The sequence below is a fragment of the Homo sapiens genome, chromosome 7, assembly GCF_000001405.40.
Source record: "Homo sapiens chromosome 7, GRCh38.p14 Primary Assembly".
Lineage (NCBI taxonomy): Eukaryota > Metazoa > Chordata > Mammalia > Primates > Hominidae > Homo > Homo sapiens.
In genome coordinates, this window is record NC_000007.14 from 148,652,531 (window position 1) to 148,896,323 (window position 243,793).

The 243,793-nt window shown below is 41.1% G+C and overlaps 2 protein-coding genes, 1 long non-coding RNA gene and 2 pseudogenes across 50 annotated transcripts, besides 19 other annotated features; 4 read left to right on the forward strand and 1 right to left on the reverse strand.

The window, feature by feature from the left end:
* Positions 38,551 to 38,777: a silencer, noted in NCBI's record as "fragment chr7:148388173-148388399 (GRCh37/hg19 assembly coordinates)". NCBI's record gives its function as "represses an EF-1alpha promoter that drives an FKBP-Casp9 reporter gene in an ReSE screen in K562 erythroleukemia cells {active_cell/tissue: K562}" and the evidence as "EXISTENCE:reporter gene assay evidence [ECO:0000049][PMID:32094911]".
* Positions 45,226 to 148,580, forward strand: CUL1 (cullin 1). 6 transcript variants are annotated; one of them, NM_001370660.1, is made up of 22 exons: positions 45,226 to 45,729; positions 77,432 to 77,732; positions 101,446 to 101,620; positions 104,453 to 104,620; positions 106,774 to 106,824; positions 107,018 to 107,108; positions 107,803 to 107,966; positions 114,031 to 114,193; positions 115,089 to 115,219; positions 131,253 to 131,360; positions 131,441 to 131,547; positions 134,021 to 134,069; positions 134,459 to 134,590; positions 136,027 to 136,144; positions 137,220 to 137,296; positions 137,780 to 137,911; positions 140,196 to 140,288; positions 145,282 to 145,329; positions 145,407 to 145,489; positions 146,042 to 146,147; positions 146,745 to 146,858; positions 147,972 to 148,580. In NM_001370660.1, exons 2-22 carry the CDS (start codon positions 77,593 to 77,595, stop codon positions 148,050 to 148,052), a joined length of 2,331 nt encoding a protein of 776 aa, NP_001357589.1. In that variant the 5' UTR covers positions 45,226 to 45,729; positions 77,432 to 77,592; the 3' UTR covers positions 148,053 to 148,580. The 6 variants fall into 6 exon arrangements, with proteins under 6 accessions (NP_001357589.1, NP_001357590.1, NP_001357591.1 ...); NM_001370661.1 differs by lacking the exon at positions 45,226 to 45,729 and adding an exon at positions 45,833 to 46,010; NM_001370662.1 differs by lacking the exon at positions 45,226 to 45,729 and adding an exon at positions 46,115 to 46,233.
* Positions 45,228 to 45,287: a silencer, noted in NCBI's record as "silent region_18733". NCBI's record gives its function as "represses an Ori minimal core promoter by ATAC-STARR-seq in GM12878 lymphoblastoid cells {active_cell/tissue: GM12878}" and the evidence as "EXISTENCE:reporter gene assay evidence [ECO:0000049][PMID:35858748]".
* Positions 45,558 to 45,607: an enhancer, noted in NCBI's record as "active region_26800". NCBI's record gives its function as "activates an Ori minimal core promoter by ATAC-STARR-seq in GM12878 lymphoblastoid cells {active_cell/tissue: GM12878}" and the evidence as "EXISTENCE:reporter gene assay evidence [ECO:0000049][PMID:35858748]".
* Positions 45,948 to 46,977: a silencer, noted in NCBI's record as "silent region_18734". NCBI's record gives its function as "represses an Ori minimal core promoter by ATAC-STARR-seq in GM12878 lymphoblastoid cells {active_cell/tissue: GM12878}" and the evidence as "EXISTENCE:reporter gene assay evidence [ECO:0000049][PMID:35858748]".
* Positions 45,948 to 47,400: a biological region, named in NCBI's record as "H3K27ac hESC enhancer GRCh37_chr7:148396297-148397022".
* Positions 46,675 to 47,400: an enhancer, noted in NCBI's record as "H3K27ac hESC enhancer chr7:148396297-148397022 (GRCh37/hg19 assembly coordinates)". NCBI's record gives its function as "activates a minimal SCP1, AML or CMV promoter by ChIP-STARR-seq in primed H9 embryonic stem cells {active_cell/tissue: H9 hESC(primed)}" and the evidence as "EXISTENCE:reporter gene assay evidence [ECO:0000049][PMID:30033119]".
* Positions 47,278 to 47,377: a silencer, noted in NCBI's record as "silent region_18735". NCBI's record gives its function as "represses an Ori minimal core promoter by ATAC-STARR-seq in GM12878 lymphoblastoid cells {active_cell/tissue: GM12878}" and the evidence as "EXISTENCE:reporter gene assay evidence [ECO:0000049][PMID:35858748]".
* Positions 119,622 to 120,821: an enhancer, noted in NCBI's record as "CDK7 strongly-dependent group 2 enhancer chr7:148469244-148470443 (GRCh37/hg19 assembly coordinates)". NCBI's record gives its function as "activates an origin of replication core promoter dependent on BRD2, BRD4, P300/CBP, MED14 and CDK7 cofactors, with strong dependence on CDK7, by STARR-seq in HCT116 cells {active_cell/tissue: HCT116}" and the evidence as "EXISTENCE:reporter gene assay evidence [ECO:0000049][PMID:35650434]".
* Positions 121,142 to 121,191: an enhancer, noted in NCBI's record as "active region_26801". NCBI's record gives its function as "activates an Ori minimal core promoter by ATAC-STARR-seq in GM12878 lymphoblastoid cells {active_cell/tissue: GM12878}" and the evidence as "EXISTENCE:reporter gene assay evidence [ECO:0000049][PMID:35858748]".
* Positions 129,900 to 130,602: an enhancer, noted in NCBI's record as "H3K27ac-H3K4me1 hESC enhancer chr7:148479522-148480224 (GRCh37/hg19 assembly coordinates)". NCBI's record gives its function as "activates a minimal SCP1, AML or CMV promoter by ChIP-STARR-seq in primed H9 embryonic stem cells {active_cell/tissue: H9 hESC(primed)}" and the evidence as "EXISTENCE:reporter gene assay evidence [ECO:0000049][PMID:30033119]".
* Positions 130,803 to 132,002: an enhancer, noted in NCBI's record as "MED14-independent group 3 enhancer chr7:148480425-148481624 (GRCh37/hg19 assembly coordinates)". NCBI's record gives its function as "activates an origin of replication core promoter dependent on BRD2, BRD4, P300/CBP and CDK7 cofactors, and independent of MED14, by STARR-seq in HCT116 cells {active_cell/tissue: HCT116}" and the evidence as "EXISTENCE:reporter gene assay evidence [ECO:0000049][PMID:35650434]".
* Positions 145,507 to 146,706: an enhancer, noted in NCBI's record as "MED14-independent group 3 enhancer chr7:148495129-148496328 (GRCh37/hg19 assembly coordinates)". NCBI's record gives its function as "activates an origin of replication core promoter dependent on BRD2, BRD4, P300/CBP and CDK7 cofactors, and independent of MED14, by STARR-seq in HCT116 cells {active_cell/tissue: HCT116}" and the evidence as "EXISTENCE:reporter gene assay evidence [ECO:0000049][PMID:35650434]".
* EZH2 (enhancer of zeste 2 polycomb repressive complex 2 subunit) lies at positions 154,853 to 231,761 on the reverse strand. 43 transcript variants are annotated; one of them, XM_047419990.1, is made up of 21 exons: positions 231,530 to 231,646; positions 197,924 to 197,995; positions 194,652 to 194,775; positions 193,940 to 194,068; positions 180,104 to 180,220; positions 177,198 to 177,318; positions 176,210 to 176,350; positions 174,634 to 174,736; positions 173,939 to 174,102; positions 167,066 to 167,157; positions 165,347 to 165,587; positions 164,692 to 164,861; positions 164,154 to 164,248; positions 162,976 to 163,016; positions 162,384 to 162,509; positions 161,429 to 161,607; positions 159,095 to 159,190; positions 157,803 to 157,884; positions 156,780 to 156,860; positions 156,541 to 156,625; positions 154,853 to 155,176 (listed from the first exon to the last, which is right to left on the reverse strand). In XM_047419990.1, exons 2-21 carry the CDS (start codon positions 197,938 to 197,940, stop codon positions 155,116 to 155,118), a joined length of 2,265 nt encoding a protein of 754 aa, XP_047275946.1. In that variant the 5' UTR covers positions 197,941 to 197,995; positions 231,530 to 231,646; the 3' UTR covers positions 154,853 to 155,115. The 43 variants fall into 43 exon arrangements, with proteins under 43 accessions (XP_047275946.1, XP_047275949.1, XP_011514185.1 ...); XM_047419993.1 differs by having other exon boundaries at positions 193,967 to 194,068; positions 231,530 to 231,631; XM_011515883.3 differs by having other exon boundaries at positions 173,924 to 174,102; positions 231,530 to 231,618.
* Positions 155,210 to 155,710: an enhancer, noted in NCBI's record as "H3K4me1 hESC enhancer chr7:148504832-148505332 (GRCh37/hg19 assembly coordinates)". NCBI's record gives its function as "activates a minimal SCP1, AML or CMV promoter by ChIP-STARR-seq in primed H9 embryonic stem cells {active_cell/tissue: H9 hESC(primed)}" and the evidence as "EXISTENCE:reporter gene assay evidence [ECO:0000049][PMID:30033119]".
* RNU7-20P (RNA, U7 small nuclear 20 pseudogene) lies at positions 168,485 to 168,539 on the forward strand (annotated as a pseudogene).
* Positions 211,567 to 211,861: a silencer, noted in NCBI's record as "tiled region #2848; K562 Repressive non-DNase unmatched - State 5:Enh". NCBI's record gives its function as "represses a minimal TATA promoter and a strong SV40 promoter by Sharpr-MPRA in K562 cells {active_cell/tissue: K562}" and the evidence as "EXISTENCE:reporter gene assay evidence [ECO:0000049][PMID:27701403]".
* Positions 230,925 to 231,514: a silencer, noted in NCBI's record as "silent region_18736". NCBI's record gives its function as "represses an Ori minimal core promoter by ATAC-STARR-seq in GM12878 lymphoblastoid cells {active_cell/tissue: GM12878}" and the evidence as "EXISTENCE:reporter gene assay evidence [ECO:0000049][PMID:35858748]".
* Positions 230,925 to 231,706: a biological region, named in NCBI's record as "H3K27ac hESC enhancer GRCh37_chr7:148580637-148581328".
* Positions 231,015 to 231,706: an enhancer, noted in NCBI's record as "H3K27ac hESC enhancer chr7:148580637-148581328 (GRCh37/hg19 assembly coordinates)". NCBI's record gives its function as "activates a minimal SCP1, AML or CMV promoter by ChIP-STARR-seq in primed H9 embryonic stem cells {active_cell/tissue: H9 hESC(primed)}" and the evidence as "EXISTENCE:reporter gene assay evidence [ECO:0000049][PMID:30033119]".
* Positions 231,675 to 232,044: a silencer, noted in NCBI's record as "silent region_18737". NCBI's record gives its function as "represses an Ori minimal core promoter by ATAC-STARR-seq in GM12878 lymphoblastoid cells {active_cell/tissue: GM12878}" and the evidence as "EXISTENCE:reporter gene assay evidence [ECO:0000049][PMID:35858748]".
* Positions 232,165 to 232,394: a silencer, noted in NCBI's record as "silent region_18738". NCBI's record gives its function as "represses an Ori minimal core promoter by ATAC-STARR-seq in GM12878 lymphoblastoid cells {active_cell/tissue: GM12878}" and the evidence as "EXISTENCE:reporter gene assay evidence [ECO:0000049][PMID:35858748]".
* On the forward strand, positions 232,659 to 235,266 carry LOC124901767 (uncharacterized). The gene is made up of 2 exons (XR_007060579.1): positions 232,659 to 232,953; positions 233,827 to 235,266. It is a non-coding gene; the product is annotated as an uncharacterized LOC124901767 (long non-coding RNA).
* On the forward strand, positions 237,696 to 237,983 carry RN7SL569P (RNA, 7SL, cytoplasmic 569, pseudogene; annotated as a pseudogene).

A 243,793-nucleotide genomic window follows, 5' to 3' on the forward strand; every position in this document is an offset into this window, starting at 1 on the left:
TTCCTTCAGTCAGCTTGCTTACTCCATGGAAATTTGCACTTCTCAGTGGTTGTCCAGAAAATAGCCATTATCTTACTAAGGTCAGAAATATGACAGAAGTTTTTGCCTAAGCAAAATAAGAGTCAGAAAGACAAACAAAAGGCATAACTGAAATTTACTAGCTAGTCTTTCAAAGAGAGCCTTAAACGAATTTGTCCTCTTCTGCCCTCTCGCTGATTTTTATAAATTGTTGGCAATCTTGTTTGCCACCAACTGTACTAAAGGGGAAGAGGGGAGGGAAGGACTTACCAGAGTTAATAATACTAATATTTCTACTATCTGGCATAGCAGAAGCTACTAGAGATCTCTATTTTCTGTTTTCTATTATTACCCATTTTCTATAACAGAGGTCAGCCTCTGGGCCAAATCCAGCCCACCACCTGCTTTTGTAAATAAAGTTTTATTGACACTGATATGGTTTGGCTTTGTCCCCACCCAAATCTCATCTTGAATTGTAGCTCCCATAATTCCCATGTATTGTGGGAGGGACCCAGTGGGAGATAATTGAATTATAGGGGCATTTTCCCCCACACTGTTCTCATAGTAGTGGATAAGTCTCATGAGAGCTGATGGTTTTATAAGGGGAAATCCCTTTCACTTGGCTCTCATTCTCTCATCTGCCATCTTGTAAGACATGCCTTTCACACTCCACCATGATTGTGAGGCCTCCCCAGCCATGTGGAACTGTGAGTCCATTAAACCTCTTTTTCTTTATAAATTACCCAGTCTTGGGTATGTCTTTATCAGCCGCGTGAAAACTCACTCATACAGTCACACAACCACGAGCATTCATCTGTGCACTGTCTATGGCTGCCATCGTATGGTTACAGCAGGGTTAAATAGCTGAGACAGAGGCCATGTGCCTCACAAAGCCTAAAATATTTACTAACTGGCCTTTTACAGGAAAACAATTGCCAACTCTTGTTCTATAATAATAGAACACACAACTTTAAGCAAGGTGCATGGCTGCCTAGAAGACAGGACTTACAAGTGGAAATTGTGGGCCAGGCATAGTGGCTCACGCCTGTAATCCCAGCACTTTGGGAAGCTGAGGCGGGCGGATAACCTGAGGTCAGGAGTTCGGGACCAGCCTGGCCAATGTGGTGAAACCCTGTCTCTACTAAAAATGCAAAAATTAGCTAGGCATGGTGGCAGGAACCTGTAATCCCAGCTACTCAGGAGGCTGAGCCTGGAGAATCACTTGAACCTGAAAGGCGAAGGTTGCAGTGAGCTGAGATCGTGCTATTGCACTCTAGCCTGGGAGACAAGAGTGAAACTCTGTCCCAAAAAAAAAAAAGAAAAAGTAAGTGGAAATTGTGTACAACTTCATCTTGAACCATAAGATGAGCTTGAGAATAGCAGTCATGCACAGCAGAGAAAAGGGGTGGGACCTGCTTGGTCCCTACACCATGGAGAACCATGTTAGACTTGGACATTCTGCCAGGATTTCTAAATGGGAGGAAAATAAATTTTATTTTGGATTTTAAATATCTCACAACTAAATATAATCCTAATATGTTGGGATATATCCATTTTTAACATAAAATGTAGCATAAGCTAAAACTATCTTTTTATGTATCTTCCTCAAACAAAAACACATGGCATCTGCATTCAAGTCAAACAGACATTACCAAAGCTATTCAAAATAATTCCAAATAAGTAAATTCCAGACCATTCAGTAAAAGTATCATTATAGAGAGATGGGTGTGCTCCTCATTTGCATCTGAAGTTTTGTTTCTATGTGTTATAATTTCTCAGTTTATCATCCTCATCTGCATCTGAAGTTTTATTTCTACATACTATAATTTCTCAGTTTATTATCCTCATCCTTAATTGGGTGAGGACAGCATGTTATTTCTGTTAAGTATAATAACTATTAAACAAAGTTGTCACGCCCTATGTAATTGGGAATGTCAAATTCAAAATGTGTGCTTTCCTAATGTGTCATGACAAATTAATAGGCATTTGTCAGGGGAGAATCAGGGTCATGTTGGCTATAGGTTGACTTTTCCTTCTTGCGGTTATTGTCTTTTTGCTTTCATTGTTGATTGGTAAAAACTGTTCCATCACAACAGGCAAGAAACCTGTGCCTGGTGACATAGCAGGTGTGGGGCACATGTCTTAACAAAATGCCTTTTTATTAATTTAATTAGCACCTGTGATCACAGGCTGGTGATGCAAGAGCGAGTAGCCAAAGCATTGACTCCACAAAGGCTGCCTTCCCCCACAGCAACCATCACTCTGGGACTCTTTCTTCTCTGTCTTCCTCCAGTGCAAAGTCAGGTGTCACTCACTCCTGTCGCCTGATCTCTATTACATTAAAAAGGTGAAAATATGGGCCTTTCTGGAAATGTGACACTTTGATGAAATATTTTGCTTTTACTTGATGAGAAAATGTTAGAGGATTTAAGAATAAATAGTAATATAAATGTTTAGAGTAGAATCATAGAATTTAGAATGGTGGAAGATACCCTTGAAATCATTTAGCCTCAGCTCCTCACTCTCTGGAAAATAAAACTGAGGCTCAGAAAGGTGAGGTGTTTGCCCAAAGTTATAGAAAGATCTGGATTAGAAAACAAACTTTTTATTTATAATCCAGGACTCTTTCCATGAATTGGGCATATTTCTCACTCTATCACCCGGGCTGGAGTACACTGGTGTGATCTCAGTTCACTGCAACCTCCACCTCGCGGGCTCAAGTGATTCTCCTGCCTCAGCCTCTCAAGTAGCTGGGATTACAGGCACGCGCCACCACCCCTGGCAAATTTTTGTATTTTTAGTAGACACAGGGTTTTGCCATGTTGGCCAGGCTGGTCTTGAACTCCTGATCTCAAGTGATCTGCCTGCCTCGGCTTCCCAAAGTGCTGGGATTACAGGCATGAGCCACCCCACCTGGCCAAAGCATATTCTTTTTTTTTTTATTTTTTTGAGACAGAGTTTCACTGTTGTCGCCCAGGCTGGAGTGCAATGGCACCATCTCGGCTCACTGCAACCTCCACCTCCCAGGTTCAAGCAATTCTCCTGCCTCAGCCTCCCGAGTAGCTAGGATTACAGGCACCCGCCACCAGGTCTGGCTAATTTTTTGTATTTTTAGTAGAGACAGGGTTTCACCATGTTGGCCAGGCTGGTCTCAGACTCCTGACCTCAGGTGATCCGCCTGTCTCAGCCTCCCAAAATGCTGGGATTACAAGCATGAGCCACCACGCCCGGCCTAAGGCATATTCTTTTAGTGTCAAGCTTTTTCACTTTTTGAGGAAATGTGACACTGAGTTTGACTAGGTGTGTAATGGGTTTTGGAACCACAGGGAATGTTTCCCAGAAAACATGGACTTCCTCCTCTCATAGCACGTTGGGCAAGTTAGGATAGCCACGGTCTAAGCATGGTTATCAATAAACAGATTAGATGTTCAAAGATCGTGCTATCCAGAGGTAATCAGAAAGACCTAAAAATTCAGTAATTTTGCTAATACATGAATTTGGCTTTGCCAGGAAAATCTCTTCGATTACAATCACCCCAAGCATCCACCCATTATCAAACATAGCTTTGCTATTCTTTTATTGTAATTGAGTGCTCAGTAACAACCCTAAAGTGATCTTTAAAAATTGTTTTTATTGGCCAGGCACGGTGGCTCATACCTGTAATACCAGCACTTTGGGATACCAAGAAGGGTGGATCACCTGAGGTCAGGAGTTCGAGACCAGTCTGGCCAACACGTCGAAACCCCATCTCTACGAAAAATACAAAAATTAGCTGGGCATGGTGGTGTGCGTTTGTAGTCCCAGCTACTCGGGAGGCTGAGGCAAGAGAATCTCTTGAACCCGGGAGGCAGAGGTTGCAGTCAGCCGAGATCATGCCACTGCACTCCAGCCTGGGCAACAGAGCGAGACTCCATCTCAAAAAAAAAAGTTTCTATTGTGAAAAATTGCTTAGTTTCAAGTGGTAGTAACAGTTCAAATTGGCCCAGACCAAAAATAGGGTGCAAATGATTGATTCATATAACCAGACGGTCTAAGGATACAATAGTTTCAGACCAGGTTAGGTCCAGGTGTTAAATGATGCCATTAAGAAGACGTTTCCATCTTTCCACATTACTTCCTCTGTGTTAGTTTCCTTCTCAAGGAGTCTCTCTGCTTGTGACAAAAAGACTATCACCACTCCGCCAGGCATGGTGCTTCACGCCTGTAATCCCAGCACTTTGGGAGGCCCAGGTGGGCGCATCACCTGAGGTCGGGAGTTAGGAACCAGCCTGGCCAGCATAGTGAAACCCTGTCTCTACTAAAAATATGAAAATTAGCCGGACGTGGTGGCGCATGCCTGTAATCCCAGTTACTCCGGAAGCTGAGGCAGGAGAATCGCTTGAACCTGGGAGGTGGAGGTTGCAGTGGGCCGAGATCGCACCATTACACTCCAGCCTGGGCAACACGAGCAAAAACTCCGTCTCAAAAAATAAATAAATAAATAAATTAGCCGGGCGTGGTGGTACATGCCTGTAATCCCAGCTACCTAAGAGGCTGAGGCAGGAGAATTGCTTGAACCCGGGAGGCGGAGGTTGCAATGAGTCGAGATCACGCCTTCACTGCACTCCAGCCTGGGCCTCAGAGTGAGACCATGCCTCAGAAAAAAAAAAAAAGAGAAAGAAAAAAGTCTACATCACCAGCTACAAACTTACATCCTACTCACTTAGCAACCTCAAAGGGTTCATGTTCCCGTTTGTGGAGTCGGAGAATGTGGTGAGAAAACTTGAACCACACCAACTGAAATGGGTACAGTGGGGGATGCCCAGTGGCATGCTGGTAAATGTTTAACAACCAGCTTCAGGGTTGGGGGTGAGGTCCTCATCTGTAATGTATGTTAATTTTTTTGGTGTAAATACTGTCACCATGGCAGATTTCACACCACCAATGTGGTCCCTGAGCATGGGATTGGGAAGAGGTGTGCAGGAGTAGCCATTAGATAACATTTCTACCATATAGCCAAATGGATGGCCTCAAGATTATCCAAAATAATAAAACGTAGCAAAATAATCAGGAAGTGATGACTTTTGAGTATGTATTACCTTTGCTTTTAATATCTTAATTTATTAAATCACAGGTTTATGAGCCAGGCACGATAGCTAACGCCTGTAATCCCAACGCTTTGAGAGGTCTAGGCAGGACGATCACTTGAGGCCAGGAGTTGGAGACCAGCCAGGGCAACAAAACAAGACCCCATCTCTATAAAAACATTTAAAAACTAGCTGGGAGTGGTGGTGCCCAGCGGTGGTCCTAGCTACTCAGGAGGCTGGGGCAGGAGGATTGCTTGAGCCCGTGAAGCGGAAGCTGCAGCAAGCTATGATTACACCACCACACTCCAGTCTGAACAACAGAGTGAGACCTTGTCTCAAAATAAAAAGGAGAAATTTTTAGAATTTAATGTTAAATAACGACTATGTATGGCCAAATTCCTGAAATCTTAACAATTAGCTTTTATGAGCTGGTGTGAGCAGATCTATCATACTACTGGCAAATGCTCCAAAAGGAGAAGGTTTCTGTTGTTAGAAAAAGGGAAAATCAATGCTGAGTAGGCAAAGATAATGGATGTTTCTTATAAGTGAGAGGTATGATTCGTGAAAGTTGAAAATTAATACTATTGTAGTGTGAGGATATGCAAAGAAAATTTTGTCTTGCCCAAAATGTATTTCAAGAGAAAATCTTCGAGAATTAGGGAGACACGAAGACCTTGTGTGTGTTTACCCCTCACAGTATCAAGAGGGAACAGCTCTCGAGTAAGTACTTCCGCAACCTCAGCCCTAAGTGTTGGTGGTTTGGTACAGGACAGCCCCAGCAACCATACCTGAGACCCTGAACAGTTACAGAGATGGGGGTGAGCATGGAGGACAGCTGGAAAAAAGAGCTTCTCAGTATACTGCTCTCACAGCCTCCAAAAAAGTCAATATTAATCATTTAAATTAAATGCAGAAAGTTCTTGGTAAACTGATGGAAGTCTAGACTGTCATTTTTTGGAAATAACCGAAGTTGCCTTTCTATCCATAGGACAAACATTCTCTGTCAAATCTGTCTTCAGTAACCCAGAATTCCTTGATCACTACACCTCTGAATTTCTGTAATTTTTTTTTTTTTTCAGACAAAATCTTGGTCTGTCACCCAGGCTGGAGTGCAGTGGTGTGATCTCAGCTCACTGCAACCTCTGCCTCCTGGGTTCAAGTGATTCTTCTGCTTCAGCCTCCCTAGTAGCTGGGATTACAGGAGCCCATCACCACACCTGGCTAATTTTTTGAATTTTTAGTGGAGATGGAGTTTCTTCATGTTAGCCAGGCTGGACTCGAACTCCTGACCTCAGGCGATCCACCTGCCTTGGCCTCCCAAAGTGCTGGGATTACAGGTGTGAGCCACCGCGCCCGGCTTTGAATTTCTGTAATACTTAATCATGACACGTGTCACCCTATGGTTATACAGTCAACCCTCCGTTATCTGTGGGTTTGGTACTGGCAGATTCAACTAAGCTCAGGTCAAAAATATTTGAAAAAAAAATGGTAATAATAATAAAACAATAAAAAAAAATTTTAAAGAACAGTATAAAAACTATTTACATGACATTTACATTGCATTAGGTATTATAAGTAATCTAGAAGTAATTTAAAGTATATGGGAGGATATGCACAGGTTATATGCAAACATCACAAAATTTTATGTAAAGGACTGGAGCATCCATGGATTTTTGTATCCATGGGGATCTTGTAACCCATCCACTGCAGATACCAAGGGATTACTGTATACTCTCATTTTGTTATAAAAATATTTATGGGTGAAAGTTTTATCCTGCGAAATGCATTATTGGCTCCTTGGTATTTATTTTTGTCCCCAACAATACTGAACATAGTATTAAGCACATAGAATGTATTCAATGAAAAAGTGTGTTGACATGAAAGACTGGATGTAGGGTAACACATTACTACCTACTAACAGAACTTATTTTATGAAAAGACAATGGTGCAATAGTAAGTTACATTTAAATGGTATTTGTAAATCCTTGAGGGTGCCTAAAAATGGTTTAATCATTTTGAAATCTTTTTTTTTTTTTTTTTGAGTCAGATTCTCACTCTGTTGCCCAGGCTGGAGTGCACCAGCACAATCCCGGCTCACTGCAACTTCCACCTCCCAGGTTCAAGCGATTCTCCTGCATCGGCCTCCTGAGTAGCTGGGATTGTAGGCGCCCACGACCACGCCAGCTAATTGTTGTATTTTTAGTAGAGATGGGGTTTCGCCATGTTGGCCAGGCTGGTCTCGAACTCCTGACCTCGGGTGATCTGCCCGCCTCAGCCTCCCAAAGTGCTGGGATACAGGTGTGAACCACTACGCCCGGCCTGAAATCTTATTGACAATGCAAATTTAATTTTAAAATATTTTTTACAAACATAGTATAATGGTAAGATGTAAGTTAGGCTCTGTCCAAATTAACTCAAATTTTATATTAATCAGGGCCAATATATGAGATTTCACTATAAATAAGACTTTACAGTAATACTTGTCTTCATCAGTCCCTTAGTACCATTATCCACAGTAGGAAAGCTGACCAAACTTGATAAATTCACAGAAGTATAAAAAGAACAACTTCAAATTACATGGCCTGACTGTGCCAATGCCTTATGTTGGCTGTTGGAAGACATATCACCTGTTTCTTAGGACAGAGCCTAAGGTTGGATCTTAATTCCAAGTGATTTTCCAAGTTGAATGTGGAAGTCGGCACTCAAACTGTTGGCAACCATTTTACTTACCTCTAGAGAGGCAAGGTCATTTTCCTGGTAAGAAAATGGAGACAATTATCATTTAATCATCTTAATTGTTCGTACCACACATTAGAAAAAGTCATAGAGTCTCAAATGCTATAATTATAGTGTCTTATTCAGCCTTTCTACTACAGCTGTTCCATAAACAACCCCCCATCCCTCACTAAAATAGCTTCGTAAAATTATGCTGTTCAGCTTTTGGTTAGAGTTTCCTAGTTTAAAGGAGATTTATACCATATATCCGAAGTCATCTCCTTTTGATTTTTATTTCTCAGTCTTGTTGGGCCAGCTGCCTTACGCAGATGGAAATTTGGTCCCTTAAATAGGCTGTGTCTATCACGGTACCTGCTGGCACCATTTCTTCCCGTTTCATGTTGAATTGCATACATTTTTGCCCCTGGGCCTCTCTAGCCACACTTTAAATTATACCTAAATTTAATTTTAATTCCAAACACAATCTTTCAGAGCAGCAAATAAAAACAAAGTAATTAGAAGTTTGTGATATAACAATAACATAGAGGAACAGAAAAATGATGTAAATGTGGAATTTAAGAAAGACTGTGCCAAATTCACAAATGCTAAATCTCCCTCCCCCGCCAATCAAGAGAGAAACAATATTTTTAATCCATAGTCAAATTGCCCTGATATCCCAAGGACTTACAGAATGTGATTTAGCATAGCTAACTTTCCAAAACAATTAAATTACTATGCCTTTAAGAATCTAAACCTTAAAGGCCTAATCACTCTCATTTGAATACTTTCCAAGATGTACTGTATTAAGTTTTTTGTTTGTTTGTTTTGTTTGTTTGTTTGTTTGTGAGACAGAGTCTTGCTCTATCACCCAGGCTGGAGTGCAATGGCACCATCTCAGCTCACTGCAAGCTCCGCCTACAGGGTTCAAGCGATTCTCCTGCCTCAGCCTTCTGAGTAGCTGGGATTACAGGCGCCCACCACCACGCCAGCTAATTTTTGTATTTTTAGTAGAGACATGGTTTCACCATGTTGGCCAGGCTGTTCTCGAACTCCTGATCTCAGGTGATCCGCCTGTCTCAGCCTCTCAAAAGTGCTGGTATTACAAGCATGAGCCACCACGCCTGGCCTGTATTAAGTTTATAAATATAATTTAATCCACTTCTTAATGACTTGCAGTCATCCTTATGAACACTGTTCCTTGAACTGCATTGTAACAGCATGGAGAGACAAAAATAATGAATTTCCATTCAATACCACATGTGTTTGTTTGCCTTCTCTGTGCTAGACATGATCCTGGGTTCTAAGAATAGAAATGAATGAAACCTGGGCCCTGCATCCGGGGTTTCTCATTCTCACTAAGAGAACCTGAGAGCACAGGAAATGTACTGTAAGAGGTGGCAGACAACTGGCCTTGGACCAGTAAGTGAGAATCAGATCATGAGTGACTTTGGATTTGATCCCGATCAGGTTCAAAGGATCACCCTAAGACAGCAGGAAGAAAAAACAGGGTAGGGGCAAAACTGGAGACAATGGGATAAGTTTGGAGAAGGCTGTTCCGGTCCAGACAAGAAAGGCCGCCAACCTGAGCCAAAGCCGTAACAGATTTAAGAAGTAGAACTGACAGGATCTGTGTCCATCTTTTTTTTTTTTTTTTTTTTTTTTTTGAGATGGAGTCTTGCTCTGTCACTCAGGCTGGAGTGCAGTGGCGCGATCTCGGCTCACTGCAAGCTCCGCCTCCCGGGTTCACGCCATTCTCCTGCCTCAGCCTCCTGAGTAGCTGGGACTACAGGCGCCCGCCACCACGCCCGGCTAATTTTTCGTATTTTTAGTAGAGATGGGGTTTCACCGTGTTAGCCAGGATGGTCTCGATCTCCTGACCTTGTGATCCAACCACCTCGGCCTCCCAAAGTGCTGGGATTACAGGCGTGAGCCACCACGCCCGGCCTATGTGTGTGTCCATCTTAATGGAATAAAAAAGAAAGAAGAATCTAGAGTGGTTTCTAAGACTCTTACTAGGTCAACTAGATAGATGACACCATTAGCCAAAATGGGTAATTCAGAAAGAATGGGCACGGCAGGAAAGATACTGAGTTTGGTTTTTCATTTATTTATTCAACAAGTATTGATTGGCCACCTGCTATGAGCCGGTCACAATGGTTAGCAAAAAGAGAGAAGATCCCCAACCTCCTGGAGCTCACAGGAGAGAATAGACTGAGTAATCACGTAACTATATGTATAAACGACCCCTGTGATGTTCGCTAGAGAGAAGAACATGGTGCTGTGAGGGTTTATCATTGCAGGATTTCACCTCCTTGAGGGTCAAGGGGGCTTCCTGAGGAATTAGTGTCAGAGGATTGGTGTCAGACGGGAAAGATGAGTAGGAGTTAGCTAAGAGAAAGAGGGAAGAAAGACATTCACAAAGGAAACAATGTCCAAGGGCCCTGTGGTGGGAGTGTGGCATTTTCAAGGAACTCAAAGAAAACCAGTGTGGCTGGAGCAGCGAGGCCAGGAGATAATGCTGGAGAGATGGACAGATGCCAGACCACAGAAGGCCTTGGAAGCAGGCCCAAGGGGCATCCCATCTGCACCAACATGGCCATCCTGTTGTTAAGACATCACACACATCCTACCAGTGGGTGAATAGCTGCTGCCCAGAGCTACCCCCAAGTGTTCCTCCTAGTACCCCACACACTAATCTAGCTGCCCAGTCCCCGTCTAGACTTCCCCAAGATCTGGCAAGCAGAAGAGTACTATTTGGCATGATATGGGGGCAGCAGCTTTTCAACGCCGCTCCAAGATGCTGGCATGTGTTCTGATGGATCTGTACCTGTGCGATATTGCTTTTCCACTAATTTAACAAGAATAAAGAGACATCCTTGAAGTAGGTGACATGATCAGATACATGTTTTGAAAATACCGCATCAGAGGCCTAGCGTGGTGGCTCACGCCTGTAATCCCAGCACTTTGGGAGGCCAGGGCAGGTGGATCACCTGAGGCCAGGAGTTTGAGACCAGCCTGGCCAAAATGGTGAAACCCCATCTCTACTAAAAATACAAAAAAACTACCTGGGCATGGTGGCGTGTGCCTATAATCCCAGCTACTCGAAGGCTGAGGCAGGAGAATGCTTGAACTCAGGAGGCGGCTCTGTCAGTGAGCCTAGATCGCACCACTGCACTCCAGCCTGGGCGACAGAGCGAAACTCCATCTGAAAGAAAACAAGAAAAAGAAAATAAATGCCACTTCAATTTACAGGTGAAGGACAGATGAGGGGCCAAATTGAAGGTAGACGGACCAGTAAGTGGACTACTGTTCATCTTGGTTTCTATTAGGGCGGTGATTGTGGTAGAGATGGAGAGAAACAAACAGATCCAAGAGTTAATTAGGGAGAAGAAATCTCAATTTTTTTTTGTTTTAGAGATGGGGTCTCACTGTGTTACCCAGGCTGGTCTCAAACTCCTGGCCACAAGTGATCCTCCAATCTCAGCCTCCTGAGTAGCGAGGAATTACAGACACAAGCTACTGCACCTGGCCCCCAGCAGACTTTCTTAGAGAAACTGGCAAGATGATTCTAAAACTTATAAAGAAATACAAAAGGTCTAGAATAGCCAAAGTTATTTTTAAAAAGAAAAGCAACATTGAAGGACTTACACTAAATGATTGCAAAGGTCAGTAGTTGCCAGGGGCCAGTAGGCAGGGAAGGATGAATCGGAGTGGCACGGAGGATTTTTAGGGCAGTGGAGCTACTCTGTATGATACTGTAATGGTGGATATGTGTTGTTATATATTTGTCCAAACCCCTAGAATGTACAGCATCAAGAGCGAACCCTGATGTAAACTATGGACTGGGGGTGATAATGATGTGTTGATATAGATTCATCTATTGTAACAAACATGTTGATAGTAGGGGATGCTATGCCTTTATTGAGGGGCAGGGAGTATATGGAAACTCTCTGTACTTTCTGCTCAATTTTCTGTGAACATAAAACTTTTCTAAAAATTGTCTATTAAAAATAATAATGATTGAGTCTCTGTGTAGAAAAAAAAACAGTTTAGGTCATGCAAGGCTATCCAAAATAAACGGAAATTCTCCTGCCCTCTCCTGCCCCAGCCCGGTCTCCAGAGAGAAGCAGTGTTTGCGGTTGAGCAGCCTCCTTTCCCAAGCCTGTTACTGCAGAAACCAGTCCTGGCCGCAGCATACAGAGCTTTGTTTCTTGTAAAAATGCTCTCATACCACGTGCATTGCTCTGCAACTTGCTTTTCTTTATCCACTTCACACACTGCCTACCTCCTCTTGCTCAGTCTTCTGAATCTCTGCCCAGGATTTACACGCCCAGGGGTGGGTTCTGAGGCCCCTGCCCAGGCTCACATTCCATCCCTGTGTTGTTGGGGGCTGAACCTGCTCTGTCCTTCATCTCTAGGAACAGGGCAGATGCAATAGTCAGTGGTAGAGGGTGGGGGCCAGATTTCAGTTTTCTCTTCTACAAATAATGGTGCATTTTCGTAAGAGTATTTTTGTAAAATAAATTCATTAAAACAGGAAAAAAATGATAAATTGGACTCTAATTTTTTTCTCTTCAATTGCCATTTTTAAGAAAATGAAATACAAACTGTACACTCAGAAAATACTTGCAAAACATAGAGTATCTGATACTTGTATCCAGAATATATAAGAACTTTTACAGTTCAATAGCAAAAAGACAAACCAATTTTTTTAAATAGGCAAGATACCTGAACAGACACTTCCCCTCAGAAGATACACAAATGGCAAATAAACAGATAAATAGATGCTCAATGCCATTTGTCATTAGGTAAATGCTATCCAAAACCATAATGAGATACCACAGCACAACTATCAGGATGCTCACATTTAAAAGACTGACCACATCAGGTATTGGTAAGGATATAGAACAGCTGAGACTCTCACACATTGTCCATGGGAATGTAGAATGGTACAAATGCTTTGGAAAACAGTTTGGCAGTTTCACATACTCTTACTATAAGACCCAGCAATTCCACTCATAAGATTCACTCAAGAGAAATGAAAACATATGTCCACACAAAGACCTGTGGTTAGCTTTATTCATAATGGCCGCAGACTGAAAACAACCCGAATGTCCAACAACTGGTGAACAGATAAGCAAACTGTGGTATAGCTCCACAACAGAATACCACTCAGCAATAAAGAGGAATGAATTCACATGTGCAACAACACGAATTTCAAAAGCATTATGCCAAGTAAAAGAAGCCAGCCACGAAAGACTACATACTATGTCATTCTGTTTATTTGAAATTCTACCAAAAAAAAAAAAAGTCAGTGGTTGCCAGAAGCAGCTGGGATGGGGGAGAAGAATGACTGAAAAGGGGCACAAGGGGAACTTTTTGGAGTGACGGAAAGATGGAAAGATTCTATACCTTTTTTTTTTTTTTTTTTTGAGATGGAATCTTGCTCTGTCACCCAGGCTGGAGTGCGATGGCCCGTTCTCAGCTCACTGCAGCCTCCACCTCCTGGATTCAAGCAATTCTCCTGCCTTGACCTCCTGAGTAGCTGGGATTACAGATGCGTGCCACCATGCCTGGCTAATTTTTCTGTTTTTAGTAGAGACAGGGTTTCACCATGTTGGCCAGGCTGATCTCGAACTCCTGAGCTCAAGTGATCCACCCACCTTGGCCTCCCAAAGTGCTGGGATTACAGGCGTGAGCCACCACCCCTGGCCCAGATTCTATATCTTGACTGTGGTAGTGGCTATGTAACTGTGTACATTCATCAAAATTCATTCAACTTTACACTTAAAATTGTTAAATTTTATTGCACTGAAATTATACTCCAAGAAAGCTGTCTTTTTAAGGTAAACAATACCTTAAAGGTAAAACTTATGGGTTGATAAATTCCTATGAAGTGACCTTACAGAGGGGAAGGAAGAAGAGTTGTTAAGCAACTGACTGAATGGCAAAACCAGCGGTTCAAATAATGAATTCTGAAGAATAGGATTTGTAGGGTGAAATCATGAGTCTACTCTGTGTCTGTTGAGTTTAGGAGCCTTTGAGATACCTAAGAAGAACAATCAAGGCGATTGCTTGGTACAGTGGTCTAGAGCAAGCTTGTCCAATCCACAGCCCACAGGCCACATGGGGCCCACGACGGCTTTGAATGTGGCCCAACACAAATTTGTAAACTTTTCTTAAAACATTATGAGATAGTATTTCTTTTTTTTTTTCCTTTTTTTTTTATTTTTAGCTCATCAACTATTGTTATAGTTAGTGTGTTTTATGTGTGACTCAAGACAGTTCTTCTTCCAATGTGGCCCAGGGAAGCCAAAAGATGGGATACCCCTGGTCCAGAGCTTTGAAAAAGTCTTAGGTTAATGATATAAGTTTGTGAGTCATCTGCATGTAATCAAAAGAACATAGGGTGAGAAAAGGGAAAGCTAAGACCAGACCTTCTGAGAAACACCAACATTTAAAAGCAGGGAAAGAAAGATGAGGCTACAAAGGCATCAAAGTGGCTGGCTGGCTCTTTTATCAGGATGGCAAAGCAAGAGAGCTTGAAACCATTGGGGAACAAGTGGGTGGAGATTCCAAGAAGACATTTGGAGATGTGAGTAGGAACTTGGAAGAGATGCCAGTGGAAGAAAAGTAGATTCAAGACTCATTCACACATAGGTAGTAAGTTAAAGTCATGCTGGGAGCCCCTCAACACGAGGGCAAACAGAAGAGATAATCCTGGAAAACACTAAGTTGTTTATGTTGTTGTTGTTGTTTTGAGACGGAGTTTCGCTCTTGTTGCCCAGGCTGGAGTGCAACGGTGCAGTCTCAGCTCACTGCCACTTCTGTCTCCCGGGTTCAAGCAATTCTCCCGCCTCAGCCTCCTGAGTAGCTGGGATTACAGGTATGTGCCACCACACCCGGATAATTTTGTATTTTTAGTAGAGACAGGGTTTCACCACGTTGGCTAGGCTGGTCTCAAACTGACCTCAGGTGACCTGCCTGCCTTGGCCTCCCAAAGTGCTCAGATTACAGGCGTGAGCCACCATGCACAGCTGAAAACAATAAGTATTAAGGAGCAGTTGGAGGATACAGAGATTTAGGAAAGAATGGTGTTGCCAAGATGAAGGGAAGAAAGAATTTAAAGAAGGAGGCAAAGGGAAACTGAAAAGCTTCAGAAAGATCAGCTAGTGTTTGGACTGAGAAGTCTCCTCTAGGTAATTAAAATATTATGTTTATGTGTTATGGTGTGTTATGTATGTTATGTTATATATGTTATGTTATTGATATAATTTGGCTCTGTGTCCCCACCCAAATCTCATCTCAAATTGCAATACCCATGTGCGGAGAAGGGACCTGGTAGGAGGTGATTGGATCATGGGTGTGGTTTCCCCCATGCTGTTCATGTTGTTCTCATGATAGTGAGGGAGTTCTCATGAGATCTAATGGTTTTATAAGGGGCTTCCCCCTTTGCTCACGCGCGCTCTTTCTCTCTCTCTCTCTCTCTCTCTCTCTCTCTCTCTCTCCTGCCGCCTTTTGAAGAAGGTGCTTGCTTCCCCTTCTGACATTGATCATAAGTTTCCTGAGGCCTCCCCAGCCATGAGGAAACACGAGTCAAGTAAACCTCTTTATAAATTACCCAGCCTTGGGTTTTCCTTTATAGCAGTGTGAAAACGGACTAATACAAATATGTTACATTATGTTATGTTATGTTATGTTATGTTACGTTATGTTATGTTATGCTATGTTATGATTCGGGGGGACGTTAGGAAGACCAGTTTTAGTGAAGTGATGGGGTAGAAACTGAACTGAGGAGGGTTGAGGAGTACGTGGGAGACAGTGGCTCTGAAGCAGACAATAGCTAGGAAGAACACAGGGCCAAGGTAGGTTCTTCTATTTGTCTTTTTGGGGTTTTGACTTTTTGTTTATTTGTTTATTTATTATTATTATTCTTTGAGACAGCATCTCATTCATTGCCCAGGCTGGCATGCAGTGGTGCAATCTTGGCTCACTGCAACCTCTGCCTCCTGGGTTCAAGCGATTCTCCTACCTCAGCCTCCTGAGTAGCTGGTATTACAGGAATGCACCACCATACCCACATTTTTCTACTAAAAATTTGTATTTTTAGTAGAGATGGAGTTTCACCATGTTGGCCAGGCTGGTCTCGAACTCCTGACCTCAAATGATCCACCTACCTTGGCCTCCCAAAATGCTGGGATTACAGGCATGAGCCACCGCATCTGGCAGACTTTCTGTTTATTTGTTTTTAAGATGGGGTACATTTACACACACTTACAGAAAGGCAGAAACAACAGATAGCAAAAGGTTGATCATAGAAAATAGAGAGGGGGACCATGGGTGGAATGGGAGCTGCGTGGAGATAAAAGGGAATGAGAGCTGGAGCCCAGATGGAGGAATTATCAGTGGACAGGAAGACAGACATGTCTGAGGCAAGACTGGAAGCTTCAGTTTTCCCAAGGAAGTAGAAGATCATCTACTGAGAGAAAAGTGGTAGGAGAGGAAGGCTGCTTTGAGAAGAGTGGCAGGGTTTGGACAGGCCTCCCTGGAGAGGGGAAACTAGAGCAGTCCAAAGACGTACAGGTGGGGCAGGTGCCCACGATGCTCTGCCAAGTCCCCCAGATCCTTCACCATTTCAGTGTTCACGGCCTACAGCCAGCACCTGCACCTATAAGCCCTGGGGCTGACCCCAGGCTATGGGAGCCCATTTGCCTGGATAGCTGGAAGTGTGGAGGTATTTAAGAATTCCAAGGGGCAGAGGCAGACTGGAAAGGTGGCGATACAATGAGAAACAAGTGAGAGTCAGAGTGTTGGTAATTCTTAATGGGATAGTGATTAAGAGTGTGAGCTCTGGAGTCGAACTGCTCAGGTCCAAATCCTAGCTCCAACACTGACCCTGGCAAAGTAGATGACCTTCATCAGCTCTTTGGCTAGATATTTAACCTCTCTGAGCCTTGATTTCCCACTTGAAAACACTAGCAAATTAAATGACCTTCATTGGATCTTGGGCAAGATATTTAGCCTCTCTCAGCCTTGATTTTCTCACCTGAAAAATGGGGATAGTTTTTTATTGTGGTAAAATATATAACATAAAATTTACCATTTTAGTTATTTTTAGATATACGGTTCAGTGGCATCAAGCATATTCACACTGTTGTTCAACCATTACCACCATCCATGTCCAGAACTGTTGCATCTTCCCAGACTGAAACTCCGTACTCATTAAATACTAACTCCCAATTCTCCCCCTTTCCCCAACCCCTGGCAACCACCATTCTATTACCTTTTTTAATTATTTATTTATTTATTTATTTATTTATTTATTTGACAGAGTCTCACTCTTTTACCCAGGCTGGAGTACAGTGGCGCCATCTCAGCTCATTGCAATCTCTGCCTAACAGGTTCAAGCGATCCCGCCACCTCAGCCTTCCGAGTAGCTGCGATTACAGGCACGCACCACCATACCTGGCTAATTTTTGTATTTTTAGTAGAGACGGGGTTTCACAATGTTGGCCAGGCTGGTCTTGAACTCCTGACCTCAAGTGATCTGCCTGCCTCAGTCTCCCAAAATGCTGGGGTTAGAGGTGTGAGCCACTGCGCCTGGCCCTCTATTTTCTGTTTCTGTGAATTTGCCTATTCTAGATTCCTCATATAAGTGAAATCATACTGTATTTGTCCTTTTGTATCTGGCTTATTTCATTTAACATAATATCCTAAACCTAAAGATTCATCTGTTGTAGCACGCATCAGAATTTCCTTCCTTTGTAAGGCTGACTCATATTCCATTGTATAGATAGGCCACATTTTGTTAATCCATTCAGCTGTTGACAGACACTGGGTTGCTTTTTCTGTTGGCTGTTGTAAATTATGCTGCTTCTTGGGTGTACAAATATCTGTTCAGATCCCAGCTTTCAGTTCTTTTGAGTATGTACCCAGAAGACAAATTGCTAGATCATACGGTCATTCTATGCTTAACTTTTTTGAGGAGGGAATAATTTTTTAAACTGTTACAAACATATTATGTATTAGAGTCATTGCTAGTGGTGATGGGGTGTTGTAGGAATGAGGAATGGGATGGCTGGAACGATAGGAAAGTTGTGATGAGAGAATGGAATCTTGCCCTTTAAACTTTGAGAGGAGGAAGACTTTTAGACAATGATGAAGAAAGGTTTAGAGTATGATCATAAGCGTGGAGGTAAAGTCACTGGAGCTGAGGCTGAGAGGAGCTCAGGACACTGCACGAGATGAGTCATGTTCATATACTCTGCAGTGCCCTAGGAAAATAGCAGGATGAAGAGAAATGTTGAGTTTTGGAAAGGAGCAAAAAATAATAGATGTAGTTGATAAATGTCAGTGGTAAGCGAGGAAGGTAGCATAATTCTTAAATGAAGAAGACATGAATGAGGGGCAAAGATGAATGCCTTGGAAATGACAATCCAAAATTAGGATGATACAGAAATCCTTCCTGTCCTGTGGCCAGCACAGCACATGAGTTTGAAAACTCAGCTCTCAGAGAAGTGTAGTGGAAGCCGTGTTCTTAGGGAAGATTCGGGTTTCAGTTAAAACGAGGAACTATGAAGGGCCCTCTCCAAAGCAGATGAGCATGTGGGAAAACAGGAAATCAGAAGGCCCCTCAGATAGAGTAAAGAGGGGTTGGTGGTGTGGTGCTGCTCTGCAAACGGAAGAGAGCAGAGAGCCAGCTGGCTCTGCATTTTGAACTGTGAGCAATGGTAAGCACAGTAGCAGAAAACTGGCCACTCAGAGATGTCCATAGCTGATCCCTGGACCTGGGAATATGTTACCTTACATGGCAAAAGGGACTTTGCAAATATGATTAAGCTAAGGATCTTCACTCTTGAGATTATTCCAGATTGCCTGGGTGGGCCCAAATAATCATAAAGTTCCTTCTAAGTGGACGGCAGGAGCGTGAGGGTCAAAGAAGATGTGATATTGGAGGCAGAGGTCAAAGTGATGTAGGGCAGTGAGCCAAGGAGTGTGGGCAGCCCCTAGAAGTTGGAAAAGACAAGGAAATGGATTCTCCCTTGAAGCCCTCAGAAAGATCATAGCCCTGCAGATAGAGTGTAGATTTCTGACCTCCAGAACAGTAAAATAATACAGTTGTGTTATCTAAAGCCACTACACGCATGGTAATTTGTTACAGTAGCAGTAGGAAACTGATACAGTGGGGGAAAGGATGAGAGCCTTTCTTGGATTGGCTGGCCTCAAATGCTCCCTCCAGCCCTGACCCAGTTCCATGTGGTATTAGAAGTCTGATGAATTCTACAGTCTTGTCAGATATTAGAGTAGCATATTAATGGAAAGGTGCTTTACCCTGGGTGATCTTCTCCTGGTGGACACAGAAAAGATATTTGTTACTTCCAAGACTGTATTAGTTATCTATTGCTATGTAACAAATTACCCCAAAACTTGGTGGCTTAAAGCAGCAAATATTTATGATCTCACGTTTTCTGTAGGTTGGGAATTTGGACATGGCTGAGCTGAGCGGTTTTGGCTCAGGGTCTCTCTTACAGTCTTGGGCAGGAGGTCGGCAGGGGCTATAGTCATCTGAAGGCTTGACTGGGGCTGGAGGATCCACTTCTAATATGGTGCCCTTGATGCAGGATTTTTTTGCTCCTTAGTTCAGCTAAAATCTGGGTTCTTGTCTCAGAACCAGGAAAAATTAGGCATGTGGAACATCGAAGGTTAAGGAAGGCAGATTTATTTGGTGAAAAGAAAGCTCTCAGCAAAGAAAGAGGGGATCCTGCCAACAGGCTGCCACATCGCAGACTGAATACCAGGCCACCACACACGAGCTGGAGAGGCCAGGCTCCTCTCTCTGCATAAGGCATGAGTTCCTGGTGGCTCCACCCCATTCCCCCAGTGCAAGTGGGCCTCCAGTCTGTTGTGGGCATGCCCAGGCAAGACCCTGTGCAGGCTCCCTTATCTGCCTCCTGAATCTACCACCCTCACATGACTGTAGGCCTTGGTTTCTCACCACATGGGGACCTCCTCACAACATGGCAGCTAACTTCCCTCAGAGAGAGAAATCCAAGGGAAAGTGAGCAAAGAAGAAACCATACTGCCTTTTGGCAGTATGTTCTCCCAAGTATCCCAAGGTTCACATCCCTGCTTCCATTTTATTCTACTTATTTGAAGCAAGTCACTAAGTCTAGTGTACTTTCAAAGTAAAAGGAATTTGGTTCCACCTCTTAAATGGAGGAGTATAAAAATATTGTGCAGCCTGGGCAACATGGCAACACCCCGTCTGTACAAAAAAAAAAAAATACAAAAAATTAGCTGGGCATGGTGCCATGTGCTTATAGTCCCAGCTACTTGGGAGGCTGAGGTGGGAGGATTGCTTCTTGAGCCCAGGAGGTGGAGGTTGCAGTGAGCCAAGATAACACCACTGCATTCTAGCCTGGGTATCAGAGTGAGACCCTGTCTTAAAAGAAGAAAAATACTGTGTACATATATTAAAGCCATCATAAAGAACATTAATTCCGAGGACTACTATAGTTCAAAGATTGAGGTCTCCATTGGGTAGATGGAAGTGATATGCAGCAGATACAATATTATACAATTTTGCATCTACAAATCATGTTTTTAAATGATAACACCTGATTTTGGCAGAGCCCACATCATTGCTGACATTAAAACTAGACAAATAAGCAAAACTCTTAGTAGTCTTAGTTTCTTTGTCAATACAAATCAATTTTAAAAATTGATAGGTTTAGAAAATTCATCTCTTGTCTGGCCGTGGTGGCTCATGCCCGTAATCCCAGCACTTTGGGAGACTGAGGCAGGCAGATCACCTGAGGTCAGGAGTTTGAGACCAGCCTGGCCAACATGGTGAAACCCCATCTCTACTAAAAATACAAAATTAGTCAGGCGTGGTGGCACATGCCTGCAATCCCAGCTACTTGGGAGGCTGAGGCAAGAGAATTGCTTGAACCCGGGAGGTGGAGGTTGCAGTGAGCTGAGATTGTGCCATTGTACTCCAATGTACATTGTACTTCTTTGTACTGGGTGAAAAGAGCAAAACTCTATCTCAAAAAAAAAAATCATCTCTCAACAAAGTACTATTTTCAAATAATCCTGTTGAAAATACTTGTAATATACCTTATGTAATGATTGCTAAAGTCATCCTAAAATATTGAATATCATATGGTATTTGCAGTTTGGAGGGGTTTTTTTTACATTGTTCACTAGCACTTGAACATCCTGCCTATTAAATTTGTGCAAAATATAAATATTGGGAGCTTTAAAGCTGGGCTAAAGTTGCCTCAGAAACTCAGAAATTCTTGAGAAACCTTTTCTGTAACTTTCTTTCTTTCTTTTCATCCTTCTTTGACATTAATATGAATCATCAGTTTCAAAAAATTGCTTGCTGAGATCTGATTTGACATCATGCTTTTATTACAATAATTATTCTATACTCAAATGTTTTGGCTAAAAACACTTGATTTAACCCTGTCCTTTCACACACCTATATCTTTAACTATTTCATCTATCTAAACAGCTAGAAATCTTAATTAAAGCTTATGAACACAGCAGTTTTTCTTCTATAATAATTCCATTATATTTAACCTCCCTTTGCTTGTCTTTAAAATAAAGTAGAGAGTTATTATTTTACTGCTCTTGGGAGTGTACATGTTAAGGTCTTCTTATGTGCCTGGGTCCAGCGTTGTGCCAAGGGGTTGGCCTCTGTGGTTTGATTTCAGAAGAAATTCTCCACTGTTCTGAATATTTGAAAGGTAATCAGGAAGAGTCATGGTCTTGCATTCCATAATTTGTCTTAAGGTTAAATAAAAGTAATTACTCTTTTTTGGAGCATAATACTGGTCCAAAACATTTGATATGCAATGTCTCATTTTGATCAGCACATCAAAACTGTTACGTAGGATCATCACAATCATTCTCTTTTGAGGTCTCAATGGATAGTGACTTGACCAAGATGGCCCAGACAGTGTTGAAAATATCACTCAACAGTAGGAGCCAGAAAAAAACGCTGGGCTTTTTATTCCAAAGTCCTAGATCTTTCCACTGTAACAGGATAATGTAATTCATACCAATATGTCAATCACAGTTCTCAGAGATGTGCCTTGGAGCATTGCTGCATAGGCAAAGAAAGGAGACCGAATATCCCAGGGACCCTAAGAGATAACTGTGGGGGCTAACCAAGCCTAGCATTCTGGGTCCACTCAGGAGACAGAAGCAACACAATGGAGAAGAAGTGGAGCAAAATGGCCAAATAGAAACCTCTACTGATCATCCTCCCCACAGGAACACCAAATCAAACAACTATCCTCACAAAAAAGCACCTTCATAAGAACCAAAAATCAGGTGAGTGATCACAGTACCTGGTTTGAACTTCACAGCCCTGTAAGAGGCACTGAAGAGGGTAGGAAAGAGAGCGTTGAATTGCTGACATCACTCCTCCCCCACCCCCTGGCAGTGGCCACAGGGCATGGAGACACAATCCTCTGTGTTTGGGGGAGGGAGAGCACAGTGATTGTGGGACTTTACATTGGAACTCGGTACAGCAGAAAGCAATACAGGGCTGAACTCAGCTGGTGCTCGCAGAGAGAGCAGTTAGGCCAGCCCTAGCCAGAGGGGAATTGCACATCCCAGCAGCCGGAACCTGAGTTCTGGCAAGCCCCACCACTGCAGGCAAAAGTGCTCTGGGGTTCTAAACAAACTTGAAAGGCAGTCTAGGCCACAAGAACTGCAATTCCTGGACAAGTCCTGGTGCTGTGCGGGGCTTGGAGCCAGTAGACTTGGGGGGCATGCAACCTAGTAAGACACCAGTTGGGACAAGCCAAGGGAGTACTTGCATTGCCCCTCCCACAACCCCAGGCAGCGCAACTCACAGCTCCGAGAGGGACTCCTTCCTTCTGTCTGAGGCGGGGGAAGAGTAAAGAAGACTTTGTCTTGCAACTTGGAGACCAGCTCGGCAGGATAGGGCACTGGGCAGAGTCCTGAGGTCCCCATTCCAGGTCCTAACTCCTAGATGACATTTCTAGACACACCCTGCGCCAGAGGGGAACCCACTACCTTAAAGAATCGCCTCAGAAGAGCAAATCTAACAGTTATTGGCCTTAAAGAGGAAGTAGAGAGATAGATAGGGGTAGAAGGTTTATTCAAAGGCATAATGTCAAAGAACTTCCCAAACCTAGAATCCTGCTCAGTCCCTGCAGGATTCATCAATTGCTGACCAAAGAGCTCTTGGGCCTCAAATAATCAGCAGTGAGGGTGAGACTCAGAGACATGCTGGCTTCTGGTGTGATCCAGCATACACCCAGCTTTGGTGGCTATGGGGACTCCTCATGCCTGAGAAAGGAGAGGGAAGAGTAAAGGGGACTTATCTTGCAGTTTAGGTACCAGCTCAGCCACAATGGGGTAGAGCACCAAGTGAGCTCTTGGGATCCCTGATTCCAGGCCTTAGCTCTTAGATGGCATTTGAGGAAGACCATTGCCCTGAAGTGAGAGTCCCATGCCTGACAGCAGTCCCCAAAGGCTGACTGAAGAGTCCTTGGACCTTGAATGAAAATCGATAGTAGCCAGGCAGTAGTCACCACAGGCCTCAGACAGGGGTGGCCCACAAGGAGAGACTCCTCTGCTCCTGTAAAGAGGAGGGAAGAGTAGGAAAGACTCTGTCTTGTTCTTCGGTGCCAGCTCAGCCACAGCAGAATAGAACACCAAGTAGATTCTTGTTTCTGATGCCAGGCCCTGGCTCTAAGATGGCATCTCTGGACACACCCAGGACTGAGAGGAACTTGCCACCTTGAAGGGAAGGACACAAGCCTGGCTGGCTTCACCACCTACTGATTGTAGAGCCGTAGGGCCTTAGGCAAGCATAGTTGGTAGCCAGGCAGTGGATACTGCAGACCTTGGGCGAGACCCAGTCTGACCCAGCACAGTTCTAGTTTTTGAACATTGCAGCCATATCTGCATTAGGCTGGCCACAAGGGCAGTGTGTCACCCCTCTGCCAGCTCCAGCAGCTCAGCACAAAGTGAGAGACTCTATTTGTTTGGGATAAAGTAAGGGAAGACAACAAGAATCTCTGCCTGGTAATCCAGAGAATTTTTCCTGATCTTACCCAAGACCACCAAGGTGGTAGGTACCCCTACAAGTCTGCAAAAGCCTCAGCATTATTGGGCTTGGGGTGCCCCCTAATGCAGATATGGCCGCAGCGACCAAAAACTTAGATCACAATACCCAAGTCCCTTCAAATGTCTGGAAAGCCTTCCTGAGAAGGACAGGTACAAACAAGCCAAGACTGCAAAGACTACAATAAATACCTAACTCTTAAATGCCCAGACACTGATGAACATCCACAAGAATTAAGACCATCCCGGAAAACATGACCTCACCAAATGAACTAAATAAGGCACCAGTGACCAATCGTGGAGAGACATATATGTGACCTTTCAGACACAGAATTCAAAATAACTGTTTTGAGGACACTCAATGAGATTCAAGATAACACAAAGAAGAAATTCAGAATCCTATCCGATAAATTTAACAAAGAGGTTGAAATAATTGAAAATAGTCAAGCAGAAGTTCTAGACTTGAAAAATGCAATTGACATATAAAGAATGCATCAGAGTCTCCTAGCAGCAGAATTGATCAAGCAGAAGAAAGAGGTAGTAAGCTTGAAGACAGGCTATTTGAAAATACACAGTCTACGGCCGGGCAGGGTGGCTCATACCTGTAATCCCAGCACTTTGGGAGACTGAGGCAGGTGGATCACCTGGTGTCAGGTGTTCAAGACCAGCCTGACTGACATGGTGAAACCCCGTCTCTACTAAAAATATGAAAAAATGAGTCAGGCATGGTGGCGCATGCCTGTAATCCCAGCTACTTGGGAGGCTGCAGCAGGAGAATCGCTTGAACCTGGGAGGCAGAGGTTGCAGTGAGCTGAGATCGATCATGCTATGGCACTCCAGCCCTGGGGGACAAGAGCGAAAATCTGTCTCAAAAAAAAAAAAAAAAAAGAAAAAAAAAGAAAATACACAGTCAAATAAGTCAAAAGAAAAAAGAATGAAGCATGTCTAGAAGATATAGAAAATGACCTCAAAAGAGCAAATCTAAGAGTTATTGGCCTTAGAGAGGGAGTAGATAGATAGGGGTAGAAAGTTTATTCAAAGGGAAAATATCAGAGAACTTCTCAAACCTAGAGAAAGATATCAATATTTAAGTATAAGAAGGTTATAGAACATCAAGAAGATTTAACCCAAATAAGAATACCTCAAGGCATTTAATAATTAAACTCCCAAAGGTCAAGGATAAAGAAAGGAACCTGAGGCCGGATGCAGTGTCTCATGCCTGTAATCTCAGCACTTTGGGAGGCCAATGTGGGTGGATCACCTGAGGTCAGGAGTTGAGACCAGCCTGGTCAACATGGTGAAATCCCATCTCTACTAAAAATACAAAAATTAGCCGGACGTGGTGGCAGGTGCCTGTAATCCCAGCTACTTGGGAGGCTGAGGCAGGAGAATTGCTTGAACCCAGGAGGCAGAGGTAGCAGTGAGCCAAGATCATGCCATGCCATTGCACTCCACCCTGAGCAACATGAGTGAAACACCATCTCAAAAAAAAAAAAAAAAGAAAGAAAGGAAGGAAGGAAGGAAGGAAGGAAGGAAGGAAGCAAGAAAGAAACCTAAACGCAGCAAGAGAAAAGAAACAAATAACATACATATGGCCAGCAGTGTATTTCTCAGTGGAACATTACAGCCAGGAGAGAGTGGCTTGACTTATTTAAAGTGCTGAAAAAATAAAACTTTCATCCTAGAATAGTATATTGAGTGAAAATATCCTTCAAACATGAAGGAGGAATAAAGACCTTCCCAGAGAAACAAAAACTGAGGAATTTCAGCAACACCAGACCTGTCCTACAGGAAATGCTGAAGGAAGTTTTTTTGTTTTTTTGTTTGTTTGTTGTGGGGTTTTTTTGTTTGTTTTTCTTTCTTTTTTTGAGACTGAGTCTCCCTCTGTCACCCAGGCTGGAATGCAGTGGTGTGATCTCAGCTCACTGCAACCTCTGCCTCCCAGGTTCAAGTGATTCTCCTGCCTCAGCCTCCCGAGTAGTTGGGATTACAGGTGCCTGCCACCGTGCCCGGGTAAGTTTTGTAGTAGAGACAGGCTTTCACCACGTTGGCCAGGCCGGTCACAAACTCCTGACCTTAGATGATCTGCCCATCTCGGTCTCCCAAAGTGCTGGGATTAAAGGCGTGAGTCACCACACCTAGCCAAGAAATGCTGAAGGAAGTTTTTCAATCTGAAAGAAAAGGACATTAATGAGCAATGAGAAATCATATGAAGGTACAAAACTCACTGGTAATAGTAAATACACAGAAGAACATAGAATATTATAACACTGTAACTGCAGTGTGTAAACTACTCATATCTTGAGTAGAAAGACTAAAAGATGAACTGATCAGAAATAATAACTAAAACATCTTTTCAAGGCATAGACAGTACAACAAGATATAAATAGAAACAACAAAGTTAAAAAGCAGGAGAGCAAAGTTCGAGTTTTTATTAGTTTTCTCTTTGCTTGCTTTTTTGTTTATGCAAATCAGTGTTAAGCTGTCATCAGTTTAAAATAATAAGTTATAACATGTTATTTGAAAGCTTCATGGTAAGGTAACCTCAAATCAAAAACATACAACTGATACACAAAAACGAAAAACCAAGAAATTAATATATACCACCAGAGAAAATCACCTTCACTAACAGGAAAACAGGAAGGAAGGAAAGAGGAAGAGAAGACCAGAAAACAAATAACAAAACTGCAGAAGTATGTTCTTACTTATCAATAACATTGAATGTGAATGAACTAAACTATCTAATCAAAAGACGTAGAGTGGCTGAACGGATAAAAAACAAGACCTAACAATCTGTTGCCTACAAGAAACACACTTCACCTATGAAGACACATAGACTGAAAATAAAGAGATGGAAAAAGATATTCCATGCAAATGGAAACCAAAAAAGACCAAGAGTAGCTATACTTATATCCTACAAAATAGATTTCAAGACAAAAATTATAAGAAGAGACAAAGAAGGTCACTATATAATGATAAAGGGGTCAAATCAGCAAGAGGATGTAACAATTGTAAATATATATGCACCCAACACTCGAACACGCAGATATATAAGCAAATATTATTAAAGCTAAAGAGATAGACTTCAATACAATAATAACTGGAGACTTCCAGAGAGAAAAGCAACAAAGAAACATCATACTTAATCTACAGTACAGACAAAATGAGCCTAACAGATATTTACAGAACACTTCATCCATCAGCTGCAGAATACACATTCTCCTCAGCACGTGGATCATTCTCAAGGATAGACCACATGTGAGGCCACAAAACAAGTCTTTAAAAATTCAAAAAGATTGAAATTATATCAAGTATTTTCTCTAACCACACACAATGTAATAAAACTAGAAATCAATAACAAGAGGAATTTTGAAAACTATGCAAATACATGGAAATTAAACAATATGTTCCTGAATGACCAGTGGTTCAATTAAGAAATTAAGAAAGAAATAGAAAAATTTCTTGAAACAAATGAAAATGAATACACAACATACCAAAACCAAAACCTATGGGATATAGCAAAAGCAGTACTAAGAAGAAGGTTTATAGCAATAAGCACCTACATCTTAAATGTAGAATATTAAATAAACAAGCTAACAATACATCTAAAATAACTAGAGGCTGGGTGCAGTGGCTCATGTCTGTAATCCCAGCATTTTGGGAGGCTGATACAGGAGGATCACTTGAGGCCAGGAGTTCAAGACGAGCCTGGCCAACAGGCGAAACCCCATTTCTACTAAAAATACAAAAATTAGCCAGGCATAGTGGCACATGCCTGCAATCTCAGCAACTCAGGAGGCTGAGGTGGGAGGATGGCTTGACCTTGGGAGGCAGAGGTCGCAGTAAACTGAGATACCACCACTGCACTCCAGCCTAGGCAACAGAGCAAGACTCTTTCTCAAAAAAAAAAAAAGAAAGAAAGAAAGATAAAGAACTAGAAAAAGAAGAGCAAACCAAACCTAAAATTAGTGGAAGAAAAACATAATAAAGGTCAGAGCAGAAATAAAATAATACAAAAGATTGATGAAATAAAAAGTTGGTTTTTTGAAAAGATAAACAAAATCAACAAATCTTTAGCCAGGTTATCCAAGAAAAAAAGGAGAGAAGACCTAAATAAATAAAATCAGAGAGGAAAAAGGAGACATTACAACTGGTACTGCAGAAATTGAAAGAATCATTAGAGACTATTGTGAGCAACTATATGCTAATAAACTGAACACATTCGAAGAAATGAATAAATTCCTAGATACATACAACCTACCAAGATTGAACCATGAAGAAATCCAAAATCTGAACAGACCAATAATGAGTAACAAGATCAAAGCCATAATAAAAAGTCTCCCAACAAAGAAAACCTTGGGACCTGATGGCTTCACTACTGAATTTTATCAAACATTTCAAAAAGAACTAATACCAATCCTACTCAAACTATTCCAAAAAATAGAAGGGGACAGAATACTTCCAAAGTCATTCTACAAGGCCAGTATTACCCTAATACCAAAATCAAAGACACATCAAAATAAGAAAACTCCAGGCCAATATCCCTGATGAATATTGATGCAAAAATCCTAACAAAATACTAGAAAACCAAACTCAACAACATATTAAAAAGATCATTCATCATGACCAAGGGGGACTTATCCCAGGGATGCAAGGATGACTCTATATATGCAAATCAATCAATATGATACCTCACATCAATAGAATGAAGGACAAAAACCATGAGATCATTTCAACTGATGCTGAAAAAGCATTTCATAAAATTCAACATCCCTTCATGATAAAAACCCTAAAGAAAACTGGGTATAGAAAGAACATACCTCAACACAATAAAAGCCATATAAGACAAACCCACAGCTAGTATCCTATTGAATGAGGAAATACTGAAAGCTTTTCCTCTATGATCTGTAAGATGACAAAGATGCCCATTTTCACCTGTTCAACATAATACTGGAAGTCCTAGCTAGAGCAATCAGACAAGAGAAAGAAATAAAGGGTATTCAAATTAGAAAGGAAGAAGTCAAATTATTCTTGTTCGCAGATGATAAAATCTTATATTTGGAAAAAAAACTAAAGATTCCACCAAAAAACCATTGGAAGTGATAAACAAATTCAGTAAAGTTAAAGGATACAAAATCAACATAAAAAATCAGTAGCATTTCTATATACTAGCAATGAATAATATGAAAAAGAAATCAAAGTAATCTCATTTATGATAGATACAAATAAAATAAAATACTTAGGCATTAACTTTACCAAAGAAGTCAAAGAGCTCTACAATGAAAACTGTATAACGTTGATGAAAGAAATTGAAGAGGACACAAAAAGAATGGAAAGCTATTCTGTGTTCATAGATTGGAAGAATCAACATTGTTAAAATGTTCATACCACCCAAAGCGACCTGCAGATTCAATGTAATCCCTATCCAAATACCAATGTCATTCTTCACAGAAATAGAAAACAATCCTAAAATTTATATGGAACCACAAAAGACCCAGACTAACCAAAGCTATCTTGAGCAAAAAAATAAAACTAGAGGAATCGCATTACCTGACCTCCAACTATACTACAGAGCTATAGTAACCAAAACAGCATGGTACTGGCATAAAAACAGACGCATACACCAATGGAGCAGAATAGAGAACCCAGAAACAAATCCAAACATCTACAGTGAAATCATTTTTGACAAAAGTGCCAAGAACGTACTTTGGGGGACAGGGCAGACTCTTTAATAAATGGTGCTGGGAAAACTGGATATCCATATTCAAAAGAATGAAACTAGAACCCTATCTCCTGCCATGTATAAAGATCAAACCAAAATGGATTAAAGACTTAAATCTAAGACTTCAAACTATGAAATTACTAAAAGAAAACATTGGGGAAACTCTCCAGGACATTGGACTGGGCAAGGATTTCTTGAGTAATACCCCATAAACACAGACAATCAAAGCAAAAATAGACAAATGAGATCACATCAAGTAAAAAAGCTTCTGCACAGCAAAGGAACCAATCAACAAAGTGAAGGGACAACCCACAGAATAGGAGAAAACATTTGCAAACTACCTACCTCACAAGGGATCAATAACAATAATATATAAGAAACTCAAACAACTCATAAAAAATCTAATAATCCAATTTAAAAACTGGTAAAGATTTGAATAGACATTTCTCAAAAGAAGACATACAAATGGCAGATAGGTAAATTAAAAGGTGCTCAACACAACTGATTATCAGAGAAATGCAAATCAAAACTACAATGAGATATCATCTCACCCCAGTTAAAATGTCTTTTATCCAAAAGACAGGCAATAACAAATCCTGGTGAGGATGTAGAGAAAAGGGAACCCTCATATGCTGTTGGTGGGAATGTAAATTAGTTCAACCACTATGGAGAACAGTTTGGAGGTTCTTCAAAAAGCTAAAAATCGAGCTACCATATGATCTAACAATCCCACTGCTAGGTATATACTCAAAAGAAAGGAAATCAGTATATCGAAGAGATATCTTCATTCCCATGTTTATTGCAGCACTATTCACAATAGCCAAGATTTGGAAGCAACCGATCTGTCTATCAATAGACAAATGGATAAAGAAAATGTGGTATATATAAATGAGGGAGTACTATTCAGCCGCAAAAAAGAATGTGATCCTGTCATTTGCAACATGGATGGAACGTGGATGGTCATTATGTTAAGTAAAATAAGCCAGGCACAGAAAGATAGACTTTGCATATTCTCACTTATTTGTGACAGCTAAAAATTAAAACAATTGAATTCATGGAGGTAGAGAGTAGAACAATGGTTACCAGAGGTTGGGAAGGGTAGTAAGGGTAGAGGAAGTGAGGAATGATTAATGGGTACAAACATATAATCCGATAGAACAAATAAGATTTAGTATTTGATAGCAAAATAATAATTTATTGTACATTTTAAAATAACTAAAAGAGGGCCAGGCGCAGTGGCTCACGCCTGTAATCCCAGCACTTTGGGAGATGTAGGCAGGCAGATCACTTGAGGTCAGGAATTCGAGACCAGCCTGGCCAACATGGTGAAACCCCATCTCTACTCAAAATACAAAAATTAGCCAGGTGTGGTGGTGCACACCTGTAATCCCAGCCACTCGGGAGGCTGAGGCAGGAGAATCGTTTGAACCTGGGAGGTGGAGGCTGCAGTGAGCCAAGATTGCACCACTGCACTCCAGCTTGGGCAACAGAGAGAGACTCCACTTCAAAAAATAAAATAAAATAACTAAAAGAGTGTAATTGGATTGTCTGTAACACAAAGAAAGGGAAAATGCTTGAGGTGATGAATATTCCATTTACCTTGATGTGATTATTATGCATTGCATGCCTGTATCAAAACATCTCATGTACCCTATAAAAATATACACCTACTGTGTACCTACAAAAATTAAAAATTAAAAACAGCAATAAAAAAAGAAACCACAGGGTAGGTTAGACAGGAAGTTGAATATAAAGCATTATTAATTATGATGAAAGAGGCCAGGAACAGTGGCTCACGCCTGTAATCTCAGTGCTTTGGGAGGCTGAGGAGAGAGGATCACTTGATGCCAAGAGTTCAAGACCAGCCTGGGCAATGTAGCAGGACCCTGTCTCTACAAAAATGTAAATAATTAGCCAGGTGTGGTGGTGCACACCTATAATCCCAGCTACTCGGGAGGCTGAGGTGGGAGGATCACTTGAGCCCAGGAGTTCGAAACTGCAGTGAGCCGTGATCGTGCTACTGCACTGCAGTCTTGGCAACAGAGCAAGACTCCGTCTCTTTAAAAAGTTAAAAACTAAAATTATTTTTTAATTTAAAAAATTAAAGGTTGACTATAAGACAGAAGCAAACTCTATTTGTTACCCTAGGGCGAGGGAGCGTCCCCAAGGAAGGACAGACCTTGAAGGAGTTCAGAGCTCACTGGTGAAGGTGTGGTTTGGCCTACAGGAGAGAAGAGTTCGCTGGTTTTGCCAGGCCAGAGCTGGTCTGGAGTTGCTGCAAAAGCGCTAAGCCACACTCCAGAGCACAAGAGGGCAGTGGGGATCAACAACCGGAGGTGTGGATGTGCAGTGGGAGTCGGGGCACCAGCAGGGCAGAAGGCCTTGGGGGTGCAGGCTGTGTGGGGGACGGTGAGACTTGCAGAGGGAGCTGCTGCTGAGTGTGTGACCCTCTTGGAGGGCAAGAGGCCTCCAGAGCGTGCAGGACGTGACAGGCTCTAGTTTGTGTGTCAAGAGGCCCAAGGAAAGCTTATCGCCAGGCTGAGACTACAAGGACACAGAGGTCTGACTCTCGAAATTTTAAGAATTGGCAGGGCGCAGTGGCTCCAGCCTGTAATCCCAGCACTTTGGGAGGCCAAGGCAGGCAGATCACGAGGTCAGGAGATTGAGACCATCCTGGCTGACACGGTGAAACCCCGTCTCTACTAAAAATACAAAAATTAGCAGGGCATGGTGGCACACGCCTACAGTCCCAGCTACTCGGGAGGCTGAGGCAGGAGAATCACTTGAACCTGGGAGGTGGAGGTTGCAGTGAGCCGAGATCGCACCACTGCACTCCAACCTGGGTGACACAGCGAGACTCCGTCTCAAAAAAAAAAAATTTAAAGAATTAATTCAGTAATAATTTAACTCACATTTATAAGGTACTTGTTATTGAATCTTTCTTTCAACCGAAATTTATTGAACACTGACTATGTGCCAGCCACTGAGTTAGATGGTACTATTTGCAAGACAATATACCAAAGGCACCGTAAAAAGAAAAGCATATGTCTAGTCCTCAAAGCACCTAGAATCTAGACACATAAATCAGTGGAATAGAACAGCAAACCCAGAAATAGAAGACCACAAATATGCTCCACTACTTTTTCCTTTTTTTTTTTTTTTTGAAACAGAGTCTCCCTCTGTCACCCAGGCTGGAGTGCAGTGGCACGATCTCAGCTCACTGCCACCTCTGCCTCCTGGGTTCAAATGATTCTCCTACCTACGCCTCCCGAGTAGCTGGGATTACAGGTGCCTGCCACCACGCCCGGCTAATTTTTGTATTTTGGGGAGAGATGGTGTTTCACCATGTTGATTAGGCTGGTCTCAAACTCCTGACCTCAAGTGACCCAACTGCATCCCAAAGTGCTGGGATTACATGTGTGAGCCACCACATGCAGGCTTATGCACCACTATTTTTTGACAAAATTACAAAAATAATCCAATGCAAGGAGAGCTTTTTCAGCAAACATTGCTGGAGCAATCGGATAGCCATAGAAAAAAAAATGAACTAGACCTAAACCTTACAGCTCATGCAGAAACTAACTCAAAATGGATCCCACAGTTAAATGTAAAACATAAAACTCTAAAACATTTAGAAAAACACATAAAAGAAAACTTTCAAGACCTACCTAGAGCTAGGTGAAGAGTTCTCAGACTTGACAGCAAAAGCACAATGCATAAAAAGAAAAAGTGATGAACCGCACATTGTCAAAATTAAAATCTTTCACTCTGCAAAAGACCATATTAACAGGATGAAAAGACAAAGAGCCTAGAGTTTGGCACAGTGGAAATACAAGCAAGAAGCCACGTGTATCAAAGAGGCCCAAGCAAACAACCATGAGAACACAAAGGAGAACGAGATTTATTTCAGCCCAAGGACTCTGCAAAGTCTGATGAGATGAGAACTGAAGTAGGATTTGAAAGCTAAGTAGGATTGCAATGGATGAACCTGGGAGTAAGAAGCACATCCAGTGGAGAATTAGCAAAAGCTACGTGGAAGGAAAGTGTAAGGAACACGTATGCAGTGCATAGGCCAGTACAGATAAAGGAGTGAGGGTGGGCAGGATGGGAAGTGAGCCTGGAAAGGTTCCTGGGGACAATGTGTGGGGACACAGCCCTGCTCCCAAATAGCTCGCAGGTACAAAATGATAATTACAATAAGATGCAGGTAACTCTGACAGGAATGAACTCTGGGCTTTCAGAAGAATGAGATTGTTTAGCCAGGGGCTGTCCTGAAAGCTCCCATCACTCCTTTGGAAGAGCCTGGAGGCAGCAGAACGGAAAAGGCTGGGCTGCCTCTGAGCCTGCGCTTTCCCTCTTCTGCCACCTGTCCAGGCACAGGCTGGGATACCTGAGTCAATCTTTTTCCCGTGGGAGCCTCTCCCTTGCTTCTTCCCACAGTCTTCCTCAGACTGACAGCAGAGCTGGAAAAAGCACACCTGTAGCACCAATCCAATGGGATTATATCCTGCTCTGTGCAAGGTAGAGCCACCCTTCCTTCCCTTGTCTAAGCTAAAAAGCTATTTTTCTCACTACAGGGAAGCAAAACAAAAAGTAGGTCAGTTAGCAAGTGGTTTATGAAGTGCTTACTCAAGAAACACATCTCGGTAAATGCTTGACTATTTTTCAAACATGTGTGTACCCTGGGATTTAAAAAAATCACTTTATTTTGACCATTAGAGTTTTATATTCACTCTTTACATCGACTCATCTTATTCTATCAGGAAAACTTAAGTGTCTTAAGCGTCTGTGGCTCCGAGTAAATTTCTGTCTGTTACCAGTTTCTTCCAGGTTGTCTTGCCGGTACCTCCAAAATACAAGTGCCCTTGCACTGTCCAAGGAGCATTTCTTTCAAAGGCAATTAAGTCGGCTGTCTTAAAATAACCAGGGATTAGATTACTGAATATTTACCCATTTCTAATCCTTTAGTAAAAGGTTAGAGCTGTTGGAAGGAAAGAGGTAGGAAAAAATAAAAGGAAATATCATTGACAAAAGAATCAGGGGCCGGGTGCCATGGCTCACGCCTGTAATCCCAGCACTTTGGGAGGCCGAGGCAGGCAGATTACAAGGTCAGGAGATCGAGACCATCCTGGGCAACATGGTGAAACCCCATCTCTCCTAAAAATATCAAAATTAGCCTGGCGTGGTGGTGCACACCTGTAATCCCAGCTACTCGGGAGGCCGAGGCAGGAGAATCGCTTGAACCCAGGAGGCAGAGGTTGCAGTGAGCTGAGATTGCACCACTGCACTCCAGCCTCAGTGACAGAGTGAGACTTCATTTCAAAAAAAAAAAAAAAAGAAGAAGAAGAATGAGGAAGACATATTGGCTTCCCAACTGGGAGGAAAATTTGAGTTTTTCTCTTGAATATTTAGTTGCCAGCCTCCCACCTACGTTGTCTCTCCTGCTCTCCTACCCAATCATGCAAGGGGAATCTTTGAAATTCTTGTTTTCATGTTGGTATTTCTCTCTTGTTTAACTGTTAAGGTCACAGAAACAGACTTGTAGGCTGATGCAGTCCTCAGAGGAGCCAAAACCAGAGGAGTTGTGGTTAATAGCACTGACTAAGTTTCTGGGACATTATCAGCAAAAATAACATACAGCTCTCATTGTTCAGTGAGTTTGATTTCTGAACTTACTCTGTCAGCAGAACTAGCCAGATTTCAACTGTAAATTAATCCAGATTTCAACTATAAATTAAACATATATTCTTTAAGATCAGGCGCAATGGCTCATGCCTGTAATCCCAGAACTTTGGGAGGCCAAGATGGGCAGATCACCTGAGGTCAGGAGTTCAAGACCAGCCTGGCCAACATGGCGAAACCCCGTCTGTACTAAAAACACAAAAATTAGCCAGGCGTGGTAGTGCGCACCTGTAGTCCCAGCTACTTGGGAGGCTGAGGCAGGAGAATTGCTTAAATTGGAAGGCGGAGGTTGCAGTGAGCCGAGATTGCCTCACTGCACTCCAGCCTGGGTGACAGAGTGAGACTCTGTCTCAAGAAAAAAAAAACAAACAAAAATACCTTTATTCTTTAAAAATGGTCGGAGAAATTAGGCAAATTCTAAAGCGGTCTCCTCCCTTGGCATCCCATAGAAAAATTAACTGGCAAAAAAGTACCTTTTCCCATAAAGTGGCAGTATAATATCTTTCTAGTTATTATCTGTTAATTGATGATTTCAGCCTGCCAGCTCCATTTTTCCATTCCCAGAGTGAATATCAAGTCAAAAGCAACTAACCCTACAGACCAAGAAAACAAAGCTCTAAAGCCATTGAAATTTCTTAAATTCTCTGTGTACATTATCTTAATACTATAATTGTTCTTTAAAATACATCATATAAACAAATGGTGTTGATGGGCTATGCCATGTTCCTGGCATGAATGTAGTATGACCTGGAAAACACACTTCATCATTCATGACTAGAATGTTCTCTCTGATTTATGCCAATAAAAACTTGGAATAATCCAAGATATACTTTACAAGTATTACATGAGAGCATGCATGCAAGAATTGTGACTCAAACACTTAAAACCCATTTTTGGCAATTGAAAAAAGAAAGTTCGGGAGGAGGAGGGGTTTGTCAGAGGTCTTTTGCTTGGTGTTTATTAAGAAACACCAGGATACAGTGAGGGCAAAGAGGCTGAGGAAACTTCAGAGAGAAGATGACATTGGATCAGGAACCTGAGGAATGATTGAGATTTCTCCACAGAAAGAAAAAGGAAGAGGACATTTCCAACAAAGGAAAACCAGGAGCACCCAAATGGCCTGGGAAGCATCTGCCTGGTTTCAAGTGTGTCTGCAGCACAAGGTCTAGGAAGAGACGAGGCAAGAACAGACACTGGGAAAAGGGACTGAGGTCTCAGCGTGAAGATGATTATTGAATGTCTTGTTCCAGTACGTGAAACCATCAAAAGTTTGTTTTGTTTTGTTTTGCTTTTTTGAGGCAGAGTCTCACTCTGTCACCCAGGCCGGAGTGCAGTGGCGCGATCTTGGCTCACTGCAACCTTCATCTCCCTCCCGGATTCAAGCAATTCTTCTGCCTTAGCCTCCAGAGTAGCTGGGATTACAGGCGTGTGCCACCACACCCGGCTAACTGTTATATTTTTAGAAGAAACAGGGTTTCACCATGTTAGCCAGGCTGGTCTCGAACACCTGACCTCAGGCGATCCTCCCACGTTGGCCTCCCAAAGTGCTGGGATTATACACGTGAGACACTGTGCCCGGTCCCATCAAAAGTTTTTGATAGCTATATTAACAGTGATAATAACATACTAATGTTTTCTATGTATCAAATATCCAACACCAAGAAATGCTGTAATTTATTTGTTAAAATCTCCTGTGAAGTGTCAACTATTCCCTGTTTTTTTGTCTTGTTTTGTTTTTTTGAGAAGAGTCTCACTCTGTCATCCAAGCTGGAGCGCAGTGGCACGATCTCGGCTTACTGCAACCTCTGCCTCCGGGGTTCAAACAATTCTCGTGCCTCAGCCTCCCATTACAGGCGCCTGCCACCACGCCCAGCTAGTTTTTTTTGTATTTTTAGTAGAGACAAGTTTTCACTGTGTTGCTCAGGCTGGTCTCGAACTTCTGAGCTCAAGCAATCTGCCTGCCTCAGCCTCCCAAAGTGCTAGGATTACGGTGTGAGCCACCACGCCTGGCCAGTATTCCCATTTTATAAGTAGGAAACTGAGTCATAGACAGATTAAATAACTTGTCCAAAGTCAAACAGGAAGTAAGCAGTAGAGCCAAGATTTAAACCTGGGTGCTAGCTCCAGAGCCCATGCTGTCTTGCTTCTTGAGGAAGTCATGACCATATTTTAGAAAAATAGCTCCACAGCTGTGTGGAGGATGAATTGGAGGAGACCAGAGGCAGACAGACAGTGAGGAGGCCCTTTCAGCAGTCCAAATGAAAGCAAATACAGGAACAAACTCAATGGGATCTAATAAACAAATGGAGCAGGGAAAGGGCAGAACAGGAAATAACTGAGGCTGCTAACTTGAATAACTGGGCAGATGGTGATGCCAATATAAGAGACAGAAAAACAAAGGAAAAGATATGAGATGGGTCAGGGGTAGAATAAGGAATAATGGTCTTTATTTGAGGCCAAATGGTTTGAAATATGAGGGACGTTCAAGTAGAGAGGTCTGGCAAGCAGCTAGAAAATCAGACCTGAAGTGTGGGAGAGGTCAAGCTGAAGACAGAGATGGACCGCTACTCTTGAAGGTAGCAAACGTTAACTTCAGCTCTCCTCACCCGCATGGGGTCTTCCAAGCACCTGGCAAGGGCCTTAGCAATATGTTCATGTTGTCATGTTTCTTTTTTGTAAAAATTTCAAAAGTAGGTTATTTTTGATGTGATTAAGACCAAGACTGTTACCTCTTTCCACCCTAACATCTTCTTCACACGTCCCCCCAGGTCAGGTGGCACTGGAGTCCTCTAGGCATTTTGGGGGACCTGTTTAGGGGCAAGATAAGTTTGAGATACAATATAGGTTGGGCTTCATGGGATACATTTAGGGGAGTTCCGTGTGTAACTAAGTTATTGCTAGCCATCCTAGCATAGACATTTTCTTAAAGAGTACTCCTGTGTTAAATTATATAAACTTCAAGCACCATGAAACCTAGAAGTGTCCCTGAATAAAGTCGGAGATGATAACTTGACATAGATGACAAGTGAAACTGACAAGATCACACAAGAAGAAGATGTAGCAAGAAAAGATGGCCAAGAATGGAACCTTCAGGAACCCACATTTAAGAGGAGGGTGGAAGAGAGCCAGATGCAGAAAGATTTATCAGCTAGAAAAGCCATGAGGGCATAAGAGTCTGGGAGTCAAAGGATGAGTGGTTTCATGATGGAGGGGCAGGTAGAACGAACATCAAATGCAGGAGAGGAACTGTTGAACTTAGTAGGTGTGTAGAGATGGGCTGAGTCACTAGGAGGTAGGAAACTTGAGGCAATGAGTATAAATTACTTTTTTTTTTTGAGACAGAGTCTCACTTCATCACCCAGGCTGGAGTGCAGTGGTGTGATCTTGGCTCACTGTAACCTCCGCCTCCCAGGTTGAAGTGATTCTCCTGCCTCAGCCTCCCGAGTAGCTGGGATTACAGGTGCCTGCCACCACGCCCAGCTAATTTTTGTATTTTTAGTAGAGATAGGGTTTCACCATGTTGCCCAGGCTGGTCTCGAACTCCTGACTCAAGTGATCTGCCCACCTCAGCCTCCCAAAGTGCTGAGATTACAGGTGTGAGCCACTGCGCCCGGCCAAGTATAAATTACTTTTTAAAGAAAGAATATCCCATTTGCTACATCCGGGGTATCCCACGTAGTTCTTGTGGTGTTTAATGTTATGCGTCAACTTGGTCGGACCGTGGTGCCTGGATATTTGGTCAAACATTATTCTGGATGTTTCTGTGAAGGTGTTTTTTGGATGAGATTAACAGTCATTGGTGGACTTTGTTTTATTTATTTTTGTTTGTTTTTTCTTTTCGAGACAGAGTCTCACTCTGTCATCCAGGCTAGAGTGCAATGTCACCATCTCAACTCACTGCAACCTCTGCCTCCCGAGTTCAAATGATTCTCTTGTCTCAGCCTCCCAAGTAGCTGGGATTACAGAGGTGCGCCTCCATGCCTCGCTATTTTTGTATTTTTGTATTTTTGTAGAGACAGGGTTTCACCATGTTGGCCAATCTGTTCTCGAACTCCTGACCTCAAGGGATCCACCCACCTCGGCCTCCCGAAGTGCTGGGATTAATTACAGGCATGAGCCACCGTGCCTGGCCTCATTGGTGGACTTTGAATAAAGCAACTTGCCATCCATATGTGGGTGGGCCTCATCAAATTGGTGGAAGGCCTTAATAGAGCAAAAGACTGACATTTCTTGAGCAAGAAGAAATTCTGCCACCCTGATGGCCTTCACACTTGAACTTCAACATTGGTTCTTCTGTGAGTGTCCAGCTTGCCAACCTACCCTGCAGATTTTGGACTTGCCAGCCTCCATAATTTAATACAGTCCTGTAGATACAAACTTGTTCAAGAATGTCTTTAAGAAGCTTACCCAGTGCAAGGGGAGAAGTGGAATTCACATCAGGTAGAAGAGCAGGGAAGGTTTCACTAAAGAGACTGCATTTCAGGTAGGCCCAGAAGGACGGGTTATATTTGGGTAAGCAGTGACTGGAGAAGAGCAATTTCTGTGGAAGTTACAGTTGGATGAGGAAATGCATGGAGCCTAATCAGGCATTCATAGGAATCTAGTTTGGATCTGGTATGATAAGCATAAGAAACCAGAGGGACTGATCCATTAGAGCCAAAGTGTAGAGAATGCTTCAGTATTAGGAATGAGGTGTTTGAGATTCTTTTAGGAAGCAGAGAATTACAAAAGGTCTTTGAGCAGGAAAGTGGAATGACTGAATTTCATAGTACAAACAATCCCATTAGTGCATGCGTTGGGTTCTAACCACTTTCAGTATAATATGTGCCACGCACTGTGCTAAATGTTGTAGATATAATGACAAAAGACACAGCGTCTGAATTCAAGGAGCTCACAATCTGTGAGGAAGTAGGAGATAGAGAAGGGAAAAATTATAATGCAATATAATAACTACATGGTACAAAAGAATTACACAAGAAGGACAACTAATCCAGGTGCAGACATGGGGTGGGTTGAGATATGGAGGGTCATAGAAAACTTCCTGGAAAAAGCAATTCTAGGCCAGGCTCAGGGGTGCATTGTAGTCCCCACTACTCAGGAGGCTAAAGCGGTAGGGTCACTTGAGCCCAGGAATTCGAGACCAGCCTGGGCAACATATCAAGTCTCGGTCTCAAAAAAAAAAAAAAAAACACAGAAATACACAACAACAAAGGGAAAAAAGTAGCCTGGGCAACATTGCAGGGAAAAAAGAAAAAAAAGCTGGGCATGGTGGCACATGCCTGTGGTCCCAGCTACACAGGAGGCTGAGGTGGGAGGATTACTTGAGCCCGGGATGTCAAGGCCACAGTGAGCTGTGATCAGACCACCACACTTCCAGCCTGGGTGACAGAGACAGACCCTGTCTTCAAAAAAAAAAAAAAAAAAAAAAAAAAGAAAGAAAGAAGAAAAAGAGGAAAAAGAAAACAATATTTTAGGACACTTTTCTTTCTCTGAATAATATCTCATAGAAACTAGGTTGAATAATTGGAAAATACATTGCTATTTCATCTCATACAATGTTAACGATGGTGTTTAGGTCTCCCAGGTCAGACTCAAAAGGTTAATTCATGACTATCTTACAGCAGTATTTTCTGGATTCCAAAATAAGAGGCCTAGAACTGGCAATATGCAAGATCTGAAATTGGACAGGTTAAATTTTTAAATCCTTCCTTCTCCTTTTCTTCATTTTCTTCTTTTGCTTAAGGCTCCTCCTCCCAGAACCTCTGGCCTAAGGCCTTCAGCCTTCCCTGAGGCACTCAAGTGTTTTTCCAAAACTTGATTTGCCCCAAACTTTCTGGGCTTAGGTGCTACTGATCTGCGTTAAAAGGAAGGCGACGTGGCCACATGAAGTATGGTAATCCCAGCACGTTGGGAGGTCGAAGCAGGAGGATTGCTTCAGCCCAGGAGTTCAAGATCAGCCTGGGCAACATAGCAAGATCCCATTGCTATAAAAAAGTAAAAAAATTAGCTGGGGATGGTGACAGGTGCTACTCGGGAGGCTGAGATGGGAGGATTGTTTGCGTCCAGGAGGTCAAGGCTGCAGTGAGCTGTGATCATGTCACTGCATTCCAGCCTGGGCAACAGAGTGAAACCCATCTCAAAAAAAAAAAAAAGCAACCTGATTGAACTAGTTAATGCCAATGTGTGAACAACTATCAAGCACTCCTACCTCCTAGAGCCATTTGCATCTTTAAGAAATGATACTTAAGAATCTTTGGTGGAATTCCAGGCAATAAAAACAAGGCCTTTGTGTATTTGTTTACATAGGCAACTTATAAGTCAAGAGTCGAGAGGATGAGGTCTACCAATACTATGTTTCCCCTTCAGACAGTTTGTGACTTTGGTAAGTGTATTTCTGCATCATACTTTACATCTAGTTACCTCTATTATTACAATCTTGTTTATTTGGCATTTGATGGACCAAAATTAGCTACAAAATCCTTTTTAATGAAACCAAAGTAGGGGATTAGGCCGGGTTACAGTAATGCCTGTAATCCCAGCACTTTGGGAGGCTGAGGTGGGAGGATCACCTGAGTCCAAAAAGTTGAGGCTGCAGTGAGCCATGATCATGCCACTGCACTCCAGCCTGAGCAACAAAGTGAGATCCTGTCTCAAAAAAAAAAAGGACAGAAGGTAAGAAAGAAATTAAACTAGGGGACTTAAACACCTACTTCTTCAAAAAGAATTTAAAAATCTAGGTATAAGAAATCGTTCGATTATTTCATCTCTTTCCAGCTTCCTTTGGATACTAATCTAGTTGAATTACTCTGTATAGTTAGTTACAGCATATACGTAACTACGTTTATAAGCAGAACTATTTTTTTTAAAAAAATCACAAGTAATGTATATTTCATGATTTGGATTAAATAAACAAGTTTAATTGAAAAATTATCATTGTCATAGGTAATATTTATTAAGGATTTAACTTACAACAACCTTATATGAGATACTATTATTATTAATTTTTTGAGGCAGAGTCTCACTCTGTCACCCTAGGCTGGAGTGCAGTGGCGCAATCTCCACTTACTGCAACCTCTGTCTCCTGGGTCCAAACGATTCTCTTGCCTCAGCCTCCTGAGTAGCTGGGATTACAGGTGCATGCCACCACACCCGGCTAATTTTTGTATTCTTAGTAGAGACAGGGTTTCACCTTGTTGGCCAGGCTGGTCACCTCAAGTGATCCACCTGCCTTGGCCTCCCAAAGTGCTGGGATTACAGGCATGAGCCACCATGCCCGGCCAAGCTACTATTATTATCATCCCTATGTCATAGACGAAGAAACTGAGGCACAGAGAGGTTAAGTAACTTGCTCAAAGTTCCCCAGATAATAAGCAACGATGCCAGGATATAAACTCTGGCAGTTTCATGTTCCCTCCCGGCTGCTTCCCACCTACTTTTGATTCAGTAGATCTGGAACAGGGCCCTCGGAATTAGTAAAGTCCCCAGCTGATTCTGAAGCAAAGCCAGGTTTGAGAACCATCCTGCTAATTCACTTTGCGCTGGATGGCTAGTTACTTACCTGTGTCTTAGAAATAACAGTTCATATGGTTAATCAAGTAACACCTGTACCCTTTCATTTCAGTAGTAAGCAAATTTGCTTGGAATCTGCTTCAGTGTTCTTTGGGCACAGTGCTGAGGGGGCAGGTGAACCTTAGGAAATTGTCTCTCACCCCACAGCACAGACCACCTAGTTTAAAGGCACATGTGAACAGGCAATCAGGGAGAGATCACAAAGCTTGGGTAGAAGGTGTAAGGTGGGCTTCCTGGGAGGGGGTGTGAGCTGGATCTTGAAAAGTGAGCATGATTTGGAGATGGAGGAAAGAAGTGGGAAATGGTATCTGTTAAGGGAACAACTGAAGGAGGCCCTCATAAATGGCGACTCACAGCTCATCTGTGGGCCAGTGAGTACAACCAACAGGACCGGATGGCATTGAGAGTTCCTTCTGGGAAGTGGCAGGAAATAAATTTGGAAATGCAAGTTTGGACAAGATCTGGTAAACCTTAAGTGCCAGGTCCAAATTTGGATTGAACACTATAAACAATATGGAACCACTGAAGCTTGAAAGGACAAAATTATAATGATGAAGGTATCAGTTTAGAAGGAATAATCTGCCATCAGTCAGGACACAAGTGGAAGGATAAAGAGATAAGAACCAGGAAAAGCATTTAGAAGGCTAAAGGACCAACATAAGTGTGGGAGAATATCTTAGTAAAGGAGTGGATATACACAGAATCATGAGTCACTGGGTCAGGTTATGCCACTGATCAGGCTGAGTGATTTGGAGCAAATTGCCTAACATCTCTGAGCCTTAGGTTTTTTCATTGAAAAAATGGGTATGATGATGATAATGACTGACCCAAAAGAGGCAAACGATTTCTCTACGATGGTGACAGCTCTGGGATACAAGGTGAACGGGCCAGGATTTTGAGTCTGTTTCCAGGTCTGTATGAATTAAAGAATGTGTTATGAATGGCAACAGAGACAACCACTTTGTGGACGATGAGGAAGGGAGGGGAACTAATGGTTGGTGAATGTTCCACGAATTACGTGGGAATTATAAATAAATTACTCTTCACACTCTTATGAAGTAGGTATTTTTATCTCAAATTAACAGTTGACCTTACTAGAGCAAAAGATAGTAATTTGAGTTACTGGATATGACTCAAATTTGGGTAACTAGATACAAACCAAGGTCTAAAATCTAAAACTTGGGCTTTTCCAGCTAGTACATCATATTTAGATTTGAAAGTTATATTTTATTTCATTGCTTTTGGCCTAATGTTGTAGCCTGTTGAGACTGTTTTGAACTTTGATTCTGACATCTATCAAATTAATTATCCCTCCAAACTTTGGGTCATCCGAGAGAGACATCAATTTTGCTGAGTTGGGGGGTAAAGATGGAGGAAGGATGTTTTAAAGTAGAAAGAGAGCAGCAGGTGGCCTTGACTTGTGAGGTAGGCGGCAAGGTTATCTGCGCAAAGTAAATGCAATCTGGATGTTAAGTGGACGTAAAAGTCGATGGAATAAATTTGCTGCTAAGAATGATCGTGTAGGCAGGTGGAGAGTAAAGAATAGAAAGGAGTTAAGAACCAGGAATGGAGGCAGTGAGAAGAGAGAGGGTGGTGTGGGTGGACCAAATACTGCTATTAAGGAAAAAGAGAGGGTGGAGGAAACAAACAATACAGGGAAGGTTGACCCACTCAGCCCTTCTATTCAGCTGGAGGAAGTCACAGAAAAGGAGGCTATATTGAATGGTAAGATTGGAGAAGACTGGTTAGGGAATAGGAAGATAAGCTGTTGTCTAAAAAACGCAGTCTCCAGTAAAAGGAAGAAATTGGGACATTTTTTTAAAACCCCACATAGGTACACTGGAAAACATGGGCCACAGGGATAAACCTTCCATTTTTACTTCCAACCTTACCATGTGCTCACAAAAAAAGGTGTTAAATACATGTAAGTTTTGACGAGGTTATTTAAAAGTGTAGGATATAAACCAAGAATTTTTCACACCCCAAAACCCCGCACAAATTAAGGGATTACATATCTGAGTGACAAGTACATACAAACGCATTACTTCTAGAGATACTTAGATGTAGATAAAAGACCACATTTCAATAGAAGGATCACACAGACCAGTGGGATGTTTCTTCTGAGATAACCCACTTTATGCAGGAAACAGTGTGGACTCTGGGGACGGCCTCTGCTCTGGCTGAGGATTTCTGTCCCAGAGCGGTACAGGAATCTGCGTAGTGTTTTAGTTTGGAGAAAACAGGAAGTTACACTCATCACATCTTTTGCCCAGATGATAGAATTCGAAATCCCCCCGGGGTTGTTCATGGAATGAGCCGCTCTGTTATGTTGTGAGCCGTGGTATTAATCAGCCACCCCTCACTAGGTGTTGGGGTTCCACCACGCTTCCTCCACCCCCCGTCACCACAGCAGCGGGTAGTATTTAGGTTGAATATTCCAAATAGTCAATTATGACAGTTAATTTCAAATGAGATGACTTCGAAGTACACGTGAAAACAATACTATTTTATATCACGACTCATGCCATCCGTATGTGTAATCAAAGCCTTCTAAGTCTTGATATGTCCTTACAAAGACGAAGGATAGAGTGAATGTCAAAATTTGCCAAACAGGAGTTACTGAAAGTCTGAAGGGGAAAGCCTAGTTAGGTTTTATCTTAGAAGTGATTTTTAAAACGAAACACGCAGATAAGCTCGAGCTTTCTGGAGCCGATTCCTAAGGCCTTGCAGGTGGTAAGGGGGTCGAGAATTGGCTGAGGTTCCTCGGAAGTCCGCGCCGATTCGGAGGGCCACCTCTGACTTTCTGATCTGGGGTGCAACCCCCAGTCCCTGTCCCGGTCGACAAAGGTGTGGAGTCAGGTTCCAGGCAAGCTGGGGGTGGGGGTGCGCACAAGGGAGGGGCAGGGGACTGGGACCCCCTCTTCTTCGGGGTGCTTCGGGCCGTTTCTCCAGAGGCTGGTGGTGTCCCCGACCCAAGCAGCTCAGCCCCGCTCGCGAGGTCCGAAGTGGCGGGAACGGGTCCTCCGCGGCGGTCCCAAGGCGAGGGAGGCTGTAAAACCTGGCAGAGAATCCGGCGCGCCGGGTCGGGGATGTCTCGGGTGCCGGGGGCAGGGGCCGCAGGCTCGCAGGTAGAAGCTTCCCCACGCGAGCGGGGGCCTCGGCCGCGGAAGGGGCGCCCCCGGGGCCGCCGGCAGCGGCGAGCGGGCGGGAGGGAGCTTTCCGGGCCCCTCCCGCGCCTCGGGCTGGCGGGGCGATGGCGACGACGGTTTCCCGGCTCCCCCGCCCCGGACGCCGATGGCGGTGCGTTCCGGCCCTCCCCCAACAGCTTCTCCCCCGCGGTCGCCGGAGCCGGTGAGGCCGAGAGGGCGGGGAGCCGCGCAGGGAAGGCGAGAGGGCGGAGGTTGCGTGGTGCAGGCGGCGGCGGCGGGAGGAGGAGGGCCGGGCGGGCAGGGGAGGAGGAGGAGGCGGGCGCCGTGTCGCACGCAGCTCCAGGCGGGGCAGCCCCGGTAGCTGAGGGACGCAGCTAGACCTTGGCGGGACGGGGCTTTCGCCGGGGCCCAGGCCCAGGGACCAGGCGGAGGCGTCGCGGGAGCCTTTGGGGCACCACAGAGATGCGGGTGAGTGTCGGCAGCCGCCGGGGCCGAGAGGAGGTGGCGGCGGCGGCGGCGGCGCAGGCCCGGCCCCGAGCCGCGGTGTCGCAGTGACTCGGGCCGCGACGGCCGAAACCAGGCGCCTGGCGAGGCCTGAGCCGCCGAAACGCGGCCGGGCAGAATGGCGGCCGGGCCGGGGGACTCGTGGGCGGAGGACGCCGAAGGTGGCAGAGGAGCGAGCGGGGCCGGGCCCTGAGTCACCCCGGACGGGCCGGGGCGGCCAGGCCTGGACTACGCACTGGGAAAAAGCACGATTCATCGCGCCTGGAGGCGGCGGCCTGGTGGCGCCGGCCCCTTTCCCCGCCGCGACCGGGCTGGGTTCTCGGAGGGTGGGCCGACGTGTGGCCCGGGGCGGCTCGGGCGTCCGCGCCTCGCCTGGTGAGGCGACCTCCGCGGGACGCCGGGACCCGTGCCCTTGCCCCCTCGCGCCCACGCTTCTTCCCGGCGCTGCTTTCCGGCCGACGCGTGTTCCCCTGTGAGCTCTGGGCTCAAGCGCAGGAGCAGCCGCGGAGCCGGGCTCTCTCGCTTTCCGGTTCCCTGCCCGCGGCTCTCGGGTTCCCCGCCTGCATTGTTGCGAACGTGCAGGGCGCTATTATTGGGTAACAGTCGCCCTTTTGCCCCGTTCTCCTGGGAGAGCGGGCCGGGGCATGCGCGCAGGGATGCTAGCCCGGCGGCCGAACCGGACAGAGCCCCCCGGCGCCCGCCTATCGCTCGCTAGTCGGGCCGGGCCCTGCGCTGCGGCCTCGGCGCGCCCCCGGTCCCAACGGGAGCGCGCGCCCTGACCCTGAGGGTAGCCGTGCGCCCGCCAGGCCGCTGGGACTTGGGGTCCCCAGACTCGGGGGTCGTCGCTTTTTTTTCCCTTAAGATCTGAAAGACCCCCGTTTCTGCCACCCGTGCAGTATTGTGTAGCGCAGACATAAGATAAGAAAGAGAGGAATGCTTGTAGACATTCCTTGAAATGAATCCCCAAAGTTAGGGTTTTCTCCCTGGCTGGCTTTGCCAAAAAGAGGATTCTCTTTTCCGATTGGGTCACTCTTGGTTGCTTCTGGTTCGTAGTAGGGGTTAGTGGTAAGTGCGCAAATACTGAATTGCAGTCTACTTAAATATTTGTTTGCTCTGTGTAATTGCTCTTTCCTGTAGTAGCATTAAAATCGTCAAAAGTTCTGAGTGGAGTAAACGATCACACTTTTTGGAATGCACTTAACGAAGCGGCAGAAGAGGAACTAGATTCCTTTTTTACTTCAAGCCATGAGCTTCTAGGACCTAAGCATAGCTTAACGCCTCGCAGAAGTGTGTGCAGTTTTAAGTTTAACACTTCATTTCATGGTGCACCCGAAAATGTACCCGATTTTCTGAAATCCTGGAGAGTGTATTACGTAGTAAAATATGTAATGATGTTTAAAATGTAAAACCAGTCATTCTGTTTGAAAAAGATATTTGGAGATGAGATTTTTCTTTGTTTAAAGAAGGTTTGTTTTTGGATATTGAAAAATGTTTTACTTGAAGGTTCTATTTGTTGTTTTCCATGGTGAGTCGAAATAGTTGCGTTACATTTCAAATTCCAAAGCATGCAAACACAAGACTGGCTCGCTTTAACTCTATTAATGCCCATTTTTGGAGGTTTCAGGAGAGTGTTCCTTAAGCTTGAGAGGGATGGCTGAATTGCTTTCTAAATATGTTAAACTTTTTTTCTCATTGGCTTCATCTTTTAAAAACGATTTTGTCAAAAAACAAACCAAATTTAGATATGCTAGGGTTTTTCACCAATTTATAAAAGCCTCCCTCCCTGAGAGCCACATGCTCAGGTCCTTATAGCCAGCCCCACCCCCCACTCCTAATGTGTGTACCACATCAGAAGACAGACACGCATGCCTGAGCTGATTCTGCATGGTTTCCTTAGATATTACAGTTCATTAGACTCTTGCCACTTACTGAATATTATCTTCTAGCTGTAATTAACTACATGACAGCCTTATTTCCCATACATTTCCGATTGTGAATTCCTCCAGCGCAGGAGATATTCCTTATTTGTTTTTGCGTCCCCAGAGTAACAGAACTTGGTTGTGGTGGTGCCTCAGTTGCTTTTTTTTAATGAATGAGTTTTCTGGAATAATTCTAACTTAAACTTAACGTTTGAAAACATGCGCTGATTTTTGGCTACAGAAAACACAGTCGTTGTGCTTAAGCCGGTTAAGAATTCAAGCTTTATTATACACTTCTCGAGTAAAATTGATCGTCTCTCTCATCCCTCCTTTTCTATTCCCCCTTCCCTCTTCACTTCCCTTCTCCCTGAAACACCCCAGTATCTAGTACAGGGCCCTAACAGAAAAATGCCCAGGTTTTCTATACCTATGGAAGTCTGGGAAAGTGCCAAGAAAACAGGTTGTGAAACTTTAACTTTTTTCCCCCTTAAAACTAGTTTTAAGGTGTGGATGTTTTTACTTTTTGTGTTTGGTGTTTTTTTGGAAACACGATCAGGTTTTTCCCCCCAGGTTGAGTATCCAGCCTTGCCTTTGCAATGAAGCAGTTTGGTAGTTAAGGCTCCTCCTTGTAGATGAGGCAAGCCCCATGGTTCTGCTGGAGTGGGATAGGAAGTTGCTGTAGGAGGAACCATCCCTTGGTCTCTGAGGGCCATTCATCAGAATGTCATTCCCAGTATACCCAGTGGTGTCTGTCTTTCAGCATGGAAAATTAAAATGAATGTACTTTAAATTGAGGAGTTGTTACTTGCCATTCTTCAAATTAAAAATATTAGGGCCTTAAAAACTTAGGAACTTGGTTTTTTGTTTGTTTTGCTGTTTCAGCCTTCCGTAGGTCCTAAAGCCAGTGACCTTGAGTCATTCTGGAATAAAATGTCTTTGGGGGACTGTCAGCTTCATTTTGAACTTGTCTTTTAGGTATGTCTGGAGAAAAGAGTGTTAACCATTTTAAGGGCCAATTCTAAGGTTGCCTTGCTTTTTAAAAACATTTGGTAGTTTATCAGTGTGTTTGTTTTGCTTCCAAATGAAGAAATGAGCATTAAATGAAAAATAGATCCTATTTGGATAAAAGCCTTATGTTTACTACTGAGGACATAATTTCCTGTTTATAGGAGGTTTCCTGTTTATAATATGAAGATTTAGTAAACACACTATAAACAGAATTATTATAACATTTAATGACTTAAGTTTTTTATTCACTCATGGAGGTGTTTCATTTCTAAAAATTCCGTGAGGGAGAGAGATTGAAGTCATTTATTTTTGCTTAGGTATAGAACATCTTGCTTGGGAGAGAAGACATGGAGTCTAGTTCAAGCTTACCTTTGCAGGGCATATATTTCCTCGTTTTTAAAATGAGATGGTTTTTAATTGACACTGTTGATTTCCTTAGGCCCCGAAAGTATGTGGATTCCATGGGAATGCCACAGCTTTTAACATTAACAGGATTTTGGAAAAACGGTCTTAAAGAACATTAAGTATTGTATTCATGTTTAAAAAGCAGGGTTGTGAAGCCTAAGTTTGATAGTTAAATTTTTTCCCTTGGGAAACTTGGACCAAGTAAGCACTGGTCTGCCTTTCCTAGTGTTGACTCCATGCTTCAGCGCTATTGCAGTTCCATTCTGGATCTGACTCTTTGCCTTTTCTATCACCTGACGGCTCACACATCACCATCTCTGGAAAGCTGGCCCTGATGTCCTGGTCTGGGTTAGGAGCCTTCTCTGGGTTCCCATGTTGTCCTGCCTATGTCACTATCACAGTATTTAACCTTTTGATTGTAGTTGGTGGTTTCTCCCACCAAACTGACCTCCTTTGGGACAGGGACACTGTGATATGCATCTGTCCCCAGTGCCTAGCATACTGCATGCATCAACATTCACATACATCCTTCCACTGGAAATCTTTACAGTGCCCTCTGAAGTGTGGGTACTATGGTTTAACCCACTTTACAGAATATAGGTGAAGGAGCTGAGACTTTGAGTGGTGCAGGTAAGGGCTAGGAAGGTAGTCAAGCCCGAGTTAAACGGGACAGGATAACTCCGGAGCTCAGGCTTTTAACCAGATGTTCCCTGAGTGTTTGACTAGTTTATGTGAAGATGGAAGAAGACTAGAAGAGATTAAAATGAAAATGCTTTAAGGACTGATATCTGATCATTATGGCAGAATTCATTATGCAGAACTGTGATCCACTACCAAGAATGAGCTTATTCTTCCTGGTCTTTTAGTAACATTGTGGGAGAGTAATTGGGCACTGATAGCATAGACACGAACAGTTCTGGAACTTTGGGGCTATTGTTAAATTGGGTGTGATGTTATGACTCATTGGCCTTGCAAAAATTTATAAAACCATTCAAGACTGTTCAAATATAACAAGCTGCAATTTTTTTAAAGGTCTGTGTTAGAAAATACTTCGGAAAATAGATTGTATGAAATGGGTGCAGCCATTTAAAATATGTATAAAGTGTGTATGTACTAGTGAAGGTTTTTTTGTTTTTTGTTTTTTGTTTTTTTTGAGACAGAGTCTCACTCTGTCGCCCCCACTGGAGTGCAGTGGCGTGATCTCGGCTCACTGCAACCTCCGCCTCCTGGGTTCAAGCGCTTCTCCTGCCTCAGCCTCCCGAGTAGCTGGGATTACGGTGCCTGCCACTACACCCAGCTAATTTTTTGTATTTTTAGTAGGGACGGGGTTTCACCATGTTGGCCAGGCTGGTCTCAAACTCCTGACCTCGTGATTCACCTGCCTTAGCCTGCCAAAGTGCTGGGATTACAGGCGTGAGCCACTGCGCCCGGCCGTGAGGATATTTAAAGTAGTAAAAATGGCTGTCATTTTAGGGGGGTAAGCTTGGGTGCTTTTAAAATATTTTTTCAAGAAAAAATTTAAGAACCAAAAAGTAACAGCATGGCGATCTCAAGATGGAGAAGACCTAGATATAACACCAAGCACGGGAACTGTAAAGGAAAAGATTTGAGTACTTTAGAATAATAAAACTTCTCTGTGTTAAAATTCCATAAACAGAATTAAAAGGTGACTGGCAAACAGAAAAATATTGTAACTTACAAGCAAATTTACTTTCCTTACTGTAAAAAGAGGGCATGTGAACACCACCAACAAAAGCGGCCCCCCCCCACCCCCGTGGAAAAAAATGGGCAAACTGGTAATTTATAAAAAGAGGAGCAGGAAACATGAAAAAACTTTCAGCTTTACTAGCAGTACTCCCAGAAATGCAAATCAGTGAGATACTGTTGTTGTTTTTTTAATTGGCGTAGATTAAAAAATGAACTACTTATGGTGAAGGTATGGAGAAATGAGCTCACTCATACCTTGCTAGAAAGAGTGTAATTTAATATGATTTTTTGAGAGCAAAGTACGTAACAAAAGCTTGTAAAATATGTATGTGCTTTGAAATAGCTATTCCATTTCTAAGAATTTAGTCTAAGAAAATACAAAAAAAATGACTACTAGATTAATATTCTGTCCAGGGTGTGCTGTTATTTAACTAATACCCTCTTAAGCATTTGTTTTCGTTTTTTTGCTGTTGTTAAGGATGATTATTTCAGCATTTAGATCAATCTTTAACTTCCATAATACTGTATTTAATGAACATTTAGTTAGTATTAATGATAAAATGCAACATAAAACAACATATGTAAGTAATAGCTAAACTTTATTTTGGTGTGTGAGTATATGCATTTTTTAAAAAGATGAAAACCAGAATGTTAGCATTGATTGTCTCTGAGCAGTGGAGTTATTTTTAGTTTCTCTTAGCAGTAGGTTATTATTTTTTTTTTCCTCCAACTTTCTACAGTGCACATATATTTATAGTACAGTGGATTAATTTATAAAATCAAGAAATCCCAAAACAGGAGAAGCAGGGGAGCTACTTGCAAGGAAGACATTTCTGCTTAGTTTAATGCTGAAATCACTTAGTGTTTGCCGTACTGGCAGCCCCTTTCCAGGTGTGTTGATGCACAGGGTTAAATATCTGACTTCCGTTGGGCTGTATTTCCAGCGGTCAGGTTCTCCTTTGCTGGACTAATCTTCTTCTCATTTATTTCCCCATATCTTAATCCTTCAGATACTTTAGTCCCCTCATTTAATGCCCTCCATGAAACTGTCCTAATCTCATGAAACTGATTGATGTTTTGATGGTTTATTGTAACACTAGATTAGGTACTAATGAATTGTCTTCAGTGTGGAAGTTTCTTTTTTTTAGTAATAGTGTGAACTTTTTTTGCTTAGTTCACAACTCCTAGTGATAGTAGATGTGTTTTAAATTAATCTTTAAACTTAATGTCATTATGCTTAAGATAAGAATTTGCTAAAAATTAGAAAAAGTATTTTGGTCTAGTTTCTGCAGTAGCTTGGAAAATTCAGAGGCTACCATCAATTATTTAAGAAGTGTATGCTAAATAGTACAAATGAGGAATACTGTTGTAATTATGAGAAAACCGTTGCACAGAAACGTGTCACCTAATGCTGGGAGGGGGCACCTTTGCTATGTCGAAATTAATTAAATGCTAACTAAAATAGTTACGTGTGCCTAATAGGCATCCGAAAGTCAGAACGGGGGAAAAAGGCTGACAGCTCAGACCTCCTTTTCTCAAGGCAGGAAGGAGGCTTTGGTGAGACTGGAAGGAAAGGTTTGGAATCCTAGATGATGTCAATAAACCAGACTCTTTGATCCCAAGTGGAATTCAGGGAATAGACATGAAGACTAGGCCATTTCCCCCTCCCCAAACTTCAAGCTTATCTATAGGAACTTGGAGACTTTGGTGTGGGGGATGGTGGAGAAGAAAAATTCCAGACTGATTCTTCTGACTTCTCTCATTTTAAATACGTAAAATCTTTAAAACGTTTGCTTGCCATTTTATCTTACATGCAATAATAACCCTTAGTCTAGGTTGAGCATCCCTAATTTGAAAATCCTAAATCCTCCAGAATCTAAAACTTCCTTAGTTACCAACACGATGTGACAAGTGGATCATTTCACCCCGACCTCATGTGATGGGCCACGGTCAACATGCAGGTGCACAACAGTTTATTCAGTGTCCCCAAGGGGAAAGTAAAATTACCTTCAGGCTGTGTGTATAAGGTCTATATGAAACATGTGAATTCCCCGTTTAGATTTGGATCCCATCCGCAAGATACCTCAAATATTCCAAAATATGAAACAGTCTGAAATTCAAAAGACTTCTGGACCCAAGCATTTCAGATAAAGGATACTCAATTTGTGTTCAGTGCTTGGTATGAGCCAAAGACTGTGCCGAGCTTGCTTTGTGACTCCCTAGCTGCTTGCCCTCAGCTTTCTGCTGCTTGGAGATACCTCAAATGGGACAGAAGGCTGTCTAATGCAGTCCTGGTTGAGGATGGACTTTGACACACAGCATGGGAATATATTACATCAATCATAAAGTAGAGACTACTGAAATGAGAGGGTCTCCTATTTGATGTGTTGATGAAAGGCTACTTGGGCATCTGTGTAGAGTAGGTCCTACCAACAAGGGACTCAAAACACACAAAGGGAAGAAGGGTTAGGAATGCTGAAGACACATACTGAAATTGGCTCTTCAGTAGTGCCTTTGTTACATGTTCTATATATAGGGGACTTTGCCCTATACAGGGTATGTGTGTTGGGGGTGGGGGCGGCGGGGGGCGGGGTGGGTGTTTAATGTCTGCAGTTTAGCTGGGGCTTTACAGGTGAAACGTACTGTATGTGTTCTCTCGACATTATGAAGATTTTGTTTGTTTTGGTCACTGGTATTTTTATAATGGAGCTCTGCCTTACTACTCTACTTGTTTTACTGCATTTTCAGGATTTTTATTTAGGCCAATATTTGGCTGTCTGTGTTCTGTGATATGTAAGGTATGGGAATAGGAGGGAAGATCTGTGAATAAACGTAGGAAATGCCAGGTGGCATATTGAAGGGCCTTTAAAATCTTAATTTGTTTTGCTGCTGTTACAGGGAGATATATCTTATAGGGTATGTATATATGTATACATACCTACATTCATATATATTAAAAGGTCCACTCCTAATTTAATAAGAAATTACCTTTGAAGGAAGAAAACTCCCCTACCATATTAACATGTTTTGTAGAACACATACTGATTTTAAAATCATCGAATGTGGAAAATTAGGTCTTTACAGTAGAGATTTGATATGGAGTGAATTGATGTGTTCATTTTTTTCTCTTGGAACGAGCACCTGGAAATATTCGTGGTTCTTTGTAGCACAGTGTGGGAAGTGCCATAGAGGCCAGGATCCTAATGAGTATGGTTATAAGTTTAGTGTCTAGAAATAATTTTTGCTTCACCCTAGTCCTTGTTTAAATCCTAAATACTATCAGAGGAATTATATTAAAAAAATTTTAAAGCATATGGGAGACAACACAATCAAAGCCTGTGTCATTTACATGTTATTGGTGGTGTCATGTTGAGATCACTTTTTATTTTTTTAAATAATAATTTTTTTTTTAAGTTTCAGGGTACCACAGGTTCGTTACATAGGTAAACGTGTGCCATGGTGGTTTGCTGCACCGATCAACCCATCACCTAGGTATTAAGCCCTGCATACATTAGCTGTTTTCCCTGGTGTTGGTCCCCACACCTTCCCTGACAGGCCCCAGTGAGTGTTGTGCCCTTCCCGGTGTCCATGGAGAACACTTTTTAAACCTGTAAAATAATGGTTTAACTACAAAGTTGTTTCACATTTTTTCTTTAAAAATCTAAAACTTCCTGGGTTTTAAAAGCATCTCAATACTTCTCTTGAAGGCACTCTTAGATTTGTACTTGATTCATTAGATTGGTTCTCTTGCATTTCCAATTCATGGTTTCCAGAGGGTGAACGCTGTTCTCAGGATGTCTTGCGTTAGAGGAGTTTAGGAAGCATCACCAGGTCTGTTCTCCAGTGTCCCCTTCTGAGTAGGGGCCACATCGCTCATTTCCCAGACTTGTGGACCAGGTTACCTTTCTTTTTTCTTGGGTGACCTCCTGAGGTTAGGGTTCTGTGCAGAATACTTGCTGTTCCAGTTCATCTTATCTTTTCTAACTCTTCATGAGCATTCAGGAGATAGCTTTAACTTGATCCTCTCTTCTAGTCTTTTTTGCTTTGTGGTTTCTCAGTTTTTTCAGGTTAAGCAATTCTCAGCAACTTCAGCTGAGAGCCTTGCAGTCCTGCTAATAGCCTTCAGGGCTTTTGCATTTGACTAACCTGGCCTTTCTTCCAACTTGGCTTGCCCCAAACTGATCTCTTTTTTGCTCCCTAGACCATATCCGACATCTCTATTTCTAGCGTTGTGTCAGAGACACAGATTTCAGACTTGACTTCTTTTGTTTGTCCATATTCAGTGATCTACCAAATCTTACTAGTTCCTCCCCCATAACACTATGTGTTTATACCTTCCTCTTTGGCCCCGCTGTCACCAGCTTCATTCTGCCCTCACGCCTGGCGATGCAGTGCGCTGCTGATTGCTGCTTCATTCAGGACTTGCCTGGCTTCCTTGATTACAGAGGCTCTCCAGGGCAGGTATTGGGCTGCTAGCATTTGATAGAGTGGGCTCTGCTCTTTGTCTTTGCAGCCCTTTGCCACAACCATCCTATCTCATCTTCATAAGCTTAAAAAAATCCTGAAAATCTAGCTGTGTGTATCATGCTAACATGCTTTTTAAAAAAACTGGCTCTGCTGCAATTTTCACTTGAAAGTAGCTGGATGTTGGTTCTGGGTATTTGTCTCTATCTCAGCTCTTCAAACTGGGAATGTGATTTCTAGTAACAACATTTAGCAAAATTTCAACAAAGCAACCAATTTGCGGAAGTTGTGTTAACTTTGAGGTTTTGCCATAATAAATTATAAATGTTGGAATTTTTCTATTGATAAGGCTAACTTGTGGAAAACTGATTAAATAATTCACTGATTATAACCAGCAAACCATATATTACACTAAAGTTTTGTTTCAAAAATATGGATATTGTGGAAGATGAGTATCCACATAGCTTTTTATGGTAAACATAGGTGAGCGTGTATGTGTAACTAGGATAGTGATTCCCTTAATAGTTATAGGAAAAGTGATTCTAAAAAGCATTCTGACGCCTCTCTTGGCGGCAGTGAATGAAACTACAGTTTCACATTAAAAAGAGTACTTTCCCCGCCAAAAATGCAGAGGAGGATTTGTTTTACTGACAATTGAGTACAGGCCAAACTGCGTATATGCGCATACATACTCTGGGCTTTGTGTGTGTGATTTGGCAAAAAGAAAAATAGTCCTAAAGTGTGCATCTCTTTATTCCATTGTATTTATATTTTTCAGAAGTTTATTTATTTGCAGTTTTGATGTGTACATTTTATTTTAGAAAATTGAATGAAGTTTGTGAGATTCAAGTCCTCTAAAGTAAGTTTATTATATATGAGTTCTTGACGATAACAAAACTATGGGGAAAAATCTGGATTTTGTGATGTTAGCATTAGTTCTTTACCTTGTTAAAAATATTAACTATGTTTTCAACTGGGAACATGCATTTATGTTTTTCAAAGTAAGCTACTTGAAGTATAAGCTTAAAAAGCTTGCTTGAGAAAATACACAAGTTAATGTAAATTGTATGAAATAAAAAATATGGACCGACTATTGTTGAGACTTTCCACATGAAACTTAGGCTGGGCAGTGAAGACTATGGTATTGTCCCAGCCACAGCTAGGGTGGTGACAGAAATCAGTAGCAATCTTAACATGCAGGATATTCTTTATGCCTGCTTAAGGTATGGGTTTTGCCAGGCGTGGTGGCTCACGTCTGTAATTTGAATACTTAGAAGGCCGAGGTGGCCGGATTGCTTGAGCTTACGAGTTCGAGACCAGCCTGGGCAACGTAGTGAAACCCCATCTGTACAAAAAATGAAAAGATTAGCCAGGTGTGGTGGCCCACACCTGTGGTCCCAGCTACTTGGGAGGCTGAGGTGGGGGGATCGCTTGAGCCCTAGAGGGAGGGAGATGTTGCAGTGAGCCGAGGTGGCACCATTTCACTCCAGCCTGAGTGACAGAGTGAAACCCTGTGTCAAAAATAAATAAGTAAAATATGGGTTTAAGTTATTGTTGATGCTTTTGTGTCTCTGCCCCTTAGCAATAACCTCCAAAACCCACCACTCTTAGGGTGACAAATAAATACAAATTGTACAGACCATGAGGGAAATTGACTAGAAAATTTTGTAACTACAAAGAAAGGTGCATCTTGACTAGGGGCATTACTATAAAAAATACCAGTGGGCCGGGCGCGGTACGCCTGTAATCCCAGCACTTTGGGAGGCCAAGGCGAGCGGATCACCTGAGGTCAGGAGTTCGAGACCAGCCTGACCAACATGTAGAAACCCCGTCTCTACTAAAAATACAAAATTAGCCAGGCATGGTGGTGCATGCCTGTAATCCCAGCTACTCAGGAGGCTGAGGCAGGAGAATCGCTTGAACCCGGGAGGCGGAGGTTGTGGCGAGCCGAGATCACGCCACTACATTCCAGCCTGGGCGGACAGAGCGAGACTCCGTCTCAGAAAAAATACGAGCAAATGTAAATGTCTAGAGGCTTACTGCTGTTTCGGAATCATAAGTGAAGCTGATGCTACAGGTTTTACCACATTTTCTCCTTTTTTTTTTTTGGTTGGGGTTTCGCTGTTGTCTCCTAGGCTGGAGTGCAATGGCACGATCTCAGCTCACTGCAACCCCCGCCTTCTGGTTGGTTTTCAAGCAATTCTCCTGCGTCAGCCTCCCAAGTAGCTAGGATTAAAGGCGCCCACCACCATGCCCGGCTAATTTTTTTTGTGTGTTTTTAGTAGGGACGGGTTTCACCATGTTGGTCAGGCTGGTCTCGAACTCCTGACCTCAGGTGATCTGCCCGCCTCGGCCTCCCAAAGTACTGAGATTACAGGCAGGAGCCATCGTGCCCAGCCCACATTTTCTCCTTTATTATAGGTATGGCCAGATTGTTTTGAGACAGAGTGGGAAGCAAAATTTAAAAAGTCCCCTTCCCAAAAGAACCCTGCTTCTTATTGAATGTTGTCATCGAGTTACAGATTTTTGTGAGCTCAGAAGACATACTCAAATCATTGAGAAACTGTTTTTCCAAATTATTTATTCTTGACTGATTTAAATGTACACTTCTGTGCATATATGTTTCTCCTCATACTCTCTCCCCAGTGTCCATAATTTCGGAAAATACTAAAAAGTTCTTAGTACTTGATGTTGTAATAGCTAGTAAGGAAATTTTCAGCAAGATGCTTTTTAGCAAATGCAGCATTGAACATATGTGCAGAGAATGGGGGTGCAAATCTGACAGGTGGAACCACAGGTGCGGTGGGTGACATCACTCACTGTGAGCCTTGAGTGGTTCAGGGACCACGGGGGACATGTGTCAGGAGCATCTTACCAGAAAGAGGTGTCGCTTAACTGTGCCCAGTTCCTTCAGGAGAGCGGTTAAAGTGGTAAATTGTCTTTAAAACAAAAAACATAAAAGCCCTAAATCAAATAAAGAGCACGGTAGCGCCGTTTCTCCTTTTGAACCAGTTTGTAGTGAAACGGGAAGTGTATTTGAAAGTTTGCTCAGCTAGGGAAAATTACTGATCAGAGTTTTCGACTCAGGGTTAAATTATCTTAGTCGAAAGAAAAATAATAGAAAGGGGTGTCTTATTGATGAATAGATTCATGTTCACTTAGTGATACACTAGCTTCCAAAATCTGCTTATTGAGCAGATACTTATTCAAGGCCCCACAATCAACTGCAGGGCAAACGGTTCACCACACATGAGGGAAATTTGGAAATTAGTTGAAGAGGATTGTGGGAACTGTGAATTGAGATTGTTCATCTAAATGGGAGTTAATAGCGTTTGTGGTTGACTAAGGGCATCCTTTACGGAAGTGGACCTCACGTGCACACCTCACTGGGAGAGGGAGAGACCTGCCAGGAGGTGCACATCTGGCCTTCCACGCTTAGTGGCCTGAGGATGTTTCCCTGGGGCACCACTTCCACAGGCCCTCTAAAAGGAGGGCAGAATGGCTTGCTGTTTGTATCTTTGTATTTGTGTTAAGCTGGGTTCTGAAAATACAGTGGTGCCAAGACAGAAGAGAAACTTTTTGGATGCTGATGTGCAGTGAAAGCTCTCCAGTAGCGGCTTTTCCAAAGTCAGTGGGTTTCATACAACAGCATCCCATTCATTCACTAGCAAGAGAGCTAGGAAGTCCTGTGGAGCTGGTGTTTTAAAGTATTCTGTTAAACATGTATTTCATGGTAGAATGAAAGATTCATGTGAATTTTAAGATAGAGTGATATTTCAAGGAAAATTTAACTCTGTCACAGCTTAGGCTGGATCCCCAGGTCTGTCCCGATACAAAGGATTCCTCCACCCTGTGCTGAAAGTTACATTTTGGTGGGAATTTTAGAGAAGTGCCACCTCTGGTGTCATCAGTTATCAAAGGTATTGTGGAGTTTTCAGGTAACGTTAATTTACTTCATTTTGACTTCAAAAATAAGCATGGGTGGTTTAACATTTAAATACTATCTTAGGAATTGCATAGATATTAGAAACCCTTTATAGTAGTGTTAACATGAATAGTAGCAAATGCTTACCGTGTGTCAAGGACTCTGCTAAGCATTTTATTTTCGTAACTCACTTATTCCTCATAGCCACCTTATACAACAGGTACTACAGTATTATCTCTAGTACAGATGATGAAATACAGGCGCAGAAGTTAAGGAATCTGACCAAGCTCACACTGCCAGTGACTTGTGGAGCCAGAACTGTGAAGTTCACAGACATCCCACGCATTTCCATATTAGCTGTTTGCAATTTGTCACTGTGTACTGTCAATCAGTGCCTCTTGAATTATTTCTTTAGTAAAATATTTTTTGTGGGATAACCCAGCACCCACACAGACATAACTGGGAAAAAAAAATGCACTGAGTAATACTTAACCTTGTTACATTCTATGAGCTCTTTTTCTTTATTTGATTTTTTAAAAAGTTCCAGTTCCCTTTTACTAAGTTGGTTTCATGATCTACACAATAATGAATTGCAGCCCTCAGTTTGAAAAGCATGTGTGGTGTAGATGATCATGATCAAATGTAATACCGTTTTTTCTTGCCCTAAAGTGAATGCAAGTACTTGGAAACAAAATACACGCAAGTACCAATCTAGACCATTGAGTAAGCATGATTTAATCTAGGTAATTGAGTAAAAGCATTGTGCTGAAACTGAGAACTGATACTCAGTCCTCAGCAGTTAAAACTAGTTTATTTGGACAAACTGGGCAGTCTTTATAACACCTGTTAAATATAATGTGATTGTGATTTTCTGTAAGTTTTCAGGTTTTCCGGAGCAATTTATACCAGTGACGCTTGTGGCATCTTACTTGGAAGTCATGTAGTAAAATAGGAAGAATATAGATGTTGACTTAATTAAGATTCATTTCTGAATTGAGCAATATTTAAGGCATTTAGTGCTTGTGTGTGGATTTTTTAGGATTTAAAAGGACCTTCCTCTATTACTTATTCAAGTATCAACTCTAAGAGAAAAAAAATTGTTTTCTAATTCCTAAGATGTTTATAGGAGAAAATTCTGTACTTCTGGGTAATGATATGTGAGAATTCTTGTAATTACAAAATGTGTGTATTTGAAGGAATGAATTAAATTAGCATGTGTGTGTATTTTATATTATATATATATTTTTTGAGATGGAGTCTCATTCTGTCGCCTAGGCTAGAGTGCAGTGGTGCAATCTCGGCTCACTGCAACCTCCACCTTCTGGGTTCAAGTGATTCTCCTGCTTCAGCCTCCCAAGTAGCTGTGACTACAGGTGTGTGCCACCACACCAGGCAAATTTTTGTATTTTTAGTAGAGATGGGGTTTCACCATGTTGGCCAGGTCTTGAACTCCTGACCTCAGGTGATCCACCTGCCTCGGCCTCCCAAAGTTCTGGGATTACAGGCGTGAGCCACCACGCCTGGCTGCATGTGTGTATATTTATATAATTAGAAGGACAAAGATTGATCACAACGAGAAGCCTGCTATATCCATTTAGTAAAACTTTGAGGCTCTACTAATTTATTCTTTATAGCAATTCTGAGAAGTCGGTATTTTGGTGTTTAATTCCCACTCCCAGCTTTATTAAGGTATAATTGACAAAACATAATAGCATGCAACCTGATGATTTGATATATGTACGCTGCACATCATGAAATGATTAAATCAAGTTAATTATATCCATCACCTCACATACTTAACATTTTTTTGTGGTAAGAACTTTTAAGATGTACTATAAGCAGTTTTTTCTCTTTTGTTTTGCTTTTAAGCAATTTTCAGTTTTCAAAATACAGTACATTATTATTAACTGGAGTCACCATGCTGGGTGCTGGATCTCCTGAGCTTATTCCTCCTATCTAACTGAGACTTCGCACCTTTGACCAGTATCTCCCCATCCCCCTCCTTGGTGCTTGATTTTTTAAGGAAAACTTAAAAATGAATGAACAGAATTAGAATTGGCCTTATAGAAAGAACCAATGTCCCTTCTAAGAGAATCTGAATAGCAGTGCTGGCTGGTTTGGAGTCTGTCTGTCTTCTCTGTAGTGATAGGTGTGGTATTTTCTCATTGCCATCTCGTGGTGATCTGAGTGGGTGTCATCTTGTTGAGGTTGCCAAAGGGACTCATTTTAGAGGGCAGTGGAAAGCATGAACACACCTGGGCAGAACATGGTCGTCTTTATACCAGACTTTGAATCCAGGGTTGCATACCTCCAGCTGAGAGACATGCACAGAAGTTCTGTTGTGAGACTTCTGCTGTAAGTAAGTATCATTGGTTGTACTTTGTTTTTTGTTTGTTTGTTTGTTTTGTGTGTGAGAGGGTCTTGCCCTGTCCCTCAGGATGGAATGTGGTCACATGATCACAGTCCACAGCAGCCTGGAACTCATGGGCCCAAGCCCTCCTCCTGCCTCAGCCTCCCAAGTTGTATCTTATTTTTGAATAAGGTATGTGGTTTTGGAAGACATGATGTTTGTCATGTCTGTTCATTTGCAAGTTTGTTGTAATTATGCTTGTATACTGGCTTTAGAATTTAAAAGGAAAATTCATTTCTCATTCCTACCCATCATTGTATCATGGTGAATGGGGTAATAAGTCATCACGTTCTCTGAGTCAGTCCTGAGGATCCTCTTGTGACAGCAATGTTGGGAGAGGCAGGTATCTGGTGATTTCTGCTAGCAACAGAGTCCACCATTGTCTTCTCACCATCGTGTTGAGCGAGTCGTTTCCATTTCTACTTGGCTGCAGCCAGGTTTCATTGCTTTCTACTCGTTCAGAGCTATGTTCTTGAAGGCCGTGGCTCCTGGCACTTACCACAGTCAGTGACTTTTCATAATAGACCTTTTCCTTGATTTACCTTCAACCTTAACACTGTCGAACTAAAAGTTTCATGGATGAGCCTCCTTTGGCTTGCCTTCTGTCCTCCTGGTTCTCTTATATATTCTGTCTCTTGCAAGCATTCTCTCTCCTTTTTGGGAGGGGTGGGAGGCAAGGGACTACTTTGCCCACGTCCTTTAAGCACAAAATTTTAGTCCTCATCTCTATTAAGTTCTTTCTTCACACTTTGAAGATTTTTGTTTGCGCTGTTGCCAACAATTTTACTTTTTTGTCAGTTACTAAATTTATTTCTACAGGTGTGATTTCCTTTGGGCTACAATTTTTAAACTGCCAACCTTTAAAAAAAACACATTCAACTTATCTAAAATTAAGCTCTTCATCTTCTTTCTAGTTTCAGGCTTCTTCTCGTAACTTATCTATTTCTGTTAATCCTCACTTTCTTATATAGAGTTGTTCCTCTCTAACTCCCTTTACTCCTGGGGTTTTGCTAGTATGAGAATTTTTAAACTGAGTGTTTAATTTAGTGATACAAAGAATTTCATATAAATACACTTATATGTCTGGATGATCATCCTGTAATCTAGAACTGCCATGATATTTCGTACTTGTGAGTTCATATTTATTTACAATTATATTGTTGCCGGGTAATTACCTAAGACAGAGGCTATAATTGCTTGAGATCCTGCAGGCCACATATGGCTCCAAGATGTTCTTCTAGATTTTACAGTACAACTTTTTGCTTTTTTTAATCATAAAAAATGTCAAAAGTGTAGCAAACATGTCCATTCCTGAGAATTCCACATGCTAACACATGCAGACATCTTCCTATTTAAGATCTAGTAGTTATAGACTTTATATGTAACTACTATAATTTCAAGGTGTTGATGAGCATAAATGATACTGGCATGTCTAGCATGGAATAATGAAAATCTTTGTGATTTCTTGCTGACGAAGTTAGACACTTTGCTAAAAGTACTGCATCTGTTGCCTGCATTCATAATCAAAGGAACTGTCAAATTTCCATCAGAGGTTAGTGAAAATAAAGATGTAATTTTTTGTCCCATCTACATTGAGAAGCCCCCTGAAATCCGCCCATGGACCCCACTGTAGTCTCACTTCCACCCTTCTCCCACACTGTTTTCTCCTTCCGCCATGGGTAACCAATTTTATTAGTGTTCAGTTTAGCCTCCCAATTTTTCTTCTTGAAAAGAAAAATGTATCTACACTTACGTGTTAGTATTTACTCCCATCACACACAAAAGGTGCCTGTTTTCAGTTAAGTGTCTGCTAAGAATTTACTTTCTTATCAGTATGTGGAGGTCCTTTCTTTTTTTCTTAACAGTTTTCATCATTGCGCAGTGCTCTATTGTCCTAACTTAGTCTTCCTGTCCCCTACTGATAGATTTGGGGCTGATTTCAAGTCTTTTGCAGTGACAAAACTTGAATTTACCACTTCTCGTGGCTTTGGCTGCACATTTTGGGAATAGATTCCTAGAAGTGGATTGCTAGGTCAAAGGGTAAATGCATCTGTCATGTTATTAGATCTGGCAAATTCCTGTTCTTACCATGGAACATTTCTTCAGCAATAGCTATGTTGTTTTGAATTTTGTTTTTCATTTTTGTTTTGTTTTGTTTTGTTTTGTTTTGTTTTGAGATGGAATCTCGCTCTGTCACCCAGGCTGGAGTGCAGTGGGGTGATCTCTGCTCACTGCAGCCTCCACCTCCAGGGTTCCAGCAATTCTGCCTCAGCCTCCTGGGTAGCTGGGATTACAGCCACCTGCCACCACGCCCGGCTAATTTTTATATTTTTAGTAGAGATGGGGTTTCACCATGTTGGCCAGGCTGGTCGCGAACTCCTGACCTCAGGTGATCTGCCTGCCTGAGCCTTCCAAAGTGCTAGGATTACAGGCTACCATGCCCGGCCTTGTTTTGAATTTTGAAAGTAGTGTCTGACAATTCTGGAATCCAGAAATAAATTGTTGGAAGTTCAAAAGTATAAATTTGAGCCTTTGTCATCCTGAATTCTTTCTTACCTGTGTCACCCCATCCGGTCTGACCAGTTACCACGATAACTGCTTTGTGTCGCCTGTGTCTTGGGCCTCTCTCTTTCCATTGCTGTTGGTCTAAGTTGAGCCGTTATCTCGGTGTCACTTGTCTTCTCCGAAACCTTCCATAACTCTGTCACCCTCACAGAATAAAGACCTTGCATCCTCTTCCCACTGACCCAGCCGCCACCTCTCATGACTTGCCCAAATCCTTCACCGGGCTCCTGTGATCAGTTTTCTGCCTCATGCTTGTCTTCCCTTGGACATCAGCCTCCCTGTACCTCTACTGCTGTTCAAATCCTGCTCATCCTCTGAGAAACGCTCAAAGCACACATTCTGTAAAGGCTTCCTGATCTTGTAGCCTGAAACGACTTCTTTCCCCTATTAACTTGTATTGCCATTTTTGTCTGTATGTTTAATATGGCAGCAAATCATCCATGCCATATGACATCTCTTCCAATACCTGCAGGCAAAACTTTGACATTCGTGTTTTCACCTGTTTATATATTGTTGCAGGGGAGTATAAACCCCTCTCTATTGGTAATGTCTTACATAGCATTTCTTAAAGCTAACTTTCTGGTAGAATACTCAGTAATACTGCTTTTAGCGCTGATACCAAGACCCATATGTACACAGAACCTGGTTGTCTTGGAGAGATGCATTCCTTTCTGTGAATGAACTGAATTTGAACCATAAGATTTACAGCTAGCATGCTTTAAGTCTGTTCTTTGTTTTTTCTTAACAACTTTATTGAGATTTAATGCACATGCTATAAAAGTCACTCATTTAAAATGTATAATTCAGTGATGTTTAGTAAAGTTAGAGTTGTGTGGCCATCACTACAATGCAATTTTAGAACATTTCCATCACCCTGTAAAGATCCTTTGTGTCTCTTTGCCGTCACTCCCCATTCCCACCATCCCCACAACCCCAGGCAGCTACTAACCTGCTTTGTCTCTATAGATTTGCCTATTCTGGACATTTCATGTAATAAATGGAGTCATATGATACGTGGTGTTTTGCATCTGGCATTCATTTAGTGTTAATATTTTTGAGGTTCATCCACGCTGCATCAGTACTTGATTTTTTTTTTATTGCCAAATAGTCTGACTACTTGGCATTATTGTGTGAGTGCCTCACATTTTGCTTATCCATTCACCTGTTGGTGGACATTTGTGTTATTCCACTTTGGGGCTATTATAAAGTGCTGTGAACATTCATGTACAAGTCTTTGGGTGGATGTATGATTTTTTTTGTTTTTGGGGGGTAGATATCTGGTAGAATAATGGGGCATGTGACAGATTTATGTTGAGTGAACATGGTTTTTAATGCCGCAGATGTTTAATTATTAGCTTTGGGTAACAACAGGAACCAGGCAATGCAAGCATATGTGATAAATTCAAGTCTTGAGAATTTGACTTGGAATTCGTTATTTGAGAAGCAGAAACCATTTCTTAATTTGAGTATGTGTTTATTTTTATTTCTCTGACTTTAGAGCCAGTGGACTTAAAGGTTTAGAATGGCTTTAAGTAAGTAGAGAGAAAACTTAGCTACTGTTGGCCGGGCGCAGTGGCTCACACCTGTAATCCCAGCACTTTGGGAGGCCGAGGCGGGCGGATCACGAGTTCAGGAGATCGAGACCATCCTGGCTAACATGGTGAAACCCCGTCTCTACTAAAAATACAAAAAATTAGCCAGGCGCGGTGGCGGGCACCTATAGTCCCAGCTACTCGGGAGGCTGAGGCAGGAGAATGGCGTGAACCCGGGAGGCGGAGCTTGCAGTGAGCCAAGATTGCGCCACTGCACTCCAGCCTTGGTGACAGAGCGAGACTTCGTCAAAAAAAAAAAATAAAATAACTTAGCTACTGTCTCTAGGAAGCCATCTATTAGGGTGTTAGTTGAAATTTTTTTATGCTGCTTGTCAATTTTAATTGTTTGAATGAGAGTTTCCATAGTTTTATATAGAAAGGGATAGCATAAATCTTATAAATAAGTGCAAATTTTTCAAGCCTTGAATTTCAGTAACGAACTTATGAAGTCTTATCTAATTAGATAATCCTTCTTGGTAGATGTCCAAATACTGAATGCACAGGTTCTTGGTCTATATTTACAAGATGCTGGTCCCTGTCCTGGCATCTTTAGTTAAAGAATTTTCTTGATTAAAAACTGTAGAATAATACAACATTCAAATAGTAACCAGCGAAGATCCAACAAAGTAGAGCTTTAACTAGCTTTGGACATGTAAATATAAATAAAAGGCAAGCTCATGAATTCGCTAGTTCTTCCCTGAACTATTCGTTGGCAGCAGTTTGGACGTGTCATTACGTATTCATATCATGAAGCTTTCACCTGTCTTTTTGCATGCTTCCTTTTGAAGCCAGGTTGTAATGTCAAATGCAGGAGTAACTCTTGGTAGCACACTTCTTAAGGAGGTGGAATGAGAAACTCCTACCTTCTAAGGAAGCAGCATGGGTAACACCTCTGAGCCTGGGCTTCCTCATTTGTGAAACGTAGCTTGTACATGCAGAGAATATACTTACTGTGAGGAGTAAATCAGTGAAAGCATTAAAGCTGTTGTACAGAGTCTAGCGTAGCAGCTACAGTAAATATTAACTCCTTTCTTTATATAGTTAATAAGCTGACATGGAACAGTTGTACTCAGTGGACATTCTGGAGGTGCCATGGGTGTGGGTAAATAAAACGCAGCGTATAGAAGAAGGTCCCTGCAGTTCATTCAGTTAACAGAGTGAGTGCCTGTTTGTGTTTTAGAAATTGTGGGGCAACAATATGGAGGATGGATTGGAGGGGACGAGGCCAGTGAAGACCCTTTAGTTAGTGAGCCAGATGGGAGTTAATAATGCCTAGACTCCGGCAGTTGGGAGTGTAAAGAGAAGTAGGATAAGAAGGAGATAGAATTCATAGAACTGATTTTTCATCAGGGGTAAGAATAGAGAGGAATCAAAGCTGATGGGAAATGCAGAAGGGGGAGTGAGTTTGAAGGGAGAGAGACCAGTCCAGAGGCTAAGCATGACCCTCAGTTGAAAGTCTTGGTAGAGGGAATGGGGAGGAAAAGTGAGATTGCACGCAACATGAGGAAAATAGATAGGATTAGATATTTGGGCAGTTAGTAGAGAGGGTGGTGCTTTCGTAACTCCTAGGATTCCAAGCTGGGCAGCTGAGGCTTCTGACAACTAAGTCAGGAAGAAAGGCAGGGAGAGAGGAGTTCTGTGTTGAACTTGTGAGTCTGTGGCTTTTGGAAGATCCAGCGGAAGGAGGAGGAAGAGCTAGAGTGAGGAGCAGCTTGGAGTTGTCGTCGAGGGTTGAGCAAAGTAGAAGGTGCCACAACAGATCTGGTGGCTTGTTGCTGGTTTCTTACTCCTGAAATTATTAACTTGAAACTGTAGAAATGTATTATTAAAATCCTCAACAGAGGTTTTTGTTACATGAATATATAGCCTAAAGCTTCAGTTTTCTTGCCTAGGCAGTTTTACCTAATATTGGCTGTACACTTAAAACTCAGGTTGGCTGTATTAGCCTCTTTTCTTTTCAGGCATTCCATTCATTTAAAACTTAAAGGGAATTTAATAATTTCTTGTGGAATTCAAGAATTTCTGAGCTTGAACTTTCCAGTCTCAGTTCTGAGTGGCTTAGAGTATCCTTTAACGTGCTAAATTGTTTTCTTATGTATGTAGCAAATAGATCACAAGAGAACATAGCATGTTCCATGTTAAGAAGCAAGCTTACTACTGCAGTGAACACCCGCCAACCCATTCCCCACTAAGAAATAGAGTATTTCCAGTACTGTGGAAGCTCCCTGAGCACTTCTTCCCAAACCCATCGTTACCCCACAATATTTTAATTGCCTGCCCCTCACCCTAAATGCTTTTGCTTTTCTATTTTTACTTATGCTATATAGGTTTGCTGAGGTTTTTGTTAGCTTTTTATTATGGAAAGTAGAAACTGCAGTGTACCTGTCTCTCAGCTTTTTTTTTTCTCTGCAAAATTTTAAAGTAAATCCCAGGCATCATATCATTTCAATCACAAAAATATGTATCCCTAGCTAGTATATATATTTTTCAACATATGTACAATGAAACCACAGTAGCCAGTGTTTTAAGCAGATAAGTGTGTGTGGTTCACTGTGGTGCCTTCCATTCATGTCGGGGAGAGCTAACCTCTCCCTTCGTAGAAGTACTCTTTTAAAATTAATCTTAGATATAAAAATGATATACTGTATATATTCCTTTGTCACCTTTTTTTTTCACTCAAGACTCCAGGAATTCACTTGTGTTGAAGCGTGTAGCTGAAGTTGGCTCATTTTGTGTGGTCTGTTGTGTGACTGTCCTACTGCTTAGTTGTGAATTCTCCTGTTGGTGGACATGTGGGTTGTTTCCAGGTTTGTTTGTGTTTTGCTATTATAAACAGTGCAGCAAATGCATGTGTTTGCATATTTTCTGGCGTTCATATACAAGAGTTTCTGTAAGTCTAAATTGTTTTACTGTCGGTTTCATATCTTATGTGCCACACTGCAAGTAAAAGCTTAAAATTCTTAAAGTTTTAATAAGTTATATTCTGCTCTACTGTATATTTAGGAATTATCAAAGGAGTGAGATTAGGAAAATACATAAGGTGTAATTGGTTAGATAGGTGATGAAGAAATGCTTGGCCCTGTCCAGTCTTGGGACCATGGCTGAACCTTGCAAAGCAGAAGCTCTTCCTTCCTGAAGCTGGAGGTTTGAATCCTCAGTGGCTCTCCCTGTGGTCACCGACTAACACAGGCCATCAGGTCATCTTTCTGTCATCTGCACTAACGAATGCCCTCAGCTGCCTGCTACATCCTCGGATTGGGACTCCCCACTCCACTCCCCTCACTTCTTTACCCACCTCAGTTCTTGGACCTCTCTAGAGTCCTCATCCATGAATGCGAAACTCCTCCATAGCCGCTTCTCACACTGCTTCAACCCCATTGCTCTTCCATAAAGACCAAGACCCCTTAAAGCCCTCTCCAGATGTGGCTGTTCCTGTCCCCCGCCATCCTGCAGGCCTCCAGGCTGCAGGCAGGGGTCCACCTCCTCCTCATGCGGGTTGACAGCCGTAGACCCAGAGAAAGACTCTGGAGTTCCTCTCTGCACTAGCCATTTCTATCCCTACAGTGGTCATCTGCTAACCACCAGAGTTCAGAAATTAATTGGACACTTTGGCACAGCCCAGAACCTTCCTCTCCACTCCTGAAACCTATTATTGGAGATGGTTGCAGGCCACCCCAGGCTTCAGCCTTGTTTCCTTGAGCTGTGTTTTGTTCTAGTCATTTGCAGGTGGGGCCCTGCTGAGCCTTCCCAGCTGGACTGTGGCACTCCCACAGTGCCCCTTGATTGAGAACCCTCTTCCCAGCCAGAGGCAGGAAGAGGACGAGGCACATGAGCCTGGTTGGCATCATGCCCTAATCATGCCCTTTGCAGCCTTCTTACTCCTTCACAGCCCACATGCTCAAGGTCGTCTGTCTTTTCTGTCCCTCCCCACCTGTTCCAGTTAGATTTCTACTAAAGTAATAGTTAGCATTTTTGAAACAGTGTTGGCTTGTTTAATCCTCACCACAAACCCATGAGGTGGGTTAAGAGAGATGAAAGAACTTACAAGGTCACACAGTTTTACGCAACTGCTGCCTTTTCTTCTCTTGGCTTCCAGGCTTGGGTTCCTTCTCTTTGTGTCTGGCTGTACCTTTGCAGTTACAAACTCTATGGGTTCTCCATCATCTTGTCAGTTTTTAAATGTTACTCAGGACTCAGTTTGGGCCGTCTGTCTGCCGTATTCCCCTGAGGAACTGTGGTTCCCAGGATCAGGTGGTAAACCCCAGAGATCAGCTGTGTAGGGCCACCTTCTCTTCTGTGCTGAGGCCCTGTGTGTCCAGCTGCTTGGGATGATTCACAAGGACCTCAGGTTCACACATCCAAGGACAACTGCCCTCCTGTAGAGCTGTTCCTCTCTGATGTTTGCTGTCTTGGTAGATGGCATCATAGTCAATATCATATTTATCAGATAGGTACATACAGGTGTTTATCAATCACTCAAGTAAGCAAAAAGTAAATACTTATAAGGCTGCTTGTTGCAGTATTATAATTGTTAAAAAGTAAATACTTGAAAGCTTTTTGTTAGGTACTGTTATTGATAAATAATAGAATATATGACTCACCAAAAAAAAAAAAGAGGTATATTTCATTAAGTGAAGTGAGGTATATCATTTTTAAATGAAAAAAGTTGCCGAACCAGTGTGCGATTGATCCCCAAAGAGCTAGAAGTCAGTAGGGGTCAGCACAGATCTTTTTTTTTTTTTCTTTTTAAAGCCATGTTCCTTGAAATACTGGAGTTTTCTTGAATTACTACTGGTCTCAAGATACGTTCAGGAAAAAATATTTCATGGCTAAGTAAGTTTGAGGGAAGATGTTTTATACTGTGTTTTTCTGATGGAAATTCATAAGACACGTTCACTTATCAAGACCTCTGAAGTCTTCTAGCAAACAAAGTATTTAACTTCACTAAAGCTAGTCATCCCTTGATGTTCAGTTCAGTTGATGTTGCAATTAGTGTTTAGTGGAAGACTGTTGTAAGTGCTCTTTTTCAAAAGCCCTTCCAGTATGTATGGATGAAACTGAATTACTAATATCAAAGAAGATATATTTTTCAGGAGTTTTGCAGGTCATTTAGTTCACACTTCTACTCAGTGAAGGAATCTTATGCACCGTTAATCTTGAGAAACAGCCTGTTTGATTAGTTCACAGTTGGAATTGTTAGGGAGCTTGTTTCATATTGATTCTGTTGGCTTTCATCTTCTTTTGGAATAACAGTCTTTTCTGTGAGACAAGTTCTTAAATATATGACTGCTTTTCTTCTGTTAGACCTGTTTATTTTGACTGTTGTGTTCCATTATTTTCCAAGGGTTAGATGAAAGTGAAGTATAACTGTGGCGCGTGTGTGTGTCTGCACGCGTGTGTGTCTGTGGTAAAAACTCATGCGGGCTCCGGGAGCCAGCAGCTAGTGTGTGTGTGGAAGCACAGCTGGCTCTGCCATTGCTTCTTGTCCTTGACTAATTGCATCTTCTGCCTTGGTTTCCTGTCAAGAAAATGATAATCCCTCTCCGGGGATTGGCCGTCTAGAGAACACTGAAGTTGTGAGGGGCCCTGTGGCTGCCCCTGCTGTCGTCCTGCTTCACTCACCAGCCACCTGTGTGTCCAAGTCAGGAGGTGGCACATCTGCAGGGTACACGCCCGAAACGCGTGGACATTCATAACCACACTTGGCAACTCCTGCGATGCCAAGGATCTCCTATACCTGAGTACTTTTGAAAACTACCTGATTTCCTAAGTATATTTTGTTTTTTTGTTTGTTTTTTGTTTGTTTTTAATATCTTTAGGTTTGGGGACCTCCTAGGTTTTCTAGCTATGAGACATGATTTATGAGGAAAATATTTTTACCCCTTACCTAAAAACCATTTGAACCTCTCTGACTTATGAAATCTGCTTAAGAGTGACATTTTTTGATGGCTTGATTATAAGATATGGATATATAGTTTGTAAAGTAAAATTCAACATTAACAGAGAAGCAAGTGTTTTGTGGGCACCTGTATTCTATTTTATTGTCCCAGGCAGTTTTACAATCAGTTCAGTTCACCAGACACTTGAGTGACGCATCAATAGATTAAGCATGGGCATGCAGCGCACATGCGCGCGTGTACACACACACACACGCGCGCGCTCACACACACACACACACACACACACACCCGTACCCCTCTAAACTGGAAAACTTCATTGCCTGAGCCTCTTGTATCCATTGGAGCAGGCTGGTAGATACACAGGTGACACACCCAGATGCCCCTTCAAGGAAGGACTTGACTCCCAGTGTTAGCGCCATCGGGCCTCAGCTGCAGAGCTGCCTGGACCGGGCTGCACCCTTCTCAGCCCAGCGGGAGTTAAAGGCCTGGCCTGCAGCCCATGTGAGACCCTCTGGCAACGCTTGTTACAGAGTTCCCTGCCAGGGTGATGCTGGCTCTATAGGGCCTACATCACAGTTCATCTTTTCTCTGCCCCGTCTGCTTCCTCCTTGTCATCTCGTGGGTGCCCATCTCTAAGAAGCATCTTCCACCCAAGCCAGGTCTCAGCATCTGCTCCGAGAGCCCTGCCTGGGACCTCCTCACAGGTCTCTGTTGCTGCCCAGCATGTGTGTGACCTATCTGTCCTTTTAGACATTTTCATGATGTGCCTACTTCTAACATTTCCTTGTAGACGTTGTTTGAGGTTTCTTTGCTGTATTAGTTATTAATGTTTTAAGTACATAGGTGAGGCTCTTTAGGGGATATCAAAAATGTAAGATTAGGTCATCCTCTTTAAACCCGCCCACTTAAGTATGAATTTTTGAAAACCTCAGATCATCTGTGCATGAATTTTAGATACTCAGTGGGAACAACTAGAAAAAGGGAATGGATAGAGAAGAATAAATCACATAGCAGCAGGAATAGAAGATTTTGCTAATTTTTCAGCATATTTGGAATATAAACTGAGGTGTGATGTGGCATAAAGTTACCATGCATAGATCTGGACACAAAAAGTGTACAGCAAGTAAACTTGACGAGTGTGACATGAAAAGTTGTATTTGATCTCATAGATTAACAGTACGTTTTAATAGAGTAAGATTCATAATTGGAATCAGAAATGTAATAAAAAGAATAGAGAATATGTAAAGAACATATTTGATGTGCTTATGCTGAGACAGGAGAATGGAGGTGTTATGGAGAAAAATCCACATTGACCATTTTATTTGGTATATTTTAACTTTGCTAGAGGATAACTGGTATCTTGACTTTATCTTTTAAATTGTCCTGATTGTTGCACAGTTTATCTTGGTTTTTCAAAAGTCAAGCTTTAAAAAAAAAAAAGGGCTTTCTTAAATTTCAAAATATCTGAGTAGATTTAATACTGATACAATTAGGACTGACTTATTAACTCTTTAAAGCTATCGGCTCTTTTAATTGGAGATGTTGAGGTTTCCTCATTTAACAAATAGGCAGTTGTTGGTGGTTTTTTCCTATGACTTACAGTGGTTTCACTGTTTTGACACTTTAAAAACGGAAGAACCTAAAATTCAGACTAGAGTGTACTAGTTTGTGGTCCTGCTACTTTGTAGCATTAGAAGCTTGCCAAGTTTGATTGCTTCTTTGAATTAGTTTCTTCATCTGAAGAGGAAGGGTCAGAACTATCATTAAGGTTAACCTCTAATTGCCAGTGATTGTATTTGGCTCTTAAGAACAAATGCTTTTGGTACACAAATGCATAGCACATAAAGTAACATGACGAAACCCCATCTCTACCAAAAAAAAAAAAAAAAATTTTTTTTTAAATTAGCCAGGCATGGTTGTCCTAACCTGTAGTCCCAGTTACTTGAGAGGCTGAGGTGGAAGGATCACCTGAGCCCAGGGGGTTGAGGCTGCAGTGAGCCGTGATCACGCCACTGCACTCCAGCCTGGGCAACAGAGTGATACCCTATTTAAAAATAAATAAATAAATAAGCATGCTTTATTCCGTCACTGTAGCATTATGAGCGTAGACGATGTCTGTTTACCATTAAGAGTAAATAATGCCTAGGACAGTGCCTGGCATATGGTAGCATCCTACTAAATATTCGTTAAAACTAAGTAGTCACTAAAATCCTGTAATTTTCGTAAGCCTGTTTAAACACTGTGTTGGGGTATGTATACATTTGCAGTGACCAAAATAATACAAAACATGACTAAATGAAACAGCAAGACATAAATTTTAGCCCAGAATCCAATATTTTAAGGAAAAAGTTTAGAAGAAACGAGATAGAATTTTGTAGAGATTCTAAAGAGGGATTTTGAGCAAGTTCAGATGCTTGATGATACTGGTATTTTATTCCTAAATCTTTTTAAGACATAAAGCTTTTCAATTCCTTGATTTATTCCTTCATTTATTTATGTAAAATATGTATTGAGCGGCATGCCAGGCTCTGTATGAGGTTCTCATGAGCCTGTGGGGCTTGCACCCCGGTGAAGTCAGGGAGTTACAGTAAAGAAACAAGTGCAGGTTTATGGCCTGGAGTAAGTGTTAAGAAGGGAAAATCCCATTTAAAGCAAACCTGTACGTCTTCTGGGACTTCCTAGTAAGCCTCCTTTGAAAGTATGACTGGAAGGCAACTTGAAGAAGGGGAGGAACTCTCTAGAACTCTCTAGGCAGAAGCAGTAGCAGATGCAGAGATCCTGTGGCGGGGAAAGGAGACTGAGGTGGCAAGGGGGGACATCTGTGTGGCTGAACCTGAGGGGAGGGAGGGGGAGAGTTGAGGTTTTGTGAGAGGCAAATGAAGAGAGAAAAGGATCTGATAGTGCCATATTAAGGATTTCCCTTCTTCAGACTCTGCCTTGGCTCCCTGTTGCTCTTAGGGTGACAGCCTATTCAGAATTAGGATGACACCGTCTTAGGATGACAGCGATTTTAGACAGCTGACGGCCATGTCAAGAATGATACAAGCAGACACAAGGTATTGGAATCTAGTTTAGACAACTAAAATAGTCGCCCAGGTAAGAGATGGCGAGGATGATTACTAGAGGAGGAAGTGGAGATGAGCTAATGCATTTGAAATGAAGTCCGTAGCAGTTGAATGTGAAAGATGAGGGCTGTGGCATCAGACTCATTCCCAGGTTTCTGACTTGTGGATACATGTGGCATTGCCACTCGCTGACACGGACAACACTGATGGAGAAAGGCATTTGGGGGCCAGAGTAGAACTTTTTTTTTTTTCAGTTGCTGATAGAAATTATAAGAGAAGGAAAAGGAGTAAAAGAGCATCTAGAGAGGTATGAGAAAGCTCATCCAAGACAGAATTAACTGGACTATGAGTTTGGGAAATTTAAGTGATTATTTCCCCTTAGGGAAAAATTAAGTGATGGGGAAAGTAGGGTAGGTCCAAACAGTTGATGCTATCAGATGCACCACCAGTCCAAAACATGGTTATTATTATAGGTGTGCTGTTAACCCTCCCCAAGTAGATGATGAAAGGAAAGCACATGGAAACTACACATAGGAAACATTTCCAGAGTGGTTGCTGAGTTGTTAGTTTCTTAAAACTTGAGGGAGTCCTTGTGTTAAATATTTTTATATTCCACATTTGAACATACCAATTCGAATGTAAGACATAAAATACTTTCAGGATCAGGAATGATGTTGTAGATTCATAAAATATTAAGACCCATAGCCCAGAATATAAATAAATATTAGAGAATAGGTTTCAGTGGTTCAGACTTACTCCTTAAGCATGACCTCACAGGGTCCCTAAATGTGCCTTAGTTTACACAGAGCTCTGTAATGCCATTGAGGATATAGGATGAGCTGAATTACTTGACAAGGTAACTGGGACATAGGTTTGCAGGCTTTGATAACCTAGCCTCATTGTTCCAGATCTCGTTTACTTCCCAATAACATTTGCTTTATGAAACCATTCAAATAATTCAGTGTTTCTTGATTTACACTAGAAATAACTATTTAAAACCTTTACGTTTTGATGTGACGTACATAGGTAGTCCTTAAATTATGTCTGTGATACTGTGCATTGAGAAGTATTGGTTTGATACAATATTGAATACCTAAGTTACTTTATTTATGTGTCCAAGATGCTGAAGCATTATATATTGTATTTGTCATTATCTTCATATACTTGGAAATAATAGCCACTACCATTGTTAAGCATTTACTCTGTGTTAAGTATTTTCTAATACATTATCTTATTTAAACTCTGCATATCCATTTGAGGAAAGTAATTGGCCTCCATTTTGCAGACTAGGAAATTAGAGCTTAGAGAGGTTAAGAAACTCACCCAGTAGCACATGTACCTATCTAGTAGATGTGGCACTGAGCTTCAAACTCAGGTCTCTCTGAATTCAGAGTACATTTTGAATCTTGATAATTCTTGCCAGATTCCCTCCTTAAAAAGGGAGTGCCTATTTCCTTTTATTTTCAGCCTCACCAACATTTGCATTCTTGCTGAGTTCTAAGTGAAGAGCTACTAAAAGTCATAGGTAACCCGTGAGATTGTATGATTTTTCCTATTTATTAGCTGTTTGTGTTCCTGGGAATTTCCTGAGCATATCCTTTGCCCTTTTTTCTTTGAGTTTGTCTTTCTAATTGTCATCTAGGTCAAGTGATATATATTTTTGATAACTTCCGAAGGCAAAGGAAGGCAACATAGTTGTGCTTGTGCAAACTTTTACCCAGGTTTTCTCTTGAGTGCTGATATCATAATGATTTTGAACTAAAATTCTAAGCGTATTTTTGTACACAGACCATATGGTTAACATGAATGTGTTTGCACATAGAAAGAGAAATGGTCTCTAGAGTGGGCCCTGCAGACTGAGTTTTTCTGTCAGTGTGTCTCACCTTATTACAGTACCCCAGAGACAATCCACTGATTCTCTTTATTTCTTCCTCAGGTTTGCCTGCAATGAGATTTCATTCTCTACATTTAAAGGACATCCTTTCTGAGCTGCTGTGAATAAATTTGGAATGGTACTGTATATTTTCATCTAATGGAGAACTAGCTGTACTTTGAATAAGGATTGCTGCACTGGACGACTTTAGAACATCCCTCACAATGTCGTCAACCCGGAGCCAGAACCCCCACGGCCTGAAGCAGATTGGCCTGGACCAGATCTGGGACGACCTCAGAGCCGGCATCCAGCAGGTGTACACACGGCAGAGCATGGCCAAGTCCAGATATATGGAGCTCTACACGTATCCTCCTGCCTAGCGCAGGTTGATTGCTTAGAGTTTTGATTATTTACTAGTATGACTTATGAATTATTAGAATTTTATATTGTTTTCTCCTCCCAGTTCATCATGTAAAATAATCGCAGGGTTCATTTTTAGCCTTAAGTTTTTGAACAGAGTAGAACTGGTTCATTTTTAGTCAAATGCAGCACTGGGCAGTACAGTCACCACTGGGCACATGTGGCTGTTTACATTTGAAATATTTTAAAGTTCCTTAGGCACACTAGCTGTGTGATTAATAAATAAAACATTTCTGTCATGTAGAAGGTTCCGTTGGGCAAAGCTGGTCTAAAGCAAGGTCCTGAGGTTCTCAGCAGATCATTTGTTTTACGTCCATTTGTTTATATATTGTCTATGACTGCCTTGTGTTATGGGAACAGAGTTAAGTAGTTGTGTCAGAAACAGTTTTGTCCATGAAGCCTAAAATATTTACTACCTGCCCTTTTACAGGAAAAGTTTGTTTACCTGATCAAAAGGGATAGGACATCGAGCAAAAGTTTTCCTGTTATGGCCCTATTTTTTTGTGTTTTTGAGACAAGGTCTCGCTCTGTCACCCAGGCTGGAGTGCAGTGGTATGATCACAGCTCACCGCAGCCTCAACTACCTGCACTCAAGCAATCCTCCCATCTCAGCCTCCCAAGTAGCTGGGACCACAGACACGTGCCACCACACCTGGCCAATTTTTTTTTTATTGTTTATAGAGACAGAGTCTTGCTATGTTGCCCGGGCTGTGGCCCTATTTTTTAAAGTACAGTATTTAAAAAGAATTTTATTCCTTTAGTTTTTGGTCCACGATGTGCATGGGGGACTGTGCTGTGTGCCACAAAGGTGATGAGGGTGGAAAAGATGCGGCTCCCACTATTCGTGTGGTTGGAGATGCACCAGCTAATTTGGAGGCTTTCTTGATTCCATACAAATATGACATTGAAATTAGAGTTAAGCTCACTCAGGAGAGAGGAGATTGCCACTGTTTCTAGGACTTTAAAGTTGCTGATTCAACGGAGCTTCAGGTTTAAAGTCTTCAGGTTTGATAGACTATATCAGTTCTATCAAACTAGTTTTTGTGATATTCCAGTATGTTCTTGCATGTTAATATTTTAGAATCCTAAAAAAAATTTAAGTAGATATAAAACTATGTCAATCTCTGAATTAGCATAAAATGTGTGTTTGCATATTTATACATGTATATACACTTACATATAGAATACTTTTAAAATAATAGCTTTATTGAGATGTAATTATGTACCATAAAATTCAACCTTTTAAAAAGTATACAGTGCAGTGGTTTTTAGTATATTTACAGAGTTTTGCACCTATCACCACCATCTAATTTTAGAACATTTTAATCACCCCAAAACGACACCTTGTACCCATTAGCAGTCACTCCTCATGCCCTCTTCCCCCGAGGCCCTGGCAACTACTCATTTACTTTGTCTCTATGAATTTGCCCATTCTGTACATTTTGCATACATGGAGTCATATGATCTGTGGGCTGCCTATGTGGCTTCTTTGACTGAGCATGCTTGGAGGCTTCATCCTTGTAGCGCGTATCACTGTGTACGTCATTCCTTTCTGTGACTCAGTTGTATAGCTAGTCTACATTTTGTTTGCCCATTGATCAATGATGGACATTTGGGTTATTTCCACCTTTTGACTGTTACTAATACCACTGTAAACATTGTGTGCGAGTTTTTGAGTGGCTCTGTGACTTCTGGTCTCCAGGGTGTGTATGTAGGAGTGGGATTGCAGGGTGCTATGATGGGTAGGTTGCTTTTAAAGAAGATAGAGTCTTTGCCAAGTGAGAAGATATTATGCCCCCAACAGGGTTCTGGCTTGCTAGGTATGGCATTTTCTTAATTCTTGTAGGAAAGCTGAAGGTGGTAGTTCCACTGGTGAGGGAAGACACTGGTGGGATTTCTGATGTACAGGAAGCAGGAGAGCACTGCTCCAGAGCTCAAGGAGGTGTCATTGTTGATCTGTGTCTGGAGAATTTCTTTTTAAAATCCACCTTATTGAGATGTAATTAATATGCCTTGTAAGTCATCCATTTTTTTTTTTTTTTTTTGACAGAGTCTCGCTCTGCCACCCAGGCTAAGTGCAGTGTCATGATCTCGGCTCACTGCAACCTCTGTCTCCCAGGCTTAAACGATCCTCCCATCTCAGCCTTCAAGTGGATGGGACCACAGGCACGCACCATCATGCCCGGCTAATTTTTTTTTTTTTTTCCTAGAGACTTTCACCAAGTTACCCAGGCTGGTCTCAAACTTCTGGGCTCAAGCATTCCGCCTGGCTTGGCCTTCCAAAGGCTGGGATTACAGGTGTGAGCCACCACGTCCAGCCTTGGGAATTTCTTAATGTGTTCTTTTTTAAATCAGGTTGGTCCTTTTTCTGATGGGTTATTTTTGCTCATAAGGCGGTGAGACTTTGTATGCTAGCAGAAGTTACTGAATTCTTGTATTCTACAAATAATTAAATTCGTATAATTTGTAGTTGTTTTGGTACCTGCAACTTTAATTTTTTTTAGGACTGCCTCTCAAATTGGGTAGTTTTTTTTCCAGTTTTGTCTGAGAAATAATAGCTCCATATATTTACAAAAAATTGGAGAATCTAAACCAAGTCTAAAATATCTTTCTTTAATTCTTTAGACATTATAATGAAATAATGGCTACAGCTGTCAGGCTTTGTGCTTGGAACCATCCACACCTCATTAAGCCTTATCTCACCGCGGGCTGGTGGTAGTCACCTTTCTCTGTGGATAAGCTCCAGGAACCTGGTTGTACAGCAGCCAGTGGTGGTGGTGAGGCGGGTCTTAAGGTTCTCAGCAGTCTGACTCTAGAATTGCCTTTAGACACTCTATGTAGTCTTCAGCTACTGTATTTGAATGGATCACATTTCTCAGAGTATTACATTTCTATATTTTCTTTGAGAAGTTGTGAAGAAGTATTTTGATTAACTCTTCAATGTATTAGGGTAGAAGTGAAACAGTAGAGTGTATACTTATGTTTATTAATTGTTGAAAATCATAAAATATAATTTTACCCCCTAACTCTTCACATATCTTTTCAGCATCATTGTGAGAACTGAAAGAATTTTGAGTCATCTGTCATGTTTTTGTAGAGCCATCTTCACTTAAAGCCATTTACGCATAGTACTCTTTGGAATTGCGTATATGTTGCCATTATTGCTGTTTTATTCCAGCCCAGGTTGCATAACAGAGCAGTTTTTCAGAAGTTTTCTCTTACTGGTGTATATTTGGTCATTTTAAAATAATCTCCTAAAGGCTTGCTCGCTGTGACATCTAATACTTGCAGTTGTAAGGTTGTGTTTCAGGGAAGGAGGTGCTTTGGACCGGGGAAGAAGGAGCTGGCAGTGCCTCTCACTGTTCTAGTATCACTCTGCAAAATTAGACATGCCTCATCAGCAGTTGGCAAAGGAAGTGGGTTAGAAAGGAAAACTGGTTGAGAGAAAAAGGAGGGATTCTTTTCCTTCCCATAACTCTGGCTAGTAGTTAACAGCTAGATTTTTACCCATTGTCTATCCTGGAGGAGAAAATTGTGTGTTTTTTTTAGAAAAAGCAACTACTTCTTGCTGTAAAACAAATATTCTTGGAGGCTTTAGGAACCTGTGACATTTGTGGTTGCTGTAGCAGAGAGGTGGGTTATTATACAGCATAAATATTTATCTTGACTTTTCAACTCAAAATGGTGAAAGAAGGGAATTTTGGAAAAGCCAAAAAAAAAAAGAAAAGAAAAGAAAATGACCAGAGCATCTGCAGACAGAAAGATCCACTTTAGTTAACTTGGTTTTCAGCCATTTCTCAGACTTGGTTTTTCTCCTAAAGTTTTAGCCTTAAGCCATCACTCTTCACTGTGAGTCTGTCTGTTAAGCGCTTCCAACTATTCACTTCTAGTTTTCTATGATGTCTTACATGTGTATAGTTACCATGCAGCAACTGTGTGTGTGTGTAAGACAGAGTCTCACTCTGTCAACCCAGGCTGGAGTGCAGTTGTGGGTTCATGGCTCTCTACAGCCTTGAGCTGGGGTCAGGTGATCACCCCGCCTCAGCCTCCAAGTAGCTGGGACCACAGGTGCACACCACTGCATCTGTCTAATTTTTGTATTTTTTGTAGATACAGGGTTTCACCATGTTGCCCAGGCTGGTCTCAAACTCCTCGACTCAAGTTATCCGCCCACCTGGGCCTCCCAAAATGCTGGGGTGACAGGTATGAACCACCGCACCTGGCCTGTTTTTCTTGTGCAATAAAATACATAGAGTAAAATTCTATGCAGGTGGGTAAATAATACCAGGTTTCTTTCCTTTTGAATTTGAAATAGGTATTGGCATTTCTTATTCAATTTATTGACACCGCTATATTTCAGGTGTTGTGCTTAGGTTGGAACACAAACATGGGTGCTGGCTAGAGGAGAGGTATTTAAGGGGATGCAGTGAAGTATGAGAGTCCGGCCTAGCTCGTGCAGGTGTCAGGTCACCTGTTGGAGGTTTCTGTTCATTGTTCTGGGCTCCAGACCTACCTGTGTCTTGTTTCCAGGTCAGGTACCTCAGATTCATAATTTTACCTTCCCTTGGAATCAGTTTAAACTTTCATGTTGATGTCTTTTTTTTCTCTCTACCTGAATAAATGTTCATGAACTTTGACGTTTCTATTTGTCTTCCTGTACATTGCTGTGGCCTGAATCAGTTTGTTCTGTTCCTTAGCCTGTTTTTTCCAGTCTTCTTTTCCCCCACTAGCACCGTAAGAATCTCATTCATATTTGAGAATGAGATTGGTTGATTTGAGAATCATTCATTCATATTTGAGAATGAGAATGAGATTGGTCTTGGTTGCTCTCAGTAAGTCATAACATAAGCACATTCAGAATTCACATTTAATTGTCTATTTTGACGTTTAGTGATAAGGTTCGTGATTGCTGGGGGTCGGGGCACTTTTTCACCCGAGTCAATCTGCTGAGCCCTTGGAGCCTGCGGCTGTGCTTTGCAGGGACACCGTGCCAGGACACGCTGGTCCCTGCTGCAGCTCTGCACCTGCCAGTTGAGCAGTCCCGTCTTGGCTGCCGCCACCACTCTTTTCAGGTCCACACTCTGACCATCGCCTTCCCTTCCATAGGAGCTGCACTGCAGGGGAGTGCTCAGGTGGCAGCCTTCCTGCTTCGCCTGCTCACTGCAAAATTCTCTCCTTTATAGAAAACCAAAATTTCAAAGAACAGCAGATCACACAGAAGGAATAACAAATTGTCTTCAAAGTAGATTAATGATGATCCATGTCTGTTTTAGAATAACCATCCATCCCAACAGATGTGTTTGGACACTTTTCATCTTGCACTCTTAATTTAGGAGTCTTACATTAATCTGATTCTGCTCACCTAATGAGCATGGCTTACATCAAATGAACCTAAACATAGAAAGTTTTCATATTTTTCAGATGTAATCTATCCTTCTCGTGTGTGTGTGTGTATATATATGTTTATCCATACTTTTAGCATAAGTCTGTAAAAGGACATACTGGTTCACAGAAGAAATGCAAATAGTAAGCATATGGAAAAATGTTCAACCTTATAACTGTTAAATGAAGAATTAGGCCAGCCATGCTCACGCCTTTAATTCCCGGAATTTGGGAGGCCAGGGCAGGTGGATCACTTGAGCTCAGGAGTTTGAGACCAGTCTGGGCAACATAGCAAAACCTTGTCTTTAAAAAAAAAAAAAAAAAAAAGCCAGGTGTGGTAGTGCATGCCTGTAGTCCCAACTACTCAGGAGGCTGAGGCAGGAGAAACACTTGCGCCTGGGAGGTCGAGGCTGCAGTGAGTCATGATCGCACCACTGCACTCCAGCCTGGGCAACACAGTGAGACCCTGTTTTTACCTATCAGGTTGACAAACATTGTTAAGAAATGACTATTACAGCCAGTGTTGGCAAGGAGACCAAGCTCTACAGTGCAGGCAGAAATGTTAGTTTGCTGTGATCTTTCTGGAGGGAAATTTAGAGATATATTTTTTTGTTTTGAGATAGAGTCTTGCCCTTTCACCTAGGCTGGAGTGCAATGGCACTATCATAGCTCAGTGCAGCCTCCAACTCCTGGACTCAAGTGATTCCACCCCCCACCCCACCTCAACCTCCTGAGTAGCTGTGACTGCAGGCGCACACCACCACACCTAATTTTTTATTTTTTGCAGACATGGAGTCTTGCTATGTTGCCCAGGCTGGTCTTGAACTCCTGGCTTCAAGCAGTCCTCCCACCTTGGCCTCCCAAAGTTGTGGGGTTATAGGCATGAACCACACAAGCCTGGCCTTTCTAGAGACATAAAAATGTACTGTGGCCCAGCAATTTATTTTTTAAACTTTATCCTAAGGAAATAGTTGTATTCAAAATTGCATGTGCAAGGCTCTTCAGCATATTTTAATAATAGGAAACAATGGAAAACAACCTCAATCTTCAATATTAAGGATAACTATAAACTGCTATTAAAAACACAATGAAGACTGTTGACATGGAATAATGTTCATAATATATTGCTGTGGGAAAGCAGGATATGAAGTGGTATGTGAATTGTGAACCATCAGCACATGCTCCTGCTTTTGAAAAAGTTTGTGTACACCATATGGAAAGGAACTGTCCCTTATAAGGTGGTGGACTTCTATATGAGTTTTTAAAAATTGCTCTTCTTTGCCTTCTAGATTTTCGTATAGAGCATGCATTTAAAAGTGCAGTTTATTAGTTTGCCTTTTGCAAATGTTAAGCCTAGTTTGCAAAGTTCTTGCTATCTTTTACTACTGACCTGGTACTATTAAAATCATTCTTAGGATTGAGAAATTGTATATCTGTCTTAAAGTAAGACCCTGTAGAAATTATGAGATTGTGTACTTGTCACAAGTGATTTTTTTTTTTTTTGGTGGGGTAGGCGGTTAGTATAAATATGGCATGTTCTTCAGCTATTTTTCAAAGTTTGATTCACGGTAATTATACTCAGAGTACTTTGAACATTATGTAACACATTTTTTAGTTCATTATAATCAATTGCAATTAGTTTTTACTTTTGAAGTATGCTATTAGATGTGAATTTATTTGCTTTGTATGGGATATTTCTTTTCAGAAATGCACGTACCCACAGACTGGACAGGACTTTATTCTTTTATAACTACAGACGGATTATACAGGATAGTATGTGAGCCTGCTGTTCTGCCATTTGGTACAGGTTAACTTGTTAATGTTTGAAGATAGGAAGTACGATATATGTGTGTGTGTGTATATATATATATTTTTATATTTATTTATTTATTTATTTATTTATTTATTTATTTATTTTCAGAGGGCGCCTCACTCTGTTGCCCAGGCTGGAGTGCAGTGGTGCAATCTTGGCTCATTGCAACCTCCGCCTCCTGGGTTCAAGCAATTCTCATACCTCAGCCTCCCGAGTGGCTGGGATTACAGGTGCGTGCCACCATGCCCAGCTAATTTTTGTATTTTTAGTAGATACGGGGTTTCATGTTAGCCAGGCTGGTCTTGAGCTCCTGACCTCAAGCAATCTGTTCACCTCGGCCTCCCAAAGTGCTGGGATTACAGGGGTGAGCCACCACACCCAGCCTAGGAAGTACTGTATTTTTAATAAAACTTTTAGTGCAGAGTCTTTCCATGTGATTTTAATAGAAGTTACTTGTTTAAATTTCCACTTCTTAAGTCGCATTTGGGAAACAAGTGGTAGTAGGAAGTGATTCTGTTCTGTTTAGTTTTGCTTCTTTGATTGAATTGGCTTTTCTTTTAGCTAATGAGAATGGTTGGAGTTTGGCAATAACTAAAAGTCAAGAATTGATTCCCCAGGTGTGTTCACTTCAGAAATAAGGCATGGTGCTGTGGGTAACAGAGACATTTGAGAATACTGGCTCCGTCATCCTGCTGCTCACTTTATATTACGTTAGTAGTAGATGCTGAACTCCAGGAAGGCAGTCTGTTGGTGAGGCCTAAGTCACACACATGGTACCTGGCACTGGACAGGTGCCCAGAAGGTGTCTGCTTGCTGAAAGGTGAGATGTGAAGCTTTGCATCTGATAGGACCCTTTCACAGTGACTTGCCCCTCCCCATCAGTACAGAAGCATGCCTTGGCAGACAACGTTTCTAGGATGACAGAAGAGTTGTAGGACCTATTTTGGAGGCTGAACCAGGCTTGGCTCTTGGACATAAACCCCTGTACCACCTTACACCATTTCCCCACCTGCCTGCGGAGGAGGCCCCAGATACCTGCTTACGTTCTCACCTGCTTTCTGGCCAAAGAAGCTTTCAGAGGACCTTCAGCAAAGAACCTCAGAGTTTTAAAAGTCAAATGTATGGGTTTGTTAGAGTCTATGGCTGCCTTAGTATAAAATACCTAATCTATTGTCTGCTGAATGAAACTTCTATTTTATTGCCTTGTAGACTTTTAATTTTTTATCTCTGATGTTTTTGCTTTTTCTTATTTCATCTTAATTCCTATATTTAACTTGTCCTCATACTGTTTTAATTTTTTTTCCCTTTAAGAATAACTTTAGATGTGACCATTTTTCTCCTAAAGATTAGTCATAGTTCGTTTTTCTACTCTTCTAAAGTAAATGATTTATGAACACTTAATTTGTGTGCATGTTGAGGCAACAGGTGGTGAGTGTGGCATTGTGGGGGGCGGTGGGTTCAGGGAGCAGCAGGAGCCCAGGCATAGAGAGCAGCGGGGAGGCTCCGGCCCTGTCCTTTCACACAGGCGCCCTTCAGGGCTCATTCTTCAGGAAAATGGCACACCTCATAATTCAGGAATACATCCGTTTCACAGTCCTTCCTTGAACATGGGGAATTCTCCCCTTCCAGATAATACACTTGAATTATCCCAATAGCGCTTTTTCCTCAGGTCTCATACCAGTGAGGTGTGAGGAGGGGCTGGTGGCCTGGACAGATCTCCCTCAGGCAGCTTCTGATCACATGAAGAGCCTGCTCATTCCATTTCTGATAACATTTCTCCATATAGTTCAGTTGATTTAAAGCTGAGATAAAAATACTGTGAAGCTAAGACTGTGTGTCATCAGAGCTATATAAGATCTGCTTTCACTCCTGCCTCTGCTGACTCAGCCTGGATTCAAAGCACAGTTGATCCTGTTCTTTAGGCGAAGGTGCCCTAAACCGGGGGCACCTCTCGGGCTGCCATGTAAACTTCGTGTCCGTTGAGCACCTTTTTATATGCTCGTTGACCATTCGTATGTCATCTTTTGTAAAGTGTCCAAGTCTTTCGCCTCCTGTTTTTTCCATTTTGGGGATATTTTGCTTTTTGTTAGTTTTAGTTCTTTATATGTCAAGGATACCAGTGTTTTGTCAGATATATTTTGCTAATATTTTCTTCAAGTCTGAGGCTTGCTAATCATTTTCTTAATGGTGTCTTTGGGTGAGCAAATGTTTACTTTGGGGAAACCTAATTTATTGGTTTTATTTTATTTTTGCAGTTATTGCCTCTGTGACATAAGAAACCTTTGCCTAGATCTCAAATATATTTTGTGTTTTCCTCATAAGACTTTATGGTTTGGGCATTTACTTTTAGACCTGTGATCCACCTGGAGTTAACTTTTGTATATGGTGTACAGTAAGGCTTAAGGTTAAATTTCCCCTGTGTGGATATCCAATTATTCCAGTGTCATTTGTTGAAAAAAACTTTTCCTCAATGGACTGTCAACTTCTTGTCAATGTCTACCCCAAAAGTTGATTGATTGGAATGGTATTGAATTTTTTTAATGGCTTTTTTTTTTTTTGAGACAGTTTTGCTGTTTTTGCCCAGGCCGGAGTGCAATGGCGCAACCTTGGCTTACTGCAATCTCCACCTCGCAGGTTCAAGTGATTCTCCTGCCTCAGCCTCCTGAGTAGCTGGGATTACAGACGCACGCCACCACGCCTAGCTAATTTTTTTGTATTTTTAACAGAGACAGGATTTCACCATGTTGGCCAGGCTGGTCTTGAACTCCTGACCTCCAGTAATCCACCTACCTCGGCCTCCCATAGAGCTGGGATTACAGGTGTGAGCCATTGTGCCCAGCCTTAATGGCTCTGAGATCTAATTCACATAGCATACAATGCACTCATTTAAAGTGTACGTTTCAATAGTTTCTGGTATATTCACAGATAATGTTCAACTGTCACATTCAATTTTAGAAGATTTTCATCATCTCAAAAAGAAACCCTGTGCCCTTTAGTTGTCACTTCCTTCTTACCCCTACCTTCTACTAATGTACTTTGTCTCTATAAATTCACCTATTCTGAACATTTTGTATACATGTAACTATATGATATGTGGTGTTATGGACTTAATTGTGCCTCTCCTCCATTCATATCTTGAAGCCCTAACCCCCAGTATATTTGGATGGTATTTGGAGGTAAGGCTATTTGGGGGAATAATTAAGGTTAAATAAAATCGTGAGGGTGGGGCCTTACCCTGATAGGATTGGTGTCCTTATAAGAAGAGGAAGAGACACCAGAGAGCTCTCTCTCCACATACACAGAGGAAAGGCCATGTGAGGACACAGTGAGAAGGTGGCCGTCTGCAACCCTGGAAGAGAGCCCTCACCAGAAACCAACCCTGACAGTACCTTGAGCTCGGACCTCTAGTCTCCAGAACTGTGAGAAAATAAATTCCTGTTGTTTAAGCCGTCTTGTCTGGTATTTTGTTATGGCAGCCTAAGCCGACTAATACATGTGGTCTTTTGTGACTGGCTTTCTTCCATTTAGTATAATGTTTTCTAACTTCATCCATGTTGTAGCATATGTCAGTACTTCATTTTTATGGTAAAATAAGATTCCATTCTGTGGATATACCACATTTTGTTTATCCATTCATCAGGTGATGGACAGTTGGGTTATTTCCAACTTTTTACTATTACGAATAGTGCTGCTGTAAATATTTGTGTACAGGTTTCTATGTAGACATATGTTTTCATTTTTCTTAGATGCCTACAAGTGTTATTTCTGGGTCAGATGGTAACTGTGTGTTTAACCATTTGCAGAACTGCCAAATTATTTTCCAAAGTGGCTGCATTATATTACTTTCCCACCAGCAGTGTATGAGGGTTCCAGTTTCTCCACATTCTGGCCAACACTTGTTGTGTTGTGTTGTATTTATTTATTTAGTTATTTACTTACTTATTTTGAGACAGAGTCTTGCTGTAATTCAGGATGGAGTGCGTGGCGAGATCTCAGCTCACTGCAACCTCCTCCTCTTAGGTTCAAGCGATTCTCCTGCCTCAGCCTCCCGAGTAGCTGGAACCGCAGGTGTGCATCACCATGCCCAGCTAATTTTGGTGTTTGTAGTAGAGACAGGGTTTCATCACGTTGGCCAGGCTGGTCTCGAGCTCCTGGCCTCAAGTGATTCTCCTGCCTCAGCCTCCCGAGTAGCTGGAACCGCAGGTGCGCATCACCATGCCCAGCTAATTTTGGTGTTTGTAGTAGAGACAGGGTTTCATCACGTTGGCCAGGCTGGTCTCGAGCTCCTGGCCTCAAGTGATTCTCCTGCCTCAGCCCCCCAAAGTGCTGGGATTGCGGGCATGAGCCACCACATCCGGCTCAACACTTGTTATTTTCTGACTTTTTGATTCTAGCCATCCTAGTGGGAATGAAGTAGTATCTCATTGTGGTTTTGATGTTCACCCTTATTGAAAATCAGGTCCACAGATTCATGAGTTTATTACTGTCATTTTGTAGTAAGTTTAGAAATTGTGATGTTTGAGTCCTCCAATGTTGTTCTTTTTGTAGATTATTTTGGCTCTTTTGAGTCTCTTGAAATTCTATATGTATTTTGGAATCAGCTTGTTAACTTCCTACAATGAAGCCAACTGGGATTCTGATAGGGATTACATTGAATCTTTGGATCAATTTGGGGAGTATATTAGTCTGTTCTCATACAGCTAATAAAGATATACCCGAGACTGGGTAATTTATGAAGGAAAGAGGTTTAACGGACTCAGAGTTCCACGTGGCTGGGGAGGCCTCACAATCATGGTAGAAGGCAAAGGAGAAGCAAAGTCATGTCTTACATGGCAGTAGGCAAGAGAGCTTATGCAGGGAAACTCCCATTTATAAAACCATCAGATTCTATGAGACTTATTCACTACCACGAGAACACTATCGGGGAAACTGCTTTCATGGTTTGGTTATCTCCACCTGACCTTGCCCTTGACAGATGGGGATTATTACAGTTCAAGGTGCTATTTGGGTGGGGACACAGCCAAACCATGTCAGGGAGTATTGCCATTTTAATTAATAATTCTTAAATCTTTCTACCTTTTCTGGTTTTTTTTTTTTTTTTTTGAGTTGGAGTCTCACTCACTCTGTTGCCCAGGCTGGAGTGCAGTGCATGTTCTTGGCTCACTGCAGTCTCTGCCTCCCGGGTTCAAGCGATTCTCCTGCCTCAGCCTCCTGAGTAGCTGGAATTACAGACATGCACCACCACGCCCAGCTAATTTTTGTATTTTTAGTAGAGACTGGGTGTTTGACCATGTTGGCCAGGCTAGTCTCAAACTCCTGACCTCAAGTGATCCACCTCCCTCAGCCTCCCAAAGTGCTGGGATTACAGGCATCAGCCATCATGCCCAACTCTTTCTACCTTTTCTGATATAAGTATTTGAAAGTATAAATTTCCTTTTAAGGATTTTTAGCCTTATTCTGCAAATTTTGATATGTTGTATCTTCATTACCATTTAATTCAAAACACTTTATTTGACCTTTGAATTATATAGGAAGATATTGTTTAGAAATATTGGATTTTCCCGGGTAGCTTATTGTTACTAATTCCTAATTATAATTCCATTTTGATCAGAGAACACACTGTATAATTTCCGTCCTTTTAAATGTATTGAAACGTGTTCAGTGGCCCAGAAAATAGCCTATCTTGGTGAATGTGCCATGTACTCTTGAAAAGAATGTGGGTTCTGCAGCTGTTGGCTGTAGATGGTGATGTGCTGGAGCTGGATCAGATCAGCTTGCGGGAGATGATTGTGCCCATCTCTCTCCCATCTCCCTGTGTGATATTGTCCTGTTGGTAGCTTGCATCTGCCATGGTGGGAACCTTATACAATAGACATCTATGGAGGCTACAAATCAGGGCTTTTCTTTTTTTCTTTTCTCCCTGCTCAGAGAGCCAATTTACCAGTATACCACTGGGTGTAGAATGTTACAACTGCCCATACAGATCATCCAAGTTGTGATTGATATTTTTCCTATGGTCTAGTTGCTGAGAGGAATGTTGAATCTTATCCTATGATTGTGAAATTGTCTCCTTTACCCTTTAATTCTGTCAAATTTTCATATATTTTAAGCCAGGTGTGGTGGCTCACATCTGTAATCCCAGCACATTGGGAGGCCAAGGCGGGCAGATCGCCGGAGGCCAAGGCGGGCAGATCGCCTGATGCCAGGAGTTCAAGACCAGCCTGGCCAACGTGATGAAACCCTGTCTCTACTAAAAATACAAAAATTAGCCGGTCATGGTGGTGGGCGCCTGTAGTTACTCTGGAGGCTGAGGCAGGAGAATCGCTTGAACCTGGGAGGTGGAGGTTTCAGTGAGCCGAGATGGCACCACTGCACTCCAGCCTAGGTGACAGAGCAAGACTCCATCTCAAAAAACAAATTTTTTTTCATATATTTTGAAACTCTGTTGTTAGACAAAAATACATTTGCGAATATGTCTTTTAAGTACATTTATTATGAAATGTGTCCCTTTTTATCCCTGGTAGTAATTTGTTGCCTGATAGTTATTAGCTTCTTTAACCTCTTTCTATGCTTAATGTTTGCATGATAATCTTTTTCCATCCATTTGCTTTCAACTTATGTGTATTTTTATATTTAAATTGTGTCCCTCATGTCAACATATAGAGCGGTCTTGCTGCTTTGCCCCTTCTGACCATCTCTGTCTTTTAATTGTAGTTTTAGCCCATTAACATTTGTTATAATTATTAATAGATTAATTTTAGGCCTACCATTTTGTTTTTTTCTCCCCTTAAAAAGTTTCTTTGTTCTTGCTTTCCACCCTTCTTTAGGATTATTTGAAATTTTTTTATAGTTCCTTTTTAATATATTTGTTGGTTGTTTCTGCAGTGTGTGTGTGTGTGTGTGTGTGTGTGTGTGTGTGTGTGTGAAAGAGAAGAAGGAATAAAGAGATTGCTCTAAGGATATAATACACATTTTTCTTAACATTCCACTTAGAGTTAAGATTGTATGACATCATAGAAAATGTAGAGGAATTGTGGTTGTATAGTTCCATTTACTACTCGTATCGCTCTCCTTTATATTACCTCTACATATGTTTTTAAACCCACAAGACGATATTATAAATTTTTGTTTTAAACCATCCTTTGTATTTTAAAGAATTAAGAAAAGTATATTTACCCAGATACTTACTGTTTCTACTGCTCTTCATTCCTTCCTAAAGATGCAGGATTCTATTGTAGTGTCAGTTTGCTTCCACCCAAAATGCAGGTCTCTACTATGAATTCCCTTAGTTTTATTTTACCTGAAAATAGCATTATTTTGCCTTCATCTTTGAAGGATATTTTCACTGGCTATAGAACTACAATTACTTTTTTTCTTTCAGCATTTTTTTTTCTTTCACCACTTAAACATGTTATTGCACTGTCTTCTGGCCTTTGTAGTTTTTGATGAGAAGTTACTGGTCATGTGAACTCTTTTTCTGTGTTACGTTCTTTTTCCCTGTCCGCTTTCAAGATTGTTCCCCCTTTGGTTTTCTAGAAGTTTTAATCTTTTTTTTCCTCTCAAGAGTTGATCGTTTCTGTTGGTCTCTGTGCAAACCCATGACTCGTCTTTATTTTGCTGTCAAGACCATCCAATGAGTAATTTATTCTAGATTTCCTGGTATTTCAGTTCTAGAATTTTTATTTTGTTCTTTTTCATGGTTTCTGTTTTTGTGCTGCAATTTTCATTGATTATGAACATATTTTTCTATATCTTTTATTATAACTATAATAGTTGCTTTAGAGTCTTTGTCTCCTAATTCCAACATTTGGGTCAACTACAGCTGGTCTCTGTTGATTGTCTTTTGTCTTGAGAGTGGATCTCATTTTCCTGTTTCTTTTACATCAACCATGTTGGGCTGTGCCATTCCCTTCTTCCAACACTAGGCCACTTTTCAGTATACACCTTCTTTTGGTGGTTCTCTGGTGCCTTCAAGATCATTGTTTTAATATTTTTTCTAGAGTTTATCGTTATTTGCCAGAAATGTGGTTAGGTACTTCGGTACATTTAAAATTGGAATCATGGTTTAAGTAACTGAAAGTTTCAGAGGCTCCATAGTGACTATTAGGATGAAGATGGACTGGAGGTAGGGGGTAGAAAGGAGATGTGTTCTCTATTCGCAGGAAATCAATAATTTACGCAAACGTTGATTGGTCAAAGAACAAAACAAGCATATGACTTAAAGACATGTACATATCCAGCTAAAAATGAAGAACTAACTCTAGAAACAGTTAAAGATGTTTCCCACTATGGGTGGGGAGGGTGGGATCATAACATTCTGGCTTGTTCTTCAGTTGTTTTGCTTGTTTCATCTCTTCAATTTAGATATACGTTGAACCTAAATTGTCATAAGCAGGAAGTCTCCTAACCACTATCATCTAATGCTTTCCATTCCTGACTAGATAATGGTGAGGAGTGATGCTGATTTGGGAATGAATGTGATGTTAAACTGAGTAGAAACTTCAAAACAGCTTTTAAGAAGCATTCGTTTTGTTTCAATTGTGCCTTTCAATCTGTTTTGTGAGGCCCCTTGCCTGTGTGTGTGTGAGGTCCTCTCTGAGGGGTGGGCTTGGGGGAGGAAGTAATGGTGGGGAGGGGCAGTGTTCTGGGCACTGAGCTTTCCTCCACAAAGAACACTTGGTGAGAATGAAAGGATTCTGTGGCCAAAAGTTTAAAACCCCTAGCCCTGCTCTCTGGAAGCAACTGCTACATTGATTCATTGATTCGAGTGCATTGCAAAGTCAGTGCACATAGTACAGTAGCTGGCCAGGTATCAGTGATGACCTAGTCATCATCATTGCATCAGTGCACACTTGCGTGCAGCCTTGTTCTTTCTGTCAGCAAACTATTTAAGGACCATTGCAAGAATCTGCCCTGAAAGAACAAACCTTTGGATATCAAGAAAGCTCAGGATCAGACTTAGAAAATGGATGGGCGCAGATTAGGAGAAAATCCTAGAATTAGCCTTGGACTACTACTAAGGAGTGCTAACATACTTAGTGGCTCGGAGGACAACGTTATGTGGAAAAACACAGACATCCTTAGTAAGAGTCAAAATGATTCAGAATGGACTCTATGTAAAACCATTTTGGCAATATCCTAGCCAATCTATTTAGCTTTTCTTTATCCACTTACGAGAATGTTAGGATAAATCTGTTTAAGTCTAAAACAGGTGATTCTTTAGTAAGTAAAAGTAAAAATTCCATCTGATGAAAATGCATTCTAGTTGGCAGCATTTTCTTTTCTTAAATATACTTAATGATACATGTTACGATTGATGTCTTAGCTGAAATGTGATAAATATATTGCAGTCTTTTTAACCACCATCTATTCCATGACATTGTTAAAAGCTGCGTACTCTATCTTCAGGTGGACCCGAGAGTGGGTTTAACTAAGTTTGACAAATAGCTTGTTACGAGTTTTTTGCCATTAGGAGCAATGCTGTGATAGTTTGCTAGCTAAGTATTTGTACATTTCCGTGATGATTTCCCTGTGATAAATGCTTATGAATATAATTGCTGTATCAAAAGGAATGCACTTGTTGAAGGCTTTTGAATATTCCAGATTTTACTTCAGAAACGGTGTAATTGTGTACACTCTTAAGCATATGGAAGCTCCCATTTTGCTGCACTTTAGCTATCATTGGGTTTGTTTTTTTAAAAACCTTTGTTAATTTAGTAGCTGGGAAGCCATAGATTGCCAAGGAACAGCAGTCAGGCTGAACTAAATAACCTGAAACATCCTGGAACCAAGCACCTAAAACTGGGTGCTGTGTGAAATACAGCAAAGTGTAATGCTCTGCACAAAAGTAAGAGGGAATTCCCAGGCATCTGAAGAAGAGAAGAGAGCTGAAAATGAAGGTGCTAACCATTGTGAGCCTCTGTGTGGCAGCATAAGGACTTGAGCAAGGTAGGCTGGCCGGTAGGGGTCACACAGAAAAGGAAACAAAGCCTTACACCTGGCTGGGAGGGGCTGAGAGCTGACGTTTCCATGGAAACCTGGAAGACAGAAGCCTAAATACCCTTAAGTGTATAGGTGAACTGAAAAAAATAATAATCATCGACCTACTCTCCCAGGAAGGCAACTGCTAAAGGATTTAAGCTGAGCTCTGGATATAAGGAGAGTGGGGAAAGTTGTCTTTAGAATCAAGGAGCAAAAACCACTATGGAAAACAAGACAGGTTTTTAAAAGAGAAATTCTATAAATGTAAAATGAAGTCATTAAAATTAAACACTAAATTTGACACAACCAAAAGAGAATCACTTAACCAGATGGCAGATCAGGAAAAATTAGAAAGTTTGAACAAAGATAAAGTGATAGAAGATCATTGAAGACTTTCAACCAAGGTATAGAAGGTAACATGAAAATATCTCACATAGACGTAATAGAAGAGCTAGGAGAAAATAGAAAGGGGACCGGAAATATTTGAAGAGGTAATAGAATCTTCCAAAATTGTTGCAAGGTAAAGTGGGCATGTCATATTTTAAGGTAATTAACCATTTCAAGAATGTATAACTCCAAAATAAAACAAGAGCTATAAGGGAACAAGTAAACTACCATTCCAGTAGAAGGGGAAAGGGAGGAAAACCGGAAACATAGAAACAGAGTTAAAATAGAAAATACAAAACAGGATCGTAGAAATTAATCCAAATAACAGTATGAAACAGTTTACCTAAAACCAAACTCGTCTATCAGATAATACTAGACTCAGTTTTTTTAAAAAGTCAATTATGCTGTGGTGATTTACAGTAGACACACCAAGACACAGAAACAAAGGTTGAAAATAAAGGGCTGGAACAAAGACATTTAAGGAAAATTCCAACCGAAAGGTATAATAATGTCAGATACAATAAGTTTCTAAGGCAATGTTGTTAGGAATAAACGTGGTTACTTCCTAATCATAAAAGGTACAGGTTACCAGGAATATAATTTCAAATATGTATATTAGTTAACACTGCCTCAAAATATGGCAGATATTTTAGAGAATTATAAGATAAATTGATAAAACCATTTGGGAGATTTCACTAAAAATTTCTTGGTAATTAATAAGCAGACAAATCAGAAACAATATAGAAGATCTGAAAAATAGAGTTGACCAGCTCTAATGGGTCCCTGTATCCAATAGTTAGAGATGGGCATTGTTTTTAGGCACATGTGAAATAATGGCCCCCCCGTTCTGGCCCAGCAGAAATTATATACTTGGCAACAAGTCTCATCACATTTTAAATAAACTGTCAAAAAGATAACATTCTCATGTTTCCGCAATTTAATTTTAAAATGAAATTAAATTTTTTTGAAGGTAAAATACATTTTGGAAATCTAAACTGTTTAACTCTTAGAACGAACAGTGGAAAAGAGAAAATATAACTGAATGATAAGGAAAATATATACACATCAGATTGATGTGATGCAGCCAAGTGGCATGTAGAAGAAACTCTAGTATTAGTATAGGTTTTTCCTATACTTTCCATGTAGTATGAACATTTTATATAAGTATTTTAAATGCTTATTTAAAAAAGGAAATTACAGAGTTAACCAAAACAAGGATTTGTAGAGAAAAGGCATATGTAAGGAAAGAAGTAGTCTGGGCGTGGTGGCTCACGCCTGTAATCCCAGCACCTTGGGAGGCAGAGGTGGGCAGATCACCTGAGGTCAGGAGTTCGAGACCAGCCTGACCAACATGGAGAAACCCCGTCTCTACTAAAAATACGAAAATTAGCTGGGCGTGGTGATGCACGCCTGTAATCTCAGTTATTCAGGAGGCTGAGGCAGGAGAATCACTTGAACCCGGGAGGCGGAGGTTCAGTGAGCCAAGATTGTGCCACAGCTCTCCAGCCTGGGCAACAGAGTGAGACTCCATCTCAAAAAAAAAAAAAAAAAAAAGTAAAAAGGTACAGAAATGAAATAAAGATACAGTAATGAAAATTATTAAAACCCAAAATAGTTCTTTAAAAAACCGACAAGCCTCTGGCAAAATCAATGATAAAAAGAATGGCTTTGAGGCGCCACACACTGCACCCATCTAAAACAGCAAACTTAATCCATAAATGCATGTGTCTGCTCCACCGACTGGCCATTCCCCCATCTCTCTTTGGCCTTCCTACTCCCTGAGACACAACAATCTTGAGTTGAGGCCAGTTGATAACCCCCACAATGGCTTCAGAGTGTTCAAGTAAAATGAAGAGTTGCATTTCTCTCACTTTAGATCAAAAACTAGCAATGATTAAGCCAAATGAGGAAGGCATGTTGAAAGCTGAGATAGGCCAAAAGCTAGGCCTCTTGTGCTAAACAGTTAGCCAAGTTGTGAATGCTAAGGAAAAGTTCTTGGAGGAAATTAAAAGCGCTGCTCCAGTGAATGCACAAATGATAAGAAAGCGAAACAGCCATATTGCTGGTAAGGAGAAAGTTGGAGTGGTCTGGATAGAAGATCAAACCAGTCACAGCATTCCCTTAAGCCAGTGCCTAATCCAGAGCAAGGCCCTAACTCTCTGCAATTCTGTAAAGGCTGGGAGAAGTGAGGAAGCTACAGAAGAAAAGCTAGAAGCTAGCAGAGGTTGGTTCATGCGATTAAAGAAAAGAAGCCATCTTTTATAACAGTAGTGCAAGGTGAAGCAGCAAGTGCTGATGGAGAATAGCAAGTTAGCCAGAAAATCTAGGATCATTGATGAAGGTGGCTGCGTAAGCAACAGATACTCAATTTAGTCAAAACATCCTTCTACTGGAAGGAGATGCCACCTAGGACTTTTTTTTTTTTTTTTAAATTATACTTTAAGTTCTAGGGTACATATGCACAATGTGCAGGTTTGTTACATAGGTATACATGTGTCATGTTGGTTTGCTGCACCCATTAACTCGTCATTTACATTAGGTATTTCTCCTGATGCTGTCCCTTCCCTAGCCCCCCGCCCCACGACAGGCCCTGGTGTGTGATGTTCCCCTTCCTGTGTCCAAGTGTCTTCATTGTTCAATTCCCACCTATGAGTGAGAACATGCAGTGTTTGGTTTTCTGTCCTTGTGATAGTTTGCTCAGAATGATGGTTTCCAGCTTCATCCATGTCCGTGGTAAAGAACATGAACTCATCCTTTTTTATGGCTGCATAGTATTCCATGCCACCTAGGATTTTCATAGCTAGAGAGAAGTTAATGCTTGTGTCAAAGCTTCAAAGGACAGGCTGACTCTCTTGGAGGTGAATGTAGCTGGTGACTTTGTTGAAACGAGTGATCACTTACCATTCTGAAAATCCTAAGGCCCTTAAGAATTATGCTAAGTCAAGCCAATGTGGTGACCCGTGCCTGTATTTTCAGCTTCACAGGAGGCTAAGGTGGGAGGATCACTTCAGACCAAGAGTTTGAGGCAGTAGCCTGCTATGATCATGTCTGTGAATAGCCACTGCTCTCCAGCCTGGGCAACATAGTGAGATCCTGTCTCTTTAAAAAAAAAAAAAAACAAAACAAAACTGTCTATGCCCTAGAAATGGATATTAAAACCATAATAAACCACAGTATGAATGCAAGGCCAAGGTTGTGGTCGATGAAAACTCATGCACTACAGGGTGCTGGATAGCCGCTTTGTAGCACTAAGTTGGCAACTCTTAATAAAGTTAAACCCACCACTTTGGGAGGCCAAACAGGAGGATTGCTTGAGCCCAAGAATTTTGGACCAGCCAGGGCAACATAGCAAGACCCCATCTCTACAAAAAATTGTTTAAAAGGGCCTGGCAAGGTGGCTCACATCTGTAATCCTAGCAACTTTGGGAGGTCGAGGCAGGTGGATTGCCTGAGGTCAGGAGTTCAAGACCAACCTGACCAATATGGTGAAACCCTGTCTCTACTAAAAATACAAAAATTAGCCAGGAATGGTGGCAGGCGCCCGTAATCACATCTACTCAGGAGAATCGCTTGATCCCGGGAGGCAGAGGTTGCAGTGAGCCGAGATTACATCACTGCACTACAGCCTGGGAGACAGAGTGAGACTCTGTCTCAAAAAAAAAAAAAAAAAAAACCTCTCTTGTCACTTTGTCACTTAGTATTTCTGTGCTCCAAGAAACTTGTACTCAAGGAGACCTGCTAGTTTTATTCTTTGCAGCTTTGTAAATACACAAAAAATAGGTATCTGCCAAAAGGACTATTAGCAAGGTCCACCACCAAGAGAGTTGATGAAGTATTGTAAATGTGCGTTACACAGTATATTACAGCTGCGGCTATGTCAGATACCATCAAAAACAAATGGCAGAGCAAATGTACATATTACAGTTTGTATAATTTAAAAATGTAGAACATGGCCAGACGCGGTGGCTCACGCCTGTAATCCCAGCAGTTTGGGAGGCCGAGGAGGCTGGATAGCCTGAAGTTGGGAGTTTGAGACCAGCCTGACCTACATGGAGAAACCTCATGTCTACTAAACATACAAAATTAGCCAGGCGTGGTGGCGCCTGCCTGTAACCACAGCTACTCGGGAGGCTGAGGCAGGAGAATCGCTTGAACCCAGGAGGTAGAGGTTGTGAGCTGAGATCACGCCATTGCACTCCAGTCTGGGCAACAAGAGTGAAACTCCATCTCAAAAAAAACAAAACAAAATGTAGAACATGTGAAATATATTTGATACACATTTATCCAGCAAAATATAAAAACATAGGAATGATATATACCAAATCATGGTGCTATTTGCTAGGGTAAGAGGAAGGAGTGGGATGAAAGAGGGAGAATATAGTGCTTCACTTATAACCTGTAATATTTTATTTTCTCAAAAGTTGAGGGAGGCTGTAGGTGGAATATGAGACAAGTGTGGGAATGCAGTAAGATCTATCAAAACTGGGTCATGAGTATACAGTAGTTGTTTATTGTAATCTGTGATTCTCTATACAATTGAAATAGTTAATAATTTTTCATTGTTTTAAAGTATAGTTCTTTGATTATTACCTAGATTGGTTATTTTATTAGGTTTGGGGGCATTAGTATATATTTATTTTACCTTTTAGATTTTCTGTGGTATATTTTGTTCATGTTTCCATAGAGATTCATTTTTTTAATTGCTTTAAATTACCTTAATTTATTAAAGATAGTTTAAGGTATTTCATCTTAATCTACAATTTTGAATTTATTTATTTATTTTTTGAGACAGAGTCTTGCTCTGTCGCCCAGGCTGGAGTGCAGTGGCATGATCTCAGCTCGCTGCAAGCTCCGCCTCCCGGGTTCATGCCATTCTCCTGCCTCAGCCTCCCGAGTAGCTGGGACTACAGGCGCCTGCCACCACGCCCGGCTAATTTTTTGTGTGTGTTTTTAGTAGAGATGGGGTTTCACCGTGTTAGCCAGGATGGTCTCAATCTCCTGACCTTGTGATCCACCTGTCTCGGCCTCCCAGAGTGCTGGGATTACAGGCGCGAGCCACCGCGCCCAGCCTGAATTCATTTTTTTGTGTGATCTTACTTAGAAAGGGCCGCTCCAGCCTGAGAACAGATAAGCGTTCACATATATATTCTTGGTTTTACTGTTTTAGCTTGTATATTTTAAATCTTAATCCATTTGTAATATATTTTGGAATATAACATGGAATATTTAGAAATATCTTGCCCTCATGCCATTTATTAGATAATCTATCTTTTACCCGTTGTCTTGAAGTATCTTTATATAGTAAATTCTTAATTATACCAGAATATTGTTTTGTTCTGTTTTGTTGATCTTTCTGAGTATAAGTATCTTTCCGTTCATTTTATTCAATTAATAATACATGCAGATAAGCTCATCATATTTAAAGGATACAACAGAACACGGTGGTTTTCTGCCCTGCCTGGCCCCATCTTCTCATTCTCTGCGCTCCCCCTGCAGATGCAGCTGTTTTGCAATCAGCTGTCTGTGCTGTGGTTTATACATCTCTCTCTTTCTCAGGAGTGTGTGGACACTGCTGCCGTTCACTGATAAGTTTTAGATGGCTATGACTATTGTAATATAAGGACTTGGCTCTCTGAGTCATTTTAAAATAAAGTTTGTGTTATTTCAATATTTAGAATCTGTGCCTCTGAAAAAGTTACAGCTGAGCATCATAATAGACAGTGCTTATTGTTAGCTTTTTGTTTTTCCTGGAGTCAGTAATTGCATTTTTCTTTTGGGACAGTTTTCCACAAGGTCAGTCACATCAGATAATCTAAAAGGTCCAGATTTTTTTATAGGCAACCTCCCTCCTGGAATGTTCCCTTCTCCACCTTGGCGGTGTTGCTCTCAAGGCCTACCAACAACCTTGTGAATGGGGCTTGTTGACTTTTAGCTTTATGGATAGTGTGAATGGGATCTTTGTTCCATTCTAGTTTTTAACAGGTTTTGGTTGATATATTGGGAATGCATTGGTAATGAAATATAAGAAAATATGTTTATGTTAATGACCGTTAACGTCTGTGATATATGTTGGTTTCCTTAACTTTTCTCCAAGTCATGTTTATAACTACTGTACTAGTGTTCACCAGTCAAACCAAGCACGAGGAGCTGGAGTTCCTCCTTCTAAGTCGAAAAAGGGGCAGACACCTGGAGGAGCTCAGTTTGTTGGCCTGGAATTATATAAACGACTTAAGGAATTTTTGAAGAATTACTTGACAAATCTTCTTAAGGTAAGATGTTTTATATATATACTGAGTATTCATAACAGGATATAAAAAAAGTGAAATAATGGTTCTAACTTGTTAAATCTTTCACTGTCATCTGTTACTGTTTTAGACACTAACGTAGGTGACAGTGTTTTGCTATTGCATAGTCTTTTACCTACTGTGAATATGAAATCACCATAAACTATATTCTAGGGTTTTGTTTTTTCGAGATGGAGATCTCACTATGTTGCCCAGGCTGGATTTTTGATCTCCTGGGCTCAAGTGATCCTTCCACTTCGGCCTCCTGAGTAGCTGAGACTCTGCAAATGCTCACCACCGTGCCCAGCTCTTTCTGTTTTTTAAAATTAGAAAGCTTTGATAACCTTTTAGCATAATAGTGCTTTCGTTAAATTACCAACCATTTTGGATTTGGTTGTTAGAAATGATGAACTTTTTCATTTAAAGCAAATATGTATTCAAATTATCTGCATTTTACTGTGAACCCAATGTGGTGTTCCCTATCAAGGTGTAGAAATAATTGTAAGGTTATTCAGTCTTGGAAACCATGTTTTTCAAATGTGATCTTGCTCTTTACACATGGTTATGAAGTACTTTTTTTCTTTTCCTTTTTTTTTTTTAAGACAGGGTCTTGTTCTGTCACCCAGGCTGGAGTGCAGTAGTGCAATCATAGGTCATTGCAGCCTCCAACTCCTGGGATCAAACAATCCTCCCGCCTTAGCCTTCTGAGTAGCTAGGACTACTGGCATGTACCACCATACCCAGCTCCCAGCTAATTTTTAAATCTTTTGTAGAATCAGGGTCTCTTTATGTTGCCCAGGCTGGTCTCCAACTCCTGGGCTCAAGCAGTCCTCCACCTCCACCTCCCGAAGTGTTGGGATTACAGGTGTGAGCCACAGTGCCTGGCCATGACGTGTATTTCAAAACTGCTGTGAAATTGTGCTCGTGACTACGATGAGTTTCACTGTGAATATCCATTTCCTTCTAGCGTAGGTCCCTCCCACTCCAAGCCTTTGGTTGGGCAGTGTGGTGGAGTCTTTTCCCCTTCATCTCCCGCCTTTTCTTCCTTGGTCTTCATCCTTTGTAGCAAAGGCAGTGTGACTCCTTGTATCTAGCCACAAGATGAGCAAGTGGGTCCTTCATCTGGTTCTACACTGTCAAAGAGTGAAGACGTCTATACTGTGACCCCAGGGAAATTTGCAGGAACTCTTCTGTGTATATATTTTAAATATTTTTTATTTACACAATGTGCAAAAATTCTGCATGCTGCAAAATTGTTTTACCTAATTTATTTTTGCAAGCTAATTGAAAACTTTAAAACATCTTGCTAACAGACTGTATGTAGTTGGCTGGCCATAAGTTGTGACTAGTGTATTATTTTCATCTTCCCCAAATGGTGTTTCTAAGGTCTTGCTGAAGCCACTGTTCTTTTTATTCACAACACATCATAAAGTGAATGTTGTAATTAATTAATTATTCTTTAGTACTAAAGTAAGAAACAGTATATTGTGCTAAGTAAAAAGGTTGATGACCATGCCATCAGTGATATTTTTGCATTTTAAAAAGGTCAAGTACCATCATCCAAAATAGCTTAGCTTTACATTTTAAAGTTCATTTCATATTATTTAAATTTAAATGAACAAAAAATTATTTGTCTCAAGAGATGATCCGGTTTTTACATGGCTTGTTTGGTCACTCGTGTACCTTATACATGTGGAGCTTCCAGTCTGTTGTAGCCATTTAGTTTTCATTGAAGACACTGAGGCTCAGAGAAGCCAGTGGGCTCGCCCCAGCCCTTCCTGCAGCCCTCCTGCCCCCACCTTCCTCTTTCGTGCTTCTCTGCTGCACACACCTAAATGGCAGTGCTGCCATACAGTACCATTAACGTTTTTAAAGGGTAAGGTTTACTTTGTAGATGCCATTAATCCCTAAGAAAAAAAATTCCGGTTAGTCTCCTTCAAATAAAAATTTGTGACTCAAGTTGTGGAAATCTGGATAAAAATAATTTTCGTAAATGCACATTTTCTTGAAATATTGTTATACTATTGTACTTACCTTATTTTTACAGATCACCACAAAAAAGTGTTTTTATGGTTTTTAAGTAAATTTAAAGAAGGAAGAAGATGCATGTAAAAATTGAATAGTATTAGTCTCATTGTCTGAATTGCTAAGTAGGACATGTTGATTTCTTTTTTTTTTGGGAAGGGGTGCGGCGGAGTCTTGCTCTGTCGCCCAGGCTAGAGTGCAGTGGTGCGATCTTGGCTCACTGCAACCTCCGCCTCCTGGGTTCAAGCGAGTCCCCTGCCTCAGCCTCCCAAGTAGCTGGGACTACAGGCATGTGCCACCACGCCCCGGCTAATTTTTGTATTTTTAGTAGAGACAGGGTTTCACCATGTTGGCCAGGCTGGTCTTGAACTCCTGACCTCAAGTGATCTGCCCACCTCGGCCTCCCAAAGTGCTGAGATTAGAGGTGTGAGCCACTGTACCCAGCCAATTTTTTTTTAAACAAATATCAAAAATACAGATGATTTTGTGGTATATTTCTTAATAAAAAGGAATTACCCGCATATCAAATGTTCAGGGTACTTTTTTTGAGTGTGTTTGCATATTTAATACCATGAAAAATGTTCCAGTTTAATTTGAGATGAAAGAATTATTTTACTATATTCTTGTGAGTTTATATATATTAGCATGTTTTTGTATACAGAATAATTTAAAGAAGCCATCTAAAATCACATGTGTCAATGTATTTTAATACAGTAGATGTTATTCACCGTTATTTTTAATTTATAATGTGACAAATTAGTCATCTTAAAGCTTTAGTTAACTTGTTTTTAGGATGGAGAAGATTTGATGGATGAGAGTGTACTGAAATTCTACACTCAACAATGGGAAGATTATCGATTTTCAAGCAAAGTGCTGAATGGAATTTGTGCCTACCTCAATAGACATTGGGTTCGCCGTGAATGTGACGAAGGACGAAAAGGAATATATGAAATCTATTCGGTAAGAGTTTTGTTTTAAAACGTTTTAAATTTGTTTTTGTTTTTGTTTTTTTTAATGGCAAATTGTCTTTCAGCAAGAGAATCTAGGCAAATATTAAGCTTTTTTCAGAATAGTAAACTAATTTTCATTGTTTTATCAATAAATGTCACTTAAATATTTTTTAGCAAGAAAGTAGAAGAATGGGTAAATTGGAGTTCTAAAATACAATTTGCCCATTTCTGCATTTGCTTTTTAAAAATTTCTTCTTTAATTACCTGACCCTACCATCACAGTTTGCCTGGAACTGCCTGAGTTTTCGCACTGAAAGTCCTGAGTCCTGGTAGTCCCAGGCAAATCAGGTGCCATACCTGAGGGCGAGCCCTGAGGATTAGCCCTCCCATGCTTTAGAGTCTGGGAAACGCTGCTTCATGGAGAGGACCCTGAATTAATTAATTACTAAATCACCCTCAGTAATATACGTTTCTTCAGTCAATGAAAGGGGTTTTTTTGGTCCATTGGTTTTCAAAGTATGGTCCTGTATTAGTCTGTTTTCATACTGCTGATAAAGACCTACCTGAGACTGGGTAATTTATAAAGCAAAGGAAGTGTAATGGGCTCAACAGTTCCACGTGGCTGGGAAGGCCTCACAACCATGGCAGAAGGCACATCTTAGATGGCGGCAGGCAAGACAGAATGAGAGCCAAGCAAAAGCGGAAACCCCTTATAAAACCATCAGATCTCGTGAGACTATTCACTACTATGAGAACAGTATGGGGGAACCACCCCCATGATTCAGTTGTCTCCCACTGGGTGCCTCCCGCAACATGTGGGAATTACGGGAGCTATAGTTCAAGATGAGATTTGGGTGGGGACATAGCCAAACCATATCAGGTCCCCAAACCTGCTCTGTCAGCATCACCTGGGGACTTGTTAGAAATGCACATTCTCAGGCCTCATCCTAGACTTAAAGAGAAACTCTGGAGATGGGGCCCAGCAATGTTTTACCAAGCTCTCCAGACAATTCTGATGCATGCTCCAGTTTGAGAACCAGTGTTCTAGAGCAGTTAAGGGAGGACTCAGAACAGTCTGTTCATAGGCTGTCAGATCCACACAGACAATGCCCTTTAAAACTAGTTTTGTTAAAATGTCAGATTCTACATAAAGGAGTTAATCACCATATCCAAGAATGTTGCTATAATAGCAGTACTTTGTAGCTTCACTTTTGACAAATTTAAAAGAAAAACAATGCTGGTTGCAGTGGCTCATGCTTGTAATCCTAGCACTTTGGGAGACCGAGGCAGGAGACCAGCCTGGGCAGCATAATGAGACCTACAAAAAAAATATCCAGGCATGGTGACGCACCTATAGTCCCAGCCACACATGAGGCTGAGGTGGAAGCATCACTTGAGCCCAGGAGGTGGAGGGTTCAGTGAGCCATGGTGGTACCACTGGACTCTACCTTGAGTGACAGAGTGAGATCATGTCTCAAGAAAAAAAGAAAAGCATAATGTATCCCAGATGCATGACTAGTTTTTATTGTCTGTATAGCTCCAGTTTCTATACCAAAATTGTTATTGCTTCATAATGATACTTTGCTATGTAGTTAATCCAGTTCTAACAAAACTTTCTAGGTTTAGTTGTTTGATTTGGGGTTTTTGTGCTTCCCCTTTAACATTTTATTTATTTTTTTAACTGACAAAAATGTGTACACCATGCCTTTTTGAAATATGTGTATATTGTGGAATGGCTAATGGGATTTTTTCTTTTTCACATATAAATGCTTTCTTGAGACTCAAAAGTTGTTAGTGTAGGAATCAGGATGGTCTTGGTTCATTTCCTTTTGGAAACCTGCTTGACCTAAATGTGTACCTTACAGTAACATCACAGACTCCTAAAAATCATTACGGTTTTTAAACTTTTCCTATACTGTTTCCAACAACAGTTAAAGAAAATGTAAATAAAGAAGTTGAGCTGACAAATGTCTGTGCTTGGATACCTCTTGAAGTTGTTGACTCTAGAGAGTGGCTTTCTGCTTTTGTCCTGATAGCAGATTTTGACCAACTTGTAATCTAGAAATTTTGATAAAGTAATTTGAGATTTAGGTTATTTCCTATGACTTCAATCTTGGAAAAACATGGTAAAAGTATAGACATTTTGTACTTTTTTTTCTCCAGCTTGCATTGGTGACTTGGAGAGACTGTCTGTTCAGGCCACTGAATAAACAGGTACCTACTGGTGTGAGCGTGTGCATGTTCCTTTTAAAATCCCTTCGCAGTTTCGTTGCTTAGCTTTTGTCTCGTCACTCCTTCGGATTATCCCATCTTACATTGTTTAGTGGCTGTGAATGTTTAAGGGATATGTAGTAATATATATCATATTCTATAACCTGTGTAATATTTTTCTACATCCTTTCTAAAGGTAACAAATGCTGTTTTAAAGCTGATTGAAAAGGAAAGGAATGGTGAAACCATCAATACAAGATTGATTAGTGGAGTTGTACAGTCTTACGGTAAATAATTTCCCTTTAGTTTATTCAAAGTTTTCACATCAAATGGCAATTACAACAATGCTCTAACAGATGTCATTTTTAAAATATTTTAATATTATAAAGGATATTGTTAGCATTTACGAAGGTACTTACATTTCTTTTTAAGTCAGTGTGACTTTATTTGTTTTTATCCATCATAAAAGCTGTTTGATCCGTGTGCCTTAAGGAAATTTTGATGAAATAGACATTTTGATTATTTTCTTTTCTGGTCTCATAGTGAATTACTGGATATGTTAGAGTGTGAGCTCAATGATAACCAGAAATCTATATCAGCTTGAAAAATTGAGATTGAGAAACTGATAAAGTAATACAATGTCTTAAAAACTTGGGTAGCATTGTATTTCTTTGCAAATTTAAAATTAGTTATTTTTATTGCTTTTGGAAATACAAAAGTTCTCTAAAGGAACTTCATAATTTTGAAGCATACCTGGCCATGGGTCAGAATTACTTGCTTTTTATACGTCTTGGATTTTTTTCCTTTTTTATTTTATTGAAAGAGTGTACTTTAATACTAGTGAGTAAGAGTTACTTATGTCCTGCCATTTCACATTTACCTTTTAAACATAACTTAAACTGAATGCTACACCTAAGTATATTCTGTGAAATATAACCAAAAAAATAGGGTAATTGAAATATAGCTCATATTCATTTCTAGTGGAATTGGGGCTGAATGAAGATGATGCATTTGCAAAGGGCCCTACGTTAACAGTGTATAAAGAATCCTTTGAATCTCAATTTTTGGCTGACACAGAGAGATTTTATACCAGAGAGAGTACTGAATTCTTGCAGCAGAACCCAGTTACTGAATATATGAAAAAGGTAAGCTTAAATATAGTACTTTAAGTAGACTTAAGTTAAAGTCATTGCTACTCAAGTGAGTTCTTTTTAGCATATACAGCTTTCTTTACAAGTCATTTGTTGGGCATTGTTTTTCTAGAGTGTTTTTATCAGGTGCAAGTGCTTCTCCTAATTCTCCAAGGAGCTTCTATAAATTAATTTGGTAATCGTGACTGAGAGTTCTCCTTGCTGTTCTAAGGATATAACCACAATAGCTACATGAATTTTTTTTAACTGTTTATTGTAGAATGTGGATTTATATAAAATGGGCATCACAGTCATGTCAATGAGAAAATTTTAAGAAACAAATATTTTCAGATTTGCAAACTTTAATTTTTTGCTTCTAAAATATCCCTAAGAATCTATTACATAGCTTTCATGATTATATTAGAGGAAAAGTTCTTCTGAAACTAGGCTTTAAATTCTAATATGAGAGGACGGCTGTCCTCCCGCTTCAGCCTCCAGAAGTAATGGGATTAGAGGCGTGAGCCACCACACTCAGCTAATTGTTTTATTTTTGTAGAGATAGGGTCTCGCTATTTTTGTAGAGATAGGTTGCCCAGGTTGGTCTCAAACTCTTGGGCTTAAGTGATCCTGCCACCTGGGCCTCCGAAAGTGCTGGGATTACAGATGTGAGTAACCATGGCCCGCTGATAATAAAGATCTAGTAGAATTACTCTTTGTTCTCTTTCTTAGAAATATAGATATCCTGGCTGGGCGTGGTGGCTCATGCCTGTAATCCCAGCACTTTGGGAGGCCAAGGTGGGTGGATCACCTGAAGTCAGGAGTTTGAGACCAGCCTGACCAACATGGTGAAACCCCGTTTCTACTAAAAATACAAAAAAATTTATCTGGGCATGGTGGCACGTGCCTGTAATCCCAGCTATTCAGGAGGCTGAAGCAGGAGAATCGCTTGAACCTGGGAGGCGGAGGTTGCAGTGAGCCGAGATTGTGCCACTGCCCTCCAGCCTGGGTGACAGAGTGAGACTCTGTCTCAAAAGAAAAAGAAAAAGAAATATGGATATCCTGGATTTAGACTCTAAGGAATGACCTAGGTCTGGAGTCAGCAAACTTATCTTGTAAAGGGCTAGAAAGGAAATACTTTAGGCTTTGTGAGCTATGTGATCTCTTTTGCAGCTGTTCAACTCTGCCATTGCAGCACAAAGCAGCCAGTGGGATATGTACACAACTGAGTGTGGCCGGGTTCCAATAAAACTTTATTTACAGAAAAAGGCAGGCAGGCAGAATTTGGCCTACAGGCTACAGTTTGCTGACCCTTGACCTAGCTGTACTAGGACAATGGTCCCCAACCCTTTTGGCATCACAGACGGTGGCTGGGGGAAGAAGGGGGATGGTTTTGGGACGAAACTGTTCCACCTCAGATCAAAGGAGCGTGCAACATAGATCCCTCACGTGTGTAGTTCACAGTAGGGTTCGAGCTCCTATGAGAATCTAATGCCGTCCCTGATCTGACAGGAGGCGGAGCTCAGGTAGTAATGCTCACTCATATGCTGGTCACCTCCTGTTGTGCGGCCCAGTTCCTAACAGGCCACAGACCCATACTGGCCCACAGCCAGCGATTGAGGATCCTTGTACTAGGAGATCTCCAGGAGTCTGGATCTTTCCAAGCCTGACACCTGCTTGCCCTGTATTCCCTGTTCACTTGGAGTATGAATGGACTGCGGAATCTCTTTTCCGTATGCTGAGATAGAAAGTCAATTAAAAGCAACAGCTCTGCTCTAACCTCATAGAGAAAGTCCTATCCGGTTTGTTTGTGGTGACCTGAATGCATTTTCCTATAGGAGATAGTGGTTATAAATGGGCTTAGAAGTTTGAAGTTGAAAGTCCTTGACAAATCTCTGCTATCTCAAAATCTAACAAAAATGGAACTATTCGGGGTATTATACTTGGAATATTAATGGTTCCTTGTGTATAATGGTGGGCTAAATTGACTTTCCTATGCCAATCTGGAACCTAACCAGCTCACCCAGAGTTTCAAACAACTGCCTAACAAATGAACTTTTGAAACAGTCTGTTTTAAACGTTAACATTGCCTGTTATTTCATTGTTTAATATGACAGTGTTGTATTCCTAAACACTTCTCTTATGAAACTCTGCTGTATATGGTGATTCTTTTAAAACTATATATCCCAAAGACCTCTTATCCAGATGCACATCCACGACAGTGGCGCGAGCCTGTTCTTTTTATGGGTTTATTAGAGGATTGTGGTCATCTCCTTTGTCCACACTGATGAAGTAGTAGTGCTCTAGGGCAAGGAAACCAGTGTTCTAGGGCAGAGCTACTGAAGCACTCCCAGAACAGGTAAATCTGTTTTTAAAACCAGGCCTAGGCCGGGCGCGGTGGCTCACGCCTGTGATCCTAGCACTTTGGGAGGCCGAGGTGGGCAGATTGCCTGAGGTCGGGAGTTCGAGACCAGCCTGGCCAGCATGGTGAAACCCTCTCTCTAATAAAAATACAAAAATTAGCCAAGTGTGGTGGCGGACGCCTGTTATCCCAGCTACTTGGGAAGCTGAGGCAGGAGAATCACTTGAACCTGGGAGGCGGAGGTTGCAGTGAGCCGAGATCGCGCCATTGCACTCCAGCCTGGGCAACAGAGTGAGACTCTGTCTCAAAAAAAAAAATAAAAATAAAAATAAAACCAGGCCTGACACCAAAGACGGTTGAGGAGCAAGAATTTCCAATGGCCTCGATGTTTTCAATCCAGCATGAGGCCCGCCTTCAAGGAAGCAGTGTGCTTCCTACATCCTGGTTCCCATAGAGGGGATTCATTTCTAGAAGAGTTAAAGGTTTGGCCCGGATCCACTTGGATCACACCAAACACGACTTCCATCATATTCTGAAAGATGATAATGCAGAGAGTCTATAAGCATAAAACTGGAATTTGACCATGTAATTCTGCTCTCATCCTATAGCCTTGCATCTCAAACTGAGCTATGAGTCTATTTTTAAATCCCCACCCCACCATTTATTAGGGGGATGACCTTAATGCTTCTGTTCCTCAAATTCCTTATCTGTAAAATGTGAATAATAATAATAGGTAATAATGAGGATTAAGTGAGCTTTAGTATTTACAAATTTTAACATGAGGTATTTATTTGTTAAAAGGTGCTTAGATTGGTGTGTGGCAAAGAGCAAAGCTAATGTATTTGGTATTACAAATATACATCCCACAAAACCTCCAGTGTATGCCTGGGAGGATGCAAAACCACAGGATAAAGGGTGGCAAATCTTACTCAATAACTTAGGGAGCAATTGTGTTTACATTACAACAAACATTCTATCAGGAAATAGAACAACTATGAGATAAAACATGACCCTTCAAGAAATACTCTGCAAATTCTAGCCAGTTGAGAGCAGTTCAAATTCCCTGGGTCTGTGTTCACTTTTCTCTATTAGGAGTGTTTTACAGGAAACATCTAAGAATATTTGGCTTGTCTTTCCAAGGATGGCTTTGAAGAGTGAACCATGTTAGTGTTTCTAAAAGATTTGACTGTCTCATGCGATTGAGACTGATCTGAGCTACAGAAACTCTGTATGACTACTGTAGGTTTCTAATGTCATTTTTTAAAAACTTTAAAAATATACCATACTTCATTAATTTGCTTGTCTTTTTTGGTTTTTATTTTCCTTTTGTTTTTACTGAGAACCGATCCTAGTGAATTAATAAAGACCATCTTTAATTGCATACTTTTATTTAGTCATTTGAATTTGACCTTGGTGTTCTAATACAACAGTCTGCCAAGTACAGTGATGATCAGGAGCCTATTTGACTTGGAATCATTAGAGAACCTAAATGGCTGTCCTTTCTGAAACCTGATGACAATACCTACGACCTTGGTTTCCTTGCCAATATATAAAATAAGCTAGTGTTGAGGCCCCTTGGCCATGAATGTTTCTGTAATCACCTAGGCACCTGTTCACTCTTCCTGCCCCCTCAGCCCCTGCAGGAAGGGTCTGTAGACTAAGAGGTGGAGAGCCGTGCCTCTCAGAGGATGAATCAGGAATGGCATCAAAGCCTAATCTTTCATCTCGGAAGGGGTAAAACTATGTTTTGCTGCCTGAGATGATTATGTTCTTCCAAGAAAGAGTTATAACTTAAAACAGAAAAAGTGGTGCTGTTTGGTTTGCATGTTCTATATTCCACCAGCTTTAGGTTCTTGAGTTATCAGTCTTAGTGGAACATTAGATATAAAGCAGCATTTATTGTTTTAAAATATCTTTATAATCAGAAAAACAAAATTACACATTAACTGTAGACTTTTTGGAAAATACAAATAACATAAACCTACAAGCCTGGGGCACTGTTGCTGATTATATAAACCACATTGGAATCATGGTATAGGTTTTTCGTAACTTGTTCACTAATGATTTGTTATTAGTAGTTGGTGTTTATTTTAGTGGGTAATCATAGTTCATTAACTGAACATATAATAACTGCCTCTTATTGGAAATGTATTAACTTCAAGCTTTTTTCTATTTCTTCATTTATGAGTTGTCTTTTCTTCCTTGTGTTTTTATTTGGTTGTACTCACTGCTTTGCTGGAGATCATTATGTATTAAGAATATTGACCTTTTGATACATACTGCAGATATTTTCCAAGTTTATTTTTCACATTTAGCTATTTAGAACGTGTAATAAGGTTCTGACTTACGTGGTTTAAACAGTTGTCCCATTATTATTAGTTCTTGATAGTACAAGTCCCGCCTAATCATTTTTTCATTTTATTTTTTCTTGGCTCTTGAGTATTGATTCATTACCAGTTGAATTTTTCCAGATTTCTCCAAAATTATACCAAATTTGAAAATCTGGGCAAGGCACGGTAGCTGGACAGCCTATAATCCCAGAACTTTGGGAAGCCGAGGCAGGAGAATTGCTTGAAGCCAGGAGTTTGAGACCAGCCTGAGCAACATAGTGAGACCTTGTCTCTAGAAAAAATTAAAAAGTTAGCCGGGTATGGCGGCATGCACCTGTAGTCCCAGCTGCACAGGGAGGCTGAGGCAGGAGGATCACTTGAGCCCAGGAGTTTGAGGCTGCAGTGAGCTATGATTGTGCCACTGCACTTCAGCCTGGGAGACAGAGCCAAGATCCTGTCTCTGAAAAAAATATATTTAAAACAAAAATCATTTTGGAGAGTATTGGCATTTTTATAATGCAAAATATAATTCTCTTTACTCAGATCACCTGAATAATTTATTGAAATTTCTTCCTTGCTTTGATAATTTAATAGTTTCTCTCTAAATTTTTGAACAGTCTGATTTCTGATGATGATTTCCATGTAATCACTTCAGGGCTTATATTTGTGTGACTCTTGGCTTCAAGTAGTTTTTAATCTAAAGTACCACATCTTAGTATCTGCACAGAAGATGCATTCATTTCTTAGAGTGGCAGAGACATTACCTCAAAAAGATAAAATACCATTCTCTGAGGGATCAAAATGATGTAAAGACATGTTAACTGTTAATAACGATGATGTTGTTAGGGCACTTAAAAAGGAAGTTTGAAATGGAAATACGTATTACAGAGAAAATGGCAGACATCAGTGGCTGTTTAAATATGGTTGTTGTTTACCGTAAAATCAAAGAACTTTTTCCTTTTTCTTTCTGTTTTTTGAGAAACGGAGTCTTGCTCTGTTGCCCAGGCTGAAATGCAGTGGCACAATCATAGCTTACTATGTCCTTTAACTCCTAGGCTCAAGCCATCCTCCCGCCTCAGCCTCCTGAGTAGCTAGGAAGGACTACAGGCGCGTGCCACACCTGGCTAATTTTTTTTTTAGAGACAGGGTCGCACTGTGTTGCCCAGGCTGGTCTCAAAATCCTGGCCTCGAGCAATCCTCCTGCTTCAGCCACCCAAAGTGGCTGAGCCATCATGCCCAGCCCTCCCTTATTTTCTTAATCGCATTTTATTAGAGCTGGCATGTGAATTTAATTTGCCATTTTTCAGTTTCCTTTAATTTACATATTAAAGAATTGTAACAGTTCTTTACCAATGAATCAAAACCATTCACTTGAATTAATTTTCTCCAGGCAGAGGCTCGTCTGCTTGAGGAACAACGAAGAGTTCAGGTTTACCTTCATGAAAGCACACAAGATGAATTAGCAAGGAAATGTGAACAAGTCCTCATTGAAAAACACTTGGAAATTTTCCACACAGAATTTCAGAATTTATTGGATGCTGACAAAAATGAAGGTGAGCCACAAGACTCATAAAATGTAGGTATTTATAATTATCTGTAGTTTTGATATTGCTTTTGATTCTAGACTCTCGAGTCAACGGCATTACTTGCCCATGTCAGTTTTAAAAAGATGCATGTGTTTGTACATCGTTATGTGCCAATTTCAGACTTCTGCAGAGCATTTTGGTTTGACTTAGGGGGAAGAGTGTATTTAGAATATGACTTGCTCCATACACTTTAGCATTAAATGATGCTACCCCAAGTTTTTTCTTGACTGTTCTTCCTTTGAAAATTCTCTGAGATGAGGAGACTGTCATCTTATATTTCCCTTAACCACTCCCATGTTTTACTGGGGCATGTTAGGAGCTCAATAAAAGATTGAAGTTTGGATTTTTCTTCTATGGTCCTCCTAAAGTAACCACATGCTGTATACACGTCTTAAATCAATTTGGGAGACCTTTTCTCAACTCATTTGTTTTTATAATTGAGATAGAAATCCATATTCTCCTTAAATGTATTCATTATTTTTAAACAAATATTTGAGTGCCTATTATGTGTCAGGCATAAATACTATTTCAATCTTGAGAATTTTAGGAAGCATTAGAGTTGTTTCTGATAATTTTTTTTTTTTGCTTAGTCTTAAGTTAGTGGTTTCTCACAGTAAGGGGGAAAATAAATTTACAATAGTAAATTTATAGTAAATAGTAACAATTTCATTGTTACTTTTAGCAAAATATACATATACCAAATAGAGAATATTTGGTTATAATTAAATGCTATTGATTATTAAAGTCTAAAAACATGGTTATCTTTTGCAGAGTATTTTTCATCTCAGTATAAATACATAATTAGTAGAATGGATATGCAAAATTTTTTTCAGTGCATAAAAGGGGTTTCTTCCTCTTTCAGATTTGGGACGCATGTATAATCTTGTATCTAGAATCCAGGATGGCCTAGGAGAATTGAAAAAACTGTTGGAGACACACATTCATAATCAGGGTCTTGCAGCCATTGAAAAGTGTGGAGAAGCTGCTTTAAATGTAAGTGAGATTTCATTGAAAATCAGTCAGGCTGATTATTTCCACATGCGAACTGCAAGCATATGTTATGCGTCTCTACTTCCAAATCTAAATGGTACCATTTTCATTAGAACTCTGAGAACCATGTTTTGTCTTTTTGAAGTAGATAGTTCACAGACATCTTTGTTTAGTAAATACCTCCGTAAGTTTTTCCCTCGCACTTTTTAGGCGTTAATAATGTTATTTTTTTTTTCCTTTTATGCCTTCTCACTGTTAAATTCCTTGCACTCACTAGAAGAAGCTGCTTCCCTAGAAACAAAAGGCTCCTGGAAGCTGTTACTTTGCCACTCACAGTCCACAGGTTGTGCCTTACAGGAACTTTGATCTGGATAGTAGCCTCTGGCTGAAGACCACAGGGCTGTACTCTGGAGAGGCCCTGCAGTTTATAGCATTTCTCTACACCCCTCCGCTTCCCCAGGGCTACATAGAATATTCCTGCTAGGTCATCTGTAATTCAGGTCATCTGTAATTCAGGTGATAATTTCACATTGGAAATAATTGCGTTTTTAAGACACAAATGAGTTGCCTTCAGTTTTGCTCCTGTTGTGAACTTCAGTTGTAACTGGGAGAACAATAGAGAAGAAAAGCTCTTTTTTTTTTTTTTTTTTTTTTTTGAGAAGGCGTCTTGCTCTCTTGCCCAGGCTGGAGTGCAGTTGTGCCATCTCGGCTCACTGCAACCTCCGCTTCCTGGGTTCAAGTGATTCTCCTGCCTCAGCCTCCCAAGTAGCTGGGATTACAGCCGCTCGCCACCATTCCCGGCTAATTTTTGTATTTTTAGTAGAGACAGGGTTTCGCTGTGTTGGCCAGGCTGGTCTCAAACTCCGGACCTCAGGTGATTCGCCCGCCTTGGCCTCCCAAAGTGCTGAGATTACAGGCGTGAGTCGTCACGTGCGGCCGAGAAGAAAAGTTTCTAAAACACATTGGTTCTTACATCTGAATGCAGAAAGCTTCTCTTGTTTTGACTTTATTGTGCTTAATGATTATTTTTGATAGCATTATCAAAAATAGTATTTTTTTAATCCTTATTTTTCTGTTATCTTTTGAAGGCTTCTTTTCCGTGTTTAATTTTGGGAGTTGCTGCTGACACTCAGCCGCCTCTATGAATTATTAAAGGGTTGAGTATAAAGCTTTCCTTTAGGTTTTTAAAACAATTTTATGCTCACAAGATGGGAGGGAACTGGCTCAGCCGTGGATTTTATGAAAAAGATCTCTAGGTTTTAGTAAAAACTTAAGTACAGAGTCCTCAGTGTCGGCACATACAGTGTCTTTACCGTGTGGTGATTACAGAGCCTGGCCAGGCTGCCTGCACTCGGATCTCAGCTCCACCATTGACAGCTATCTCACCCTTGGCGAGTTACTTCTGTCTCTGTCATTTTATTTTATTTTTATTTTTTTAAATAGAATGATAATGCCTATCCCATAGGATATTTGTGAATAAACAATACATGTAAAGTGCTTAAATCAGGGCACATAATTGCTCAGCAGTGATGACTGCTGCACGTTCTTATGAGTACACATAATTTTTTTAATTTAAAAACTCATTTCAAAATTACCCTTCAGTTTTTATGACTTTATTTCCAAGCTAAATGTTCCTTTAAAGGGCCTGATTCACACACACACACACACACACACACACACACACACACACACACACACACACAAAACGCTCACCCTCCTGTGATTCAGAAGGGGTCAATTCGGTGAAGACATTTTTTCAGTAATATAAGGTGCCTTCCCAGTTGTTGATTCAGAACTCAATTTACCTATATGGGCAGCAGAGCCAAGTAAATGACTTGACTTTCCTTGAAATGAGTTAAGTGGGAAGTCTGTTATTTCATCAGATAGATTAATGAAGCAGTTTTTGCTTTTTTCATTTAAATTGCTATATACTAGGTATGAGATTGGCCTTAGGGAACTCGTGTTCTATGTGAATATAGTTAGATTTAAAATAAACATGATAGCTGGGTGTAGTGGTGTGTACCTATAGTCCCAGCTACTCAGAAGCCTGAGGCAGGAGGGTCACTTGAGCCCAGGAGTTCGGGACCAGCTAGGGCAATGTAGTGAGACCCTGTCTCCTTTAAAAGGAAGAAAGAAAAAAAAAGCATTATAAATTACTTTTTCAGTTTTATAGGAAAGATGGGACGTTAATTCTAATGTTCATCTTTTCCAAACCAAAGTAAGGTGCTAAATTGGAGAAATAATCAACTATGATTCTCATGTTCCATTGTTTCTTTCTTGGATACAATCAGCTGCCTGATATTTTAGGCACTGAATAAATGCTGCCGATTGACTTTGTCAATGAGTCTTGAATCTGACATTTACCTAACTCGATCAGTTAAAGCAAAAGTATACCTTCTATGTAAATCATTTCTCTATTTGAGGAAGCTTCATCCGTCAGCAATGACAGCACAAATAAACTGCCTTTAACAGCAGTTACATTTTACGAGAAATCAAGCTTTTAAACAATGCTTGTGTTACTTAAATCTAAGCCACTGATTAACCTGAATTTAAGAACCAAAACAAGATTTTCTCCCGTGAAGAAGAGTTATAGCTCAGTAAACCCACGTTGCATCTGCCTTCACTCACAAAAGTCAAATATTAGTTTTTTTTAGTAAGTTACTGATTCTAGTTATTATTTACATAAGCACTGTTTCTACATTGAACTCATGAAACTCTGAGTTTTTTAATTGTTGTGCTTATGAAGTAAAATGTTCGGGAAAGCAAATACTTTTCCAATTTTCTGCAAAAGGAGTGTTTCCTAAAATGCAGTTTTATTCTTATTTGTAAACTTGCCGTTTGGCTCCTTCTGTTGGAATGCTGTCTGTCTGGTGCATGGGTTCCTCGTGCCCTTCCCTGCTCTGGGCTCACACTTGCCACCTCCATTCGCCATCTCTGGGAAAGCCCACAGAATTGAAGCTCAGGGGGAGCGTGGGTGCCCGGGCCATAGCCTGGCACACAGTAGGTGCTTGATTACTTATTGTAAGAAAGAAACACAGCTGCTAAAAAACAAATACTTTTAAATAGGTTTTAGTTTTTATCATTTATGTGGTAAATGTAAAAGACACATTGTAACCCAACCATAATTATTTTCAAAAACCCACTGATTATGAAAAATCAGGAGAAAAAAAGGTTAGTAAAAGTTAGAATCATTGTACATGATTTTAAGTGGGATTTAATTACCTTGAGAACACAATTTTTAAAGTTTAAAAATTTTTGCCTAATTAAGTTGAATCATAGTGTACGAGAATCATTTATAATTAGCATATTAAATGCCATAGAAGGCACTACCTAAGTGATTTTTTTTAAGTGCAAAAATGTGTAATATCAGTCCCGTGTCTTTCTCTGGACTAGAACACTATATATGTTACACTGAAGCTGTTCTTGATGAAATAAACTCCTTTGAGAGGCCAAAAAAAAGTTTTTTATCTGGCTAATCCTTTTATACCACTAATTTGGTTAGAAAACCAGCTTTACTGCTAATACCTGGCCTAGACTGAAATTCGTAGAGGTTTCCAGTTTATCATGTAAGTCAAATATTTTTTGTGTTCGAAGTTTTAGAACCTACTTATGAATTTTTCTTAAGGCATATCTTTTCCCTAGTTAAAACCAATTTAAACATTAAAGGCTATTTCTGGAAAACTGGCTGAAGGGGAATTTCCCTCATGGCATCTCCCTCTCGCCACCTAAAAGCTGGCAGCCCTCAGTGACGTGAAACTGAAGAGAGAGCCCTCCGAACCTCGGAGTGGGGAGGGGACTGTCCGTCAGGATTCCACTCTGTTTGGAAGCGTTCTCTCCAGCCTTCAGAGAGCCTCGTGATCAAGGGCATTTGTGCTCAACTGATATGTGAGGCGATCAATTAGCCTATTGCACTGGGGCACCAGGAGGACTTTGGGAACCTTGCACACAAATATTCAAGGATGAGATTTCAAACTGGTTTCGAGCTGAGCAAGGGATAGGAGAAATGGCTTGTTTAATAGGCAAGTAACCCCATGCATGATTGCTGGCCCAGGAACAGGTTGGGAATGTATCAAAAAATAGTCTATATTAAAATATAGAAGGTGATGGCCTCCATTCACTTAGTGAGGCTTGAAGGGGAGCATCTTCAAAGCAGAGACCATTCCTTCACGTGGTCATTTTAAAAAGAATTGAATGCCCACTGTGTGTGCCTGGCCCTGTGCTAGGCTCTTAATTTTTCTTATTTGACCAAAGCAACTGCAAACAGTCTCCTGCTTAGAATGGCTCACCTTAATGATTTTTTTGACTTTAAAATGGCATGAAAACAATAGGCATTTATGATACTTTCAATAAACTCATCGTACATTGAAAATACTGTCACACATTCAGGTCCGGGCGCAGTGGCTCACACCTGTAATCCCAGAACTTTGGGAGGCCAAGGCAGGCAGATCACCTGAGACCAAGAGTTCAAGACCAGCCTGGCCAACATGGCGAAACCCCGTCTCTACTAAAAATACAAAAATTAGCCGGGCGTGTTAGCAGGCACCTGTAATCCCAGCTACTCCAGAGGCTGAGGCAGGAGAATCACTTGAACCTGGAAGTCGGAGGTTGCAGTGAGCCAAGATTGCACTGCTGCACTCCAGCCTGGGTGACAGAGAGAGACTCCGTCTCAAAAAAAAAACAAAAAAAAAAACCCACACATTCAGTTTATGATGGGCTTATTGAAACATTATCCCAAATTGAGGAGTATTTTTAGCTGCATGATGTGGTCAGTGTTTCAAATCAAAGGGCAAACAAATTTTGCAGATCAAACTGAAATCGTTGTTTCATTTCTTTAGCAAGCATTTAGGGCATTCCTGTAGTAGACGTGATGTCAAGAACTCTGAATTAGAATGCCTTGCCTTTGTCCTTGTCACATCTCCGTGACCTCATCTGCCTAGTTTAGTGCCTACATTGCAGGTTCATTTGAAACTCACCTCTTCTCCATTCCTTAGCACAGAGGTGGCAGCTGTGTAGCATGAGTCACCCTGCCCTCATGCCTTGTTCATCATAAGCATTAGTAATCTAATAGGGTATAATTTCCTGCAGGGTCTGGACGTAGCCTCAGAATCCTCCTCAAAGCAGTAAGCAGCCTGCCTGTCTCGGTAGCAAGCTGTCTCCTCCTCTGTCTTCTGGGATGAGTCAGTGGAGCATGGGAATTCCTCCTCCCTTGGCTCTTACTGTTTTCTATGCATTTTCTCTCCAGTCCCAAGGCTACCATCTTAATCTGGGCTTCGTTTATCACTGCACCTCCCAAATGGCCCCACATCTCTCCCATTCCCATTCATCCCTCATGATAATTAGCAGTTTCGTCTTTCAGAAATACCACTTAATACATTTATAATTTTACTCTGTGTTCTTTTCATCCTTTGTTTTAAACAAAGCAGAATAAAGCCCTTCCTTGTGATAATATAAATCATAATATTACACTAAATCAAAATCCTCTAATTAGCCCACATTTTCATGAACCCTGTCTTCCAGTGAAACTATTATAATATCATTCCCCTACCCCAAAACTCTGGCTAATGTCTCTACTTATAACACAGTCATCCTTACCTTCTGCTTGTCTTAGTCCTGCTTTTAAGGCCAGCTCAAATCCTCCCTTCTAGAAAGAGCTGACCTTAACTCTTCTATCCTAAGCCCTATTTGTAAAACTCTCATTACAAGTGTACATGTGGTTATAACTTCCTGTGCTTCCTGTCACTGCACCATGGGTGGTACAGCCCTTGAGAGCGAAGCTCACGCCTCATTATAGTTTTATGCTCTGTGGTTTCGGGCCTAGCCTCTTACCCAGCGAGGATCTGTGGATGATAATGGTGAAGGCCGTCTGCTGCAGGGCTGCCGTCTCGGCTGCACGACTCTTGACCCCGCTGCGTGTGTCTTCTCAGCTGGAACTCACCATTGTGTAAATTTGCCTCACTCTGCTTTCCTAGTTCTTCTGTCTTCTCTTCTTAGAGACAGTCCTTCTTTTTTCTACCTGTGAAATACCTATTTATCTCTCAAAACCCAGCTCAAAAGTTTTCTCAGTCACCTTGGAATGGTAGCATCTCCCCCTTGAAATAATGGCACATTGGACTGTTTATGTGACACTGCTTTATGCTTTAGATGTCCGTGTGAACGTCCCTCTATTGTAGCAGAGATGGCTCTATCCAGTTTTGTGTCCTCAGAGCTTATTATGACACCTTATCAGTATACTTACATCTTAGTTACACTTCCCATTGCTCCGAAAAGGACTTGGGGCTGCTCACACAATACGTGAAATAAAATAAGATAAATTAAATAAATCGGAGAATAGCAAAATAAGGATATGAGACACAAAATAGAGCTTAATATAATTCTCAAAGTGTGTGCAATGCAGTCCGTTACTCTTGTTAGAGGTAGGTCATGATTTGCCTCGAAATCGTTGTAGTCAGTACAGAGAGCTTGCCATTAAAGACAGCCAGCGCCGTGGGGTACGATCGGCTAGTAACTCAGAAGAATGATTTTTCTTGATGGTCAGAGCTGAGGATACTTTCTCCAGTGGCTCATCCTAAAAAGCATGGTAGTGCCGTGGACAGCATCATCAGCAGTACACTCACAAGGAAATAGGATGTCAAGTCCTTGGGTAGTTTGATAGTTTTCCATGACACCAGCTTATAGCACAATGCCAAAATAAAGTTCAGGAGAAGGGTCAAATAATGCAGACTTGTAAGTTCCTGTTAATTCTTGACTATACAATTGATTCCATTTTGAATGTTTAACACACAGTTGCTCAGCAGTCTGGATGTTACTGTATTCCCCCACAAAGACAGCTCTGTAAATGAACATAAATCAGGCTATAAGAGAATATCTCCTTACACTTGGTCTTCAGGGCAGAAGTAGCAACAAAAAAGCACAAGTCCTCTTTGAAACCATATCTTGATTTAGTGTCCTCAGCCTAACAGGTATTGCAGTGTGGCCCAACAGAGATGGGTCTGTGAGATACTTCAACACCCGGCAGGGCTGCTGGGTCTAACATTGGAGTGTTGGGCTGCAGACACTGACTGGGGAGAAATGTTGTGAACTTTATTTGCAGTTCTGAGAGAAATGCTGTGTTGAAACAGGAGAGGTTTTCAGAAGCTGCTCTCAGTAGCTGGCTCCAGGATTGGGGTGATGGTATAATACTTACAAAAGGCAGCACATCAGATAGAGAATTTGATAGGCAGAAATTAGGTAGCTCCGGCAAGTTATTTTTCAATGGAAGACTAAGGGGTAGATCCGAGTACATTAGCAGAAAAAGTTCTGTGATTTAGATTGGGAAGTTGAGTTAGAAATAATTATAAAAGCCCAGTCATGTGTGAACTTAGACCAGTGAACAGACGAATGTACTACCAGCTACTTCTGGTAGATTTGAGTTTGGGTTTAGTTTAGACATCCAAGATCCCCTTTCTCTTCTGTAGTGAAGTGCGTGATTAAATAACTGAGTCTTGATGCAAACATTCTCTGGATGGTAAGAAAAGAACACTGTCCAGTCATTGATAAAATTAGCTACAGAACCTTACATTTGGAGTGTAACCCAGCTTGGTTTGTTCAAAGGAGATAGGATACACATGGATAAAGTCAGCTTACACACACAGGAAGAGGGTCAGATGAGAAACTCATAGACTCTTAGAGCCATAGCTATTCCTTAAAGCTGGCTAATGGGTTTATGGGGGTTGATTTTACTATTCTTTTCTCATTTTGAACATATTGAAAATTTTCTATATTAAAACATTTTTTTAAGAAACAAATGTGCAGGTTTTGATTGAGTGGATGTTGGAAAGGAGAAAGAGTGTCTTTAGGACAAAAGGAAGCACGGTTTTGTACAGTAAGTCAGACATTTAATTACACAAAAAGCTGATATATGCTGATAATATACATTGATTCATATAGCACGTAGCTAAATTTGTGAATTACAGGTACATAACTTCAGAGAAACAAGGATGGTTTGGATTTATTTTGTCTGTTTCCCTCCCCTGAGAAATTCGTATGACCTTGCCTTAAAACTTTTAAAGAATACATTTTTAAATCTATATTCCTGCTAAAGAAAACAGTGAATCATTAAAATACCACCAGAAAAAAAAAAAAAAAGGTTTGATTTTTAGTTCAGGTCGGTAATGGCCTGTAAGTACCTTGAAGATGGTATCTTCCTATCACTTATGCCTTGGGACAGTACCCAAGAGTGGCTGAACTTTTTACCTAATTAAAAAATGAGTCATTTATTTGAAAAATTCCACTTCCATTTATTTTATCTGATTTCTTAAATATCCGGTCAACTGCTAATTTGTCAGATGTCATAATTCGTCAGTCCTACCCTTTTCTACAGGCTGAATTTTTAATTTGAAACAACTACACCTCTACCGAGTGTTACTTTCAGACGTAAATTACTGCAGGAAGACCCCCCTCTGCCTTGGTTAACATTTAAATGAGATGCCTCCTGTCCAGGACGCCATGAGACGAAGAGAATAATCATTTTCCCTAAACGAAAATGTACACATTTGTCATTTTGGAGTCTAACATAACCAGGCTTTTTTTTTTTTTTTTTTTTTTTTTTTGAGATGGAGTCTCACTCTTTCACCCAGGCTGGAGTGCAGTGGCATGATCTCGGCTCACTGCAACCTCCACCTCCCAGGTTCAAGCGATTCTCCTGCCTCAGCCTCCTGAGTAGCTAGGATTATAGGCATGTGCCACCACACCTGGCTAATTTTTGTATTTTTAGTAGAGATGGGGTTTCACTATGTTGGCTAGGCAGGTCTCAAACTCCTGACCTCAGGTGATCCACCCTCCTCAGCCTCCCAAAGTGCTGGGATTACAGGTGTGATCCACCACGTCCGGCCGAGGCTGTCATTTTTATATCCAACATACACCCTTCTTTCTCTTAATTATAGGGAAGACTTTAATCATTTCACAAGCAAATCCACTATGGATGCACGTCCCTACCCAAATTTGACTTTATACCCACATCAACTAAATTGTAGTTTAAATAAGTACTGAAGTAACCCTTGATTGGCTCAAGGCCAATTAGAGACCCTGCCCATGAACTTCTCTTTCCTGTCCATCCTCACTGAGTCAGGCAGCCCTATACTCATCTTCCTATACACTACTTCTATTTCAGAACTAACTTAATTATTCCTTTCTGAAACATTCTACCTGGGGAATCTTTTCATTCTCTTCAGAGAAGTCAGTCTTCCCTGGCAAGTCTTAGTTCTGCTTTCAAAGTTTAACATTTTCGTCTGTAAACACTCAGCCCCTAAATCTAGTCCACCTACAGCCTCCACATTTACAGAGTACATTCTGAAAGGCTGAAAACAAGGACTTCAGCCTCACCTTGAACTAAAGGAAATGTAGGTGTCAGCCAGGACTAGGGGAACAACCAGGGGGCGTAACCAAGGCCGGAATCAAAATGAAACCCACACAGTTATGGTGCTGGGATCAGGAATGTGTAGATAGTAGATCAGAATCCAAAGGTGACAATGAGATCAAAGATTTAAAAATTGTGGTCTGAGGTGCAGAGCCATGATTCCAAGATAGATATTGATGATTGAAGCAAAAAGTAGCAGCAGGTAGGCCGGTTAAAATAATGAGAAAAGGTTGGACGTGGTGGCTCACACCTGTAATCCCAGCACTTTGGGAGGTTGAGGCAGGTGGATTTGAAAAGAAAGTATATTCTGCTGTTGTTGGATGAAGTAGTCCATAGATGTCAACCAGTGGTTTATTATTAGTCATGTGAGTCCTGGGGAACCCAGAGGAACTCCCTCTTCAAACAAATGTTTTACCTGAGTCTGCACGTGTTGGAGAGTTCTCCAAATTAACTCTCATGTAGTCATATGATGCGTAGTAAAGGGAAGACTTAAAATGTGCTCATTCCAATCCTACGTGCCCCTGAAATCCAGGGGCAACTGCAGCAACATTTTTGAATTTAGACCAATAGAGGCTTTGGGGGAGGAGCATTTTCTTGCTGGCATTGTTTAACATTGCCAGGACATCACCATGAAAATAATGAAGGTCAGGCACGGTGGGTGATGCCTGTAATCCCAGCATTTTGGGAGGCTGAGTCGGGTGGATCACCTGAGGTCAGGAGTTTGAGACCAGTCTGGCCAACATGGTGAAATCCCGTCTCTACTAAAGATAAAATTAGCTGGGTGTCATGGCATGCACCTGTAATCTCAGCTACTTGGGAGGCTGAGGCAGAAGAGTCACTTGAACCAGGGAGGCAGAGGTTGCAGTGAGCCGAGATCATGCCACTGCACTCCTGCACTCCTGCCAGGGTGACAGAAGAAGACCCTGTCTCAAAAAAAAAAAAAAAAAAAAAAAAAAAGAAGAAGAAGAAGAATGAGGAAAGAGAGCACTTACTGAATTGTTAGTGTTTTTGTCTCAGTATTTTAAACTTTAAACCATGCTCCATCTGAAGAACTGTTGGTTTCTGCTTATTGAAAGAGGTGAGATGATACAGTAGAAAAGGCCTATTAAGAAAATGCAAGATTATTTCTAAATGATTTTTGAGATCTAACATTTATGTCCCCCTTTTTTTGCCTATTAATATCAAAATTAATGTTTTCCCCTGAGCACGCACAGACTGGTAGTGGTGGGAACCTCAGAACCATGCTGGGTGGTGGGGATACCATTGAGCACCTTCCCAGATAATGGTCCAAGTGCATGGTCTGCACACATACTCTCTATGGTTTTATTTCTGAAGCCTTTGCTTCTCTGTGTTTTGCATGGAGATAATGTTACTTGAAGACCAAGTGCTGATGCTAATGGGAAGAATGACACTGCCCCCAAACAACTGCACGATATGTTTTTGTTACTTAGTGGGGCCTCATTTCTCTCCCCTTTTTAAGGAAAAATTATCTAGAGGTAAGACTGTGGACAGTGTCAAGCCAGGTCCTGGTGTCCTGAGGTTGATCTGTTCTTGTTGACTGCCTGTCCTCAGGGAACTCTCCTAAAGCTCTTGTAATTGATCTGCTCTCTTTAGCCCCTGGCTGGATGAAAGATGTGGAGGCTGAATGTACCCTCAGAGGTAGTGTAGGCAAGAGCAGCTTTCCACGGACTGTCAGATCTGTCCCCTCAGCCTGGAGAGCACCAGTTTATGTAGATGAAATGGTGAAGGATGCTCCCCTCGAGCCTGTAGCACCCCATTATTCCTCTTTAGCAATATTCTTGAATGGTGCTGGGTTACTAGGAAGTGTTCGAGTGTTAAAGTATCACTTAGCACCACAACTGATCCCCAGAAATTGTGTGTAAATATATACCAGCTCTCCATGAGATGATGCCCTCACACCTCTTGTATGCCATATTCGGTTTACCTTTTTAAGAAAGAGTAAGATAAAAAGTTATGTGAGACTCTTAACGTGATTTTCTCTTCGTGAAATTGGCCTTTAGAATTATCCTTTTAGTGGAAATGTATGGAATAAAAGGTCGCAATTCAGTTGTGATTATCATTATGTTCCTGGTTTAGCCATTTAGGAGATTATTTGATGAATGCCACTTCACTAGGTACTTAGAAGTACGGCAGTGGTAGCAGGCAGACACGGTCCCAGTGGGCAACACTGAGATGTACCCAGCAAGGAATTGGCAGGTGTGATTAGTGTTGGGATGGGGTTTGGGAAGTCTTAACAGGGCAGCCTCGGCCTATCTTGGAAATTCAGAGAAAGCATCCCTGAAAAAAGTGTTTGAGATGGAGAAAAGAGTTAGAGCTAGCTAGGCAAAGGGGGATCCCAGACACAACAAAGCCCCTCAGTGGGCGTACACACAGCCCATTCTAAGAACGAAGAAGGCAGCATGGGCTGGCCAGACCAGGGAAAACCTTGAAAGCTGTATTGATGATATTGGCTTAATCCTGAGGGTGCAAGAGGAAACCAACGGAGAGTGATACAGTCATGGAATCGACGGGATATATGTGCTTGCTGCCATGTAGAAAGTGGGTGAAAAGGAAGAAGAGTTGTTACAAGTTGTGATGATTAATATTGAGTGTCAACTTGATTGGATTGAAGGATGCAAAGTATTGATCCTGGGTGTGTCTGTGAGGGTGTTGGCAAAGGAGATTAGCATTTGAGTCAGTGGGCTGGGAAAGGCAGACCCACCCTCAATCTGGTGGGCACAATCTAATCAGCTGCCAGCGAATATAAGGCAGGCAGAAAAACGTGAAAAGGCGAGACTGGCCTGGCCTCCCAGCCTACATCTTTCTCCTATGCTGGATGCTTCCTGCCCTCGAACGTCAGACTCCAGGTTCTTCAGTTTTGGGACTTAGACTGGCTCTCCTTGCTCCTCGAGCTTGCAGATAGCCTATTGTGGGACCTTGTGATTGTGTAAGTTAATACTTAATAAACTCCCGTATATATATATATCTCCTGTTAGTTCTGTCCTTCTAGGGAACCTTGACTAACACACAAGTATACCAGTTAGGTTAGTTAGGTTTGTTGTCGTGGTTCAGATAGTGATAGTGGCCCACTGGAGACTGGGCTGGTCGTGCGGGGAATGGAGAGAAGAATGATGCAGAGACACTGGCTTTGTAATGGACAGGTTTTGTGTTTCGATATTTGTTAAAACTGAATGATGAGTACATGGGGTAAGTTTTACTACTCTTTCTAATTGTGAATATATTTGAATTTTTTCCACAATAAAACGTTGAAAAGAAATGGACGGGTTGTATGGATTGAGTGGATTCACAGGATTCATGAGTCGGAAAGCAGGAACTGAGTCCTGGGTGCCTGGCTCGAGCCGCTGGGTGAGTGGTGGCACTTGCCGAGAAGAGCTCCAGAGAACACAGGACTGGGGAGCAGATCAGGCCATTCGTGACATAGGCTTTGGAAATCCCATGATAGCCCAGGGCAGGCCACACGGGCTCACCTGGGGGAAGTTTGGTGTGGATGTGAATGTGTCCGTCCTAGGTATAACAACAACTGAAATCATATAGGAGTTGAATGAGCCCTTAGGGACAAGCCCTGGGAGATGTCCTGTTTCTTACATGTGAAAAGCTCTCGTGAATACACAGAGGGTCCTGAATCAAACCCATTACTACTTTATTTTTTTAAACCTCAAACCTTTGTTCTTTGCTTTCTTGAAAAAACATCCATTTGATCCAGCTGATCTCTCTCCTCTCTGTTTTATAACCTGTCTTCGTTGTTTACCTCCTGAATGCTAAATCTACTCCCCTTTTGAACATCTTTTCTCTATTTGCTGACTAGTTCCTTAAAATTCTCTCCCGTATATTATTCTAGTGTGTTGTCTGCTTCTTGACCAGTTCCTAAATGGCTTTTCTCTGAACCTCAAATGCTAAATTCACATTTTCAAGGCCAGATTTTTTTTTTTTTTTTTTTTTTGACAGAGTCTCGCACCGTCACCTGGGCTGGAATGCAGTGGCGCGATCTCGGCTCACTGCATCCTCCATCTCCCGGTTCAAGCGATTCTCCTGCCTCAGCCTCCCGAGTAGCTGGGATTATAGGCGCCTGCCACCACCCTCAGCTGATTTTTTTGTATTTTTAGTAGAGATGGGGTTTCACCATGTTGGCCAGGCTGGTCTAGAACTCCTGACGTCATGATCTGCCCGCCTACGCCTCCCAAAGTTCTGGGATTACAGGCATGAGCCACCGCGCCCGGCCAAGGCCAGTGTTTTGACACTTTTCCTTTAGTAGGTTCCATGCAAGTCCTCCCATCTCACCAGCCAGACTGCTGTAGTTGAAAGAATTTTGGAATTGGAGTCTGAAGACTTCTTTACTCCTGGAGATTTGGCTTTCCATGTGAGAAGTTGTTCCTGGCATTCCTTGGGAAATTGGTATTTTTCCAAATTACAAATCTGAGGAAAAATGGCCAAAACATTTTGAGAAAATACAGAAAAGTATTATAATTTGGAAACGTTATAGTCAACATAGAGACATCACTGGTTCAGAGGAGTCCACCAATGACAAGTCGCAAGCAAGAGCGTGAGTAAGTTGAGGCTGGCGTTTTCGGGAATGAGGGTGAAGGCGTGTGGCAGGGAAGCCGTGCAGGCCGAGTGGTCAGGCTGCCAGGTGGGCAAGGCCTTCTAAGTGTGGATCTGTAGCCCCTCTGCTGCTAAGGGTGAAGTCATTCTTGCAAATAAAATAAGTATTAATATTTATATACATAACATGCTATATATAAACCCTGTGAGGGGTCTTCCAAAAAAATAGCAAGTTTTGGAAGCAAATTGAGTCCTTCAATTGGCAGTTGTGACACGCAGTTCTTTGTAGGGCCGTTAACTTGTTAAGGATCCTGCATGTTACCGTATTCGAAAACTACCCAATAGCGTTTCTAGCATTTTCCAGTGTTTGAATCCTCGCTGTAGGCTGGAGCACTTTGTAAATACTGTAACAGAAGGAAGGCAGAGAGAAGAATATGTGAATGTTCTGGAATAATTTGACATGAAATCTGAAAGTGATCTAAAATCTGAATTGGCAGAAGCAATATCTATTTCAGTGACAAAACCACAATTAGGTCAAGCAGAAAATATTTTCATTGTTTAAAAGAAGCAAGCTTATATGAAGTAAGATATGGCCCAACTTGGAGGTGCTTTTGGTTCACTCTGAAGATTAAGACCATCCAGGCAAAGTGGAAGAAGTTTCCCTACGTCTGGGATAGCCATGAAACAAAGAGCAAGGCTATCTGGTAGTGCAGTTCACGCTCTGTGTGTTTTAACATTTTTAAGATGGTAATTTTAAAATATTAAATATCTGCAATACTGCCTTTCAATATTAAGTGATTTTTATTTGGCAATTATTTTGCATTAAGTTCCCTTTTAATGTTTTCTCTTATCAAATGTTTATGTCAGGTGGAGACCATATTTATATCTTATTGAACTTAGCACAATATATTCATAATAAACCTTGCATTTATTATATAGAGCTTTTTTTAACAGGAAACTTCTGACACTCTTAAGTGTAACCCTGTTGCAGAAAAATCATTCATCCTTACTGATACTCATTGTTATTTAAAAACAAGTAAATCAAATGTTATAAAAAATGCAGAATAGGTAGAATTGGGAATGCTGATTTCTGGCACCTGAGCCCTGCAGATTAATGTATCGTGATGTGGAAACATGGGCGTGCCGCGGCGCCTGGATCTGTGCTTGGCTGGGGGTGACCCGGAGCTCCCTCCCACCAACCTTCCCAGCCGGGCTCCCTCGCAGCCCGGAGCCAAGCCTGTGCCTGCCACCATTTCCTGGCAGTGTGCTTAGCTGTGACAGTTTCTACGTCTGTAGAATGGGGATGAAAACAGCACCTGCTGCCCAGTGTGGGCTTTCGCGGTCTCATGAAGGGTGGTGGCGGCGTGCGCTGCATGCCTAGCAGCAGCGCTGTTTTTCTCATTAGCACTTAGCTCCGTCTCCTTTGCCTTCCATTGTCGCCGCCTTCCTTTGGCCACAGGAGCCTCTGCGGCCAGCCTTCCCGTTGCATTTCCATGTTGTTCCTTGTTCCGGGGAGGCCCCTTTGCTGCCCTGCGCCGCGCTCCGCCCCTCTTCCCGTCCTGCGATGAGGCCCTGGCCCCCGGCATCGCCACGCGGATCCGCGCCTCTGGTTTGCAGTGGGTGGGGGCCGCAGTCAGACTCCCGCCCTGAGCCCCGCTTTCCCTCGCGTTGCCTGCCCAGCCGGGCTGATGACCGACCTCGGCGGCTAAACGCCTTCTCCAGCTGAAACAGAGTCCAGAGTTCCACTGTTTAACAAGGAGGAATTGGCAAAGCAGAACTGTCACTTGGAAAATGCTGTTTTCATGATCTCTTTGAGTTTTCACTGTTTTTAATGCAAGCTCGGAATCAATATTTAGTTTTGAGTGTGGAGAATAGATTGTTTTTTCTTTTATATATATAAACAAAATGTCCTATGTGTTTCAACGATGGTACCAAAAGTATTTCTTGCTCTTATCTCTTAACTTTGAAAAGGTATCTATAGCTTTTAGAATATTTTGTATGCTAGTACATGCATTGTATACCTTAATACACAATTTAATCCCCAATAACCAACTTTTGTTTCTATTTCTGCCCCCATTTAAGGACCCCAAAATGTATGTACAGACAGTGCTTGATGTTCATAAAAAATACAATGCCCTGGTAATGTCTGCATTCAACAATGACGCTGGCTTTGTGGCTGCTCTTGATAAGGTAGGTGCGTGAGGGTTGTGACTTGCCTGTAGTATGTATGGATGGGGCGTTTGTCTCTAACTATATTCCGTGTAACGCAGGCTTGTGGTCGCTTCATAAACAACAACGCGGTTACCAAGATGGCCCAATCATCCAGTAAATCCCCTGAGTTGCTGGCTCGATACTGTGACTCCTTGTTGAAGAAAAGGTATTAAATGACCCTATGTTTTCTTAGTATGCCTGTTTAAAATCTCAGCTTTTATATGAGGAATTAAAACCTACATTACATTTTACATACATTAAATTGGAATTTTTGTACCTTATGAGAAAAATGCTTAAACATAATCGTCCTTGCCGTTGAAAATCTGCATTCCCTCCCACTGGCTGTTTTTCAAACAGAAATGTCTCAATGTATTGTGGGACTTTGGTTATTCTCCATCCAAGCACTAACCAGGCCCCACCCTGTTCGCTTCTGAGATCAGACAAGATCGGGCACGTTCAGTTCAGAGTGGTATGGCCGTAGATTGCCTTTGTTATTCTGTGTAGTTTTAAATTTATTTTTGTTAGATGAGTTTTTGTTGCTGTTTCATATTCTTTACTTTTGAATCTTATTTCTCAATTGATGTTTTCTAATCAATTTATGTGTATTAAGATCTGGAAGCAATATAATATATAGCTTTCTCCTCTGCGTGTGTTTTTTGAAGTTCTCATTGAGTTTTTTGTTTGTGTGTTCTGGTTTTTCTCAGCTTCTCTTTCACTTTAAGTTTCCTTCAGTTTAGAAATGCTCTATTTCAGATATCACAACAATAAGTTTTAAAGATTTTAATGAAGGAAGCTAATCTCCTTCTGGCTTTCTGTTGCAATAGTTTTCCACACGCCAAAATTATATTGGTTTTGATATTAATAAATTATATTTTAAACAGCTCTTGAAGGCTAGCATAACCCCGATACAAAAAAGACCGAGAAATACCCACATACCAGAATGAAAAGACTACAAACAAGTGTCACTTGAGAATAGAGTTGTAGAAATCTTAAGTAAAATATTAACAAGCCAGATTTCCCAGTGAACTAAATAATAATTCTTCAAAACATAGTATAGCTTTCTAGGAACATAAGGATAACCCAGCAGTACCAAGTCTGATGTAATTTACTACATTAACAGAGAACCATGTACCAACTATGTGACCTTTTTGGTAAATGATGGGAAAACATTTGATGAAGGTCAATAGCTTTCTCTTAACGCAGTTTACCCAAGGCCAGTGAGAAACTCTGAGTGTTTGATTTTTTTTTCCTGTTTATTGCAATAAACAGGAGTATTTATTCCTGGTTTAATGTGTAATTTAACAATTGCGATCAGATCCTCTCCAGAAATGAGAGGGGACTTTAAATTGGAAGGCCTCTGATGACTTGGTTTCATTTTAGGGGGCTGCATGTTATGACTATGGAGATACTCCACTGGGTCTTCATTCAGTTTGTTTGACAGAACACTTAGTGTCCTTTTTTTTTTGAGACTTAGTCTTACTCTGTCGCCCATGCTGGAGTGCAGTGGCACAATCTCGGCTCACTGCAACCTCTGCCTCCTGAGTTTAAGTGATTCTCATGCCTTAGCCTCCTGAGCAGCTGGGACTACAGGCGTGCCACCACACCCGGCTAATTTTTTTTTTTTTTTTTTTTAGTAGAGACAGGGTTTCACCATGTTGGCCAGGCTCGTCTCGAACTCCTGACCTCAAGTGATCCACCCGCCTCAGCCTCCCAAAGTGCTGGGATTACAGGTGTGAGCCACCACACCTGGCCTTAGTGTCCTTTTTATCCTTTGTCTTTTCATAAATGTCCCTCGTCAAGTCTACTGATACTAGTTAAGGCCACTGATGCAGACAGAATGGCAGAGACATTTCCACAGCACCTCTTTAATGAGCGTGTGTTGGGTGAGTGGAGTCAGGGAGGCACTAAGTTAAACTGCTCCAAGGGAAGAGGAACACCCCTGACCCAAGAGTGCCAAGAATAGGGTTGGGTTTTCTGAACCAACTTTTCTAAAGTTGGAGACACCTCTTCAGAGTTTCTGTGGTGGCTGATTCGTTTTATATGAATTAGGGGGTCTTGTTTATAAAGCAGTCTTGTAGAAAAGACCTGTACAAAAATTCATCTACCTTTAATTCACCTTTGAATTATTATTTGTTCATAGAATGAATCAGTTGTTAAAGGACAATCATCTCTTGTATATACAACTACAGAGGGCAGCAGTTTAGTAGGAATTTAAACCCCTTCATCATCTTTAATGACTGGGCCATGAAAGGGAATCTATGTGCCTTTTTATTTCTCCAAAGTTAAATTACAGCAGACTAGAAAGCAATTGGTAAAGTGAATTTCCTTTACTGAAGTTTAAGTGGATTATCTTAAAGGCAAACTTCTTCAGAATGTTTTTGGAAATGTTTTATAAATATCTCCTGTTGGTTTTCACCTTGGATATTCTAAATGACTACTTCATAATCTGTTCTTCAGTGTTGAGGTTACAGTATGAGATTGCCAGTTTGCTGTAGGTAAGGAAAGTCAACCTTCCCTCTTCCTCTGCACTAATCTGATGAGAACTGATCTTTTGAATGCTTGAAGCTGCATTCTGGCTAAGTGGTGCTTGTTTAAACGTACTGATGTTTTAAAACATGGTATCTTTTTAAAATTTTCAGTTCCAAGAACCCAGAGGAGGCAGAACTAGAAGACACACTCAATCAAGTGGTAAGTGCTTCATGAGCATACCCATTTCCAGTAGCTGTGTATTTCACAAGCTGTTTGTAATGTTATTTGTAGATGGCCTCTGAAATGTGAAAAGTAATAATCATTGATTTTATTTTGAATCTCTGGTTTTACTTCCTAAATTGAGTTACTACTTTTAGCATTCATACTTTTCTCATTAATACTCAGTCAGTCCAACTCACTGAATTAAGGGACTCACAAAACTTTCAAGACTCTGGAGTGGAGATTTTGCCATCATAAACGTTGGCGTACAGACCTGCCCAAAGCCAAAGGCACATCTTGGCTCCTGGCTTGTGGCCGGTGACAGTCAGCTCTGCACTGTTGGCTTGTGTGTGTGCTGGTTAAGTGTGTTGTCTCGGTGGCTTTGCCAGATGGTTGTCTTCAAGTACATAGAAGACAAAGACGTATTTCAGAAGTTCTATGCGAAGATGCTCGCCAAGAGGCTCGTCCACCAGAACAGTGCAAGTGACGATGCCGAAGCCAGCATGATCTCCAAGTTAAAGGTGAGTTTCATCTTTTCCTGAAAAATCCCAGCTTCTGAGTCATTATTAAAACAGCTCTATGGCCGAGCGCGGTGGCTCATGCCTGTAATCCCAGCACTTTGGGAGGCCGAGGCGGGCAGATCACGAGGTCAGGAGATCGAGACCATCCTGGCTAATATGGAGAAACCCCATCTCTGCTAAAAATACAAAACATTAGCCGGGCATGGTGGTGGGCGCCTGTAGTCCCAGCTACTTGGGAGGCTGAGGCAGGAGAATGGCATGAACCCGGGAGGCAGAGGTTGCGGTGAGCCGAGATCACACCACTACACTCCAGCCTGGGCAACAGAGTGAGACTCTGTCTCAGAAAAAAATAAAAAAGCTCTTAGTCTCTCCAGGTTATGAGGCAGGCAGAGGAGTTTGTGCAGTGGTTTGTACAAGAAGCTCTGCCACTGCTCTTCTGAAAGCCTCCCACAACTATCACTCTACTCTCGTTGGGCCCCGGTGCCTTCCCAACCCCTTCCCCACCCCACTGTGGGGCTTCCATCCTACCCAGGCCTGGCTGGGCTCAGCTCACCATCTGTGGGGCCTCTCCTGCCTCCCACACCTTTAGCCTTGCAGCACATTCACACTTCCACACTGTGCTGGCCTGGAGCTGAGTGGAGGTTTTGTTTGCTCTGGGCTTGGTTACTTTGCTGTCACGCAGCCCTTCCTCTGCCACCTCCTTTGCGTGCCTGTGTGTCGGCGCTGTCGAGTGCTCTTATCTGACTTGGGACATACTTTACTTTGGCCCCAAATTATGTAGGTATCTTTGTCAGCGTGGGCTGCCATGACGGAATACCATAGACCAGGTAGCTTAAACAACAGAAATAGTTTCTCACAATTCTGGGGGCCACAAGTCCGAGATCAGGGTGCCAGCTGATTCGGTTCCTGGTGCAGGCCCTCTTCCTGCTTTGTAGGCAGCCACCTTCTTGCAGTGCCTCACGTGTCAGAGAGAGAGTGCAGAGCTCTTGCACATCTCTTACAAGCACACCAATCCCATTGTGAGGCCCCATGCTCAAGACCGCATACCTCCACACAGCATCACGTTGGAGGTTTGGGCTTCAACATAGGGATTTTGGGGGCACACAGTTCAGCTTCTGGTAAGAGATAGAGACAGATTATTTCATCATTGTATTCTACCAGTGTCAGGACACCTTGCTCTTAAATGCTCACAAATTGTGTATGAATTGTGTGTGTGAACACTTCACTGTGCAACATAGAGTTGTGGGGTTTTTTGACAGTGTATTAATATTAATCCATGCATATTTGTACTGTAAAATATAGCAAAATGTTACTAGCTTTGCTAGTAGTTCCATATAATTAAGTATATATTGTATACTCTGATTTCTCTAAGATTCCCTTGTATACATTTGTATTTTTGTACAAATTAATAAGACAGTCATCTGGGTTCTTCTCAGCAAGCTTGCGGGTTCGAGTACACCTCTAAACTTCAGCGCATGTTTCAAGACATTGGCGTGAGCAAAGATCTGAACGAGCAATTCAAAAAGCACTTGACAAACTCAGAACCCCTAGACTGTGAGTATCCGTGTGTCTCTATGTTGTGTTTACAGGCAGAGTTCTCTGTAGCAAATGAAGAAATGACAAAATATTAGGTGAAGATGGGAGGGGCTTTGTCAGAAATTCAAGAACTAAGAAGCGGGAGATTCCTCCCAAATGCCCAGCCCTCCTCCCCCGACTCCCGTGTGACATTAGGAGATGACAACCCTTGAAGTGGTGTCAGCTCTACTGGGGCAAGGTCACCACCTGTTGGGATCTGGGGAGGGACTCACAGGCGTGGTTTTGTCTTGTAAACCTTAGCTTGGATCCATTCTAGCATTTATTTTAATGTTCACTTGGCCTGCATAGGTAACAGTCAAGCTAAAGACCTGTGGCTTCAGACTGGGATTAGGGATCAGTACAGGCAGGTGCAGGTGATTCAGTTCTCCAGGAGAGGCAGCTGGGCTGGTATTTTAGGGCCTTGCATAGTAGTAGGATGGCGGATTTATGCTTACATCATCTTTTGATCATCTTTGTCTTTTTAAATGAAAAATGGAGAATTTTATTTTTCCCAAATCAGAATGACAATTCTATTGTAAAACTGGACAGTTTTGCCAGTGGGCTTTTTAACTATCTGCGAAGATGAAATTACTGTTATAATTTATAGACCATGTGTGGCGTTTCCCAGTAATAAGTGAAACATACACTATAATGAAGTTAGCGGTTTTCTCCTGCTTGTGAGTTTGCATGAGTCTGGGGCTGTGATGATGCCGGGCCTGGCAAGCACAGGCGTGGCTTGAGTGGACTGAGTGATTCAGGACAGAAAAGGAAAGCAAGGGAAGCAGGGCAGGCGTGTGACAGCAGAATTCCGAGGTGGAAGCAAAATGAAGACTCTCACTCTTTGGAAGAAAAGAGTATCTGGCTCTTGCACTTTTTGCTAATTTTAATTGAATAAAATGTTCAATTCTTAATTTTATATTCAAGCAGGATTTTTATTTAATGTGCTTTTTAATAAAGAGCAATCCACATTCATCTGAAATGATTGAATTTTTCAGTTTATAAACTAATTAATGTATTCCAGAATGTTCACTCTCCCCTCTCTTCCGTCCCACAGTGGATTTCAGCATTCAAGTGCTGAGCTCCGGGTCCTGGCCCTTCCAGCAGTCTTGTACATTTGCCTTGCCGTCAGAGGTAAGGATGGGTTTGTCTGCCATCCCATTAGTGCTAAGTGGAGGGTGGGGCAGGGCAGCCTTCACTGTGGAAGGGGACAGGCCTGCAGATGGCCTTCCTGCTGGCTGGCTGCATCACGGTGAACCATGGGGGCAACACTCAGGGAAGAGCCCTGTGCAGTGGGGCAGGTCTGGATGTCTAAAGGTGGGCTGTCTGTCCCAGCTCTACAGACATGTTTCCTTATCTTGTAAAGCAGAACCTAATTAGTTGTGTAATGAACACCTCGATGGACCTGCTGGTCTTGAAGTACAAACCTTTTTTAAGATTGTACCTTCCAGTGCTTAAAGTGCTTTACAAGAGAGGCAGACACCTGGCGTTTGTATTTTACTTTTATGTAAGCACTGACTTTGTACTGTAAGCTTGGAACAGTGGGCTTTACTTAGAAACGCTGCCTGTAGGATGTGGTGAGATCTGTATTCCATATAATGCTGTCCTTTTATCTAGTTGGAACGTAGTTATCAGCGATTCACAGCTTTCTACGCCAGCCGCCACAGTGGCCGAAAATTGACGTGGTTATATCAGTTGTCTAAAGGAGAATTGGTAACTAACTGCTTCAAAAACAGATATACTTTGCAGGTAAGATCACATTTTTATCTTAAAATTTTTCTATTCTAAATGAACATAAGGCAAATTATGGAAATCATTATCAGCTGACTCAGCAGCAGAATCTAGAATTCAGCTTCTGGTGAAATAGTGGCAGGTTTAAAGCATGGAGTTGTAAGAATCAGATGAACCAAATTCCAATTCTTTCTGGCTGGGGAGCAAGTTATTTAATGATTGTGAGCCTCAGTTTTCTCCTCCATTAATGGGAGTGTTAGTACTTTATAGTTGGGAATTGATGTGAAAATTAAATAATGTATTTAGTAAGTGTTTGGCACCGCTCCTGCCTGACACACATCAGCTGTTCAGGTAGTGACTTCAAAAGCTGGAGTTGCATGCATTTCATTATATCAGCTCTCCACCTTACACAGAGCACTTTCACATTAATAACACTCAGTGCTGACAACAATATTGAGTACAACCTAATTTATACCTATGTAACTAAGAATATTTCCATTTCTTAGAGGAGAAAACTGAGGCTTGGGTTAATTTAAGTGAATTTCTCTGAATCCTAGCTTATATGTAGCTGAGCCAAAATTTCAGTTAAAGTCTTTTCTCTTAAAGTCTAGGCTTGGGCTGGTGTGGTGGCTCACGCTTGTAATCCTCACGCTTTGGGAGGCTGAGACCAGAGAATCACTTGAGGCTAGGAGTTTGAGACAAGCCTGGACAACATAGCAAGACCCCATCTCTAGATATTTTTTAAAGTAAAAAGAAAAAAAAGTCCAAGCTCTTTCTACTTCCACTTTTGTACTGAGTGGTCTTCACAAGTAATGGCATATTTTAGTCTCTGAGAAGTTTTCACCAGTGAGTTTCTAAGAAGAATTGCAAATCTGTGTTTAAGTATTAAGAAACTCCAGAATGGGTTGTTCTGCAGACTCAAGCTGCTCATTAATTTAAACTTTTCGTAAATCTACTGTGACTTAAAATTGTTAAAATGCATAGTATTATGCTGGCTCCAGAGGTCTTTATCAACTTGAATGTTTCTTACTATACAATTGAAATTTTGTTTCATTTATCCCCAAATATACATAGAAGAATCCATGTGTTCCACTACAGTACCTGGAATTTCAGTGTCCAGTTTTTGACGGTGGAGGCTTTGCCTAGGGTGTGTCTGCCGTGTTAAGGCAGCCCGGAGCGGGCCCAATAGAAAACATTAGCAACACGCTCGTTCCCTTGTATCTCTGTTCAAGGCCCTGGAAGCAGTGTTGTCTGTGGGCCGCCCTGAAACAGGCATGTGGCGTTTTTTGTTTCTCTTTCCATTGACCAAGGTCTTGCCGAGAGGCAAGCAGTGACTGACAGTCATGGGTCATTACTTGTTGCTGTCGATTATGCAAGAAAACAGGGAGAAGAGAAGGAAGGCGTCCTCGGGGTGTTCATTCGCTTGCACACACTCAGCAATCAGGAACCAACACGTGCTACCTGTCTTTTAGAAGATACTTTAGGGCCGGGTGCAGTGGCTCAGCCTGTAATCCTAGCACTTTGGGAGGCCAAGGCAGGCAGATCACAAGGTCAGGAGTTCGAGACCAGCCTGGCCAGCATGGCGAAACCCCATCTCTACTAAAATACAAAAATTAGCTGGGTGTGGTGGTGCACGCCTATAGCCCCAGCTACTCTGGAGGCCAAGGCAGGAGAATCCCTTGAACCTGGGAGGCGGAGGTTGCAGTGAGTCGAGATTGTGCCACTGCACTCCAGCCTGGGTGACAGAGCAAGACTTTGTCTCAAAAAAAAAAAAAAATAGAAATTTAGTACACTTGCCATTTCATACTTTACTTACTTTTTTCATACTTTCATAGTAAAGTACTTAGGATTAGAAAACCAAATATAATTTGATATTTGTGTTGTTTTACATCAATAATGTGCCAAAAGATAATATTCCTTAGCTCATGTGCCAAAAACAGATTTGGAGATTGATGCTTAACATGTCCATATATACCAGGTGTGTGTATATGTGATTGTCTCTATAAATGCGTGGGGACGTATCTATAGTATGTATCCACATAGACAATACGTTTTTTAAAAAAAACCCTCAAATTATTTTAATGTTTGTAAACATGGAAAATGAATGACTTTGGGAAAATGTTGCATTGTAGTGGCATTGCCACGTTTTATATTCCCTTTTAAATAGATCTGTGCTTTTTTTGTACTTGTTTAAAGAATTTGTTTCATAAATAAGTTCTTCAAACTTGGGCTGTATATTTTGGGAGGTGTTTCCATGCATGTAAATTTTCCTTCTTTTTCTTTTATATGGGGGGCCGCAAAGGCGTCGACATTCCAGATGGCTATCCTGCTTCAGTACAACACGGAAGATGCCTACACTGTGCAGCAGCTGACCGACAGCACTCAAATTAAAATGGTATTCTCATCTCAGGCTCGTTGTTCTATCAGCTTGCCGTTTCCTTGTTCTCGTGGATATTGTTAGGAAAGATAAGGAAGAGGATATGGGCATCTTTAATTTGAAATAGATGTTTGCCTCATGAATATGAATATGGCCTTATTCCAGGATTTTAATACGCACTACAAAAAGCTTCATGTTAAAACTCATTGTTGAGCCAGGCATGGTGGCACATGCCTGTAGTCCCAGCTTCTTGGGAGGCTGGGGCGGGAGGATCACTTGAGCCTGGGAGGTCGAGGCTGCAGTGAGCTATGATCGTGCCACTGTACTCCAGCGTGGGTGACAGAGACCCTGTCTCTTAAAAATAAAACTACGTGTAACACACACACACATACTCCTCATCCATGCTTTTCTCTCATTCATTTAACCAGTTAGGCTTTTCTTACTAAGCTTAAATTTCCACTTTAGTATTATTTTTCCTGCTAGCCATATTTTTTATTGAGATATATTTTAGATAATAAAATTTGACATAACATAAAAGTCATTTTAAAGTGTACAAAGTGGTTTTTAGTATATTCACAAGCTTATAGAACTACCACCATTATCCAATTCCAGAGTGTTTTATCACCCCAAAAAGAAACCTGCACCCATTAGCAGTAACTGCCCGCTAGCTCCCAGCCCCTGACAACCATTAATTTGCTATCAATTTGCCTACTCCAGACATTTCATATAAATGGAATCATATAACACATGACTTTCTGTGCCTGCCTTCTTTCCCTCAGTGTATACTGTTTGCAAGGTTTGCCCATGTTCTAGCATGTGTTGGTACTTCATTTCTTTTTGTGGTCGAATAATCCAATGTATAGATGGACCACATTTTATTTGTTCATCAGTTGATGTACATTTAAGTTGTTTCCAATTATGAACAATGCTGCTGTGAATACATGTTTTCAATTTTCCTGGGTATATACCTAGGTATAGAATTGCTGAGTCATGTAATAGCTGAATTTTTTGAGGCACTGCCAGACTGTTCCATAGTGGCTGTGCCATTTCATATTCTCACCAACAGTGTATGAAACTTTCAGTTTCTCCATATCCTCACCAACATTTGTTATTTTCATTTTTAAAAAAAATTATAGCCATCCCAGTGGATGTGAAGTAGTATCTTGCAGTTTTTGACTTGCATTTCTCTAACAACTAATGATGTGTAGAATCTTTTTTGTGTTTATTGCCATTTGTATATCTTCTTTGGAGAAATGTTTGATCAAATTCTTTGCCCATTTTTCAGTTGGGTTATTTGTCTTTTTGTTGTTGAGTCGTAAGAATTCTTTTAATATTCTGTATACTAGATCCTTATCAAATATGTAATTTACAAATGTTTTTTCCCATTCTGTGGGTTGTCTTCTTACTTTCTTATATACACACATTTTTAATTTTGATGAAGCCTATTTTATCTATTTTTTCTTTATATTGTTTGTGGTTTTGGTGTCATTTTTAAGGAATCATTGCCTAGTCTGAGGCCAAGGACTATTCTCTCCCTATTGTTTGGTGCTGGCAAACTTGTCAAAAGTCAGTTGGCCATAGGTATATATGGGTTTATTTCTGGATTCTCAATTATTTTCCAGTGATCTGTATATCTTTACTATGCCAGTATCACACTGTCTGGATTACTGTTGTTTTGCAGTAAATCTTGAAATCGAGACCCCTAACTTCGTTTTATTTTCCCCCAAGATTATATTGGCTATTCTGGATCCCTTATGTTACCTTATGAATTTCAAGATCAGCTTGTCCATTTCTACAAAAAGTGCAGTTGAGATTTTGATAAGGATTGCACTGAATCTATAGATTGCTTTGGGGAGTATTGCCATCTCAGCAGTATTTTAAGTCTCCCACTCCATGAACATGGGATGTCTTTTCATCTATTTAGGTTGTCTTTTCTTTCAACTGTGTCTCATGGTTTTCAGTGTATGCATCTTCTACTACTTTCAATTTATTCCTAGTTTATTCTTTTTGATGCTATTATAAATGGAATTGGTTTTTAGTTTTTTAATTGAGACGGAGTCTTGCTCTGTCTCCTAGGCTGGAGTGCAGTGGTGCAATCTTGGCTCACTGCAACCTCCGCCTCCTGGGTTCCAGCAATTCTCCCACCTCAGCCTCCCAAGTAGCTGGGATTACAGGCGTGCGCCACCATGCCTGGCTAATTTTTTGTATTTTTAGTACAGACAGGGTTTCACCATGTTGACCAGGCTGGTCTTGAACTCCTGACCTCAAGTGATCTGCCTGCCTCGGCCTCCCAAAGTGCTGGGATTATAGGCGTGAGCCACCGTGCCTGGCAGAGTTGTTTTCTTAATTTCACTTTTTTCTGTTTTTTTGAGACAGGGTCTCTTGCTCAGGCTGGAGTGCAATGGTGCAGTCATAGCTCACTGCGGTATCAAATGATCCTCTCTCCTCAGCCTCCTGAGTAGCTGGCACTACAGGCGCTTGCCACCATGCTCAGCTAATTTTTGTATTTTTTGTAGAGATGGTGTTTCACTGTGTTGCCCAGATTGGTCTTGAACTCCTGGGCTCAAGTGACACTTTCACCTTGGCCTCCCAAAGTGCTGGGATTACACAGGCATGAGCCACCATGCCAGCCTGTTCCACTTTCTGATTGCTCGTTGCTAATGTATAGAAGTACAACTAAGTACCGCAGGGTGTGGTGGCTCACGCCTGTAATCCCAGCACTTTGGGAGCCCGAGGCGGGCGGATCACGAGGTCAGGAGATCGAGACCATCCTGGCTAACATGGTGAAACCCAGTCTCTACTAAAAATACAAAAACAAAATTAGCCGGGCGTGGTGGCAGGTGCCTGTAGTCCCAGCTACTCGGGAGGCTGAGGCGAGAGAATGGTGTGAACCCAGGAGGCGCAGCTTGCAGTGAGCCCTGATTGCGCCACTGCACTCCAGCCTGGGCGACAGAGCAAGACTCTGTCTCAAAAAAAAAAAAAAAAAAAGGTACAACTAATTATTGTATTTTGATTCTGTTTCCTATAACATTGCTAAATGTTTATTAGCTCTAATTTATTAGCTCAAATAGTTTTTGGGGGGATTCCTTAGAGTTTTTTGATATACTGTCATATCATCTATAAATACAGGCAGTTTTGCTTCTTCCTTTTCTTATTTGGCTGCCTTTTATTTCTTTTTTGTTTGTCTTTGTTTTTGCCTGATTCTTCTGGCTAGAATTTGTGGCAAGAACAAGCATCCTTGTCTTGTTACTGCCCTTATTGGGAAAGCTTCCAGTCTTTTACTGTTTAACTGTGATGTTAAAGAGTGATGGTGTTAGCTGTGAGCTTTTACTAGATGTCCTTTATCAGACTAAAGAGGTTCCCTTTTATTCTTAGTTTATTGAATTTTGTATCATGCAAGAGTGTTGTATTTTGTCAAAATGCTTTTTCTACTCTGTCAAAATAACTGCTTTTTTGTCTGTTAATATGGTGTATTGCACTGATGTTGAACCACCCTGGTGTTCTTAGGGTGAGTCCCACTTGGTCATGGTATATAATCCTTTTTCTATGTTGTTGGGTTTAGCTTGCCGGTATTTTCTCGAGTTTTGCATTTATATTCATAAGGGATATTGCTCCATTGTTTTCTCAAGATGTTCGTTTGGTTTTCGTGTCTGGCTAATCCTGGCCTTATGGACTGAGTTAGGAAAGTCATTTTGAATGACTATTTTGTAATCATTCTTCGAATTACTCCTAAATATATCTTCAGATTCTAATAACAAAATGAGTTTGTGCCTTTGTAGGTTGGAGGCCTGGTTGCCCCCTAGACTGTGGGGAGGGCTGTGCAGACGGGTCCTGAGGACAGGGCTGACAGGTGTGGACTGTCAGGTCTTTGCTTGGCTGCTTCTGATCAGGATTTTAGGCCAGTCTCCTGAGTGGTTCTCAGTGTTAGAACTCCCTCAGGAGGCTGCCGCTGCTCTCTCCTTTCTGCCCACAGTAGATGCTGTCCAATCAGACCTGGCTCAGGAAGTGGGCACCCCCGCACCCTGCTCTAGATGCAGTGGGCAGTATTCGAATGGCTGCTGGCAGTTCTGGGTCAGTTACTAGACTAGAGAGAGGCCTCTCGCTTTGACAGCTTTCACCACGTATCCTCAGACCAGAATGGGTACCCATTATGACGACAGGACTCCACTGCCCGTGGGTTGTAAGAGTCCGTGTGACTCTGTGAGTGCCCTCAGGCTGGTCCCTTGGATTTCATGGGATCATAAAGCTGTGAGGCTGAAGGAGGGCTGGGAAGCGTTTACCACACCCACCATTCACAGATGAGAGGCCACACAACGTGCTTGAGTGCATCAAAGGCAAGTTGACAAGGTCGCCTGCCGCTGAGCCCCACTGTTCTCATGAGCAGGACATTATTTTCAGTCTTGCTGGGCAGCTCTTTAATATTTCTTTTGTGATGATCAGTGTCCAAGATGAGCTGTCAGGCACTTAAGAAGTGAAGAGTTCCTGAAGATTTCATTGTGCATGGTTTCCAATACAGGTTCAACATCCCTAATCCAAAAATCCAGATTCCAGAATGCTCCACAATCCAAACATTTTTGAGCACCAACATGATGCTCAAAAAAAAAAAAAAAAAATGCTCATGGCGCAGTTGAAATTTCGGATTTTCCAATCAGGGCTGCTGAATCTGTAAATCCAGTGCAGTATTCCGAAATCCAAACACTTCTAGTCCCAGGCATTTCAGATAAGGGTTACTCAACCTGATTTAAGTATAACAGAATTGTTCATTTCTATTATTGTGTGATCAAGGCCAGAAAGGGGTTGATTTCACTTCTAGAAGTCAGGGTGGAAGGAAGCAGTAAATTTAGTGAACTTCTAAGAAGTACCAACTTTTTTTTCCTTCCAGCATACTCTTCTTTTGGGTGATTTTTTTTTTTTTTTTTAATGGAAAATGGACTGTGAGGTTGCCTGTGGTGGTTATTGCAAAGAAAAATGCATTTTCCCTTTAACTTCCTCTTTTTCTCTTTAATTGCAGGACATTTTGGCGCAAGTTTTACAGATTTTATTAAAGTCGAAGCTATTGGTAGGTTTGCGCCCTTTTATCTTACACTAGAAGAAGCCTTTTCCTGAGATTGTAGAGTAACAATTGTTTTCTTACAGGTCTTGGAAGATGAAAATGCAAATGTTGATGAGGTGGAATTGAAGCCAGATACCTTAATAAAATTATATCTTGGTTATAAAAAGTAAGAAAAATCTAATAAGTAGATGGCCCTTGACCATAGACACGTCCCCCGGGAGCCCTAGCACGGATCTCAGTATTGTTACAAACCAAGGGAGACCGGGGACTCAGTGTGAAGCGACAGGCACTAGGCTGGGAGTGTGAGGTAGGCCTTTGATTCCATTCAGCGAGCCTGATGTTTCTCCAATTCTGAGCTTCTGGGATTTTTATTATTTTGGCAAATAAGTCTCCTTAAATGGCTCACCAAGAAAGTTTGGACCTTTGTGTCCAAGTGGCTTGATTTTATCTCACTTGACAAAATTTGGGAGAGCAGATTAGGGACCTGGATTTTCTGTAATGTGGATGTCCCTGTTAATGGCCGAGTAGGAAACTAGGCCATGATCGGACTCTACCCAGTGCTGGGTAGAGGACATTTTCACGGAGAGCTCACAGAAATCAACATTCTCCCCTCTGTCTAGGGAAGCAGGGCACTTCTTAAAGGTTGAAAAATAGAAAGCAGCCTTCACTGCCTACCTTTTAATATAATAGTGATCGGTTTCCTCATTTTTCTTGATAGTAAGAAATTAAGGGTTAACATCAATGTGCCAATGAAAACCGAACAGAAGCAGGAACAAGAAACCACACACAAAAACATCGAGGAAGACCGCAAACTACTGATTCAGGTGACTTATCTGTATGCCTGTGCCAGGTGTGCTGTCCCTCACGCAGGGATGGCTCGCAAGGACGGGCCGTGGGGGGTAGGCGGGGGTGACAAAGGAGTGATTGCCAGATGAATGGGTCTGTGATGGCAGAAGGTGGCAAGGCCGAGAGCCAGGGCCTTGTTATCTGAATTAGTCCTTTATGTCACCAGGCAAAACAGGGCAGTCCTCTTGCTCTAAATGTTGGAAAGCAAACATTGTGGCAGGTTTGGCTGAAATGAGGGGGAAGGAGAGTTCTTCAGTGGGGAGGATGGGCAGCTTCCGTGGCCTTGAAGATTTAATTTTGTCTCCTTTTTTTTAATGCTTTATGGTTGAGTTAAATTATTGAGGTAAAATTGCTCAAAAGACCCAAACATTGTAATGTTTGCCACGTTAGAGTTGAAACATAGGCAGGTAGAATTGGTTCCCTCTCCCGTCTCACCTGCAGGATGTTTGTTGCCTGTTAGGAAATTGTGATCCTGTGCATAGGCGTCGGCAGCCTCTGTGCAGCTTGTCCTTAACTATCAATACAACGTTGTTACAGCTCTAAATGCACTTCTTTTTCCTTATCTTGTTGCATAGGCGGCCATCGTGAGAATCATGAAGATGAGGAAGGTTCTGAAACACCAGCAGTTACTTGGCGAGGTCCTCACTCAGCTGTCCTCCAGGTTCAAACCTCGAGTCCCTGTGATCAAGGTACAGGACTTTACATAGCAGTCACATTCCTTTCTTAATTTAGAAGATAAAAGATGTAGCAAAAAGTGGATTGATTGCTGTAGCATGAAGGAGGAGGGAGCTGGCTTCTTTGTATGTAGATTTCTATAAAAGAAAGTCGGCTTCAGTTTAACTGTTGAAACACACATACAAAGTGCACAGATGATGAAGTGCCAGCTTGATGACTTTCACAGTCAATACACTGTGTGATCAGCACCCAGGTAAGAATTGAAACATGCCCGGCATCCCGGAAGCCCACCCACCCCAGCCAGCACCTGTGTCCCATAGAAAATCACTGTCGTGTCTTCTGACACCATAAAACAGTTTTGCCTGCTTTTGCGTGATACATAAACAGATTCTAGAGCACACACTCCCGTGCCTGGTAAGAATTTCCTCAGCAGTATCTTCGGGAGGTTCGTCGCATTGCGGTATCGAGAAGCACTGGGTCGTTTTTGTTGCTTTTATGGGTGTTGTGTTATGGGAACACACCTTCCTTTATGTAGCCTACTGATAATTGACATTTTGCTTATTTCTGATTGGGTTTGTTTAAAATGGTAACTAAGCAGGACTTTCCTTTTCCTAAACCACTTGGGTAAGTCACAGCCAGTGGAGAGACTCAGGGGTGGCATTGACAGGTGACTTCCCCAACAGGCAGGAGGCCCAGTGTCCCTCCTGGGTTACATTTGGCACAGGTGCCAGTTCGTTCATGGCTGTTCAGGGAGTTCCCCACAGTCCCCTGTTCCCTGTTCATGGCCTCTTCTTGTGAGACTGAGTCCTGCCGCAGAGGCAGGCAGATTTTGGTGGTAGAAAGGGAGACTGGCCCACGGGGCTCCCGAAGCACCTGACTCCAGTTCCTAGGGCGGGTGCAGGAGGGACTCGGAGTCACCCTCAGCAAGTGTCAGGGAGCTCCGTGCATGAAGGCTTAGCTGCCAGGAAGTAAAACTCTATGCTAACAGATCTGGGGCGGGGACACTGCTCCCCACTGAGCTCCGAATCAGGGGAGATTTGTGGTGGGGGCAGCCTCTCTCTGTTCTGATGATAATTTGTGTTTTTCTTCTCTTTCACTACCTCTTCCTTTTTAAAAATAACACCCAGAAATGCATTGACATTCTAATTGAGAAAGAATATTTGGAGCGAGTGGATGGTGAAAAGGACACCTACAGTTACTTGGCTTAACCCTTCTGGAAGGGTCTGACTGTGTGACCCGCAGCAAATAGTTCATGTTGGAAAGAATGAAAACAACTCAAGTTCATAGCAGCCAGCCTGCCGCCATTGGACCTCCCTTTTAAAAACTGAGACCAAGACTCCCATCAGCTGGTCTCGGATTTACATCGGAACTGCTCAGGATTGATACATTTCAAGTCTGTAAATACGGACACCAACGCCATTTACCCTAATTTAAGAACAGCGGGGACTGACCCTCCGTGCCGAGGGCTGCATGCTACCGCACTAAGTCAATACATGGGCTCCCCGATTCGCAGCTGTCGTCTTGGCAGCACTTGTCACGTTGGCAGCACTTTGAGAGCAAGTCTGAGTGGACCCACATGTAACCTGCTATGAAAACCATTTGTATAGTGTGTTTCATTTTTTAATGTGTGAAAATAAAGAAAATTAAAGGATTTCTGTACAAGTCGCATTGGGTTTTGTTTTAAGTTTTACTAATTTCTATATGTAAATAAAAGATATAATGATTGTGCAAATTTATATTCCTAGTGTCTTCCTGTAGTTCCAAAGGGCCGTATTCTTTGGATTGAAAAGTTTTTAAGATCTCAGAATTTTAAGCCCCTGTGTAATCCTTTTTTTAAAAAAAGAAATCATGCTTATTTTTGTGACTTCTGTGGTGACTTGAATGGACTGTGTCACTGTATTCAGTGAGAGTCGGTGGCCACACACTCATCCTCTTTGACACGTGTAAGGACTAAATGACTTACCCTGACAACCTACGTGTGAAATAGTATCCTCCTTTCTGCAGGTGGGGAAACTGAGGCCAGATGAGGGAAGCTGCCTCTAGTGAGTAGAGGAGGTAGGACTGAAGGTGAGTGGCCGGGCTCCAGGATCCCTGGTCGTCACCAGCCTCTGCTGCCTGAGTCTGAGTCGGCATGGAGAGCATGGGCCCGGGACACGGCAGAGCCTGCTCGTCCATGCTTCTCCGATTGTGGGCTCGGGACACGGCAGAGCCTGCTCGTCCACGCTTCTGTTCCGGCCGTGGGCATGGGACATGGCACAGCCTGCTCGTCCACGCTTCTGTTCCGGCCGTGGGCATGGGACATGGCACAGCCTGCTCGTCCATGCTTCTGTTCCAGTTGCAGCAGGTGGTTATGAGGAGCTGACAGATCAAAACGTCAGCTTTGACTGGTGAAGCTTCCTGGACTCACCCTCGCACCAGCACTACGTCAGGGAGCCAAGGTTCTCTTGCTTTTCAGGCACCTGCTGGAAGATTGGACCATGTTCTTGACTGTTAGAAGAGTTATTCCACTTTGGGAGGCTGAGGTGGGCGGATCACCTGAGGTTGGAAGTTAGAGACCAGCCTGACCAACATGGAGAAACCCTGTCTCTACTAAAAACACAAAATTAGCCAGGCATGGTGGCACGTGCCTGTAATCCCAGCTACTTGGGAGGCTGAGGCAGGAGAATCGCTTGAACCCGGGAGGCGCAGGTGGTGGTGAGCCAGGATCGCGCCATTGCACTCCAGCCTGGGCAACGAGAGTGAAACTCCGTCTAGAAAAAAGAAAAGTTACTCCTCCCTGAGAATGGAATGTTTCCCCAGTGTGTCCCCAGGAGAGGAGGTCCTGGGCCATGGGGATGCACACCCGACCCTCTCCTGGCACGGATGTAACCACATCGTGGGAGCCCTGGGAGCACTCACCCCAGGAACCCTACATGTCGCCTGCCTGCGCCGCAGTGTAGCTTCTTCCTTCTGTCTCCTTTGCCGTGTCACTCACTCCCCAGCCACGGTCAGGGATGCTGCTTTGCTCCCAGTAACTTTGTTTTCCTCATAGAAGCTTCAGGTACCTCACAGGTTTTGCAAGTGATAAATTATGAACATCCTTAGCACATGCCTGTGCCCAAGTGCAAGTTAGCCAGGTGGAGGGAAGGCATAGCTAACAAAATAAGTAGAAGTTCCTGGGGTTTCTCAGGAAACTCGGACATCTGACGGGTTAGTGTAAAAGGATAAGGGCCAGGCGCGATGGCTCATGCCTGTAATCCCAGCAATCTGGGAGGCTGAGGCGGGTGGATCACAATGTCAGGTGTTCAAGACCAGCCTTGCCAACATGGTGAAACCCCGTCTCTACTAAAAATACAAAAAATTAACCGGGCATGGTGGTGCGTACCTGTAATCCTAGCTACTTGGGAGGCTGAGGCAGGAGAATCACTTGAACCCCGGAGGCAGAGGTTGCAGTGAGCTGAGATCACGCCATTGCACTCCAGCCTGGGTGACAGGGCGAGACTCTGTCTCAAAAACAAACAAACCGGGGGGCTAGGCACAAGATAGCTCACGGCTGTAAGCCCAGCACTTGGAGAGAGCTCAGCCTTGTGCAACATAGGGAGCCTCCGTCTCTGCAAAAATTAGCCGGGCTTGGTGGCGCACATTTGCGGTCCTAATCGCTCATGAGGCTGAGGCAGGAGGATCGCTTGAGGCCAGGAGGTTGAGGCTGCAGAGAGCCAAGACCACTGCACTCCAGCCTGGGCAACAAAGCAACCCTGTCACAAAAAAGTTACACAGGTTAAAAAGTAAAATGGTAATAAACCCAGCACTTAATGGTTCTCAACACTTTTTTTTAGTATATCCCCTTTTTCAGACCATCTAGTGAAGAGTCCCAGTATAGAAGCCAGGCAGGAGACAGCTGGTGTTCCGAACTCCACCCTGCCCTGTGGCGCCGGACTGGGAGTAAAGCTCACCTCCTGCTTTTCCTCAAACCAGTCCATTATTCTGCCTGTGAGAAAAGCATGCTGCAAAGGAACACCACAGACCTGCCTTAAGAGCTTGTGTATTTCAGTCCTGCGAATGATAGGAAATATTGTCATGAGTTTGCTGGTCTCTTCAGTTCCTCCGGGATCAAGCAGGCACTTGGGTAAGTACCTTGGTCCCATGGAAATTCCTCACGGTAAGCGAAGGTGAGCTGAGTGATGGGTGAGTCGGGAGTTCGCCCCACACCTTCAGATTCCTGGCCTTTACCTGCTCCCCTTCGCACTGGGTAAGTGTACCGTCTTGACTGGTGTGAAAGAAAAGGCAATTCAAGACCTATGTTTAGGTCCAAATGTCCCTTATGTGTATAGGTTGACTGCATTTCTCTTGGTAAGACATGGAAAGGGAGACATTCCCTGAGGCATTTCTTTTTCAGGACAACTTAGTAAGTCGCTTAGAGGCAGAGTCCCAGAATTCTGGAAACCCCGGGTGTTCAGTCCCTATATGTGGGCAGCATGGTTAGAACCCAGGAGGAAGGTCACATTCTTCCCAGTTCTCAAGCCCTATTCTCCTTGGACAAAATACTTGTATGTGCACAATTACTAGCTGTAATTGTGAAAATTGTGGCCAGGCACATTGGCTCACGCCTGTAATCCCAGCACTTTGGGAGGCTGGGCGGCGGATCACTTGAGGTCAGGAGTTCAAGACCAGCCTGGCCAACATGGTGAAACCCCATCTCTACTAAAAATACAAAAAATTAGCCAGTTGTGGTAGCACACGCCTGTAGTTCCAGCCACTTGGGAGGCTGAGGCAGGCGGATCGCTTGAACCTGGGAGGCAGAGGTTGCAGTGAGCTGAGATCGTGCCACTGCACTCCAGCCTGGGCGACAGAGCAAGACTCCGTGTCAAAAAAAAAAAAAACAAAAATAGTTTACAAAGAACCACCAAGCGCAGTATCACTGAACTAATCCAGCCCCAGAGTACTCACATTGTCACTCTTGCTTTTACCCTTTGTTGAAGTATAGGGGAGCCTGTCTGTAGAACACCAAACATCTGGGACTATTTGCTGCCAAATCCTAGTGGGGGTCTACACGGTGTGGTGGTTACCACTGAGACCAGGCTTACTATCTTGGAATCATGGCCAAAGAGGTTGGAAACAGTATCACAGCAACAAAGGTTTAATCTATTGACAACTTGAACTCATATTTTATAAAATCAATATTTTACCTCCTGGGTTGTAGAAAAATTCATTGTGGTTTAATCAGAGCTGGGCTGTGCACTAAGACCAGATGCACAGGCTGAGTATGTATTGCTGTGACCTAAGGGAACAAGGGAAGGGAGGACCTTGATCTCGGCGCCTGGGAGGGTAAGTCTCCTGGTTGGGCTCTGTTAAGCGTAGGGTATAGACTCGGGATGCTGGCCAGGCACGCCACATGACAGGAATCTGAAGGGTAAGAAAGTGGCTACAGGACCAACAGGTGCCTGTAATGTCATGTATGTATTTTTACTGACAGCATTTTAAGATGCTGCTCCTTGATGAATATTGGTACCTAATTTTCCTGTGAAGTTTAGCATGACCACCCCCAGTTGGAAAACATGCTTGCTGGCCTTCAGCTATTTGAACTGAATCCCCCTTCTAATGAAGACACCTTCTTGTTCGTAGGAATCACAGTCACTTGGCTGCCCAGGTTCATTTTTTATACCATCATCGTTCATCTGTCCAGTTCATGACCCTGTCCAGGGGCAACCCCAACAATGCCCTTGCCGTAACAGGTGAGTGTAGACCACTTCTAATGCCAGGTATCCATGTGTAGCCCCCACTGGAATTGTTTATTTATATCAAGGGATTGAGTGGATACGCAATTATTTCAACTAGTTCCATTAAGAATTATTTAACAGAATACTGTTTTCAAAATGTTTACATTTCGGATCCAGTCTTGATGAGCTATCTACAAGCTTAAATGTGTGGGTTTACATTTGATTTGACTTTTGGTGGAGTTGCTGAACATCTTGGGCAGAAGTGGAAGTGAGGACCTGGCATGGATACGGTGAAGACTGGAGATGGGATGAACCAGACAATAATGAAAACCTAGCACAGCTTCTAGGTGCCTCTAACTTTACCCACAGTAGTTAGTCTGTGGGTGAGGTCCCGCTTATTGTATATGTCAAGCCTTCTATTAAGTAGCTGATGAGCTTAAAAAAAAAAAAAAAAAACGCTGGGCGGAGCAGCTCACACCTGTAATCCCAGCACTTTGGGAGGCCGAGGCGGGTGGATCACTTGAGGTCAGGAGTTCAAGACCAGCCTGGCCAACAAGGCAAAACCCCATCTCTACTAAAAACACAAAAATTAGGGGTGGTAGCCCATGCCTATAATCCCAGCTACTCGGAAGGCTGAGGCAGGAGAATCGCTTGAACCTGGGAGGCAGAGGTTGCAGTGAGCCAAGATCACACCACTGTACTCCAGGCTGATTAGTGACAGAGCAAGACCCTGTCTGTCTTTAAAAAAAAAAAAAAAATCACAAAAAACCTCAATGTTTTAAGAAAGTTTACGAATTTGTGTTGGGCTGTATGCAACCGGCTGTCCACAGGCCAGACAAGCTTGATAGAAGGTTGTATCAAATGGGTTATTAACGTCAAGGATTTCTGTTCAGAAAATCTGTGTTCACGGACGTCACTGAAGAGGCTTTTAGAGAAGCGCATTTCAGATCATGGTATAAAAAGCTTGCTGTGCAATGAGAATACACGACAGGGCTCAAAAACTACTGCTTTCCATCAATGCCACCTTGTCTTTCCTACGCATTTGGGGCTCTGGTACATTGAGCTCACTGGAGGCCTCAAGGATCTGCTTCCCAGCTGTTCCTCTGAGGATGGGTTGAGGGCTGTAGCTGGAATGAGCCATGTCAACAGGTACTTTTGAGCCCAAGTAATCTTTGGGGTCTCATGAACAGGCGATGATGAACAGATGGGCTCCATGCGCCTGTGCCTAGGCAAGGCCAGTGAGCCATCTAGAGAATGACCTAACCCAAATAATGAAGTAACTGCCTCAGGAGATTGATGGCTGCCCAGTTTGCCCAGGGTCCTGCTGAGTGCCGAGCGGAACATGAGGGCATCGAGGGCAACAAGCTCTGAAGTGAATGGTACCGTTTTCTGGGTGAGAGTGGAGATAGTTATTTAGATGTAAAATAGATCAGCACTGTCATTAAGAAACCATGGGACGAGGCTGAGGGAGGGATCTCCTCAATCCCAAATCAAGTGGCAAATTAACTGTAGGACTCAAGTTGCTGCGCCTGTGCACTGATGTGTCAGAGAGAGACCTGATCCCGCAAATGCTGTGGAACTGGAAAGCAAGATGAGTCCATTTAATTAGGTTTCATATTAATACTACCACATTGTAAATAAAAATCTAACTGTAGCAAAGGCAACTGCTAAGTAACTGACAGTATGGACTGGTTTGCAGCGGTTGTCAGGGTTCCCATGATGCTGCTGGTGAATGTACCTGGGGAGGGTGCAGGGAAGTTACCTCAAATTCTGGGACAAACCACATTATCATAAGGCATGCAAGGTACATGTCGTTTCCTTGACGCTTTCAGAGTTTGTGATTTTTACCTCTGAGAAGATATAAAACTACAGTTTGGTTATACCTATCAATCACCTTTTGTGATAAGGTAGGTAAGGAATCCCAACTTATATTGTGTTTGTTTCTAAAGAACTCTATCTAGACTAATGGAGTTTAGAACTAGGTACGTTCTTAAAAATAACCTAAAAGTCTACTCTGTCAGTTTATATATGGGGAACAGACTTGGAGGTTAAATCTCTTTCTCCAGGTTGCACAGCTGACTGGAACGTACCCACCCTGGTCTTGTCTATAAGATCAAGCCCTTTACTGGGTAAGCCCTCAGGATGCACAGCAGTGTTCTTCATATATGTCTTCCACATATTCACAGGCAGTATTAGTTAAATCAAGATTCATACAAAGACAACTAAAAAACCCAAGGAGTTAAATTTAAAAGTTTTTTGTTGAGCAGTCCTGAAAGCAGTTATTGACACGTTATGAGAGATGATTCAACAAGGACAAGTTCAAGTATTCTTTATTCAAAGTTGAAAAATGTACCATACTGCATTATTGCAAAAATTCACTGGTACAAAACACTTTGCAGCTGGTGAGAAGGCAATAAAAAGTTGATTTTTAAACTCATTACTATAAATTATTCTTACAGTACTTTGCAAATTCAGAATTTCAAACTGCATGTTCTTTTTCTAAATTGCCCACAGTACTCGAGGTTCCTGAAGCTAAGGCAGCTGTTTCAGAGGAGGGGGGAGGAGGTAGCAGATGTCAAGGGATTTCCATTTCTCTTTCGATGCCGACATACTTCAGGGCATCAGCCTGGCTGTATCTGAAACAACAGGAAGGAGATGTCCGCTGGATGGCCACCCATCCAACATGTGCTGAGACTTAACACAACAAAGCCTGCTGAAGATAGTGGGTGCATTAAAATGTCTTTAAAAAAAAAAAAAAAAAAAAAACCCATCCAATTACACAGCTGCCTGCATAACGGCACATTCATAGAAGGCAATGCATAGGTCTGTGTTGCTGGCCATCTAATTGAGACGCTGCCAAGTTCTGAAGTGAACAAACCTGTCTACAAGCATTCCCAGAGCCTGACCAGCCTCCCCTATGCCTCTGAAGCAAGTGGTCCCAGGAAGGCTGGTCCACATCAGGATGCTTAGGCCTGACGCTGGGAAGGCAAAATAGAACCATGGTCTGGAAAAAATGATGACCATAGCAAAGAGGGCCAAAGAGCAGCCCGCCAGTTGCTCCCCCAGGTGAAGCAAGAACTGGAGTGCAGCGGACACCCAGAGAGGAGCACAAGAAGCCCACCATGGGGGGTGAGGCCACCGGGTCATCCCAAGGAAGCTCCACCCCACACTCTTCATTCAGAGCCAGCCTGGAGTGAAGGCAGCGGCCTTTGCTAAAGTGGGCCCTTCACTCAGACCCTGTCTGCCTCACTGAGAGCTCGCTGCTGTGCAACAGCCATTAAAGGCCAGCCTGAATATGCAAGAACACAGTACTCAAAGACAGCTTCTGGATGGGATGTACACGGGGCTACAGGAGTTCATTAACTAGACAGTCATCTGACTGCACTTAAATCTGTATTCAATGGCTGACTTAAATGTATCCCACAGAGCTTGACAGTGTCAACTGGCAGCCTAATGCCTAACCACACAGATACCATTGGTGGCCCACGTGTCCCAGGCATCCCCACAGGGTGATCAGACAGCGATTTGCCAACAGCCCCTTTTAAAATGGTAATGATATGTGTAATAAGTATTATAGCAAACAATAAATTAAGTAGATCTAATCCATAAAGATATGCATAGTATATTGTCAAGTAAAACCATGTTGCAGAAAAATCTATAGGACAGTGTGATCGCACTTATCTGGAAAACGCTCCACGAGTGAGCATGCAGCATGCGGCATGATATGAGAAGGTCTAGGACTCACCCAGCTGTCAACAGCAGGGTGAGAAATGGGGCTTTCTGCATGGATTTTACTCTATTTTAAAAATAAGCATGCCTTGTATAATATATAAATGGATAATAAATACATAACAGGAAAGTGTAACCTAATTCCCCACTAATGCTCATGGCAAAGTGACCCATCAAAAGAAGCAAAGAACTAAAAACCCTCCTTTGTCCAGAGTTCACAATCCAGTAGAAAAAGCCCTTAGAGATCATGCTAGAAATGTACTTTACCAACCTGTAATCAAAAAACAGCTCTTCGCCAGTCTGGATGGCTCTCTTGGCAAAAATACCTATCCTGTGATCACCGTTAACCATCATAACTGCAAAGAGACACACTGGTGTCAGTGAGCATGAAGACGGGCCACGGGGGGTTAACTGACTTGTTCACATAACAAACAACTATCCCAGAAGTATTCAAGTCCATCATCACAGGACTGAAAAGGGAGTTCCAATTCTCACGTCAAAGGTACCTACCTTTTGCATAGCAGTTTGGATTTACCGAATGATTTGCAAAACGAATTTTGTTACCCTTGCGGGTTGCATCCACCACAAAATCTAAAAAGAAAAAAGTAAGCACAGCCCAGTGAATAATTTCAGTTATAAGTAAACCAAGTTATTATGATTTTGTAAATGCAACTGGTTACAGTTCTTCAGGGTTTGCCTGCAAAAGCAAATAAATCAAGCAGCTTCATTCAGTAAGAAATGACATTTGGAAGAACACACTATTGTTCCAGGTTAAAATTAATCACCTATAATTCAAGATGGTTATCTGACTCAAAAGCTATTAATTATCAACTATAAACATACATTACTGAGCAAAACATAGCAAAAAAAAAAAAAAATCTGACAAAATTCTTCCAAACATCACGAATAGGCATTTTCACATTTAAAATTAGTTTTTTTCATTATAATGTCTATAAAGCATTCATAGAAAAAAACCTATTCTACTTGTTCCAACTAAGAGTTTCTCTGAATATCTTACATGTTAAGCCTACCTCCATTTTCACATAATCCCACCAGAAACATCCCTACACAGCCTTACATTCTACCCCAGAACATCAGCTATGAAAGCAGCTGCCTTTCCTCTCAGTCCTTTGAGAATATCCAGGGGAGTCTGGAAGATGGTTGCAAATGCAGTGCTCCTCCCCTCCTTCCCCGCTCAGAGGCACTGACTGGAGGAGGTGTGCTGAGCTGCCTGAACACAAGAGGTGAGGTGAGCAGCAAGAGCACAACGTCCCCTTCACAGCCAGATGCTGGGATAGTGCCACCCACAGACAGCCGGGACTCCAGAGAGGCGGTTTCCTGCACATCTAGTCTATCTGCTCCCTGAGGAATTCCTTGCTCCAGTTCCTTTCAAGCAAGCAGCCCCCCATGCCTCTAAGGAGATCCTCCTTCTGGTCACCTCACTGACCTCTACCCTCGTTTCTGAACACTCGGCCGGCAGAAGGCTGCCACATGCAACTCAGGAACTCACTGCCTCCCAGCTCTGAAACATACCATTGTTCAAGTTGAACAGAAAGCTGCACATGTATTTATCATACACTTTCCCTCTTCTGTCAGCTTCATCTTGAGAAATAATCTAAAAAGAAAGACACAGGAGAAAATTCTTTTGGATAAAGGTGATCAAGCCTGACAGAACACACAAAAGCGCACAGAGTGAATACTGGACCTTCTGGAGAAAACGCAACAAAAAGGGTCACTACAGCCAAGTTCTCTTTCCCATTCGGTCTGCGCAGTAATAAAGAATAACTGTATACTAAGGACCCCAACTCAGAAATATTTCCACATCCTGAAGTAATTATCCTTGGAGAAAGTGAGGAACCAAAGTCTTTTTGCTGAGTTTTTTAAAAAAGCCGGCTGCAGTGGCTCACGCCTGTAATCCCAGCACTTTGGGAGGCCGAGGCGGGCAGATCACCTGGGCGCGGTGGCGCATGCCTGTAATCCCAGCTACTCGGGACACTGAGGCAGGAGAATCGCTTGAACCCGGGAGGCTGAGGTTGCGGTGAGCCAAAATCACGCCATTGCACTCCGGCCTGGGCAACAAGAGCGAAACTCTGTCTCAAAAAAAAAAAAAAAAAAAAAAAAAATTTGGGTGAGCTGGTTCCAAACTGAAGCTAGGCCTATGATTTTTCGGTAACACTGTCGACAATTTAAAAGGTGAATAACTAATGACGTTGTTGTTTCTAGGTCCTTATCAACTAGGTTGTGGATTAAGCAGGCCACTCTATGGTAAAGCTCTTGTTCTCCCTGTTGTCCCTAGACGAGAAAAACTAAATGTGGCTAGAACCAAGCAATCCTGTTTTGTTTTGCTTTTTTTCCCCTCTGAGACAGGGTCTCACTTTGTCGCCCAGGCCGGAGTGCAGTGGCACAAACATGGCTCACTGCAGCCTCAACCTCCCAGGCTCTTCCAGGCTCAAGCGATCTTCCTGCCTCAGCTCCCAAGTAGCTGGGACTACAAGTATGCACCACCACGCCCGGCTAATTTTTGCATTTTTTGTAGCAATGGGGTCTTGCCATGTTGCCCATGCTGGTCTCCAACTCCTGAGCTCAAGCAATCCACCTGCCTCGGCCTCCCAAAGTGCTGGGATTGCAGGAGTCGGCCACCGCGCCCAGCACAATCCAGTTACTAAGCATGCAAATCCACAAACATGCAGAAGTCCAGGCTGAAAAGGCAGTTTATGGCAATTCATTTCCAATCAAACCCACAGACTTACCTAATAAAATCAATCTAAAATAAAGTAAAGTTAGTATATACAATGCCACCTGAATACAGGTTATCAGTGCCTTACCTCTCCACAGTATTCTGAGATGAATTCATTTTTCTGCACAGGATCTTTGATAAAAATCCCCCAGCCTGCCACGTCAGATGGTGCCAGCAATAGATGCTAGAGAATAAAACACAATCACATCATCAAAAAAGGAGGGTGAAAATGGACTGGGGACAAAGTAGACTACAGAATGAAAACAAAAGCTATCACTGTAAATCCTCAGACCTGTTTGTTCTAAGGCAGTAATTGGGCACACAGCTTCAGTCAACGTGAAAGCTGCTGAGAATGGCTATGAACATTATGTTTTCCTTATACAGCAGATAAGAATCTCTGTCTTACAGAAAACCTTTTGGTGGTGTTGGTCCTCTGCAATGACCATCGTTCAGCAAGGTGCTCTAGGCCTGCTGCACTTTTGGCTTCCCTGTATCTTCAGCCCTTGATTTCCTCGAGTAATTCACTTTCAACCTGAATTTAATATAAGGACACCACCAAATCACTCTTCCTCTCCATACCTTTCCCTCTACTTTCCCCAAGTGATTCTATTAATAGTTATTCCATTTTCAGCCCCAGGACACCCCCTGATTCTTCACTGGCGTTGGTTCCCTCTGAAGCCCATAGCAGCTTGGCTTTGGATTTGTTCTTCCACCCCACCTCCTCAGGATAACACAAGAAACTACCGGGAGGTGTTATCATGATCTTGTCAGTCCAGTAGTCTATTTTCAGCAGAAATGCCAAGATGATCATTGCTATAAATTATGTATTTAGGGATGTGTTCCCCAACATATGCCAATTTTTCATCACGGCTCAGTATTATGCTTTCATCCAAAATTTTCTTGTGACCTTTACAAAGGCTTCCTATCTATTCCTATTCTGGACCATCTTACCACTCACCTGTCATGTGAACTTCCCAAATAGCCTTCTGATCAGAAACTAAATTAGCTAAATACTGCTATGCAAATGAAACCCAACTGGTAAAAGGTATCTACATAGTTTAACATTTTTAAGAGTTAAAAAATGTCTTACAAAGAGGACATGTCAGTATGAATAGAATTGCCCACTTTCTGAACAAAGTGAGGAAGGAGTACAATGGTAAGTTGTTTGGGGGGGAAATTGAGATTTTTAGGTCTGAGCAGGTATGCCATCGGAAACGGAACCAGAGTCACTGTGATCCAATGACCTAAATGGACATATAACTGCCTAGAGTAAAATCATCTAAATGTCTAACAGAAAAGAAAAAAGTCAAAGCTAAAAACAAAAAGCCCACCACCCTGCACAACTCTCTGCCATAAACACAGACTTTGGTTCAAAGACACAAACAAAACCAAGAGAACTTCAATGTTTTGCCTGGAGCAGAATTTCTGGTAGAAGGGGACTTGCTGGTAAGAAGTGTGTTCTCAATTATAAATAAATGGTCCAACAACAAAGATATGTCTACTCTACACCCCACATACACACACACACACACACACACACACACACACAGAGCATAAGAGCAGGTTAATGGGAGCCTGGAGGATTTGATCTCCTGCTCCTTTACAAGTCTTGTGACTTTGGGTTTCCTTACCCGTAAAATGGGGGTTAACACTTACTCCTCACTCACAGGGTTAGGAGAATCAATGAACAAATCCACTAAAGCACTCACAACAGTGCCTATTTTTACATGCTTAATAAATGTCAGCTATTATTATAAAAAGAACTGACTGAAGAAAGAACTTATCATCTGCCCTAAAAAAAAAAAAAAGATACGAAATTTCCCAAATACATGCTGCTGAAGTGTCTTTTGCTCAATCATTACTTCCTGGCTGATAGAGTTAACTCACCTACATACAATTCCCCAGACTAAAAATATATAGTTCCTAGCTGGGTTTTTTTCAAGGTTATTAAACAAACAGGAAGTAAGTCTATAAAAACCTGCCATGGGAAATTTCATCTTTTACTCTACATAGCAAGGAATCTATAAATACTCTTTGATGAGAATGAGTCTATATTTTGATAGAAATCACCATTTATTTGCATTAAGGATACTAGATAAACTATTAACTAAAAGACAAATTCAAATAATCTATTAAACAGGTAGAAAAAATACCTCTTATTCCTAAATCTGATACCATGAATGGCTACTTCTCAGAATTTGCTGGTTTCTCCTACTATCAGAGTATGGTGCTCTATATAAAACTGAAGAGACTGCCCAAGGGTGCATTACCCAGAGAAAATTATGAACACTTTCTCATCAGTTGCACCTTTCAAGGATCACTTTTACTTTTTGCCCCAGCTAAATCATCTAAGGCAATCCTGACATTTGCATCACTAAATAGCTAACTACAAACAATCTTCCAGAAGTGACTTGTTGCTCACCTTTTTGGAGCCCCGCTGAATACTGCAGTTCTTGCAGGACACATTTTTACTGTCCCAATGGTCAGCGGCTCCACAAGTAAGACAGAGGTCAGGGTCACACTCTCGGACAGCCAGGTAGCACGGGCACTGCTTGGTGTTGCACTGTGCTTTGCAGCGGCATCCCGGAAAGCGGTTTTGACCTTCAGAGAGAGGTTTGGAGGTTCTTCACTCATCACCGTATGCAAAAACTTGCAGAAAGATACGTGGCAAGGGCTGTACTGGGCATCTCACTGACTCTCAACCCTCACAACCACCTTATTACCCTACTATATAGACAAGGAAATGGAAGTATTAACAGCGAAGTTATAGCTGTTTGCACTGAAAAAGACCACCACTGAGTTGTTTTTCCATTTTTCATTTGTTAAATAGTGTATATATTTAAAGTCGGTGTGAATAAAGGGTCTGGATGGAACAATATCCATGGTCCTTGACCATTCCAATAGCCCCTAGTTCTAAACACTCCCTTAATACCCAAGCTTCATGTGCAGTCTCATTAAACAATTATAAAAATCTACTATGTTTATGCTACATTCCTTTAATCTGAAGACTAAAACCCTCCTAACTCTGACGATTTCTGGTGCCCAAAAATTATTTGGGTAGCTCCTTCTAGATTCCTCTTACAATCTGTGCCAACTTTAATACAACTTAATTTAAATGATCAAAGAAGAAAAAAATAAAATTCAGGTTCCTTTAATACAACTTTGCCTGCCTCACACACACAGACACACAACACCCAGGCGACTGACTGGCCACTGGCACAGGGCCAGGTATGGGGCTCAATAAATACTTGTCAAATTGATGAGTTTCGTCAAGTAAACAAGGGAGTGCTCCCATGTTCTTATTTTTGATTTTTTAAATTGCTAACCAAAGACCTATTTAGTTCTCATGCAATTGCATCAAAGCAACAAATACTTACACTCTGAACTACATTGACAAAACTTTTCACAAAAATTTTGTGCTATCACACAAGGGCACGAACTGTCACAAGGCTGCCGTGGATGATCACAGGGTTGATAGTTGTAAACATGGTTAGAGGAGCCGTCTGAGTAAAGATAACATCATGCAGGCCAATGAATCCAGGGAGATGGAAACGATCATACACAATTAACACGAGTACATTCTTCCCTACTACCTGTGGAGTGTAGCTGGCCTGCCTTTACTGAATGCATAACATTACACATATTCCGGTTTCCACAACGATGGCAAAAAATACTCTCCCACCCCCAAGTGCTTATGAGTTCCATCTAAAGCACGGCTACATCTCAGTCCCATCCCAAAGCACTTCTCCTTCAACTGACTCGGACTCACACCTTCCAGTCAGCCTCCACTTTACAGAAGAGAATTGACTGGGGATTCATCAGTAGACGTCCTCCATTCAAATTGGTTTAACATACAGAAGGCAATTATATTAGAATAACCCAAGCTCTAATCCAGTTACTATTCTAAAACAAATGAAAACAAAGCAGATATTGTTAAGCTAATAATGAGAGGAATGGAAAGATGCTAACCCTTTTTCAGCTGTATCTTTCTGCAGTGTGCAGCCCACAACCTGCAAAAACACAAAGAAAATTAAACCAAATTTCTGCGGGAAGCTACAAATCCAACAGAGAGCTGCTTAACTGGATCTATCTGTGCCATGAATACAGGAATGCGTTAAAGCCAAGAGTCATGCCCTGCCCAGTTTATATTTGCCATCAGTTTGAAGCAACTCAAACAGCTTGATGGCTCAGGCTGCCCCAGGTGTGGCAAGACGTCATTTCCTGTGTTCATCCATGACTCCTGGTCAGAACTCCTGAGCTCCCAATGCTGCACAAAGCAGCAGGTGTGTCTGCCTGTTGATTTATTCTGATGTGGATGACACTGATCACTTCCTCTTATTTCAGGCATCATAAACCAAGCAAGTGAACTACGTGGTCAGAAATAATTCAACCAAAATTTCAGAAGCATCTCCTAAAGCCTAAAAAATAAAAATAAAAACTTGACTTTAAAAAAATTCTAAATTGGGTTGGCCCTACACTTATTTTTGTTAAAGTAAGAAAATGTAACATGAGCCTGTACACAATTTAAGAAGCATAATCTAACTGCACCCTTACCTACCCAATTAGGTTTCTCATTTTTAAAAATGTGAGGTAGAGGTATGGGGAGATTAGAGCAGATAGTCCACTCATCAATTTTTCTGGTTCTACATTTACAAATCAAATCAGCCTGAAAACATTCGCTAAGGTGAAAATAACATTCACACAAGCTTAAAGTAGGGTACCCATTAGGAGTATCGGAATGCAATGCCACACAACTTAGAAATTCAAGCTCCTGGAATAAAAGATACTTCTAAAAACTGGCCCAGAGCTCACATCAGAAACACAGAACATTTCATGATGTTAAAGTAATTGTTTACGTAACCTTTACTGCAAAAGCTACTAAATATGTTTTTCTTAACCCAAATGCAGTCTGGTAACCGTAATTTTTATGACTCTTAACATACCAAATATACTGAAGGCTGCTGTATTCTTATAGAAAAATACTAGCAATTCCCAGTGGAAATAAGATTCCATAGTTCTGTTTTTGATGGCAGTTTAAGGTTTTTTAAAAATAGACTAAGTAGAAACCAACAACAGCCCTTAGGAAGGGCCTTGCCTGCAGTGTCTATCTATGTTGACTTCTCTAAGGAGCTTCATGACAGACTCACCGGTGTTTCCTCTTCTTTTTCCTTGGAGGAGTATCCACATCCTCAGCGGGAGCTGGAGCTATGATGCTAGATTCTTTGACTCTAAACTCATACACCTGACAAGAGGCACAGTCACAGAGCCATGAGGACAGTCTTATTTAGGCAAACCATTCTTATACTCATGCATACCAGAAAAATGTCTTTGTCTCTTCTGTGACACTGCTAGATGCTGGGGATATAACACACATCGCTGTCCCTACCCTCACATTAGGGGTAGCTGTAATTATATTCTGGTCAAGAACTGTGATGCTAAATTTCAATTCTTACTAGCTTTTAAAAGCTACTGCTATCTAACCTTAAAAGTCTACATTGGGGAAATTCTGTAACATACCTGGAGAATAATTTTCATTCAATTCCCTCTTGGGAAGAAAAAAAAATTATTTTTAGGAGATGAATAGGAGCTTAGTAATAACCAAGAATTTTCTTTGTTTGGACAACGAGTACAGTTTTATCTCTATGTTTGAAGCTCTTTTAACAACATTTTTATCGGATATCTTACCTGTCTACATGTTTTGGTCCCAATTAACCTAGCAATGGCACAGAAATTGTCATAGTAAGTGCCAATGAGGACTCTAAACATTGAGGCTTCAGCACCACTCCACTCCACATTCTCAGGAGGTTCAATATTTGGCTTCATCTTTATTGGTGTTTGACACCGAGAATTTGCTTCTACAAAACCAAATGTAAGCACTGGTCAAGAAATGATTGGAAATAATATTAAGAAGTACAATTCAGGGTGTGCTTAAGAAAAAAGCGAAAAGATGAGGACAACTCAAATCCAATCGGCAAAACACTAACCCATCGTAGTTCACATTTTCCAACAAAACTACTCACAGAACGTCAAGAATATTAAACCAAATGATCCAAATTTCATTATTCCCTACCTGAGAAAGATCGAAAAAAGAAAATGGCACAAAGAATGAGAATAAAGTGCATCATCAGCTTTCAAACAACCAAGCAGGGCAAACACCACAAGCTAGGGTACGGGTGCAGGCAGGAAACAGAAACAACACAGCTACACATTCTTGAGATAACTCTGGTCTTTATACTGAAACTAACCAACTAAGAAAATTATTCAATGCATTATACATCCTTAATCCTCACAACACGAACTTTCACAGAACAGTAAAACCCAGTTATTAGACGTGTCTTACCAGAGGAGCTCGAAGTTTCATCTTTCTTCTCTTCTTCTTCTTTATCATTGTTCTCTCCCCCCGTTTCAGTCCCTGCTTCCCTATCACTGTCTGTATCCTTTGATTCCAGCACATTAATGGTGGGGGTGCTGGGCCTGCTACTGTTATTGGGAAGCCGTCCTCTTCTGCGGCCTCCTGGACGTTTTGGTGGGGTCTTTATCCGCTCAGCGGTGAGAGCAGCAGCAAACTCCTTTGCTCCCTCCTACGAAATGAAAAATGTCAACATCAGGGCAAAGTTCTAAAACTCATTTTGATGGAAGAGAAAAAAAAATACTATATAAGCCAGGTTAGTCAAAAAATGTATCACATTATCCATTTATCACAAATAATCATTTGCATGTCTAATATACTTGTTTTGATATGCTTTTGATAGTCTGAAAATTTCAGAAAGAGAAATATGGGTTCTATATATTCCTAGAATGGTACAAAAATCAGGCAAGACAGTTCTATATTGTGAATTTGTAAAATATATTAGCTAGTTATAATTAAGTTAAAATATAAGAAGATAAAGTATGAAATATACTTCATGTAATAAAGGTAATTATCTCTATGGACATACAGTCTATTTAAAAGTGAATCTTTACAAAAGAATCATATACCTAATGTGCACGGAGTCAGACTACCTATGCAGAGTTTAAGATAATGCATACCTCTTCGTGTTAATATTTCAACTATACAAGAACACAAAACACAAACATGCTTGACTTTGTCACTTCCTGTCTTACTATTAAAACATCCAACATTTTTTTTTTTCCTGTGAAGGATACACAGCCACAGGAAGACATGAAAGGAACTTCAGGAATAAGACTGTGAGGGTTACATCTTGCATTATGAAGTACAATAATCCAGTCTCAAAGTATAAAACAATGGTAAGAGCATGGTTTATAGAGACCACAGAAACATTTTAGATGAGCCAAACAAAATTCTGCCTTGTAAAGAATATTATAAAACAAGTGCTCAAGAATTCCATTTTTTTAGTGGAAATAGAAGGGAGAAGTTTGACAGCAGCCAACAGTTTTATACTTCATTCTACAAAAACCAAATTGCTTAAAAATAGGATACCTTCTGCAGGTGCCATTCAATGAATCTTCTGTCCAAAATCCAACAGGCAATATATACCCATTTAGTTCCTAGGTAGGAGTGGCTTGGTTCAAAGAGGGGAAATGGTAAAAATAAGAGAGTACCCGTAAAAACAACTTTTCTACCTCATATTTTCCTAACCCCTTACCTGTTCTCCATCATTTAAAAAAAAAAAATCTGTGGAACCTATCACATAGCTGAAATGACAGTGCATCTAAAACTCAAGTAGAGGGATATGGCTATGAGAGGGGCTTGGGATCTACTGCGTATGATTACTGCATGCCTGCTTTCTAAGCGGACTATCTGTGCCTTGCAACTCTCATAGACTTTGTGGAAGGCATAAAAGTCCTTGATCCTAAAGACCTTGAAATGTTGCTGAAGAGATAACACAGATTTTAAAAAGAATAATACCACATTAATGAAGGACTAAAATGTGCAGTACATGAGCTATGGAAGAAACAGCATGGGTGAGAAAGCTCTGTCTATCATATGGCCCATAACAGCATGGGTGCAGACAACATTAACGCTGACTTGATCACCTCCACCAAAGTGCAAAGTCCTCTCAAGTACCCTCTGCAATAATTAGGCACTAAGTCTTACCAAATGCTGGTAACACTGTGGTCCACAAGGTTTGTTGTCTAGAGCTGTTTCTGTGTTCTTCCGCTTATAAGTGTTGGGTGTTGCATGAAAAGCTGCAAAATAAATGAAACAAAGAATCTAATATAACTATAAAATACTTACTTTTTCACTCTTCCAGTTCCACTGGAAAAGTCAATTAATGGATTATAATCTTGCTAATATGTGGTTTACGTTACTTCATACAACTTTCCTTCAGGCTCTTACTGAATGATCACAACGTATTCTCCATTCCTCCTCCTCCAACCATTAAGCAGGAAGGAAAAACAGTAAATTCTGGAATGAGTCGTGATTTCTCATTTTTCTCCTTGCAAGTAAAACTGATGCGCATAACTATGGTTATAAACATTTACTTAAATTGAATCTTACTATCTCTGTCTAAGCAGTTGATAGACCCTCTACAATTAAATCAGATTTCCTATTTTTAATTCTGACATACAATTTCTTGATTTCTAAAGAAAGGTCAGCAATCAGCTTGTCACCAGTTGTAAAAACTCATTTTTAATGATAAAGAGGACAGCCCCAGATTACTAACATTCAATTCCTGTGAATCATACCCAATCCAAGAACCTGGTGAGAGCTTATAGTGTCTTGCCACAGAAAATTACAATGTCAAAAAAACGGATTTTAGAAAGATACACTGTTTGAAACCTAAAATTCCAAAATAATGTAACAGAAAGATTCAAATGCGGGTACACTGCTACATGAAAAGAGTGTGAACATTGACAGCAGTGCTAACTTCACAGAATTTCTTGCAAAAACTTACTTCCTCATATACAAAAGGGAAATGCTGGAAATGGACTATTCAGAATTATACAAGATGAAAATTAATTTGGAGAAAAACAAGTGACATTTCCACAAAACAAATCATCTTTTAAATATTTGTAAAAAGCCATATTTAAAGACTGAGAAAAGGAAGGAAAAAAAAAAAAAAGGACAAAGTTGTGTTTTTAAAGAAGAAAAATTCAAGGCTCAGATTCTGTTGGAAGCGTGTGAGCAATTAGGCTCCAGACAGCCTAACACCAATACTAATCTGGTGCTGGATTACGTTTGTTAAGGAACCCTAATACAACTGTTTTTCTGTTTATGAGTTAAACTAACATTGTAGCTGGTTCTCTGAAGAAAAAAATACATAATTTAAAATACAAAAACCACTTCTTAACAAAAAAGTGACAATGAAATATATAGAGAACAAGAATATTAACAAAAATAAAACGAACATTAGAGAACACATAAACTTCATACAAATAAATCTCAAAACCTGGATGTAAAGAATAATTTTCTAAAACTCATCCAGAAGAGACAGAACATTTATCTCTATCTACCAGCACTACTAATTTTTAAACTGTACTGAAACTACAAGCTAAAGTAGGTAGAAAAGACAGTTACAGCTCTTTTAGAATTTGTCTAGCAGGCTTTCTGGTTTTTATCAGAAAGCCTCCCCACTCCCCTCCCCCGCCCAACCAAAAAATAAATAAATAAAGTAGGTAGAAAAGAGAAAGAAGCTTCAGTTATAAAGACTGGATAGAAGGTAAAACCATTAATAACTACAGACAGTATAATTACACAGCTGGAAAACTCCTAAGAATGTACTGAGAAACTGATAAAACATGAAGACAATGCAGTAAGGTAGCAGGGTACAAAACAGAAGACAAAATGTGGAAAAAGCCCAACAGCAGCAGCAAGTTTAATACCTAGAAATACTCAACAAAAAATGTACAAGAGTCACATAAAGAAAACTTGGGAGATAATTAAAGGACACAAAAAGAGAGGTGATGGTATGGTTAGTTAGACTTAACCCTTATATTTTAAAAAGAAATTAGGTAATTTATAAATTTAATGGGATTCCAATAAACATACCACTAATTTTTTTTAAAAAGAACTAGACAAACAGATTTTGAAATGTATATAGGCTGGGTGCAGTGGCTCACGCCTGTAATTCCAGCACTTTGGGAGCCCAAAGTAGGAGCATCACTTGAGGCCAGGAGTTTAAGACCAGCCTGGGCAACATAGTGAGACCCTATCTCAAAAAAAGAAAAAGAAAACTAACCAGCAATGGTGGTGCATGCTTGTAGTCCCAGCTACGCAGGAAGCTGAGATAGGAGAAGAGCTTGAGCTCAGGAAGTCAAGGTTGCAGTGAGCCATGATTGTGCCACTGCACCACTCTGGCCTGGGTGACAGAGCAAGACCCTGTGTATGTATGTATGTGTGTATGTATATATATCTCTCTCTCTAAATAAATAAATTTATATAGAAAAACAAGAATTGCCAGGAGATCTCTGAATACCGCCTCATGAATAGACTAAAGGAACACAATGTTGAGAAACCCAAATACATATGGCAACAGGCAATGAAGGAAATATCTCAAGGTAGTGAAAGATGAACTTTTCAGTAAATGAAACAACTAGGCAACTTTGGAAGTGAGGAGGAGGATCAGATTTATAATCCACATCATATTAAATTCCAAATGGATCAAAGATTTATGTTTTTAAAAATGAAGCCTAAAACATACTAGAAAAAGTGAGAAACGCTTTATAATCTTGGAATGGGAAAGCTAACTGATAAATTCAACTACTTTTTAAAAAATGTTTAAACTGACCAGGTGCAGTGGCTCACACCTGTAATCTCAGCACTTTCAGAGGCTGAGGCGGGCAGATCACTTGAGGTCAGGAGTTTGAGACCGGCCTGGCCAACATGGCAAAACCACATCTCTACTAAAAATAGAAAAATTAGCTGGATGTGGTAGCACATGCCTGTAGTCCCAGCTACTCCAGAGGCTGAGGCACAAGAATCCCTTGAACCCAGGAGGCAAAGGCTGCAATGAGCCAAGATCACACCATTGCACTCCAGCCTGAGCGACAGAGCAAGACTGTCTCAAAAAAAAAAAAAAGTTTAAACTTTGCTTATGGGACTTTTACCAAATAAACTTGAAAAAAATTGCAACTCATATTTCAAAAAACCTAATTTCCTGATTATATAAAAAGCTCCTAAGACATCAAAAAGATCTATGAGACCAAGAATAAAAATAGGCCAGGCGCAGTGGCTCACACCAGTAATCCTAGCACTGTGAGAGGCTGAGGTGGGTGGATTACCTAAGGTCAGGAGTTTGAGACCAGCCTGGCCAACATGGTGAAACCCTGTTTCTACTAAAAATAAAAATATGAGCCAGGTGAGGTGGTGCGCGCCTGTAATCCCAGCTACTCAGAAGGCTGAGGCAGGAGAATCACTTGAATCCAGGAGGCAGAGGTCGCCGTGAGCCAAGACTGCACCACTGCACTCCAGCCTGGGCGACAGAGCGAGACCCGTCTCACAAAATCAAAAAAACAAAGAATAAAAATAGTTCACTCTTCAACATATAGGAAGATCCTACCCTCATTCAAAGGAATTAAATCCAGATATTAAAACAATGCTTATCACCTGTGGGAAGCAGAGATTAAAAAACAAAGAAAAACAAGAATTTAAAAATAATGCTAAAAGCCATTTTTCACTTATAAAATCAATTTTAAAAATTAGTTTGGTAACACCTTCTATGGGCAGGGCTCTCTGACTTTGCTGGTAGGGCTTTAAAGTGCTGCATCCCCATATGGCAGGTCATTTGGCAATACCTAAATAGAGTTTATCAGGTAAACTTAAACTTGCATGAAATGGGTACAGATATTTGCTGTGGCATCGTTACAGCATAAGGCTCAAAATAATCCAAATGGTCACCATTAGAGACCAGTCCAGTAAGTTCTGGAACCTCCTACAGCACAGGCTATGCAGCTATACAGATAAAGCTAATAGCTACAATATTAAATCCTATCCTTATTCCAAAAAAAGGGAAAAGCCTGAATGCTATGCCACCATGTAAATAAGACGGTCAGAAAAAAGGGTATCTTTATACTTGTCAAAGAAACTGTAAAAAAAATACGAGAACCAATAAAAGTGGTTAACTACTAATAAAAGTGGAAGAGTGAGGTAAAATTTCGAAGGATGGGGAACAGAAAGTCATTGGGAGACTTTATTGTACACATTTTCATACTTTTTTTTTTTTTTTAAGAGATGGGGTCTCACTCTGTCACCCAGCTGGAGTACAGTGGCATGATCATAGCTCACTGCAGCCTCAAACTTTTGGGCTCAAGCAGTCCTCCCACCTCTGCCTCCCAAAGCACTGGCATTAAAAGGATGAGCCACCGCGCCCAGCACATCTTCATATTAATACTTTTTGGAAACGTAAACCATGTGAATGATGACCTATTTTAAAAACAACAATAGCTAACAAGAGCCAGGTACCATTTTAAGTATCTTCCCCACATTAATTCATCTAATCCTCACAACAGCTCTGTAAAGGAAGTACTACCGTATCCCCAAGATAAGAGACCAGAAAACTAAAGCACAAAATGCTATATTCAACATAAAATCGACCAGGCGTGGTAGCTCACACCTGTAGTCCCAACACTTTGGGAGGCCAGGGCAGGTGGATCACTTGAGGTCAGGAGTTCAAGACCAGCCTGGCCAACATGGTGAAACCCCATCTCTACTAAAAATACAAAAATTAGCTGGACGTGGTGGCGGGCGCCTGTAATCCCAGCTACTCAGGAGGCTGAGACAGGAGAATCCTTTGAATCCAGCAGGCGGAGGTTGCAGCGAGCTGAAATCACACCACTGCACTTCAGACTGAGCAACAGAACGAGACTTCGTCTCAAAAAAAAAAAAAAACAACAACAACAACAAAAAAGAAACAGTCATGTGCTGCATACCATCTGAGTCAATGATGGACCGCATATACAACAGTGGTACCATAAGATAATATTGTATTTTTACTGTATATTTTCTATGTTTATTATGATTTAAACATACAAATACTTGCCAATGTGTCACAACTGCCTCCAGTATCCAGTACAGTGGCATGCTGCAGGGATATGTGGCCTAGGTGTGTCATGCGCTGTACCATCTAGGTTTGTGTAAGTACACTCTGTGTTTACATAATGCCAAAATCACCTAACAACACATTTCTCAGAATGCATCTCCGTCCATAAGTAATGCATGATTATATATATTTAATGATTTATTTAGTAACTTATTTTACCTAAGAAAAATATACCATGTGTGGTATTTTGTCGAAGTTAACGTAAAACAATGAAGTTCCTACAGAACTCAATAGGACTGAATGATGAAGACACTGGCTCTACTGTAAAAAGAAGTAAAAGTGGGCCTAGCACAGTTGGACCCATGGCCACCAAATGCTACAAGGAGGCAGCCAATTAGCCCCATGAAAGCCAACTTTATTAAAGTAAAATATTCCACTGTTCTCCCCAGCTAGAATGAGGTAAGTAACAGGTTCAAGATTCAAGTTAACAAAAAAAAAAATTACTCATCTCTGAATGGCACAATAAAAAACTTGTAATGTTTAAAAGTAGTGTCCTACTTCTATGGTTCATTTTTACAGCAAAAAAACTTTATTAAATGCTACATCTATAAACAACAAATTGGAAGGACCTTTCAGCGACTCCAAAATAGTGCTTCCACTCAATTCTTTTGCTATAGTGATATCTACATACAATGTCCAATAGTCTTAATAAAAACTCGATGTAATTCATAAATTCATGGTGTGTAAAGGGAAATTAAAATGAAATTCAAGACAACTATTTCAAGGGCTTAACTGTCCAATGGCTGAAGCAACAAATGGATGACTTACTACGAATTTTTAAAACTACCAAATCAATTTAAACTAGATGAGGAGTTAGAACAAGAGCAAGGAGGTAACAATATAATGATAATTCTAAAAATCTACTTCAAGTTTTTCTATTTTAAGATAACTAAACCACTAATATGTCACACACAAAAACAAAACTTAACATTTCCAGACCAATGTATTACATCACTCAACACATTATTAGCTGCAGCAAAAACAAGTAGAGCAAACACTTAGGAGGAGGTGAGGTACAGCTGCTTGGGCAAGCTTAAAAAGACGTTATCATTGGTGAACGAGGAGGAATAAATCTGTCAATGGTAGGCACAGGAACTCAAAACAACAAAGCAATGTGGGGCCGTTGAGTACAGGGGAAAACGATTTTACAATGGGTCAAAGCCCCTAAAGAAATTACCATGCCATAGACAGACGTACTAAAATACAATATAGGAAAAACCAAACTATAATAAGCAAACTACTCTAGGAAAATTAGGAAGTATTAAATACATTTTCAAAATATGTGCCTCAAAAGTAGTTGACGCTTTTAAACTGTGCTTAGAAGTTTCAATTACCAGGAAAATTTACTAAGAAACCACATTCCCTAGAAATGCCAGAGGAAAAAAGTATTTTTGTATATACCATACTTACATTTTCACTAAGAACATTTTACGTTTTACTTGTATTCAAATGCAGGTATTTTTAAAAAACAACTTACCCAGAGGGCAAAAAAATAAAATAAAATAAAATAAAATTACATTAAATCGACAAGCACTTACCTGAACATTTTTTTGGCCAATTTCTTATTTAACACAATTTATTCATCAATATCAGCAATGTTGCTCTGGGCTACCAGTTCATAATAATAGTTTTATTGTAAAACAACTGCTTAGTTAGCACTTACGGGGGAAAAAAAAAAAAATCACTGACCTGAATTCCATGTTAGTGGAAAATAGTAGTCCAAATGAAATACATGCAAAAGATTTCAGAGCAATCCTCAAGCAACAAAGTAAAAATAATAATACTGAGATCTAAAGATATTTGTCAAAGTAACTACAAGATTAAATGATAAATTCTAGTTGTAATAAATGATAGCACTCTCCAAGCTGCTTTAAAACATAATTCCACAACAAAGATAGAAAATGAAAACGTACAATAATTGCACTTACGATGTAGGAAGCAGTCATATTTAAAACATCGCCTACAGAAAAGCGTATGAAAGGAGTGTAAGCTTTGCTCTCTCTGAACAGATTTAGCATTTGGTCCATCTATGTTGGGGGTACATTCAGGAGGAAGTGCGCCTGGGAGCTGCTGTTCGGTGAGTTCTTTATATCTGACATTAACCAAGAAAAATTTAAGTAAACATGAAACAAAAATCACTTTTTTGAAAACAGTTTCTAAAAGGTTTCCATGTGTTACTTTTGATGTTTATCTTGCCTAAAACATAAAGGAATGGCTCTATTTAGATAAAGAGCCAACTAAATATTGTGCATGGTGTTATCAAGAATCAAATTCATCGATATGATTCAAATATATCATGGAAAAGGATATTATATTAGTTTTAACTAAACATCAAATTTCTACCAGTATCCAGATAATTTTCCTGTAAATGTACTACTGTAAATTTTATGTATATGTGTGTGTTTATGTGTATATATAAATTATACATATGTATTTATTCTATCTACAGGAAATATTTTGTAATGCAGAGTACCACAAGTACACATGTTGCTTCAAGTATCTTGCAAACACTGTAAACAAAGTGTAGTGGCTCATCCGCTACATTGATTCCATTTGTAATAAACCAAAATGGTGAGTTACATACCATACAGGGCAAGATTGCCTCAAAGGAACAAATTCTTACTTTTCCTTTAGTTCTTCTGCTGTGCCCTTATCTGGAAACATTGAGGAAATGGCTTCAAAAATTTTATCAGAAGGAAATTTCCGAGGTGGGCGGCTTTCTTTATCTAAACAGGAGAATATGAAAGGAAAAAAAGAATGGAAGTAAACAAGTTTTTGATCTTTCATTTTCTCTACCCAATTATGTCTCTATAACAAAGCTGATTTTCTAAGAAATCATCTCTATTTTGTGTTTTACTTACTTCTCACATACTTTACATGTCTGTGGAATGCCAGTCAGTCAAAAACAAAATTCAAATTCAAATATGAAAAGCTTTAAGAGCACTGGGAAGCAGAAAACCTAGGTTCTACTCCCAGCTCTGCTACTAACTGATTTTGTGACTTAGAGTGATCACTTTACCTCTTGGGTCTGTTTACTCATCTGTAAAATGAAGGAGCTGAACTAGATGATCAATAAGGTCAATAAGGTACCTTTTTGTTATTTTCTCTTTTTTGAAATACGCTTCTTAGAAATTGCTATTTCACCCGCCAAATTATTCTATTCTATGCTGCCTTAGCATGAGCTTTGCCAAGTAGAGAACACCAACTATTGACTCTGTTTCTTCCCAATAGTGTAATCTTATAAGTTACTTAACCTCTCTAAATCTATCCCCTCAAATAGAAAATGGATCTGACAGGTGGGGCGCAGTGGCTCACGCCTGTAATCCTAGCACTTTGGGAGGCCGAGGCAGGTGGATCACGAGGTCAGGAGATAGAGACCATCCTGGCTAACACGGTGAAACCCCGTCTCTACTAAAAAATACAAAAAATTAGCTGGGTGTGGTGGCAGGTGCCTATAGTCCCAGCTACTCGGGAGGCTGAGGCAGGAGAATGGCGTGAACCCAGGAGGCGAAGCTTGCAGTAAGCTGAGATGGGGCCACTGTACTCTAGCCTGGGCGACAGAGCGAGACTCCGTCTCGAAAAAGAAAATGGATCTGATAATAACATCCATCTCATGAAGCCATTATGAGGATTAAGTGAGCTGGTGCATAAGAAGTGATTAGTACACAACTTGTACACGGTGAATATCAATGTTATATATTATAATGATGCCCAGTGAAGCACACAAAAAATTACGTTCTTTGCTAGCCAAAGGAAACAAAGATACTCAAGTGAAGATAATGTTGCAAGTATTATGCTTTTTTTTTTCTTTTTTAAGGCAAGGTCTCACTCTGTCACCCAGCCAGACTGTGCAGTGGCACAATCACAGCTCAATGCAGCCTACACCTCCTGGGCTCAAGCAATCACCCTGTCTCATTTTTTTACTTTTTAGTAGAGATGGGGTCTCACTATGTTGCCCAGGTTGGTCTTGAACTCCTGGGCTCAAGCAATCTGCCCACCTTAGCCTCCCAAGTGCTAGGATTACAGAGTTAGCCACCCTACCTGGCCATAATATGTTAATTTTGATTATACTGCTATCAATGTGATATTTAACAAAGAAAGAAAAAGAGAAAGAAGAAACTAAGCCCTATTTCTACTCTTTCTACTGTTTTTGAAAGAAAGCTGTAATGGCTACACAGAATCCTAATAATCAGGCATACCATCTCGGTGATCCTCCAGATCTTTCTGCTTTTCTTCTCTTTCTTCAGGATCGTCTCCATCATCATCATCGTCATCATCATTATATTGACCAAGGGCATTCACCAACTCCACAAAAATTTCATCATTTATAAACCCACATTCTGAAACGCATCAAATGTCAGAAACACACAGGAGAAGCAATAATGTCAAAAGTTTATGTATCCTTTTTCTACTTGGACAAAACAGGCATAGCCTAGTAACTGGCACTAAAACATTATTATTGAAATGAGGGGAGGAAAAGATAAGATCATTTTCAGGACTGGTGTTAGGCAAAGGAAGCAAACTTATCTTTAATACCTGCTACTTTCTGTAGAATGGCCCCTCCCCAAAACTTTCTAGTAGAAAACTGAATCTTCTAGGAACTGATTGTGGCTTTGGCCTCCTCCCAAACAATGGATCTGTCCTTTAACTGATCATTTCAGACCCTGCTTTCTGCTGATAATGACAATGGATGATGATATTACAAATATTATCCTTTCAGACACTTTAACAGGGCCTCCTGGACACAAAAAACTGAAACCATGACTCTAAGGATTGAATTTCAGGTACTGTAGTCCCTAGAGGAGCGGTATTTTTTAGTAGTAGGGGCTGTTGGAGCCCCTATATGCCACAGAAGCAGAGCCCCAATCCTAATTAATTTTACTACTAAAGAATCTTAAAATCTACATACACTCAAGTTCTATTTAATTTACATGTTATTGCCATTATGTTATAACCAACTATGCATAATTATCAGGTGGCAAACATGATCCTCCTAACTAATTTTCCCAAAAATAGTTAGGGAAAATACTGAAAATCTTAGGCCTGGGCCCAGGTTCAGTCCCTTATAGTTCAGTGCAAAACTTAATTTTAATATTAAAATTTTTCTCATGCCCTATATGCTTCATAAACAAAAGTGTCTCTCAATTCTTTAGCCCCTTTTTCCAAGAGAAGAAGCATATGGCTCACCTCTATCCCCGTGTACTTTCCCATCATAATTTTTTATTAGTTCTTCAATGAAAGTACCATCCTGATCTAAAACTTCATCTCCCATATAAGGAATGTTATGTAAAACAGTTTCATCTTCCACCTAAAAGAAAAAAATATATTTAAAAAGCAGGTTTACTCTAAGTATCAAATGTGAAATAACTAAAATACAACCTTTTTTTCATGTGTACATGTCTTTACCCAGTTCTCCAGATTTAAAATACTAGTCAGAGAGCAAACTCTAAAATTTATCAAAAAATAAAAGACCCCTCTCACCAATAAGCATATCTGAGAAAACTGTTGACAGAAAAAAAATTTAATTCTAGAAAAAATAATGCACTTAGTCTGTCATCAATCATTAAAACTTACCACCATTATTGTACATACCTCTAAGAAAGAAAAAGATGCTCTAGATTATGAGAAGACATCGTCTGTTTTTCTGTTTTTGTTTTTTAATTGAGACGAGTGTCTCACTATGCTGCCCAGGCTGGTCTCGAACTCCTGAGCTCAAGTGATCCACCCGCCTTGGCTCCCAAAGTGCTGGGATAACAGGTGTCTGACACCATGAGCCACCATGCCCAGCCATCATCAGTTTTAACGCGCACTTTAGATGTTAATAGAGGATGATGAAATATGGTGTATCAAGATCAACTATAAAGACCCATACCAAAAAACTACCCTAAGACTCCCAAACTCCACTTGATGATCCAGTTATTAAAACAGCCATTAACTTGTAATAGTTTAAGGTAAAATGAAAAAAAAATGTAAGACATCCAATATAATAAAATTCTAGGGATACAGAGTATTGATAGTCCATTAAAGTTTATGCCAAAAGGATATGTACTTATATGTAAAATAAGAACATTCTACAAAAACATAAAATATTTCAATATTTAGATGAATGAGATGAATATCAAAGTTGACAGTGCTAGTAAAGATGATAGATGAGTTTTTATCAAGCTTTGGAAGACAACAGAGAAGAAAGAAGAATAGCCAATCAAACAAAAGTTAAGACAGAATAGAATAGTTAAGCATACAAGGTAAAGAAAGTTGACATTCATAGGAGGAAGAGCATTTTCAATGAAGAATAAAAATGACAGCAGTTATAGATAAAGACTGGACAGTTCTGAAGTACATGTTTAAAGAGACTAATTCCAAGTGAAGACAAGTCTAAGTCTTAAGAGGCCTTTGAAAAGAGTATTGGTTGAAAACAGAATTTTAGAAAGATAATTATAATAAGCAGAATGGACTGGCTATGCCTGACTGGGAGGACACAGAAGCTCTTTAAAGGGTGAGATGGCGTAGGCTCGGCCCAGCACTATGATCATGGCCCACAGGTAAGAACACGCTGGGAAAGGCCACACACAGGACTAGTAGCAGCCAGGGAATGTGGAAAAAATCTCAAATAATCCCTAGGTAACAAATTTAGGACAACTGGAGAGTTCATAAAGATAACAAGTACCGTAGACAGACAAGGAAAAGAAAAAGTGGGATAAAAGGAGCATATAATTAAAATGCAGGTTTTAATGTATTCATATATTCAAATTCAAGCTTATGTACACACTAGAGGCCTGTTTTCATCTCATTTCACTTGCACTAATCTCATTTAAACTAGGGGTTGATTTCTTTCTATCTAAGCCAAAATCAAGTGACACTTAGATATTTTGTCTTTTCAATCATATCCACATCATCCTGCTCTCCAAAACGTATCTTAGTTACAATAAAGATTGTGTGCCTAATCTGCTTTGGTCAGCAAAATCAGACAGGGTCTGGCTCTGTCACCCAGGCTAGACCAGCAAAATCCATGGGTGATTCATAAATTAATGACAAATTTAAATAATATATTCTTCCAGAATTTCAGTCTGTGAAAACATGAAACTTCCCTCAAGGTCATGCAATGTAATTCTCAAACTACACTCAAATTTATACAACTACAGAAGAGTAACTGAAGTTGAGACTCTACTGTACAAAGTATAAAAGTTACTAAAAACTTCCCCAAAGCAGGTTCACCAAGGACTTCTATCAACATTTTATTAGCCTTCCCACTTTATATATCAATTAAGTAATACAACTATATATTTTTTATTTAGCAATACAAGTCAAGAACACATGCTTCAGTTTCTCTTTAGCATTTTATTACAAAAGCTGCTGCGTCAGAGTTAGCAATGGAACTATGTTTCAGCTCATGTTTCACAAGCCCTATGAATTTTACACCATAATGTACATTATCACAATAAAATGCTACCTAAAGTTGTTTTAAATAATAAGTTCTCAATTAACAAAAACTCAAAGTCAGACTTAGATTACAGGACACTGACTTTTTTAAGGATAAGAACTATAAGCTTCATTCCTTTTGTTTTTTTCAGACAGGGTCTGGCTGTCACCCAAGCTAGAGTACAATGGCACAATCTCAGCTCACTACAACCTCCGCCTCCCTCAAGCCATCCTTCCACCTCAGCCTCCTGAGTAGCTTGGGACTACAGACATGCGCCACACCCAGCTAACTTTTGTTTTGAGGACACAGCGTTTTGCCATATTGCCCAGGTGGATCTCCAATTCCCAGACTCAAGTAATCCATCTGCCTCAGCCTCCCAAAGTGCTGGGATTACAGGCATGAGCCACAATGCCCAGCCCATCTTTTAAATATTTTTAATCCTAGGTATGGTTACTGCTTAACACTTTTCCTTTGGAGAGTATAGGAAAAGAGTAATACTGCACAGGCCTTAAAAAAACTACCTTAATCAATTTTTAAAAATTACTTCAAGTGTTATTTTGATAGCTTTTTAGAATTTATACTGTCTTGATTCACCTTGACAATAAAATTATCTATGCTTTTTTACTTCAAATAAGTTATTATCAAATAAGCAGAAGATATCTTATTTACATACCATAAAATTCTGCTGTAGGGGAGACCAAGAATACATTATGGGTACTGAAGCAACTGCATTCAGAGTCTTTAATGGGATGACTTGTGTTGGAAAATCCAAGTCACTGGTCACCGAACACTAAAACAGAAAAAATAAAATTGACTCTTAAGAATAAAAGGACAACCTTAAGCTGTAGCCATCATATTGTAAAGAGATGCTGCCTACCCAAATATTTAATTTTGAAAAAAAAGTCCTTACCTAGGACAGTAAAGTGGTCATATAAACCAAATAGGATTCTCTCTTTTCTTTTACTTAGGGTGCAAAAATGCTTCAAATTTTCCAAATTTTCAAAACCTCCAACCCTTCCCATACTTACCAATATCAGTAAGAATCAAAAACTGTACTTATATGAGATTCAGCGATCTGATTAACTCCTCCATGCTTTTCCTATACATTTATTTCCTAGCTCATCCTTCATTTCTCTTACATTCCAACCACACAGAATAGTAATATGTATACCAAATAAGCCACTTAAATCTTACTTAATAAGAATAAGAAAACTTGGGCCGGGCGCGGTGGCTCACGCCTGTAATCCCAGCACTTTGGGAGGCCGAGACGGGCGGATCACGAGGTCAGGAGATCGAGACCATCCTGGCTAACACGGTGAAACCCCGTCTCTACTAAAAATACAAAAATTAGCCAGGCATGGTGGCGCGCGCCTGTAGTCCCAGCTACACGGGAGGCTGAGGCAGGAGAATGGCGTGAACCCGGGAGGCGGAGCTTGCAGTGAGTCGAGATCGCGCCACTGCACTCCAGCCTGGGCGACAGAGCGAAACTCCGTCTCAAAAAAAAAAAAAATAAAATAAAATAAAATAAAAAGAATAAGAAAACTTGTTCAGTTAATCTTCCTTATCTTCCTTTTTTAAAATCTAAGTGTCAATTGCTGATATTATCAGATGATACATAAATATTAAGGGTAATGGGTTTGTGTTTCAATCACAACAAAGTAAATTTAAGTCTATTCTGCAAAACTGTAATCTCTGAATTAATAATATTAGCTGATTACTAAGTACTTTCTATGTGCTAGGCTATTTTAAACACATTACATGTCTTCTATTTAATCCTCATTACAACACTGTAAGATGGGTACTACTCTTAGCCCCCATTTTACAGGTGAGAAAACTATAGAAAAGAAAGGATAAGTAGCTTGCCCAAAGTTGCGCATGGTTCTCGGGCTAGAATGTAAACTCCAAAAGCCTGACTCTGGAGCCCCTGCTCTTCCCGCTCCTTATATTGCCATGATACCATATTGCTAAAATGTGTCAGTGCACATAGTCCCTTGAAACACCATATTTCATACAATCTATGATGACAGCGATTTCAAGGTACATCATTATCTTCTGTATCACTAAGAAAAAATGCTGCCAACTAAACAAAGGTATAATCCATTCTTATCACAGTGATTCTAAGATGCATGTTGTTTCCAATGTTAAAATGTGAAAAATTTTGCATCTTTGATTCTCTGAAATATGGTATAACTCTGTGCCTAAATAACCACAGCACTTTCCACCCTGTCTACGAATCCGAGATTCCTTAAAGAGTACTACTGCCCAGGTGTAAGTCCTCCAGAGCCTTCTCAAAAATATCCTAGACATACATTCATAATCCACAATCAATGAAAATAGAGCAAAAAAGAAGTGTAGTAAAATGAAACTGAAAAATCATTATATATATATATATACACACACACACACACACACACACACACACATATTAAATGTTTAAATTTTTTATTTAAAATGTCTTAAAAATAGCAGAACTAGTTGTGGTGAAATTCAGAGTAGAAATCTGGCATATGGGCCACACCTGACCCTCAGCATTGGGTTGCATCAGGCCAGTGGGATAATCTCTCAATCATCACAGTCACTGCAGCACAAAAATAATTCCTTCCTTAGTGGAAGTAAAGGTTTAAGGATGGAGTAGTTAGGAAGAACTGTGACAGTGATTCATCTATTAATTTGCTTTCCAAAAAGGCAAAGATAAAGGTAATAATACTAATAAGGCTCTTAACTCGAGTAAACAAGAAGGTGTGAACAGTTTACTAACACTCCAGAGCCCACAATCTTTCCCCTTCCTGCTATTTGGCCTCTGATACAATCCTTCATCCATCCATCCAATAATCCAATAAAAACAGCAGTTAACATTTATTGAGCACGTACTATGTTGCAGGCACTGTGCTAAGTGCTTGTATATATTATCTTAATTATTCCTCATTACAACCTTATGGTGTAGTTTTAGCATCAAAACTTCACAAATGAGGACACTGAGGTTCAGAGAAGTTATACAATTTGTCTAGTCAGAAAGGTAGCAAATTACAAAACCAGGATTAAAACCTGGATTTAAAGTCTGACTGCAACACCCGTGAGCTTAATTAATTACTGCACTGTAGTTCTTGCCCTTGCAATGCTCATGGGGTAAAATAACAATTACAGCCATGCAGTATTTACTATATAAAACAGAGACATGGCTGGGCACAGTGGCTCAAGCGTATAATCTCAGCACTTTGGCAGGCCAAGACGGGCAGATCGCTTGAGCCCAGAAGTTCAAGACCAGCCTGGGCAACATGGGGAAACCCTGTCTCTACTAAAAACACACAAAAAATTAGCCCAGCAAGGTAGCACGTGCCTGTAGTCCCAGCTACTTGAGGGGCTGAGGTGGGAGGATCACTTGAGCCTGGGAGGCAAAGGCTGCAGTAAGTTGTGATCAGCACCACTGCACTCCAGCCTGGGTGACGACGGGAGACCCCGCCTCAAAAAAAAAAAAAAAAAGAAAATAGAGACATAATGTAATAGGAGCATCTCCTCCAACAACAACTTATTAATACTACCAAGTCTTCTTTCCTTCTTTCTACTTAACTGGGTAAATTTGGGGGTGGAGGTGCTTATAATTACCGAATATACTGAATATAATTACTGATACTGATAGTATCAAATACTATCCAGTGACTTAAAGTACAAAACAATTTTCATTTCTTAAAAAAAAAAAATTCCGATTTTTTTAACATTTGGCAGGAATAAATTAATTCTGTGGCTTCTGAAGGAAGAAGTGCTTTGAAAGCTTAATGGGGAGTGGGCTGCCTCTCCGACTGACTTATTCACCTGCTTTAACACCTAACTCCAAAGTCGCACATAAGGGTTAGAGAATGAGTTTTCAACTATGACAAAGAAGGAGCATTGGCTTTGCTTCATCTATGGTTGCTCTAGTGATACAGCAAATACTCTGCAAATTCTGAATGAAGTCAGCTGATTTTTCCCATTAACAGAAAGAACTTATGGAAGCACAGAAAATATTAAGGCACAGGCTGCAGCACTACGTACTACTTCCAGTCCCATACCTCTGTCATACCCCAGTATCCCATCGCCTCAGTTCTGAGTCATGCGAGAGTCACTAAGAGACAAGAAATAAGCTCTCTGAGGGCAAAAGCAGCTGAGCCAAGTGTGGCTTCACCTCTGTCTTGAAACGATACTCAGCACAGTGTCTCAAAAAAACAGTAGGCACTCAAAAAATGTTTCTGGAATGAACAGACTACACTTGATGATTTTCTCTAATGGAGACTTCAATTTCTGTTTCAAGCTAAGAGAGCACCTATTTAGAAAACTGATGGTCTACCCCCACCTCACTGTATTTCTAGTATCTAGAAACCTATCCCATTCTTTACTATTAACCGTAACTAACAACCATATTCCTTTCATTTATGAAATATTCAAATGCAAAAGCATTTGTTGGTGAAAACAAACGTGGGATTCTTATTTATTGACTTACAGAAAAATTACTCAAAAATCCCAGTTACTTACCAGCAACTTATTTTTCTTTGAAAATGTATCATCCTTGACAGTTTACATAATTAAGTCTCATGTCACTCAGAGTAGTGAAAAGAATTTTTACCTCATGGGTCTCCACATTTCACCTGGTCAGAGCCATGTGTCCTGGACTCAGGAACTTACTAGGAGACCTTTATCAACAAATTAGATTCTCTAATTCCAGTTCCAACTTGAGGATCACACAAGGAAGTTAGAGATGATTCATCATCAATGGTTTAAAAAAAAAGGGGATGGGGGGGACTAGAATCATTACCAAGGATGCTACATTTTCAGAGAAACACAGCTTACTGGTAAGTAACCAGGTTCCTCTGAGGATGGATAGACTTACATCAACCAGCTGGTACAATAGGCGACTGTGTGGCTGGACCACTGGGAGCTGGAGAGGGAAGTCAAGCCAAAAATAGTAGTTGTAGGAGTACACAACCAAACTGAGACTCTTGGCAGAAGGCTGGTTCCAAGTAAAAACTGTGTTATGGAAAATCGTAGAGGGAAGAGCAGGTGAATGGCCTGCAGGGAAGGGAAAGAAATTAACACACCCTACTATGTGCCAAGCACTGTGCTAGAGACTTTACCAAAGTTAGCTTCTTTAAATTTCACAACTACCCTGTGAGGTAGGTATGACTCCCCATTTTACAGTGGACATCCCAAAGACAACAGCCATGGCCGTCCTGCCTCTGAATAATCTTTAACATGAGAAAGGCTAAGTCCAACTTCCATATAGTAGGGGAAAACATACAATCAATTAGCCAAGTAAAAAATATTCTCAGATACTGGTTGGTCCATTTATTTCATGCCAGAGACATAGTAAACTGTTGACATTGTCTAACATCCTGTAGCCTTTCCATGTGACAACAGCGAGGAAGGTGCAGGAAGGTCGGCACTCCAGGAAAGGAAGAGTCAGAAGAAAGCATCAGCTGTCACCAAGTCTAGAGAAAAGCTGGGGGTGATTTCTGAAACTACCCTATATTCTGCAGGACTTGAGGAAAGAAAAGATAACACGCCCAAGTTTTAAATTAGCTAGCCCTTCTGGTGAAAATGACCGTGTATATAATTTAAGTTCAGGCTACTTTTATGCAAAGTAAGTACTGAAGAAAAACTGCAATGAGATAAATAGCAAATTTGGATAAAGTAAAGAGAAGCTCAATAATGGAAGTGAATTCATAATCAGGTTGAGAAGGCAAAATAGGAGAAGGGAGATTGAAGACGACACTTGAAAAGAAATGAGTCGCTCCAACAGGAGAGAGGCAGAAACAAAAACGGAAGAAAAAACCCCATTAAGATATTGACACAGATGTATTTAATGAAAGCAACTAATCAAGTGTTGGAGTTAAGAAATGAAAAAGAGTAATTCATATCAGATTGTAAATTATTTCAGTTTGTGTTGTTCAGTATTTGTTACAGACCAATTCCACATTGGGTGAAGAACCTCTACCCTACAACACAAGGGTATTTGCTTCTCAGTTCACTTTTATCCTGTAATTAACGGTTTCTACATTCCAAGGGGCGGGGAATGATAACACAGCATTTAACATAGGACATTTGGAATACAGTATCGGGAAGTTTAGACTCCTTTTTTTTTTTTTTTTTTTTTTGAGACAGGGTCTAGCTCTTGTTGCCAAGGTTAGAGTGCAGTGGTGCAATCATGGCTCACTGCAGCCTCAAACTCCTGGGCTCAAATGATTATCTCACCTCAGCCTCCCGAGTAGCTGGGACTACAAGTACGTGTCACCACATCTGGCTAATTTTTTTATTTTTTATTGAGATGGGATCTCACTATGTTGCTCAGGCTGGGAGGAAATTTAGATCCTTAAAGCTCTTCCCCGCATCCTACCTTCAGAAGCCGGGCCCTGAATGAAAGGAATCACAAACATGCAAACCTACTTAATCCTAGGTTAAAATCCTGAAGGGCTGTTAAGGTAAATCATTCCCTCATCTGCAGCTTTGCGGAAAAACTCCAGTTTTGCTAAGTACTGGAGATCAGAAACAGAATAATCATCACAGGTAGTAAGCACTCAAAAAAGTACATGAAGCAGGTAACAAGAGTGATGTTCATCCACCACATGTAAATTCAAATTTCTAATTCAATAACAGTCCTGTGAGTAGAAAAAAGAACAATTTCTGTCATTGGGGGAAAAATCAACTAAAATGGAACAGAGAGTATTATATAAATCTATAGTTTATATAGGCTGTGGCAGTAAAATTGTTTTGAAGCCTTGCTTAAATCAGTGGATCTGGGTTTAATACTACAAAGTAGTAGAGGTTCAAGTGAGTGGGCAAGACCAGGCGCAGTGGCTCAGGCCTGTAATCCCAGCACTTTGGGAGGCCAAGGTGGGCGGATCACTTGAGGTCAGGAGTTCAAGACCAGCCTAGCCAACATGGTGAAACCCTGTCTTTACTAAAATACAAAAATTAGCCAGGTGTGGTGGTGCATGCCTGTAGTCCCAGCTGCTCTGGAGGCCAAGGCACAAGAATAGCTTGAACCCAGGAGGCAGAGGTTGAGGTGAGACAAGATGACGCCACTGCACTCCAGCATGGGTAATAGAGCAAAACTCTGTCAAATAAGGAAGGAAGGAAGGAAGGAAGGAAGGAAGGAAGGAAGGAAGGAAGGAAGGAAAGTGAGTGAGCAAGATGGCACAGGCTGTGGTTTCTGAAGGGAAACACTTCAGGTCTTGCTCGAGTGGTAGAACTGCCCAGGAAACCACCAACCAAGAAGGCTGATTCTGCTGATCTTCAAAAACAAGTTTACAACTGCCCCTCACTATTCATTAATTACTCAGTAAATAGTGTTGAAACAACCAGGAAACTAAAAAGAACAAAATTAAAAACCAAATCCCCTACCCATTCTTTACACCAAAGGAAATTCCTGATGGGTTAAATGATATTAGAATATAAAAATGAAAACAGAGAACTAAAGGAAAGATAGGTAGATAATTTATAATCTTGAAGTGAAGAAAGACTTTTGGAACCTTTAAGAAAGACAAAAATTAAAAGAAAAAACTGTATAACCAAGATATATCAGAAATAACATCAAAATGGGGGGGGGGCAATCTGCAAAACATATGACAAAAAAAACTATTTTTTTTTGTTTTTTGTTTTTTTGAGATTGAGTCTTGTGATCTCGGCTCACTGAAACCTCTGCCTCCTGGGTTCAAGGCATTCTCCTGCCTCAGCCTCCCAAGTAGCTGGGACTACAGGCGCACACCACCATGCCCAGCTAATTTTTTTGTATTTTTAGTAAAGATGGGCTTTCACCATGTTGGTCAGGGTGGTCTAGAATTCCTGATCTCAAAAGGTCTGCCCACCTTGGCCTCCCAAAGTGCTGGGATTACAGGCGTGAGCCACTGCACCCAGCCAAAACTAGTATTTGTAATATACAAAAAGTCCTTATGAATCATAAGAAAAGCCCAACCTAATTGCACAAGATCCAACACTGTAACAGCCAATTCACAAATATAAACAAACAGTAACTGACATTTAACTTCACTGAATAATTAAGACACGGTATAACCAATTCTAACAATGTTTTACCTATTGGACTGAAGATTAAGATTGATAATATTGTGTTGAGAATATAGGTAAACAGACATTCCATAAACAGCTGGTGGGGGTGTAATGTAAAACTTTTGAGGGTGCATTTGGTAATATCTGCTAAATTTTTAAACATGCATATCATCTTGATCTAATAATTCTATTTGTAGGAACTTCTACAGAATTACTCAAAAGATGCAAGGATGTATATAAAGTTCAGTACAGCACTGATTGCAAAAGTAAAAATTAAAAATCTAAATGTCCATCAAGAATGGGGCAATAAATTATGGTATATCCATAATGTCAAACACTACATATTTTTTAAAAGAATGAAAATTTGGACAGAGGTTGTAAAGTGATGGCCCAAAATGGAAAGGATGTATATCTGGCCAATAATTTTTAAAAATAAAATATTATTAACCTCCTAGTATATATAGAAAATGAAATCTGAAAGAATAAAAGCCAGAGCAGTTGGACTACAGGGACTTTTGCTTTCTGTTTTACCTATTTCTGTGTTATCTAAATTTTTACAATAATCATTTTACAATGATCTGTTCAGTGGAGAGAAAAAGATAAAACTTTTAAACTAGTTTCATTAGCCCAACAGGTAGTCACATTAGCTAGTATAAAACTGCCTTGTTGGGTAGCTTATGAAATCTGCCCAGCCTTTCCAAAATGTTACTCAAGTGATATTCTTTTATAAAATCTGCTAAGAGAAGGTAAGACAGAATCCTAAGGAGTAAATTTAAGTCAATCCCTATTATAAAGCTAAATTATGGCAAAAGTCCTCGGTCTAATGCAATTTTCTTGTTTCTTCAGAGAATAAAACAATTTCTAACATTCCAGATTAACCAAGCACTTTTGTTTGTTTGGATTTGTTGTTTTATTTTTAAATAGTTGTCAGAACTCGGTTTTGCATTTGGGGAAGATACATGATCTTTATAACAATAATTTATAAAACACAAACTATATATACAATATTCTAGGAGAAAAACTACAAATGAAAAGCAACTTCTGCTAGTTTTATTAGTTGCCTAAATTTGACTTTTTAAAATTCACCTTTTAAACTGAAGATATATAATCAAATTTAAAATATAAACATAATAAATGACATGTATTTAATATATGATGCTATATGAACTCAAATATCACAAATGACCTTTTTTTTTTAAGCTAACCCTTTGGAAAAGCATAAAATGCTTATATTAGTTTCTGCTCACAAGAAAAAAAAAATCCTTATATGATCATTTAAGAAATGTTACATCTATTTCAGCCTAAATAAAGCCAGAAAGAAAGCAAAGGCTGCATGGATTTACAAGTTATACAGGTGGGAATGACTGACAGTTAACCTAACAAGACTCAACTCTCCAAGTAAATACCAATAATAGTTAAAAGAGGCAAGGAGCTACAGAAAGCAACTCAGAGACCACTTCCTTGAGGCAATAAGAATGAGTGTATATGTTCAGACTAAGAGTAAGACAGACACTTGAAGAGCCATCCACTTAATTTAAAGACATGAGAAAAGTGACCAGCTTTCTGCCATATTTGCTCAAAAGGTTCATGAGAATCTAAACCTATAGGGCCTATAATCCTGCAATGTATAAAGAAACCATGTTACTACACTCAAAGAATGTATCTGAGTAAAGTACACTAAATTATACATGAAATACACTAGGATATTATTTTTTCTTTGTAAACAGTGACTAAATTTTCATTTACAATTAACTGAAGGAACTTCATTACTAAATCAATAAAAAATGCAATCGAGTGTTTACATGTAACAGGTATTTTTCTTCTCCTTCAACAAAAATGTTAAGTCCAAACTGCCAACATACAAAATAATTTACACATTATTTTGATAGAAGCTTCTCCCCCCAAAAAAATCTGCTAATATCAAATGCTAAGCAATGAACTTAAAATCATTTCAAATATTACTATGAAGAGCAAATCTGTAAATATTTAAAAGTCCAAAAGTTTTTAAATTCTTCATACGAGGACCGTGATCCCCTTCTGATGCTGCTTCTATTAGACATTCTGAAGCCCCAAGAATATACACCATATTCTCTCTTTTCATTAGTAAACAAGATACAAAACTCTTACAAGAACATTATATTCTCCTGGGAATCTAGAAATGTATATTGGCAAGATGGATTAAATTACTAAACTAATCATACCATTTGCCCAGAAGACAGGCACTATCTAAGCAAACTTCTCTTTCAGTCATAACACATACAGTAGAAAACATTTTGATATGAAGTCAGTGAAGGAGAAGTGTCTTGTGATTATCAGCAAGAAATGGGCAGATGTACGAAAAAGAAATACATTAATGAGAACCTCAAGAGTAACTCTTAAACCAGTTTCTTCATTAAAAATGGAAAAAGAGACACAATGAAGAATATAACTACCAATATGAAGACCTACAGAACATAGTTATTACTGGTTGACAAGACAAAGTTATGAAAGTCACCTAGTAACAATTTCTTGACTAACAGTGACATATTATGGGAATAAAATGTACATCCCTTGACCTATATGTATTGATTAATGACAGTGTGAAGCTGGATGCTTCTTTAAAAGATTAACTTAAGAATAAAAGAAATAAACGTAAAACAGATATAGTCACTGTCTTCAAAAAGTCAGAAGTGTTTTTTAAAAGTAAACACATTCTGTATTAAAATTCTATGAACAATAATGCTTAGGTTCTATAATCTCAAAAACAAAAAAAAAAGAGTTGCCCTAAAGTATCTTAAAAACACATTAAGGGACGGGTATGGTGACTCACACCTGTAATCCCAGTACTTTGGGAGGCCAAGGCAGATGGATTGCTTGAGCCCAGGAGTTCGAGACCAGCCTGGAAAACATGGTATGACCCTGTCTCTACAAAATAATACAAAAAAATTAGCCCGATGTGCTCGGTGGCTCACACTTGTAATCCCAGCACTTTGGGAGGCCAAGGTGGGTGGATCACCTGAGGTCAGGAGTTCGAGACCAGCCTGACCAAAATGATGAAACCCCATCTCTACTAAAAATACAAAAACTAGCCGGGCGTGGTGGCATATGCCTGTAATCCCAGCTACTCAGGAGGCTGAGGCAGGATAATCGCTTGAACCTGGGAGGCAGAGGTTGCAGTGAGCCGAGACTGCACCATTGCACTCCAGCCTGGGCAACAAGAACGAAACTCCGTCTCAAAAAAAAAAAAAAAAAAAATTAGCCCGATGTGGTGGCGTGTGACTGTAGTCCTAGCTACTCAGGAGGCTGAGGTGAGAGGATCGCCTGAGCCTGGGAGGTCAAGGCTGCTGTGATTGTACCACTGCACTCCAGCCTAGGCAACAGAGCAAGACCCTGTCACAAAAACAAAACAAAACCACACACAGTAAGAAAACCACATACTGGAGATGTGGTCTTTGGGTTCAAATGCAGAGCTCCCTGACCTGAAGTCAGCATCTAAAGCACTCACTTCAGTAAACTTTTGTCCGACATTCTTTACCAAAATAACTTGGAGAAAATCAGTCATTTTCAAACTGAGTATATCCACTTCTACAACTACAAATGGGAGTATAAGTTTTTTTTTTTTTTTTTTTTTTTTTTTTTTGAGACAGCGTCTCGCTCTGTCGCCCAGGCTGGAGTGCAGTGGCGCGATCTCGGCTCACTGCAAGCTCCGCCTCCCAGGTTCACGCCATTCTCCTGCCTCAGCCTCCCCAGTAGCTGGGACTACAGGCGCCCGCTACCACGCCCGGCTAATTTTTTGTATTTTTAGTAGAGACGGGGTTTCACCTTGTTAGCCAGGATGGTCTCGATCTCCTGACCTCGTGATCCGCCCGCCTCGGCCTCCCAAAGTGCTGGGATTACAGGCGTGAGCCACCGCGCCCGGCCAAATGGGAGTATAAGTTTAAGACCTGACAAAAGAACTAAAAATTGTCATTGATTTGTCATGCTGCAGAGGATTTAAATTGAAGACACCAGCACTTACATATAATTAGCTTATAAAAGCAAGCAGTTAATTAAAACAATGCTATAATGGCACTTCAAATGTTGAATGCTATAGACTTTACGTGTTTGAATCAATACTGCAGTCTGAAATTCTGCCAAGCCTACCACTAGGAAAGTCTTTGCCAAACAAGAATCACTTTTATTTTCTCCTCCCTACCTGACCTACTTCAGACTAGAATCTTTCAAATATATAAAAGAAATAATATGTAGATGGAAATGCTTAAACGAAAGAAAAAATAAACAGGGATATATTCTCATCTGAAAAGTCAGGAGGTTGGACCATGAGACCACTACAGTCCTTTTTAGCCCTAAAGCTTTACGATTTATTGTGATAACACCAAGAAGCTTATCACAAACGATATAAACTCTGGCTTCTAAAAGTCAGTGGTGATGGTTTAAAAAGGCGGAAAGGGGAAATAATAGATGGATCATCTGAAGCAGGATCAGCTACCAACACCAGCAACAAAAAAAATGACTGACCTTAATCAGGTCAGAGTTCTATGCAACAAAAACTGGATTCCTAAGGCTGGGGATTATTTTCCTCCTTTTCCCCCATACTCTGTGAAAATGTTTATTCTCAATCTGCGTGTGTGTGTGGTACTGTGGAAGTACTAACTTTAGAAAACAATTTTGTTTTATTAAAATGCTGATTTCTTCTCCCAATTTTTCACATAAACTCACGAACATTAGGTATCTTTATATTCAACGATTTGTCTCCATTTGACAAAATTAAAAGAAAATTTCAATTAGTAAATATCCACTTGAACAAACAATACTCTTAAATTTAATGCCAAATATACTATGAGCAATTCAAGTTGTATGTCAATAATGTACTTCACTAATACTTCATGTGTCTGAGCAAAGTGTGCTCTTCTGGGCCCACATCAGATCATTAGAGCAGGCAAACTGACTAAATGCTTCTAAGGCTCAGTTTCCTTGCCTGGATTAAAAAAAAAAAAGTGTAATACTCCTTCCTTATCATGAAGATTAAAAGAGGTAATGTGTACAAAGTACCTAGCACAGTGACACAATTCATTATTGCTGTTGACTTTTATTATAAACCTAAGTTAGGCTTTTGATAGCATTCTGAGATTCATAATGGGTGGCAAAAATAAGTTTTCCATGTGAATCTACCTAATTTCTCCAAATTTCTAAGATTTATTCCTCCAGAGAGAAAATGAGGTTTTTCTTTCAATTCAACATTTCTAAAAGGTCACCAAATAAAAACTTTCAAAGCAATTACTTAAAAGCCCCATCCTTATTCCCTTTAAGAACGTTCTGATGGGCATCAAAAAGAATCCCTTTCCCCCATGCCACTGACCTCTAACATCTAGGCTCTGGCCTGTACCAGATGAGGAGGAAAGTGTCACTGTATAATCAATATTTATACAATTATAAGTCAGAGCTTTACAGAGGTGTCACCTAACAAAACGCATAAATGACTAAGAATCATTCCAAGTGTCACCATCAAGACCACCAGAATATCACTAAAATCTGCATTAGGATTATGTCTGTTGCTACTGGGATATCACTGACAAGTCTTTGAAGCTCATATGTCACACAATCTCCAGAAGGCCTCATACAATAGCAAATTGTTGCTTGTTACAATAATGTTATATTAAAAATGGCTACTCGTTGAAAAATTATCTTAAAACAAATTCCATTGTTTAGGTGCTTCCCATATTTAGACATTCAGATAAACAATCTACTACATAGTGCAATTTTAATTCCAACTCGCTCTTTCCCCTTTTGCTTCAACTCCCCTTTAAATATCCTATGCCATGTCTTTCTATACAACACAGGCACTTAAAAACAGAAATGCCTAAGCTATTTAGACTTTTGCCATTTTCTTCTCATCTTGCTGCAATCATGTTTTAACGGGATATTTAATTATAGATTCTACCATAGATTTACTGCCTTTCTTTGAAAATAGGAAACTCTTGGAGTAATTAAGAGCTAGCTCGTTCAGAAAGTACTATAGAAAAAGAAATTCCAATCTCTCAACAAGAAATTTAAAAATTCTTATAGAGAGGCTTAGCCTTTGAACAAAATATATAATAAAAAGCTTTCTTGTCCATGAATATTAAAACATTTCTTACCACATGGCTAATTCAAATTGGGGTTACAACAGTGAGTCAGAAAACCTTGCTCTAAATAGTGATCTGATGAGGACATTAAAGAGTATTTGATTTAAAAGCTTTTTTTTTTAAATCAACATTCTTATAAAATCTAGGCATCTACCTAGTTCAAAGTATATTCCAAACACTTAGAACTCTGTTATAGGAATAGCTAATAGTGTGATCTACAGCAGTCATTAACAGTTGCACATTAAAAAGAAATAGCAATAAAAAGATGGACACCCTGAGGTCAATGATTTCCTCCCAATAACCAAACAAATGTTCCAATAGCATAAACCAAAAGATGATGATAATTACTACAACATGTTATGTTAACCAACCTCCCTAGTCCCGCGCAATGAGCTCACAGAAGTCAGGATGTGCACAGGCTGTATCCTTCGCTGTTTCCATTCTTGGTTTAAGATTTCCGTTCTTTCCAAAATTTTCTGACGATTGGAACTAAACATACTCTTAAAAAAAAAAATGAAGGAGAGGAAAGGAGAAATTGTTCATTGTTAGAAAATGTATAACACCTGTAAAGCAGGTTAAAAATCTAGTGTATCCTCAAAAATATCAAGAACATTTTCTTAGGTGCATATAGATTTTACACTATAGTTTCCCACATTCAAATAATACAAAAACACCACATCTGTTATTTTATTGCAAGTGGTTAGAGAACAGGAAACGATTGCCATCCTTTCTTTGTTGACTGTGTGTGTGTGTGTGTGTGTGTGTGTGTGTGTGTGTGTGTGTGTATTTTTTTTTTTAATCACAATGACTTTAGAAACATAAAATCATGAAATGCATCCCTTTATATTTAGGGAGGCATTTCTGCAGCTGCATATGCAAATAAAAGTATACTAAACAAAGACTGATTAATGTGCATGGTATAATGTTAAGACAGATCAAGAACCTAAGCTTCCAAGTATTCACTCATCTTATTGTAAATACAAACTTGGCTAGAATTATTTTAAATAAAAACTTATTGAACTTAGGAGGGGAAAAAACCTATCCTTAATTGTATATTCATTTTCACAAAAGATAAAATTATACCTTTACTTCATCAGCTCGTCTGAACCTCTTGAGCTGTCTCAGTCGCATGTACTCTGATTTTACACGCTTCCGCCAACAAACTGGTCCCTTCTCAGATTTCTTCCCAGTCTGGCCCATGATTATTCTAAAAGCAATGGTTTCATATTAAAATCACTAATCTAACCAGCCTGAATATGATCACCTGTGTTTTAATCCGCAGCAAACTAACAATCAGTGAAGAAATGACACATATTACACTGTTGGCATTTACAGAAAGGTGCTCATTTGTGCTGCATGGTTAAATCCTTAAAACACTTCATTGAAAGTTTAAGTTAAACTTAAAATACACTTTTATTTACAAAAATTCTACACTAAATTGCGGCCATATTATAGGAACATGATCCCATTACAGGAATTAGGTATACTATACTATATCACAACCTAGTTTTCAACTCTATGAGATCCACATTTGTGGAGGGAAGAAAATATAAAGACAGATCCTGTTTTTCATCATTAGCTGTTACAGTAGCAAGGCATAATGGAATAATATAACTGAAAAAGGTAAATCCAAGAAGAAGTAAAATTTACAAACAGTACTAAAAGTAGAAAACATACAGTTCACCATATAATAAAATGTACAAAGGTACTCTCTCCCCACACACTTAATCATGCACCTCTCCTTAAACACTGTGATAAAGTCTGTATTTTTGCCTCTTGTGCCACCTTTATTAACATGAGGGGTTTCTGCTATCAAGCGAAAAGAGGAATGCAGGAAATGCAAAGTAAATTCTTCTGCCTTATCTTTAGTTGCAGGCTCTCAGAACCAATTATGTTTAAATGCGGGGACAGCTTATAGTTCACCAGATGTCTAATTCATACTGCAGAGTCCTCACCTTAAGTCTAAACAAGCGTCTTTTCCTAGAACATTTTCTCCTAAAGTATTAAAATCATCCTGTACCTTCAAATTATTAGCAGGACATTCTCTGTCAGGCTATGCAAAGCTTTACAGGCCACACTAACAATTTGTGCTTTATCTTAAGAACAATGAGAAGCCACTTTTAGTGTTTTAAGTAAAAGGGTGTGCGGTGAGGGAGTGAAAGAATAACTGCAACCAGGTTAGATGATGCTGCAGCACAGCATCCCGACAAGGGGTGACAGAGGCTTCTACACCACACTGGCGATGACAGGGAAAAGTACGTGAATTCAAGAGTTGCTTAGGCCAAAATTCCACCAAATGATGATTTAAATATGGAAAGTGAAGAAGAAGGTGACTTTCTGGCTTGAGCAAATAAATGAGTAGGGCAGGCTTCATCTATTTGTTTACATAAAAACTTCATGCACAGAGAAAACTGCCTAAGAAGAAGATTTAGAGTAAGAGTCCTGAGGCCAATGGGTAACTTTCTACAGAAATACTCAACCACCAACAGATGACAGAGAAGGCAGATGGCTGTTTACTCAGAGCTGTAACAAAGGGGCGAAGAAATTCATTTTCTCAAGCATGTAATAAATATTATGACCCAAGCAGTGTATACGAACTTGAATAAAATGAATATACAAATATTATTAAATCCTTGCCCCTATGGAGCTGATAGTCTACCTAAGACAAAGGGAAAAATATAGTATGAGATAGACAGACATACTTCAGTATCCCTGGGGAACTGGTTCCAGGACACCCCTCGGATACCAAAATCCACAGATGCTCAAAAGTCCGTGATATAAAGTGGTGTAATATTTGCATATCACCTATGCATAGCCTCCCATATACTTTTTTTTTTTACCTGGCTTCCTGGGATATAAGAGACTCCCATATACTTTAAATCACCTCTAGATTACTTATAATCCCTAATACAATGTAAATGCCATGTAAATAGTTGTTATACTGTATTGTTTAGAAAATAATGACAAGCAAAACAGTACAGACATGTTCAGTACAGATGCAACCATCTTTTTTTTTCTGAATATTTTTTATCTGCAGCTGGTTAAATCCATGAATTCAGGATCCATGGATTTGGAACTCACGGATATGGAAGGCTGACTGTTTATACAAAAGCACTTTGGGAGAAAGAAAAGAATATTAGGAACTGCAGAAGGATGGCAGGAAAGGTAACAAGGAACTCAATCTTAAAAGCTGAGCTGGATTTCAAAAGGCAAAGAAAGAACCTAAAGAAATCTTAGGTCTGAGCAAGAGAAAGCTGGACAGGGGGCAACTAAAGTCTGGCTGGCAGACATTTAATAAGAATGGACCTGGAGAATGAAAGTCACAAATTAAAAGGACTAAGGACCTGAAGGGAACGAAGAGATAAGAATGGGCAGGAATTTGAGTGTATTTGACATAAAGAAGGCTGATGAAATCACCAAGATAGAACTATTCCAAGTGAAAAGTTTCCAAGTGTGGCCTTGCCTGCGAGTTGCTAAAGTGGAATAAAGCTGACAGTCACTCGGATTAAGCAGGCTAAACTCAAGATGACCCCAGCTTTGAGGTAAAGCAGAAAATGGTGTTAGGAAGGCAGTGAGGTAGGACCAAAGGACATCAAAGATGAGAAGAAACTGGAGCATTATTATTTTTTAAATAATTTCATGACAATAGTTTTCTTCCTATCTGCTAGTTAGTTAACAGATGAACTCAACTAATTCTATGCAAATTACTTAAGACCACTTAGTGCTTCCAAGGCCTAGGAACTAGAAAGAAAAGGAATCAGATAAAAAGGAATGATCTGTAGCCTCATTCGCTCATAGGCTAATCACCTCTAGTCCATCTGCTGCCTAGACAAATTTCTCCTTGGAGGTAGCACCCCTGTGCAATAAGGCCTAGGGTAGTAACGTGTTTAGTTTTCACTGATGTATAATGTGGGTGTTATTACAATTTCTTTTTTTTTGAGATGGAGTCTCACTCTGTCCCCCAAGCTGGAGTGCGGTGGTGCAATCTCCGCTCACTGCAAGCTCTGCCTCCCGGGTTCACGCCATTCTCCTGCCTCAGCCTCCCAAGTAGGTGGGACTACCGGTGCCCGCCACCACGCCAGGCTAATTTTTTGTATTTTTAGTAGAGACAGGGTTTCACCGTGTTAGCCAGGATGGTCTCAATCTCCTGACCTTGTGATCCACCCGCCTCAGCCTCCCAAAGTGCTGGGATTACAGGTGTGAGCCACTGCGCCTGGCTTACAATTTATTTTTTAAGATACATATTTTATGTCTTGATGAAGACATTAGTTAGCATTTTATGTTTTAGTACTAGAACTGTCCTTGTCTAATATTCTGGAAGACTTTCCATGCTGTTTCTACCATTAATAACATACCTAATAAAGTATATCATGAAAATCTACAGCATCCAGGTAGTTCTTTGAAAGTGTAAGACTAAATAGGTAGACCTGTGAAAGAATATTAAAATTTAAAGTACCAATTAAAAGGATGTTTTACACAAAACAAACTCCCACCATCATAGCATTTATAACATATTAAAATCACATTTTCATGTATTTCACTCTATTCCCACTGTAAGTGCTTCAACAGCAAGAACCACTTTTACTCATTTGTAAAATCCCAGAGCCTGTGTGTGCCTGATAATTGTACAGTAGTCCCCACTTATCTCCCAAGACCGCCCCCCGCCAACCCCACAGCGGATGCCTAAAGCTGCAGATAGTACTAAACTCTAAATATACCATGTTTTTTCCTATACGTACATACCCATGAAGTTTAATTTATAAATAAGGCACAGTAAGAGACTGACAGCAATAACTAATGGTAAAATGAACAATTATAACAATATATTGTTACAAAAGTTACGTAGCTAGAGTCTTCTCTCTCTCAAAATATCGTAACATTTTCAGACTGCAGTTTGAATGAGTAACTAAAACCTTAGAAGGTGAAATTGTAGATTGGGGGTGGGGCGGCTATAGACTTAAAAACAAGCAAACAAACAGGTCTATTAACCCACATGAATAACGAGTAGCTTGTATCTTATCAGCATATCATTTGTAAAGCTTAGCTATAGGTATGAAAAGGAAGGGTGGCCTATCCATGCTTGAGCCAAAAAATGAGGTAAAGTGCACCCTATTATCAAGAAACCCCCCGCAAAAGGAGATAAATCGCAGGGTCAGTTAGGACCCTGTGGTTCAGTTGTCCCTACTACCAGTTAGAGATCTTCAGCCTAAAACTCAGTTTCCGGAATTTCTTTTTTAAAAGGAAGCTGATATTGCCTTAAAGACCTTATCCATAAAACCTACCTCAAAGTCTGGCAACAAAAACGAAATATACATGCAAACACACTTGGTTCTGTGCCTGGCATATAGTGAGCCTTTAGATGTTAGCTCCCCTGACCTCCTTCCCCCACAACAAACGACTGGCTCAAATCAGGCCTCTGACTCCATTTTCAGTGATCTTTTCACAACACCACAGCCAAGTAAGCATAGTATTAAAACACAGATTCAAGGCCACGTACAGTGGTTCAAGCCTGTAAACCCAGCATTTTGGGAGGCCAAGGTTGGAGGATTGAGCCCAGGAGTTCAAGACCAGCCTAGGCAATATAGTGAGACTCCCATCTCAAATCAATAAATAAGCAAGCAAGCAAGCCAGGTGTAGTGGCGCACACCTGTGGTCCCAACTACTCAGGAAGCTGAGGTGGGAGGATCTCTTGAGCCTGTGAGGTGGAGACTGCAGTGAACTGTCTTCACACCACTGCACTCCAGCCTAGGTGACAGAGCGAGACCCTGTCTCAAAAAAAGTAAAATAATAAAATACAGCTCTAAATATTCATATATTGGCAGAAGCCTTTATTTAAACGACTTCTACTGAATGGACACTGTGTAAATACATATGGTTTTTAAATTTTTCAAAGATTTGTTTAGTTTCATAGGTGAAATCCCACTAGTATGAACTTTATCCAGAATACAAAAGCAGCTTTTCCTGTTCAAAACAGATTATACCTCTATTCATTAAAACAAAAGTCTACCTGTATACAGTGAAACCAAAACAACAATGGCTCTTTAATACAAAAGCCAAACCAGAATATGGCAGGAGCCCATCAAAGCTTTAGCAGAATGTAGTGACACCTCACAGATTTACATTTACATAGGTTAACTAAAATTAAGGGCAATTACAGTGTTCACAATCTATTTTGTGAATCAAACCAAACTCAGAAATACCCTGAACACCATGCCTTACCATCTTACTTTATCCCACTAGAGTAGATGCTATGTTGTTTTTGCCACCCAGGGTCAATTCACCCTTCTCTTGGGAACTTCACACCAACTCTTCTCTGAGAACTACCAAGTACACTGGAGGAAGCTGACTCAAGCTGCTTGTGACCCTGGCCTGACCAAGGTACATCTCCCTAGACATAGTGACCAGTACAGGGTTAGATACACGGCCACAATCAGTGCAGTCACAGTGAAAATCTCAGGTTTCCTGCAATGCTAGGACAAGAATGCTCACTCTTCTCCCCTTAGGTCTAAACCTGGAAAAATGTTTGCCCAAGGACTTGTTGGAAGCCATCTTGGAGAAGAGCCTCAAAGAACAGAGTCAACAACTACAAAAAACAAAAGTCAAAGCCAAGAAAGAACTGTAGTCTCATGACCTAAGCCCTAAGTCAGGCAGACCTTCCCAAATTTCGGAACTATTCAGTTATATGAGCCAAGAAATTCCCATCTTTTTTTTCTTAATACAGAGGGTATCTCAGATACGTATTTATTACTGAGACCATATATACAGTTGTTCCTCCATATCCACGGAGGATTAGTTCCAGGACCCCCAACAGATACCAAAATCCACGAAGACTCAAGTCCCTGATATAAAATGGTACACTATTACATAACGTATACACATTCTCCCATATACTTTAAACCAGCAGTCTCCAACTTTTTTGCACCAGGGACTGGTTTTGTGGAAGACAGTTTTTCCACAAAGAGGGGAGAGGGTACATGGTTTCAGGATGAAACTGTTCCACCTCAGATCATCAGGCATTAGTTAGATTCTCATAAGGATGGCCAGGCATGGTGGCTCATATCCCAGCACTTTGGGAGGCCAAGGCAGGCAGATCACTTGAGGTCAGGAATTCGAGACCAGTCTGGCCAACATGGTAAAACCCTGTTTCTACTAAAAATACAAAAATTAGCTGGGTGTGGAGGCAGGTGCCTGTAATCCCAGCTACTCAGGAAGCTGAGGCAGGAGAATCACTTGAACCTGGGAGGCAGAGGTTGAGGTGAGCCAGGATCATGCCACTGCACTCCAGCCTAGGCAACACAGTGAGACGAGACTCCGTCTCCAAAAAAAAAAGATTCTTTTAAGGAGTGTGCAACCTAGATCCCTCACGTGTGCAGCTTACAATAGGGTTCACGCTTCCGTGAGAATCTAATGCTGCTGCCAATCTGACAGGAGGCGGAGCTCACCTCCTGCTGTACAGCCCAGTTCCTAACGGGCCACAGACGGGTACCAGTCCACGGCCTGGGGACTAGGGACCCCTGCTTTAAAACCATCTCTAGATTACTAAATACCTAATACAATGTAAATATTACATAAATAGTTGTTAAACTATTATGTTTAGGGAATAATGGCAAGAAAAAAGTATGTACATGTTCAGTACACACACTTTTGTTTCTTTTCAAGTATTTTTACCCACAGTTGGCTGAATCTACAAATGTAGAATCCCATTTACAGAGGGCCAACTGTATAGGAACATCTGAATTAATGGAAGATGGGCTCTCATAGCCTACTTCATTATCACCAACAGCATCGTCAGAAAAAGTAGAGCTTCCTCCATCCTCTCAGGTTTACAGAGGCCCCAGGACATGGCCAAGACACACCTTCCTACCTACCTCTCAGGTGGCCAGGCCACACAAGTCCAAGGAATCAGCACTGTTCTCTACCAGATACGCCCCTACTCCACTTGTGAGAGGTATTTACCTAAATCAGACATTCCTGTCCCTCTTTACCCAGCTGCCAATAACTGAATAATTTGAAAAAAGTCCCATAGGTATTGTCAGAGCCCTTATTGCTTCTTTAAAAATTCTACCGGGAGGCGCGGTGGCTCACGCCAATAATCCCAGCACTTTGGGAGGCCAAGATGGGCAGATCATGAGGTCAGGAGATCGAGACTAACACAGTGAAACCCCGTCTCTACTAAAAATACAAAAAATTAGCCAGGCGTGGTGGCGGGCACCTGTAGTCCCAGCTACTCGGGATGCTGAGGCAGGAGAATGGCGTGAACCCGGGAGGCAGAGCTTGCAGTGAGCCGAGATCGTGCCACTGCATTCCAGCCTGGGCGACACAGTGAGACTCCGTCTCAAAAAAAAAAAAAAAAAATTCTACCTCAAGGATTTGCTAAATCAAGGGAATGACCACCTATTTGGTCTGGCCAAATAAATGTTTCTGTTTCTATTTCTCTAAAGAAAACAATAAACTACATGTACTATTTATCCTTCTCAACTAAATTAATAGCAGCAACTTTGACTCTTAACTGAATACCAGGCTATGTAAGGTCAAATCCAAACCCAACAAGATGTAAGTAATATGATTACAATATTCTCAATGTCCTTCCTTTTAAAAATGTTTACTTCACAGCAAGACTGCCAAAAAATTGCCAATTTTGATAACTCTCCAGTCTTCAATAGTGCCTGTTTGTATGTTTAAATGCTTTGAAGGCAGCTGTTAGTATCATTTGGCAATTTCATTTATTTTTAATGTTACAATCCATTGTTTCAATATACTGAAATTTAAATCAATGGTAAATGAGATTTTGTAGGTAAGGATAAGAAAAACAATATAAAGAGAACTTAGACATATAGATGTTAAATTATTGGTAAGTGATAAAAATTAATTACTTAAGAGAAACAGATCCTATGCCTGAGGGGGAATATAGAAAACCTGTCCCTGTAAAAAGGAAGACCATGAGAGAGGAATCCAGGAGAAGCAGGCACGCAGTGCCATGCACTGGGCACTAGAATCAGGATTCAAAACAGACAAGATCAGAGATGGCAAGGAGAGTTCATCTCATACAACCACTTTGAGGGTTGTGTCCATAAGGATTATTGGCCTTAGGCCAGGCCATGTTCTAGCTCAGCAGAGAGAGTGCTGTCATGATTAATAATGCCTGTTACACACATGGGGCAAAGAATTGGGGTAGCAGCACTCTCTATTTCACACCAAATTCCAAGTAATAAACTAAACTAATAAGAGAAGAGTTAGTTGTATTAATTCTAAGTCCTATACACAGCATTAAACAAAAAGCAAGAGTTTGGACTCCAAAGCTCATTCCCTGGGTTCAGATCCAAGTTCTCCCACTTAGCAGCTGGGTGTGAAGTTGGCCAAGTTACTGCACATCTTTGTGCCTCACTCTCCTCATGAAAAAAGGCTAATTCAAGAGCCTCCACCTCAGAGTCATTGTGAGAAGTAAATTTATTTACGGTGCATAGACAGTGCCTGACAGATGGTAAGCACTATATCAGCATTAAAAAAGTAGTGGCTATCAGGTGGGCGCTGTGGCTCCCGCCTGTAATCCCAGCACTTTGGGAGACCGAGGCAGGTGGATCATGAGGTCAAGAGTTCAAGACCAGCCTGCCCAACATGGTGAAACCCCGTCTCTACTAAAAATACAAAAATTATCCGGGCGTGGTGATGCACGCCTGTAATCCCAGCTACTCAGGAGGCTGAGGCAGGAGAATCGCTTGAACCTAGGAGGCGGAGGTTGCAGTGAGCTGAGAACACGTCACTGCACTCCAGCCTAGGCGACAGAGCAAGACTCCATCTCAAAAAAAAAAAAAAAAAAAAAAAAGTAGTGACTATCAACTACATAAATGGCAGATGAGTAATATCAGGAATTACAACATTTATATTAAAAAGTTAACAACTCAATATAAAGACTTTTTTTAAATGGTAAACTGTATGCAAATAAAAACAAAACAGGATGTCAGGGGATCTCAGGATAGAATGCAAACTATACAGCAAGTCTAACAGTATTATAATTTTATGAGATAATCTCATGGAAGGAGCAGGAGGTCGGGGGGAGCTAATCTACAGAACTTTGGACAATCTACTCTGTACTCTAGCTGGTAAATTTGTTTCTCATAAGGGTACCAGTCTGTAATTCTGAAAATACTCTACATGTACACTAGGGTTAAACAAATAAGTAAATAAAATGTAGATAATGTGTGCCAAGTTTCTCAATGTCACAGAAAGAAGTTACAAATAAGCAAGAGGTGGTGATGAATTAGTCAGATATATCAATATGAACTCACGTGTATTTTAAAATATATGCGGATAGATACAGAAACGTAGGTATGTATGCACATGCAGGTTAGCTGAAATACCTGCATTTCCAGGGTCTGTCCAACAGAGGGCCTGGAAGCAGTGACACCCCAGGAGCAATAAAATAAGCATACCCTGCACCCAAGACTTTTGTTTCTAAATACCACCTTCCAATAAATACAAGGAAGCAGGGTCTGCAGAAACAGCTGATTCTAGGGTTGGGACAGGGAAACTACAAGGCAAGCCAGTAGAAGAAGGGAAATGCTCCAAAGATGAAAGGAGACGGATAGGTCCGAGACTGGAAGCAAACAGAAGAAACTCTCAGTGGCCAAAGCTGGAATAATTTGAGCAGCAGAGTAAATCATAACAGTATTATAACAGAATAAAATAATTATTCATGAGTCTATGATATAAATAAGTGATTAAATAAACAACTGGAGGAGAAGGAACAACTCTCCTGACAAGAATTCCAACTGATACATGAGTGTATGTCCCCATTCTGGGAGGGAGAATTCAATTTCCTTCCCCCTGAGCGTGAGCTAGATTCAATGATTCACTTCCAAAGAAGAGTCTGGAAAGGGAAACAGTAATGTTTCTGTGAAAAAAAACCATAACCATTAACATGAGCAATGGTAAGTACTGCTGTCATTATGTACTCCCCGATGTGATGAAATGAGATGGGGATTTCACCTCTGTGGTATCCTTCCCCCAGACCTCAACCCATAACTTCAGCCTAATCATAAGAAAACATCCGATAAGCCGAAATCAAAGGACATTCTTACAAAACATCTGACCAATACACTTTAAAACGATTAAGAGGTCATGAAAAATAAGGAAATGCTGAGAACAACCACAGATCAGAAAAACTTAGGAGACATGATAACTAAATGAACTGTGGTATCTTGGATTGGATCCTGAAACCAACCAACCAACCAACCAAAGAAAGACATTAGTGGAATAACTGGCAAAATCCAAATAAAGTCTTGAGTTTAGTTAATGACAACATACTGATACTGATTTCTTAGTTTTAACAAATATACCATGGCTATATAAATCCAAAAGTATTCCAAAATAGGCCAGGTGCAGTGGCTCATGCTTGTTAATCCCAGCACTTTGGGAGGCTGAGGCAGGCGGATCACGTAAGTCAGGAGTTCAAGAGCAGCCTGGCCAATATGGTGAAACCCAGTCTCTACTAAAAATACAAAAATTAGCTGGGCATGATGGCGAGCACCTGTAATCCCAGCTACTTGGGAGGCTAAGGCAGGAGAATTGCTTGAACCCAGGAGGTGGAGGCTGCAGTGAGCAGAGATCGCACCTCTGCATTCCAGCCTGGGCGACAGAGCGAGACTCCGTCCCAAATAAATAAATAAATAAATAAATAATTAAAAATAAAATTACTCCAAAATAAAGTTATTTGTTAAAGCAAATTAGGTTACATAACAACCCAATGTAAAGGCATTCATTTTTAAAAATAACATTCACTTTTAGAAGTGATAACAGAAACAAATTTTAAAATCTAAAAATGTTACATAAAATGTTAAATAGGAGAAACAAAAAATATGAATAGATGATTAGAATTATTTAAAAACATAGGATTAAAAAAAAAAACAGGTAGTGGCCAGGCGCAGTGGCTCACGCCTATAATCCCAGCACTTTGGGAGGCCAAGGCAGGCAGATCACGAGGTCAGGAGATCGAGACCATTCTTGCTAACAAGGTGAAACCCCATCTCTACTAAAAATACAAAAAATTAGCCAGGCGTGGTGGCGGGCACCTGTAGTCCCAGCTACTCGGGAGGCTGAGGCAGGAGAATGGCGTGAACCCGGGAGGCAGAGCTTGCAATGAGCCTAGATAGCGCCACTGCACTCCAGCCTGGGTGACAGAGCAAGACTCTGTCTCAAAAAAAAAACAGGTAGTAATTAAGAGAGCTTGTACTATTATTATTATTTTTATTATTATTTTGAGGCAGGGCTCACTCTGTTCCCCAGGCTGGAGTTCCGTGGCCCGACCGTAGCTCACTGCAGCCTGGAACATCTGGGCCCAAATGATAATCCCAGCTTGGCCTCCCATACTTTTATAAATCTTAACTTCAAAGGAATTTGAGGAAAAAAACTCCCAAATATAATTCTACTTTTTCAATTTTTTTGGAAGGGACAAGGTCTCACTCTGTCGTCCAGGCTGGAGTGCAGTGATGCAATCCCAACTCACTGAAGCCTCAAATTCCTGGGCTCAGGCAATCTTTCTGCCTCAGCCTCTCGAGTAGCTGGGGACTACAGGTGTACTCCACCACACCCAGCTAATTTTTTTTAATTTATTTTTTGTAGAGAAAGTGTCTCACTATAGTGTCCAGGCTGGTAATTCCACTGTTTTAAAACAGAAACTGTTACACAAACAATTTAAAAGGAAAAAAAAAGATCTCCATAGCAGCCTATATGATGACATGTCTACTTGAAGAGATAATGCACTTTTAGGCTTCTACAGAATCTGAATCAAGGGAAGTAACTGTGCCACTGACTGAACTTGTACTGATCAAACAACAAATCAAAAGGATTCTATACAATTCAGGGCCAGTTTAGTTGTGTTTAAAATGAAGAGAAAAACTGGTCTTTACCCACAGTGAGAGCACACAACTCAGAAAAGAGTATTTGAGTTTGCAGTTGAATAAAGAAAAGAAGGGTTAATATGCATTCATTAAGTCAACAAATATTTATTGAGCATCTAATACAAGCCAGAGACTACAATAGAAACTGAAGACTTAGCAATTAACAATTAAAAATCTGTGCCCTTATACAGCTTAAAATCTAGTTGGACAGAAACAGTTAAAAACAAAGTGTCAGGTGCAGTAGCTCATGCCTGTGATCCCAGCACTTTGGGAGGCTGAAGCAGGTGGATGACCTGAGGCCAGGAGTTCAAGACCAGCCTGGCCAAGACGGTGAAACCCCGTCTCTACTAAAAATACAAAAATTAGCCAGGAGTGGTGGCACACACCTGTAGTCCCGGCTACTAAGGAGGCTGAGGCATGAGAATCACTTGAGCCCAGGAAGCAGGGATTTCAGTGAGCCAAGATGTGCCACTGCACCAGCCTGGGCAACAGAGCAAGACTCTGTCTCAAAAACAACAACAACAACAACAACAACAACAACAAAGTAAAATGTTTACATGTAAGATGATGTTGAGTGCTATGGGAGAAAAAACAATACAGGTAAGTGAGTTAAGGCAAGGGTGGCAAACAAAGGAATGTGAGCTGAAGTACTCAGAGCCCCAGCTGTGTGGCAAAGCCCATGGGACACAGAGATCCCACCAACCAACGGCAGTTCACCAACAGCAAACCCAGGAGCAAACTATGTAAGAGCATGTTTTCTGGTAAAGATTCCAGAAATAATTAGATTAAATATCCACTTAATGCAGGCTCAGTATATCCGCAACGCCTCAGTGATCAACACAGCTTTACAGAATTTTGATCAGGCATTAAAACTAGCATTCAAGAGTTGCTTGCTGGCCCCGTTCTGGTTAACTAGTAGGTCTCATTATCCTGAACAAAGACTAAAAGTTAACACCATTTTATAAAACATATTTATGCAAATAGCCATTCTCTGTTAGTATTATCAAGCCAAATTTAAAAAAACTGATTATAAAGCTGATCCTGAGGCTATGCCATTCTATAAGCTCTAACATTGACTATTTGGTTTTAACAAAATCTCATCCTTAAATATGTACAGCTAATTTGATGGTCTATATTTAATTTGTAAATCTGCTCTGGTTTTATCATAAGGAACTTATATGAAATCATATTCATAAAATTAAAGTTGAATTAACCCTGGGATTCCAATCAACACTCAAGTTTGAAAAACACCACATGAGAAAAAAAATGGAGAACTGAAGTAATTCAAGAATAAAGTGATAAGGGCCCTGACTGGGTTGACAGCAGTGGGCATAGAAGAAAAAAAAAAAAAGATTTTTAATTTTAGAATTAAAAACTAAGTCTAAAATTAAAAATCGAGATGCAATCATATGAGAAGGAAGAACAGGTCAAAAGACAACTGAGCCCTAAATCAGCCACTGCTACAACAGAGAATACAGAACTTCATTGAGGTTAATTATTCACATAGTAATTAGCTAGCATAGAAAAATAAAAACGGTAATTCAAAGTAAGTAAGAACACCATTAACACCATTCTTCAGCATTTTGGTCTCATGACCTGTTTAGTTTATATGTGTTATAGCTATTAACATTTAACATAATAGAAATGAAAAACTAAAGAGTTTTTTACAATTTACTTTTATTTTATTTTATTTTTTTGAGACAAGGTCTCACTCTGGCCCTGGCTGAAGTGCACTGGCGCAATCACGGCTCACTACAGCCTCGCCCTCCTGGGCTTAGGTGATCCTCTCATCTCAACTTCCCAGGTAGCTGGGACCACATGTGCACACTACCATGTCTGGCTATTGTTTTCTATTTTTAGCAGAGACAGGGTTTCGCCATGTTGCCCAGGCTGGTCTTGAATTCCTGGGCTCAAACAATCACCTCACCTTGGCCTCCCAAAGTGCTGGGATTACAGGTGTGAGCCACTACACCTGGCCTGTTTTTTATTTTTATTAAAAACTGTTATAGCAAGCCCTCAGTATCCATGGGGGTCTAGGGGGTATTGGTTCCAGGAACTTCATGGATACCAAAATCCACAGATGCTCATCTCTTATATAAAATGGCACAGTATTTGCATATAACCTATGCACATTCTCCTTTATACTTTAAATCATCTGGCTCTAGATTACTTATGATCATCTAATACAATGTAAAATGTTATATAAATCCTTGTTATACTGTATTATTTGTATCTTTTTTTTTTTTTTTGGAGACAGAGTCTCACTCTGTCACCCAGGCTGGAGTGCAGTGGCGCAATCTTGGCTCACTGCAACCTCCGCCTCCAGGGTTCAAGCGATTCTCCTGTCTCAGCCTCCTGAGTAGCTGGGATTACAGGCACACACTACCATGCCCAGCTAATTTTTGTATTTTTAGTAGAGACAGGGTTTCACCATGTTGGCCAGGCTGGTCTCGAACTCCTGACCTCAGGTGATCCACCCGGATTGGCCTCCCAAAGTGCTGGGATTACAGGCATGAGCCACAGCGCCCGCCCTGTTCTATTATTTTATTGGCTTTTTTCCACAAGTATTTTTGATCTGCAGTTGTTGAATGCACAGAAGCTGAACCTGAAAATATGGAGGGCCAACTGTACCTAATATAAATAACACATTTTTAAAAAGAAACTTATTTTCCTTTAAAAAAAATTAGTGAGTGAGGGCAAGCGTGGTTGCTCATGCCTATAATCCTAGCACTTTGCGGGGCTGAGGCAGGAGGACCACTTGAGCCCAGGAGTTTCAGACCAGCCTGAGCAACATAGCCTTCTTTTATTTAAAAAAAAAAAAAAAAAATTAATTAGTAAGTGGTGCTTTACATTTTTGCCAATTTCTTTAATATCTGTCTAATAGGAAACGGATTCTCGTAACTGTTTCTGCATTCAATCTGTTCCAATATGTTGTTTTGGTTCAAGTATATGAAGAAAATCCAGTCTCAAACATACTTAGCTTAGAAAAGGGAGAGTGTTTGAATAGCCTTCTGAGGTCATTGTGGATCTCGTGCTTTGATATTACACCAAAACAGTTCTATTAAAAAGTGGCTAGTTCAGTTCACAACTCAATCTCACAGGTGCTTTTCCTCAAAATAACCACCATACTTCAGTTAGCAGTGGTAATTTCTTTCTTACAAGATTAGATGCAACATGGAATCCGAAATTGTATCAGTGAACTTTTCCTACTCTGCCACATTAACATTCATTAGTCTATTCACTTTAAATGAATCTTTAACTCAGGCACAATGTTATAAATCATCATTCCTCATCTAAAAAGTACTGGTCCACTGAGTTACGCAGATTTTCCAGAAGTTGGCATATTTCAAAAAATCATGTTGTTAAACCCATTAATCTCATCAGAAAGTCTTTAAGTACTGGGAAGCTGTCATGCTCACAGTAACAGACAAAAGTTTTCCAAAAATTTTAATTTTTGCTTGAAAGCCCAAATGTTCTCTCTGCCAACAAATATGGTCAGTTGTTTTCCTTGAAGTGACAGTCTCACTTCATTGATTTAAAAAAAGTCTGCCAAATACCTAAGTCTGAATAATCATGGTTTGTCAGACCCTCTTTTAAGTAAAAATGAAATTTCCATGAAAAAAGTGGCTAGTGGAGCTCACAACTTAATCACGTAAGTGCTTTTGCTCAAAACCCAACATACCTCAATATGCAGCAGAAGCACTTTACACACATTCCCATCTTGTTGCACAGAATGTTACAACTGCATGCACGCAAGGATCAAGATTTAATAAAATTAATCATTTTTAGTACTTCATCAAGGACATTCTCAAACAAAACTGGCTTTTTTAACTGCAAGTGCTAAGGTGCCAACAGTGTTTATTCATTGCTTTTGCACCGTGGGTACAAATGTCCAACATGGTTTTTTTGTTTGTTTTTGTTTTGTTTTGTTTTTTTAAAAAAAAGCAAGGAACAACTCAGTATTATTATGAAAATAGTTTCTGGGAGGTTGAGACACAAGAATCACTTGAACCTGGGAGGCAGAGGTTGCAGTGGGCCAAGATGTCGCCACTGCACTCCAGCCTGGATGACAGAGTGAGACCCTGTCTCAAAAAAAAAAAAAAAAGAAAGAAAGAAAGAAAAAATAGTTTTGATCCCATAATCCCAGGCCACACTTTGAGAACTGCTCCCCTTAAATATATCCAGACATCATACGAATCCGAAGTCATAATACCCTGCCTTTTCTTGACTCACAGAGAACCTAGAACAGACAATATATTCAAATTATATATTTCTAAAATTTATAATGAAACATAGAAATCACCACTCTTGCAACTAGAAAAAGGCAAACAAGAGTATATGTGAAGAATATTTAATGAAGGGTACTTTATTATACCTGTCAAACTACAGAATTTAAATGAAATAATCTGTCATATGTCAGTGCCAAATTAAGAGACTAATATCTACTAAAATTCGTTTAAACAAATTGCCTCTGTTTTCACTTATCTTCTCCTTCACCACTGTAAGATATCATCAGTAGTTACAGTCACCCTTCTGATCCTCCTGCAACCCTAAGACAACGCCATCCTACCAACCATCTCCCTAAATACTCACACCTCACCCTACCACCATAAAAGATAAAATAAAAATCTTGACCCAGGGACCTTTTTGCTTCCTTAAATGACTCTATTGTTTTTTCAAAAAAAGAAAAAAGAATGACAAAAACACACAAGCTCATTACTGTGAGGGACTCAAATAGTCCACTCAACTGACCTGCAAAGTGCTAGAAGAAACTTCTGTTGAAGGACTTGGGGAAAGGCAGGAACAAAGAGGTATTATCAAGCAGTCAATAATAATTTACTGAGCATTCCAAAAGTGTTAAATCCTGTGAGAGATCTATCGAAATGTGGAAAATACAACAGGTTTTAGTGCCTTCACTACAGTGGATTACATGTACATGAAAGTACAGATGAGAAAGCATAATGAACAGCATTCGCCTTCAAGAAGTCTCATGATAGGGGAAAATAACAGAAAAAAGTAAAGAACATATTTGTAGTCCTGGTTTCTGTAGTGCTAAAAAGTTCAAAGGCAAAGGAAAGTTATACTAATTTAGCAATCTTAGCTGAATGATAGAAAACATTAACTTGACCGTTGCAGCAAAAGTGAGTAGATTCTGCAGTGATATATTTTCCACAACAGTAAGATCACTTTCCTCCTTCCAGCAAGACAGTAAACTATTGATTTCAAACTGAAGTCCATAGACCAGCATTCTGGTGTTTATCTGAGAGTACTGCTTAGAAAAGAAATGGCCATATAAATTTCAACCAACTGAAGAACTGAACTATTTTAAGTGTTTTAAAGAATTTGCTTGAACAACAGATAAAACAGACTCACTAACTGAATTGACATCTAAAGGTTAAAGTTTTCAGCTGGGGGCCATGGCTCACACCTGTAATCCCAGCACTTTGGGAGGCTAAGGCAGGCAGATTGCCTGAGTCCAGGAGTTTGAGACCAGCCTGGACAATATGGTGAAACCCTGTCTCTACTAAAAATACAAATTAGCCAGGCGTGATGGCATGTGCCTATAGTCCAAGATACTCTGGAGGCTGAGGTGGGAGAACCAATCACCTGAGCCCAGGAGGCCAAGGCTGCAGTGAGCCAAGATTGTGCCACTGCACTCCAGCCTGGGCAATCACAGTGAGACTGTCTCAAAAAAAAAAAAAAAAGGAAAAAAAGAAAAAAAAAGTTTAAGTTTTTCTTGAAAACTATACTAAATCGATTTTATAAGTTAAATCTTCTCATTTCATCGAGTATATACTCAGTTTACAGAAACACTGTTGGAGGAAAAACGGAAAAAAATAGGTATCAGAGGCTGGGGCCAAGTGGCTCACGCCTGTAATCCTAGCACTTTGGGAGGCCAAGGCGGGCGAATCACCTGAGGTCAGGAGTTGGAGATCAGCCTGGCCAACACGGTAAAACCCCATCTCTACTAAAAATACAAAAATTAGCCGGGTATGGTGGCAGGTGCCTGTGATCTCAGCTATTTGGGAGTCTGAGGCAGGAGAATCGCTTGAACCTAGGAGGCAGAGGATGCGTTAAGCTGAGATCGCGCCACTGCTCTTCAGCCTGGGTGACAGAGCGAGACTTGTCTCAAAAAAAAAAAAAAAAAAGTACCAGAAACTAAAGCTATGATACAAAATTCATTATAATTCAAAGATGAGACATGAGATACCTGTTATTTCAACACTTCACTGAATAAAAGCAAACAAAATGAAGGGGTAAGTCAATCTGATACCAGGTGTTCTTTTTGCTAAGAAGTCTATTTTAAATCTTATACCACGCATAAGCCAACATCTAATTTAACTTACACAAATCTAACATACATTGAGCAAAAATGTCAGAGAAAGCTCAATTTTGGTAGTAAATACAAGGGTTCTACCCACCATTCCAGACACTAAGCGTTTGCCTAAGTGAGCAAGAGACAGGTGACATGAATCTGCTGTTCCCATAACCTGCTGGACAAGTCTCTCAGACTGAAGATATTTAGCCACTCAGGAGTGATTCTAACAGGATTGCCCTTAAGTACAAACCAACAACTCTGTGCTCAACAGAAGAGCAATGATCTGTTCTCATTCTAGAGGAAAAATGGGCTGGTCTTGAACCTAAAAAGAAGGTACTGGTTTGTGGTAAGGCATCTTCCCACAAACTCTGCATGGGTAACTTTGCCTACATGCTATTTTGCCTTGTACACTAACTTTATATCCTAATCCCCAAATAAGATGCAATTCCTTCTATATTCTGAAGACAGAATCATAAAATGGACTAGGTGGTTCAAACTACTAATCCCAAAGCATTTACAGAACCTCTCATAATTTCCAGGCAATCTAAACCAAGTAACCATTATCTAGTAATTTCAATTTTTGAGTTCTGTATATGCCACAGCCAGTTCTTTCAAGGAAGTACCAATGTCTGCAAAGTGCCATTTCTTTATTCTATGGCTATCAACAGAACCCCTCACTGAAGCAGACTCTTCAGAAACTCCTCTGGCTTATGTCGGCCCCACAGTTCATGATCTTGCTAAGAACAGTAGTAGTTTAGGGAAAGATAGAGGTAAACGAGGTACGGCAGTTATGAGCAGTAAGTCTTTCCATGATTTTCCTATACTTAAAATTTATCACAAATATAAACACACTGCCGGGGTACTACAAAATTTCAAACCCTTCAAGTACTATTTACTTAATAATTGATGAGACTTGTCAGTATCTGTGCTATGGTCTGAAGGTGTCCCTCAAAAACTCAGGTGTTGTCCATGTAACAGTATTAAGAGATGGGGCCTTTCAGAGGTGATTAGACCACGACGGTTCCTGCCTTGTGAATGCCCTTATACAAGAGTCTGACTGAGGGAGTTATTCCCAGCTTGCCCCTTCTATCTTCTGCTATAAGAGGACACAGTAAGAAAGCCTTCATGAGATGCAGGTACCTTGATCTTAAACTTCCCAGCCCCCAAAACTGTGAAAAATATATATACGTATATACATATATATGTGTATATACATATATATACGTATATACATATATATACATATATACATATATATACGTATATACATATATTGTATACACTATATATTATATATAATATATATGCATATATGTATATATACATATACATATACGTATATACGTATATGCATATATATGTACGTATATGCATATATATATACATATATGCATATATATATATATTTATTCCTTTTGTGAGACAGGGTCTCACTCTGTTGCCTGGGCTAGAGGGCAGTGGCGTAATTCTGTCTCACTGCAACCTCCACCTCCTGGGTTCAAGTGATTCTCCCACCTCAGCCTTCCAAGTAGCTGAGACTACAGGTGCACATCAACGCACCCGGCTAATTTTTATTTTTTGGTAGAGATGGGGTTTCACCATGTTGGCCAGGCTGGTCTCGAACTCCTAACCTCAAGTGATCCACCCGCCTCAGCCTCCCAAAGTGCTGGGATTACAGACGTGAGCCACTGTGCCTGGCCAACTTCTATTCTTTATAAATTACCCAGTCTTGGCCAGGCGTGGTGGCTCACGCCTGTAATCCCAGCACTTTGGGAAGCCGAGGCAGGCAGATAACCTGAGGGCAGGAGTTCAACACCAGCCTGGCCAACATGGTGAAACCCTGTCTCTACTAAAAATACAAAATTAGCTAGGCATGGTGGTAGGCAACTGTAATCCCAGCTACTCGGGAGGCTGAGGCAGGAGAATCACTTGAACCCAGGAGGCGGAGGTTGCAGTGGGCCGAGATCGCACCATTGTAGTCCAGCCTGGGCAAAAAGAGCAAAACTCCCATCTCAAAAATAAATAAATAAATAATTTTAAAAATTACCCAGTCTCAGATATTCCGTTATACCAGCACAAAACAGATGAAGACAATTTGTTTTACCGAAAGTTACCATCTGTTGATTACTATAACATTACTTATCAAAAGCCCAGAGAAACTGGTTTTCTGAGTCTCCACTGACCTATGGAAATGATACAAAGACATGACCAAGCACAGGGAAACCCATTATATAATTCCTACAGTTACCTTCCTGCTATTTCCAGATTAATACCAAGGCTTTTAGGGGAGGAAAAAGCATTTTACCCCATGTATCGTCCTCTTATGTAAATTTCTGCAGCCAGCTTGAATTTCTCCCCAGAAAGTGAGATTTTCTTTTCTACCACATGGCAGGCTGCAAATTTTCTAAACTTTTATGTTCTGCTTCCCTTTTAAATTTAAGTTCCAGTTTCAGGTCATTTATTTGCTTATGCAAATGAGCACAGGCTTTTAGAAGCAGCCAGGCCACTTCTTGAACACGTTGCTGCTTTTAGAAATTTCTTCCGCCAGATACCCTAAACATCTCAAGTTTAAAGTTCAACAGATCCCTAGAGCAGGAGCACAATGCTGCCAGTCTCTTTGCTAACACATAGCAAGAGTGACTTTTACTCCAGTTCCCCAATAAGTTCCTCATCTTCATCTGAGACTTCATCAGCCTAGCCATCTCTGTCCATATCACTATCAGCATTTTGGTCAAAACCATTCAACAAGTCTCTAGGAAGTTCCAAACATTCCCTTATCTTCCTGTCTTGTTCTGAGCCCTCCAAACTGTACCAACCTGTGCCCATTACTCAGTCCAAAAGCTGCATCCACATTTTCAGGTATCTTTATTGTGATGCCCCACTTCTGTGGTACATATTTTCTGTATTAGTCCATTCTCACATTGCTATAAAGAGCTGAGGGTGGGTAATTTATAAAGAAAAGAGGTTTAATTTGCTTACAGTTCAGCAGGCTATACAGGAAGCATGGCTGGGGAAGCCTCAGGAAACTTATCATCACAGTGGAAAGCAAAGGGGAAGCCAGCACATTATACGTGGCTGATGCAGGGGGAAGAGAGAGCAAAGTGGCAGGTGCTACATAATTTTAAACAACCAGATCTCACGAGAACTCACTGTCACGAGAACTCACTGTCAGGAGAACAGCAAGGGAAAAGTCTGCCCCCATGATTCAATCACTTCCCACCAGACCCCTCCTCCAACTTTGGGGATTACAATTTGACGCGTGATTTGGGTGGGGCCACAGAGCCAAACTATATCACCCTAGAACTTCCATATGGGAAAAGAAGAAAATGAGAGGGCCAGGATGAGTGGCTGACATTAAGAATCTATAGCCTCTAGGGTAGAAAAACATGACTTTTTTTTTGGTAGTCTAGATTTAAAAGTTGGTATTTCCATTAGTATAGAATGTCTCTTTCTAGAGAATAAGAGAATATCTCATTCTTTATTTGAATAGCCCTAATGGGTAAAAGACTAAGGCACCCAATAAGAAATTTGAAGAAATTTTCTTTTCTAGAAAATGTGTATAGTACAGCTGGCCAGTTACATGCTATTTGTAAATAACAAGTCATACTAGACAAATGGTAAAAAACAATTATTTCTTTAACTGCAAAGGTAAATTCTATAAGAAAAATTGGGTAAATTTGAACTTGCCAATTTAGATTTGATTGTTTATAAAGGTAATTTATTCAGATACATCATAGTCCATTATAGCAAAAGCTTTTAGGTGCTATTATGCCCATAGTGCAGAGACACAAGCAAGATAATAGGCTTATAATCAGCATTAGATGTTCTATGAATTGACCAACTTGATAAAGAATTTGGGAAAGATGCATATAACCACTGGATTAAATGCCAGCTAGGGAGAATCTTACCATCACCTGTGATGGTAATCAAACTCTCCAAAGAAATAGTTTGACCTGGGTAACAGAAACCAAGTGCTTAGAATCCTAGTATTTGCACTAAAAAGGACCCTATAGGCAGCAATAGCCTTTTTTTTTTTTTTTTTTTTTTTTGGAGACACAGTCTCACTCTGTCACACAGGCTGGAGTGCAGGGGTGCAAACACGGCTCACTGCAGTCTCTACCTTCTGGGCTCAAGCGACCCTCTCACCTCACTCTCCCATGCAGCTGGGACTACAGGCAAATGCCACCACATGTGGCTAATTTTTTGTAGAAATGGGGCCTCACTTTGTTGTCCAGGCTGGTCTTGAACTCCTGGGCTCAAGCAATCCTCCCACCTCAGCCGCTCAAAGTGCTGGGATTACTGGCGTGAGCCAATGCACTTGGCCATAAAAGCCCATTCTTCAAGGGCCCACTACCTGAGGGAACCTAGGCAAGTTATTTACTAATTACTTCATCTGCAAAATGAAGACATCCTCTCTGCAGGCACATACATGGTAGATACTCAGTAAACACAAGTTGTTCCATTATTTATTCATCTCATTCATGTCACCATGAAGAGGAGAGATCCACAAAAGCTACGTGCCAAGGAAATACAACTAGTATAATGGCAGAGCCTCGCCCAGAGCCTACCACTCTTTGTACAACATCAAGCTACTGGTGGGATGTAGCCCTCCAAAATATCTTCTTGGTCTGGCATGATGGCTCATGCCTGTAATCCCTGCACTCTGGGAGGCCAAGGTGAAAGGGTCACTTGAGCCCACGAGTTTGAGACCAGCCTGGGCAATGTGAGACCCTGTCTCTATTTTTCAAAAAGAATCTTCATAGCATAACTTGAGTTCTCTATTTCAGGCAAATATTCTCCAAAGAGGCAAAATTACTTAAGGAATTAAGTGGGGCAATTCAACACTTTCTTCCTCTACGCCAGTTCAAGCAACACTTCTGCCATCTACAGGGCCTGCTCAATTACTCTAGAAAAGTATTTCCCAACCTTTTCTGATCCATAAATAATTTTCGAAGTAGCCCAAAATGGGGTTTACAAATAAATTTGCCAATTTTGCTTGCATTATTAATTAATTTTAATATAACACGTTTTAGATCAGAATTTTATGAATAAGGATTGCACAGTTTTTTCCTATCATCAGCATACTGTTTAATAAGTATAAAGTTCTGGCCCAATGCAGTGGCTCATGCCTGTAATCCCAGCACCTGGGGACTCCAAGGTGGGAGATCACTTGATCCTAGGAGTTCTAGACCAGCCGGGGCAACATGGCGAAACCCCATCTCTACAAAAAAATACAAAAATTAGCTAGGGGTGGTGGTGCATACCTGTAATCCCAGATACCTGAGAGGCTGAGGTGGAGGATCACTTGAGCCCAGGAGGTCAAGGCTGCAGTGAGCCATCATCGTGCCACTGCACCTAGGTGACAGAGTGGGACTCTGTCTCAAAAAAAAAAAAAAAAGTATAAAGTTCATCTTATTACCAGCCAGGCCAACATGGTGAAACCCCGACTCTATAAAAATGCAAAAATTAGCCAGGTGTGGTGGTGCATACCTGTAATACCAACTACTCAGGAGGCTGAGGCAGGAGAATCACTTGAACCCAGGAGGCAGAGGCTGCAGTAAGCCAAGACTGCGCCACTGCATTCCAGCCTGGATGACACAGCGAGACCTTGTCTCAAAGAAAAAAAAAAAAAAGGTTCACCTTATTAGAATATTTTATAATAGTCATAAGGACAAATTCTCCTTTTCCCATTTAACAAATGATGCATGGTATTGAGTTTTACATAATTAAAATGCATGATTTTCAATAAATTCAAAAGTAAAATATTTGGGGTGAATAAACATGAAGGATACTCAACATTGTTAATGCAAATCAAAACCACAATGAGATAGCACCTCACACCCATTATGTTGGCCACTACCAAAAGAAACAGAAAATAACAAGTGTTGGCAAGGATGCAGAGACATCGAAACCTTTGTGCACTGTGGGTAGGACTGTAAAAATCGTGCAGCCATTATGGAAAACAGTACTGAGGTTACTCAAAACATTAAAATAGAACTACCATATGATCCAGCAATCACAATTCTGGATATACAGTCATCCCACAGCATATGCAGAAGAGTGGTTCCAAAAAATAAAAGACGAATAATTAAAAAAAAAAAAAAAAAAAAAAGAAGAGGAAGAATAAGACTGGTTCCAGGACCACCTGTATACATCCAAATTCACTCATACTCAAACCCCCAAATCTGACCTATGGAACCTGCATATACAAAAAGCCCACCCACCCTATACACAAGTTTCACATCCCACAAATAGTGTATTTTCTTTTTTTTTTTTTTTGAGCAGGGTCTTGTTCTGTTGCCCTGGCTGGAGTGCAATGGCATGAATAACAGCTCACTGCAGCCTCGACCTCCCAGGCTCAAGCAATCCTCCTGTCTCAGCCTCCTAAGTAGCTGAAACTACAGGCGCATGCCACCACACCTAGCTAACTTTTTTATTTTTTGTAGAGATGAGGTCTCACTATGTTGTCCAGGCTGGTCTCGAACTCCTGGCCTCAACTGATCCTCCCACCCCAGCCTCCCAAGTGCTGGGATTACAGGCATCAGCCACCACGCCCAGCCGAATAGTATATTTTCTATCTATGGCTGGTTGAAAAAAATCCACTTATAGATGGATCCACATAGTTCAAAGCTGTGTTGTTCAATGGGCAACCATATATCCAAAAGAATTCAAAGCAGGATCTCAAAGAGATATTTGTATACCAACATTTACTGCATATTACTCCTGGCTAACCATGAATAGTGAATCACCAAATCACCAAGCAACCCAAATGTCCACCAATAGATAAATGGATTTTAAAATGCAGTCTATACATACAACGAAATAGTATACAGCCTTTACAGAAAAGAAAAAAATTCTGTCACATGCTACAACATGGAAGAACCTCAATGACATTATGCTAAGCAAAATAAGCTAATCACAAAGGGGCAAATACTGTTTAATCCCATGCATGTAAGTATCTAAAACAGTCAAAAATCATGGAAACAGAAAGTAGAAAGGTGGCTGCCAAGAATTTGGGGGGAGGGGGAAGTGGGAATTAGTGCTCAATGGGTACAGAATTTCAGTTCTGCAAGACAAAAAAGTTCTAGAGATCTGTTGTGCAACAATGTGAATGTATTTAACACTACTGAACTGTACATTTTTAAATGGTAAACATGATTAATTTACTATGGGCTTTTTACAATTTTTAAAAAAAGTAAAATGTTTGATTTAGAAACTACATGTATATTAGGTACAGGTTAGGTTCTCAACAAATAGTAATTAGTTCTATTATGTGCAAGCATATCGTAGGAACTCATGTATCTACAAACAGAATATATGAAATTTCACTATAGGCTATGACATCAAAAAATACAAAAGCTGCTTTAATTATGATTGAAATTCTTCCACTGTTTAAAAATAATTAACTGTCTATTTTCTTAGATTTTTGTGATTTGTTAAAGCATTTCTCCGGTCTAGTCTTTAGTATCAAAAACTAAGAGACTAAAATAGATAAAGCAGTCATGACATACTGTCTTTTTGATACCTTTTTTTTTTTAAACTTCCTGAAGACATCTTGATATACTATGTATGAATTTAGCCCATATAAATGCAGCTGAGGGATAAAGATCACTGGGATCTGATTCAAGCCTATAATCCCAGCTTTGGGAGGACAAGGTGGCAGGCCACCCTGGGCAACATATAAGACCCCAACTCTACAAAAAATAAAAAATGTAAAAAATTAGCCAGACATCGTGTCTCACGTCTATAGTCCTAGCTACTTGGGAGGCTGAGATGGGAAGATCCCCTGAACCCAGGAGTCTGAGGATGTAGTGAGCTATGATCACGCCACTATACTCCAGCCTGGGCAACAGAGTGAAACTGTGTACAAAAAAGAAAAGAAAAAAGAAAAAAAGAGGCCGGGCATGGTGGCTCATGCCTGTAATCCTAGCACTTTGCAAGGCCAAGGCAGGCAGATCACCTGAGGTCAGGAGTTCAAGACCAGTCTGGCCAACATAGTGAAACCCCATCTCTACTAAAAATACAAAAACTAGCCGGGCGTAGTGGCGTGTGCCTGTAATCCCAGCTACCTGGGAGGCTGAAGCAGGAGAATCACTGGAACCTGGGAGGCAGAGACTGCAGTGAGCCAAGATCCTGCCACTGCACGCCAGCCTGGGTGACAGAGTGAGACTCTGTCTCAAAAAAAAAAAAAAAAAAAGAAAGATCATTGTAAGATCAGTTTGCAGAATCATTTCATGCTCTTCATTTTTTTTTTTTTTTTTTTTTTTTGCCTCAGAGTTTCTCAAGCTTTCTGACTTTGATCAACAGTCTACCAAGGATATACTTTAAAATTTTACAGTAATCAATATCATAACAGCAGCTAACAGTACACTGGGTGAGGATGGTACTTAAATAATTATTTATTGAGTTGCTTACAGAAGAGAGGTCTCCCAAGTCCCAAATCAACTTCACAAATATTTTATTAGTACTTACAATATACAAAAACCTTTTTCTAAGCTCTGCCCTACAGATTAATAAAAAGGAGCTTAAAATGAAGGGAAGGAGAGAGAAAAAAAAAAAGATTAATACACATGTTATGGTACTTCTAAGCAGGAAAGAAGCTGCTTAACTTGGTTGGGATGGGAGAGGGGTGGTTTCAAGCCAGAAGCTGAACAGCATGTTGAGATGCTAAAATAAGGAAGATATTCCAGAAAGAGGACAGGCACAGAATCTCCACGTGAAATTTCCTGTAGACTAGTAAGAAAATCAAGTGAGATCAACAGGAGAAAGATATAAGAAGAAAACTACCAGGGCCAGGCACAGCGGCTCATGCCTGTAATCCCAGCACTTTGGGAGGCCAAGATGGGAACATCGCTTGAGCTCAGGAATCTTGAGACCAACCTGGGCAACATAGTGAAACTCTGTCTCTAACAAAAATATAAAAAATTAGCTGGGCATGGTGGCATGTGCCTGTGGTCCCAGCTACTCAGGAGACTGATGTGGGAGGATTGTTTCAGCCCAGGAGGTGGAGGTTGCAGTAAGCCAAGATTGTGCCACTGAAATCCAGGCTGGGTGACAGAGCAAAACCCCGTCTCAAATAAAAAAGCAAAGAAAAAAAAAACACCTATCAGAGATAATACTAATTCAGAGAGTTTGGGCTGTTCTACAGACTACCTGGAATGCTACCTTCAGGAATTTCTTAACTTGAATCCACAGCCATGAGAAGACTGAGGTGGACAATGCCACGATCACCTACAGTGGTGGTAAACAACACCCAATGGAGGTCCAACAGCTTGCTTTATATATTTTTTTCTTTGTTAAACAGGAAAAGGAAAAGTTATGTATTACTTGAATATTGAAGAAAAACTAAAAATTTATTGTGGGGGCAATTCAGGTGTTGAGCAAAAGAACTGCTACTTTACAAAAATAAAATAGTGTATAGAAACCAAGTATATATAATCTGAAAAGCCATCCATTTCTATAATAAAAAAATTTACGGGAGGCTTAGGCAGGAGAACAGCGTGAACCCAGGAGGCAGAGCTTGCAGTGAGCCGAGATCGCGCCACCGCACTCCAGCCTGGGGGACAGAGCAAGACTCCGTCTCAAAAAAAAAAAAAAAAAATTTTACTTGATTGTCAAAGTAGGGAAACTAAGTTTGGCAATCATCATTTCTACATACCCCATTCTAAGATCAAGGTCACTTTTTACTTTTAATATTCTCATTTATCCTTTGAAGAAAAAATTTAAGGCTTAACTCACTAATAAATGAAAAGGTTTGAATTATGCAAAATGAAGAGAATTACTAAATACAATAATTTTCAAAACTAGTTTAATTAAAAAAAATTATCATCCATACACCTAACAGCATATGAATAATATCCTTTTAGTTTACAAGTTTCTGCAAATGCATAACATTTTGTTACACTAATTAAATGACTCGTGAATTAAGGACAATTTGTTTCACATAATTTATCTGATTATGCTTCCCATATTAAAGTTTTAACTTGATCTTTATAGTATTAAAAATACACAAAATCAAACAAAAATGAACAATAAAATATTTGCAACACAATCTGACAGATAATGTGACTATGTACCCAGAACATATAAAGACCTCTTGCCACTCAACCAGACAAACAATCCAATTTTTTAAAGGGACAAAAGGCTTGAACCAAAAAAAGTACACAAATGGCCAATAAGCATATGAAAAGATGTTCCAACATCATTGATCATCTGAGAAACACAAACCCACAATGAGATACTTAATACTCATTTGATGGCCAAAATTTAAAAGACTGGCAACACGAAGTGTCAATGAAAATGTGAAGAAACTGTAACTCCTGCACAGTTACAACTGTAACTTTCAATTTAAAATGGTACAACTATTTTGGAAAAGAGTTTAACGGTTTCTTACAAAGTAAAATCAATATTTACCACTAAAACATGTCCAGGAAAGACATACAAATGGTGATAGCAGCTTTATCAACAGCTGACAACAGTCCTATGTGTCCATCCATGGGTAAATGAATTTAAAAACTGTAGCACATGCCTACAATGGAATATTAATTCAGAGAGTTTACTACAAGTCAGGTGCCGCGGCTCATGCCTGTAATCCCAACACTTTGGGAGGCCAAGGCAGAATCATTTGAGCCCAGGAGTTGGAAACCATCCTGGGCGACACAGGAAAACCCCATCTCTACAAAAAAATATTAATAATAAATGTTAGCTGGGCATGGTGGTACATGCCTGTGGTCCTAGCTACTTGGGAGGCTGAGGTGAGAGGTTCGATTGAGCCCAGGAGGTCAAGGTTGCAGTGAGCTGAGATCTCGCCTAAAACTACAAAAATTAGCTGGGTGTGGTGGCAGACGCCTGTAATCCCAGCTACTCGGGAGACTGAGGCAGGAGAATTGCTTGAACCCAGGAGGCGGAGGTTGCAGTGAGCCGAGATCATGCCATTGCACTCCAGCCTGGGTGACAGAGCAAGACTCCATCTTGGAGGGAAAAAAAAAAAAGTTGAGAGAATGACTGTAAAAGAGGATGAAAGGACTCTGAGATGATGGCAACCATTATAGATCTTGATCCAGGCAGCGGTGCAGGTGCATACATTTGTCAAAACTCCTCAAATCATACCCTTCAAATGTGTGCTTTTTATTGTATGTAAATTATACTTCAATACAGTTGTTGTTTTAACTAAAAATTAATATAACTTGACAACACCTATTAAAACTAGAAATGTTCATAATCTTGAAAGAGCCAACTCTATAGAAAATTGTCACACAAATGTTCAAAGATACATAAGGATGTTCACTTCTTTTCAGGAGAGAAAACAATGTCAATCACAACAGATTGGTTTGCTGCGTAATGCACATTCATAAACTGGAATACTATGCACCCCCCTTACACCAAAGAGGTACAGCTGGATGGCTTAGAGCAAGGGGCAGCAAACTTTCTCTGTAAAGGGCCACATGGTAAGTATTTTAGGCTTGGCAGGCGGTATCTAGTCTCCCTTATATGTTCTTCAGGGAAGTGGGGTGGTATTGTTTTACAACTCTTTTAAAAGTGTTAACGTTTCCAGCTCACAGGCCTTACCAAAAATGATCCCTGGCTGGGAGATCAGGACTTTGAAGCTAACGTACCCAAATTAAAATCCTTCCTCTACCACTAACTAGTTGTTACTTAATCTCTCCATCTCTCGATATTATAGTATCTATATAAAATAATGACTTAGAAGAGTACCAAGCATATAGTGAGCCCTAAAGGAATATCAATTATTTTTTAATAAAACAGATCTTTGTATTGACCTTAAAAAAAAGCCATGTTAGAACCAAATAACTTGGTCCCATTTTTATAAAATGTATGTAAAAATACATATTCATATATGAATATATTTGAAAATTTGGGGAAGAATATACACCAAACCGTTAAAGGTAGCGAATGAGATAACAGGGATCAATACGCTTTCATTTTATAAATGTCTACATTGTTTCAGTAGTTTAAAGCGAACACATTTAATCAACAGACATTTCTAAATTGAAATAGATAAAACGTGTGGTACCATTTTTGTAACTTACCAGTCCTAAGCACGTAATTTTAACTTGAGAAGTGTTTGGTTCCATTAATGAGAAAGTACATCAACTCTAAAATAATATTGGCACAATAACTGAAAATCATTTATCAAACACTTTTTGCCAGGTACAGTTCTAAGGATTTCACATGTATCAATTCCTTTAATCCTCACAACCACCTTATCAGATGTTATCATTATCCTCACCAATTTACAGATAGGGATGCTAAGACATCAAGAGGATAACACCCCAGACACAAATTGGTAGCTCAGGGACTGGAACCCAAGAAACTGTCTCCAAAGACCACATCCTTAGAACTCTACTCTCCTCCCCTCTCAAATGCATACTATTACCACTCTGGCTGAGAAAGAAATCCTCAAAGTTAACCTTTAGTCTGTCTAGGGTTTCACACTGTACCTTCCATCAAACTACAATTACCTACTTTTAAATGTAACTTTCTGAATGATTCAAATAAACTCATTCTTCTCGGAGCTGACATATCTTTAATCACCCAGAAAGCCAGCAGATAACACAGAACAGATAATATGGAGTAGATAATATGTAGTGAAACAGAACTAAGTTTGGATCCCGAATGCAAATTCCCAGCTGAATAATCCTGGGCAAATTCTTAACTCCTCCCCTGTAGACAGTTTTCTTCAGTTTCCTCATCTGTAAAGGTTTTCGGAGTGTGTTATTAAATTTTGTATTCTGGTAAGATATATAGATATAGAGAGAGATATATATAGATACAGATACATATCGTGTAAAATTTACCATTTTAACCATTTTTAAGTGTACAATTCTGTGGCATTAAATATATTCAAAATATTGTTCAACCATCACTATTATCCATCTCCAGAATTTTTTCACCATTCCAAACAGAAACTCTGTATTCATTAAACTCCCCATTCACCTCTCCCCTCACAGCCCTGGTAACCTCTATTCTACTTTCTGTCTCCATAGAGTTGCCTCTTCTAACTACCTCATATAAATGAGATCATACAATTTTGTATTTTTGTACAAAAGGTTGTATCTGGCTTATTTCACTAAGCATAATATTCTCCAGCTCCATCCATGTATCAGAATTTCACTCCTTTTATGTCTGAATTATTTTGAAATCTTTTTACTTTTATTTTGAAATTTCACTCCTTTTACGTCTTTATTTCACTCCTTTTATGTTTTCATTGGTTTATATACCACATTTTGTTAATTCGCCTGTTGGCAGACACAAGGTGGTTCTTACAAATATTAAAAACAAAAGCTGGGTGCAGTGGGTCACACCTATAATCCCAGCACTTTGGGAGGCTGAGGTAGGTGGATCTCTTGAGTTCAGGAGTTCAAGACCAGCCTGGGCAACATGGCAAAACCCTGTCTCTACAAAAAATACAAAAATTAGCCAGGCGTGGTGGCATGCACTTGTAGTCCCAGCTACTTGGGAGGCTGAGATGGAAGGATCGCTTGAGCCCAGGAGGCAGAGGTTGCAGTGAACTGAGATCACGCATCTGCACTCCAGCCTGGGTGACAACAAGACCCTGTCTCCAAAAAAAAATTTTTAATTTAAAAATGTTTAAAAAGTATCCAGGCCAGGCGTGCGCAGTAGCTCACGCCTGTAATCCCAGCACTTTGGGAGGCCGAGGCAGGCGGATCATCTGAGGTCAGCAGTTCGAGACTAGCTTGGCCAACGTGGTGAAACCCCATCTCAACTAAAAATACAAAAATTAGCCAGGTGTGGTGGTGCGTTCCCGTAATCCCAGCTACTCGGGAGGCTGAGGTAGGAGAATCGCTTGAACCCAGGAGGCAGAGGTTGCAGTGAGCCGAGATCACGCCACTGCACTCCAGCCTGGGCAACAAGTGTGAGACTCCATATCAAAAAACAAAAACAAAAACAAAAAACAAAAACAAAAACAACACAGCAGGGTGTGGTGGCTCACACCTATAATCCCACCACTTTGGGAGGACGAGGCAGGTCAATCACTTGAGGTCAGGAGTTCCAGACCAGCCTGGCCAACACAGTGAAACCCAGTTTCTACTAAAATATAAAAATTATCGGAGGCTGGGCACAGTGACTGACGCCTGTAATCCTAGTACTTTGGGAGGCCAGGGCAGGTGGATCACCTGAGGTCGGGAGTTCGAGACCAGCCTGGCCAACATGGTGAAATCCCATCACTACTAAAAATACAAAAATTAGCCAGGCCTGGTGGTGCATGCCTGTAATCCCAACTACTTGAGAGGTGAGGCAGGAGAATCATTTGAACCCAGGAGGTGGAGGTTGCAGTGAGCCAAGATGGTGCCACTGCACTCCAGTCTAGGTGACAGAGTGACACTGCATCTCAAAAAAATAAATAATAAATAATAAATAAATAAATTAGCCGAGCGTGGTGGCGCACGCTTGTAGTCCCAGCTACTCAGGAGGCTGAGGCACAAGAATCACTTTCGAGACTCCGTCTCAAAAAAAAAAAGTATCTGGGTCAAACACAATGGCTCAGCCTGTCATCCCTGTACTTTAAGAGGCCAAGGCAGGAGGATTGCCTGGAGCCAGGAGTTTGAGATCAACGTGGGCAACAAAGCAGGATCCCATCTCTACAAAAAATTAAAAAATTAAATAAGTCACCACAATGGTGTGCACTGGTAATACCAGTTACTCAGGAGGCTGAGACAGGAGGATCCCTTGAGCCCAGGAGTTTAAGGATGCAGTGAGCTATGATCTTGTTCTGTCTTGCTATTGTTAATGGAAAACAAGACCAATTATTAAGAAACTGCTAACCACATAATCTAAACACAAATTTGTCATATTTTTATACCAAGTAGTGGAACAGTGGCAAGATATGGAATGGTGCAACTATCTTAGAAATTTACCAGCTGTAACTTTTGAGGTATCACTAAATTTGCTAATCTGTATTTAAATCATTTTAAAAGAATGATGAAAAGCATCCCAATAAATGATCCAATTACACTGTCGCTACATCCTTCAGTTTTAGCTCCAAAACCTACCTCAATTTACTCCAATAAAGAACTCATGAATTATAACAAAACAGCTTTTCAGTTAAAAGATCTACTACCCTCTCTCGCCCTTTCCCTTCCTTATATTTTTGCAAAGAGATCATCAATATCAACATTAAATCAAATTAAGCAAATACTATTACTAAATATCCAGATGATTCATCAAGTTCTCTCCAGTTGTCCGAGTGTAATAGTTGCATCTAAAGGATATCTAATGTTTAGTACTACAGATTATAACTAGGAAAAACTTGGAACTTGTTCACCTTGACAACTATTTTTCTTTGTAATCATTCCCTATTAAAGAGGGAGAAAAACACATTTCAAAGTTCCTCACATGAATACTAACATATCCTGTTCACTTTGCAAGTTCCTTTGTCAAATTATTTCCCTACATTTTTCATATTTCCTTAATTCATTCAACTATATTTAAAACCCCTATTCTCTAGCAAATACCAACGTAGGTACTAGGTATACAAAGAAAAAAATAAGACAGAGCCTCTACCAGGAGGCACTTTGACTGTAGGGAAGAGAGGGATGCATAAACAAGTGATTACAATACAATTGAGTCATGCTACAATAAAATATGATAAAACCCTGTGGGAACACAAGAGTGGGAATTCAGGGAAGACCTCCAGAAGGTAAAGTATGTATCATCTGACCATGAACCTTTCTCTGAATTTAATGAATTGCTGCTGTTCACTTATGCTCTCCCCCGAAGATTTCACCTACTCATATAGAATCTATCATGATTTACAGAAAATTTGTCATCTATACTGATATAAAGACTTCAAGGCTAATCCATAAATCATTGCTAATTAACCACAGAATACATTATATTGGAGGATTTGTCCTTGTTGGTTTTTAAAAAGCAGATCAACTTTCTCAATCACTGCTCATGTAAAGGGTAATACTGAAATAAATTCAGAATCCTTGAGCACACTACCTCAAAAGAAGGAAGGTATCCTGGGAAAATTCCAGTATGACTTGGAGAAATTTGCCTAAAATTTTTAAATGGCCAACATAAAGATATTCACTTAAATGTATTTGTGCAAGGCAAAGCTAGGTATCAAAGTATCAGAACTTTTTCTAACTACACTAGATCAACAAGTGTGTTTTAAGTCACTGCTACTTAAACTGACTAAATACATTCTCAATTGTACCAGAAAATAATTTAATATGAATTTTTAAACCAATTCCCCAAAGAGATGTTTTTCAAAATATCTCATGGCAAGTACAAAGAATAGTAATTATCAAATACAGAGAACACTCAAGGGCAAAGTTAGAAATTTTTATCCTAGGCTGGGCGTGGTGGCTCACGTCTGGATCAGCATTTTGGGAGGCGGAGGCGGGTACATCACTTCAGGTCAGGAGTTCGAGACCAGCCTGGCCAACATGGTGAAACCCTGTCTCTGCTAAAAATACAAAAATTAGCCGGGTGTCGTGGTGCGTGCCTGTAGTTCCAGCTACTCGGGAGGCTGAGGCAGGGGAATTCCTTAAACCCGGGAGGCAGAGATTGTAGTGAGCCCAGATCCAGCCACTGCACTCCAGCCTGGACGACAGAGCAAGGCTCTGTCTCAAAAAAAAAAAAACATATACACACACACACACGCGCGCGCACACACACACACACACACACACACACATATGTATCCTAAAATATCCGAATTTCTGCCAAAAATCTGCATAACTACCTTATCTCATAATGGACAAGATTATTAATAGGATTTTTTAAATACAGAATTAATAGTAACTAATATAAACGTTACTTTTTTGTTATAATGTCTCAACACTTAGACCAGCACCTGGAATGCCCGTACAGTGGTGTCAACACTCTCCAAAATATATGTAATAAATTTATATTGCATTTATTTGTCTCCATTTTTATGAAACCTTAAGTTAGCAGATGCACATTAGATCTTTATCATATAGGACAGTGCAACCAGAAGAACGCCTATGTTTTTCTAACTTGTTTTCTTGGAATATATTCACTTTCCACAAAAACGAGAATTTAAGATGCAGTGTTCCTGTTTCCGGGAAACCTTAAATATTACATCACCCAACACACCTCCGAAAAGAGAGAACAAGACGCTTTATATCTATGACTAGAATCCTACCTATTCCTAACTTTAGAGACCATGAATAGAAAATTAAAATATATCTTAAATACTTGTTTTCCTGCAAATAAAATTACAAATAAACAAGTTAGGATTACACACTTGTACAGTATTCCTAAACATGAATTAGTTGCTAATGCTTATGAAGAGTAATAGAAAATAAACTCCAAAACCCCTAAAAGTATAAACTACATTCAATTGTGACAGCATTCGTGTTTTTCAAAGGTTTATTAAATGCTGTTTTATGATGACATCAAAACGCCACAAAATTAAACTAATAATAACTTGCTTGAACCCTAAAAAGCAAGCCTTTAAGTAAATAGCAAAGACACATTTTTATTTCCAAATGAATTTAAATGTTACAGATCCTGTGTGATAAAGGAAGTTTAACTGTGGACAGCACACGTTAAATTTCTTAGGCAACAAACATTTCTCCATGCAGTCTTTTCTGAATCACCAAAGCTATTGTTCACAGAAAACGAGACCAATTAATAAGAAACTGCTAACCGTATAATCTAAACACACATTTGTCATAGCCATTCTATTTTGATCACCTACTTCTACCACCTCATCCTCATTCAACCCGTCGGGATTTGGGGAATAATCTGGCTGAATGACAGTTGATTTCGTTAGCACCTGTCGCCATTCTCAGATGTATCACACAAGTTGGCCAAAACAGCTTGTAATGTTTAAGGATTACGATTCTTTAGAAAGTGGCAACTCACTAGGCGTTCACCAAGTTTTCCAAAAGATCGTGCTTCTCGATTCCTCCCGCTTTCAAAAAGTAACCCTGTGGCACAGATTTTTGGGGGGAACGGAAGGGGATGTACACAATGAAGTGGGAATTCAACAGGACGCCCTCCAGAAACACAATCAATAGAGAGCAGAGCAGCTCGACTCTTCCCTCAAACTTAGCATAAAGCCAGACCAGGCGGCGAGGGCAGCCCGCGACCGCCGGAGCTCAGGGGGATTTCGGGGTGCGTCGTGGGGAAACGTCAGAGGCGAAGCTACTCCGAGTTCCCCGCCGCGAACGTCGTCCCGCGAGCGCCGCGGCCCCAGCCCGGGGTCGGCGCGCCCGGGACCGGGGGCGTGCGCGAGGCGAGGGCCGAGCCCTGCCCACCCCGGCAGCGGCCCGCGCCTCCCCACGCCCCTCTCCCGCCCGCCGGCGGGCCCGGGTGTCATGCCCCTTCCCCTCGCGCCGAGCCCTCCGGAGACACAGTCCGTCCTTTGTCTGAGTGCGGACTCGGCGGCTGGGTCCCACCAACTTGTGTCTGTCCCGTCCCACCCGGGCGCTCCCGCCGCGGCCGCGCCACACAAAGGAGACTTGAGGCTCGAGCTGCCACCCTGGACCGGGCACCGGAACGCCCCGACCCCGGCCCCGGCGCCCCGGCCAGGACAAGCACCGGGAAAGGAGCCCCCCACACGCCCCCCGCCCCGCAGCTCCAGGGGTGTGCGCTGCCTCACTCGCAGGGTCCCGCGGGCCAGCCCGAAGCTCACAGCTCCTTCCGGGGAGGGGGGCTCTCCCCTCACCCTCCACCCCCCGCACGCCTACAAACGCGGCGCCCCGGTGAGCCCCGCTCGGCGATACCCGGGACCGGCACAGCAGTGGCGGGGAGGTCCTGGCGCCGCCGCCGCCGCCCGGTTCGCACTCCCGGAGCCCCGCCGGCCGGGCCGCCCGCAGCGGCGCGTTACCTTCGTCCCGCGCGCCGACTCGCGTTGTTCCCGCGCGTCGCCCCCGCGCGCCGCCGCCGCCGCCGCCGGGGCTCCACTGCCTTCTGAGTCCCACCGGGTGTCGGACGCGACCGGACCGAGCGCCAAACGCGGCAGCCCAATCGCCATCGCTTTTATTTGGCCCCCCCAGCCCAATCAAGCGCCGCCCCGATTGGCGGGACGCGAGGCGGGCGCCCGTCCAATCACAGGGCCCGCCGGGCTCGGAGGCGCCGAGCCAGCCCCACGCAGAGTGCGCTCAGGGCTCGTGGGCGGGCGGGCACTGGCAGCGCGTGCGCGCGCGGGCGGCGGCGGGGTTCGCTGTAAGGGACGCCACTGGCCGTGTGGAAGCGCCGCCGCCGTCTCTTTGTTCTTTCGCTGAACACACGGCGCCTCTCAGGAAGGCGGTGTGCAGGCACGCGGGGACCGGGAGACATCGCGGGGGCCCGGAGCCCGCCGCGGACGGGAGGCGGGGAGGATAGGTGGCGGGAACCGGCCGAAGGGCGGGACGAAGCGCCGGCGGCTCTTGGCGGGAACCGGCGCCGCAGAGTTCCCGGGCGGGGGAGGGGCGGGGCGGGTGCTGGAAGCCAAGTTTGAACCAGTTCAAAACTCGGGGGTGGTAACGGTTTTAACCGCCGCGCTCGTTTCCCCGCGCGCGGAGCCGAGGCCCGGGCTGGCCGCTCCTAGTGGTGCCCGGGGAGGGGAGGGCGCGGGCCCCGGAGGTCGGCTCAGCTGTGGCGCCGCGTTTGCCGGGAGACGCTCGCCCGGCCCGCGCGCTGCCGCCGGACCCGTTACTACTTTTTTTTTTTTCTCCTGAGACGGAGTTTCGCTCTGGTTGTCCAGGCTGGAGTGCAATGGCGCGATCTCGACTCACCGCAACCTCCGCCTTCCGGGTTCAAGCGATTCTCATGCCTCAGCCTCCCGAGTAGCTGGATTACAGGCATGCGCCACCACGCCCGGCTAATTTTCTATTTTTAGTAGAGACGGGTCTTGGTCAGGCTGGTCTCGAACTCCCGACTTCTGGTGATCCGCCCGCCTCGGCCTCCCAAAGTGCTGGGATTACAGGCGTGAGCCACCGCCGCCGACCCGGGCCCTGTTTGATTATGTCTGCTGCTGCCTTGGCCGTTTTTTCCCCCACCGCTGGACTTTGGCTGGCCGAGCTTGCAGTGCTTATCGCCCTAGAAACCTGTGAAAGGGCGACATTGCTGCCATTTCAGACCCTTCCACTGTTCGTAGTTCTAAGCACGTGTCAGTGTTAAAAATCCTTTATCAAGATGAGCACTGTTCACTTGCCGCCTCTGCAAAGTGTGAGGATATTTGCAAGGCGCGGTGGCTCACGCCTGTAATCCCAGCACTTTGGGAGGCCGAGGCGGGCGGATCATAAGGTCAGGAGATCGAGACCATCCTGGCTAATAACGGTGAAACCCCGTCTCTACTAAAAATACAAAAAATTAGCCGGGCGTGGTGGCGGGCGCCTGTAGTCCCAGCTACTCGGGAGGCTGAGGCAGGAGAATGGCGTGAACCCGGGAGGCGGAGCTTGCAGTGAGCCGAGATCACGCCACTGCACTCCAGCCTGGGCGACAGAGCGAGACTCCATCTCAAAAAAAAAAAAAAAATTGATCTTGGTTATGGGGGGTCAAGCTACCTCAACCCAGAGGAATTAGAGGGATTCTGCTTAGGATACAGTCTCTCCTATTGCTTCATGTGGCAATGCAGTTAAGAGTATTCCGAATTTATTTTTACTAGGATGTATCTATGGGGTAAAATACCATTGTCATGTAAACTGAGATTCCATATTGAGAGTTCATACTGGAAACTGAAAAAAGGTCACCTATGAACTGTTGGGGTAAAAATCTGAAGAAATATTTTTAATGAATTTAATAACTAGCCAGAATTTTTTTTTTTTTTTTTTTTTTAAGAAACGGAGTCTCACACTGTCGCCCAGGCTGGAGTGCAGTGGCACCATCTCAGCTCACTGCAAGCCCCGCCTCCCGGGTTCACACCATTCTCCTGCCTCAGCCTCCCGAGTAGCTGGGGACCACAGGTGCCTGCCACCACACCCGACTAATTTTTTGTGTTTTTAGTAGAGACGGGGTTTCACCGTGTTAGCCAGGATGGTCTCGATCTCCTGACTTTGTGATCCGCCCGTCTCGGCCTCCCAAAGTGCTGGGATTACAGGCGTGAGCCACTGCGCTGGGCCAGAATTTTTCATCAGATGATTTAGCCCATAATTTTCCCGCCTTTCCTAAATCACCATCCCATTCCTCACATATATTCTGAATCACTCCAATGTTGGAAAGTATATATAAAGGGAAGCTAAAAGATAAGGAGAAACAAGCAATCATGTGCCCAGATAAAAGCAAAATTGTCTTGTGAATCAGTGATAACACTGCAAAAAGTAAATAGGTTATGCAGCTGAGATGTGACTGTAAAATAACGTAACGAATTATAGCTGCCATTACTTCCAGTCACGAATACATTCATTCTCCAAGATAAAATGCATCTGTCTAGGCCACCAATTTACAATTTTTTAAAACCAGCAATTTAAACCTCAGAAATTAACTACTTATCCCTAAGTTGCTTATCAAATTACTGAACTTATCAGTCCTGTAATACTAAATATTAAAACAAGGCATTTTTAAGAGGAAGATCAACGAAATTAGAGACTACCATAAAGCAAATCAAAGCAGTATATAACTCTGCAACATGGTGTGAAATGTCATGTAAATTGCTAGACGTTTAGAATCAAGGAATGGATGGATCAAGATATTCCAGGCCAGACTTAGTGGTTCACACCTGTAACCCCAGTACTTTCAGAAGTCGAGGTGGGAAGCTCCGAGACCAGCCTGGGCAACATAGCAAGACCCTATCTCTACAAGAAATTTAAAAAATAACTGAGTGTGGTGGCACAGAAGTACCTATGGTCCCACCTGCCCCTGAGGCTGAGGTGAGGGGTCTGCTTGAGCTCAGGATCCCAAGGTTACCGTGAGCTATGATCACATCACTGTGCTCCAGCCTGAGCAACAGAGTGAGACCCTATCTCTTTAAAAAAAAAAAAAAGTGATTGGACAAAATATAATTATTGGCACCAAGTGAATGTTAGGAAAAAAAAAAAACACGTACAAAGAACTTTATAGAGCAGCCATTCCCACTGGGAAGAGTGTGTAGGTTGGACTCTAACCATTAAAGAGCTAGGTGGGATGATACTAAATATATATAACAGACATTTAATATAAATATGATATGAAGGCTAAGGTGAAAAGGGATGCCAGTGGATCACAGTATTTTCTTGATTCAATGATGACATTGTCCATTTAAGCAAGGTAGTTTAGGCCACAGTAATGGCAGAAAAAGGGGATAATTTGAAAATATTCCAGAAGGACTTCATTGTATGTGGGGTTCATGATGTCTCGCGACTCCTTTCCGTATATGACAAATACAGCAAAGTTAGGAGGGGGAAGAAGTATTTTGCTTTTGCTACCAAAAGAAAAACTGTCTGAAGATGTCTAACCCAGGAAAGCAAGAAAATATACAGGCCTATTTAACAGACCTCTATGACTATTTCAATGGGAAAAAAAATTTTTAATGTGTGTAATGAATAGTAAACATATAAGCAAGTGTGTGTGTGAATGCCAGTTACTCAAGGGGCCTAGATGAAGCAGAAAGCCAGGCTAAACACAAAGGTGGATATGGAGGTTGAGGGTCACCAAGCTTTTTCATTTCTGTAAAGATTGTTCTGTGTGAACAACAAAGATTTGGTATTAAAGTTAAAAGATGAAACGAAAAACAGTTAAGCCCCAAAGTTGTAACCCCAGGGCCTAGCGTGCCCGGCACATAGCTGATTCTCAGGGTTGTCCTGGGGGAACTGGAGAAGATGGAGTGCAAAGTTAAGGCTGTCAGCCAGCAAACTTCCCTTTCCATCCCTTCACTTCTCAGAACCTCCCTTTCAACCCCAAAAATGGGATTTACTTCCCACATATTATACAGCACTCATTTATGGAGTGCTTACTCTGTGAATGATGATTATACCGAACATGAGGTGGTGATAAAAATAAGGCATGGGAAGAGGGGAGTATTGGGTGCAATTGCTGTAATTTTAAAACAGCTTGGGGCTGGATGTGGTGGTTCACGCCTGTAATCCCAGCACTTTGGGGACCGAGATGGGAGGATTACTTGAGTTCACAAGTTCTAGATCAGCCTGAGCAACATAGCGAAACCTCATCTCTTCCAAAAATACCAAACTTAGCCGGTCATGGTGCCTATAGTCCCAGCTACTCTGGAGGCTGAGGTGGGAGGATCGCTTGAGGCTGGGAGGCGGAGGTTGCAGTGAGATGGGACCACAGCACTCCAGCCTGGGAATAAAATAATTTTTTAAAAGCCACTTGGTTAAGGAAGCCCTCATTTTGAAGGTGACATATGAAGAAAAACTTGAAGGAGCTGAGGGAGCATTTACTGAGAGAAGACTGTTCTAGGCAGAGAGAAGGGCCAGTCAGTGCCTGGGCCTGAGGCAGAAGCGTGGCTGATGTGCTCTGGCACAGGAAGGGGAAGAAAAGTGGGAAATGATGTTGAAGAATGGAGGCGGCACAAGCAGATTTTTCAGCTCCTTGTGGACCATAGTTAGGTCTTTATCTTTTATAAAATGAGAGGATTTTGAGTGGAAAGGCGATTTGATCATTTAAACAAGATCATTCTAGCTCCTGTGTTGAAAGGATCCTGAAGCGGAGCCGGGGCCAAATCAGAGAGGACAGTGATGAGTCCGTTGTAATAAGCCAGGCAAGAAATGATTGTGGCTCAGACCAAAGTGGTAGCAGTGAGCTGGTGGGAAGTGGAGTCTGGATATATTTTGAAGGTATAAGCAACAGAATTTCCTGACAGATTGGATATAGGATACAAGAAAGATTGCATGTAAGAAGTATCAGTTCTCAATACAAGAAGCCTGAGAAGGGATGAGCTCTCATGAAGAGCCAGAGTGGCATTATACTGCAGCCTGGAACACACCCCAGGCTGGGGTCAGGAGATGTGTGGCATGTCGAGAAACCTTCATAAAGATAACATAATTTTTGGTTGTGATTGAAATTAACCTGATCCTTTTCGGAACCAGCTTGAAAGAGTCACCTCTAGAAAACCCAAGGAAGGTGTGGTAGCCAGCCTCTAAAATGCTCCTTTTTGGCTTTGTTTTTATTTTTATTTTTTTGTTTTTTTGAGAGAGAGTCTCGCTCTGTTGGCCAGGCTGGAGTACGGTGGCACAATCTTGGCTCACTGCACCCTCCATCTCCTGGGCTCAAGCGGTTCTGCCTCAGCCTCCCGAGTAGCGGGGATTACAGGTGCGCGCCACCATGCTTGGCTAATTTTTGTACTTTTAGTAGAGATGGGGTTTCACCATGTTGGCCAGGCTGGTCTCGAACTCCTGACCTCAGGTGATCTGCCCGCCTCGGCCTCCCAAAGTGCTGGGATTACAGGCGTGAACCAACATACCTGGCCAATGCTCCCGTATTATTAATACCACCTCCTGGTATTCACTGCCTTGTGTAATCTTCTCCCTTGTTGTGGGCTAGACCTATTGACTTGCTTCTAATAGGATATGGCCACAAAAAGAATGGGATGTTATCCCCAAAATCACATAATGAGGAGATCGTGACCTCCCAGCTCCTGTATCCCTTCCTCTGGCTGTAACAAGCTGCTATTTCAGCTTTATCTCATAGCTCCACCACCCTAAGTTCCAGCCATATTGTATTACTCACTTTCCCAAACAGAGTTTCAGCTAAACTGATCAAGATGTTACCATTTTAAGACGTTTAAGAAAGAAATTTGATCAAACAAAATAAGTAGACTAAAATAGATAAAAGCCTTTAGACTATCTAGAAATTCCCTGGCTGTTTTAAACAAATTCAAGTGTGAAACTGAGGAGTACTTGGCCAAAATATGGTTACAAACAACCCCTGGGCAGAGTATCATTTTCCAGATGGGACACCTGTCTTGTAAAAGACTGTTGAGGATTTGGGGAAGCAAAGAACTTACCACTATTCTGGGCTGTAACAAAGGAGAAGCTCAATAAAGACTAAAAAATACTGTACAAAGAGAGGACATAGAGGATCACTTGAGCCCAGGAGTGCTGGGCTGTAGTGGGCTGTGTTGATCAGGTGTCTGCACCAAGTTGAGCATCAGTATGGTGAACTTCCAGGAACTAGAGACCACGAGGTTGCCTAAGGAGGGGTGAATCGACCCAGGTTGGAAATGGACCAGGTTAAAACTCCTGTGCTGATCACTGCTAGTGGGATTATGCCTGTGAATAGCCACTACCCTCCAGTTTGGGCAACAACATGACCCCATCTTTTTTTTTTTTTTAAAGTCCAGGCGTGGTGGCTCACACCTGTAATCCCAGCACTTTGGGAGGCTGAGGTGGGCTGATTGCCTGAGCTCAGGAATTCGAGACCAGCCTGGGCAACATGGTGAGACACCATCTCTACTAAAAACACAAAAATTAGCCAGGTGTGATGGCGCATGCCTATGGTCCTAGTTACTCGAGAGGCTGAGGTACGAGAATTGCTTGAACCTGGGCAGCAGAGGTTGCAATGAGCTGGGATCACGCCAGTGAACTCTAGCCTGGGCAAGAGAACAAGACTGCCTCAAAAAAAAAAAATGGTTTTAGGAAAGGATAAGACATGGAAACAAAACCGCACAATTGTATAAGTAATCATCAAGTATTAGAATTAATGAGTGAAGTTAACAAGGTCACTGGATACAAACTTAGTTTACAAAAAAGTCCATTTCTGTGTATAACAATAAAGAGGAAATTAAACTTTTAAAGTGATATATACCATTTACCTTTGGGAAAATATCAAATATCTAGTCATCTGATGAAAGATGTGTAAGACCTATGCACAAAGCATTACAAAACAATATTGAGGAAAACTTTTTTAAAGCCCTAAATAGAGGGAATGTCATTTTTATGATTTGGAAGATGCACAGATTCAACATGATGCCAATTAAAATCCCAGCAGGATTTGTGAGTGCGTTTGCATCTGTGTTGTGTGTAGAAATTGACAAGTTGATTCTAAAATACATGCAAAATGCAAAAGGCCGAAAAGAGCCAAGAGAATTAAAGAAGAATGAAACTGGGCAACTTTACTACCAAATATCAAAACCTGGCTGTTTATTTTACTTTTTATTTTTTTTGAAATGGAGTTTCACTCTTGTTGGACAGGCTGGAGTGCAATGGCATGGTCCTGGCTCACTGCAGCCTCCGCCTCCTGGATTCAAGCGTTTCTCCTGCCTCAGCCTCCCAAATAGCTGGGATTACAGGTGCCTGCCACCATGCCTGGCTAATTTTTGTATTTTTAGTAGAGATGGGGTTTCACCATGTTGGCCAGGCTGGTCTCGAACTCCTGACCTCAGGTGATCTGCCCGCCTCAGCCTCTCAAAGTGCTGGGATTATAGGCGTGAGCCACCATGCCCGGCCAAAACCTAGCTTTTTAAAGCTGTTGTAATTAAGACAGTGATACTGCCCCAAAGGTCAACAAATAGACCAATGGGAAACAAAGAGTCCAGAAACAGACTCATACCTATATGGTTTATAACAAAGGTGGCTTTTCAGTGCAGTTGGGAAAGGATCATCTTTTCAATAATTGGTTTTGGGTCAACTGGCTATCCTTACGGGGTGGGGAGGGGAAATCTTGACCCCTGCCTCAAACCAGATGAGTTGCTGGTCTAAATGTAAAAGAAAACAGAATGATTTTGGAATAGTCAAAAAGTTCTTAAACAGAATCAAAAATGTGCTCACCATAAACGGCCGGGTGCAGTGGCTCACGCCTACAGTCTTAGCACTTTGGGAGGCCAAGGCGGGTGGATTGCCTGCAGTCGTGAGTTCAAGACCAGCCTGTCCAACATGGTGAAACCTCGTCTCTACTAAAAATACAAAAATTAGCTGGGCGTGGTGGTGGGCACCTGTAATCCCAGCTACTCGGGAGGCTGAAGTACGAGAATCTCTTGAACCCGGGAGGCAGAGGTTGCAGTGAGCCAAGATCGTGCCATGCACTCCAGCATGGGCAACAGGACAAGACTCTGTCTCAAAAAAAAAAAAAAAAAGTGCTCACCATAAAGGAAATAAGTGGTATATTGATCAATTGATCGTATATTGATCAATTGTTCATATATTGATCTATATTAAATTTAAGACTTCTGTTTGTCAAAAGACACCATTAGGATATTCAAACGGCAGGCCAAAGAATAGGGGAAATTCACAATACACTTCCCTAACAAAACACTTGTCATACAGATCATATAAACCACAAGACGATTTGAAAAAGAAAATGTTAGGAAATGGCCAAAAGGGAGATACCCTTAATAAACTGGCACCTAAAAAAGTGGATATACAGATGTCCAATAAGCATATAAAAAGGTGCCCAGTTTCATTAGTTATCAGAGACATGCAAATAAAACCATAATGGAATACCACTATATACCTACCCAATGGCTAAAATGAAAAAATACAGAAGATACCAAGTGTAGGTAAGGATATGAAGCAGTGAAAATTTTTATGCACTGCTAATAGAAGTGCAAGTTGGTACAGCCACTTTGGAAATTTGAGAAGAGATAATACCTGTGAAACTTGAACAAATATGGAATACTCCATACCGTAGCCATTCTTCTAGGTGTAGCTCTAGCAAGTATATGTTTGTATGCATATACACTTAACAAACGACATGTACAAAAAAGTTCATAATGCAAACTGGAAACTATCCAAATGCCCATCAAAGGTAGAATGAATAAATTGTGGTTAATTTACATAATGGAATATCCTACAATGATGCAGAGAATCTATAGCTACATACAACAATGTGAATGAATCTGATAAATATAGTGTTAAGTGAAAGAAGACAGAGAATATTTATCTTATGATCTTGTTTATCTAAGTTTCTTAACAGTCCAGGCATGGTAGCTTGCACCTGTAATCCCAGCACTTTGGGAGGCTGAGGTGGGTAGGTCACCTGAGCTTAGGAGTTCGAGACCAGCATGGGCAATATGGTGAAACCCCATCTGTACAAAAAATATAAAAATTAGCAGGGCATGCTGGGTTGTGCCTGTAATACCAGCTGCGTGGGAGGCTGAGGTGGGAGGATCACTTGAGCCCAGGAGGTTGAGGCTGCAGTGAGCCATGATCAAACTTAACAAAAAAAAAAAAAATTGGAGGTATCTACAAAAGTAAATACTACAAGCATGTTTGATCACTGCACCTAAAAAGATGAAGAGAGAGAGAGTGAGGTAGGGGTTAGGGAGGGAAAAGAAAAGAGATTCCGTTAAATGAAGACAAGGGATTGATCTTTAGGCTGAAAATGCAAAGGTCAAGAAGTGAATCAAGTGTTCAAACTATCTGAAAATATATACTACCAGGATAAAATGAACACAGTTTCTTTTTCACTGATTTCCAGCGTGTTTCAATGAAAAAGCACTTCTTGCATTCTCTGCAATGTCTACTGATAACAGTTGAGAATTACTTGACTTGGTAACTAGCTTAAAGAACTCATTACCCCCCCCCCCAAAAAAAACAGTATAATTAGACAAACGTAAAACAGTTCAAAATGTTTGCAAAAATATTGGAAAATCTGGGCTGTACACGACCCTTCATTTATTCATTCAAAAGACATTTACTTAGTGCTTATTTTGTTTTATGCCCTGTAGTCCCAGCTACAGGAATAAAGATGGGGGGTTGGAGGTCATGGAGACGTAGAGGATTCCTCAAGAAAGCAAGCAAGAGGAAAGCAAGGAAGGGATGTGGGATTTGGAGCAGAGGAGTAGTTAGCTATGCCAAGGTAAGAAGTTGGCCAGGTCAGCGATGGGACAACCTAGACCTGCTCCCAAGGCCAGAGTGAGCTGGGTGGCCTTCGGCAGCCCACTTCCATGGTTGGCGGGGCAGTTAACTCCTTTACCCCTAGAGTCATCATTACCTAGGACCTCAAGGCAGCATGTGTGACCTGGAACCTGAAACCAGGACAGAAATCAGATTTCTGACAGAGGCATTCCTGATGGGAATGGGGTTACTGGATAGAGTGAGTGAGCTTGGAAATCTAACTCTCTGGATAAAAGATCTTTCTGTCAACAAGATCCTGAACTTGATCTTATCCACTGTTCCCAATCCAGGGTGATGCCCTCCTCAAACTCTTGCATGTCCTTGGTGAGTTTGAGCTGCAAAGTTCTCTTGTCACCTTTTGTCCTAGACACGTGGGCCGGCAGGCAGAGTACCGTCGCACACACTCGCTGCTGATATCTGGCCTGTTGGCCCAGGTCACCCACTGGAAAGACAAGGCAACTCTAGTTTTGTACAAGTTCTATGACAGTCTATTAACATGTTGCCTTGCAATTCTTGGTGTACTAATAACTGCTGGCTAAAGACATTCCTGACATTAAAAGAACATGCTCTGATTCAGTATTTTACATGTGAGAAACATCTCCAATTACAGAAAATCATTCCTAAGTTGAGGAGAAAATATTTTCCCACTGATGAAATTTATCAAATTGGTATAGAATCTTCTGGGAAGAAAAACAGCAGTGATAAAACTTCAGCTGGGAGCCATATGTTTTTAAAAGCAGCCATTTTAAACTAAGGGCAATATATCAAGTGATAGAGCTGGTTCACTTTGCAGTGTTGTCACACATAATCTGACCTGTGAAATTTTTGGAAAAAAAAAAATGACTGAACTTAGAATATTGCACAGGAAATTGACCTTGTAAACTCACTTGTGAATACTTTCATACGAAGATCATCCTAGGATAATCTTAAAAGAATTATCAGTTGCTCAATATTTTACACTTACGACCGAAAAAGAAAATAGTGTGTAATAGTTAATGAACTGGCCGAAACTTCTCAGTAAAAAGGCATTCTTTTTGCCTGTAGTTTTCTTATATGGCGCACCTTATATTATTTTACAAACCAGTGTTCTTTTAAAGTAGGCTGGATCCTAGCAGGAAATAGATTATTAATTTTTTTCTAAAGTATTAAATCATTTCTACTTTCAGATTGTAATCATTATATGTGTTTTCATAACATATTAAAAGATCTACTCAAATGTCTATCCTGGATAAATGTTTTTTGTGTCCTGAAAGCCCAAGTTAGCATTACTTTGCAGTATAAACAAACCAGTTCTCCAGTTCTAGTTCAATGGCTAAATGCACAAGGACTTATTTGGTATCTTTCTCTTTCTCTCTTTCTCTTTTTTTTTTATAACCACTAATTTTTTTCTATAACACCTATGTTTGAATGTTAACATTCTTGTTTTTCATTAACTGTCCTTTTTTTCAGATTATAAAAGAAACAAAAATTGCTTACAGCCCATCTCCCAAATAGAACCACTTTTACCATTTTGGTGTCTTTGCTTTCAGATTTGAAAAGCAACATTTCCATGAGATTTTTTTTTTTTTTTTTTTTTTTTTGAGATAGAGTCTCACTCTGTCACCCAGGCCGGAGTACAGTGGTGCCATCTCTGCTCACTGCAACCTCCACCTTGTGGATTGAAGCGATTCTCCTGCCTCAGCTTCCTGAGTAGCTAGGATTACAAGCACGCACCACCATGCCCGGCTAATTTTTGTGTTTTCTAGTAGAGACAGGGTTTCACCATGTTGGCCAGGCTGGTTTCGAAGTCCTGACCTCAGGTGATCCGCCTGCCTCAGCCTCTCAAAGTGCCGGGATTACAGGCGTGAGCCCCTGCACCCAGCCTCCGTGTGATTTTAAAACATGTTTTCTCATTATAAAAGGAAGACATGCGCATTCAAGAAATCTGACAAACACACCTGATAAATCAAGATACGATGTCAGCAAAATGCTAGGATCTGAGGAAACAGAACTCATCCATGTGGAGGGTGTAAAGTGACACGGTGTTTAGGAATCCAGCTAGGCAGTGTTTGCTGTTACTGAATTTGTGCGCACTCTCTGAGCTAGAGACTCCATTGCTAGATAACCTTTCCAACAAAACGTATCCTACATGCACATAAGAATAAGGATAGTCACGGAAACGTTGTTTATAATAGAAAAAGCAGGAAAGGGCTTTGTGTCCATCATTCGGGATATAATTGATCTCTATAATTCAGGATGTATATAAATTATGGTACAGCTATATTAGAAATGTGTGCTTATATATTTAATAAATACTAA

What these genes read in the sequence shown, in the direction of transcription:
- CUL1 (NM_001370660.1), top strand. Translation starts at nt 77,593, where the DNA reads ATGTCGTCAACCCGGAGCCAGAACCCCCACGGCCTGAAGCAGATTGGC. An exon ending in GGATGCTGACAAAAATGAAG is followed by an intron (nt 114,194 to 115,088) that starts GTGAGCCACAAG and finishes TTCCTCTTTCAG; the next exon opens with ATTTGGGACGCATGTATAAT. An exon ending in GACTCCTTGTTGAAGAAAAG is followed by an intron (nt 131,548 to 134,020) that starts GTATTAAATGAC and finishes TAAAATTTTCAG; the next exon opens with TTCCAAGAACCCAGAGGAGG.
- EZH2 (XM_011515883.3), bottom strand. An exon ending in CCCTACAGCAGAATTTTATG is followed by an intron (nt 177,319 to 180,103) that starts GTATGTAAATAA and finishes TTTTTCTTTTAG; the next exon opens with GTGGAAGATGAAACTGTTTT. An exon ending in TCTGGAGGATCACCGAGATG is followed by an intron (nt 174,737 to 176,209) that starts GTATGCCTGATT and finishes TCTCCTGTTTAG; the next exon opens with ATAAAGAAAGCCGCCCACCT.